This window comes from Molothrus ater, chromosome 6 (genome assembly GCF_012460135.2).
Source record: "Molothrus ater isolate BHLD 08-10-18 breed brown headed cowbird chromosome 6, BPBGC_Mater_1.1, whole genome shotgun sequence".
Lineage (NCBI taxonomy): Eukaryota > Metazoa > Chordata > Aves > Passeriformes > Icteridae > Molothrus > Molothrus ater.
Genome location: NC_050483.2, coordinates 39,020,993 through 39,307,983, shown reverse-complemented (window position 1 = coordinate 39,307,983; position 286,991 = coordinate 39,020,993). Strand labels below are relative to the sequence as shown.

At 39.8% G+C, this 286,991-nt stretch overlaps 12 protein-coding genes across 20 annotated transcripts; 6 read left to right on the top strand and 6 right to left on the bottom strand.

Annotated features, from left to right (window-relative positions):
- Positions 1–12,454: 12,454 nt before the first annotated feature.
- Positions 12,455–53,133, bottom strand: LIN52 (lin-52 DREAM MuvB core complex component). Its single transcript, XM_036385124.1, has 6 exons — positions 53,046–53,133; positions 52,889–52,963; positions 52,666–52,703; positions 52,135–52,201; positions 50,708–50,791; positions 12,455–15,419 (listed from the first exon to the last, which is right to left on the bottom strand). Exons 1-6 carry the CDS (start codon positions 53,062–53,064, stop codon positions 15,364–15,366), a joined length of 339 nt encoding a protein of 112 aa, XP_036241017.1. The 5' UTR covers positions 53,065–53,133; the 3' UTR covers positions 12,455–15,363.
- Positions 53,134–53,370: 237 nt separating this feature from the next.
- On the top strand, positions 53,371–63,812 carry ALDH6A1 (aldehyde dehydrogenase 6 family member A1). The gene is made up of 12 exons (XM_036385123.2): positions 53,371–53,446; positions 53,617–53,679; positions 55,743–55,817; positions 57,153–57,314; positions 57,895–57,973; positions 58,521–58,823; positions 59,530–59,651; positions 59,899–60,088; positions 60,764–60,945; positions 61,357–61,536; positions 61,727–61,825; positions 62,288–63,812. Exons 1-12 carry the CDS (start codon positions 53,387–53,389, stop codon positions 62,390–62,392), a joined length of 1,620 nt encoding a protein of 539 aa, XP_036241016.1. The 5' UTR covers positions 53,371–53,386; the 3' UTR covers positions 62,393–63,812.
- A 5,676-nt stretch (positions 63,813–69,488) lies between these two features.
- ENTPD5 (ectonucleoside triphosphate diphosphohydrolase 5 (inactive)) lies at positions 69,489–92,313 on the top strand. 4 transcript variants are annotated; one of them, XM_054515036.1, is made up of 14 exons: positions 69,489–69,538; positions 74,783–75,060; positions 76,249–76,328; positions 77,592–77,735; positions 78,089–78,164; positions 79,744–79,779; positions 80,624–80,712; positions 83,279–83,358; positions 84,563–84,624; positions 86,007–86,108; positions 86,954–87,094; positions 87,433–87,489; positions 88,962–89,077; positions 89,243–92,313. In XM_054515036.1, the coding sequence occupies exons 2-14, from the start codon at positions 74,844–74,846 to the stop codon at positions 89,327–89,329; spliced, it is 1,287 nt and encodes a 428-aa protein (XP_054371011.1). In that variant the 5' UTR covers positions 69,489–69,538; positions 74,783–74,843; the 3' UTR covers positions 89,330–92,313. The 4 variants fall into 4 exon arrangements, with proteins under 4 accessions (XP_054371011.1, XP_036239169.1, XP_036239170.1 ...); XM_036383276.2 differs by lacking the exon at positions 69,489–69,538 and adding an exon at positions 69,857–70,001; XM_036383277.2 differs by lacking the exon at positions 69,489–69,538 and adding an exon at positions 70,315–71,911.
- Positions 92,314–92,835: 522 nt separating this feature from the next.
- COQ6 (coenzyme Q6, monooxygenase) lies at positions 92,836–102,146 on the bottom strand. The gene is made up of 12 exons (XM_036383278.2): positions 101,987–102,146; positions 100,065–100,199; positions 99,306–99,364; positions 98,079–98,202; positions 97,516–97,646; positions 97,042–97,149; positions 96,890–96,952; positions 96,465–96,572; positions 95,866–96,068; positions 94,624–94,739; positions 94,094–94,260; positions 92,836–92,992 (listed from the first exon to the last, which is right to left on the bottom strand). The coding sequence occupies exons 1-12, from the start codon at positions 102,144–102,146 to the stop codon at positions 92,963–92,965; spliced, it is 1,404 nt and encodes a 467-aa protein (XP_036239171.1). The 3' UTR covers positions 92,836–92,962.
- Positions 102,147–102,312: 166 nt separating this feature from the next.
- Positions 102,313–111,756, top strand: FAM161B (FAM161 centrosomal protein B). Its single transcript, XM_036383481.2, has 8 exons — positions 102,313–102,639; positions 103,817–104,379; positions 106,084–106,421; positions 106,814–106,941; positions 107,227–107,394; positions 107,883–107,982; positions 109,382–109,512; positions 109,731–111,756. Exons 1-8 carry the CDS (start codon positions 102,491–102,493, stop codon positions 109,819–109,821), a joined length of 1,668 nt encoding a protein of 555 aa, XP_036239374.1. The 5' UTR covers positions 102,313–102,490; the 3' UTR covers positions 109,822–111,756.
- ZNF410 (zinc finger protein 410) lies at positions 111,753–130,022 on the bottom strand. 2 transcript variants are annotated; one of them, XM_036383482.2, is made up of 10 exons: positions 129,975–130,022; positions 128,588–128,797; positions 119,896–120,031; positions 119,372–119,605; positions 118,894–119,085; positions 117,891–118,050; positions 117,391–117,572; positions 114,639–114,728; positions 113,405–113,530; positions 111,753–112,854 (listed from the first exon to the last, which is right to left on the bottom strand). In XM_036383482.2, the coding sequence occupies exons 2-10, from the start codon at positions 128,618–128,620 to the stop codon at positions 112,670–112,672; spliced, it is 1,338 nt and encodes a 445-aa protein (XP_036239375.1). In that variant the 5' UTR covers positions 128,621–128,797; positions 129,975–130,022; the 3' UTR covers positions 111,753–112,669. The 2 variants fall into 2 exon arrangements, with proteins under 2 accessions (XP_036239375.1, XP_054371039.1); XM_054515064.1 differs by lacking the exon at positions 128,588–128,797 and having other exon boundaries at positions 129,975–129,995.
- Positions 130,023–133,819: 3,797 nt separating this feature from the next.
- Positions 133,820–153,018, top strand: FBXO33 (F-box protein 33). Its single transcript, XM_036384830.1, has 4 exons — positions 133,820–134,339; positions 140,722–140,832; positions 146,363–147,048; positions 151,032–153,018. Exons 1-4 carry the CDS (start codon positions 133,831–133,833, stop codon positions 151,301–151,303), a joined length of 1,578 nt encoding a protein of 525 aa, XP_036240723.1. The 5' UTR covers positions 133,820–133,830; the 3' UTR covers positions 151,304–153,018.
- A 3,822-nt stretch (positions 153,019–156,840) lies between these two features.
- On the bottom strand, positions 156,841–193,130 carry MIA2 (MIA SH3 domain ER export factor 2). Of its 4 annotated transcripts, XM_036384826.2 has the most exons (29): positions 193,016–193,130; positions 191,340–191,473; positions 189,984–190,070; positions 188,517–189,669; positions 185,196–185,399; positions 184,943–185,043; positions 181,623–181,754; positions 179,167–179,188; positions 178,961–179,049; positions 178,509–178,580; positions 177,715–177,825; positions 177,310–177,381; positions 176,797–176,901; positions 173,166–173,288; positions 172,512–172,635; positions 171,647–171,693; positions 171,373–171,463; positions 170,022–170,160; positions 168,285–168,386; positions 166,901–166,961; positions 166,545–166,580; positions 165,558–165,625; positions 164,839–164,921; positions 164,353–164,484; positions 162,671–162,823; positions 161,212–161,343; positions 158,614–158,690; positions 157,959–158,214; positions 156,841–157,162 (listed from the first exon to the last, which is right to left on the bottom strand). In XM_036384826.2, the coding sequence occupies exons 1-29, from the start codon at positions 193,128–193,130 to the stop codon at positions 157,014–157,016; spliced, it is 4,170 nt and encodes a 1,389-aa protein (XP_036240719.1). In that variant the 3' UTR covers positions 156,841–157,013. The 4 variants fall into 4 exon arrangements, with proteins under 4 accessions (XP_036240719.1, XP_036240721.1, XP_036240722.2 ...); XM_036384828.2 differs by lacking the exons at positions 184,943–185,043; positions 185,196–185,399; positions 188,517–189,669; ... (1 more) ...; positions 191,340–191,473; positions 193,016–193,130 and adding an exon at positions 183,146–183,229; XM_036384829.2 differs by lacking the exons at positions 184,943–185,043; positions 185,196–185,399; positions 188,517–189,669; ... (1 more) ...; positions 191,340–191,473; positions 193,016–193,130 and adding an exon at positions 182,741–182,857.
- A 6,907-nt stretch (positions 193,131–200,037) lies between these two features.
- On the bottom strand, positions 200,038–210,049 carry PNN (pinin, desmosome associated protein). Its single transcript, XM_036384162.2, has 9 exons — positions 209,905–210,049; positions 209,535–209,606; positions 208,804–208,872; positions 207,605–207,677; positions 207,428–207,522; positions 205,443–205,524; positions 203,681–203,836; positions 203,460–203,598; positions 200,038–202,434 (listed from the first exon to the last, which is right to left on the bottom strand). The coding sequence occupies exons 1-9, from the start codon at positions 210,015–210,017 to the stop codon at positions 201,149–201,151; spliced, it is 2,085 nt and encodes a 694-aa protein (XP_036240055.1). The 5' UTR covers positions 210,018–210,049; the 3' UTR covers positions 200,038–201,148.
- A 538-nt stretch (positions 210,050–210,587) lies between these two features.
- Positions 210,588–215,885, top strand: TRAPPC6B (trafficking protein particle complex subunit 6B). Its single transcript, XM_036384075.2, has 6 exons — positions 210,588–211,079; positions 211,160–211,227; positions 212,268–212,385; positions 213,822–213,905; positions 214,935–215,028; positions 215,708–215,885. Exons 1-6 carry the CDS (start codon positions 210,999–211,001, stop codon positions 215,737–215,739), a joined length of 477 nt encoding a protein of 158 aa, XP_036239968.1. The 5' UTR covers positions 210,588–210,998; the 3' UTR covers positions 215,740–215,885.
- Positions 215,886–216,747: 862 nt separating this feature from the next.
- On the bottom strand, positions 216,748–224,906 carry GEMIN2 (gem nuclear organelle associated protein 2). 2 transcript variants are annotated; one of them, XM_036384073.2, is made up of 10 exons: positions 224,751–224,906; positions 224,148–224,232; positions 222,873–222,962; positions 220,866–220,925; positions 220,597–220,707; positions 219,971–220,015; positions 219,214–219,282; positions 217,798–217,908; positions 217,532–217,590; positions 216,748–217,209 (listed from the first exon to the last, which is right to left on the bottom strand). In XM_036384073.2, the coding sequence occupies exons 1-10, from the start codon at positions 224,870–224,872 to the stop codon at positions 217,170–217,172; spliced, it is 792 nt and encodes a 263-aa protein (XP_036239966.1). In that variant the 5' UTR covers positions 224,873–224,906; the 3' UTR covers positions 216,748–217,169. The 2 variants fall into 2 exon arrangements, with proteins under 2 accessions (XP_036239966.1, XP_036239967.1); XM_036384074.2 differs by having other exon boundaries at positions 224,148–224,583; positions 224,751–224,784.
- A 2,964-nt stretch (positions 224,907–227,870) lies between these two features.
- SEC23A (SEC23 homolog A, COPII coat complex component) lies at positions 227,871–255,209 on the top strand. The gene is given in 21 exon segments (XM_036384429.2): positions 227,871–228,085; positions 231,546–231,785; positions 233,554–233,611; positions 233,869–233,955; positions 235,104–235,245; positions 235,248–235,339; positions 235,439–235,518; positions 236,419–236,563; positions 236,908–237,066; positions 237,878–237,993; positions 239,437–239,560; positions 240,641–240,721; positions 242,437–242,526; positions 243,785–243,891; positions 244,878–245,031; positions 245,819–245,896; positions 246,852–247,013; positions 248,451–248,537; positions 250,041–250,196; positions 250,789–250,854; positions 255,010–255,209. Coding segments are annotated over 20 exon segments (2,295 nt in total). The 5' UTR covers positions 227,871–228,085; positions 231,546–231,564; the 3' UTR covers positions 255,100–255,209.
- Positions 255,210–286,991: the final 31,782 nt, after the last annotated feature.

Below are 286,991 nucleotides of genomic sequence, written 5' to 3'. Positions count from 1 at the left end.
ATTTTCTTGACTACATCTGTTCTTCTCGGATCTGGCAGATACAAGCAGTTTCCAGCACTAACATCCCTGCAGCACATGTGCAGCCACAAAGGCATTCATAACTGCATGTGCAGCTGAAGCTGTTTCTGAACCTGTCCTCACCACCATCTGTAATCAGTGACTTCCAAAAGAGCGACCTGCTGATTCTCCAGTGTCCCCATTTAATTTGGGTACCTCTGCAGCAAGAGATAATAGAACAGGCTGAGAGAGCTGCTCTGAACCTGAGGAGTAGGAATGGCTGGAGGGAGAGCTTCTTAGCCCTGATTTTTCTGAAATATTTCCAGCTTTTTTTCATACCTAAGAACTTCTTCTGTAACATATGGAGGGCGTGGCCACCAAAATTAAGCTCTTTCTATTGAGTCTGGCTCCAGAAACATTTTTTTTCCTACATACACAGAGCCTTTGTGAAGTAGCTCAAAATTATGATACAAACAACAGAAGCTTGGTGAAATGTTGCTTTAAAATCCATGTCATAACTACTATGTATATACCCGTGTTTGTACATCTGTATATTGGCATCTTCTCTGCAAGGCTGGGTAACAACTCTCCCAAAGCAATTAGAAGGCTGAATTTTAGGTCAAGATCTTGCTAAACATCTTCAGAAACTAAGAAATATCCATAGCCCATGTTTACACCCAACAGGTCTACCTCCAGTTCTGAAGTTCAAAGAAAGTTATTTTTCTGGTGCTGCCTATGTAAGTGACATAGCTCTCAATCAGCAGGAAACCAGCTTGTATTTTAAGCTTAAATGAGACCTCAGGATCAAAGTTCTACAGTTCCTACCCAAATGCAGTACATGATGCACAAATTTCTGATCCACATACTTAACTTCATGTGCCTGAGAAGCCATTTAGCAGAAGAGTGTACACAGGTGCACAGACTTCTTATATAATTTCAAACATCTTTTACCTTAAAGAGCTGATAAGTAACTATTCTCTATCAGTATCTGGGTTTCAGAGGAGAAGATGCCTGATCGACTGCCTTGCTCAGGAGTAAGAGGATTACTGTAATGATCTTGTTTGCAAGAAAAATAAGAACATTTATTTCATTTTAGGTTAGCAGAAGGAATAGAAATTGTGAAAGTTATCACTAGCCCAAATGTATTTTTATTTCGCTGATGAATAAATGTTGAATGCCTGACCTTTGTGCTGGTGTTGTTCCCATTATTTCTGTAGGAATTTTATATTAAATTTTCCATTAAATGTTGGAGTTTTTGAAGATATTTGACCAAACCAAATAAAAACAGACCACCTTGCGTGTCCTCCATTTTAACATATTGAGGTGAGAGAACCAAAAGCCATCAGTTTCCATGCTGTAGAAAATAAAGAATATTTTTGAACATTTAGCTTACATGACACTATGTTCATGCACAGCAGTGCTGATCTCTTGCAAACTTGTTTGAATTAAACTGAAGAGACACAGGGGAGATCTTATATCTAATTGTTTGAAGATGCTGCAAGGCAGTGTGAACCACAAGGACGAAAGATAAGGAAACCTTTTTCTTTTTAGATCAGCAAGTCTCCAGGAGTATTAATCTCCTGGAGTGCTCCAGAGCTGTTGGTCACCTTGAAAGGAGACCAAGTGAGTTCCTCCTTTCTAGAATGCATCTCTCTGTACCTCCAAGTAAGGACCAAAAGTCCAGAGTGAAGAGGGCACTTTGGCAAACCTGGGACTGGCATGGGGGTGTCGGATGAGCTGCCCTCCAACAGCACAAGTCAGGCAACAAGCAGCAAAAGGTTTGCCCCTGACTTCTGACTAGGGCACTGACAGTACCTCCTGCAGATCTGGAGAAGTGACTCAGGAAAGAGCACAGGGACAGCTGATTCTGAGCATCTATCCATACCTTCTCCCAAAAAAGGTATTTTGAAGTTGTGTAAGTGCTAGACATGAAAAGACATCAGATACTCAGCCCTTGAAAGTACAGACTGTTTACTTGGTATAGCTCCAAGCTGGGATTTATGACCAGTGTGGTAGGACAGCTCCTCAGAATTTATAGGAGCTGACGATTTAGGCATTATTTTGATGACCAGTCTTCAATCCAGTGCTGAGACAAAATTCATTTACTGTTCTGATAATATGGTGTTCTTTTTGTTAGCTTCCCTCAATAATACTTATAGCTTACATATGTATACAAATATGGATGTAGCTTATTTGGATGCTATTTTTATTTCATCTTAGTTTAAGACTTTTATGAATATTATAATAAAATCATGTACAAATGCCCTCCTGATACTTCTTCAGTAGGCAATAACAATTGACCAGAATGGATATTATCAGGCAAAAAGCCTGACTGGATTCACTTAAGAAGTCAATGATTTCCACACATTTGTTTCACTGACAGCATATGTGGCTCATCAGCTATATAACACCCTGCCTGTACACTTAAGTGTTCAGGACAAAAGAGACATCTCTCCACTTGCTGCAAGGAAAATGACAAATGTTACTTTTTTGTCATGGACAATAATTTTGTTAAATTACAAAAACTAGGACGCTGCCTAGGGAAAAGGAATTGTGCTATTTATCATTAAAACAAAACAAAAAATAAGTAAATTTGGAGTTCCTAGGAATATCTATGGCTAGCAAAATAACAGAAATTTAAAAAGTGGTGAAAAAATTGCTAGCCACCCAGAGATAAGAAAACAAGCATTTCTACTAGGGATTTCTAAAGACTAAATTGTGCTGGAGAAACCTGATTGCTTTTTAAAATAGAATTACAAAATTAGTGGATGATGGGAACACAATGGATTTGATACATTTAGATTTTAGTAAAGATTTGATACATAAATCCTACTCAAAATTAATGCAAATGGGTTTGGCTACACCACTAGATGGAATGAAAAATTGGCTGGAGACCCACAAATAAAGGATAATGATGCATTAAAAGGTATTGTGCTAGAGGGAGAGATCTCCCTCCCAGAGATCAGCAGTCAGCTCTGTCCTATTTAACACCTCTTGACATGACACCTTCTGCCTGAAAATCAGGAAATTTTGTTAAAAAGACTGAAATATGGAAGGACATGAGGGATAGAGCAGCTGAAAATGCCAGTAAAAATACAAGTATTGTCCAAACCACAGTCACAGTCACAAGGAGGTCCCTAGAAAACACCAGATGAGAATAACTGCAGCAGGAACCTATGAGATAGGAATTAGCTGCGTGGCACAGCAGAAAAACAGCCAAAGTGTTTGAGTAATAGAGCTGCAATTCACCCCAGTATGGAAAGACCAGAAGGCTTTTGCAGTATCTTGTCCCACATATGCTGTCAGTGAGGTCCCAGGCAGGTTTTGATGGTGTAGCTGGTAGGGCAGCTCCTGGAACCTTTTGTCTGATGCTGGAGACAAAACTGCTGTATTTTTCTGAGATTTTTCTCCCCAGAAACAATCAGTATGGATACAGAGAAGTCAGCCTGATTTGGGAGGAGGGCTTTAAACAGATCCTTGTTCATTTTTTAGAAATTGTAAAACCAGGAAAGGAAATGGCAGTAAAGCAAATTAAATGCATTAACAGCAGACATAAATCCCCATTTTCCTAATGTTTTCCTGTTCTCTATCACTCACTCTGTCCATTTGCAATTTCAGCTATTAATCATCTAATCTTAGCATCCATCCACAGGTGTACATGGGTGTCCCAATGACTTTTGAACCTGTAAGCTAATTTCAGACAACTTTCCAGGTAGAGAATGCATTTCTGTACATTTCTGTACATTTTTTACATTAATTGGCTAAGAAAGAAATCCAGTGACTGCCTTTGCTGAAGTGGGAGCATACTTCCTGCAAGGCACCAGAGAATCCACACATGATGCAGTCTTGAGAGACACATCCACAAGGAAAACCACACTTCCTTGGCTGATGCAAATATTCATGAAACTTCTGCTTTTCTCTGACCTCCTTCTTGCTGAAAACAACCATCTCTTCCCATTTTCTTCCCATGTGTTTTGATTTTTTCACTATTCTTCTTCTTATACTGCATTTATAACATTCTGCCTCCTTCATTCCTTTGCGTTTGCTCCAACCTCCTCCCCATGCCTTGCTGTCTTTCAAAATGTACTTTTTTACCTGTCTTGGTCTCCTGTCCTCTAAGTTCCTATTTCTAAGTCCCTAATTCTTCTCACTTGCCTGTATTTTTCTTTCAGTCTTCCATATCACTTTATTTCCACAGTTCTCTCCCACCAAAAAAACTTGCTAATAAATATTTCGATACGTGCTAGTAAAATTCCTGTAAGCCTTACCCAGATGCATACACAAATGGGGTACACTAATATCTACTATAGCAAATTCCTCCCTCTCCAAATTATTGAAGTGAATGAGAAAAATTATCTCTCTTTTGTTAGAGAAAATAGTTTTATGCTCCCTAGAGAGCTGCAGTGATCATTTTAATAATGTTCTGTGTGAAGGCAGGATCAGATCCACAGATCATCAGAGCAATAGCAAGATTTTCAACATGGTAAAATTAGGAAAATTACATTTTTCCTGCCTTGGTTTGTCAGCAAACATTTGGACTAATCAAGTGTGGAATTACATGAAATCTGCAAAGTAGCACTTACACCCTCTGTGCCCGAGTGTAAAAGGCTCAGCAAAGTCAGAGTAAGTGTTCTACATCAGTGAAGATGTTATGATTATTTGTAGGGTCTCTATAATAATGCTCATAGCTTTCTCCTAAATATGTGTGTACAACATGCACACTGTGGCATTTAACAGTGCTGTGAGAAACCTTCATTTCTATTTTTAAATTCTCAAATCTTTAACACTGCACAAAGTCACTCAAAATTAAATTCATAGAATAGTTCTTACAGGTCTTGAAAAAAAAGATTAAAATGTCTGGTATTGCACTGTAATTTATTGTTATTTAAATTTCTTATTCCTGTTGGTTGCTTAGGCATTTGCATTTTTATTTATTTATTTACTTTAAAACCCACATCTATTATAATGAAACAACAAAGCAGATGGGAAGCAGTGGAAGGGCCACTCGACTGTGGCTAAGAAGTTACAGGGTTTGAACTGTGCTGGATAACTTCTAACAAGACTTTACATCCTGACATCTCCTTTTCTTCTCCCATCCTTTTACTGTTTCATCTTCTTATAACCTCTTGAGGACAGAAATATTTGCCTAATTATGTGTTTCCATGATGCACAGCACAATGGAGTTTTGATACTTGCTGAGGTCACCATGAATTGAAGGACTTTGGTGGTGCACTTGAGAACTCAAACTGCTGAAGAGATGTCCTCCAAGCACCACTCCAGCCCACGGGCCAGGCACCACCCAACCAGTGAGGGTTACATGAATGCCAGGAGGTCTCGGTGAAGGCCACAAGAAGCCATTGCATCCTTTCCCTCCATCTGCATATTTTCACCTCTCTTCACAATGTTCTTGAGTACTGCTAATCTGTATGATGGATGCTCTTTATCAGAATGCCATCCTCACAAGGACATAAAACCAACAACTTTTTTATGGTCAGTGGATTCTTATTTGCATTTGGAAGTCAGAAATTTGACATGATATTATCCATACAGCGAGATGGCAGGCCAGTCAGATAGAGATGTTACAAGCAGGAATACCAATACTTCCTAGGGCAAAGAAACAGTGATAAATTGGCAAAACCAGCAGTGTGTCTTTTCTCCTCTTGAGGAAGGCCTGGGAAGTGTCACAACCTTTACACAAGGAGGCCACTCAACTCCTGAGCTTCCAGAGCACAAAAATCAAGATGGGTATGATGGTCTTTAATTTTCTGCCAGTGACTTGTGACTCCCCCTTAGACCAAGACTGAAGTGGCCACATGGTGTAACTGGCAGCTGTTTTTCCTTTTCAGAAACTGTTCTGCTGAGGCACTGAAAAGCAGTGCAGACATGGGTTTCACTGAGCATCCAGGAGAGAGCCTCAGCTCAGGTAGAGTGCTTGTGCTCAGACCTTTGTCTCTTTCTATTATGAGGCAGCATAAAAGCTGCCAGCTCACTGGGGTAAGGCAGGAGCAATAAAGCTTTTCTCCTTTCCTCTCTGCATTTTAGTAAGAGGATTATACATCTCCTCCTTCTAGAATAAACCTCTTTGCAGAGAAGATACTTCTCAAGCCCTCTTTGGAGATCAGGCTTCTAAGATCAAGACTCCTAAGATTCAAGCCATCATAGCAGCCAGTAGGAAATGAACCCCAGTTAAAAGGGAAAGGCTTTTACAGCTCTGCAGGACTATGGGGCTTGCACATAGGGAACATGCTGCTATGGCAAAAGGGTCCTTGTTTGGTTCACAGCTATTGGAGACAGAATTAAAAAAAAATGAGGCACAAGCACAAGGCAGAGTTCAAACTCCATCCAAGATGACAGGAGACTGTTGCTGGAGGCTTGGAAGGACATAAACCCTCCTGCTGGAACAGCTTCACCACCAGGGAAAAATAAACTATGAAACTAAAGAGGGAACCTCTTGCAACTTTAACCCTTGACAAAGGCTGTCTGAAAACAGTACCCAAACATGCCTATGTGCATGCAATGAATACCTTGTTAAAAGAGAGAAAGCAAATCAAAACGTTTAAGACATGGTTGTATGTTTTACTACATTTAGCCCAAAGATACAAAGGACTTTAGAATGATCATAACATCCAAATCAGACTTAATCACCAATACATGCCCATAACTTTGGAACATCAACCAGCAATTAACTTGTGCAAGTTACTCTGTTTACAAAACACCTATGTATTAAAATGAAAGTCTGTGTGATGAGTTAATAAAACTACTTACTTCCGTTGAGCCTCCTCAGCACGCTCTCTTCTCCCCTTCCCTTCTGAGGCCACCTCAGCTGCTGTGACACTACAGACCTGCTGTGGCTCCTGCTTTGTCCTCTGTCTCTCTCTACTCCCTCTGTAGTAAGTCACTATCTGTGACTGCGGTCACAAGGGTTTTCAGATGAAGAAGAGATGAGAATGTTGACTCTATGATCAGAAGGCTTGATTTATTATTTTATGATATATGTTACATTAAGACTATACTAAAAGGCAATAGAAAGGAAAAGGTTTCTTCAGAAGCTAGCTAAGCGAAGAATAGAAAAGAATGAATAACAAAGATCTGTGTCTCAGACAGAGCAAGAGCCAGCTCTGCCATGAGTGGTCAAGAAATCGAAACACCCACAGGAGACCATCAAGGGTCTACCTGTTGCATTCCACAGCAGCAGATAACCATTGTTTACTTTGGTTGCTGAAACTGCAGCTTCTCACAAGGAAAAATCTTAATAAAAGGTTTTTCATGAAAGATGTCTGCGACAACTATCTGCTGTCACTCTCTTTACTCTCACTGTATTAGTTGCAGGCTAATGACACAAAAACACACATTTTGGTTTTAGCATTTTCTATGGCTCCTTTGGTCATCATCTTCACCTACATTAACTTTTGTGCATCATTTCACTGTTGCCTAAATGGCTTTTGGAGCAGAACAATCATCCTGATATGTATGTACATCTTGCTTTTCACCTCAGACCAGAAGCATCTCATCTTCAACACAGAGAGGGATCGTCTGATTCACCTCCATGTCACCTCTCATCTTTCCAACTTTCCCCTTCCTGGCCATATTGAGAGCTGTGATGATTGTAACAACTCTCAGATTTCTTTCTTGATGGCACCTGGAGGTCCTGGCAATTCCTCAGCTCTCTCCTTGCTACCCACTTTCCAGGGGCAGAAGCTGACACATTGTGCTCTATGTGAAGGGTAACTGGGGAGAGGGGACTGCTGGAGCTTGACCTGCTGCTACTGCAGCACTACGTCCTTCCCATCTCTCTGATGGCCATTTTACTGGTTCTGCACTTTTGGATGGCTGATGGACGCATCATACATAACCCCCTTTCCGCTCATACACACAAGTGTTTGCCTGGCTTGCCCAGTGAGATGGTTGGGTTTTGGAAGCACCAGGTGCAGCTGCTGGGACTGCTGGTTGGAGAAACATTTGCCTCCTGAGCCCGTTAATTAGCACAGTAACGGTAACTGTGCTCCATTAGCCAACCCATGTGGTCAAGTCCCCTCTCCGTCCACCAACCTTGCCCTTAATGAGAGCTGGAAGAGGGACACTCACAAAACACTGCCTCAGAATAATATTCGGCTTTGTGCACGCCGGTAACGAGAGCTGACAGGATCACTACGTCCATTTCTCTTCTAATTAGCACACTTCCAGCTCGGCCTGAGCCAGCAGCCAGAGAAAAGCGATCGGACAACCGTACCGAATCACAAACACAAAGAGGCCCATTCCCTGTAATTAGGTGAGACAATCCCTCAGTCTTTTCTCGGCTGGAGCTTGCCGGTAAGACTCTCGCTGTTTTGGTAAGTCCCAGCAACACAAGTTACACGTCTCCCCAGGACACTAATAAGCCCCTAATTGTCTTCCGCTTCACACGGCTCGTACCATAGGTCTGACTTGGGGGAATTCTTCTAACGAGCGGCAGCCAGTGCTCCCTGCGCCGCAGACGGACAGGGAGCCGCCTCCCGGGCACCGGCAGGAGAAGGGGGACGGCGAGAAGCAGCCAGAAAAGCGTCCAGGCGCTGGGGCCCAGCTACATGGCACGGGGCCAGCAGCTGGGCATCAGCCACGGTGCTGGGGACATAGGCCTTCTCCATCCTTTCTCCATCTCTGCCATCCACCTGCATGGTGGAAACCTGAATTCAGCTCCAGACTGTCTTATCCTCTGTCATCTCCAGGGGTACACAGGTACTTGCGCTTCCATGCAGAAATGCACCATCAAACCCAAACGTCTGACTGCAAAGATTTGCCTCAAGTCTCCACTGAGGCTTGCTGCGAGCTGCCCTCAGAGAAATGCTGCAGCTGGCATGGGCTCTTCTCCAGTGAGGGAGGCCTTGCCATGGGTCTGCCCCAGAGCTCAGGCTGGGAAGGAGCATGTGAGTAAATAAGATCCTCTCAGTTTTCATGTAAAGGAACACGTGCTGGGTCTCACAGGACAGGTTTCTAAAGATTCTCACAAAATTATTAAAAGCATGAGTTGGGAGGTGGGTAGGAGATCCCAGCTCAAACGCTCTTATTAAAACAAGGCAAAGAAAGACATATAGTCCCTCTAATTTTCAACCTGACACTTTCTTCAGAAACTGTTATCATCCAAATATTTTTCAGCAAAAACATTTTCCCTAATTTTTGATTACAAGCTCATATTGAGCAAAATATCACAGCTGATCCTGTAAGGATACTCACAGCCTGCAGATCCACTTGCCTCCTGTGCAGCTGATTACAAACTGATCCCTTCTGCAAATCAGGGCTCACCCTGATTCCTCCCACAACGAGCCTCAACAGAAGCAATTTGTCCTGTTTTCACAAGTGCTATTTGGCTTCAGTGTGCAAAGCAGGGGGAAAACCTAAGACAGGATGACAAGCTGATCCATGCAGAGAGTACAAGAGAAAGACAGGTGCCATTGCTTTCTCTGAAAGGTAATTTGGAATAATCAATATACATATATATATATATATATATAAATAAATTAACTACAACTAAAAAGTTACTGTACTAAAGAGAGAGGAAAACAAACTGAAGGCCACAAAACCAGGCAGCCTGAGCACCTGTGCCCATTTGAGTTGCTCTGCTGGTCTCATTCCTCATTCTCATGTAGCTGCTGAGCTCTCTTCCTGCCTTTCCATACATAGCCTCCTGCATTTTGGGCTATCGTGGTAAGTGGAAGATGGCAAATTTCTGCTGCCTCAAATTTAGCTTAAAATTCTGTGATTATGAAGAAAACAGAGCCTGTTATTTTTGAGAGGGAAATCCTCCCTCACATGTAAGTGTCTGCAAGTGCAAAATTTAATTACCCTATATTATTACGCCTACTCATCAGCTATGGGCCACAGAGCCAGCCTTTCAAGTGATACAGAACCAAGTCAAGTACTTTGTCCTCACAGAGATCTGGTCAATAAATAAGGTGCAAGGTCATTCTTATTACCCATTTTTTCTACTAGCAATTAAGTAAAGGCTTTCAAGCTCAGCCCTCTTCCTCTTTTCTCTTCCTTACTGAGGTGTCTATAACAGAGACAGGCAGGGAGCATTCTGGCTTCACTGGTCACTGATCTGTATTATAGGAATCAGCAGGCAGGGCAGAGGTCAACCACACAAACCCAACAAGAAAACGCCTATTCTGTACACTTATCAGCTGCCTGGAGTCAGTCATCCTCCTCAAAGAGACACATTGGAAAAGGTCAAGTCTAAAAACCAGCACTTTCAGTGGATGATGAAGTCAAGATGCAAAGGGATCCTGCCATGCTGAAAATCTAGCAAAATCTAAATAAAACTGGCATTGTTGCACATATTCTATGCAGAATGTGGATTACCTTCTATAACTGGGTCAGTCTAGATCTCTGGCCACTTAACCTTTTAACTATCTTTATGTGGACTTTATGATTGGCCACAATGATTTGAGTTCAGAATATTGCATTTCACATCCTCCTGAGAGAAACTCAAAGCACTGGTGTAAAGATTGGCTTGCAGAAATAACGTGTTTCTAGAATAGGTTTGATTCCAAGAAGCACAGCATTATGTAAAACCAAAAGGATCCAGTCCTTTTCATTTCCTTATCCTTGATTTTCTTTGTCTCTCTTTTTAGACTTTTTTTTTCTCTTTTCTTGCCTTCTAAAAATACCAAGGTGCATCTCTTATCAGGGCAATGTATATTTGGCATCATACATGCAGTACCTTTTGGATGTATCTGGCACCCTGGCTGATGTATGTGCTGTGATGTACATGTAGGAGTGGGTGTAGGTTTTGGTATTTCTGTAGTGGGAAGGTTTTGCTATAACAGAAATGTGTTTACAACATTTGCGTTTGTTCTTTGAATCATTTTTATCCAGCTCAGAGTTGTTGTTCCATGAGAAGTTTCTGTCCAACTATAATTTTCCTGGGCTGAAGATACTGAGACAACCTGCTAGAAAATTGTCTTTCAATGAATTATCACCTTCTACTAAAGATTATTTAATGACTTCTTCAAAAGTGTCAGTACAGACTGGTATATGAAGATGGGGATACAACACTAAGAAGTGAGGATTATTTTCATGCTCTGTGAAGTTTGTATGCCATGTTCAGATAGCTCACTCAAAGAAATGACTCATTTTCCCACTACAAGTACCCTTCTTGCCTGAGGCTCTTACTTAGGAGAAACTCAAACATGAAGATGCTTGAAGTGCTACACCAGAGATTGTATCTGCTGTTTTTGAATGATGCTGGTTCTAGGGGAGCGTATGCAGTGCTGTGGACTTCCTGCAACAGTAATGTGCAAGCTGTCTTTTTCTTTGGATTGTATATATCTAAACATTTATATTAGTTTAGAAGTACTATAAAAATGTTTATGAGAAGTTACTGAACTTTTGGGAGGGCATGATTTCAGACCACGTGACAAAGATGAAATGTACCTTTTTCTCATACTGCATAGGCTGATGATGGAATTGCCAGGTGTCAATTTATCAGCATGGAATGGTTGGCATCACTGTCACTGTGATTTGGAAAAATCATTGTTTGCTCAGCACTAGTTACTGCAGGTGACATGGACGAGATCAGCTGCAAATCTGGCTGATGATCCTGTTCTTAGAGATACTCAAGACAAGATTTAGGCCCAGATGCTGTGAAAGAAAACAGCAGAGTGACAAAGTATGAGCTGCAATTAGGCCTTACACACTTCACAGTATGCTTGCACTACGACTACTCTGCAATTTTGATTATGCCAGCTCAGGCTGTAGTAGAAGACAAACCATTGAACATTGTGAACACAAGGAAAGTGAACATAATCACAGAAAAAAAAACTATAGTAGAACCTGAAAAATCATGAGTAGTGCACAGACAGCGAGGAAGAAAAAATCCAAACAACTGTTGCCAACAATAAAATAAGTGAAAGTTTCAAAACAGAATTATCAGCAGATTTAAAACAACTTTCCCCCCCCAAACTTTTTTTGATTGGTTGGTTGTTTTTTTTTTTTTTTAATTTTTAACCTGTCTTTGTATAACTGAATTATGGAACTCACTATCCTGGGGCAATTTTTCAGGTCAGAAGTACAGAAAAATTAGGACTAAGACAAATTTATGGAGGGTAGGGTCTACTGTGGACCAGATTCAACTAAAACAGATTGCTGGATACTGTGTAAGTTACCCTAATACAAAATCACTGTGTAAGCCTTTTGTTTATATCCTTCCCTATCCTTCTACAACTGTTTATAAGCAAAGAGAAGATTACAGATAAGACTGGCTTGTGATTTGACTTGTAACAGCACCTTGCATTTTTACATAACATAAAAATCAGTAAAACCAGAATAAGATTCAAATGTTATCTCCAAGCAATTTTCACTAATCTGTCATTCCTAGGTATCTTTTTGAGGGAAATATTAATCAAAGTTGAGAACTGTGAGTTACGGGACTGTTACAAAATTGTTGATTTTGTAATGGCAAAACACAGAGTTAAATGGAATATCACGTTATTCAATTGCCAGTGCACACAGACTTTTATTTTCATAATGATTAACATAACAAACAAGAATTTCTTCTCAGCTGGATTAGATAGCAAAGCATTTGATAATCCAAGACCAAAGTGAACAGCCTTTATATCTGAATGTGTGTAACACTGGCATTTAAAAGGAACCAAATAAATATTGAGTTGCCTTCCAAGAAACTCAGAGTAACATCTAATATACCAATACATGAAAACACTTTATAAAACAATGCATCAGCTTGATTAATATTACCAAATCTTGATTTTCTTACACTCTTCACTCCCATCAGTAACAAAAAGTCACTCAGCTTTTCTTGTACAGATAGATAACTGCATGGATGTCAGGAAGGATAGCACTGAAGGAAAAAATTGGGTTCAAAAGGGTACAAAAACTCTTAGTAGCATTTGTATATTGACAAATATTTATTTACTGATGGGAATGGAACATCCACAGGCCAAACCCTGAGGTGGTGTCATGCAGATAAGAAGAGCCTGAAGAATAGTATTGCCTAAGTGGCCAAGGAAAAGCTTTTGCATCTCAGAGGGCAATTTTGGAAACCCAAACAAACCTCTGAGATTTGCATTTGCATATTATTAAACCAAAAAGCAATATCAGACAGAAAAAACTTCTCTGGCTAACACAAAAAATACATATCAATATTGTCAATAAAAAATAACATAATTGACTCACCTCTACAGATGATAAGTAGAAAATCAAAAAATATCACAATTCTAAAGCATATGTTAATGGCTGCCCTATAGAAGTTGATTACTGTGTATAACAAAAGGAGATTTTTCATCTTGTTGTTTAGTTTTTTTTTAAACATATGTATGTTACTAAAAACCACCGAGAGTTTGAAATTTCTTACTGCACATATCAGAAAATACACATATACTTCCAGGACAGGCTTTCATAAATTTTCCTTTATCCTCCTTTCAGATCTCAATTCCTTAATGTGTAGGAGTAAGAAACTTCTCTAAAATACTGGTGATACAGATGAAGTATCCCATTATGTCATATATGTGTACATATATTACATATATAGTATACAAACCTAAATTTGCATTCCAAATCATAATTCAATGCTTAAAGCTACATCAAGATCAGTTTGCACCATAGGGTTTTTTTCTGTTCCTGAACTACCACTTTCAGCTTCTCTTTTCATTCATCTGTCTTAATTCTCATGTTCTCAAGGGATGGAGTTCCTGTTAAGCTCAGCCCTGCATAAACTGTGAAGGACAGAAATAACTCTGTTAAGTCTTAAATCAGGCTCCTGATATTTCTAAATTTGTGCAGGGTCTTTCCAGGATGTAGAATTTAACTACTTAAACTTAGTTAACCAGAGCTGTTCAAAACAAGCCTAGTTCTGACTGACAATAACCAAAAACCACAGACTGGAAACCAAAGGGTCACCAGCAATTCAGTAAAACTCAGAAGTCTATTTTATCAAAAAAATCTCCCCCTCTTTATTGCACACCCAAAAAGAGTCTCCTCTCTCTGCAAAGCCAGAAAAATGCAGTGCTGTAAGGACAGCCTGTTACATGTAATATTTCCAAATAATTTCTCCTCTCATATGTGACTACAGCCTAAGAAATGACACGTTTTGAAAAGTCTGCATGGTAAAAATAACAGTATGTAATGTTATGTTTCAACATTATGTTTATCTTAAAAAAGAACATATTTACTAATGCTTAAAATGTTTTTTTCTAGGAAAAGGAAAGACGATAGAATGAAAAAAAATTTCTCTTAAATAAAACAAAAAGTCTGAACATGCTCTATACCTCTTCCAAGGGCTGAATATGTAGAAGTGCATGAACAGAAGAAAAAGGCATTAAACTGTAATCACAGTGTTCTGAAAGGGAGCAGCTCACAGAAGTTTCTATCTTAAAAATTCTGGGTTTGTAGGAGAAGAAAATTTTGAGTTGCTGGTTGTTAAGCAATTAAAAATACCACAAAACATTATTTTCAGAAACGTTGAGATCTTGTATAGACCGACCATCTTCACAATGTGGCTAACAGTCCTGATGCCACTTCTTGGAGTGATAACTTAAAACATTACCATCTTTCAACTTTGGAACTCTTTCAGGTTTCTAGCCCTGCAAGAAGCAGAGAATTGCAGAGCACTGACAAATCTGTCTCTTTGTGTACTGGCCAAAGCTTCAGTGAGGATACCTTCCTGGAGACACAGTAACACTTCTCACTCCCCGTGGTCTGTTAGTTTCAATTTCACTTAGAGAACCACTCAGAGGTGAAATGAAGCTCCAGGCACACCGAAGGTCTGGAGCTCTTCCTCGGGGTACCAGATGTGCTTCTCTGAAGGCAGTGGGCAACTGGAATCTAATGCAGAGACTGCACTTGGCTTCTACACTAAAAGCATGTGCTCCTGCTGAGCCAGTGCTCCTGGTCAATCCACACCCCAAACTATGCTCAAATCCTTCAGCACAGGCGTTGCACACAGGAAATCCACCTCAGACAAAAGACACACCAAAGGGTCAAGGCCTCATGGTGGACACTGGCCAGGATCAGATCTGCTGTGTACCTCAAACAGGCTGCCCCTGAGAGCAGCTGAGTAAGGACACTGGCTGTTCACTTTGAACTGCTGATTGAAACAGGTAACTGTGTCACAGCATGTCAGAGCCAAGTCCTTCTGCTGGACATCCTGTGGGCAGATGAAGTCTGAATTCCAATGCAACCAACTGCAGTCTTTGTGACCTGTGCATATTGTACATTTCCCCCATAAAGAGATGAGCTGTGGAAGCAAAAAGAGATGCTTGCTTCTGAAGGTGTAGAGCAAGAGCTTTGTTCTTCTTAGACTTTCTGGGCTTCATCTGGATCTGCAGTACATTAAATGGCTTAGCTGGGGTATTTTCATCCAAATGTTAGATGCAGCTACTTTTTGGGTTTCTCCAGGATGTTCAGGAATTTCCCTCGAGTCATTTCTCTGGCTGAAATCACAAGGGAGGAAAAAGAAATCAGTATTTTTTAAAAAGCCAAGAAACTCAAACAGTTGTATAATTGTATAACATAATCTAACCATAGGACAAGAAATTAATTTAGATTTGTGCTTGTACCAAAACTAAGAATTATTTCATTTATCTATTAAAGTGGGAAATAAATAAAACTGCATTTCAGCTTGAATTCCTGACATGCTACAAATGCAGGCAGGGTCTGGAATCTTCTATACTCAGCAATAATTCCCACAGGCTGTCTCATTACATACAATCTATGCTTTCTATTCCTACTGCATAATGCTCTTGCAGCACCTCCTTTTCCCTGTACTATCCATCTCTGAATGGTGAAATCCAAATCTCCATCACTCTATCTCAGCACAATTGTTCCTGTATGTTATAATCTGTCAGAGATTATGGAACTCTCTCTGTTTCAGGATTATTGGTCCCTGGATGATGTGATCTTCAACAGAAATTAGGCAGCATTTTCTCTCTCTCAGCAGTGTCAGTCCCTGGATGCTGTAATATAATGAGGTTTATATTCCTTCAATGTACTTCATCTATGGATAGGGTAATAAAGTAAAGTTTATAGAGCTTTGGTCTTCTCTTTCTCTCTGTGTTGTCAGTCCTTCGATGTTTAATACAGCAAGGCAAGGCTTATATGTCTCTCTCTCACTCTCAGTACCATCAATCTCTGGTAGCTGTATTACAGCAGGGTTTACACAGCCACTTTTCTGCATGAGACATTTCTGACTTGAGAACCCACAAGCTCAGAAGCTGGCAGAGCAGTCTCATACTGTTCTTGTCTTGCAATAACAATAGAATGCATCAAAGACAGCACCATTAGCAACTGAGGCCTGGAGAAAGACAATCTTCCCACTGGTGCCCCTCCATTTCTTTTCAATAGAGGTGTAAGATTTGTGCTGGACTGGCAGGCATCAAAACATGGAGGGTTTTATTCACAGGAATGCTGAAAGCATGCATGCTTCCCACACCTAGTCTCAAAGACAGTGTAGAAGGAGAAAGGAATTAATTTTCTGTTTTATCCATTCAACTCCTGATTTCTCTACTGAGACAAACACCAGAAATTAAGATTAGCATAAAAACTGGAAGTGGGTTTGTTGATGTTGGGTTTTCTTTTGACATTATTGATTGTCTGTCAGAACAGAACTAAAATGTAATTAAAATGTTCAGCTTACAATACTCAGTGTGCACTCGGATAAAGACATTTTGTTATTGTTTACATAAATGTTAGAATTTGTGTCTTAAGGCCTCTTCTTTAAATTACTACATTCTGACTTGTTTACACAAAATTTTATCACGAGGTCTTGTCATCAGCAAAATTCCTGTAAAACAATTAATTGTATTTAAGAGTATATAAGCTGTCTGTTACATACTGATACTTGCAGGCTGCAAAGTCCACTGTCCTGAGTGGAACATGCTTCAGACTGGCTGCAGGTTCAAGCAGATCATTGCACTGTTTTCTTGCCTCAGGCCTCCAGCTGTGAGTTACATCACCTGGGATCCTGCTTCCGATGCCAGCATGAGCTACCACAAAAGTACTCATTTGTACCTCTAGCTCCCCAACCCCAAGATAACCTGTATGTCTTAAGTGCTGCTGAAGTGACACAGGGGTAGAAAGTGTTGCAGAAGAACAGAGGATTGGTATTTTGTCAGGAACTTAGTTGTTATGCCCAAAGAACATGATTAAATAAAATGGAAAGATTTTTAAAATTTCAGTTTGGAATAGATTCTTAGTTCTTTGACACATCTCTGCCTTGCTCCAACAATAGTGCAGGGTTTTAAAACACTCTTAACGAGAAAAGTACGTAAGCTGAACTGCAGTTGATAAAGTGAAAAGTTTTCCAGAGTGCAAGTCCCATAGAGGAGATATACAAATGCATGACAATTCTGTTCCCCCAAAGAGGGCTGCACCCTATAAATCAGGCAGAGAGCACACACTCCTTCTGTGTGCTGAGTGAAATTACTGTGGGTTGGAGGTTGCTCCAGAGCACGTGCCTGCCTGCTCACTTGTCATCGGAGATGTTAACATTTCTGATTAATTCACAGACCTCTCATTTTATTCTTCATTCCTTTATCCTTGCTATCCTGTTCTACTGCAGCTTAAAGATTCTTACCGACCTGCTACGATAATCACCACCCGCTTCCCCCCCCAACCTGGTGAAATTGTTTAGTGATGCCAACCGCGCTTTTAATTTGCAAGACATCAGACACAGAGGTAATTTATACCAACATCTGTTCATTTCTGACTTCTGAAACAAACTCGCACATGCTGCTACAAAATCCCATTAGGAGCAGGAGACAGCCTTCTGCTATTCTGTATTCCTCGTCTCCTCACAGACTCAGGCTTGCAGCAGGGCTTTATTTTTAAAGATACGATGCCAAACTGAGAAAGAAAAAGGACCTTTTATCTTTGTATATGTATGAAAATGGCCAGGAAGTAACATCCTCATTTGACAGAAAAACCACAGCCAAACTAAGGGCAAGTTTCCACAAGCATCAACAATCTCATCTTCCCTGCTTCAGCTGCTTCTCTTATTTGCCCAAGAACCACAGTTCCATGTATTCCTGGTAAACACAGGCCAAATTTCTACTACATGGTATTGCCTTCAAACATCTTGGCTATTCCTTCACCTTTGTTTCTTTTTAATCTGCGCTGGAATATGATTTGATGGATTTTGCACAGTAAAAGGCTCTAATATTAAACTGACTTCTCTGCTCAATATTGCTTCTGAGAAATGAATTCTTAATAATAGGAATATCATTTCCATTGGGGTCTTATGGAGTTTTCTGGAGTGAGGGAAGAGCTTGTGAATGAAGAAACCATCACCCACATTCCAAATACGATTGCAGGCTAAGAGAGATGGTAAAACCAGCTTTAAGCAACTACCCAAGGGACCAGCAGAAGCCATTTGAATAGTAGATAGAGGTGGATTTTTTAATTAAAAGGTTGGACAAAACTATAGTGAAAACCTCGGGGACTTTTTTCTTTACAATGGTAGTTTAAATCATGGACTTCATTGGAAGAGAGGGTTTGAGCACAGGTTTCATTGTAGCAGCAGACACACTACAGAGGCTGCGCAGCACAAAACAGAAACATGAATCTGCATGACAAGTCACGATTTACAACCTTGCCTATGCTGTGCATCTACGACAATAGAAAAATCAACAATGGATACCATTGCAATAGCTTGGATACAAATTAACCCCACCTACTAGGGAGAAGGAAGACACTGAACTCCACAGAAAAAAAACCAGTTTAGGTTGATAACAGCACTGGTTGCTCTGGAAGTAGTGCTTGAATAAACTCCATCAGATAAATGTATTGAAAAATGTATCAGGCTATTATAATTAACAGAGAATGCTGTACTGTAGGAATTAAGTTTGTTGCCTGGCAAAGATCTGCCAAGCAGATCTCAAGAACAGGTACTGGATAGGAAAGGCTGGGGCTGAAAGGAGGAAGAGATATTTCCACTTGATAGGGGAGCAGAATAAGGTTTAATATAATCTCCTCTTTAGAACTTCAATCCCTCAATCCCACATTTAGCCTTGTTGCCTCAGGCTCCGTTTTTACTACAATTGTCCCCAAGCTCCCTCTCCGCAGTAAATTTTATAGTTGCTGGCTGAAAAGATTCAGTGGTACAGATTGATTTCCTACAAGTGAGGAGATGAGGGATTACCAAAAGCAGTCCTGGTTAACAAGATTGGGCGCAGAATCTCCTGCTAGAGCAGCCCACTCTGCCAGTGCTTTGCATCCTTTCACTATGACATATGGGTTTCATTACACAAAGATTTTCCTGATTTTAACTTGGAAGCGATTACATTGGAAACTCAGAGCTATCTTTACATCTGTAGCAATTTAAAGGTTAAGTAACTTTTAATCAAATGACAAAGACTCATAATGTTTTTTCCTCGATTGAAAATGAAAACTGCTGTTCCGGATATTCCTTCCACTGACAATTTAATTAGAAAAAAAAACACTGCACTGGAGATTGGGGTCCAGCCTGATTGCTCCCCATAAAAAGCCTTCTCACACATACAACAGTACAGGACATACTGTGTCATAAGGTCTGGATAGCCAGGAAATAATGGAAGGATTTACTGCTTTAAAATCAGCAAGGAAAACAGTGACTTATATAAGCAACTTTCACCCAGGAGAATCCTAAGTAACACACATACTTGCACACTTCTTAAACATAATATACTCTTAAATATATCCACAACATACTTGGGGATAAAGTCTATGTAAAAGATATATGTGACAAACTGTATTTATCACACATTCATCATGAACATCATACCTTCACTGCTTACCACTTCTGGGTTTATCTAAAAATCTCAAAACAAAGCCTGCGAGTACCTTCAAATTATAGATATTTTAATACAAAGTCACTTGCTGAAGAAGCACTTCTTAGCTTCTCTCCCAGATGTACAACTTATGGGACAAATTTGACTGTGATCCCCCTCTGAGCTGAAAATGTAGTCTTGCTGAAATCTAAAGGTATTGCTACTAATAAAACCCAGAAATACAATTAATGTTTTTAGCGCTGAAATGACCTGCAGTGCCACATTTTGAATGCTACATTCTTGCCTACAAAAAGGCTATTTTAGGCACTGTTATACTTTGTTAGCTTATCAGTTATTCCTCTCATGCAGTTGTACTTATGGTAGCTAAAGAACTTGTTTTTCAGCATGGAAGGATTCCTTTAAAGTACTAATCATGTACCCTCAAATACTGCTGTGTCCTTGGACTACACAGAAAACAAAACTAGAAAGGTTTATTTCTGAAGCACTGTCAATGCAAATTACCATTTTATGGCAAAGAATATGAATTGCAGAAAGACAGCAGAACAGTTCTCTGGTTTTTAACCTTCTATCACAAGAATCTGTTGCATCAGAAATGATTTCTTATGTGCTGAGATACAATGTGAGGATAAGAAGACACAATGATTCTTTTTCTTAGTTGGCAGGACATAAAAAATGCCTAGAGGAACCTGCCTGTGAACAACTGTTTTGCTTGACTGAACTTGTGAAAGCCAACTGCAAAGTCACACCTTGCAGTTGGGCTCAACTAATATTGCATGTGTAAGGAAAATTGAAAAGTAAGTCAGGGAATGAGGATTGAAGGCGAAAAGGTAATTTAAAATCAGCAAAAATATTTAAGATTGACATAATTACTGAACAGCCCTCAAAGAAAAAAGAGGCATATGACCAACAAAACCAAGGGAATATTTTTACCCAGACAACATAATCTGAACTTCTGTCAGAGAGATAGAAGCTGGTCCCTGCAGATCTATCTCAAACCAGACCCCCAAAATCCTATCACCACCTGGCACCAGCTCACACCTCTTTCTTCATGGAAAGAGCTTCAGTTACTCTGCTATCTGCTGTCTACTTCCTAATATAAGTGTCAAATGAGCTGCTAGTTGAAGACTGTTGGCCTTTGACAATACTTACCAGTGAATGCTACCCCAAGCCCAATTTCAGAGAGAGTTGAACTGCCATCTCAGGAGAGCAGTGGCTAGTGAAAACAAGGTCAGTCACCTTCACTGGAGGCACAACTGGCACAGGCAGACACTCTAAGCTGTGCTTCAGGAACTGTGACACTGAACTGAAGATGACTGCAATCACCTAACACTCCTGAAACACATTCCTCAGGTAAGACAACACAATCAGTGTAAACCTCCAGGTGGAATAAGTTTGCACTACCATGGCATCTCTCAGTAGTCAGTATCAAAGCACTTGCCAAGTTTATCAAGCCTCACAATATTCTTGAAACATACAGTGATTTAATACCCATCTTACAGATGGGATCACAGCCTCAGTACAGATTGCTGTGCTTTCACCTCAACAAGCAACCAAGCCCTATTCAGCCATTTACTCACTCCTCACCAGAATCAGGGAGAGGATCAGAAGGGTAAAAGCTGGGAAATTTGTGGGTCAGGATTAAGACAGTTTAACAGAGAAAGCAAAGCAAAACAAGGAATTGATTCACTGCTTCCCATGGCAGGCAGGTGTTCAGCATCTCCAGGAGAGCATGGCATCATCACACATAATGGTGACGTGGGAAGACAAACATCACCACTCTGAACATCCCTCCCCTCCCTCCTTCCCCCCCCCCCCCCCCCCCCCCCCACTTTATCCACTGATCACAATGTCATGTGGTCTAGAATATCCCTTTGGTCAGTTTGGATCACCCATCCCAGCTCTGTCTCCTCCCAGCCTTCCACGCACCTCTTTGCCAGCGTGGCAGTACAGGAAGCAGAAAAGGCCTTGGCTCTGCTCACCAATACCAAAACCATCTCTATTATCAACCTGTGTGCAGCACAAATCCAGAACACAGGCCCATACCAGCCACTGTGGAGAAAATTAACTCTACCCCAGCCAAAATATGTATGCAAAAGGATTCAGCAACTGTGCTAGAATTCAGGCTCTGAAAGATGAGCTGTCAAGTCTTGCTGCAGCATTTTTAAATAATAACACCCCCTTGGTACAAAACATCAGTGTCCTTCCCTTGGTGAATGAGCCAGCAAAATGTGCCCTTATGTCAGCTGTACTTCACAGTCTGGCATGGCTTGTTTTGAAATGCCAAAGAAGGTGAAAGCTTGCACAAAGCCAGGCTGTGAATCGGAGCAGGTGAGCACATGGACTGCTCCTCCCAGTATGCTATGAGAACAGTCCTCTCTGACAGAGAAGTGGTAAATAGCTGAGACTGATGAAAGTTTTAAACCATTGAAACAGTTTTGTGAATGTTAGCTAGAGCCTTAAGAATTGTAATCAAATACCTAATGCTTTCCTGAATTGTGAATCCTCATGTGACCTCTTTCCACCTTGTTTTTCTCCACATACAGTACTCATGTTTTATCTTATACCTGATAAGAGATCTTAGAGATCATTCAGGATTATCCAGTGACAACATATCTGCTGCAGATTAATAAATCCTCAAAAATGTTATTGTAGCTATCAATAAATACTAACATTATATCTGCTGTAAGAAAAATTAGATTCCTTCCCTCAGAATAATTTATCTGGTTCTCCTAACCAGATTTCCCTACCTTGCAAAGAGGTTACCATTCTGTTTGCATTCAGTTGCAAACTGTGATGTTCACCGAGCTTCGAATGCTGAAACTACAAACAATATTCACTCACATACAGATAGGCAAAGTCACTCAATGAAATGCAAGGGGCAACGACAACCCTGCCAATGACCAGGGAGCCACTAAACTTCTGTTCCAGGCCGCAGATACTAGGATGTGCAGGTATTTTGTCCTGAGTGATCCTGATATTACAGTTAACTCTTACAGTACCTCCCAGTTCTAGGAGTTGCTGCAGCCAATATTTTGTAGTGCCAAATATCTGATCCCTTTGACCCTCAAAGCAGGGAAAGAGTTACATCTTCTCTCTGCAAAGCCAATAAAAACCTCTTGATTATAATTTAGATAAGAGCCACTGGATTGAATAATAATGTCTGAAACTCCCCTGGCTGTTTCACCTTGAGACGTCCATCACTGGGTTAAACATGATGCTAATTGCATTTGGATTGATTAATTTCTCTCACTCCTGTCTATTCGAATAATGCTTAACAAAATAATCACAGCACCCAGAGCCAAATCTTCTCCGTCAAAGGAATGAAGCCATCAGAAGCAGCAGAGATGAAAGAAATGAAGATGACCCGTAATTACTGCTACGGTGATATCATTACCATATTACAGAAAATGAGTGCACGTGGGGGGAGCGGGGGCTGCCATTATTATTTATTTTTTAATGGAACTTCACATCCTAAGAATACAGATCCAACACAAGGAGTGGAGCATACACAAATACAGAACTAAAAAATTATTGTGCATTAAACTGCAAAATACAGTGAACACTAGGACTCCTGATACATCATGCATCCTTATACTGTGAGCTGCTGTTTATTCACTTCACTATTTTTTCATTGCAATAATATTTTGTGTATGAGTAGCATAGAGATTTAAGATGCCTCTCGTCCCAAAAAGATCCTCAAGGGCCTGCAGCAGAACTTACCCATAACCTTGATGCAAAAGCCATTCTTTTTTAATATTATTACAAGTCATCTTATTTTCAATGCTGGCATTCAGATTTTTAAACCGCAAGACCTAATCTGATGCTCAAAGAAAAGCTATTATGCAAGAAATTTTTATTCTTCAAAGCTGATTCCTCTCTGAAGGCAGTTATAAACTGCATCCCCAGCCATAGTAGATCACTTTCAACCATTCAATATGCCGGTTCTGTAAACATATCAAATGTATCAAGTCTGGAAGAATTTAAAGCAGGATTTGAAAAAAAAAAAAACAAAAAACCCCAAACAACCAAACTCACAACCCTAACATGCAAATTGAAGGCATTCTGCTCCCTTTATTCTCCAAAACACCCTCCCAAAGCCCCTATCATTTGAGAAACAAATAGCTTGGCAATTGTGTAAGATCTACAGACACCTGTGCACTGCAATTCTAATTGTGGTTTATACACTTCACTTCCCTCAGTGCTCCTTATGTCTGCCCACTAGACTCAGACCAAAGACAAGAAAAGAAAAAACTACACACAAATAGCAGCTTAAAATATTTATTCTGGAATAAAGCCAAGGTCAAATACACAAGAAAATTTTGCATGCCAAAAATGTCAAGACCTAAGACCAGGCACTGACTCATGAAGCTAATTAAACACAGAAAAATGATTTTCAATTATTTTGTAAGGCTGAAAAAAAAAAACCAACAAAAAACAAAACGAGTTACACTTCTAATATTAAAAGCAGTAAGAAAAGCAATTTTGCATCAAAGTTGAGGATATTTTCAAATATACCTGAAAGGTACTTTACTAGCATAAGTTATCATTGGAAGATCTACAACTTGGGAGAGCTGTGACCACCAAATCCCACAGATATCACAACTAAACAGCAGAATAGGGCCATGCTTTTACAAGAAGGACTCTAAAGGGCCTTCTATTTGCTTGTACCAAAAGGAAAATAACCTCTTCCTGGCTCCCAACACCTGCAGTGGATCAAGAGTTCTTGATAATTTAGATTGTCTCACCACAAGATCTCAAGGAAGAATATTTTCTCAAACAACATGCAGAAATGAGATCAAAACTGTTTGCACTAGAATTCTCAGGCATTCTCAGACACAAAGAAGAAGCTCAGCAAAGAGGTCTGTGCTGAACATACACAGAGAGCCAGGTACGAAAGGTTTCTGGAGGTGAATGGGCCTTTCTCAGAGGGAACAGAGGCAGAAGTGCTGAGCAGGCTCCCACAACACAGTGCCCCTGCCTGCACTGGGGAACACGTATTTGCTGCTGGGAGCAAAGCAGGTGAACCCTGAGAGTAACAATTTTTTCAAGTTTTATCAGTGGCCAGGGCATGGAGGCCACAGCCAAATCTGAGCTCAGGAGCCAATAGAAACAAGGGGATTAAGAGTTATTAGGAGCAGAGAGAATTACATATTTACAGTACAGTTACTGAAAAATAATCGTGTAATGATTATGTAAGTCCCTATATTCCTTTTGGCTAATAACGCTGGGATACAAGCTGTATGGTTATGCAAGCCAGGGCACACAAATCCAATCAGAAGACATCAAGGCTTGTTTACAGGGAGGCTTGCAGCACTGGATCAAGAACGGTACGGCTTCCTTGACCTCCTAAAGGTAGAAACTAGCCCTTGTCAATAGGTTAGCTAATGGTCTGAACTGTGAAGAAGAACTGAATTGTAAAATTTAACTTCCGTCAACAAACTTAATGGAAAGAGATATCTAGATCAAAGGAGCTCATAATATGGTCATCTGTATTTATTTGTCCAGAAGTATGTCTTTACTTTAAAGAGCAGACTAAATCTTTAAAATGTTTTATAATCCCAGGATTCCTTATTGAGACATTTTTCTGTTTAGATGACTGCAGCCCTTGACAGAACAATGCATTATCAGATTGAAGGTCTCTATGAAAAGATTTATGGGTTTTGACTGAAAAATACTATTTGATTTGCACATTAATTAAACTAAGATACCTTTTGCAATGAGTACGATACAACACATAACATTAAGACTTCCAAATATTTCCAAAAATCCAAGGAAGAAGTCTGTATAGCTAAATATATGCAAATGACTGAAATCTCAGTGTTCCAAGGTCAAAGCCTCAGGCTTTGTTAAGACAGAATTATGGAAGAACAGCAATATGCAGTTTGTGGGCTGCAGAAGAAAACCTTTACAACTGCCTCCATCATTTTATTCTTTCCTTTGTGTGAATCAAAGGTACTTCATGTAACTATTACCCTTACCCCTATCCTCATTCTTCCCAGTATATTCACTGCCTGCTTTAAGGTATAGTTGTATAATTTAAGTCATTTTAACTTGATAAGTTTCATGTGTTCTGCCCACTACAGTACTCTTCTGGCAGCAATACCCTGAACTGAGGAGAATTTGAGAGACCAGAAGAGGATTCAGGAAATTCAAAACCATCTTTACCAACTCCTGGCTGGTCACAAGACACCTGAGGAGATGCACTGATTTAGAAATATTACAGATTTTACAGCATCCAAATGCTAGGAGAGTCAAGCTTGAATGAATAGCAAAAATCTGTTATTACTCAGAGAATCTGTGACTAGTGCTAATCTGATCTACTTGATAACAAAACCATAGTAAGTTGTAATAAATAAGGCTATTTGGAATGGGTATTAAAATCTAAACAATGTAGGTTCTACTACAATTATTACAATTTAGCTGCTAACAAGCTTAAAGGCAACTAGGCAAGGCTTAACTGTAAAAGCAGATGTAAAAGATATACCCAAAAATACCCTCCCAGATCCAAAAGGAAATATGAGAAGAACATTTTTCATAAACATCCTCATGCTTTTAGTATCGATGGGTTTTGAAAAAAATATTAAGAATCCAAGAAATACAGAGGCCATTGGAGTCTGAAGATATCTCCTGAGAGTAGAGGCCAGAAGAAACTCCCATTTTTTGAAACCCAGAAATAAAGCCAAATAAAACATCCTTACAAAAGAAAAAATCATTCTTTTTTTCTCCGGAAGGTCTACTGAGAGTAGCCCAGTAAGCTTTGGTACTCATCTGCTTCCAAAAATCCCTTCATGTTTATTTACAGTCCATGCATACCATGGGTCAGGCCATGTCTACCATTAGGTACTTCTCCTATGAAAGCTGAATGCAGTGACATTGCTATCTTTTAATGAGCACAGAATTGGTTTTTATCCACTACCAGAGGAAAGAACAGAGGCACTGCAGCACAGCAGACAGCAAACCTTCTACAGGACAGCTCAGAAAGGAAAGCAGAAGGCACTGGCTGTGCTTTGCCATGAAGAGTCTCTGCAGATTTGGTGACTGGAAGCACTGCTCTGAGGGTTGAGGGGCACTGAAGAAACTCTGGAAGTCAGGACAACTCTGAAGACTCCATGATCCAGTGACATTGGAATTATCAGATGTATTTAGAGTTAGGAAGGTACAGCAGAGTAGAAGAGGTATAATAAAATGAGGATACAAGGAAAAAGTGCTTAGTGACAAAAATTTAATCTACCAGAAGACAACATATCAAACAAGGTATACAGTACAATATCATATGAGGAAAATTGTACAGAAAATTGTACAGATTTGATAGAACCTTGGCAGGTCTCCAGTTACTGTTCTGTCCAGAACAGACACACTGCTCAAGGCTTTATCCAGTCAAGCCATAAAAACATCCACAGATGGAGACTGCACAACCTCTCTTGACAATCCTTCCCATACTTGACTGTTCTATGCTGGAAAAGTTTTCTCTTGATTCCAGTCAGAAACATTCTTGCATCAATTTACAATTATTGTCTCGTCCTCCCACAGCCTGACTCTCTCTTCTCAAGTAACCTCCCTGCATGTTCTAGCAGGCAGCTATCAGGTCCCTGTGAGATCACTTCTCCTCCATGCTGAATGAGCCCCATTCCCCTGGCCTCTGCTCACAGGGCAGGTGCTCCAGCCCCTGATCATCCTGTTGGCCCTCCACTGAACTCACTCCAGATTACCAATGTCTTCCTCATGCTCAGGCACGGAGGACACCACTGGATGTGGCATTGCAGATGCAGATGAATCACTTCATGGATCTTCTGCCCATGTTTCAATCAACAGATGTATGTACAATCCCACATTCCTTTTCCATATACTACTTACTTGCTGTATTCATCTTCAACACTGTTTCCTTGCCTTTAACCTTCTACCTACCCACTGCTTTGCTTAATGTTCCAGGAAACCCAAGTACCATAGGTAAGAGTGAGGGCATTTTATGCCCTGAGACAGGGAAGGAGCACTTTGCTCCTTTCAGTTTTATATGCATACATTAATAAACAAAAATTTTAAGCTTTGTTGTTTTGGTTTTTTTAAATTAATGTGCTTTTTATTTTCAAGTAAGCCAGATACTAGACATGAAAATCTTGGGGCAACCCAGAGAACTGTCTGTTGAAAACCAAATGAGAGCTTGGCCTGCTACCCAGAAATATCCATCACCCAGCCCTTTTCTGCTGGGATTTGTGTTGAATGATGTCCTCTGCAGGTTAACAATTAGTTTTTAGCATAAGAGTCCTGTGTCATCGTCATCATCTCCCCAGGAGACCAAAACAGGCTGAGTGATTTTTAGATTATATGGTCTGATAAGACACAGGCTCCTGACTCTCTGTGTGCTTGTGCCATGCAGGCCACCTGCTCTATGGAGCTGCCACCAGGGACACCTTCAAAAAGGTTTAATAATAATGTTCTCTCTAGAGATGTAACTCAGAGCATGCTCAGAATTTGCATTCTATACCACTGACTAAAATCTTGTATACAAAATCCTATATATAAATAGGATCTATGACTAGTTGCTAAAAGAGATTGTAGAAATGTTATTTCCTATTAAACAAGAATCTGTGTTCTGCAGTCATAAAAACTGTAAATGAGCACAGGAACTGATAGAGCAAGGCAGATCAGTAATCTACCCAGTCAGATATCCTGTCTGACTGCAGCCAAGATCAGAAGCATCACAGGAAAAGATAAATTAGGGAGCCACATCATGAAGACATATGGAATAATTATTACTGAAAGATTCCTCCTCTTCTTAAGTGCTTGTTTTATATCCTGAAACAGCTGATATTTCCTACTTCATTTTAGATTTTTTCTGCTCTAACTAAAAATGTTCTCATTGTCTATTTAATTGCCTGATTCCTTTTCAATTGCTGCTAAGTACTTGGTCAAAAAAAAAAATCCCAGTGTGGCAGAAAGTCCCATATCAAATAATTCATCACATAAAAAGCATTTATTTTTGCTAATTTTAATCCGACTAGCTTCCATTACTTGTTTTCTGATTTTCTCCCCTCATTCTTTTCAGGGTTGGGAGTCAATAGGAGTTTTCAATCTATCTTCTCAATTGAAGAGATGTAAAATAACAACTGCACTACCTTTTAAAATCAAAGAAATCAAAGAAGTCCTCTTTCCCCCCGCCACATTCTCATGAAGAAAACATTTGATTTATAAGCAGCTCTCTAGAAGTGAACAGTGTATACCACACTATCTCAAAATTATTCCTACCAAAATACTGCCTGAAGTGACAGAGTATCCAAAGTTACAAAATAGAGAATGAGACTTACTTCCTTCCTAGGAAAAGATTATTAGACCTTATGCAGAAATATAGGGTGTAAAGTATAAACAATTATTAAATTCAAACAGAAGAGGTGGGAGATAGCATAATAATTTGCTGTGACTTGGAGATTCACTCAAGCCTGAAGACATACAGGATAAGAACAATTTGCTCAGCTTCACCATGCTGAGGACCTGCCTATTCTGGACCTGGCTGTTTTGGATGATCCCAGGAGCTCAGGAGGTTTAAGGGACACATGCAAAACATTATTAAATCCCGCCACATCCATCAACTGTGCACAAACCCAAACTCAATTACTTTGAGTAACTGAGTAAATTCTTAAGCAAGTTCAGACAGATTTGTCAAGACAATTCTGCCAGAGACCAAGTTTTTCATCCAAAAACACAAAAGTCATGTAAAAGCCCACAATATACAGAACATCAGCACAATAAAGAAAACAACATGACGAGAAAGAGAAATGGAGAAATGGTCTGATACAATAGTGAAGTATGTGTAGGAATGTATGGAGATCTTGATTACAGTCAAAATATGGAGCTCATCTTTGTGAGTGGAACAAGATTTGATAAGATCAGAGTAAAAGACTCTGAGAAAGGTATAATATTATAAAAACTTGGATAAGCACTGTGTGGATATATAGGAAAGGTTTTATTCCATAAGTGTTATATCAAAAAATGGAAGAAGATTTAGATTATGGGTTGGGTGCTTGGACTTATGGCACGAATCTCATCTCCCATTCTAGAAGAGCTAGTACTTCTTTCTGAGAAGAGCAATGAAAACATCAGAACACAAGAAGATTTTTTCCTCTTGCCTGAAGAGTATTTTTCCCATTGGAAAGACCAACAATGAAAAGCATTCACTCAGCAAAATGAGTAGAAGCAGACTTGTATTTCACAATAAAATGGAACAGCCAACTGCTCTAAAGAGACGGGTAAATTCTATTCCCAGCGTAGTCCAACACCAGATATCCTAGGATTTGGGAACAAGTATTTCGTTATTCAGAGTGAATAAAACAAGCATTTATTAATTCAGAGTAAATAAAATATTGGGTTGATCTTGAACAATTTTCTGGCTTTTGTGAATTATGACAGATTATGGTCAATCAAATTGCAAAGCTTCACTAAATGTGTCTCAAATGTTCACAGAAATCACTGACAATATGGATATCTGCAATTTCTCATAAAGGACATCTGAACACATTCCCCTTGTGATAGTGTAACCAAAGGACTTCTGAAGACTCTGGCAGAACGACCCTCTTGCTCTATTATGCCATTTAGACAGCCTACTGGATCACCTAAATTGAGTAAAAAAAGAGGGGTTGGCATGAAATAAGGTCTGGCATGAGGTTGATATAACTCATGTAAGAGATGCGAGAACAGATTGCACTCCTAGGTCCTCAAATACAAAAATCGTACTTGCTGACATGAAAAAACAACAATTGTTAATAAACAGATATTCTACTCTTCAACACTCCATATGGCAGTCTGATGGATTAAACACCAGCAGAGTGTTGATCACTCTAAAAGCTCATATTGAGATGATCTGGAAAATCTGTCTATCTACAATTTACGAATTCTGGTTAATTTAATTAAAATGTTGCATCACTAAGTGCCTTAATATGGAAAGCCATAAGCTTGTGAGGTTCCTGGCACATGCCTGCCTTCAGAAGAAGCTACAGAACAAATTAGCAAGAGACTCCTTTTAAATTTGGGATATATAAAGGAAGGAAGACTCCTGAGCTAAAAAATTAGTCTAAGTGTACAAGCAGGAAGAAGAGGGCAGAAAAATCTCCAAAACAGGCAGAGGCATAGGTGATACAATAAGGCTAAGGAATGCCCATAGCATAAGAAGAAAAAAGGGACATAGGCTGTCAAAGTACAGGTAACTTCTTTGAAAGGGGCCAGCTAAGGTTAAGGAAAGTAGATATATTATAAACAGCAGACTCAGAACTGGGGAGAGAGGGGTGGGGTTCAGGAAAGGAAGTGTCCCCTTGCAAGGAGAACAAAAGCCAGGAAGTCCCAAAAAAAAGAAGCCCATGGTTGACATGCTTGACCAAAGGTAAACCCAGCGGTGTAATCTCCCCTTACCAAGGGAGGCTTGAGATCTGGCTTCTTCAATTGAGACAGGCTCCAGCACATACACAATCAATTACTGCAATTTAGCTAAGGGGTGGTACCTGTTCATTTTCAATTTGGTCTCAACACTATGAAAGGGAATTTTTGAGGCTAAGCCAGCTTACAAAGTTTTTTTCTTCCTAGAAGCATGGCTGGATGAAAGAATACAGACATTCCCAATGCAAAACACCAACACAAGACAAGACAATGCACAAAAGTGTGTGACAGTGTCCCAGTGCAAGACACTGTCACAAAAAACAAGTGAGGAAACTGCTAGGATGTGGATGCAGATCATAGTTTGGAAAACAAATAGAAAACCATGTCTGAATGCAGCTCTAAGTTAATGGAAGACAAAGCATTCCCAATATGCTCACTACTGTCTCTGGAATGGCACATGCGTGTTAATACTTTTTTGGACTTAATAATATCTACTGTTCTTTTTAAACAAAAATGAACATGCTGAGTTCACTTAGCAGTTAAAGCTGAAGATGCAGCATCAAGGATTTTCTGGGCACAAGTGCTAATATTTGAGAGAAGTCTGAAAACAGGAAAGTGGTATTATCAGGGAGATGGTGTGCAAGAACAGATAGAAGTCCCCATGTTACTACTGTCTCAGACCACCGTAATTCAGTGTTTTGGGATTTCCTCCTAGCTTGTCTTAAACTGAGACAATCAGTAAAGCACAAAACCTTTTTTTTCTCTTTCCATTTTCCAAACTATCTAGACTAAAGAAAAAAAATTCTAGATGGAAGGAACCGCAGTTATCTCCAGGGAAACACTGGTTTAGGCTCATTTCTTATTCCAAATAATTAAACAGAAACAATTTTGGATTTTATTCTGTAGAATGATCATCTTACTTGGAAAAAGTAGGAGGAGTAGTCTCTTCAGTATAGCAATAGGTATTCTACTTGTACAAGCAGATGAGGTTCTGCCTGCAAAACCCAAGAAAATCTGTTGACTTTCTGCAACAGACAATAGGGTATGTGAGATTGTGAAGAAGGCCTGGTTGTGTTCTATGTCTAGCACAGTATTGAAAAGAAACACTGTCACCCTTTGAACACCACTTCAGCTGTGTTTCTACAATTCACTGTGTGACAAAAAAGAATATTGACCTTTTACAATGCACACCCCTATACTAATCTTTCCCATAAGAGTAGAATTCAGAAAAATTGATCTGGAGTAAATAAAAAACAAAGCCATGTGCTTAGAAAATAAAAACTATTTCTAAAAAGTATGATCACATTTACATCTCCACACTTCCCTTAGACTATTTCCAACTTCTTATCAGAACATGCGACTGAGTGTGTCAGAGCCAAAGTTAATTATTTTCGTATTCAAATAGAAGAGTACTGATCTTCTATATTATTATAAGCATAAGAGCCAATAAAAAGTGCCAAAGAAAGCAAGGTGGGAAAATAACCTTCCTTCCCCTAAGTCTTCTCTGCTTCAGAGAGACCAAGCAGGCTGGTTTCAAAACAAGAGCAAGTGATATAACCAAACAAAAGCAGATCTGAAAGGCGAGCAAACCCCACAAGCCACACTGTCATTATTACTGTGTCGACAGCACACTTGTTAAAAATGTATATTTTAATTTTCTGTATTGCTTAAAGGTCCCAATTTGCCCAGGGATCTAGCTAAGCTGCCATTTTCTACCACGACACAGTCTAATCTTTATTTAATGGATTTAGCATCTATCTTCACTAGAGTGGTCTCTAAGGGGAAGGGGAGGGGAGTATGAAGGGGCATGAAGAGATGATCAGGGCCCCCCTCTCCTTCATCCATCCGGCGCTCATGTTTGTGTTCAAAATTCAATTACCTCCTTATTGATACTTCACAGAGATATTTAAGCTGCAAACATGAAGCCCTGATTTCCCAGGGGGCCATGCCCCTCTCTATTTCACTGCTCTGCTTCCCCCAGGGTGAATTCCTGAGGCGTCCATATTAATAGGTAATCAGTCACAATTCATTTATTAAACAGCTAGCAAGGTTTATCAGCCTGCCCTGATTAGCCGGAAGAAGCCACTGAATTCCTAATTTATTTATGGAAATATAAGTGTCTTCTTGAATTCCATTCATGAAAGACAGGGGTGCCGTGGGTCTGGCACACTGAATTCTAACAGGGAAGCACCAGGCAACCTGGGCACTGAGGACTTTGCAACTTCAGCCTGGTAAATGCACTGTGGTGACCCCAGCACGACCAAGAGATTTAGACCAGAGCCTCAGACAAGGATTCACAAGCCAGCTCTTCAGAAAGCAGGCATTGCCACCCACTGCAACTAGGGAATTACCGTCCACTGATGGCTCAGTGTGTGGAATAGCTGCAGAAAGTTCACTAAACAGAGCCATCAGTGCAACAAAACTAGGGCAAAATAATAAAGAAAAAAAGATGCATTTTCAAAAGTTTGAATAAAACATTCAGACCAGAGCTGAAAACAACTGCCAGGTAACATCATCAATATATGCATTGACACAGAAAGTTCAGCTTTTTGAAAACTGCATGCTGTTACAACCTTTACATTATTTCTGCTATAATCATTTCAACTAAATTGAAATTTAGTTGAAATGATTAAAATGTTTAGATTTAGTAATGATAGTTTTTAAAATGGAACATCACCACTGTACACTCAAACTCAGCCACAAAAAGTCAGTGATGCTGCTGATTACCAAAAAGTGAAAATGGCTAAAAACAATTTAACAAATCATTTCTCTATTTTTTTTAAAAAGAGATATGGAGTAATCAGTAAAAAGCAGACCTTGAAGTGAAAATACTTGTACATGTACTAGATATACCTTAAGGCATTTAGAATACAGCTTCATGTAACACAAAGCTTAAATACATGGGCCTCTGAAGGTTAAAGCCTCCCACTGGTGAAAAACTTTTTTATCCCTGCCAGCTGTGTAGTGATCTCCAAAACTCACATGCACCTGAATTTTACCCACCATAGCTACTTAATCACAAAACAACTAGGAATGGAAGACTATAGAACATGTTTATTTCCTTTTCCTTCTCAATACAAATTTGTACTCAGTAAATTTCAATGTGTCCCCCTCTGCCTTTGGTCACTTTCCTGAATAGCTCTACAGGGAAGTAAACATAGGTAAACACAGTAAATACAGGGATTCTATTTTCAAATGCTCCAAATGTGGTGGATGTCCCTCACACAGATGCAGTAGCCAAAAGATATTTTTGACTTATTCTTTCCTAAAATATTTTGATCTCAAAACTGATAGGATTTAACAATAGACAGTGTTACATGAAACAGAGATGGAGGCATGTTTAAACATATTGAGAGCATTTCTGTTAACACTAATTCTGAGACACTGTTATGAGACATTTTGTCTAGCAACTCTAGTATTCTGATCACACTATTAACTGACTACAAAAGTACTCAAAACTAACAAGTCAATGCATAGAGAGGATGCAGATGCCACTGACAATACTGTATTTCACAAAAAAATTTCAGTTCAATCACAATTACTGGAAAATATATTCCAAAAAACATTGCAAAATCTTATGTAGTTTAAAACTGGCTATGCCTATATCTTCTAAATTTACAAGCAAAATCTCAATAGTTACACAAAAGGTTTTAATATAAGATTCCATTACACAAAAATTGCAGTAGTGCATTAAAATATATAAAATCCCCACTTCCACTGAAGTAGTACAACCCATAACCTTAAATAAAAAATTTATTATTACCTCTCAAATTACAGTGGTTAGACATGAAAAGATGAAGTACATGCAATAAATACATCCAAAATGCTAGGAGGACTGAGTGTTTGAATTCATCTACAACCAGAACTTGTAAGTTGCAGGTGTTTGAAGTCAAGGATAGCACGGGGAAATGAATCCTGGGAGAAGCATCTTTTTACTGCCTGAAAAAGTAATCAATAGCCTAATTGTTATTAGTTTGTGTTTTCCTCAAATAAGAGTGATTCCGTGTATTTTTCCTACTATGTAATGTACTTCCTAGAAGAAGGAAAAAGACACAGAATTTACAGGAAAGATTTCTCAACCCCTTTCCTCCACTGTATAAGGAGGATTTTCACCTGGCACAAGAGGCAGACACCACAGGATTTTACAACAGACCCAAACACCTAATCAAGTTGTGGCTCTCAAAAGCCAGTTTCTGCAGCCCGCATTGCTTGGGGAACTGCAAATGCTACCAGTGAAAATAAAACAACCTTCCTTTCCTGAGTCTACCTATACTTCACCTTTTCCCCCTTCAGCAGTAAATTCACAAGGGTGATTGCAAACGAGGGCTTTGCAGAATACCCAAGACAGAACTCACCACCGAGTAAAAATAGGACACTCTTGCATGTTTTCAACTGGGAAGCTCACTGAGCATCAAGCTCAATGTTATTTTCACTCCCTCAATATGTAAGCTCCTTATCATGCAGCACACTGCAGCACTGTCCATAACATCCAACCCATGATGCCCAAAGGTGTTGCAAAATGTAATCTGCAATCATGTTGCAGTTATTTCCAGTGTAGACAGACGTTATTTCTAGTCTTGTAGTTTTCACAGATGTTACTCCTAGTTATTTCTAGTTTTCATTGCTTTCAAAACACAACTGAGTGAAAGCAATGTAGCACTGGCACATATACAGAAAAAACCCTACAAAACCGTAAGAAAATAGAATTTACTATTACAACAGAGAAAACAACATTACAACCTTTAACTGCTTGACTGATTTTCCAACTAACCAGTTTGAAGTCCATTTCAATGCAACCAAGTCTGATGCAGATACCCAGTCAAACCCAGCCCACCAATGCCCACCCCCCAAGAATTCCAGAACTGGAATTCATGTCCCTGTATAACATCCAAAGGGTATTAAAATAAAAGCAGAAGTATTACCAGAAGGTAGTCCTCCCTTTCTAATGCCTTCATAGAACTTGAGGACAAGCAGCTATTACTCTGCTGAAAATTACTCCGTATATTTTCATCCTGTCCCATCTTGTCCTCCATCTTATACATTTATTTCCAATTCTCCTGAAACAATGCCTGTATACTTTTAAGGCTACTACAGTAACGAACTGCATGATTACAATAAAGCCTGGGATGATTATCTTCTCTCTTTCTTGCACAGTCAGTGCCACCAACATCATACTCTTACTGACTTAACAAGGAACGTCACAAACTGCACATACAAAAATTACTTCCTACACTATTTAAATGCTGTAACTTAAGTGACAGACATTTACAGGCAGAGTACAACACAGTTCAGAATAAAAATGAGACTCTTTAATTGACACTGGAGAAAATTAGATTCTAATTGCATATGCTATATTTTGCTGATGACAATGAGGGTAGCATTTGCAAAAAAAGTGTTATGAGTTCCTTAACGACCAACAGGTTATTAAGACCTTTGTCATAAAATCATTAGAAATGTGACATTTCCAACAGCAGAGAGCCCTCTAGAGCTACCACAGGATAACAGTTCAGCAACCCTCCAGGAGAAGGGCATCAATGCTGCTTAATGCAACACCTGGGCTCTTCATGGAATCCCCTCCAGCTACTGACCAAACCCGACTTTACCTGTTCAGTAGAACAGACATCAAACTCCAAAGTGAGAAAAGAGAAGTCACATTTTAGTTTGGAAAATATGGGAGCTAATATTTATTGCATTGCCAGTAAACTTGGAAAGCTTTAAAATGTAATAATAGGTTTGGGGGAAGTTGTGCAAGGACTTAGAGATACTTATTTATAATACATGTTTGTAAAAAATCATCAAATACCTGAAAAGCAAAATTTTACATGACCGTGCATAGTGATACCAAAATAATTGTCACTTTGTGAAGTTAAACAATATGTGGATATATTCCTCATAGCACAAAAAGCTGTCCATATGAAAGTGCCCTATCAATTTAAAATAATTTCTACGTGGGAAATATATTCTGCTGAACATATTATAATAAAGTTTACAAGCCTTCACTAAAACAGTGCTCAAAACAGCACATAAATGAAATCTACTTAATCAGTTATTAGATGTCTTTCAATTATCTCCACTCTTGTGCTTGTGCTATAGCAACCAATCAGTATAAATAAATTACAAACTGAAACTCTCTTCTTACACAGCATGGAGTTTCCTATTCCCACCTCCTCAATTACAGTGCAAGTTGTAAGATAAACTGCAAGAAAATAACTAAATTATATTCTTTAGCTTTACTGTCAAGACTTAAAACTGAAAAGCAGTAAGTGCAACTTTATTATCTCTTCATTGTGACCAAAAATAGCAAGAATAAATTCACCTATTTTCTCAGAACCAAAACCCATTGAAGCATACAATTTTGGGACTGACAACCAAATTACAGCACACCAACCACAGGTTTGGGTTCACATTTTAAGAGCCTAAGTTAAGCACTTAAAGTTATGAGCTTAACTTTCTGCGCATTAATTCATCAGACTTAATTATGATACAAGTTTGCAGTGTGCTCAGGGAACAACAATCTCTTGGACCCTTTAAAGAATCCACAAACAGCCTTCAAACATGCTTTCATGGGCAAGTATAAAGTAATGTTTTATTACCAAAATAAATTTCTAAGAGCCAACATTTCACTGGAGGGGGGAGGTGAAGAACAAACTTGCAATGAATATGATGAGAAGCGGTAGTATGTCTACCCTGCTGGCAACAGCATCAAGCTTCCTTTTTTGATCTCCAGCTAGAGCTCAAAAAGCCACAGTAAAACCTTCCTGTAGAGAGAGAGGCAAATCAATATATCTCAGCACCCTGACAAGTTCATGTTGGGATCCTGGAAGTCAGGAATACAGTACCCCATTGGGGATATTTTCATCTCAGGCCCACTGCTATATTCAACAATGCACTTCTAAATGATAACATTTTCAGAACAAAAAACACTCTATTTTACATAAATTGGTTACTCCTCTGCCCTGGACTTCCAAAATCTCATGGCCATAAACTCCAGTCATATTGGGACACATGGATATGCTATGCTTTTACAAGATTTATCTTACATTCAGTTTTCAATGCCTAAGAAAATGCAAATAGCTTTCATTGCTTCCATGCTATTAACAGCAGCAATCCTTTAATATTCTTAAATAAAGTTATTGTGTTCTTTAGGAATCAAGTACAATCTTTGTGCATCAAGAAGACAAGGCTTAGACACAAAAGGTACATTCAGGTGTAATCTGTTGTACATGCCTGTGCAGACACCAAGCAGGTCCACACAAGACTAAGGGGAGCAAGAACACTGCATTGGAAACACATCAGGACAGTAACTACCTGTGTACACCAAGAGCCATGGCAGAGCTCTTTTTCCTTATCCCCTTAAAATGTGTATTCCTGCAGGATATGTATGGGAACTAGTTATGAAAGTCAAGCAATTAAAAAGCATTTCTGCGGTATTCATGGGACTGTACCAGCCACAAGTGCCTGACAGCTCTGTGTGTGTGCAAGTCCCTGGAGAGCCATCACACTTCAATTACTATCACTAACATTAGTCATTATCAGGCTGGCTTCAGTCCCTGGGGAAGGCAGCTTGTGATGACAATATCCAGCCTCTCCTTGTAAAACAATTCATTAGGCAAAGCAGAACAGCTGGGGCAGCCACGTGGATGTCTGCAGAGTGGCCCTCCCATTGGGACCTCCAGCCCCCCTTTCCTTTTGGACAGAAGCAGCCACCACCCCCATGACAGCTGTAAAAGCCTCTGGGGACGCTTCAGGTTTAATCAGTGCTCCTTATTCTCAGGGGAAGCATTTGATTGCAAACTTAAACTAATGGCACTCAGAAGGTTACAACAATCATCAGATAAGAGGCTTTAGGGCATTTTTATCTTGTTCTAATACTCACAAGTTAATGAGGCAATAAGAGACAGATACTATCAGACTTGGTCCAGCAACATTGTACAGAGAAGATGCTCGAAGCTGCATTTACTGCAGATGCAAGAGGTAAGGTGGCAAGTTCACTATTGATCTTACAGAAGACTTCATGCTCTGAACGACTGAAACCACTCAATAAAGTGACAAAATGCTTGGCAAATTTTCACATAGCTTTGTATGCATTATCACTGGATCCAAAATGGAGGAAACTGAAGAGGAATATAGCAAACCAAACAGGTAAATAATCTTTGGCATTAGAACAGATACAGACTAATAATTTCTAACCTTTATACTGCTTGCAAATAGAAATCCTTTTATTTATAAAATGTCTACAAATGGCTGAGAATAGCCTTGCTTTTCTTAGCTACCCTGCTTGGGTCCCAGGCTGAAGAGCACTTGATATTGGGATCTGTTTTATTATCATATTCTCATTTTACTACTGATGACTGACACAATATTCTAATGATACCTTCCTGTGGCATATAATAGCAGCAAGCAGGGGGAAACAACAAACAGCAATACACAGCAAAGAATACTTCACAATAAATGCTTTATATGCTATTTTTAAAAAATTCATTATTTTTTCAATGCCTTGCAAAACCAAATTAACGTGAACTCCACCTTACAGCTGGGGAGATAGGAAGAGGTACAAAAGAAGGCAAATAAGTGAACCAAGTAGAAAAGGGTAGTAACAGAAACTCAGCCAAGTCTCCAAAGTCACACTCTAGTGAGATTTTTCACTAGGATCAGCTGCTGCTCTGCAAATAGGTCCAGCAACCCATACTGTGGAAGAAAATTCTCTCTTCATTCCTGCCAGAAGCCAAAATTTATAGGAAAACATTTCAGACAGAGATGGCATACAGATAATCTTTCCAATATCTGTACAGAGTAAATGTTCTAGTAACACAGAAGTGGAAAGTTTTAATTGAATAAAGGCATAGACAAAGCAAAAGATGTTTAAATAATAAATACAGACCAGTTGTAAAGATTTGAGAGTCCCTGCTAGAATGACTCCTGAGATTTGTTAGGCATTTTTGTGATTTTAAATGATAATAGAAAAATGCACATAACCTTATGCTTGATCAAACTTTTCCCCATCCTCAATTCCTCCACTGACAGTAGTCTACAAGTTATCCTGTCAGAATAAGAGTAGCAAAAAATAGGCTTCTGACAGTATAATGTAAGAACATTTTGTTTGTAGTCATGTTTCTTTCTGTGCCAAGCATGTGGCAGGTAGAAATGCTTTAATGTGACAGCCCATTCCTTTACTTTTGTGGCTAAAAGCTCTTCAGTCAAGCCCCATTGACCCTCTACTTGTCTAGACAGATGAGGGTGGTTTCACTGTTCTTTTCAGCCAAGACACAAGAACCTCTGTGTATGCTGAGGACCATTCTTCTACTCTGCTTAAAGAATTGTACTGAATGGACTATACCTATACCTCCCTGTGCACAAATAGGGGCTCTGCAGCCCACACTGCACAGACTTGTAATCAGCTCTTTGATGGAAGTATTTGAAAGTCCATTCACCATCCTCCCAAAGCCCAAAAGCCATCACTGTGACACAGGAATCCTTAGGTTTCCTGTTCCTAATCAGCTGCTCCCATAGAGGCAGATCAGAGAGCTGCACCTGCCTAAAGCTCATAAGCTGAACTGTTTGGTGCTGTGGGGAATGCAGGCTTCAAATGCACTTCTAGAAGGAGAACACAGATCAGAGAAACATGGAGCCACTGCATGATTGGGGTTACAAGGGCTCAGGAGGTCTCCTGCTCAAAGTGGGGTCGATTATGAGGGCAGATCATGCTGCTTAAAGCTTTGAGTCAGGTCTGGAAAACCTCCAAGAACAGAGAATGCAGAACTGGTGACTGCACAATGTGTTCCACTACTTGACTGACCAGTGCTAATATTCCAGATGTCTTTGCAAAGCACAAATTGGTGCTTTGAGTAGCATACCAAAAACCCTGCAGAAGTTAATAGTGATGAATCAGATGACTGATTCCACAGTCTTCAGAGCAGTTTGGTCAGTTTTCAGATTAATCAGATTTCTTTCTCTTCCCCACTAACACTTCCCTTTTCTTAACCACGGGAAGTATCTAGATCAACCTTCACTCTATCAACATAAACTCAAAAAATCTTTTCCAGAAACTATCAAACCATTGCAGAATTTCTTCCTTCTACTCAACAAACTATAGGAAACAACGGGGACTCTGAGAAGAGACATTCTTAGACACAAATACCAGGGTATAAGAAATGCTTTTATGGGGTTTTTTAATTGGTTTGGTGTTTTTACTTTGTAGTTCTTGTTTGTTGGTATTTGTTGTCCTGGCTTTCTTTTTGGTGGAGGCAAAGGTGTTTTGTCTTGTTTTAATAGAGCAAGTAATACATTCTGGCTGAAGTACTTTTCAGAGGTAGCCTTTCTTTTAACAAAATCAGATTCACAAACTAGGTATGGACACGTAGAAATGGTGAGGAGGACAAGAAAAGGAAGAAAAAAAACACATTTCAAAAAATATCAGGTAAAAAGTATCTCATCAACTCAGCTTTTATTTAGAATTTAGCTGTTGCATTGAGCATCACTCATTTCAACAGTAATTATCTGCCAGCTTTTGGGCCACTCAGCATGTAATCCTTATATATATAGCTTTGGAAACTCAGTTACCAGAGATGGGACTCTGCCCACCACTGGAAAAACTCCCCATTGTACTCCCAACTTCAGGTTCCAGAATTAACCATACAATGGCAGGTGTCATTTCAGCATTTCTTTTATACCTAACCACATTTTAAAGCTATCTACACAAACACAGAGTTTACATTGCTTATGATAATCTCCCTTTGGTAAGAGGTGTCCATCAGAATTAGAAAAATGAAATCAGCTGCATTTAGGAGTCTCAATGAATACCTGACAAAATGGAAATTTGGGGTTTTACGGTCACTTTGGATATTTTAAAATAATTCTGTGGTAAAATAATTACCATATTATGAAAAAAATTATTAAGGAAAAAAAAAAGCAACCTAAAATGTAGAATTTAACAAAGAAGATTCCACAGAGACGATTATCTACAACAGGCATCAAACAGAAAATAAAAGCACAGAGAAACTATAGAAGTTTGAACTTCTAACACATACAGGAGAGTTTTAGAGATTTTTTTTTTCCTTTTCTCAAACTTCACAAGTTTACACCTCCTTCTGCAGCAATCAGAATCATCAATGCCTGGAGACTATGATGATGCCTTAGTACTCACTGTCCATGTTCACCATAGCATCTTCCCTAAGGGTAAGGGAAGGGCAAGAAGGCAAAGATGCAGAAATTTCTTGAAACTTACCAAAATATTCATTCTACTTTACCAGCAGAGAACACCCTAAGGATCCATGCAGTATTTCTTTCCACATATGACAGTTACCTAGACACAGCATTTGTTTTATGGTAAGAATGCACTACCTATGCATATGGGTAGAATCACATCTGATAGCATCAGTATACTGCCTCTTCCTGATTTTATATTTAAGAATAACCTGAATCTGCCTTTTTTTTTTTTTTTTTTGCACACAGAGAGCAACTCAAATACACACCCACTTATTTAAAAAAATCCAAACAATAGCAGCCATGGTCCAAACTCAATTTCCATCCTCACCATTGCAACCTAATCTCCTGGCACGTTAATGCAAATCAAAGTGAACACTTCTCTGACACTGGTAGCAAAGTGTGTTCCTCTCCCAAGAGAGACCTGTAAAACAGGACAGTCACTGACAGCAGTACAATTACTGACACAGATACTGACTTTATGGACATGTTTATCTCTGCTGTAAATCCACACTCTCTCTCCACTCCGATTCATGAGTCATAAAGAAATTGCAGATAATGAAAAAGTTGGGAGAAATTTACAGCGTGTCGGAAACCTCAGACAGCCAGAAGAAATTAAAGAGCTGACTGAGGATAAATCACACAGGTACAATTAAAACTTCCTATGCCTCCTTCACTTCCAAACTGGGGCACAAGCCAATGGAGATGATGAAAAGTTGAGGTCATGACTCCTCTGACTGTAATCATTTCTTAACTACCTACATGTCAGAATTAGCCAATTCACAGATCATGTATGAATTGCAATTTCATGCTGGCATTCTGATGTCTCTCTCTTCCAACAGGAGATGCCCCCGAAAAATCCTGCCTGTAAATAAGCCACCCAGCAAACAGTATAAGGAAAGGTGATTTCCTTGTCCCTCTGCAGATGCAGAGTATCTCTTACCACAGCAATGTGCATTAAAATGAAGCAGTAGATCTACAGTGTGGGAGGAGAGTGTAAAAAGAATCAGGAGAAAGGCCAAGGTTTCTCATGGAAATCATAGCACCTTGGATATTGCGGTGACAAGCCATATAAACATCTTAACAGACAATTTAGGTGTTCTTTTCACCTCTCTGAAACAATCAAATAAGGCCCAAGAATTACTATGAATGTAAACTGAAAACAGCCTCTATATTTTTCCTACTGTGAAAAACTAAAGCAACCATTTCAGCTGATTGTCGCTCCTGAAATTCTCTGTCATCATCTCCTAACCCAAAAATGAACTACCCAAAATGTGACCCATTGCATGGGAGAAGTCTACTAACTCTAAGTAGCACCTCAAGCTAACTGTGTATTATAGAAATCCCGTGTCCAAAGAGCATAATTTTGTTGTGCAGATGTAAAACTCTGCCTTTGAGCTTTGAAGCACATGAAGTATACTATTTCACATAAAGTCCTTGTCAAACACAGTACTAAATAACAAAATAAGTAAGAAATATGCTTTCAAGCAAAAGTGAAACATGATGAAGATTCACTCAGCAAGGCAGGGAATGCAGAAAACTAACCAAGAAAAAAAACAGTTGCTGCAAAGAAAATTCTAAGCAGAGCAGAAATAACTGAAGCACACACACCTCAAACTGCTTCTTCTTACGCAGGACAGTTCACCTTGCATGTAAACAAAATTTTGTTTAAGAATATAACAAGCACTAGACTTGGCAGACATTATTCTTTTCCAAGCCCAACATATTTAGAACAATGTAGGCAATCCAAAACATATTTTCTTCTATGATGTTTCAGATTAATACAAGCACACAAATGCTAGAAAAGCACAGTAGTTCTGGAGATGCCAGTTTTTAAAAAAGAAAAAGTGAGCATCTTCCTCACTCTTTTGTCAGCAGTCAAGTTGATAATAACACTGCTATATCTTCATCATAACTGGCACTGAGACTGCTGTGGGATGTAGATCCAAATCACACGCTACTCTTTCACTTTCTTTCCTTCCTGCCTCTCCAAAAGGCAGTTCTCTTTCTCCAGCTCCACCACAACACTTTAGATAGTCTTATTTCCCAAGGAAATAGAGAAAGAGTTCATGTTATAGAAAGAGTCAGCTCTTCTAAACAGTTTCAAAACCTCATTTTGACTACTAAGAAACCACAAGAGTCCAATTCACTTTTCCATACAAGTCTCCAGACTAGAATGGACATACAGCTTTTACTAAAATGGACCAACAACAGATTTCAGAAGATGTCATAAGACATTTAAAGCAACCTTTACTTGCACATCTGTTCATATGTTGGTTTCCTACAAATGTAAGAACCTGAAACGTTTTGTTGCAAACAACTGTACATACACACCAGAAAGAGCACCAGGCAACTGTAATGCAGAAGTAAGGCCGTGTTCACAAATGTAAAGTAAGACTTCTGAGCTTAAAAAGCCTCTGTGTTGCCAGAACTAAAGAAAAAGTGGTTATGATCAGAAAATATTTTTATCTGATCAATTACATAATTGATAGAAACCTGTTGGGGTACAAAGGCCAGGTGTTTTGCATGGAGCCTAAAAATCATGTTCATGCTACATGGAGACACACCCAGGCAATCCATTACACAAAAGGAAAAAGATATTTCAGTAAAAGGGTACATTATCTTCCCTAATTTACTTATTTTGATTCTAATTCAGCAACTTTGTATATACAAAGTTCAAGTGTAGCAACTGTCATGCCCTATTTCCTAGTTTGGTAAGTTCCATCCCACCAAGATGGAGCCCAATTTAAACATATCCTACCTATGATCAGCATCAAAAAAAAGTAAAAAACATAAACAACATCCAAAACTCAATGACAGTAGCCTGCAAGGATCACTGACAGAACTAAGGGTGTATGCTCAAAAAATGCTGCAGTTAAATCCTGATTAACTGCTCTGCCCCTCCAAACCTACAAAAAAGCTGAACTTGCAGGCAAGAGATCACAACAGGCAGCATTTATCTGAAATGAAAAATGAAAAACTGAAGACTACCAATCTAAGGAAAAGTGGTGATCTGTACATAGCTTGGAATTCAGAAGGACTCCTTTATGATTTTCCAGAAATTTCAGAGGCTGCTGAGGTTGCAGAAGACTACAATTCAAACCCAATGACAGCCTAACTTGAGAGCAAGGTAGTTGTTCCTCATTCATGTGCCCATCCGTCTCTTGCTGTCTCTGGAAGAGTCCCTCCATTACAGGGAACCCTCAGAGATTTCTGCTAGTGGCTGCCTAACTACCAGGCAGTTTAGCCTATTACTAAAATAAATAAATGAAAATATCCATTGTCAAACAAAAGGTCCTTCCAACCCACCACCCTGACTGACATGCCAATGGCAAACATCTGTAGAAGAGTGCAAGTGCAGGGAGGCACCCAGCTGTACCTGCACAGTAATCTCTCTCTGCTTTCTGCATCTCCAAGATGTCCAAGGCACTGGGGACTCCTCAGCAGACATCGTGGAAGGATTTATCTTCCAATCATTTTTCTCATTACTGAGTGAGAAACTCCATGACCACAAGCTCCAGTGGTGATGTGTTCGATTTCAATGCACAACACAAGTACCTCCTCATGTCTGTCCCCACACACTCTTTCATTCTCTCTGGCTCCCATACTATGAGAAACCATGAAGAGTCATTCCCTAGTCACACTTGCTGTGCATTAATGTTTTACAGACCTTTTTCACATACTACATCAGCTGTTTCTCTCCAGGCCAAAAAACCCTAGCCATTTACTTATTCCTCATATTAAAGAAAATGATCACTGACTGACTAAGCTGGACTGGCTTTTCCTCTACAAGTCTGGTACTACAAGATGACCAACCTTTTGTTGTTCACCTGCAATCTCCCAGGTCATCCAGGTCTAATCTGTGGGCCCTTGGTTAAAGATCTCTTCAACTGCAACATTTTTTTTATTTGCTTGAACATATATGGAAAATAAATCAGCCTTACAAAGAACATAGGAGCAAAGGTGCTAGAACCTAGTGAAAGCCAGGGTGCACCAAACCATGGGAAACTATAAATAAAGAGACTTAGTTGAGCATATTTGGGAACTGTCCCATTCCTCTTGAAAGAGTATGAGGATTTGACATTGGATAACACAGTCATTCCTAATTTTACAGCACGAACATTACAAACTACCTTCAACTCCAAATAAAAATTTAACCTAACACAAGAGATTAGACTAGCAAAAATCACTGACAAGGAAATTATAAATGATATTCATATCTGTTTGGTCAGTTATCCCACATTTTCTAATATTTAAGGCACACACAGCACCCAGGCACCATTACCCTCACAAAGATATTGGGGCTTAAGAAGAACAGTTTTGCAGAAGTCTCACACTGACAGTACCACTGGAGCTGTACCATGATACCACAGTGGCTAAATAACTATTCTGGCAGCAGTGAGATTTTATAAACATGGCTGTGATACCAGCTATCTATATTTACATTTCAGGACTTCTGAACCAGTATAGCAGGTGTTATCTGAAAAATATCAGAGATTCACAGGGAAACAATAGCGGGGCCTTCAAAAGTCCCTGGACAACCACATATCTTCAGTGACACAGTGCCTTTCCCATGCTCCCATCCTACATATATTTTATACATAAGTTTTTTTCTGTTCAGAAAAAAACCACACTTTAAGTATTTTTTTTATAAAAAAAGCATTTTCCTCTGTGTTTGTAGTTCTCAGATATTTCTCTCTGTATACCTACATCCCAAAGGATGAGAGAACATATCTTTAAATGCATGGACTCTCAGAGTTGTCAGTTCATGAAACCAAGACTTCAAAATTCTAAAGTCAAAGTTGACTTTGCAAAGGTGCAATGGGTCATACAGTGGAAAAACAGAGCTTCCAACCTAAATTTGCAATTATTTACATTAAGTGTTTTGAAACTTGCTGCTTTGTGGGCCACAAACATTGAGTCAGGGCCTGTGACTGTGTTCTCAAAAAAGAACTATTTCCCTCTTGCTTGCCACATTAGCTGGGGTCTGCTCATTCTGCAGTGCTCACTACTCCACTCCAAGCAAAGCCTGCAAGTGGAAAAATGTTCGTAACAAGACTTTTATATCTTTTTCTTCCCCAAACTCAAAAATGAGACTCACTGAGTGGCTGCAGCCCACATTCAGAAGAGCTACTATGCCTCCCAAAGTCACCCTAACTGTATGAACAACTAAAAGTCAGTGTATTCATGGAGCCCAATTCCTCCTCCCTTAAAATACCCACATTAACAGGAACAGTAAAATTGACACAAAGCAGGACTTTAAATACTAAAAATTGTTTTGATTATTCTAACCAATAAAATAATTAATTAACCAAAGGAAAATAGAAGCTCTAATGTGAGAAGGTTGGACTTCATAATCTTGGAGGTCTTTTCCAGCCTAAATGTTTCTGTGATTCTTAGAACCAAAGCAAAAAGAGAAAAGCAGCTACAAGCAAAATGATGGGGTAAAATTTTACAGACCTTTAAAAGCTGACAAGGAAACACAAGCTGAAACCTCAGAAGTGCTGAAAAATAATTTATTTTTAAAATACTTTCTTGATACAAGGACCTGAGCCTGGAAGCTTTCAGAGAACTCCAGAATCATCTTTTAACAAAGAATAAATACACAAAAGAGACCCAAGCCTGTCCTTAAAGAGGAAAGTAAAAATTTTCTTTTAAATGGTTCATGCTACAAAAATTCTGCTTCATTCAAGGAAAGCTATTGACATGAATCCTGTGCTAAGGAAGGGAAGAATATTCTGTAAGGAATATTTTGTGCAAGAACCCAACTACTAGCATGACAGGAAGAAAGTGGTAGAACAAGCTGCGAAGAAAAGCCAAATTATATGTTGATAAATTAAATTGATTCACAGAACCCATGGGGTAGTCAACAAACTAGAGAGGGTTTCAGAAAGTAACGGGAATCCCCCATGGGAAAAAGAAGGGAGGAAGTTAGTTGTATAGAAAGGAAATCTGTGAAAAGCACAGAACCAAAGAGGAACTGAGAAAGCCATGGCCAAAAAGTTTGGACAGCTGGGATTGTAGATAATAAAATGTGGGATTCAGATAACAGCATTCAACTGTTCCTAGATGAAAGCCATCCAGATGTCTCATCAAAATGGACAAAACATTCAATACATCTGTTCCAAACTTGTCAAGACTGTCCTCTTATACAGACAAAACAGTAAGAGAGTTCATATGAATTCAAAAAATAAGACATGTAAGTCAGTAATTATTAATTTATCAAACTACATCATGCCAAATCAATTATTCAGATTTCAATGCTAATGTTGCAATAGTACCTCAATAAATAACCTTTTAAAAAGGTACCCTGTCCCAGAGCACTTTGCCTAATGAATTCTAATGCAAAATTGATGTAAAGTATGTTGTGAACTGGGTATAACAATAACAGATCTCACAACATGATTGTAATGTCACTCAATAGATACATTTTTCATGGAGTGCTGCAAGAATCACCCTGGTCCTGCACAGTACACAATTGATAACTTGGATGAAAATAAAAGTCTTTGAAAATACGAAGGATTTGAGGTGGGATCTAGAAGAGAAGAGTTGGAAGGAAAAGTAAGTTAATACAATGACGCAGAATTGTCTCTCAACCTCACTGCTGATTAAACACTTGAAAATACCATTAAAAAAGACAGTGCAGATTTTGAAAGGAAAATAAAAAAAAACAATCACAAAAAAACAATCTTGGGAAGAACAGCTTTAAACCATAACTGAAATGTCAGAGTTTTATAAAAAAGAAGCAAAACTTCCGCGGGAGGCCTCATGCTGCCATCTAGAGGAGACAGGTCAGCAGCAGGTTTGGTCCTGCTTTTGACAGCCAGTTTCAATGAACTAGCCAAGTCAAGAGGGAGTAAATTTGAGTAACGAGATATAAGCAACTCATATACGTCCAAGACCAAACCACAAGTCCCTTACCTTCAATGGACAGATATTTTGGATTTTTTTCTTGTTCTCTTACTCATCTAACTTCATAAGAGAAAATAACCTAAAGACAGTATTAGGAAAAACAGTCCTGAGCAGCTTCTGTTCAAATTCCACAACTAATTTTTGGTAAAAATTTTCCAAAGATAAATTTATATTACAACACACAAAGTATTCAATGGATTACAGTAAAGGAAAACTGCCTTCAGTGACAAGAAGTTACGAGCATGGAAACCTTTCATAAAGGTTGAAAACTCAAGATTTAAGTTATAACTGTTGAGCCTCGTATTTCAGTTTTCATTCACTTTGTCTTCTTTACTTATGCACTTGTTCTCACTAAAAATAAATGGAACCACATGCAACAAATATTGCACATGCAATAAGGAAACAAATACCTCCCTAACTTTACTGCAACTCAGGCTCTGCTAAAGTCCATCTAGCAGAATAACACTGTCTGACATCAGAGCCTGCAGCTTAACTGAGAAAGCCAACCATCAGCCAACCTTTGCATTTGACTCAGTTTTACACTGTTATACTTTAACTGCTACTCCACCAAATGCTTTACACAGTCTTAACAGATGTTAGCACTGAAAGTAAAATAAACTTGAAGTATGTTAAAACAAGCTTAATGATTTGTTATTAAAAATGCATTAGGCTATCCTATGTTTGCAATCAGAAAGACTCTAAAGGTTTATTACTAAGTTGTGTTACCCACTGAAAGGAAGGTGAAAGACTTGAAACTTTTGGTGCTTTGTGTAGCCCAAGAGTAATTACAACCATGGTCTATGTTAGAGCATAACTAAACAGAAAAAAAAATAAATGTGGCAGTATGTATGGGTAGCATTAAAAATGACACCACAATACTCTTGAAATCCTCAAAGCTGGATCAACCTGTTAACAAGAGCTCTAAAAACGAGACAATGGAAGAAACTCTTTCTTCAAAAAACCACAGTAAGAGCTGGCTGTTTGCAATTGGGATGAAAGTCATCTTTATTCCTCAATGACATCACTGCCTGCCACAACTGAGTGTAGAAAAAAGTAACAGCAACAGAAGCAGAAAACAGTATGAAAAGCAAAGTGACAGGAGAATCCTATACACAAGTGCAAGTTTCCCTGTGGAGGCAGTGCATGGAATTAGAGAGTAGTACTGCCACAAGGACTCTGAGAAATACCTTTACTATCTGAGTGGGAAATTAAGCAAAGTGACCTGATTTATGTAAGACAATGCTAACTCAGGAACAGAAGTCTCTGTGCCACTGGGTAACACCAGACTGACATACATGTTTTCCCCCATGCAGGCAGGCTCTAAGTTGGAGACGTAAGCTCATCTCTCATCCTGTTGCAGGAGGTCACTGTCAAACACTTGCCAAATCTGCCAACACACTTTTCCAGCTACCAATGTACAAGCACATGCTTTAGTGGAAAGATTTGGAATGCAGTCAGTCATATCTGTGTACAGCACTTACATTCATCCAGTCCCAGTTGATAAGCCAGGTTCTGCAGGCCACGAACCTTTTCCATCAGATTAGCTGTAGTAAGGCTTCCCAACTCTGAAGAAGAGAGAAGGTGAATTTTAACACTGTCTATAGTCCTCTAGGAGCAGCTCACCTGTTTAGTACTTCACAGAGCACTTTCAAGCCATACTTCTGTTAGAATCTGTTTCAGTGAACAGTGTATGTTCAAAATTCAAGCTGACTCCATTGCTAATTTTAACATAAGGAAAAAGACACCCATGACTCTAGTTCATGCTTTAATCTGCCACCATTGCAAAGAGTAATTTGATCCATACTTTGGAAGCTCCTGTAAGTCACATTGCAACATGAATAAACTATATAAAAGTATGTAAGGGAACGGACTTACTTTGCATTAATAACGTGAGTTCAAGCACATTTCTTGGAGCAAGTGAGAGTTAAATCATCTCACTTTCACTCTGCAGCTGTGACATGTCACTATGACACAATCACACATCACCATCCAGAATTCATGACAGGCAGAGCACACTGAAGGATGTTTACTGCAAACTAACAGCTGCAACATGCAGCAAGTGTACATGCTAGCTAGTCCTGCTGTAACTTGCCCTTGCAGCCTCACCATTGCATTGGAGCTCCTGGATCTGTGAGGGAACACACACACATGTAGAGCATCTCTGAACAAGTCAATTAACACGTCTAAGCTACTCACCACCTGATCAGCTGAGCCCCTCCAAAAAATCCATGCTACTTCTCAAAATGCAGGAGATGCTCATTATACTTATGCAGTGATAAAAAAGGCTCAAACATGTTACACTGCCTGTTTTGAAAAATCAGCCTGCCACTGACATCTGGATAGGCTCTTGGAAATAACTGGTTTAATGAAAATGGCTATCATTAGCAAGATGAAGAGACTTCTGAGTTGGAGATTCTGCAAACATGATGGCTAGAGATCTCAGGCCATAGGGCCACCACCAGAACATTTAAAGAACAAGTGCTTTAAGCCTCTTAAGCAAGTAGTGAATTCACATCTGCTTTGGCTGTGGAAGGGGCTAACAGCAGGCCTGTTAGCTAAAGGAGCGAGAAGAAGCTGAGAAGTCAGAAGAAACTGATAAAGAGTTCTCTCCAAGGCTGTAACCAAGGAGACCGAGAGAAGAAAGTTAGAAGAACTTTGCAGCTGGATGAAGCATTTTTAGAAAGTTAGTTAAGTCACTATAACTTCTCGCCAATAGTATTATGTTGATTTATTGTGGCCAATAGTAAAGATAAAAGAAGCATAAACAATTAGAAAGTGTATAAAAATCAGCCATGTTCAATAATAAAGTGTTGCCAACTGAGACTGCTTGTAGTCTCTGCTTTATGTCGTGACCGCCTCGACAGCGACATTTGGCAACCTCGATTCCTGCCCCAATATTCATACTCACCCTTCAGCATATCAATATCATCATTTTCTAATTCAGCCATCCACTTGGGAGGAGAACTTGTAATTGGCTGTTTTGAAAAAATAGAAGTTCATATTCAGAAAAGTCCATTTCTAGAATTATACAGTGAAGTATGATCTGTATTGAAAACTAGTTATGCCGACAGCAAAAATATGAACATGCGCTCCATAGAAATACTTTTATGTTTAATCTTCTTTCTTCCTGGACATTTTAGAGTTTAAAACGGCATACCACTATCCACAAGCCAAAAATCAGTATGAAAAATAAGATTTTCTGAAGTTTAAAACCCTTTATTACTTCCAAAGTATAATTCTCATACACAGTGAACTGCATAAAGTATAAAAAAGAAACACATATATAAAATATACATTAAAACCAAAAGGTATATTGTAGCATACACTGGAGTTATTACTGAGATACGGTCCATAGAAGATGTAAAGCCCGCAAGAGAACCTGCAGATCTACCATTACACGGAAGGAGGAAACGCGAAAGGCAAAGCAGCGCTCACTCACGCTTTTGAAGGAGGCGGCGAACTCGGCAACGCCGGGCACTGGGGAGAGAAAGCGGAGGTTGGCGGGGGGTGAGCGTCCCTGCGGGCAGTACCGCCACCGCGCCCCGCCCGGCCCGTACAGAGCGGCTCTCCCCACTCTGCCCCAGAACGGCCCGGCCCCGGTCGGGCTCTCCCCACCCCACCCGGAGCTGTCACCCTCGGGGTCGCGGGCCCGCCGGACTTACGCTGCTCGGGCCACAGGTCCGGGGAGGCGCGGTCCAGCTTCTCGAAGCTCAGCAGCGAGGCCTCCAGGTCGGCGCCTGTAACAGAGAGGGAGTGAGGGGAGGCCGGGCGGGGAGCGGCGCGGGGCAGCGGCGGTGCCGCCGAGTCCTCCCGCCTCACCGTCCGCCGGAGCCGCCATGGCGCGCGCCTCACGTGACCGCCCTCACGCCCGCGGCCGAGCGGGAGCGGAAAACAAACCCCGCCCCCGATCCCCACGTGCCGCTCTCGCGGCCGCCGCGGGGCGGCGCTGGGCCGGGCGGGGCCGGGCCTCGACGCTCGGAGGGCGGCTCGGCCCCCTCCGCCAATCGGCGGCCCGGCACGGGGGGCGGGGGCCGCGGGAGGCGGGGCCGGAGCGGCTGCTGGCGGCGATTGGCCGCGGTCCGCGCGGGGGCGGGGCCCGAGGCGGGGCGGGCGGGGCGGGGGGCGCAGCCGGGGGCTCGGAGCGGGGACCCTCGGCCGGGATGGCGGCGGCGGCGGCGGCGCGCGGAGTGTGGGGCGGGCGGCGCCGTGTGGCGCTCAGGGTGAGGCGGCCGGCCGGCCCCGGCCCGCTCGGGGGCGCAGGGGGGTCGTGGCTCACCTGGCCCCGGGACCCCGCGGGGGGGTCGGTCCCGGGCGGGGAGCAGCCGGAGGGGGGTCGGGGGGAGGCGCTGCCTGACCCGCCCTGAGGTGCTCTGTGCTTCCCTCCGTCCAGCTGCCGCGGAGAGCCGGTGCCCCCTGGATCGCCTCAGTCGCCGCGTCCTTCTCCTCCTCGGTGGTGAGTGCCCATCCCGCGGAGCGGAGCCGGTGGGCGGGGGAGGGAGGCGCGGGAGAGCCCCGGGCGCCGCCGCCCGCCGGACACTGCCCTCAGGGCGGCTCCGCTGAGGCCGCTCCCGCCCGCTCGGCTGGAACCCCAGTGGGTCCGGTGGAACAAACATCGGCACTGCCCCCGTGCTCCACGGGAGGGACGGAAAAAAATTCCATGTCCGATTTGTGAGAGTTGGGAGCTGAGCGGGAGCCGCCCGTCACATCGCGTTCCTGCCGGTGGCTCTGGACTGGCCTCATGCATCTGTTTGCGACAGAGAGAGGATCTGGTTTCCTTCGGACAGTATCAAACAGCTTTAGTTGTTTTACTGCCTTTTTTCCTCCGCTGTCCATGGCTGCTCTGTCTCCGAACTCCAAACCAGGATTCCATAAGTAGTCTGCTTTGCTACCGTCCATGTTTCCACAGCCGGTGCATTCCCTACATACAAAAAGGGTGGCGATCTTATGGAAAAAGTACAATCAATTTTAATTCACCATTTCCTGGCTTGCTTAAAGTATTTTTTGTTGCATGTGCAATGTTTGAGATATACTTTCTAAGCAATTTGAAAAAAAGAACATTAACTCCATTGCACTGGAGTCTGTGTGGGTCTTAAAGCCCTGGAGTTTGCAGCTCCATTGCATTAGCCTCAGTGAAGCTAATGGAGTGATTGACAGCCATAGGAGTTTGTCATTTTTTAGACCAGCACTAGACCAGCAGCTTTTCTGACAGTCAGGAAATTCGGTCAAGGGACTCAGATTTCCTGTGCTTCCTTCCAGGTTCTAGAGATTGTGTTTTCATAGGCACAGATTCCTGCCTCTCTTCCCCAAGTGTGATTCCAGCTACATAATCATCTGCAACTTTTTAATTTTAATTCTCTTCTAGTGTTGCTTTCCAGATCATTAAGTTTTGCTTGTCCATTAACAGACTTATTTTATACTTCTGATCCTAGCTTTCTCATCTCAAAGCTTTCTCAATTTGTTCCAACTAACACTGCTGCTTATTTTTTTTCATTTTCATCCACTTTTCACTGTCGTTACTTGTCCACCCAATACCATTTATGTTCCTGATTCTTCCTCTGTTCTCTTCTCTTCATTACACTTTGGATAGCATCCAAGTCCTCATCTCCCTTTCATAATTCCACATCATAATTTCTTCAGTTTTCTGATATATTTGGGCTTATATCCCAGCTCTGTTGACCTGTCCCATTTCTGTTGTTCATGCAGAAGATCCATTTCCCCTTTCTCTTACCTCTTCTCCCCAAGTCATGGATTTGTGTCATGATTAACTGGTTCTTGCTTTCTCTTAGTTCTCTCCTTACCTACCAATGTCAACTCATCTTTTCTAGTTCCTTAATTTATACAGTCACAATTTGTTTTCCTGCATGGTAGAGTTTTGTTGCCTATCTAATGCTAATCACAGCTTTTACCTCTGCTTTCTGTTCTGTTCAATGTTTGCCTGAACTTCTTATTCCAAACTTTCCTTGTCCCTTCTCTTCATCTGAATGGGAAGGTTCTGTTTTCTGTGCAGCCAGGACAGTCCACAGATACAGGTTTCTTGCTCTTAGTTGCAAGACCCAGTGGGGGGTGGGGAAAGTCCAATTTTCTGCTTGAAGCCATAAACTGCAAAGATGAACCTGCTTAGTGGCTTGATGGGAAGGAGGCACATGGGACAGTGGTACAGTCTGCACTGGGTTCATGGAATTCCCATGAAGTGAATTATTAACTGTTTCTTCTGAACATTTATGAGTTGCAGTTTTTCAGGTTTTGATTAAACAGATTGGAACAATTCTGAACATAAGCAGAGCAATGTATTTTTTTTCTATAACTGCTTTTAGAAAGAATTTTGGCCATTTTGGTGTAAAGTGAGAGCAAAATGGGGCAGAGAGCAGTTAGCTGGGTCTTGCTGTGAAGACTGGATCCAGACTGTAGTGGTTCACATAGCAGTAAATGATGAAGGCTTGCATGTAATATGGCACACAGGTCTTTAGGCACATTGAGACAAAAATAACTCACTGTCCAATATTTTGCCCTCCACAGCCAACAACCAAACTCTTCATTGATGGGAAGTTCATTGAGTCCAAAACTACTGAATGGATTGATATCCACAACCCAGTAAGTGAATGGTCTCATCTTATGTAAACACTGTGAAACAAAGGTCTGTGCCTCTCTTCAGGGATGTGGCAGAAGAAAAACATACACATATTTCTTAGGAAAGGTTTAGACTTGGAGCTTAAGTCAGACTACAGCTTCTCAGTTTCCTTCTCACATGAAATCTCAGTCTCAGAATAAGTTACTATCACCTTTACCTCTCTCACATAGTAAGCCTCTGATCTCCAGAAAGGAAGCTTAAATTTTGTTGGTTTTTTTTTTTCATAGAAAGCCTCTGTGATGATTATGTCAAATTTCTGAAGGGTGTCTTTCACCCTGTATATGAAATCAACTGGGTGTGATTTGATGCCAGCTGAAAGTGAAGTCATGATAGAGGCTGATATTACTCTCAGAGTAAAAAGGTGAAAAATCCTGACAGCTCCTCTCCTTTCAGAGAGCTTCTATCTCTGACCCACAATAGTCACAGAGCTGGATGCCATGCAGTGCAAAATAGATAAGTAGCACTTGTATTGTCTATGTATTCCACCAAAGACAAATGGAAATGAAGTTGCACTCAGAATTCTGATCCTCCTGGCCTCCCTAGTAAGCATTCAAACAGCCGTTTCTAAATCTTCTCTGTGAAGCTCTATTTTCATTTGCTTTGTGGAAATGATCAGAGCAGCAAGTCATGTTCAGGAAGCTCATTTGGTCACTACATAGCAAGCAGTGTTCTTGTTTAATTTTCTTCCTCTTGTTTTGAGTAGTTTCTCTCTTAGTAAGATATCTGAAATTTTTGTCATGTCAAAGCAGATTTAATTTTTAAGAGAACATTAGAAGGAGGTTAAAGTGACAAAAAGCTTGAAGTTAAAATACTGTAGAGTTAAGGTTGCATGTAAATATAGTACTTTGGCCTAGGGGTATGAGTAAGCTAACATCGATGGCAATTCCACAGTCATGTACTGATTTTCACTAAGGAATTTTACCTCATTTAGTGTGCAAGAGGGACAGCCAGATGAACCAAGACAATGGAGAGGGAAAAAGACCATAGCCCACAGAAACTTTTGCCTTATACTCTCTAGAAGTTTCAAGATAGACAAGTCACTTCAACTCCAGCTTGGAAATCAGCACCGCATTTGTAGTTTTCTGAGTGCCTAACTTGATATATTTGGAGTGCAGGTTTTCAGAACTACTCCAGTTGTAGCCCAGGCCTTTTGTGTGCAATCAGGGAAGACATTTCCTTTGTGCGCTGCCCTCAGAAGTATAACTCCTTGTAGAACAAGAATATTAGGTGTGTGCTGTGAAATGGTTGGTGGGAGCAGATGGGAAAAGCTGAGTTTTGATGCAATTTTTCTGTTTCAGGCCACAAATGAGGTGGTTGGCCGTGTACCGAAAGCCACAGCCAGTGAGATGGAGGCAGCTGTGGCTTCTTGCAAAAAGGCTTTTTGGAACTGGTCAGAAACATCTGTTTTGAGTCGCCAGCAAATCTTTCTGCGCTACCAACAACTCATCAAAGACAATCTGGTGAGACACCATGGCTGTGTGTGATGGCTACAGCTGAATGCGTTGCAGCTGATTTTAGGAACTAAATTGAGAGACTCAGGGTTTACAGAGTTCTTGATGAGGTGTTGCCATGATCAAGGAACCAACTGAGACACTGTTGAGAGCTGCAGCAAAACACCTCCCATCCAATGGTAACAGAGAGGCTGCACTTCTTAGGGAATATTATTCTGAATTTGTCCCTTTACCAAGAGACCATGGAAGGAACTTTGAGCCTTGATGGAACATGTGTCAGTTGATGAAGACAAGTATGTTACAATGTTTTTGGGTTTCCCTAATGGATTTTTTGGTGTGTATGTGGTGTCATACCTGAAAGCATTAGAATACAAGCCATCCTAGGATGATTTCTTCTAAAATGTCACCTATGTGGGTTATTGGCTTCTTGTTTATAAGGAGCAAATCAGTCAGCATAGGTTTTTCTGGATTCTGTTCAGTCTATTCATTGTGATGTTCAACTCTCTGTTAATTCTGTCTTATCCTTGCAATCTATTTCATGGGTGGGCACTTTTCTAACATTCATAAATATTGTGCTTTCCATTTTCAGAAAGAAATTTCCAAACTCATCACCTATGAGCAAGGGAAGACCCTGGCTGATGCTGAGGGAGATGTTTTCCGAGGCCTCCGTAAGCTGCTGGCTCCTCCTGTTAAAAAAGGGGGTTTGAGAACCCACAGGAAGGGATGAGGTCTCCTGAGCAACTGATTGTTCTGTATATGTTGATCCCTTTATAGCCCCCTAGTCAAAGAAAAGTGTCAATTGTAGCTCTAATCTGAAGAGTTTTCTTAGATAGAGTATCTTTAAATCACTTCCAAGTCATTAGAGCTTTTTCTAGGAGTGACTGCAAACTGCTAAAAAGGGATAAGAACTTCTCACCTGTTTTCAGATATCTAAGGTTGAGTCCCAGGTAGTACAATAGTGCTATACCTGTGCATTTTGTAGTGGGGCTGTTGTGTCTGTGCTTCTATCATAATGATGTGTAGTGTGGTCAAGAGAGAATCCATTCAAAATTTGTTCACAATGCTTGGCAGAGAGATTTTCTGGAGCACAGTGAGTTTTAAGTTGTGGGAGAAGAGGCTGGAAGAAAGAGGTGGGTCAAGGCAGTAGTGAAAAGGGAGTTTGGGGAGTAATTGTTAACAGATCATCCAGCAGCATATTTGCCCTTTCTGCTGCAGAGGTGGTTGAACACGCTTGCAGTGTGACATCCCTCATCCTTGGGGAGACCATGCCCTCCATCACTAAAGACATGGACACTTACACCTACCGCCTGCCTCTGGGCGTATGTGCTGGCATTGCACCATTCAACTTCCCAGCCATGATTCCTCTTTGGATGTTCCCCATGGCCATGGTTTGTGGAAACACCTTCTTGATGAAACCATCTGAGCGTGTACCAGGAGCACTAATGTTCCTTGCCAAGCTGTTTCAGGATGCTGGTGCCCCTGATGGGACCCTGAATATTATCCATGGACAACATGAAGGTAATAACAACCCTTCCTGGGAGATGACAAATGTATGTGTTGTGGTGTGTGCTCAGTGGGAGGTACCAGCTGGAGAGTCTGAGACTGCTGCTGTTAGATGGGTTTGGACAGATGCTTCAGCTCTATTGATGAAGCTGAAAGGTGAGTGGGAGATTTTCTGTCACCTTGCGCCAGATCCTTTAGGAGATACAGTGGACAAAATTTTGGGGATTGGGGTCAGAGTTCCCAAGGCATGTAAGTGCTCAAATTCTATTTAGCAACCTAAACTGCAACTAAAATAAGTAGATAAATCATCTTGGTTTCGCAAGGAAGCCTAAACAAGAATTAAGTGCCTCACTGACTATACAGTGGATGCCAGTATCCTGGCTCATAACATGCTATTTTTTACAGTATACAAGTAGCTTCAGGACATGATAATACCAATAGAGAACAGTAACTTCACTTTGACATTGCTCAGACAGCCTGGGAGATGCCCAAAGCATGAAGAGATATAAGAGAGCCAGGAGAATGAAGGCAGGGCAGAAGTATGTGTCCTAAGAAGTGAGTGAAAAGTTACACAGACAGGCTTTCAGGGAACTCAGATGTAGGAAACACAGAGGCAATAATTTCAATGAGAAGAAAGATACATAGATTTAGTGCTGTGGGGGTGGGAATGGAGGGAAGCATTTGTGCACCACAGTTACAATGTATTATTTCCTATTTGAAGCTGTGAATTTCATTTGTGACCATCCGGATATCAGAGCAATCAGCTTTGTGGGATCTAATCAGGCTGGCGAGTACATCTATGAGAGAGGATCCCGGAATGGCAAGAGAGTCCAGGCCAACATGGTAATGTCTCCGAACAGAGCACTCTTTGAGCACATACACCACCTCTGTCACCTGTGAATGTTAAGAGACACCACACCACTCAGCAGCAGAAGCTGACTTTGCTGCTGATAGCTAAGTGATAAGGCTGCTCTCTTGCCAGCCTGTTGGTAGCAGAATCATAGCCACTATAAGAAATCATTGCCAGAGGGCTGGAGAAGAACCAGTCTGGGGTGGTTTATAATGGGAGACTGTGTGTGTTGTTTTTCAGGGAGCCAAGAATCATGGTGTGGTGATGCCTGATGCCAATAAAGAGAACACATTGAACCAGCTGGTTGGAGCTGCTTTTGGAGCAGCTGGCCAACGCTGCATGGCCCTGTCTACAGCAATTCTAGTAGGAGAAGCTCAGAAATGGCTGCCAGAGCTTGTGGACAGAGCCAAAAATCTTCGAGTAAATGCAGGTACAGACTGAGATAATTTTTACAAGGTACTTCACTTCTGTACAACCATGGCTTTTTAGGTCAGCTTATCTGCCATACCATGTTGTGACCCTTGGAGCTATTGGCACCACCGGTTTGATGTGTAGGGGTAGGAGCTAGCAGATTGTCTGGATTGGGAAACCCAGCCCTAGACTTGGAGGTAGGGATATGTTTTCAGCTGCTGGTGGGACTGTGATGCAATGTTTACAGGATCAGTCTTGTTTTAACTGGAGATTTGAGGTTAAATTTTTCTATGTTTAACTCATATCTGCCATTTATATAGCAACCTCATTTGAAGATCCTTCCAATTTGTAGTAAGCATACAATAAAAAAAAATGGAAACAAGTACTTTGAAAAAGCTAGACTGTTATTAATTCATGGGGAATTATATTTCATTTATATTCAATAAAGTGCTGCAAAGGGGAAAAGTTTCCTTCCTGAGAAGAATCTATTGTTGAATTTTGGCTTTCTGGTGATTCTGTATTGATTATGAGAGCTGCAGGCTATTGTTCCTGTTCATCAATCTCTCAAATCTGTGTTCTGTGTCTCAGAAACATCAGGATTTTCAGATTTTTCCTGCCAGTGTAGTTATCCCCCAGATGCCTATGAAGAGGAAGTTGTCAGAGTTAAAAACTTGGTGCCTCTGCCTCTTCACAGGAGACCAGCCTGGAGCAGATCTTGGGCCTCTAATCAGCCCCCAGGCTAAGGAACGGGTTTGCAGTCTGATTGAGAAAGGAGTAAAAGAAGGTGCCAGCCTTCTCCTGGATGGACGTAATGTCAAAGTGAAGGGTTATGAAAAGGGCAATTTTGTTGGACCAACGATCCTTGCCAAAGTCAAGGTAAGATGACCAAAATCAGTGCTTGCAAGGGTGTATTGCAGGGTCAGCTGAAAAATGGGTTGGCCAAATCAGTCAGGAATCAATGATCACTAGGTAGAAAGGCCATAAATGGCTCAGCCTTCCCTTGCACAGTGTCAATGAAGTACTCCTTGTAATGCAGGCAATAAAAGCAGAAAGCACTCTGGAGATGAAAAGTGCTGCCTTCTTTAGTGTACTAGATAGAGGACAGGGCATGGGAAATGGTGAAGAGGTAAGGAGGACTGAAGGATGGCCTGTGGCAATGCAGTATGATCAGTAATCCTAGGAATATCATGAGTACCAACAGCACGTGTGTTTCTTATATGCTATTTACTATGATATTTTTATTATATCCTTTATACAAGCTGCTTTTTCTGCTGTTTGTATTGGCAGCCAAACATGACTTGCTATAAGGAGGAAATCTTTGGGCCTGTCCTAGTGGTGCTGGAAGCAGACACTTTGGATGAGGCCATTGAGATGGTGAACAATAACCCCTATGGGAATGGAACTGCAATCTTCACCACCAATGGAGCCACAGCTCGGAAGTATTCTCACTTAGTAGATGTGGGGCAGGTATGTTCCAGCTAGGATTGTTGCTTTTAGCCCTCACCATTTACAGTGGGTAACCATTCTGCTGTAATCACTGCCCGCTCAGCCAGCAGTACCAGCCTCAGACATAAGAAAACAAAATGCAGAAGCATTTGGAGAGTGCTCTGCAATCTGCTATTTCTTGTGACTAATATGGCAGCTTTCCTTTGTGTAGGTGGGTGTCAACGTTCCAATCCCAGTACCTCTGCCCATGTTCTCTTTCACTGGCTCTCGTGCTTCTTTCAGAGGGGACACCAATTTCTATGGCAAACAGGTAACTTTGATTCAGAGTACTCCATTGGGTTGAATTGTGATAAATCTGAATTGTGATAATCATTGATATAAGTGTTATAAAAGGCAATGGGCAGATGGTCATCAGACCTCATTAGTGAGGAGACTTTGAAGGTATTTCAACCAGGAGACTGAAAACCAGCCAGTGATCAGAGCACCATAATGCATGTCACAATCATAGATAGCCCATTCCTCTTTATTTTTCCTCTAAGTAAAAAAAATGCAAGTCTTTTTAGGATATTTGAGAAGGGAGCAATAACTAGCAAGCTTTCTCACAGAATCAGAATCTTTGTGAAACTGGTAAAAAGAACAGGCTGACAAGAATTGTTTCCACAGAAGAAAACTCACTCCTGTTTAGATAAAGAAAAAACTGTTTGATATACCACTAGTGTAGACCTGAGGAATTCATAAGGCCAAATATCTGATACGTGGATCTCTCCTCCAGGGAGTGCAGTTCTACACACAGCTGAAAACTATCATTTCTCAATGGAAAGAGGAAGATGCCACCATTGCCAAGCCTGCTGTGGTTATGCCAACTATGGGAAACTAAACCAGCCTTTGCAGATGCTGTTCCTGGTGCCCTTCTATGCTGCACTTTCCAGCTTTGTCCTGACTATCACCCTTTACTTGGGAATGAATAGAAAGCTCCTTTGTCTCAAGGATCTGTTACTGTGCGGGCTCATGTGACTCATGGTCTGGATTTTCTGTTGCTGTCAGTGGTTTTTTTTGGTTAGCTGAACTAATTTTTTCCATACAACCTATCAAAGACTAAATAACCTTATCTAACTGAAAGGGCAGCCACTGACATAGGTCTTAGTTTGTGTTTCTTTCCAGACCCCGTGAACTTGAACATAACTCTGGTTTTCACTTCAGTATCTTTAGCCTTAGTGACTCACTCCTGACTACATCCTGTAGCAGGATTATTTACCTCTTTATCTTGCATATTAAGATTCTGAGTTCACCTTACTCTAGAGTACTCATTTTGAGTGACATAACTGGGACATCTTGAGTGTCTCACAGAAGTGACTTTACATATGATGAAAACAGCAAGCTGTCAGTCTTTCACCTGTCAAGCAGTTTCCAAAGCACTGGGAAATAGCTTTGTATGGATTTTTCAGGAAAGCATATTTGATTGCTTGTCTGAGCATGAAAGAAATTTCTGTATGGTACAGTGACCTTCACTGTACCTTTGACAGCTTGTAAACTTCTGTTCCTGTTCTGTCTGGGGCTTCTATGCTCAAGCTTGCCAGCAATTCCATTATAGCTGAAAGTTGTTTGGTGCCTTTTCCCTGTGCTAAGGGATACAAGCCTACACGTCCTGTACCATAATGAAACTGTGGAAGCAGAAACATAACCATGTATGTGTATCTTTGTGTCACAGCATCATGTGCGTCCGAATAAAATGGAGCCCAAGTAGACAGGTCAGTAGGAAGAAAGAACACATTTTTTAATAACAAAGCAGCCAGGCCTTGTCTGTTGGTTTCCTGATCGCAGCTGTCCTGATTGTAGCTGTATTTGTTGTGTTGGTTGATTGACTCCTTGTCACATTTGCTCAAACACAGTCATGTACTCTTGGGACTGCAAGTTCCTATTCATAAAGAGGAGTAAGACTTGGTATATACAATGTGGTTTTAAGAATCTCTGCATTTGGAGCTGGAGAACCTATATTTTTATTTCTGGTTCCTGAAAGATGATGCAGCCATGAAGGATCTGCAGGGATCTCACTCAAACATCCATGGAAAATAATATTCTTCTAATGATTGTAACCATTAAGTGTTCTAATTAAACAATCTGAATATGAACACTTTTTATCCTGCCTTCTGGTAAAGATGCCTTTTAACTGACAGCTCTATATTAGTGCAATTGCTGTGCATTCACTAATGTTTGTATCTTGTTTTTTTCCTCTGCTATACACTAGAGGGAAATTCTCACCTTGACATTTGATTACAAATTAAAAACATGCTAATATATTTCTGCAGAGCATGACTGTTCTTTGGTAAGACCTTACATAGGTGTGATGTTGATTTTATTCCCCTCTTCACAGGAGATGGTCTACAACTCCTGTAAGCCATGTATACATTTTCCTTTTACCATATTTCAGGGGCCTCTGTACCAGTTTCCTTGCAAAGCATTTCAAGGAATGCCTTGTTTCTGTTTCCATGTACATCTAATTTGATCACAGACATCTCCACCAAGTTATACCAACACTTTATACAGAGCTTCTAACCACTAGTCCAAATGGTAGTGCTTTGTACAGGGTCTTGCAAGCTCCTGGTTTGGGAAAAAATTAGGTCTTTAAGAAGAAGAAAAAGAAGTATATTTCAGATGGATTTCAGACACAGAGTCAAAGCAGCAGTGCAGCAGACAGGGGATCTAGAATTCACAGCCTTACTCTGAAGCCAGCTTTCAAAATGAAAAGTGCAGATGAGTTGCTAATTGCTGACTGCTGTTCATGGAAAGTATATAGCTGCCTTACTTGGTCTGTGCTTTTAACATCTGAACATTTGGAAGGATCACTGGAGAAGAGGATGAATCTGATAATGTGGCTTGCTATGTAATAAATATTAGGTTGGGATAAGTATTTTCTGTGTTGCAAAGGTAAAATATTCTAGATAAGTCACTATTAAGACATTGGCATTCACTCAAGTACCTAGGAAACAAATACTAATTAACAGCCTCTAGTACTGTCTACAGTCGTTTACTTTCAAAATGCTTTCATTTTCTCCCTAATCAGCATTGCTATTCTGATTTTGCTGTTGTCCTTGTATCCTTGTCCATTGTAACCTTTTAGAAATTCTAAAATCCATATTCTCCTGTAACAAAAGCTGTCTATTATCAAGGTTACCTGCTCCCTGAGGTACTGCAGGACTGTTCCTGCACTTTCTCCAGATATCTTCTACACACCTGTATGATCTTTTCAGTTGTGTGCAAACATCTTTTCTAATTATCTACGTTTCCAACAGCATTTTTACACAGATAGTTTTAAATAATTGAACTAGAAATACAAATCTTGTGTGTTCCTTTTCTAGTAATGAACTGCCTTTTTTAGATCAAGATGCAGATGCTATTTGATTGTAATTTACCTGCCTCATCTCACTGCTGTTACTGCTTTCCACTCATCTGTTTATTCTCCTTTTTATTTAATATTTCACATAAAAATAAGCTAAACAATGTATCTTCTATGTTATACAAAAGTATAGTCTAAAGTATCTAATAATAAATTTCTTTAGACTATTAAAATACAGTTTCATAGTCAACTCTTTGAAGACTATTAAAAACAATTTTTGCTCAGAAAGCACTAAAATATAGATTCTGAAAGCTATCTAATATGCTCCAGTCCAAAAATTGTTTTAAAATCAAAAAATTGTTTTAAAATGGCTTAACCACTTCTGAGAATTGGGCCCTGTGACTTCCACTCCGAGGGGTTTTTTTCCTGTCTATGTCAAGAAAAAGGCTCCAATCCACTTCCATGTCCATTTTGGAAACTGGGAGCCTGCCTTTCCAAAGGAAGTGTCTCACATCTTTCTATATCTTTATGTATAAATGCCTCCAGGGCTCCTGCTGATGAACTTTATCTGGTAATTTGATGTCTGAGTTTTGCATTTTGGCTCGTGTGCTTGGCTGCCTCACATCTGACAAGCTGTGCATGCCAGAACCCCGCCCTACCTATTCCTCCAGGGTAAGCTGACACTGCTTGCCTTGGAGTGTTATAATTAGCAATAAAGTTGTATCTGAGTTGGTATCTGAAAATCAGGAACATGAATCTTCATCATGGTCTACCCTCTGTGATCCTATACTGAATGCAACATCAGCTGCAGAGATTTTGCCTTTTTAGTCAAAACTCACTGTCATAGCTGAAAATGCACCTCCTTGTATGATCATGGACTTTCACAAGAGCATCCTCTAGAAGACATAAACCTGCTTTTCAACAAGAGAGGGCTTTAGGAGGTAATGAGATTTTTGTCCATGTGAAAAACTGTGAGAGAACTGTGTCTAAATGCCTGCTGCTGAAAGATCAACACGAGAACAAATCTTAAAATTAATAAAATAATCCTCACTTTTGTCACACATTCATGTGCATATAGATACCTTACTATAATCTTATATCCCAATTCACAGCTTATAATATACTTAATGCTTCTTGGACTTGGAATTTTCATTGTAAGCCATATTTTAAGTATCTCTAAAGTCCTGCTCCCACACTTCTTATGCAGATAGCAATGAACCATAGAGTAAGTAAACTTTTCATAATCTGGCTGCAGATATTGGTACTTTTTAATACTGGGAAGTTTGCTTTACAATATAATAAAGTTTGCTTTACAATATATTTATAAGGAAATATACCTGGGGAGAGCTACTGTCATAATAGACATTATTTACTTTTTTGGTAAAGATGGATAGGGCTCCATTAATGACTGAACAAAATAAATCCCACTGCACTGAGCAAAGTTAATTCTGACTTCTATTCTTGACCTTAGCAGTATCAAAATTTATTTCCACTTGTTCTTCTTTTGATACAATACACAAAGATCTAACAGTATAGTCTAGTGAATGTACAAAATCAGTATATAGTGTACCAACTTTTTGAAAAAGTTAAAGTACCTCACACCAAGCCACACAGCTAGATTCTTATGTTAGATTTAGAATTTACCAGAATCCTGGGATCAGCTCAGTTCAGTATCCACCTACTGAAGAAACAAAATATTACCATGGATTTGTCTTATTCATTTGGACAAAAAGCAATCACAAAACATGGGGGTTTTTTTCTTATGTCAGCTTACTGATACCCAGTTTTTAAAAAAAAAATTCCCTTGAAAAACATGGAAAAGATCAATATATTAGGAGAAAACTTCAAAGGCATATCATTCATGGATTCTGTATGTGTAAAGCAGGTTTAAAATTCTAGCTCTGCATTGCTCTTATTCGGCTTTTCATAGCACATAATTTTTGTAAGCACAGTGTTGTGTTTTCAACATCTAAATCTAAGGCTCTCTAAAGTAAATAAAACAAACCAATGACTTCTCTTCTGTTAGTGGTTATAAATAGGGAGGAGGAGGCCTTGTACTAACAGTAACTAGTTTCAAATACATTGTCCTTTCCTTATCTCTCCTGTTAATACATAAAAGGATCAATACATAAAAGGGTCAATGCACAATTCTCTCAGTTCCAGTCTCTCCCTTCTTCTCCAGGGGACAAGACTCCTTGGACCTCAATTACAGATTTGACCCTGGTTTTTCAGGGAGTGTTTCTGCTCTACCACCTTTGAGATAACCTGAACAAAGCATTCCAACTGACTGTGTGTCACCAAGTTATTCAGTAGCCAATCCATCCTAAACAAACATTTTTCTGAGGTTTAGGATCATGTTAATCTCTCACCAAGGATGAATGAAAGCTTCTGCTATGGGGGACCTTAACTCTTTTGGCTTAAAATCCAAGTGCTCAGACACTGCTGCAGTTGGTAGGTACAGATGTCTAGCATGAGGCTGGAGACCTGCAATCCTGGCTACATCCTGCAGCATGTGTAGCTCTAATTTAATTTAAACTGCATCCTAACAGAAATTCTGAGATTCACTTGTAAATCTGAGATTTTGTTTTATTCACTATAAAATGTAATCCTGTCAATCAGTACTGCACTGCATGGGATCCTGTTTTCAATATGTCAGTGTCTGTTTCATGTAATTACTTAATTTTTAAATTATTAGAAAGCTTGAGGAAAACAGCCTTGAAAGCACAATGCAAAGCAGAGGCTTCTGAGATATGGAAAATTAGTGGAAAACAGACTGGATTTGTCATCTAATGTATGTTTATGTTAAAATGATCAGCAGTACAGTAAAGAGCTGTTAGCACCTTAATTGTAATTTTTTCAGGCTTCACTGTTAGCTCACTGGAGTGAGTAAAAAGCAAAAGAGCAATGCCAGAAAAAGAAATGCCTATAAAACAAAAAAGAAGCAATGATAATTATTAAAATGGAACTACAGAAGCCCATCTGTACTGGAAGTTCTCTATCAAATTCCACATGACATGGCAGAATATGCAAATAAGTCTTTTGAGTTTACCTTTAGTTTAATCCATAGAAATAAGGACCAAAAAGTGATAACCTAGTTGAAATTAGGTTCCCACAAAGTCATTGCTAATTTATAGGATACTGAAACTCATACATTTATTCTCACTACAGAAATTCCAAATACAAAAAATATTATCATGCAAAAGACTTTTTAGGCATCTGTCTAGGAAGATGGACACTAGTTTTCAACATTTGCATACAAGCAGCATTTATGTGCTTCCTCTAGGTCTCTGTGCATTTTATTTGTGCTATTTCTGTTACTTTTGATGTTTTGATTTGGGGAAATTGCTTCTTTGATGCACATGCCTCCATATTTTTTTTTGTTATAGGCAGTTTGGGCCTTTTTCTTCTAATGCTTTCCGCTGATTATGATCTCCTGATTCACATCACAGAGCATCTATGTAGAATCTTTCCACCTCAGTCCCCTCATTTAAGATATTCTGGGCTATGTTTTTCACTCTGTCCATCTCTCAATCCTTCATTTCTATTAGTTGCTGCAGTTTTTTGATTCCCACCATACTTGGTGGATGCTGAGTTTTATCAGTCTCTCTTCACAGATTTTCTGGTCATGTGCTGTAAGGCCATTTCCAGTGTTTCCACTTTATACTGCAGCTGTCTGGTCTGTGCTACAGATGGTGGTGCAGGGCTCAGGAAGTTTAGAAAAGGAGAAAAAATGACAGATACAGAAAGAAAGTTGGCCCTCTGGAGAAAGGTCCAAGTAAGATCTTTTATACTAGATAGGCTGAATGCAAGCACTGGCACACGAGCAAGAAAATAGTTTCCTACAAACTCACTTCATCAATGTCTGGGGATTAGACCTTTGCATCTTGTTATTCAATAAATTAGATGTTTAAATAACTGAACTTTCGTTTCCATTTTCATGGTTTTTTTCTAACTGTAAAAGGGATTTGCTTGGTACTTGGATTTAGAAAAGTAGGAATAAGGGTAAAATGAAAGAATCTATGATCGAGCAAATGGGAACCACAGCACAGGGCTTCTTTTTCATTGTGTTCTGAGCAGAGTTTGGCTCCGTTTTCTCTAAAGCCTCCTCCAAGGAGCCAAATCCAGCACGTTCCCTCTCAGCTTTCTCTTTTTCCGAGCTGAACGAACGCTCCAGCCTCTACTTGGCCATGGCGTGCTGAAGGCCCCGATCACCGTGCCGTGCCGTGCCGTGCCGTGCCGTGCCGTGCCGTGCCGTGCCGTGCCGTGCCGTGCCGTGCCGTGCCGTGCCGTGCCGCTGCCCGCTCCGCCGTTCAGCGCTTCCTCGCGAAGGAGCGGGGCGGGAGCGGGGGCGGCACGGGGCTCGCCCCGGCGGCCCGACCCGCCTGGCGCCTTCCCACCCGCGGGGGGCGCTGCCGCCCCACAGCACGGCCCCGGCGGGACGGGCGCTGCCCGCGGGGAGCTCGGGCCGTGCCGTGCCGTGCCGGGCCGTGCCGGCCGTCGGGAGCTGGCCGCCGGTGGCTGCGGGCCGGGAGCGGTGTCGGGGCCCGGCGGGAGGGACTGACTGCCGTTCCCGCGGAGCCCGGGCAGCGCGCGCCCGCCACGCGCAACTCCCGCGACGGGCGGCGCGTCACGTGGGCGGGCGGTGACGCGGCGCGCGGGGCCGGCGGGATGCGGCGGCGCGAGCGGCCGGTGAGCGCGCGCAGCCGGCGGGGGCGGGGGGAGGGGCGCGGCAGCGTCCGCGCGCTGCCATGGACACCGCGCGCCCGCCGTCCCGTTCCCTCCCCCCCATCCCCCCGGTGCCAACGGCGCCGGGATCGGGAGCGCCGCTCCCGGGCTGGGTGAACGTTCCCGAGCCGTGCTCGGTCCCGGCGTCCCGGGAGGGCGCTCCGCTGGGTGCGAGGCCGGGCAGGCAGCGGGAGACGCGAAAGCTGCGCCGGCGTCCCCGTTATCCCCAGGGGAGGGCGGGAGGACGCCCCGTCCCGGCCGAGTGATAGCGCTGGCCGCCGGTGAGGCGGGGACGGGCGGTCCTGCGGGTGTTCCTGCCCAGCGCCACCGCTGCCGGCTCCGGGAAGAGCTGCGCGTCCCGGGCCGCGCTCCCCGCCGGGGCACGGGGCGGGCCGCGGGGGCTTTTGCCAGGGCAGAGGGAAGGAAGGTAGGGAAGGGTTTCGGGCGTGCCCAGCGCGGGGGTTTGGGTGGCGGCTGAGGGAAATGGAGCGGAGGCAGGACGCGCTGGCGCCGGGGTGCGCGGCAGGGACGGAGCCCACAGCCCCGGGGCGGCGGGGTCCGGCGGGGCCTGAGGCGCCGTGTCCGGCGCATTCCCGGGCAGCGGCATTCCCGGGAGCCAGCGCTCCCAGCCCGGCACGCAGGCAGAGCCCTGGGCGCCCCGAGGCTGCCGGCAGCCAAGGTCTGTTTTCCAGGAATAGCGGCTCCGCCAGGGAAAGGACGGGGCGCCGTTAGAGCCCCGCAGGTGAGCGCGTTCGCCGCTCTGCGCGGGTGCCCGCACCGCCGGGTAGCGGTTCCCTGGAAATTAGCCTTGGGCTAATTAAAGAGGAAAATTGAAACCCCACTTGGCCAGAAATGTGAATAAATAAATAATGTGCATTTGGAGCCTCAGTATGGGGGAAGAAAGATTAAAACTTCTGATAACGCATGTTTGCGAGTTCGTTATACTTTTTTCCCCTGGAGTTTAACGCTCTAGAGCCAGCATTTTACTGAAAACATATGTGCACATGTGCCATTATTTTTATGGAAATACTGAGAAATTCTGCCTTTGAATTCAGTTATTCCTTCTATTGAGTCTTCTAAACAGTGTGCTTTTAAGAAGCTTAAGTTTTTCTCAAAACAATCTATAAAGCTATTTTTTTTTCAATAGATAAAAGTAACTCCAGAAAAAATGTAATAACCTTTTTTCTTGTGGCAAAAAAAGGTTAAAAAGTATTTATTTAGTCATGAGTGTTAAGTGTTAAAGCTCTCATCTGGGAAATAGATTTTGTGACCATAAGAGCTGCTCATCTGGAAAATAGATTTTGTTACTGTTTTAGCACAGAAGAGTTTCCATTCTGAATGATTTCTGGTGTGCTTCAGCATGGAAGAATATTAATTGAATTATGTAATTTTATTTGTTTCCTAAAATAGTTATTTTTGTAAAATATTTGCCTGTGTTTATATAATTAATATTTATAATTATTTTTGAATATTTTTGCATACCTCCAAATATTTCCCAATATTGTCTTAGGAAACAGAAGTGAAATTCTCGTGTATCTCTGGTACACTGCTTCTCCCTCTCTTCAGATCACATTTGTTTTTACAGGGAGATGCTTCTGTTGTGTGGTTTGTGTTTTGTGTGCTATTTTGTCAGAATAGTCAAGTACAGAATATTTCTTGTCTTGAAAATTACCAGTGTTTCTGTGTATGGTGGGCTCTAAGTAAGGTTGTGTTTTGCTGTCTTAAGGTTAGTTATTATTATGGTATAGTTTTTACTTTTGTTGTTTAGGGAGACTTTGGTTGTAGGGGTTTTTTTTCTTCTTTTTCATGCTTTCAGTCTTGGAAGTCTCTATGCAACATCCCAGTATTTCTGGATCATTCAGTTTGCATACCTCCCAAATTTTTTATATTGGATGTTTTTCGTTTGGTACCTAAAATCTGCTGTGTACAGATGACATTTACATGTGTTTCTTTGCACTGAGAAATGAGTGTTCTGTGCTGTTTTGCTGGCTCAGGCCTCAGTAGTGTTGAGGTCAACGGCAGCGTTTGTGTAAATGTTTTACTAACTCAATCTCAAGTTAACTTTCAACTTCTTGAAATTCATCCTGTGTAGTTATATAATCATGTTTCACTGCTCGCATTGAGTAATGATAAACTCAAATTTGAATAAAACAACTCCATTGGTATTTGATGTGCCTTCACGACCTTATAATTTGCCTGATACACAGTCCACTGCTGTTAGCTGGCAGCCGCAGTGACGGAGTGCAGGCAGGTGTCTCTTGCCATGGTGCTCTGGAGCTGGTTCTCATTCTGAGTCCCTGGAGTGGAATAGCTGTTGTTGCTTCCATCCTGCTTCAGGTGTGTGCCTAACGTGTTCATGGTCAGTGCTGATTATTGCTGCTCCTTCTGAAGGACAGTAACTGAGCCTATTGATAGGGAGCCGTAGGCTTTACCTCGCTGAACTGCTTGATTGCATTTATAAGCTTGTGCTCACACAACAATTACCCTGTTTTCTCCTTTCTGTTTATTCTTCATTTTCTCCACCCCCTTGAGTTCTGATACCAGCTAGGACTTTTAAGTTGTTTGAGAGGAACTGTTTTGAAAATATTTTTCCTTCTCAGTAACTTATGCCTTGTCTATTTCTACCCTGAATTTTTTCTTCCATACTTTTGATTATGTCTTTCCACATTTTTTCCATTTCCATTTTTGTTATGCTCTGCTGACTTCTCTCTCTTGCTCTGATTTCTTACTCTTATCTGTTGTCATTCTTCTTGTGGATATTGTTTTGCTGGTGTGCTTGAATAAATGGACTTCACCAGTCATTGAAGGGGCTCAGTGTGTGTTTTTCATTCTTAATGAGGGAGAGGAAAAATAAAATCCCATGGTGATTGGTTGTAAGTTTGTTGTTTAGTTGGGATTTTATTTGTCCTTAGAGGTATAAAAGGAGAAAGAAAAAAGTCAGGGGAAATGTAGAAAACAGAAAGTGGTGTATATCTGAGAAGGGATAGAGAAGAGAAACTTTGTGAGGGAATTTCATGTGAAATAAGGTTCTCGTAGGTCTGGTAAGGAAAGTATGAGTTAATGATGGCAGTTGCTCAGATATTTTCGGATCATCAGAGATTCTGAGGCCTCCATAACTGTCACATGAGCTGTTTGTAATAGGACTCTGGAGTTTGTTCTTAAGACAGGTGCTTGGGTTGCATTTGTGATAGTTCATTAAACAAAATCCTTGCATTGCATAGAATAACATCTCTTTGAACCTGCTGGAAGGTGGCTCTCACTAAGGCACCTTATGTTCTGTTAAAACAGCGCAGCTGCTTGGATTTTCAGTGGCCCTCCTTGCGGTGATGAAGCAAACCTGGGTGATGCCAGCTGCATCTTAGTACAAATCCATAGCCACAAAAGTGCCAAACTGCTTGGCACTTCTCATCAAGCCTCTCCAGGAGAGCACTTTGTTACAGAACTACCTATTTACTCCTTTCCACATAAAATGTGTATACTTTAGAAATTACTGCAGTTGGAGTTGATTTGTCACAGACACAGCAGGACTGTTGTCTGCTGGTGGAATTGTGGTCACTTCTTTTCAGAGTGTGCTTCTAAGGCAGAGAGGATCAGGAGTCTCTGCCTGCATTTCTGCATTTGTTTGAAACAGCAGGATAAAAATAAAGGTCACAGCAGACAGGTGAGGTTACCCATCTGCAGTGGGCTGTGCACTTTTTGACTCTAGACATGGCAGAATGCTGGAGTTAGAGAGGTGCCTGAGGAATGTGATGTTTTTTGCTGGGAATGGGTAAAAGTTAATCTCCCTTTGCTGTAACTGGGGACAAAGGTGAAGAATGGAAATCATAAAAGTCTTACAAGGGCTGAATCTGGGATAAAAGGAAGTGGAGTATAAGTGAGCTTTTTGGGTGTGGGAAAAAGGTGTGAGGAAATAGAGGCTATAGTAAACACACATAGAAAGGAAAGGAGAGGGTTTAGGAATGAATACGTGTAGGATAGAGACAGCAAGTGAAGATTTCAAGAGAATGAACATGGTGGGGCTGAGCAGATTGCTAAAAGACAGTCAAATGTAAGAGCAAGCAGTGGGCAGAGGTCTTGGGCACAGCTGATGAACAGCCATAAAAAGTAAAATCTGCAGTGCTGTGGGTGGATACATGTGTTACCAAGTGTCTGGGAAGTGATAAGGAGCTGTTTGCACCTTCTGTGTGCAGAGTGCTCAGTGTGTGGGTTGGTGCAGGCGATACTGCATATGGTGGGACATCTGGCCACATGCTCTTTTCTGCTCCTAAAGATGCCCAGATTTTGTCCATCTTTTTACCTGGGCACCCCATGATTTCTGGGCCCATGTCTTTTATTAGCATATCTTAGGAAAAATACATGCAATGGGATAGGTCTTAAGGGACGATGTAGTTGTATCTTGATATCCAATACTGTGTAACACAGCTTTGGGACACTGTTGTTAAAAGCTCTGTAAGCAACCTGAGTGTTTGGGGCAACTGCTTTAGGTTTGTGAGAGTGTGTGGGTTTTGCTATGATTGATTTTTGTTGTTGTTGTTTATAATTCTAAAAATAACAACCAAACCAAAAAGACAGAAAAGAAAAAGATGAAAAAATACGGCGAGACAGTGCTCAGGTGCACTTCAGTTCAGCCCCTCTGGTGCAGCTCAGGCATTTCTCGGAGATGGGGATGCTGCTGGAAGGATATGCCTTCATTCTCTCCGTGTGCTAATCTCTCCCAGCAGCTGTTCTTAGCCTGAGATGAAATTCTCTTTGTTTGTGACTCTGAATAATGCTTGTGTTCTGCCACAGCATCTCAAGTGTGCAAATGTTAAAGTGATTCTGCCCAGAGTTCCCCTCTGGCACTGCTGTTTTTCAGATAATATCTGGGCTTTTGGGAGGAGGTACTGGAGAGTCTGAATATTTAAAATCTGCAAGACAAATAAGAGAAAGAAACTGTCTAAAAGTGAAAACTAGAAAGCAAACTTGAAAGCAAACTACTCCTCTTCTGCGCTTGGGAAATGGAGAGACCTTTACCCTGAAAGAACAAATTAGTTAGATGTAATTGTAGCACTAAGTGCAATAAGCTCTTTTTGGATGAGGTGTTGGAAAGCACCTAAAGGGAGAATGTAAGTGTACAGAATGATTTATTTATTTTCTTCTTTAACAGAGCTTTAAAGGAGAGAGCTCTTGGTAATTTCCATTCCTTCTTTCTTTTCTTTTTTTCTTCAGGACCTTCTGCAGCTCTGTGATTGCTGATACGTGCTTGACAGCCTCAAGGCGTCCTGGCAAGATGGCATCTTCCAGACTTCCCATCCTTATAGCATTGGCATTTTCCTCTTTGCCCTTTGTTCTTTCACATTCAAACAGGGAAATGTGGTTTCAGGAGTTCTTTCCACCTAATGTGTGCCCTCTAAATGCCAAAGAAAACACTTTTTATGGCATCATGTTTGACGCAGGAAGCACTGGAACCCGTATTCATATTTACACCTTTGTGCAGAAGAGCCCAGGTAAGACCCCCATGTGTGTTGACTTAGGTTCCAACTTCTCAAAACAGTTTTGTTTTTTGCCAGCTCAGTATTTGGGAGCAGCTGAAGATTTCTACAGTTTGTCCTTCAAATGGTCCTCCTGCAGGTGTTTGTTGTCCATTTGTCATGGTGTTTTGCTGTGTAAATACCTTTTTTGTAGGTCTTTTGAGTCTCAGAGATACAATTCTGGGTATACTGGAGAATTCTAAATTTTCAAACATTTTCATCTACGCAGCTGCTTAAAAGGAATATCTCATTGAGATGTAAAGATACTTAGGTTGGTTTTGTCAGGTTGCATGTTACCTTAAATTTTATCACGAGATACTTGAATTCTGCATATGTTTATGTCACATTTTGTAGCAGATTAAAATCAGTAAATTAAAGAGCTATTAAGTACTGAAGGTCTGAGCCATTTCCAGGAGAAGTGTGTTGAGATGCACCACACTCCAGTGTATCTGGTGCTCACATGGTGCAGAGGTGCCCAATTTTGGCTGCACGTGTGACAGGATGGATTCAGGAGGATGAAGTAGCTTGGGTACAGTGAGCCAGCAGGTTTGCAAAGCTTGAGGGTTGCTTGCTGGGACATAGTGCTTATGTGTCTTTGCATGACTTCATCCATGGTTTGGAAGGACTGGTACAAGGTCCAGTTCTGTTGGACTCAGCCTGGATTGCAGTGTGCAATACTCAGGGACAGCTTCTACACCCAAACTGCTCTGGGAGCAGTGGTCTAACTTGTTTGGCTTTTCAGCCAAGTACTTGAGCGCAGTCAGCTCTGTTCTATCTCAGCTGGATGAATCACCTAAGGATAATTGGGAATTGATGGTGTGTGTCTTAATATGCACTAGTATTTCACAATTTGTGTAAGGACAGAAAGGGAAAGAAATTTATTAAGAATAGGTGACAGTTATGCTGCATAGTTGTAACTTACTGTAGTTCACAAATGCTAAATGAACATACTTTTAATTATAACAACATGTTATTAATAAATTGTTTGTGAACTTGGAGGGTACAAGGGCAAGCTTCTGCTAAATATATTCCTGAAGTGAAGGAACAAGGCTTGTTTCAGGAGAGGAATAATCTTGTTTGCAAGGAGAATCAAGGATAGTCACTTTCACTTTGGAAATAAGATTTGAGTTGTTGACTGTATCATGTAATGTTTTGTTTGTGCAGAAAACCTTCCAGAGGTGGAAGGGGAAGTCTTTGAGTCTGTGAAGCCAGGTCTGTCTGCATATGCTGATCAGCCTGAAAAGGTAGGACTGGCCTGCATTCCCTGGGAGTTGGTCGTGCTTCTGTTATAATCATTAGATTCTACCAAGTTCAAGTATTACTGATTGCAATTGCAAAAACTCAAGAAGAAATGTGAAAGTTCTGCTGCTGTCTCTCTAAACCTGTTCCTCTACTTTTGTAAGTTAAGTTCAACATGGTGAAATAGGAGCTGATGTTTTACATATTTCATCAGTGGAACAGTGGATTAATTAATTGCTTAAATGTTTATATAACTAGACTATATGCCTTTGAGAATTTCAAAGACAAAGTGATTTTTGTCTCTAGCAGCATCCAAATTCAGTGTTTATTTCCTCTACAGCTACCCCAAATATGAGTAAATGCATACTCTGTCTCATTTAGAAATAATTTTCTTAGCTCTGAAGTAAGCTGCCATTTTCCAGACCCCCTGTGCTGACAGGAGCTCTTTCACAAACTAAAGGAGGTGCCAGAGAAATTATTAGATACACTATTTTGTGTGCTTCAGCAGCCTTGAAGTTGGGGGCTAGCATTATGGGGATTTCAGGTTTCTCATTTTGCTCAGTTGGATTCCATGCTACAGGAATTTGAGTGTGACACTTCATGGAAGAGTGAATGGATTTGGGATTTTTTAAAAACTTTTATAAGATCACCTATGATTCCAGTAAAACTTGTTTTTTGGGTAGGAGAGGAGAACTCAGCCCAAAATAAATTTCTAGGCATTTCACAGGAGAATGTTTATTGCTAATGCTAAACTGTGATTGTTAGAGCAGTGGAAATAATTGAGAGCCAGCAGTGATGTCTGTACCTTGTGTGGTAACCATTGCACAGCTGGCATTTTAATTACAATATTTGCTATGGACACACTTGGAATTCTTATGTTGCATTTAGTGAAATCTACAGATGTTTCCCCTTGCTATGGTAGCCTCAGTCAGTAATTGCACCATTTAAGTTTCATCATACTGGAAGATGTTTAGATTTGTCAGGTAGTCAGTTCCCTCACCTCCCTCCATCCTTTCAAAAAAATACCTTCCACAAACAATGATATTTATCTTCCCTAAAATATATTTGTGAATACACCTTTCCTTCCAATGCAGACGTTCTGTTTAATGTTCTAATGAGATATCTGGCATGGTTTTTGTACTTGTCTTGGGTGTGGGTATCTTCTGCTATTGAACACTGTTCTCACAAGTTTTGAGGGGAAACTGAGAGGCCTATTCTCTGATGGCCTGTAGAAGGAAACCATATAAAAAGCATATTTTTCCTTTTAGGGTGCTGAAACTGTCAAAACATTGCTGGACATGGCTGTCGATGCTGTGCCACCTCATCTTTGGAAAAAGACCCCAGTGGTGTTAAAAGCCACGGCTGGACTTCGCTTGCTGTCAGAGGAGAAAGCTCAAGCTCTGCTTTCAGAGGTAGCACTGAGTAGCTTTGGATGCACTAGTATTGTTCTCCCTGTTTCATCTTCTTTTTTTTTAAATTCAGCTCTCTATTCTGTTTAGCATAAGAGAATTTAATCTCTGAAAAGAGACTGTAATCCCATGATAGCATAAAACTCACAGAGTATCTTGTCTGGTCCTGAAATCCTGTGTCTTGCTGTGGTGGAAGGCATGGAGAGAGACCTACAATAGTTCTTTTCTTTCTTTCCTAGCCCCTACTCCACACACTTGTCTTAGTTTCTGCTGCTGCATAAAACAAAACTTTGTCAACCTCAGAGCAGAGCATGTCTCTGAAGACCAAGAAATCTAATCACTATTTCTTTCCTCAGGTGAAAGAAGTCTTTGAGGAATCACCATTCCTGGTTCCAGAGGACAGTGTTGGCATCATGGATGGATCTCATGAAGGTATGTTTTAGGAGGGGTAAAAAGTAAAAGCAAAGAGAAATGGGAAAAAGAGGGATATCTTAGGAACATGAGAGGGAAAGAAAAATGGTCCCTAAACCAAGCAGAAAAAAATAAAATGTTTCTGGCCCTGTTTGAAACAATGCAATTCTGCCTTTCTGAGGTGGTGTTAATTGCTTGGTCACCTGTTAGGCTACAAATGCAGCTATACAAGGAGATTTCACAAGTTCTGAACAAAAACTGTCTCAACAATAAGCATTGCCTGATGCAGGCCTAGCAGCTGAAGCTTCCTCCTAGGAACTGGTGCAAAAGAGGTGGTGTCCACCTCTGAAAGGCTACATGACAATATATAGCAAGCTGGGAAGCTTATGGAAAATGCCTTGTAAATTCTGCAATATTAGCATTAAAAATAACCTATTATGAGCAGCTCATCAATTTCAATCTAAAATTGGGAGGATTGTGAATATTAAAGGAGAATGAAGGATAATTGACAAGTATTAAAAACAGATGACTAATAAAATAGAAAGTTTAAAAATATTCTGTTCGGAAAAATACTGTAGTAAAGTAGCAAGCAAGTACTTAAAATACAAGAAAAGATGAAATATGTTGTAGGTTTGGAGTGAGCAATGATTTTGCAGTGCAGAAAAAAACAGTGTAACATTCTGGCTACATATCCAGACATACTACCTTGGAGAATGGGCAAGTAATAATCACCTGTATGGATGCCTGATAAAAGAGCCATCCTATCATGTTATGTTCAGCTCAGAACTCTTCCTTATGGCAGATAAATTGCCACTTTGGAAGGTGTTGAAGGAAAGCAAGAATTATCACAGTGCTTACACAACTAATAAATGGAGGAAGACTAAAGAGCAAAATCTGTCCACATGAGCCGAGAGAAAAGGAGAAGTATCATAAAGTATTGAAGTATTTGATAAGTATGGTGTAGTGCATAGTTTGTCACTATGGATTAATGGGTGAATTGTACAGTAGGGAGAACTGTTGCATTGACAGGGGCAGGACCAATGAGGCATAATAGAGCACAGGGTAGCCTGCCAAGTTTATTTAAAATCCCTACCTCTTCTATTGTCACATGTTTGGGTGAGAATCATGTAAGTGTCAAGCAAGCCACTGGAATCAAAGGAGCTGTTTGTGTTTTACTGGTTGTGCTCTGTCTGTAGTGTAATTATAGAAACCTTAAGATTAAAACACAGTGGTGTGAATGCAGTTTTCAGATTGGGAATTGAAAAGCTGGACTGCAAAAAGAGGCCCAAGGATACTTGTGCAGTGTCAGCTCATTACTTCTTTGTATGTTGTTTGGATAATATATATGATTTATGTATGCTGCAGTTGCATGGATGTTACAAAGTCCTACCTATTTCAGCTCATGAGACTTGTATGAATCAATAATTTATCATATAATTTAATTATGAGTTTTAATTAATCCCTGAAGTCTGGGGTGGTTGGGTTAAGCTAGTAATGACTTCCAGGTAAATAAATAACCTGTGGAGGGCTGGTAACAGTGGGCAGGAGATTGTGGGAGTATTTAATGGTGATTGTTTTTTCTTTTTTTCACTCATTGCAGGAATTTTAGCCTGGATCACTGTAAACTTTTTGACAGGTAATTATTTCTGTATAACTACTCTAAGCTTGAACTTGAGTAACTTCTGTGGAGATGGTCACCCTAAGTTCCTCTGCCTTGGCCATGCTTTTCCTGCCTGTTCTCTCACCAGTGCTGAAGCAGTGGATTGCCTTGGGCAGACTGTGTTCCAGAGTCTGTAGTAAGAAGGAGACATCTTAACCCTGAAGGTGCCAGAATTTACTCAGATCTTGGAGGCACTGGCAGGCTGGTTTCCCTAACGTGCTTTGGGGAGTGGTACTGCTAATGTGTGGGAAACAAGGCCTTGCAGTGTTCTTCATCCCAGTGTGAGCTGTGCAGCTACAGTGGTGCTGCAGGGCATGGTGCCTTAGCACTACTGGCTCTGAGAGCTTCTGGGAGTGCAATCTAGTGAAAAGAAAATCAGTACTCTAGTAGATAGATGAGCAAGCAAAAAAGCTGCTCTGGGTGAAGAGAAATTACAATAGCTGGTTTGGCTCTTACTGCCCTTCTTTACCTACTACTGCTTTTGCCCAGCTATATGGTGGTTACAAAATTTGTGTACTCTCCCTGATGGTCTTCTGCGGGAGATACTTTGTCTCTTACTTTCAGCTTTTGCTTGATACCTGGAGATTTATCTGCTTTGGTCTCTTTGGAGGAGAGATTGGAATCAAGGAAGAAAGTCTGTGTCTCATTCTGTAATCCTTTCTGTTTGCTTGCCTGTTCTCTCTGAGGTTTTTTCTTTGAAGGGCAGCTCAGCCCTCCTTGTATTACTGTGATCACCTGGTGGCTGCCTGAGCATCCACACAGTATCTGCATTTCAGCATTTGTGCACTTGGGGCTGTTCTGAGCACGGTGTTGTTTGCAGGGCAGCTGTCTGGCCAGAACCAGGAAACTGTTGGGATTCTGGACTTGGGAGGAGCCTCAACCCAAATCACATTCCTGCCACGGTTTGAGGTGAGGAGTGGTTAAAAGTGTGTGGGCTGGGACTGCAAGGCTGGTGGAGAGACCTGAGCACTGCTGCACTCTCTGGTGCCACTTTGTCAGCAGTGGCACAAGCAGAACATCCCTGGTTTACAGAACATCTGTATTTCTGTTCCCTTTGAGATCAGCAGCTGGCTGATAGGCACTTGCAAACAAAGGAGCTGAATCATGAGGAAATAAAAAGAAAGCAAATGAGTAAAACCAAAAAGAAACAACTTTTTTTTTTTCTGGACTCAGGCTGGGAAAGCCTCATTAATGTTGATATTGCTGAGTATTCAACAAATATAGAACATTTCTTGGTAGTATTCTGGAATATTAGAAGAGATGTAGGGGCTGGTCTATCTTTTTTTTTTTCCCCATTTGAGTCTGATAACAGATCTTCACTAAGTTTTGGAGGGGAGGAGTGTTGTATAGGGTAAATTTCTTTAATAGCAGCACAGTCAGTTCTCTGTTTTCTTATCAGTTTCTTCTCATTCCTTTTAAACATTCTGCTCTCTGTCCCCCAGACACCTCTGCTGGAATTTTTAGTAGTTCCATAGCTGTTTAGAAACAGTTTGAACTGTGACCCAAGTCTGCAGTTTGCATGAGAAAATTACCTAGTCTGTACCTTCATATTGTGATGTGTTTATGTTGCTCTTTCTGAAGGAGTAACTTCTTTAACCTTTTTTATTTAATAGAACTTGAGATTATCAAAGGATGTTTGGTGGCTACAAAACACATGGCTTTCACATCAGGATATTCTAATTCTGCAACTGTGTGTTATGTTGAAACATGACATGCAACCTTATCCTGTTCAGCAAAGCCTCAAGTGTACAGTGGGCTTGTCCTCTGTTTTGTGTTGATAACACCTGCTAAAGTGGGCACTGGACCAACAGGAAAGGGTGTTGCATGTCAGGGTTTTGGAGAATAAATAGAACTGTGAAATAGGCTGAACTGCAGCTCAGGATTCAAATGTCCCCTTCCAGCCTTGCAGGAAAAGGCCTGGAGTGTTTGCTGCTGACTGGGACTAATGGTGTGAATTTGTAGAGCAGTGTGGAGTCAAGGTTCATGCTTGTACTCTATGTCTGCTTCTCACCTGTGCTGTCAAGTTCAAATAAATAAGCTCAGTATGTTTTTGGGAGTTTTTCCCATCTGACAGAATTAGTGGGGATACCTCCCTTTGATTTGCAGTGGAGATTTTTCCTTCCTGCAATCTGAGACAGTCACATGCTTGCTCTTGTATTAGTTTTGAACAAAATAGTGTAAGAGATTTTTTAAATTAAATATGAATTACAAGCAAGTAAAGAACATATAATGACAACTGCAGGGAACTGATTTTAATTTCATGGCATTATTGCCAAAGCTAAAAGCAACTGAAAACCAATCATAGTAATTATGAAATTGTCTGTCTGGTGTCTGCCTCATTTTTTGTGAAAGTAGGGCATAAAGAAGACAATTGTTTTTTCCAAACTAATTTTTTTTGAGGATCTCTCCTTTAAATAGTTTTTGTGATGTAACAGAACTCAAAATATGTCAGTCTGTGTGTATAAGGCCAAGGATGTGACTGCCATTTCAGTGATAATCAACTTGAGACCCAAAACAAATTTTGATTTGTATTTGCTCAGGAGACGCTCAAGCTGAATACTGTCAAATTCCTTTCAGCTTTGAGCAGGCTTCTGTCTAGGATTCTAGGAAAAATAACTCAGATCTGGATCTCCTTACTTGCATGGCAACTGCAGGACTGTGCAGCTTCAGTTCTCTCTGACTCTGCTGCTTGGCCCAGAATAACCACGGGTGATAAAAGTGCATGGAGCCAAGAAGGGGTGGGAGGATGGGGCCATGAGGAGAGGAGAGACAGGAACTGAGACTGAGAGCTTAGGGAGGGGACACAAAGAATCAGTAAATGATTGCTGAAGCAGTTCAGCCTTGCAAGAGTGTGAGTTAGTCTGTCAGGAAGCTAGGGCAGGGTACCAGGGGGATGGAGGTGTGCACAGAGAGAAGACTGAGAGGAAGAAACTGGAGGTGGTGAGACAAGAGGCTAATTTAGGTGAAGCAGCCCTAAGACTGGGAGTGAGCGGTCACAGTGTTTCCTTGAGTACCAGCAAGGCATTTGACATGGTGAAAATGGGGCCTATACCTTGTATTTTTAATTCTTCTGAGTACTTCAGTTTAGGTGCCTAGCGTGACTTGAAAAAGTTCATAGCACTTGTAGTGCAGCTGATTTCTGGTAATGGGGATGGGGACTCTCTACATGTAGAGTAACATGTAAGTACTCTGAAAAAATTCAGGTTACCTGAATTAGAAAGTGTTTTCATCCTGATCTGTTGTGCTTCCCTGTTATACGTTGAAGTAGCACAAAGATGCATATAAATAAAATTGGTGTTAAAAGCTGCAGATATTACAGCAGTGGCAGCATTGGAAAGCTGTACTTTGTTTTCAAAGCAGGTCAGATGAGTGTGCAGTAAACTTTATGGGTATATCTGTGATATTACATTAAACTTGGTTATTCTTTATTGCATAGTATAAACGAAAACATTTTTTTCTTTTACTTAACTTGTAGGAAACTCTGAAGGAAACCCCTGAGGATTTTCTTACCTCATTTGAAATGTTTAATAGCACGTACAAGCTCTATACCCACAGGTGAGGAGCAAAAGACTGCTATTTCCACTGGGGAAATCAGCCCCTGAGCTAATAGCCACATCATCCTGGTACCAGCAGCAGAGACCATGACTTTTTTACTACTTATCTACATGGAACAGTAGAAGTGGAACATGACATTAGCTGGCTGGAAGCGTTCCAGGATCATGGTTCGTGTCAGTGCAAGGGAGTATTAGGCAGTCTTTCAAATGAAGGGACAGCATTGTGAGCCCATATTTAAGGAAAAGAATTCTTAATACTGGATTCAAGCCAAATATTCTGAAACAAGCAGAAAGGTAGATATTGTGCCAGTAGTCAGAACTAAAAACGATCAGATTTGGAAAGAGGATTTCCTGAGACTTAGTGGAGTGAGCATTACCATCTCAGCCAGTTATAGAATCTGCTTACTTGTCAGCAGAGCTGGTCTAATAGTCATCCTCTCCTACTCCTTACATTTGCTGATGTAACTAATTGCTGTAGTCATTGATACAGTTCATTAGATCACCTAAAATAATTGGGATTGAGAAATCATCTCCTAAAAGTTGAGAGAGAGCTGGAGGTTAGTTTAACTCTGAATATTCTGGAAATGTTTAAAATGACATGACAAAAGTGGTAAGTGGCCAAACACAGAGATGGGAATGAAAGGGTCAACAGGATTTTAATCTAGCTGTGTTGCTGCAATGTGTGATGATGTTCTCATAAGCACTGTTCATATTCTAGCTTATAATGAATGTAGCAGTCACCAGTGAAGTCAAAACAGGTGAATTTCACACAAAGCCACGGTTCCTACTTTGTGGGAGGTTCTGCACTCTGCTCTAAGAGCACATAGTTTTGTGTGTGCTGCATAAGAGTGGCTGCCCTATTCCCCATGCACTCAGCACTTACCCTTCCTCCTCCCTCATTTTTAAGGTGGTGCTTTTTTGCTTTTCATGATCATCTTGTATAAATGCCACATCAGCTCTAACCACTTCCTGCAGTTTTAGATTCACCCATTTTACAACTCTTTATATTTCTTGGGTTTGTGTCACTCTTTTGGCCCTCAGGGTTGTTCTGGCAAAGGGAACTCTGTTTTAGAGAGGGAGCCTTTTGGGAATCAGAGGAAGGAAATTTGGTTTGGGTGTTCCAGGACTTAGGAAGAGGGCTATGGGTAAAGCATACCAGATGTGCAGGAATCAAGACTATAACATCTGTCTTTTGTTGTTCACAGCTATTTGGGGTTTGGACTAAAAGCTGCAAGACTAGCAACGCTTGGAGCTTTGAACATGGAAGGTATGTTCATATACTAAAACATTCAAGATTTATGAAGAGATGCTTAGACTTAGCCTTGTGTCAGCAGCCCATTTCCTGTGTGTCTTCACTTCTGTATCTTGTGCTTTTCTATGTTGCTGATGGTATATGTTTGTCTGAAAACAGCTACCACTTGTTAAGGGGTTGTCTTGTGGGACAGCTGCTTTTCCCTGTTTTTGAGATCAGCCAGCAGTGACATTCAAGTGCAAATTCCAGAAATGCACATGTGGGAGCTACAAACACCGTGGCCAGCCACAAACTCACAGCTTTACAAACATCCACAGAAGCATGAGCAGCACGAACAGATCCTTTTCCTTAGGGCTGCTGCTTAGGCCAAACCACTTTGAAGGATCTGCGTGGTCTGTGGTGCTCCCCAGACCTGTTGTGTGCACTGCCCTAGTCTAGATGGAAGCCCAGGAGCACATCATGTGCTCTCACTCAGTAACCTGAGTGCATACTCACATTCCTGAGTCAGTCCCTCACCCAGAGCTTGGGCCTTTTGTCTAGTCTCTGGCCAGGAACTGGGGTCTTTCCACCTTCTGGATTCTTACTTGACAGCTAGATGGACTTGTGATAATTACTGGAATGTACTCAAATCAGAAATAGTTGGGAGTAGGGATTGAGAAGAAGATAGGACAGACTACAATGATTGGTCACAAGGCTCAGACAGAAAAACACATGGACCTGCTTACTTGTGACTGTCTTGTTTTATAGTCTCCTCTGGTTTGCCATACTTGCACTTCCCTGATCCCTTAATTCCCCCTTTTCTCAGCCTTTGAGTCTTTCCCTAAGTATCTCATAGCAAACCAGAGTCTGCCTCAAGCATACTGTTAGAAGTTTGCTTTTTCTGTGAGACCTGTGTGTGCAGCAATAATCATGTTTTCTTCTTATCAGTTACAGTATTTCTGGTTGAACCCCTCAAAGGTTACATTCAGTGGATCCTTTAGTGGCCATTGATCTCTGTCCTAGGAGATCATTTGTCTTCATTGCTCAGTTGCTTTGTTTGTCTTGGTTATCTGCTGTCATTAGGGTTTGTGCATCTGTGTGTTTATCACCTCTCATTTCTTGTCTTTCGTGGTGAATAGCCATTATCCAGATACCTTTGTACCATTTATCTCATTAAAAAATGACAAGCGTGGCTGCTCTGCTGTTTGCAGGACAAAACAGACACAACTTTACAACTTTTCCAGACTTGAGACTGGTCCTTCATTTGTAATCAGTTAGTGCCACATCCATCAATTCAGATTTTTGTACTTTCACTTAAAGACTTTAATGAAGATCTTTCAGCCTTTTCTGGTTCTGCTATTGTTTATAGCTATGTAAAATTCTGTGCTTCCTGACTCTCCTCTCTGCTCTCTTACCAGTTGTGGATGGACAAATGTTCCGCAGTTCTTGTTTGCCTAAGCAGTTGGAGGCAGAGTGGCACTTCGGGGGAGTGAAATATCAGTATGGTGGCAACAAAGAAGGTAAATTAAGGAGACTTGTTTCTTTTACAATAAGTCTTATCTCCAGAAATCTGAGTTTTTCCTTGTCAAATATTTCCTCAGTTAACCGATGATGATTGGGATATGAAGGATATCTGTCCAGTTGCAAAGGCTGATTTCTGAGAAATCCAGATTAAAATCTGAAGCTGTAAGAGTAGCTGACCTGTACCCCTGTCCTCTGACTGTGATCTCTTGTTACAAATCATACCTTTATAGGAGATGTTTAGAATTACTTGTGCAAATAAGAGAGGTTTTTGTGAAGCTTTGAGCAAAGTGCAAAAATTCTGTTTGTGTTAGAGTACAAACATTTTGGCCTACCAGTTAATCTCACTCGTGGAACTGTTTCTTAAGTCTCTAATAACAATAAGTCTCTAATGCTGTGTAGAGAGGGTGAGTCTGCTGCCATCATAGACTTGAACAGACTGGAGACATGAGAGCTGAATTGCAGATTTCACGTGTGTGGAGTAGGTTGGTAAAATTACAGTGGGCTGGGGAGAGAAAGCAAGCTTTTATCTAACAAGTGGGAGCAAATGTAGACGATTCTGCTGGCCACAGAACGTGTCAATGGGAGTTTTGCCTGACATGGAAGTAGTTTGTGTGGCCCTTCTTTCAGACCCAGCAGTGATCTGCTCTAACCAGTTCTCCTTGATGAGGGGCTTTTAGTCCTTGCCTGTGTGTAGGTGCCATGTTGGATTGCAGAGGGGATATGTAAGCTCTTGTTCTGATGCTTTAACCGCTGCTTCTTTAACTTTTCATCCTGCTGCCACTATTTCTTCCATCTCTTGCATATGCTCTTTGGCTCACCCAGTCTGTGTTTTTCCTGACAGGAGAAACAGGATTCAAGCCTTGCTACTTGGAAGTACTCAAGGTTGTCAAAGGGAAACTTCACCAACCAGAGGAGATTCGTGGAAGTTCCTTCTATGCTTTCTCCTATTACTATGATCGAGCAGCTGACACCAACCTAATCGGTAAATTTGGGATAATCTCCTACATGTGAGCATGTCTTCCAGAAGGTAGACAGAGGAACCCTGGTGGCTGGAGCCATGGGGAGCAGAAGAAAGCAATGTTATTGAGAAAGAGGAGATACACAAAATGCCTCGAGGGAATGACTTTTATCTGTCACTGCAGTTTGGTGTTCAGCACATGAAATAAGCTCTGGGCTCCAGTCACATCTGCAGCTCTGTCTTCTGTTCCAAGCAGGTCTCACTCCTAGTGCAGCATCCCTGAGTTGCACTCTAGGGTCAACTTGGATAAAGAATTCAAATGCTGTCAGGTCTATGATGACGTTTTCTCACATCTTTTTCAGATTATGAACGCGGAGGTGTTTTGGAAGTGAGAGATTTTGAAAGAAAAGCCAAAGAAGGTAATTGTCATGAGCTGGGAAACTGGTTTGGGCAAGAAATAACAAAAATATCAATGTGTAGGCAGCACATAATGTGACTTGGAAGAAAAGCAAATTTATTTAACCTTTATTGCACTTACACCTGTCATGTTACTTTTATTAGTCAAAGACTCTAACTAATGCAGAAGACAATACTGATAGAGCAGTGAGGGGTTGGTGGATTTACAGCTCTGTTCGGGAGAAGGAGGTAGTTCATAGAGTCACTACGAAAGAAAATGAATTTGCTGCATCAAGGGCTCCTGTCCAACTGCAACTCTCTGAGTTTAAGAGAGCACTGAATTCTGTAAGTCTGTCACATTAAATCCTATTTAATCTCTATCAAAATGGAGGGAGAGGGTTTTTAAGATTGGCAACCTCTTCCACATTCCTTTACCTCCCCCTGTCTTTTTTCCTGAATGCTTGTTCTAGTTTTGTACCTCCTGTGGATAAAGAGCTCCCACCTTGCCTGGCTGCTGATAGCTAAAAGCAAATTACCTCTGTACTGTGATCATTCTCAAGACAATGAGAAGACCATATTTTTCAGCAGAAGATGCCCAATCACGTAGTTCAGGACAGACTTTTTTCCTAAAATAAGGCCTAAATTTTAATGATTTTTCAGTTAAACTTAATCTCCCTGGAAACTCGGATGACTTTGAATAGGGGGATTAGGCTCTAAAGTTTGAGTGTGGGTTGGTTGTTATTTTTTTCCCTGGATAGTGAGAGAGCTTATTTCCAAAGACGTAGCTAAGATGTTACCTAACATTATCAAACCACTTACTTAGCTTTAGACCATCAGGAGATCAATTCTGTGAGCCTGAACTAATTCTTCTCTATCTCATTTCAATAGTAGAAGGATGCTGCTTATCTTTTCTTATGAGGAAGTGAACTCTGCTCTTGCTGCTGGTAGAACAGGGCAGCGACAGAAGGTCTAGAAAATGATGCTTAGTGTAAATACATTTCCCAGTCACTGTCACCCTGACTATGGAATCTTGACTTAGCTGCAGCAAGGGAGTGGGTGGTTGGGCAATAGCCTCTTCCATTTCCTTAGACAAGTGCGGTTGGAAAACATAAACTGCCATCCTAGAAAGCGGAATCCATTACTGGATCCATCCATGGAGGAGAGATGATGAAAACAAGTGATGCTGTGTTCCTGAAAAAATAAGTAATCCAACACCCTGCTAGTTATCAGTTGAGCAGAGGTTCTTCAAAAGAGCTGTGTGGATTATGTTGCTGTAATAAAAGATGTAGTTTTGATGTAGTTAAGAGAAACTGGATGTACTCCCAACATTGTAGAACAGCTTTATAGTGTGTACCATGTGTCATGCATAACCAGTAATAGAAGAGGGTGGATTGTTTTAGTAAACTTTGGCTTGAGTTCAGTTCAAATGTACAATGTGCATAAAAGTTCTTATTTTGCTGAGATCCCTTTTGGTTTTTTTTTTTTCCTTCTCTAGTCTGTGATAACATGGAGAGGTACAACTCAGCCAGCCCTTTCCTCTGCATGGATCTCACTTACATTGCTGCTTTATTAAAGGAAGGGTTTGGATTTAGGGACAACACAGTCTTAAAGGTGAGAAAAAACAGTTAAATCCCTATTGACTAACGTGCATTACTTCATCTTTCTGACTAATTATCTACTGAATCTTTCCAGATTTGTAACATGTAGTTGCTGTCATTTGTGTAACTTATGAATCTAGAGAACTGTCAGGAATAACTTGTTTTTCTTCCTTTATAGTTGACAAAGAAAGTAAACAACATAGAGACAAGCTGGACTTTGGGTGCTACCTTTTACCTGCTGCAGTCTCTGGGGATGACTTATTGACTTGTGATACTGCTGTGGACTTCAGCATTTCTGAAAATGCTGAGAAAGTGAATTGCAATCTCGAGGTATGGTGTTCAGCTGGACTGGTCACAGAGCAGAACATGGACCAAAAATATATGACAGCTCTTTACCCTGGATTGGCATTGTGCCTAATGAGAGTATGATTTATAACTGTGATTGCCATAAATTATTCAGAATCTGCCTTAAGAAAGTCAAAAGGTCTAAACTCCAGCAGAGAATAAGCAAGGGGCTCAAAACCAGCTTTCACCAGCAAGTTTGTTAGAAGCACAGAGTTCCTGGATGTGGTGGCAGACTACAGACACATGACTTCCCCTACCCCCTTCTATTTTAACCATAAATAACTTAAATTTGCTTGTGAGATGTTAAATACAGAAATTAGGAATAGCATCAACGGTGATGCAGAGAAAAGTGAACAACTGGATGCTGCCAACCTCAGTGTTCCAAAAATCCAGCTGCTAGCTTAGCAAATACATGGCAAGAATATTCCAGTCTTTCAAGGGCCTGCTGTAAGTACACTTTGGGCATGGTTTTGGGAAAGGTGCTGGCTAAAACAGTCATTTACCAAGCAATTTTTTTAGGCAGTAGGCATTTCCTAAGCAGAATGTGTGCCTGTGTTTCAGTTTTGCTGCCCTTTCCAAGTCTGTGCAGCTCCACCGTACATCTGACTACCAGACTTGATAAATTTATTCATTTAGCATGTAGTCATAACACATAGTTGTGCTGGCACAACGAGGCAGCAGTGCCAGCTATTGAAACTGCCAGAAGATGAGCTTGTCATATGCCACCCACAAGGAGATTGCAGTCAGATGAAATGGCTGATCTGACAGCTCACTTTGCTGTGTGAGAGCCAGCTCTGTTTCTCTGCTCTCAGCAAGGCACATTCACAGCCTTCTTCCCTCTGCTGCTGGTGCTCCTCAGGTTCTGGATGAATCAGGACACCTGACCTGAGGTGGTGCTCACCCAAGAGTCAAGTCTGGTGCTATCCCAAGGACAGCAGGCAGGGCACAGCCCAGCAAGGCCTGCTGGGCCAGCAAGAGGTCTGAGCACCACAGTCCCTTTTGCTGGAGTGAGCTCTAAGGTGTGGTCTCCCATTTAAAACCCATCCATTGCCCTAAGTAAAAACAGTTGTAGAGATGTCTTCCCCCCCCCACTATGAAATAATTGACAGCTTGCTACTGTCTTCACCTCTTCAAGGAATGTGTAAGGTACAGGTGAACTTACCCCATCACAACAAAGAGGTATTGCTCATGTGACTAAGGGAAACTTCTAGCCACTGATGTCTTGTGATGAACATTTCCCTAGTGGGCAGTTGCAGTTACCCAAGTGTCCCAGTTGCTCTAAAACACCTTTCTGTCAAACCAAAGACTGCCCTCACGCCGCCTTCTCTGCAAACTGGATTTGAAAATAATTGGTAATTCCCAGCAAGGGGAGGAAATCGTGCACTCATGTCTTCAATGGTCTTGCCAAACAGTTTGGAGACTTAGAAATTTGCCTTACTGTGAACATTAATTCTTTTCCTCTAGTTAGCAGTGCAAGTTTGCCTGTGGCTGATTAAGCTACCGCTTCTCATATCTCAGGTTTTACAGCACGAGGGTGCAAGGCATGCTTTTGATTGAACAAGTTCAGTCAGCAACAAGAAGCCAAGGGTTGCAGATGGAGCCGTCCATACTTATCTCATCACTGACACTTTGCCATAAATTCAGGCTGCTTTTTTGAAACAGGACATGCTCATCCTGCATGTGTGGGTCCTTACCAGAATCTTTTTGAGATCCACATTGAGAAATTCCTGTGTCACACCAAAGTTCTGTTCCTTCCTCTCTAGAAGTTTCTGTTTGAACATGAAGGAAGTAACTGCAGCCTCTTCTCAACCATAAACATTTCTTATTCCTCTTCCTACCGTTGTCAAAACTTGGTATATGGTCTGGTCTGCAGAACAAGGTGACTGCAAATGCATTCATTATGTCTTCAGTGAACATTTCTGTATTCTCAGAATATACAAAGTAGGGTGCAGTGGTTACTGGCCAGGCTGTGTTACCTGAGAACAAGCTAATTTAATAATCCAGAAATCATCTTTCAGTCTGAGCCAGTGCTATGACAAACTCTTACTGGATCTTGGGGCTAAGAGCTGGCAGCAGTGAGGCTGTGTTTTGAAGGTGGGATGCTCTACCTAAGGGAAAAGCAGCAGCATTATCTGCCCCCTGAAAACACACCAGCCCTGAGGAGGGCTTGAGGGCTGGGTTTTGTCTAAAGCAAGGAGGGGCTAGAAGAAGGGTACCATGCAGAGGAAGTTGTTTTTTCTGCATTCTTTTCCTCAGACTCTGGTACTACAAATGCTAGGGGATAGCATCTGCTTCCCAGTACCAAAGTTGCATTTAATCTGAATGCTCAGGGCCTTCATTTGTCAGTGGCACAATTCATTAACTGAAGCAGAACTTCTGCTCTCTGTTACTGGCATGATCCTTCAGTTATGGGAGAAACAAAAACTCTGTTAAAAGGTTTATTTTTGCAAGAATTTGCAGAATTGAGCCCCTGCTGTTTACATCTGAACCCAAGTGGGTGGGGGATCTGGACAACCCAGTCAAGTCCTCACACTTACCCTAGTGCAATGAGATTATTTATTACCTAAACTAAAGAGTAAGCAGCCTTTTAAGAGAAGAGCTCTACTTGCAGCCCTGATTTTTATCTCCTCCTTCGTAATGTCTTTGAGCCAGGCACTAACAAGGACTGCCTAATATGAGTGACTGCAGAAGCACAAGTAATAGCTTTCACTTCAAAACTTAGGTTTCATTCTTTCTGATGTTCATTTCTGATACTGGTCACCCATATGTGTAAATCTTGCCCATGGGCAGTGCTTAGTTTAATTCTGTGAATGGCAAATGTCTAATGCAAGAGGCTGGTGTTTGGAACCGAAGACAGAATATCTTGAATTGTCTATTTTAGTAATTAAAGCATTTTTAACAATATTGAAGGTGTTGTGGTATAGTTTTCTTTGCTGGATATTATTGTTGCCTTGTATCTTTTCCATGGAGCCCTTAGCCAGTTCCACAAGAAACACCGTTATTAAATAAAGCACCAAGAGAAAGGCAGGGAAAAGGGTGAAAGAACAACAGAGAGAGTTTTAAAATATATCTGCCACCATGTGTTGTTTCTCTCTGCTGCAAACTACCCCTTCTGTCTGAGCTGAGGTGCCAAGAAGCCAGGAGTGATGTTACAGCTCTAGCAATCATATCAGAAGAAACTGAAAGTAATTAAGCAGCAAAATCTGTTAAAAATTAGCCAGCAGTTTGCAAAATTCAGCACTGTGTTTGCCAAAAGACAGACAGCTGTTTGCACCTCAATCTTGAATTCAGGAGGCCCAGATTAATAGCACATTCTATACGTAGTTCTGTGGCTGAAGACGTCATGGTACTAAGGGAAGAAACCCTAAATCCTCTTGAGGAGGGCAAATGTGACAGCTTTTGCATAAACCAGTGGATGGTGTAATACACAGCTCAATCCCTCAGTTTTATTGTAAATTAAAATAAAAGTTCAAAGATTCAAGTAAGTCACAGTCCTTTTAAGGGCAAGGCATTCATAGGCAAGCTGCTGACTGACAGGCAGACTGACAACAGATCACTTGCTGGCAAAAGCCATGATTTGCTCCTAAAAGAAAAAGAGAAGTAATTCATAAGCATGTGTTTTAGAAAGAACCTTTAGGCACGTTCCCATTCATATAAATGAACAACAGTTCTTGGCCAGTCTTTCTAGCCACACACAGAGAACCTATCCCTGTCCTAGAAAATGAACAAAATTGTAGCATTCCTGTCCTTCCCAAGTAGTACAAAACTGGGTTCTGTGCTCAGAAAAAGACATCTTCAATTGTTTTTTTCTTTTAAACAGAGAAAGAGAAAAGAAACTTGTGAGCACTGAAGCAGCAGCATAGTCTTCCTTAATGAAGACAGTGGACCTGTGGCAGCTGCTCTGCCTTAGGAATGTACTGATTCTTAGTTGAGGAAGTGTCTCAGCTGTGACCATGACACAAAGGAAACAGGGCACCTGTGTTTAATATAAAGATGGAGAATAAATGAAGTAAAAATTGAAATCCAAAGATGAGAACCTAATTTGCTGGTGCTTAGGGAGCTTTGAGAGCAGAGGGCTTAAGGAACCTCACAAAAATCCAGCAACTAGGTCAAGAGGGTGAGAAGTTCAGGCAGATGGGCTGCAAACAGAGGGTCTAAGACAGAAACTCCTCGCCACAGCCTTCCTCAGGTAATTTCCATTTTAGAAACTTGAACTTCTGCCATGAGGGAACAATTCACAAGGCAAAACAGCACAGAAACAGTTAAGTGTAGGCTGCACACTGCATCTGGGAAGTCACCCAATCTCTTAGTGAAGATGTGTCTTCACAGGCCTGTTTTCTCTGTGCATTGCTAGAATACAATTCAAGGTTTGACACTAATTCCATAGCAAAATAAAGCCAAAGATTTCTGATGACCTCTAACTCCTAATTACTGATACAGAATATAAGACACTTAGATCTTTTATATCCCTTGTGCTGGAGGGGGGAAAAAAAAAAGTCTCTACTGAGTCATCAGTTGTTTAGGAACTCCTCAGGCCCATTCAGGACACAAACCCCCCAGTTTAAAATAATATTTTCCAACAAAAATGTTTCATTTTAAACAAACAAAGATCTTTACATCTTGTGCATATTTCATGAATAGTTTTGGACAACTCCTAGAGCCCTCACTGAAGTGAGATCCTTACTTTGACAGGAGGCAGGGCATTTGTTGCTTGCAATCCCCATGTCCTCAGCAACACCAGAGGAGCCAGTGTGGTAGAGTACAGCCTTTTTAGCACATCAGTAGCAGCTAACAAGGAGACATTATGCCTCTGACGTTCTGTTTCAAACTTGAGGAGGTGTTTTAAGGAGCCTGGAAGAGATAATTGAATGTTTCTATTACCCTTGATGTGCCACAAACAATTGTGCATCTTATCTATAGAGCAGTTTCCTCTGGGAACTGAAAGAGAACAGAAATGGTTCATCTCAATAAAGACCTCTTTCCACCAGCTAGTGCTCTTCATCTCACCACATCTCTAACTGCCATCCTGCAGAGCTTTTTTTTTTTTAAAGCAGCTTTAAGATTCATGGGATGGAAACTGCATCCAAGAATCATGAACTGCTTCACTTCAACAAAGCTTTCAAACACAGGACAGCAGAATGCTAACCAGAGGTACTGCAGCAAAGACCTGGGAGACTAATCCTTTACTGCCCCAATGCTGGCTTGGAGCCTTACCCAGATCGCTCCCGTTGAAGGCTGCTGCACTGAGGTGATGAGCTAAACATGCAATATCACCAAAGCCCAGGTTCACTCCTTGTCCTGCAAGTGGGTGTACTCTGTGTGCTGCATCCCTGGAGCAAGAGAAGACAGAAATTTATTTCCCTTCTTGAAGAAAGCCACAGTGGCTGACAAACCCCAGAAGGGATCAGTGTAGCACTCCTCACCTCTTTGCAATGAACCACCTTAGAGCAGCATATGTGCTTTATCCAGTACCTCCTTGCATGCTATGCTGAACTACCTGACTGCCTCTCCAGTTGTAAGAAGCAAGACATAGGGGAGGTAACAAAAAGCACGTCTGAAAGGAAAAATTATAAAGAGGTGACTAGCCAAAGTCCTCTCAGTTACATGTGGAACAGGCCTTTATGTTTTTGTAAGTGACCTCAGCACAACAGGAGCTCTGTCAATGGCACATTGCACAAACACAAAGTGGACAGATAAAGTGAGTATAAAGGAGTGGTGGGATTATCATTGAATAGAAACAAAATCAGGCTCTTCTATGAACAGACTTATCTGTAAAGCTCAAAGACAAACATTGCTGTGGGAGTCACAAAGTAAAAGAAATTAGATTAAGTTTTGATATGAAATGCAAGATCATGTGCTTTACCAAGCTATAGAGCACAGCGTGCTCCCAAGCATAGAGTGGTTCATAGGTTGGTAAGATGAAAAGTGCACTACACAAAAGTTTTGCACAGCATCCAAGAATTACTGAAAGTTACCACCATACTGCAGCTGGGGCAGAGAAGAAAGTATACAAGTGACCTTAGAATATAAGAAATGAGGTATTTTCCTGTTTGAATAGGCCACCATATAAAAGTCTCTGACATCCCACATGGAGTAATTTTTGTCATTTGTGTTCAAAAAAGGTGAGTTAAAAACTCAAAGTGGTGCTCAGAATGGCTGGTATAATGTAAGGAGAAGTACAGATCCAGCATGAGATACTGGATTGTTTCACTAGACTGTACAAACCAGGAAAGGGAAATAATTATCTTTCAATTTACACAGACAGCAGAGATAATGGACAGAAAGCTACTCATACAAAAGGACAGGAGGGCACACAGAACAAACCGGATCTGGGTAAAGTCGGACTGGAACAATGTATCATTTCTAACATCTATTTGTTGGCGGGAGCCTGCTGTCCTCAGGTCATTTCTAACCACGTGCCACCCGCCCACCCAAGGGCGGCACTGAGCACCTTACCCGATGAGAGCCACGCGGGGCCGGACGTACTCTGTGGCATGGCCCAGTCCCAGGGGGAACATGGCTCTGCTCTCTGCATCCACCTCAGCAACACTTGGGGGCAGCTGACGGACTGCAGTCCCTGAGGGCTTCAGCAGCGAAATGGCAGAACGAAACATGGCCCCAGCAGTGTCAATGAAGTCAGAGTGGTTTATGTTGCTCCACTGAAACAGACAAACAAATCTTTGGAAGCTGACCCAAACTAGACCCATAAAAGAACACAGCTGAAAAAAAAATCTGAGTTCCAATACTAAATTTTAACCACTTGGACAAAACTATACAGTAGAAAAAACTAACTTCACCATTTTAGGACATACAAATTTCCAACTAGGATGAGCCTACTCTTCCTACCTTTTGGAAATTTAAGTTAACTTCTGTGACTTTCAAAACTAACCTAATTCAGTCCCAAGGGGTCATCTTTTCTTTGCTAAGTGCCTCTTTAATATCATTCTTGCCAGAGGAAGGAACTTCAGAATGCACCTCTCCCATTACTGTTGTTTAGCTACAGAATTCTGTTCTATTTCTTAAAGCCTCTTCCCTGCCATGAGGCTGATACTCACAAAGGCAGAGTTGATGCTATCCACAAAGCTTTCCTCATCCATGGCAAGAAGTTCCGATGCATGGTCATGAGATGTAGACCAGACCAGAGAGCTGGCAGTGTCAGACAGCTAGTTTAAGAGAATGTAAAGGGTAAATATTAAGAGAAAAAGAAACAAAAATAAACATTCAGTGCAAAGACTTCTCCACTGCCCTGCCTCACACTGTCAGTCCCTCTGAAAATTACAGTTCCTGCCCAACTTGTTACAAGTGGGAAACGCCAAGGATAGAATAAAACGGCAGGAGGGGAAAACGCAATAAATGAAAAGTGAAGGGCAGATGTGCAAATTCTTAAGAGACAGAACCAACACAGAAAGGCATAGACACAAATAAAGTTACTAGACTACAAAAATTTTTAAAAACATTTAAAAAAATACTAACGCCTTACCGGAAGAAGCGCAATTGGCCCTGTGGGAAGGAACCGCTGCCATGCTACATTGTTGTCTGTGGCCTATAGTGGAAAGAAGCAAGTGGGCAGCAAGCCAGATCACCCTCTTAGGTTCTACTGCTTATGGAAGAGTTAGTTTAGCAGAATTTTACCTCAGATAAATGGAGAGTTGCCACCACAGCTGACTGGTCATACTGATGTTCAATGTTCTTAATTTCAGCTTCCTTCCGGACCATAGAATTATGACCATCTGCACCAATCTGTAAAACAAAGAGATGCACAGCAACTTCTTCAGCAGCTCCTAGAAACATTAGGAGCTAGTATTTCACTCTAAAAACCTCAGACTGCATCTGTTTATTGTCTGCTTATTCAGAAAAAAAAAAAATCCCCCCAAAACCAGAAGAGGTGGCCCCTTCTGCTCTTCTCAAATTCAGCAGCATCTCCTTGCAGCAGGCGGAAAGAAGGCCATGCCCAGTGTCCCACACCCTCATAGACAGGGCTAGCCACTCATGTCACTCTAGCACTCCACATGGGTGGAGTGGCACACATGGAATTGGAACCAAACCAGTGGAAAGGACTTGGGTTAGAGATGATGCCTTATCAACAGAAATAAAGAGCTTAGTTACCAGCAGCTTGGTCTGAAGTCTGCGTCCATCAGCTAACTCAACTTGGACCCAAGGGCTTGTGTCACAGCCATGGGAAGGAAGGGGCCAGGTGTACCCAACTGCTTTGCTCCTGTAGAAGACCTCCACCCGGTCTGATGGGAACACAGAGTACCATGGTCACAGCACAACATGGACAAGGAAAAGGAAACATCGCTACAACAGCCATGGCCATGCAGGTGTCTTAACAGCACCCTAGGAGTTCACTCTACAATTCTCAAGGCACCCCAAAAAACCAGATATGGACAATCCCTTGTCACTGTAAGGCCTGCTCTGGACAAGGAGGTACAGATTTTTTAATTAAGTCCAATTTTGAAGTATTCTGGAGAACTACATATCCAAGTGCTTTCCTGTTCTGTAGCCTTTGGAAGTCAAATTTCTCCCTCCTTCCCAATTCCAGAAGGTGCCCATTTCTCAAGAATGACTTGTTAGACAAATTTCTCCCTCTCAATACTTAGCACACAATAGAAGGCAAGTAACTGAAAGCTATCTGCAGGAAATAAAACATTTGAGAAGTTGTTCTCTACCTGCTACTGCATCTAACTGTTTTGTGAGAGCAGACATAATGACATCATTCTCCACTATGTAACCCATGTCATCTAAGTCATCTTTCTCAAAAACGATCATGGCTTCTGAACAAGCATCCCACACCTATGAAGAAAAAATACATTACATGAAGCTATGTGATAAAGAAGTCCATTTCAGGGACTTAACAGCAAAAAGACATGGTAATCTAGAAATATAGAACTAGACAAAACATCCTGGATTACTGTTGATTCCCAGCTACTAAAGTGCACCACATAACTAATTTCATTAAATGATTTAGCTTAAGCTCAAAAAGTAATTCCAAGTCAAGTTTTTCATCCCTACTTTTCTGTTACATAATTGACATAGGAAGCTATGCTACAGCCTTGCTGTAGGTTAACCCCAGCAGGCAGCTCAGCCCCACACAGCTGCTTCCTTTCTCCCCTGCACTGAGATGGGGAAGAAAACTGAAAGGATGAAAGTACAAAACTCATAGCTTGAGGTAAATGCAGTTTAATAGAAAAAACAAAAGCCACATGTTCAAGCAAAGCAATCCAAGGAATTAATTCACTGCTTCCCAAGGACAAGCAGGTGTTTAGCCATCTCCAGGAGAGCAGGGACCCATCAAGCATAATAGTTACTTGGGAAGACAAACACCATCCCTCCAAACTTCCTATCTTTCTTTCTTCTTTTCCTCTGCTTTTATTGCTGAGCATGACACCATATGGTATGTATGGATTATCAGCCAGGGTCATATGTCCAGCCTGTGTACCCTCCCAGCTTCTTGTGCACTCCCAGCCTGCTCACTGGCAAGACAGTGTGAGAAAGCCTTGGCACTGTGTAAGTGCTGCTCAGCAACAGCTAAAACATCCCTAACTGTTTATCAACAGTTTTCAACACAAATCTGAAACACCGTCCCATACAAGCCACCATTAAGAGAAGAAACTCTATCCCAGCCAAACCAATACACCCTTTACCTTTATTTCCTGGCTAATACCCAAGCCTCACTATCTACAGCTGCCACTAGGAATCCACTTTTCAGCCTGTAACATCAAGGCCCTGAGGACAGGTATTTCTGAGCAGACTGCTACCCACAGAAAAGAGACAGAAATGAACATAAGTATGACCTGCCCTTTACCATAGAAATAAAAACCTTTGTGTCATTGATGCAAGTACTTTTGAGAATTCAGAGTAGACAGACACAAGGTGTATCTGCAGCCCTAAGGCACCTGCATTCGCCGGAAGGGCTTGAGTCTCAGGCTGCAGACATGATCCCAGGCACCACAACCTGAAACAGAAAAAGGACAGAAATACACAGAGATACAGGTTCACATGGGACACTGAAACCAAAACTAAACTGAAGCTCACTCCACAGTCTCCTCCACTCTTCCCTGACTATGCTCAGGCTTGGCTAGACAGTGCCAGGTCTGCCTCGGTGCTATCACAGCTCCAGAATCACATTGTTTTACTGTTAAGACAAGCCAGCAGGAAAGAAACAAGAGCTCACCATGAGCCTCTGACCTAACAGACAGCTCTCACTGTTCCATCACTAGGTAATAAAACAGATGTAGAAATGCACAGCCATTATTGTAAAGAACATTTCTTTCTCCAAAAGGAATCAAGGCTCAAATATCTCTTTGAAATGACAATTAATCCTCATTAATTGAGGACTGAGTTACCAGACTACAAAGCATTAAGCTTCTTATGTGAACAGAACATTCCAGGTGCTGTAGAGAGCACCTTACAACCTTTCACTGCCTAAAGTCACAAATATTTATATGATAACAAATCAGACCAAGATACCAGAACACAGATCCTTGTTATCAAGAGAATTTGGATTTAAAAACCACAACTCAGCATGTAGAGACAAAGGCAAATAAAGCTAATGATGTTAGGTTGAAGGCAACACATAGTCAAAAGGGTTTTTGTTTCAACAAAACCAGCTCAAATATAAATGTTAAAAATGCAAACAACAAAATCATACTTACTGCTTAGGAGGGTTGCTGATCCTGGGGAGATGGAACTGACCCTGTTGCTGTAACTGTCTGGCATGTGATCATATTCTTTCCTAGGACCAGCCTCCAGCAAAGCAATCTTTTTATCATGGAAGTGGATGTCATGCCCTAAAATAAGCAAATACATGTTTTGTTACAATGCTCCTGCCAAAAATCTCAAAAACAAAACACCTGAGTTTTTGTAATAAGACACAGTAGATGCAACACTTAATAAAGAACTACGTAGACAGTACAGATTTTGACCAGGCAGGTAAACTTTTGTATGTTAAAGCTTTATGACTACAGTCCTGTTACTGAGATGGACAACTCTTTTGCAGCTAAAGCAAGGATTAGATATTTCCCTTCTACATAAAGCTTACATTTTTGTACAAATTTGTGTCATTTTTAAATGAAAATTTATTACTGGAGTATTATCAAGTGAAATCTGCAATATTTACTCCATGTTTACTCCAGAACACGTTTTCCAGAGCTTAAACATAAATTCTCCTTATAGAAGAAGAGATCAAAATAAAACTTCTGTGATATGTAGCAATTACATTAATATTTTCCCTGTCCTCTCATTATGACAATGGAATAGCACAGGCAGTTTAGACTTTAAACTTCCACATAAAGAGAACTGAAAAGAAAAAGAAGACTCAAGTAAAGTGGAAAAAACCCTGCAGCTGAGCTGGCCACACCTGCAGCATCCCAACCACGACAGATGCAGAAGGCACGGAGGACAGAAGTGGTGTCCTTCATCATCTAGAGTTTACTACTACAGCAGCCCTAGAGACAGCAGTGTCCTAGGCATAATCTCTAGATTATGCACAGTAATAACCTCATCTCCTGAGAGGTCCCAAACCTGCTTGTCAGCCTTAGGTACCACCCCTGGAGGAGATCCTTATGCCATCTCAAATCCACTGGGCCCTTGTTTAACAATACAAGCAGAACTTAAGCTTGCAAGGTAAGCCCTTACACTTGCAAAGCACTTATTATTGCTCAGCATCTTTGATCTTCTGGGCACTATTTTTTTCAGGTTTCTGTCACTACTGCACCCTTCTGAATCCATGTTGTAAATAAAGGAGCACCCACTACTCTCAGGATCTCTAATGACACAAAGCAAGCAGAAATCCATTTTAACTTGGTATTCCAGTGTTTAAAATACTGGGTTAGAGAATGAAACTTGGGATCAGATAATAATGATTAGAGCAATGGAGCACCTCTCCTACAAGGAAAGACTGGGCGAATTGGGTTTATTCAGCCTGGAAAAGAGATGGCTATGGGGTGACTGAATTGTGGCCTTACAGTACCTGAAGGGAGCCCACAAGAAAGACAAAAAGGGACTTTTACAAGATCATGTAGTGACAGAACAAGGGGAAATGGATTCAAAGTGAAAGAGAGTAGACTTAGATTAGATATTAGGAGAAGTTCTTTGCTGTGAGGATGGCGAGACACAGGAACAGGTTGCTCAGAGAAGCTGTAAATGTCAGAGAAGCTGTAAATGTCCCAACCCTGGAGGTGTTTGAGGCCAGGCTGGATGTGGCTCGGAGTAACCTGATCTATGGAAGGTGTCCCTGCACACAGCAGGGAGTTGGAACTAGGTGATATTTAAGGTCCCTTCCAACCCATTCTGTGATTCTATAATCAGAAAAGCATTTTAGCTAAGGGTGACATTATCCATCAGCTATTTAAGGATGAGCATATTTGACAGAAACACTACAGTCTATAAAACTCCTGTTAACGGCCCCATTAACACTGTGCACACACAGAGATATGGCTTGGCTCATCACTGACCGGCTCACCAAACAGCCTCAGGTGAACTTTAGAGCAGGATCAAGGATCCCTCAGCAGGCCCCGGACACTGAGATCCTATACACGGTTACCTCACCCTGCGGGAGAGTGGGTCACAGCCTTACCCAGCACGGCGGCCATGGCGCTCCCGACCATGCCCCCGCCCGACACCACCACATCGTAGAGCGGCGGGTTGGAGGCGGCAGAGCGGAGCGGAGCGCGGGGCCCGGCGCTGAGCCGCGCTCCGAGCGGGGCCAGCAGCGCCCGCCCGCGCAGCGCCGCCATCGCCGCGGAACTGACGGCGGCGGAAGTGGCGAGCGGAGCCATGACAACGGCTGTGCGCGCCGCCGGTCTCGCGTCTGATTGGCTGCCTGCGGCAGAGTGGGCGGGCCCGAGCGCCGCTGGCCGCGCTGATTGGTGCGGGCCGGGGCGGGCTGAGGCGGCGGCCCGCGGACGAGAGGGGGCTCAGCCGCGGCGCTCCCGGGCGGGGAGGCGGGGTCGCAGCCCCGGATCCCGCACTTCCCAATTCCTTTCGTTTTTTCCAGGTTACGCGACGTCCCCTCAGGCTGTAACGCGCCGACTCCTGCGTTTCCCGCCGCCAGGCAAGGAGCTGGGAGCATCCTATCGGGATGGGGGGCCGGCGGTCTCCGTTAGAACCGGGCGTACCGTGCCAGGCAGAGTTATGGGGTGACCTCGGCGTGTTCGAAGAAGATGAGGAGCTGGAGGGTTTCAGGAGGGAGGCGGAAGTTCTGCGTGAGAAGCTGAGGGAGGCTCTCAGGTAGGACGATACCTGGTACGGATGGCAGGATGGGGTGCAGGATTCCCTCTCCCTCTGGCCAGGGAGGAGGCGGAGCATGATGTCCCAAAATGCGGGTGTATAGTGCCAGAACACTGGCCACAGGTGTAGTCACAGCAGGGAGGATGGGTCAGTAGGTGCCCACGTAAGCAGCTTTCACCTAAAACACGAACAGCACAAATCCCCGCCTCACTCATCAGCTAATCATGCTTACAATGTGCCAGCAGATGACACACATTCTTATCCAGTATCCAGTCTTCAGAGCTGTGGGCTTTCCAAGGTCGAGCTCTCAGATGACTTTCCTTGTGGTTAATCTAGCTTTGCATTCACTAGCAGGTCACACGTGCACTCTTACAAAGGAAATAGTTTATGAAGAAGAAGAGACTGCAGCAATTACCAGCAAGTGTATTGACCATGAGTCTGTTCACACATGATCTGCACCTTCTGTCTCCCTCCACTTTTTTCCCCTTTGCTGTTCTTGGTCCATTCTGACTTACCTTGATCCTTCCTTTTGCCTGCATTTATTCCTTCCCTAAAACCTAAGTTTCACTCACTTTCACAATCACCCTCAGACATCCTATGAGAAGTTTGCCATTTTAATGAGACCCAGGATAGTCTCAGATGGGTTTTCTTATTACCAATAATATGGTCATCTTCTCAGGTACAAAGTTTCTAGCTGAACCTCTCAAACATCACACTAAAGCAGTTTCTTGTAATGACATTCCCATCAGCATCCCAGGAATGCTAGTGTTTGGTACTGTTTGTTGGGATTTGTGCATCTGTGTGCCTGATTGCCTCTCCTGCATTTGTCTGTTGAGTAGCTATTGGCTACTCAATTTAGATAACCCTAAAGCTGGAGCTTTATGGTTTGCTTGTGGCCTTTCTAGCAATAGAGTGCTCTCAGCATAATAAATTGCATGATAAAGCTAAGTGGGCCTAACTTCCATTTTATACATGGAAAACAAAACAAGCAAAGCTCTGCTCACAAACTTCGGTAGCAAAGCAAAATATAGAGCCTGAGAATGACAAACCCTAGGCCTGTCTTTCAACAACCAGCTCAGCCTGCGGTGTCTTTCTCTTAATCAGTAGTGTCTCCCTTCTTTTAACTCTGTTTTTTAATAATGTCACTAATTTCCCCTTCATAATGTGTTTGTCTTAGTCACACATCTGGTAACATAAGGCAGTCCAGTTCTTTGACCGACCTCACCTCAGACAGTACCTGGGATCAGCAAAAGCCTCACTTGTTTCCTAAGTCCCGCTTGAGGCTAAAAAGTGCTTCATCTCCCTGGATTCCTTCCATCACCATCCCTCAGCCTTTCAAAATGACCCTGCGGGAAGCTCGCAAAAAGTCCGAGTTGATGAAGTCATACATGTTCCTTGAACTAGACACACACAGAGACAAAAGGCAAAGCCAGGATGAAGCTGAATGTCAGAAACAATTCCGGGCACAGCCTGTACCTGCCCATGTGTTTCTGCCCCTTTATCAGGAAATAATGGAGCAGAATGAGATTCGCAGGCAAGCAGCAACACAGAAAAGAAAGGAGCTGCTACTTTCAACACAGCGGCCCTTCAGTTTTCTGGAGAAGGAAGAGAAAAAGAAAGAAGCTATCAGACAAAAATTCCTGGCAGCAGCAACCCCAAATGAGAGCTCCAAACAGAAGCAAGCCAGTAAAAAAGTTCCTAAATCTACTTATGACTCACTTCTTGGAGATAAACTGAAAGGTAACATGCCAGGGCTCTTTCTGTAAAAGCACCTCCCTGCCTGTCCCTTGCTGTCTCCATGCTGGGAGGTAAGATCATGGCTCGTAGGGAACCACTTGAGCCTAAGGCCAGTCCCCTGGTGTTGTTGAGTCTCCTGTGTGTCACCGGTCATTGCATTTTGTTTAGATACCCTTGCAGTAGAGTGCCCTAAGTTCAGTAGTCCTATATGAGTGTCAGCAACAGCAGTTCTGTTCCACTCCCCAGAAAACATGGGCACATTGAGCTCTACAGACAGATTTCCATATCCACTTTGCTGCCGATCGTCACAGTCTGGGAATCTTTCCCTGCACTGGATTCCATACCTTTGGTTACACTGAAGGGACTGAGATGATTTGTGGCACAAACATGAAGACAGATGTAGTGCCATAGGTCTCCAAGGTCCATGCAGTATCTTAGATCTGACAATTTTACTCCTACCCAAGTGATCCATTCTGCACAGAACCCCTAGGAGAGGAGACAAGTATTTCCTGAGCCCAAATCAGGCAATTAGTTTGGTTCTAAGTGATGGTGTAGTAGTCCATTCTCTCCTGCCATTTTATGATGTTTCCAGTGGCCTTCCCACTTGCACTCAGTTGACTCAGTTGCTAAAACAGGGAAAGTAGATGCCAGGACCATTCTAGTCAGGGTAGCCAAGGAAATGTTACTGATGCTTGCCTGTTTTCAGAGGGCTTAAGCCACCGCAGTTGAAAGTTTGAAGTAAGCAATTCAGACTTCATGCTTGAATGTGGGAACTAAGCCAGTCCTTAATAATTCTCATGGCTTTTCTCATTCTTTTCTCCTTTTTTATTGTTTCTGTGATTTCTTCTTGAGGATACACCAGTTCAGTTTTCATCAGAAAATGTTCTGTTTTAACCTAAATAGATTAGAAAGGTAAAAAGCAGCAAAGGACAAACCATTGTTCTATTTCTATCTGGCATATGAGAAGGGAGGACAAATTAACATTTCATACTTCAGGCAATGAATAACTATAAATTAACTCAAAACCATCTTATTTTGCAAACAGCAGTATTGATTTTTTTTTCCCTAAAAGCAAAAAACTAACCCTCAGCCTACTGTCTGCATTTTTATAAATATTTAGTGCTGCACAGGGAAGGACTTCAGTTTGATGCTATAATCTAAAGCATATTCTATGAAAGTTTGTCACAAAAGTCACAAAACGTGATCTATCCATCAAATATTCCTTACTTAAAAACTTTTCCAATATAGATTACATAGAAAAGCCATCATCTGTTACAAGTATACTTGAATGACACATTTGTATCACACAGTCAATATGGCTGAAAGTCCCATATAAAAAGTATGGGACTAGTATGGAAGATTAACATTTCTGCAAGACAAAGGAGACAAAGGACACAAGTTACCAGGTACCTTTAAGAATAGGAGAAGTCCTGCTCAGTTATTGCTCCAATAAGTAAAAGAGATATATAGAAATGAATGCCTAAGAAAGACACCCTACCATGGTTTTACTGGCATCTTTGAATTATTTTTCCCTGGGAGGCAGAGAAGAGAGGGGCTGAAAAAGTGGGGAAGGAGAGCACAGGATGTTTGGTCTCTCCTATATCTGTAGCTGCCATAATAATGGAAAGTTTAGACTTGGGCAGTGGCAATTTCACAGCCTTTTATGTCACTCACACTGTTCTCATTGCTTTCCTTTTGATCCTTTAGAAGCTGAACTCTACAGGGAAATCCGCATTCAAATGAGAGCAAAGGATTTGCTGGAGAGCTCTGTAGCTCCTATAGACACCAGCAACTGTCGGAGGGAGCCTCAGTCCCGAACTGCCACCAGAACTAAGCAGGAAAAACTTGGCTTCTTACAGGACACAAGTTTCAGCTTCAAACCACAGATTAATCCAGCAATACCAGATTTTGAAGAACTTTACTGGGCGTTTCAGAGGAAAACAGTAAGGAGACAAGAAATCAAAGAGCCAACTCGTAATAAGCCATTCAAGCTGAGAACCTCCAATCTCCATGCCAGGCAGAGGCAGGCTAATGAAAAGATAAAGGTGAGATAGCTGGATATTTCTGTGGTACTGCTTTCTCCTATCAAGATACCAACTTCTCAAGTTTATAGCATTTAATTATTAATGGTTAACATCCTGTGACATCTGCCTCTGTATTGAAAGTACTGCAGAATTCTAGGCCAAACAAGAGAACAAAATTCTACACAAAATGAGCTATGACAGCTAAGGCTCAGTCACCCTTTCATAGCTCTAATCATGTCTCCTTCCCCTTGTCCCTTAGCCCATCCACATGTAAATCTCTGCTGATGGAAGAGAGAAGAGTGAGTGCATTCTCATAGCCCAGTTGTTCTCTTTGGTAGGCAAATAACAGAGGAGATTCTGTACTAGCAACTGTCTGTGAACAAATACACTCAATAAAGTTTCATTTCTTTCAGGATTCTCAGAAGCTTTCCAAGGTTTCAGTGCAAAAAAGTCACTCTCTGCCTGGACTTTCCTCTCTCTCTTCCAACACCCTTCCTGTGCATATTACAGATGCAACTAGAAAGAGGGAATCAGCTATTAGGTAGGTAGAAAGTTGGTCTACAAGACTGTACAACTACTGACCAATATGGAGGAAAAAAACCCAGTGTTTTCCCTCATCACATCAGCTACATCAACAATACATTTCCGAAATGTTTCTCTGTCTTCTTTCTTTGTTAAGTGTTGCTCTGTCTCCCAGTTGCTTTGGAAAATGCACACTTGTACAGCTGAAATTTTACTTTTTCTCCTTGGAGGACTACAAAACTGAAATTCCCACCTAGCATCGGGCAGTCCACATGGGCTCATCAGTAACTTTTTTTCCATACAGATATGCCCAAGATAACAAAAAGGAAGGGGACAAAGAAGGAATTTATTGGCTGGAGAAACAGAAAATGAAATGTCAAGCTATGCAAAAGTCTGTGAACAGCCGAGCAAAAGCACTGGATCCTCATAAAAGTCTGGAGGAAACACAAAAGGAGAAGTTAAAACAGAACAGGTCAGTATCCTACTCTGCACAAAAATAACCTTTTGCTCTACTAACTGAAGATGATCAGATAATTCTTTAGGACAGATTGGGTATAAAAACATTCCTAGCCTAACCTTTTTTGGTTATTGTATCCATTCCACATTCATTTGGATATCTTGACAATTCCACACTTCTCCTTCCATAAAGAACAGTTTCCTTTAGATTAATGTTTGTAGAAACTAATTTGTACAAGCCAGTAAACTGTAATGTGTAGCTTGGTAAAGAACACATGAGACAAGTTTTTTTAAAAATGTGAACACTGTTTCTTGCTTGCAGTTTAGAAGAGCTTTGCTAATAGGTCCATAACTTGTCAGCAATAGGGTTTTTTTTCCCAGCATTCAGAATCAAGAGAATTACCAAAGTGATTTAAAGAATGGAATACTCACTGAGAATTCATCATTCCTGATCAGCTACAGTCAGAGGTAACCTATAGTAGACAGGCAATTTTTCCATTTCAGGCAAAATATGCAAGACAGAACAAAAGAATACAGAAAGGAGCTGGAAGAAATGAAGCTGCGAGTCAAGAACAGACCATTCCTTTTTGAACAGGTCACCAAGGTAAGTGGTCAAAGTCCCAGAACATTTCTGGGCAATAGGATAAATTGTCTTTCATTTAAGACAGGCGTTAAGAAATCTAGTCTCAAATTAATTCATGGATGAGAAGGTACAAACGGTCTCATAGTCTCTGGGGTGCACTCAAAATAATACATGGAAAACCCACCGAAGTGTACTTTAAATTCCTTCCTATTTTTTCCTTGAAAAAAACATTCAGGCTTATTTCTAGGAGCTTGCCAGTTCTTAGTATATATTGCAATCACAATATATGGTCTGATGAAAATCAAGGCCTTATCACACCAGAAATTAAATAAATACCTATTCTGCACCTGAATACCACAGAGTACATTTAGGAGATGCAAAATTTTTTCTTACAACCCTCTCCAGTTAAGCACTTTTTCTTTGTACATCCACTGCTGCAGAAGAACATTAATGATGGTTATGTCGCTTTTATCACCTGTAGGCTTTGCAATCTGGGGCTGCATTCAGCACATCTCAACCATCACACAGTACCAGCTGCAAATCTCTATTGCACCTGAGGTGTAGATAAAATCTGTACTGTATCTTTTTCCCTGGGTTTTCTCTTTCACTTTTATTTCCTTGCAGGAACTGCAGCTGGTTAGAGACAGTGACAATACATTGACAATATGCTGATTTAAAATTTCTCAACAGAAAGTACCCTCCTGCATCAGGCTTTCTGTTCTGATAATGGAAGCAGAGAACACACATGTGTGATAAATACTGGTAATATTTCCATGTACCAGATTGGTAAGAATTCACCATTATCAATAGTGTTCACTGATGTCCATACTAGGTTTCTATCCTTCCATATAGAACACCTTAATCTTTAGGGACTGGCCAGTCCCTCTGGAAAACCCTAATCTCAAGACTACATTGATTTGCAAGGTTCACTTGGAAACAGTGAGGATATAGGACTCAAGATGCTTGTTTTTCAATTGAGCTGATACGAAGCTATTTCACAGGCAGTCTCTATTTATTAACTTCGCTGTTGTTAGTTCTTACCACTTACAAGCAAATGTGCTTACAGAGTTTCACATAACTTGGGTTTTGCACAGGTTTTTGATATGAGTGTCAGAGTTAGGACTCAGACACAAGTATACCAGTCTGGTAAGACTGGAATGTGGTAGAAGGAGGAGAACAGAAGAAGAAGAAAAAAAAGAACTGAAGCAGGAAAACGTGAGCTCTGGCTTTGGGAGATGTAAGATACTGTCCTAGTGTTCAGTTTTGGTACTGTACTGTATGGATTACAAAAATTTTGGACAGGAGGTTGTGTTGTCCTCTTGTCCCCATCAGGAGCATCAAATGTACACTTCAAAACCAGTTGACTGTTATGGGGAATCCCCAGTTCTCTGCATTTACTGTTTAAGTTTCGATTTCACAGCATGATGCTCGTCAAGGAGCAGAGCGTCGCTACAGACACACCCTCCAGCAGGTTGGCCTAAGCGAAGAATTTGTAAGGAAAAAAGGAAAAGATGCCACTGACTTGCTGGAAGAAGACTCTGATGTTCACAGGTATTAAATGCAGTACAGCTCTTTTGTCTGTGACTAAAAATATTTTCCTTGTTCATGAATGCATTCCAATTTCTATAATCTAGTGTAGGAAAAACTAAATTAACTTCACTGCTCTTATTAAGCATTGTGGCTTCTCTCTCTGAATTCGTATGACTGCACCCAATTTCATATGCACAGGGCAAACCATTTCTGCCATTAGCCCATCACTATTTTTGCAGGCTGCCCGAGCCTCGAGGTGAAAAGGATGACTGTACTGAACAGGAAGGAGTACCTCAGGAGGAACTGAGCACAAAGGGAGTGGCAACATAAAAGCTTGCAGAAGAATCCATCAATCAGTTCTTGACTTCTTTGGTTCAAGATTCTCCAGGTTCATCCTCAGGAACTTAATAGTTTAAGCTGACACCTAAGAATTGCTGTGGGGTGAGATGGGAGAATTTCGTAAAGGGAAAAAAACTACTGCTGTTTAGAGCATGTCTTGTTCAGCCCAGCAAGCCCTGCAGCCTCCCATAGTCTTCAAAAGTGTCCCTTGTGTGAGCTCTTTCCCTTTAATGGGCAACAAAACAAGTTAGAGAGGTTGAAGCACTCCCTTTGGATAAAAGTAGATATGAAGGATTGAAGAGGTGCATCCTCTACTGTCAGCTCCTTGCATTCATGCCACAGAAGCACACAGGAAAGAGAGAATGCCTTCTACTGTGCTAAAGCTTTTTTTAGACACGTGTGGTAGAATGCTTTCAAACAACGTACTTCTACAAAAACAAGTATCAGGATTTGAGTTATCTTGGGAGAAGACTCAAAAGGTAGTCTTTCTCTGGTGTTAATTCTTCATTCACCCACTACAGCTCGGCTTCTTCCCCCCATTAGTAAGAAGCAATAATCTTCCTATATTAAAAAATCTCCCATGTTTCATGATTTGAAAATGTTTCAACATCTTACCAATTCAGGTCATTAATTTGGTGCAAAAAACAACCAAAGTTATGAAGAAGGTTGTAATTAAACACTTTGAATGCATCACTCTGAATTATTGTTGTCCTAATTGTATGATTACTGTGATATCAAAGATATATTTGGGAAGAAAAAAGATTAGGTGTTGCCTGCCAGGACGTTGCACTCAAATGCCTAGTGCACCTTGAAAGGGGTATTTCACACTTTAGTGATCCTCCTTTGCTTGACACTAATAACCATTTCAAAAATAAAAATCCGTGCCACCTGGAATGTTTTCTGAGAATTTTGCACTTTGACATTAAAATATTTTCAAACAGATAAAATGTTTCCATATTGCTCAATTTTCCTCATCAGTTATCTTTTCCTCAATTACTTAAATACAAGATGTGTCTCTTTTTATCACCTTAATCCTTTTTTCCTTACACTGTAACAACACAGCCTTATCATCAAGTCAGAAGTACAGTACCTGTCAGAGCTACCACATTAGACAAAGATATAAAACTGAAATAATGACATTTTTAATCATAACAAAGTACTAAATCCAAGGATTTGTGGCCCAGGGGTTTCACACTGCTACGTTACAGACTGAATGCACCAAACTGCAACATCCTCATTAGTGACTCAGTCTCCACACTGAGAACAGGCTTCAGCTCCTTGGAGGGTTCCAGAAAGGCTGTTACCAGTGTACCAGTTCCTACACAGGTGTAATTGTGTAGGACATCCAGAAGCTGTTCTTTCTCTGGGTACCCCCTGGAAAGGAGCAGTGATGTAACCATATTGTCACTGTGCCTCGCCACATTGAAGGAGGAAGGAAAGAAGATTACTTCCATACTCTAAGTCTGTGATTTAAAGCCTCTTTGTATGGATATATTTGGAGCAGTGGGACTGAAATTTTAATACATACATTTTAAAGGGTATTTACTAAAATTGGTTGCTGATTTCCATAATAATAGTTAATGGTGCTGAAAAAAGAAATTTCCAAGTATGTGATGTGAAAAGGGAAACCCTAAGAAAGGAGGAACAAAAGTTTAAATTATTATGCCATATCCTTTTAAAAAATACTAAGGTGACATGCATGAATATAATAACAAATAAATTAAAGCCTTCATATTGGTCCCTAAACTGAAATTGCAGAAATGTGATAAAAGTAAAAGCATCAAACTAAGTAACTGAAACTCACATCTCTCTTGCTAAACAAAGTTTTGTTCTGAAAGGAGGATTACGTTTCTGTAATCCTAAAAGAGAGCTGTAGTCTCTTAATATGTCTCAAAAATGGTATGGAAATAAAGAGTTTCAACTATGGTTCTGGACTTTTGCATTTTATGAAAGTATTTGGTTATATTCAGTTACAAGATTTACAGCCTGTTCAGCTAACCTACAAAAATACTGTAGAAAAGAAGACATCTCACTGGAGTATCTCCCACCAATTGCTGAGATGGCAGCCAAACTGCATCACTTTGATTCCCAGGTACCTGGTGGAGCTTCTGCAGGAACCTCCAGGTTACAATACCTGTACCAGCAGCAGCACTACCTTTCCATTCAGCTAGGGAGCAATATAAACTCTAGGCATTCCCTTTGCATAGAAGCTATTACAGATACACAGTACCTAAGCAAAACTCTGCATTCTCAGTAACACCAGTTATGAAGGCTCTTTAAGTTAACAAAATATTCAGAACACCATGTGGAAGACTCATTTAAAGAGCTTGATATACCAAAAATATTTTGGAGAAAAATTACTGGGAAAAGCAGGAACAGAACACATGAAATGTAACCAAATGATATCAAGTAGTACATTTATTTCATATAGTAAGTCAGCTTCTGACAGTGAGATGTATTAGAATATAGTCTCTGAAGGTAAAGGGTGGAAGGAAGGCCTGTTGCTCAAGATACTGAATATTTGAACAGTGCCTAGCACAATGAGGTCCTGGTCCTTAGCTGGGGCTCCTAGGTGCTCCAGCAAAACAAACACTTTAGGCTTTGGGGGATGGACTGCATAAGCAGTTTTGAAATGGCGTTCCACAACATGGGCTAAGTGACACCTAAGCAGACTTCACCTTTCAAACCTTGCAAGAGAGAAACTTGGTCCAGCAGATCTTCTCCAACTCCAGTTTTAGGATTCATCCACTATCTACCCACCCCTCTGTGCACAGTTAAAGCAATGTTCATTCATCCCGCTGCAATATGGTGAGCCTCAAGAGGAATGATGGATCCCATCTCAGTCACCACATATAAGAGGGCGGAAAAAAGAGCAGCTGGTCTCACCCTCTTCTACTCCAATAATTGACTCAGTGTCTGGCAGGTGCAGAGACTCAACGCCAAGGCTGGGCTGAGAGTTCATGGAGATGAGATTCTTACTATGCACTGTTGATTCTTCCAGCAAACTGCTGCCCATCAGTGACTCTATTGTGAAAAAAAAAAAGGGCAAAAGAGAATTCCCATGATGCAATTACACTGCAATATAAGCTACAATCCCTGCCCCATTTCAAGTTGTACTGAATTCTTCCCTAGACACCTACTTTATCCATTCCTACTCTTTGGGCAGCCAGTGCTCCAATGGATGGAAGATACTATATTTATTGTTTTGAACCTTACTATGGTGGGATCTTATGCAGGATTGTCTTTATCTTTAAATAATTCACATTGTGTAAAAACCCAGGCTGCTTGCAACAAGAAAACATAACCAAGGGAAGAAATCCACATAAAAAACCCCAACTAGATTCCCATTGATTTTGAAAACAATAAACATATCTGCCCCTTGACCGCCATACAAAAATACACCTTTGTCTTCTGTCCTAGAAAAGGGAAAGGTAAACAGTCCTTATCTCCAAGAGGACTTTTGTTTCTTACTGGCTTGTGGTCTCATATTATGAGGACAAACATCTCTTCTTCAACTATCCACTAATTTTTTTCCTGCACTTTTCCCCCAGAGTGAGTGTGCTCCCTTCTTTACCTGGCTGTTCTCGCTCCCTGCTGCCAGCTGTTCCAATTCGGGAGTGGTGTTTCCTCATATGCACATTTCTGCTACCACTCTGGGAAAATGTCTTCCCACAAATTTGGCACTGATGGGGCTTCACTCCTTGGAGTCAAAGGGGGAAGAAATATCCCAAGAATTACCAAACTGGGAGAAGAGACCTCATCAACTAGGAAACTAATAACAGTTTTGAAATGGCTGTTAATACCACTGGTGGTAATTTATCAGTAAAAACCAAATGAGACGTATTCCCATCTCCTGGAGGGCCATAAGCTTCTAGAATAGAAGAGGTTTAGATATCAGTAATGGCAGTTGTTGGATAACTCAAGTCTGAAGAGTAACAAAGTCTTCAAGTCAGACTGATGAGAAGCAACAAGTTATTTCAAATCATTTACTCATTGATATGGAAATACTTGATGTCCCACATATAGAATAAAATGACCAGAGTCAAGGAAGCTGTCTCCTGCCATCACACAATGAATTGCAGCATCTGCTTTACATTACTGAGCAGAGACTTGATGATGACTTGTCACTATGAAAGGATTTTCATTTTACAGAGCAGTTCATCATTTTCACAATACAAGCATGCTCTCCATACTTCTTGACTCAATGGCATGGAAGCCAAGGAGACAGGACAGAAAGAGCATGGAGAACTCAATCCCAAATGTTATTACCTCAATAAAATCTCCCATTCCCCAAACATACCATTTTCATTGTGTGCTGATGATATTTATGACAGATCAATCAAAACAGAAGGCAGAAGCTTTGAAACACTTGTGAAATACATTTCCACCTAAATCTTTGTCCAATTACAAGCATGTAGTAGGAAAAAAAAATTGAAAACTCTACCCATTTAGAAAACTCTACCTAGGAAAACCTACCCAATTTAAAGAGATTTCAGATTCAAATGGCTGTGGTTAATATACAGAGATGCTAGAGTCTCTCTTTTAAGTAACCAAATGGCAGCTATGAAAAAGATATTCAACTTAACGACATTTTAGAAAAAATTTTTAGAATGTAATTTCAGTTTAAAAATAGATACAACCTAAAAAATTAAAATGTACAGGCTACAGGCACCACAAAAGGGAAGTCAAAAAACACTATGACCAAAAGTTCTGTAGAAACCAGGATTTTTCTAAGGAAATCTAATCAAAGTCCTACAATAAAGGTCTTTTTTCAGACAAATCACAGAATATCAGATGAAGACTCTTACCTGAGTGGACAACCAAATGTTTCCGAAGACTGGAGTATTCAGCAAAGGAGCGACCACATCCCTGTGCCTGACACAGAAAGGGTTTTTCCCCTACAAGGGAAAAGTAAGTTCTTAGATTTTGGGATCACAACTTAATCTGATTGCCCAAGTCCCTGAGAACAGCCTGGACATCTCTACTCCATTCTCCCATTTGGCCTTATGTATATCAGAGTTCCATGGAAATTGCACATCCTTCCTAAGTTTCCTAAGGCTTTTACAGCATTCACTTCACCAGAGGAAACAGAGGCATTATTTTAAAATATTCTTAGACCATCATTCATCGAAACTGAAGCACTGTTTCTAGATAATCTTCCAAGTATATAAATAATAATAGAGTAATATAAAACTACTTGATCTATGATGTATCTTCTATTTGCAGTTCTCAACAACCAGCTCTCTGTTCCACACACTCACAGGGTCCTACTCCCTTTCTGCCTCTCAGTGCCAAAAACCCCATTAACTGTATTTCCCTTCATATCAGATTCTATACTTTGTTTCAGATCAGGCTGAACTTGCCAAAATCCTGTGAGAGATGTGTCAGTCATTTATATCTATGTGAGGAGGAACTGTAATTCAAGGCACGAATTGTTCTCATGGGCTGAAGTTTATATCCCAGCTATTTTGGATTTATTTAAGTTATGATCAACTGGGAGGTTACTACATTAATGCAGTGCAATAAAATTAATCTGTTTTGAACACTCTCTTAATAAAGCTAGACATAACGTTTGCCTGCAACATCCCACTAAAGAACTCAATATACCATGTTTAACACTATGATTTCAAGTCTTTAACTGGACCCCTGTACAAGAGTAATAGCAAGACCACAGGAGATTAAGCAAGCTATTTTAATAATTTATTGTAGAACATATATGTAGTTCTTTCAGAGTAAACTTGTTTTTAAAGATATTTCTGCTGTGACTTTGCCTTTAGAACTGTTCTCCCAACACCTCATTTATTAGCCTCTTATCTACAATAGTATTTGACAGCTTTAAGCAAAAAGGATCAACACAGCATGTTCCAATTGGTGTTACAAAGCTGAAATATGTAGCAGAGTCTCAAACACTGATTGTACTTTCAGGCTTGCTAAAAATCTTTAAAAATTTGGAAAAACTACCATTGACCTAAACAACAGCACACAGTTCCATCTATAAGACACCCTGGAGCTACTTACACCTGCAATTTGATAACACCTTTGGTCTGATCAAACTCTTGATTCCACTTTATCCGTTTGCAGTTTAGAAAGCTACTATTTACTCCTCCAGAAGCTATTACTCTGCTGGTTGCAGAATGCTCTCTTATCAGGGAGGATTGTGCATGTATCAGCTGGGCCTATTAACTTAATCTGGGAGCTTGGCTGGGAGCTGTAAATGCAAAAGAAAACTGCAAAAACTATGGCTGCTGTTACTACACATTCAAAATTTTATTATTGGGATACACAATTTTTAACTACATCCCAACATCTGCCCCCAGACCATGTGTTCCAGCTAGACTGCACATACTTTAAAATAGCAGCTTTTTCCTATGTGCATCGACACACCACATACCATACAGTCGTGTTTAAGGCAGGCAGAAGGCACAAACAGCTGCTGGCGACCCACATAATCTGTAATTTCATTTTACCAGGGAGGCCTTGTTCTCTCACACTTGTCAAGGTTATTTTGAAATGTTAACCAACTGTAATACAATGCTTGCAAGGCCATCAGGGAATCTCTAACAATATTCCAAGAAGCCTGAACAGGGCCATTTGTTTGAGTGTTGCGATAACCCTGAGGCTTAAAAAACTAAACAAACAAAATCACCAGATTATTCACTATGAACTTTGCAGGTCATTAATTAAATTGCTGGTCATTATTATATTGCTGGTCATTTCAACAGTAACTTTTGTGCCTCTCTCAAACAACTTTCTAGTACAAAAATACCTAAAGCACTTTGGCTGCTATACCAACTTCTAAAAATACTGACAGGCAGGATCATATTCTCCAGAGGAGCCATCATAAACAAACCATGTATAAAATACAGCACTACGAAATAAAGTTCTTATTTTATTTACTATAAAAAGCTGAGCATGAATTGAGAGTGTACAGGCTCCAGTATACAGTAACATCCCAAAATAGCATTGGCACAAACAGCAGTCTGCACACCTTCTAATTAATGCTTTTTTCTACTTTTCTTTGCTCCTATATTTTTGCTACTCATTCCACTGCATTCCTCATTTCCCCATATGTCCCAAGTGTAGTCATTCTAGAAGCAGCATAGGTAACACAAGCTAGTCAGTCAGGCAGATGTCAGCACAGCCCCTACTATCTAAGCTATTGAACCTTTCAGGAATTTTAAATAACCTCTTTACAAAACACAATTTCAGAAGTCATGTTCACTAACTATTCCCTTGGTAACAGTCTAGTTTCACACACCCATCCCTCCATCACACTACTGGAAGGGAATCTTCAGAGTACGTTCTGAGCAGAATACAGCATCACCACACACCATTTGAAAGGTAAAGCCTGTGTGAAACTGTACAGGATAGTAAAAGAGATTAGCACTTGATTTGGCCGACCTACAGATCAAGGTGAATTGACAGAAAAGGGACATTAATGAAGGGCAGAGGTAAACAACATAATACTTTCAATAGTTTGAGGACAGAGGAGGAAGTGGTTTATTCCTCAGGAAAGACCCCACCTCAGCAGACCACAAATAGGTGAGGTCTAAAACACACCAGTGTGAATTCGTAGGTGGTTCTTCAGATTTCCAGCTGTTGTGAACTGTTTACCACAGCCCAGTTCTGTGCACACAAAGGGTTTTTCACCATTGTGAGTTCTCATGTGCACCTTCAGCCTCTGCAAGACGTAGAAACTTTTCCCACAACCCTCTGCTGGGCAGGTGAAGGAGCGGTCGTTACTGCAAAGCAACAAAAAGCTGTTTCATTACCAGCTACTGCAACGCATTTTTTCATGAACACTTGACTTCTTTCTTTTATTAAATATGAGTACCTGTTAAAATACAAAAATTCTAAACCAAACATAACAAGGACCTGCAAAATTATCTAAATCTAATCCAAGTTTTTCAGCATAATTGACTTAAAGCACTCAACAGACCTAATATTTCTATGAATAATGCCAGGCTTTCACAGCTTCTTAATGTCAAAACCTAACATTATCTCAAATACAGAGTGCATTTTTTCAAGGCCATAACAACAAATAGCTTCATTCTGCTCACCGGTGTGTTTTCAGATGATACTTGAAGTGAGCTGGCCATACAAATGTCCGATCACAGCCCTCAACTGTGCACTTCAGCTTTCTTTCCACACGAGATAAATGAGGAATGGGGCTTGAATCTTTTGGTGGCCCATCTCCTGTGCAAAGATGAACATTTTCCCCTGGAAAAAAAAAGCCCACCAAAAAAAAAAAAAAGATCACTATAATGGGTCAAGTTTAATAGAAAAAACAGCATCATATACGATACAGGATTGTAAATCACGTGTGTGTCTGGCTACTAACTGTTTAGGATGTCCTACATGCTGCTGCCTAGCCTATAGCAGGGATCAGACACAGATTTGCAAACCCTACCAGGCCCATAAACTATTCCCAACAAGCCATCTGGATCAGATCAGCTGCTACCAGATAAGGCTTATCACAAAAAGAATAGAAAGCCAATGCACCAGAAATGGTAAAAATGGTCTCTATATCAATATCAAACAACCAATTTTAACTAGCAGCCAATTTCACCTATTAGCTAAACTGCTTTTAAAAACACCTCAGCTAAAATAAGAGGTATTGCATTTGCGTGCAATTATTTATTAAAATAATTAATTCTGAAGCCTGCGACTAAATCCAATTATGAATTCTCCAGAAAACTGATCTCCAAGCTCAGTGGAGCTAAAAAGAAAGTATTATTCACAGTATGTATTAAAAATAGGCTCTTAAAAATGAAAATGAAAGTTGGAAATCAAGCAGATACAGTCAGCAAGATATTCTTTACATGTACTGGAGAACTAGTAGGCTACAATGAACAGATGGTTCCGCTAGAGTTCATTCCCCAAGAAAAAATGAGAAGCCTATTTATAATGAAGAAAAAAGCATAATTGTTCTGTATAATTCTGTCACTGATGAAGATGTCATAAGCGATTCAAAGCAAGAGAGAAATAGAGAAAGAGACAATGTGAAACTAGGAGTCTTGTACGGAACATTCAACTTTGAGCCACAATCTGTGGATCTCCTACCATTATTGCTTGCTTTGGCATTCTTTGCGAGCTGTGCCCGAGTGGCAGCAATTAAACTGTCATGGGCCAATTCCTGCACTCGTAGGAACCATGGGGTACTGCTGTCTGTGCTATCATGGGAGAGAAAGTCATTGCCAGAATCTTCTGCTTCATCTTGAACAAACACCAAGTGCTCTGCGGGAGACCCCAGCCCTAGAAAAGACAAATTTGTGAAACAATAATGCAGCAGAGGGAAATTTCTTTTGTTTCTCAGAGATCAGTGCTCATAGCATGGATGAAATAGCTGCCCTGAAAAAGTCTCCACTGACCTCTACATTGTAGAAAGATGCTGATGACTAAGTGCCCCTAAAATGTCCAATAATGCCCAGCAAATTTCATGATCTTTCCTCTTCATAAGCAGCAGGGACAGATTTGTACTTGTATCTCCTGCATTCTGCTGAGACATATCCAGCCAGATGACAAACAGAAGGACAATTACCTGCTCTTGTTAGGTTGAGAAGAATGAATGAAGTGCTGTCGCTGGGCTGGAAGTCTTGCAATAAACTAGAAGTTTCTGGAGTTGACAGAAGTTCAGATGGTTTCTGTACATTCTGTGCCCTTGTTTCCTCTCCATCAGGGCCTACATTTACCTGGAGACTTCTCAAGACAGCAGATGAAGAAACATCTTTGGAAGAATTAGTGTGACTTGGAGAAGTGAGATCTCTTTCATCATCTAATGAGGAAAGTGAAACCAGAGTAAATAAAAGTAAAAATACACCGTGACTAAAGGACACCTATGAAATTATTTTTCTAAGAAAAAAAACCCAGAACTTGAGAGAGAAGGGAGGAGGAAGTTTCTAACTAGTCAGACTTCACTATTAAATGAGAAAGTTCAGTCACTCTGCTGGACTTGCTCCTCCATCCCTGGAATGTCGTATCAGCAAGAGACAGTGGGCCCAAGTGGTGAAGTAAAGACAGTTGTATGAAGGGCAGGGTCACAAAGATCTGCCACATAGATCTTACCTGGCAACATGAGTCTGTTGCATTCTGAGGTCTCAGTAACAGGAAGCAAAGAGAGACAGGTGATGTCTTTTGGTTCTGACTCCACCAGTCCTTGTCCCAGTGGAATAGAAGTATTTTGAACAAACTGAACCAGCAGCTGAAAAAACATACTGAAGATTAGGTCAAGAGCAGCACAAATCATTTAAAAAGGTACTAAATCCAGTCAATCCAGTAGTCCCTACTGTCTTGTAGGAGACATTGAATATAATACCATGAATACACACAGATATAAATGTAAACTTCTCAATTTACATTAATACAAGGAAAGAATTGTTTGTCATCTCTGAAATACCTACAAACTTCTCATTCAACATATAATAAAACAGCTCTGGATCATTGCAAAGTAAGTCTAGGTAGGCTATATTTCTTTTTAATTTTTTACCACTTGATACTTTATTATGGTCTAACATTTCAAGGTAATGTTTTCCACATTCAGCCTTTGGTACAGGTATTTTTTTACATCATTATCTTTAAATACTTAACTGAAAGCTGGCCTTTTCTAAACTAAAAAAAAGCAATCAGAAAAAGATGTCTATCATATGGCTATTCAAAAGCAGATAACAGTCAGAGAAACACGGTTGGGATGACAAAGGGAAGAACACAGACAGCCTTACCCATCCAAATCAACTACTCCTAAAACCATGAAAGATGGACAACCAACCCACCCACTAAGGGGATTAACAGAAGAAACCCTCTCCAAAATACTACACAAAACAAGGGGGACTATTGCATAAAGAGGTACAGGACTTAAACTGAGATGCATTCCCTGGGGAGGAATTTGGGACTGGTCAAAAGATTTGGGGGGATTTGTACAGGACTTATAGGGCATTGTTTAAGGGAAAGGCCAAAGGCAGGAAAAGGAAAAGATCAAGATGGATCAGGGCAGAACAAACATAAGAAAATGGAGAGGGAAGGATAAAAGGGGCCCATTGCACATAAGCAGGAAGTTGGTCAATTCAGTTGTCTGGCACAGCCTAACTCTTACACTCCATCCTGTCTTCTTATTAAACTCCATTCTTACCTGCTTCCTGTGTGGTCCTGCTCTCTCCAGTGGGTCTCCAGTGGCAAACACTAATTTCTAGTGTGTGTCATATTCTAATGAACCCCAAGCCAGCCTAGTTAGCAAGTGAAACTAGAAGTGTGGGGATACATCCCAAAGAAATCCATGAAGGTTTTCCTTAGGCAGCAACCCTTGAACACAACCAGGTACTTTGTGTCGCCCATGTTTCTGAGGATAAAGCTACAAGCACTCGCCTGTATTCATTTTGATTTAACAAAGGAAGTGCTGCTGGGAGTTAGGAGATAACACAGTCTAACTTTTGCAATAAACTGAACAAATTCTGTGAACTGCATGAGCTTTTTTAAACACTGTCTCAAATCCCTCCCCTGTAGGGATTTACACTTTAGAAGCACAGAAGGGGGCCAGTTGTAACACACCCAGTCACATACTCCACATTTCAGAGAAAATACTGCTCAAACCCCACACGTAGGACCTATTTGTTTGTCTTTAATTTCTGTCAAACAAATTAACTCATATACTGACATTCTCAGGGTTTTTTTAAAACACTGAATGAAGAAATATGGACAGTAACAATACACTAAAAAGTTTAACCTCGAGTTCCTTATCTCTACAAAATTCCTTAACAAAAATCCTGCATTCTGCGGATTCTGCTGCTGTCTGGCAAACAACTGTATGTAGCAAATTTTTACCTTTGGCATTTAGATGGAAATTGTACAAGATAGTTATTCAAAAGCTACTACCCTCATTGTGACACATTTTAACATGCAGTCACAGAGAGCCCAGATAGAGTTGTCCATGCAGGGAGATAGTTCATCAATGTCAAAAGAAAAAGACTAAAAAATCCTGATGTTCCTAATGTATATTTGTGATTAAAACCCAACAGTCACAGATAATTTGATTCTTATTCTGTATGTTGTGATTGTCTTAGTACTTCCTTTTCAGAACTATTGGCATCTAATTCCAAATTATTCCTGTGGCAGACAGCAGCCTTTTGAGTCTCTCTTACATCAAGAAAAAGTCTGTTAAATCAAAGAAACTGTAAAGAAAACAAACAAAATTGTATTTTGTGCTCTGATTTCTCTGTGTTCATTTCCTCTCACAAAAACACTAGAAATACTGATGCTTTCTCAAACACTTTTAATCAAAGAGTTGCTGCTGCTGTAGGAACCCTGAAGCTTTAACAGCCCTGATTGGTCTCCCTGGGACCTGCACCCACACTGTCTCCCTAGGGGCTCTTTCTAAGCTCAGCCTGGGCCAGTCATTCCCTTCCTGAGTTGATCTGTAGGTTTACCTGTCTCAAGCCCTGTCTGCTCAGATGCTGCAGTATTGTGCCCTGGTCTGTGAGGGCACTGCCTGGGCTGGGATCACCCTTGACTCCCTGCTCACCCCTCCCTTAGGAGCAGGCTGTCATCACTGACAATTATGAAGCTACAAATTAAGTCCTGCAGTCATTCAGATGGCAATGTGCCATTTGAACTAGGCCACAAGCCAGATGGCAGTTTGAAAGGTTAGAATTGTTTCATCTTAGATATTAGAGTATCCAGAGGACCTAGCAAGAAGATGAATCTATTTTTATGTTGTCAAAAAAACATGTAGGCAATAAGAGACAGGCTCCCCCCCCCCCATACCCAGGGCCATGCATTCTAATTAAGGATTAAAAAATAGGAGAAAGAGAAGTAAAAAGAAGTTAGGAATAATGTGCAAGGCAAGTAGAAAAAAGAAGTAGAGACTAAAAACTGTGAGCACTAAGATTTAAATTACTGGATTGTCTTTTATGCTGATGAGCCCTACTGCTTCTCACACCACCATGAAACACCCACTTTATGGACTTGCCTATTTTTATACAAAAACTCCTAAATGAAACTTGCCTCCTACAAGAACAAAGCTTTGCTTCAAACCCTCCACTTCAACATAGCAATATTAAGCCACTAGAGAAAAGCAAAATGTAGCAATCACAAACAGATGGTCAAAAGAAAGAAATTCCTTTTAATTTGCTTTGTAAAGTAATGACAAACTAGTACAGAGAATTATGAGAGGGGAAAAAAAAAGCAGAAGGAAACAAACCAACATGAATCATGCCCATTATTAAAATGTGGAATAAAAAAACCTCAACCCTGCATATAAACTAAAGCAAACCAATCATCAACTCAAATAATTTGGACAAAATAAAAAGTTTTCATGTTAGTTTTATCTTGACAGATTTTTTCCTAAACCTTCCTATTCAAAGTCATTGAATACCTTTGTGAACAACCACAGCAACTGGAATACAGGAAAGAACTCATTACAAACATTGTGTCATGCTGTCTTAAGCTTCTTGCAATATGGTTTTGTAGCTGCAAGTAAATAGGAAATTATAAGGGTATCTGGTAATTGGCTATTCAGCATAGAAATCTAGGAACAGGACAGGTGATAAATTAAATGCACAGATACACAAACACTAACAAACTCCAGCAAACTGCAGATAAGAGAGAGTGAAAATACCCAGAACTCCTGGGACACTGATGGATGGGCCAGTACAGGAATAACTTGAGTGTGACCTTGAAAAAATTCAACCAGAAACTTTGTAAGGAAGAGGAACAATGCTATCTTGGGTTACCAGAACCCATATCTCATTGGCAAGAGCAAACTTCCTATGGGATATGGGGGAAATTCTGGGACTGGGTAAAACATATCAAGGTATCTTGAGTGGAGACTGTGGGATTGTGAAAAACTTATGGATGTTTAGGGGAAGGACCAAAGGCAAAGAAATGGAGGGATCATAGGTGAGAAACAACTATTGGGAACAGAAAGGGGATTGGGGACAATACTGATTGACCACATTAGCAGGCTGCAGGTTGCTGCTCTGCATCACCACTGGGGTCTATCTCATCCTCTCTAATGCTTTCTGCTCCTAAATGGTTACTGAGTACATTCATTTGATTAAATTCACTTTGGCATAGCCTGTGAAATAGAGAAAAACACCATCTGGAAACCCAAGAACCTGGCCAGAGGTTGAATTAAAAAGCCCAAGGCCTGGAGATGGATACTGGAAGAACTCAAGGTTTGGCAAAGAGTGGACAGATGCATGACCACAAGTATGCATGTCAGCCAAGGGAGGGCACGTGTGATATGCTAGCAAATGTCAAGCCTTTTTACCTGATAAGAAGGGACAGGATTAGGCCATTTGTGGCCTTTCTTTTCCATGGGAATGCCATTTGTGTTTGAGTGTGCTGGTAAAAGCCCTATCCTGCCACACAGCCATAATGTCTGTACTGTCTGTGTGTGCACAGGCACATTTTTGCAGTCCAGGCCCAGGTGCACTTCTGTGTGCACCTGGGAACACTCTGGTGGTCTCATGTCTGAAAGACCAGGAAGGCAGGAGCCTCCTAGATGATACAGTTTGACAGATCCCATAACCAAATAACATCTGGCGTCACAAACAGGCCCCAAATGGGCTGTAAATATTCCTGAGATGGTCACTGTAGAATCCCTCCATAGGGAGGAGACTGATCCACTATGACCAAAGTGCTAGAATTAGTAAACAAAGCAGATAGGTCATCTTGGGACACCAGAATAGGCATAGTTAGGGAAACTGAATGTACAGAATATTGACAGATTACCAAAGGAACAATAAGAGGTGTGAGGTGGCTTTACTCTATAGCTAAGACATCCCTTGGAATTTGAAATAAATTTTAATATTGCAAAAGGACATCCTTAAGAGACTGAAACTTTATGGGACAGTTGTGAATCATACAGAGAGAATCTATAATCCTTGGAGGGCAAAGTTCATATGATGATAGAATGATATAATGAATGATATTGATATAATGAACTTTATTTTTGCTCTGCCATATCACCTTCTTGAATATACTCTCCTTTAACTACTTCAGCTGAAATGCCACATAACTGAAAATTCTGTAAATAATACAGTGAACCTATTAAAAAATGTAAAATATTTCTTGGCTCTGGTCACTAAGCAAATACTTGTTATCCCTGCTGGTCAATACGAAATGGTTGGACAGGATTATGCCAGGGTCTATCACTACAAGCAATGTAGAATGCTTGTGTTACCAAGAGACTTAAATAATGTCCCTGACCTGAGAGGGGAAAAAAAAAAACACAACAAACAACAACCAAAAAACTGTTCAAATAATTGAGAACCTCTACTAGAAATCCTTAACAACAACAAAAAACACAACAAAATAAAATCCAAAATACCCCAAATCAAACCAGATAAACAAAACAAAAAACAACAACAACAAAAACCCAAACAAAAAAAAAACCACCAAAAACAAACAAAAAAACCAAAAACCGAAAACAAAACCAAACCAAAACCACAACCAATCAACCCAACAAAACCAGAAACAAATGATGACATGGCCACCTGGGATGGGTCATAAGTTTGTCCCATAACAGATGATTCAAAAGACAAGAAGTGTCAGGCAGCTGCTTTGGCTGAAGTGGGGATTGCTGGGAGGGACAGAGTAAGAAGGTTCTCCAGAACCTCAGATCTATCCTCCCACTAGACAGCTGGAGAGCTAGACTAGATTGCCAGAGCAGCAGGGACCATGTCTTTAATCAAAGCCATTCCTGTTCTAAATTTAACCAGTGAACCACAACAAAATAGAGAGGTCAAAAGAAAATTTAGTGGAGAGGGAGGAGAAAGGAGGGGCTGGAGCTGAAGGGTGTGCAGGGCAGAAGGCTTGTTACCTAGAAACCGGGATGTCCTCCTCCCATACAGCCTCTGGGGAACTAATTAAATCACAAGTGTCTCTCCTTGTGCAGTGCTGAGGAGGAGAGAAAGGAGAGGCTAAAATACCTCTCTTCGTCCCCTTTTCAATAACTAATTCAATTCACAGAACAGAGTTGTAATTCATTTGATTATGCTAGGAGTTACCCCAAGAGCAGAAAGCACCCTGTACTGGACCAGTATGGTGGAGGTGACTGGAAATACGAGTAAATGTGATAAATCACCTCGAAGGCTTAAAGCATGCAAAATGCAAATCTTAGCAGTTCCCTGAGGGATGATAGTTACATAGCTTTGGGGGCAGGGAGTCCAGAGGAAAAAGCAGATCCATCTGTTCATACAATTGTCTCCAAGCAACTTTGTAACTTCTTATGAAAGGAGGATTCACCTCTACTCAAGCATTAAATATTTAATGGTATGTTGGTGGCTTCTTTAGGGATAAAACCAGTAGCAAAGAAGTCTATGCAATAGAGACATAGTGCTTTGATTCGTATCATCTAAATGTCACAGAAATACAGCTAGCTCTTAATTAATATACTTCTCACATGGTAGGGTATATGAAAAAACATCTGTGGCTATAAGAATTGTGGTGCCATGGCTCACTAGAGGATATAAAATCATTATTTACTTTCAGAGACATTTGAACTGCTATTTGGGAAAAGTGTAAAAAGGATATTTACCAGTCTCACATCAAAGCAATAGAAAATAGTACTAACTTAACACCCAAGTTTCATAATCAGGACTAAAAAAAAAGGGTATATATACATGGACATAAATCAAAATTTTTAGTATAAAATAGCTTCAATCAAGATTGAGGAATATGGTTTAGAAGACAGCATCTACAGAAAGGATACCCTCTGCAACAACCACTGTAACTTTTTTTATTTACCAGGCCTGTTTCTTCTGGAGAATAAACAGCTAACTCTTATTATGGGCTTGCTGGGAAGGAAATGCAACTCTGCCATGAGGAAATAGGACTATTATGTAAACAGGCCTAATTAACTAAGACCTTACTCAAGTTGAGAAAAGACAAGGCCCAGTTACAGCTCCTATTTGAGGAATGAGCAATGAGCATTCCAACTGTCCTGGTCCTTGACTGTCGGAAATAACCTAAGGGAAAGCACCCATTCACAGACAAAAGTAACAAAGTCCTCCCACCTTAAGGTTCAGAACTCAGAAGGAAATTGAAAGAATGTATGAGATATATCAGTGACAAGGCAAGAGAGAGGAACTCTGCAGATCGTGCTGAGACTACTCAGAGCTGCTAGGAATTTGCAGCTACTTTTCCTGAGCTGTGTGATTGGAAGGGCTTTGGCTGCTCTGTTAGAAACAAATGCCTTAACATATCACATGAGCTGTAATGAATTACCAGCATGTAATCATCATTCTTTTTAGAGTACCAGTTTAAGATACATGCTGCATAGTTCATAGGGATAGAAACTCAAGACTTTCGTTCAGAAGACTCAACAAAAACCATTCAATTATGTCTTGCAAACTTCCCCAAAAAGTATTTCATAGCTGTACCATATCCTCTGCTCTAGGACTTCAGCCATCTGCAGAGGTAAAGCTGAGAACCAGGAAAAGCAAGAACACCAAGTGATAAAACCCCTGCATCTTTAAGTGGGGATCTCTAGCACAGCGAGCCAGCTAATGGCCGTTCAACCTGAAAAAAGGGGCAAGAAATAGGAGAGGCAGGAGGTGGTGGTGGTGGTGTTGAATGTAACAAATTGCAAACACTTGTATCTAGCACATTAAAGGTAAGAGTAACAAAACCCAGAACTCCTCAGCAACTGATTAGTGAGTCACTGCCAGAGAGACATCTTGTAAAGGTTCAACCAGAAATTTTAACTGGTAAGAAGAAAAGCTATCGTGGCTTATCAGAATGGGTCTCATATGAGAGACCAAACTTACTATCCAATACCACAAAGACATCAGGATGTATTAAGCTTATTATGCTATGTTTAGGGGGAAGATCAAAGGAGGAATCAAGGTAGATAAATTAAGAACCAGGGGTAGGGGGGAGAGAAGAGACTCCAAACATATGTTTGCTGTGCCTGATCACTGCAGTCCCTCCTATGTAATTACCAAAGATATTCCTAAATATTCTACCCACAAGTGAGTCCACTGCTAGTGAGCTTCTAGTTGACTAATGCAAGTAGGAGGCTTCCACAGTCTGGAAAAAAAAACCAAATACTATTCCAGCCAGAAACTGGCTTAAAAGCCCTGGCTCTGGGCAGAAGGACTATAGGCCTGGCAGAGATGTGAATGTGAGTATGCACAAGAGTCGAGTGATGAGGGTGCAGCTATAACCCACCAGCAAACCGTGGCTGTTCATGCTTTCCCTGCACATGTGATAATCTGTATGTTCATGCTTTACCTGATTGTGGCCAGCTGTTTATGCACAAATGTCCCTGCAATTCATGCCCAGCTGAACCTGGAACAGTCCAGCAGCCTCACACCGAGCAGCCAGGATCCCCCGTGTGCTGCTGCCTACCACTTCTGCCAACTGCTGAATGGCAACAGGAGTACTCTGAAGAACAGGACTGGCTGATGCTGATAGAATAATTCAGATTGTCCAAAACCAAGTAGAGCCAATTTGGTTTGAAGGAAAGAAATAGTCAATTCGTTAATTTATTTTATTCTCATAACAAAAGAATGCTGTAATAGTAGAAAAAAATGTAACCTGAGAACAGGCAAGAATATTGGCTGATACTTGAAAGGAGGTGAAAAAAACTTGCAATATTTTCTAATTTTTTACCATTTAAATCAAAGCATGGAAGCATTAGAAGATGTCACTGAAAACACTTGGAAAATTAGTATGTAAGCAGCAATCTGAGTAAACTCATTGACTCTAAGTGTTGCCCACAAACATTCCTGGGAACCAAACTCAGTTCATAATTGCTCACCTCAGGTTTGGATTCTAACTCATCCGATAACATTGATTCAAGTGTCCAACTCCTGCAGCTGTTCTCAGCAAGGCACAGATTTTTTTTTTAATTTTTTTTTTTTAGTTCAGAGAGAACAACACTCCCTGCTTATTTTCATATTTTCCTAAGTGCAAACCAGTGTGGTGGTCCTTCTGCAAGAAGCTCTGCTGCGGAAATAATTAATTTAACCTAAAACAACAAAAAAGGAAACATAAAGAAAGAGGAACTGAAAAACAAGAGCAAAGCAAAAAGAAGTGAACATGTGTTGATGCAACTGTAAAATATACTTTGAGGTATTGGTAAAACTCATTAACTGAGGTTCCTGGATTTCTATTTTCACTGAATCAAGAAAATAGCCTTTAAAAATTAATTTCACGGTGTTAAGATGTTATTTACCACATTTTCTTTGCAATCACTAATTTTTAATGGATAATTGCCTTGTTTGTTCTGGAAACTTATGGGATCAACTGCAAATCACATAAAGTATGCAAGATATGAGGAAGCTGAATTCCCAGTCCACAACACAATGGAATTACCCAAATTATTGATAAAAGGGAGCCATATACAAACAACCTGTCAGCAGGAAACATCAGTTCTTCCTGTCAGTCGAGATATTTCACGGAATCAGAAATTTAATTTCTTGGTGAGCCCAGATAAATAGAACTTATTTCACAAATACACATATGATGCTTGTGCTAAAAGGGGAACATGAGAACAAGCTTTTCTTGCCTGCCAGGAAAACACTCACACACTGCTGATGGGAGAAAAATGTGAACTACATACAGTTTTTTCCCCTTTCCAACACAACTACCGGTCTATCGACTATGTTAAAAAGTAACGAGAATACTGGATCAGCTAAAAAGAGAACCTAAAAGCCTCCCTCTCACACTCCTGACAGCAGCACTGCAGCACGGAGCTTCACTTGCCGTGGAGGGGCAAGACACCGCACACAGCGAGCGAGCGCAGAGTAAGTCAGCCCTACGCTCGCAGCGGGCCCGGCGCTACCCCCGCGGCCGCCCGCTGCCCCTGCCAGCCCGTGCCCGGCAGGGCGGGCCCCGAGCGACCCACGGGCACCAGAGCCAGCGCTGCCTGGCCCGGCTGCCCACGCCCCGGCCGGGAGGAGCCCTGCGGAGGCCCGGGGAGGAACGGGGGCAGGGCGGAGCGCCGAGGCCCGGCGGGGCAGGTGCCACCCGCCCCAGGGCGGGGGTCCGGCCGCAGCCGTGAGGGGCGGCCCCGGCAGCGGGGACAGGAAGAACAGGAGGGCCGGGGCGTCCCCCCGCGCCCCGCGGCTCGCTGGGCTCCCGCACCCCTCGGGGGTCGGCAAGTCCCGCAGGAGCGGCCGGACCACCCCCAGCACCCGCCTTACCGGCATCTCCGCCGCCCGGACGTGACGAGCCCCGGCCGGAAACACCGCGCGGGCTCGGGGCGAGCGCGGGGCGGGGCGACGCTGCCGCCGGCTGCTCCCCCATCGCCCCGAAAAGAGACAAGAACAGCTCGGTGCCTGGGATCCTCCCGTTCCCTTGGGATCGTTACCAGGACTGCAGTCTTCAGCTGCAGCCTGGTTTCTCTTCGAGTAAACCTTTTTTATATGGATTGCTACCGTACCGGTGAACATTATGCCGGAACCTTATGGAAACCTTCAATCTGCTGAGCTCCTTTTTTCCACATAAATCAATACGGAAGATATTATTCCAGGTTGTTACAGCACACGTGGAAACACCGGTTTCCTACTAATACTTTGTTTCTGTTTAGGCTTTGCTCTGACTTGCTGCTCTGTCTCTTCTTGCTAATGATGGAAAACTCCTGGAGTTCACTGTAGCTCACCAAAAAAAATGTACCAAGTTACTAATTCCAGAAACATACATGTCTTTGCAATGTACTTAAAAAAACAATAAAGGACTGAGTAATTTTAAAAAAACTTGCACTTTGGTTTTAGCTTGTTATCTGTACATGACCAGGACAGGGCACCTGAAGAAGCTGGCAGCCTCTGGTCCTGACCTTAGCAGCTGAATCAGTGACCTTCAGGCCCTGTAAACTTTAACTTGGTTATGGCTAACCCATAGCTTTGGAGCCATGTGTGATTCCTGACTCCCGTGCCAGCACAGCTGCTCGTGGCACACTCCTGGTGCTGATAGGCAGTGAAAACCCTCATGCTATGGAAGTAACCCAACAGCAGCTGTCAAGGCTAGCAAAATCAGGTTTCCTGAGGCTCCCTCAGAACACTGCCTCTTCTGATCCACAATGGACTGTGAAAAAAAATCTGTGGTCACTTCTTGGTAAATGTCTGTTATCTCTTGCCTTGAACTACTTTGGAATGATTTCTTTTTTCCAGTTCCTCCAAGATGTGCAATATGGCTTCACGGCCTTTCAGAACATTTGAAAATTTGATTTGCAGCATAAAGATTCACAGTTATCTCCCTCAGCTTTAAATGTGCAGTGAGTGGCTTAATGGAGGAGTAATACTGACAGCCTAGTGCTTCAGCAAAAAGACTATTGACCAGCTACCTGCTGGAACCACCTGGTCACTCTATAAAGTCTGCAAGCAAATTAGATGCATGTCTTTTTCTGAGGTAATTATCCCATCAGCTTGCAGGCATTGCATTAATATTAACAAAAGCCTGCACTGTGAAATCAATTTTCAGTCAAGCTGAAGCACATTTCTGTTGTACAAGGCAGGGAAAAGTGATTCAACACCCAGAATCAACAGCCTCAGAGACTGGGCTGCCTCCGTGCCATACTGGCCCTGCAGATGGATTCTATCAGGGAATCTATAAAGTCTGGCATTTATCATATTGGACCACTCAGCCACAGTTGTGGTGGCCTGAAGCTTTAGACAGATTCATTTATTTAAGCTAACCAAAATGAAAGTAATAGCTTCTGAGACTGAATTTTTTAACACAATCCCCAAAAGCTGGAGCTCATTAAATGGCTACGCAGCAGTAACAGTAAAAGACCATTTCACTGTACTGTGGAAATATATTGAGGAATATATTCAGTGCAGGTAGCTTGGTTTGCACTGCAGTATAAGCTGCAGATTGAGTTCTCTGGATGTCTGGAGTTGGAGGTAAGAAGCTGTGAACTGCCAACCATTTGACAAGCTCAGGGACCTGTGGCCCAACCAGGTGACCAGACACTCAGAGACATGGCAGGAGCCAAGGGCCCCCAAATGTTCCCTGCTTAGACTGTGAGGGTAAAAAACCTAGGGTTTCCTTTGTTCAGGATCCCAGCTCAAGCTGTTTAGTTATTTAATCATGATTGAATTATTTTAAGGATTGGGACCAGTGAGACTGCTGTGGGAAATCTGGCTTTGAGATGGTAAGGAAACCTTGTCTGACTGTGTGAGTATGGGGGTGTGTGGGGAGTCAGGCTCACTGGGGCTGCCCACTGGGAAGGGATTTCAGTCCCAGCTTAGGTGGGTGAGAGTGTGACTGCCAGAGTAGGTCCTGGATGGTCAGACAGGAAAGTTTCCCTAACTCAGCATGCCATTTTATTACAGATTCAATACAATCCAACAAAGTTAACAACAAATGCAGAACTACTAACTTCATAAACCAACTTTTCTTGATGCTACTTTGGTAATCCAAAGGAACTGAGTCATAAAGCTTGATGCTGTTTTACATTAAGATGCTCAGTAATCTTGGAAGTCCTTTGAATCATCACCAGCTCAACAATGGGGAGTCGTTGAGTAGATATTAAAATATGGAGACATGTAGGCGCATAAGTTCCTTTCATTTGCATCCTTCTAGGCCAGATGAATTTGGCTGCTGCAGAACTTGCACCTTGACTGCCTGGGGAATTTTAGTGGAATCCACAGTGGGAGTAGAACAGCAATTACCCGAGTTGTTTATGCTGGTTCAAGTCACTTGTGCAGGTGAGTGAAGCAGCACTGGTCCCTGATGAGAGAACTGGCCCTGGGAATTTTCTGTAGTTTTACTTTCATAGCAACATCTGCCTCTACAGGCTCCTTCTCTCCAATCAGGGGGAAATGGAAGACACATTTCCCCCAGGACCAGATTCAAGAAAAGAGAACTGATGCTGTTTTTTCACCCCTGTTGTGAGACAGCAGAAACGGGTAGTCATGGAGTAAAGGGAGAGAGCTGGTTTAGATTTGGTTGTTAATGAATCTGGTTATAATGCCTGCCTACTCCGTATAGAGGGGAGTCTAGACTTCATTTCTATTAGCACATCTTTTATTATTTTGTGCGTACATTTCTGAAAACTCAGATATAAAGTTGTTAAATAAACTGTGTCCATTATTCCAAGATACTGGCAGTACTCAATTTTATTTCGATAAGTTGTTTTTCAATTATAAAAATGTATGCAATTATCAGCACTTGTTGTTCAGCCTTTACAGCATCAGCACGTAACAGACCTAAATTCTTTCAAAACTCTGTATGCACAGAAGTCACCCTTACACACCTACAGCGGATGTTGGCACGGGTTTTATAAAAGCGTGTGAGATTTAAGAAACTGAAGAGTGATAAGATTTGGAGCATTTTCTCCTGCATCGCCCCAGGCTCGCACCCGGTTCTGTCACATGTCGGACTCTGCCGTGCTCCACCTTTCCTGCGTAGTCAGCGCGTTTCCCGCGGCAGCAGCAGGAACGCTGCTGAGGTAATTTTGATGGCTCAGAGGCGTACGTGCGGTCCCGTACGGGCCTCGGCGCCGCCGCCACCAGACATCACCAGACACCCTTCCCAAGTTTTCCTAAACACCGGGGGCCGTCCTGCGTCTGCCCCCCGGCAGCGGCGGCCGCTCCCCCTGTGGAGCCCGCAGGGAATGTGGTCCCGGGCCGCGCCCCGGGCAGAGCCTCCGCCGCACTGCGTTGGGAGCCGCCGGAGGGGCGGGGAGCGGGGGGGCCGCGCCGCCGGCACGGGGTGGGGGGGGGCGGGGGGCACGGCCAACGTCCCCCGCGGGGCGGGCGCGCCGGCTCCGCCTCCCAGCCCACCGCCGGCACGTTCCATTTTCCCCGCGGGGGAACCCTCCTCTCTCCGCTGCGGCGGCCTCCGGCCGCCCCGCAGAAACAGAGCGCGGCGCCGGCGGTGTCTTCCTTCACACGCCGCCCTCAGGTCTGAGTGGTCCGGCCCACCTCTCCCTGCCGTGCCGGCCAGTGGTAGCGGCCGCTCCGCCCCTTCGCCTCCCCCGCCGGCGGCGGCGCGGGTGGTGCGTCCCAGCAGCAGGCGCGTCCCGGCCGGCGCCCGCCCCCCTGCGCCGTGTCATTGATGTTGTTGTTTGTGTCGCAGGAGCCGCAGGCCAGGCCGGGGCCGCCGCCCGGGGCCGCCGCCGCGGGGCTGGGGCCGGCGCCAGGGATGTCGGTGTGCAGGGAGGCGGTGGGCGCCGGCTCCCTGCCCAGCGAGCTGGTGGTCCACATTTTCTCCTTCCTGGCGGCCCCCGACCGGCTGCGGGCCTCGGCCGCCTGCTCGCACTGGCGGGAGTGCCTCTTCTACCCGGCGCTCTGGCCGCGCCTCCGCCTCAGCCTCCGCGTCTCGCCCGCCGAGCGCCCGCGCCTCGAGTTCCTCATGCGCAAGTGCGGCTGGTTCGTCCGTGAGCTCCGCGTACAGTTCGCCGCCGACAACTACCCCACCGGCGGCGGCGGGGCGGCGGCGGGCGAGGGCGCCGCGGTGGCGGGGGACGGGGAGGCGCCGCCGCCGCTGAGCCCGCGCTGGCTCGACCTGCTGAGGACTTACCTGGAGCTGGTGCTGTGCGTCCTGAGCAGCGTCCGCAACAACAGGTACGGCCGGGGGAGCGGCGTGCCGGGCGGGGGGCCAGACGGAGCCCCCGAGCCGCGCGGGGCCCGGTCCGGCCGTCCCGCCGGTTTCTGCGGGCGGAAACAACGCCCGAGCCGGCGGCGGCCGGTTCGTGCTGGGGCTGCGCTTGGAGCTGCTCTGTGTGTGTGTGAGAGAGGCTCTGAGTTGGGCAGGAACGGGGACGCGCCGCTTCAAGCTGCCTAATTTTTATCATATAATATGGCTTGAGGAGGAATATAGACGCTCAGACGTCCAGTCGGCGAGCGGGCTGATCGATTCGCAAAACAAATACAGCTGCAGTAATAAAAAGTTCTTCGTCTTTTGGATGGAAGCGGGGAATGCAGCTCTAACGGAGCAAGTGGAGAGCCAGGAGTCTGAATTTGCTGCATAACAAGACAGGTTTCTCACTTAAAATAAGCCTTACTACGGACAGAGCTTAGACCTTGTGTATGCTTGCAAAAAAGTATGAGAAACTAGTAAGGGGGAGTTAAAATTACAGCTCTGGCACGCTGAATTACTGCCCCAATAACATACCTTTGCCTTTCCAACTATGAGGTCTTTTGCTGTAGAAAAGCTGAGCTTTCATGCCACCTCTCGTTTTAACTGGCTGTCTGAGGTTTGAGGAGGTTTTATGTTCTTTTGTTTATTGAAAAATATGTTCACGTGTAGGACTTTCTTGGCCCAATTGAATTTAAATGGTAGAAATATTTTCGTGTGGTTTGTAGTTAAGATGTGTTTTTCACACACTTACTTTGGCAGGTTAGCTAATTTCCTCAGCTTTGAGGTCCTTAAGACAAAAATACTTGCATTCTCTTCACTGTGTGGGGGTGTGATAGAGATAATAAGATGATAATCAGATATCCTAATGTATGGCCTCTAGTCAGCATGTAAGGAAAGCAAGGGTATTACAGTTAGGTTATGATGAGTTTGGAAAGCCATGTAGGTTTTAGGATAGGAAATAGTTAATATTATTTCCCCTCTGTGTGCCTGTAGCTTCACTTATCAAGGGAAGAAAAAAAGCTGCAAGTGTTTTAGGGCATCTTTAGGATGAATTAAACCTTGTAGATGGCCTTTAGAAAACTAACTGCAACTGAGTCATGATCTTGTTACCGCCTCCTTTGATTCCAGAGGTATGAGAGAGTAGCTTGAGGCCTTCCTTGTCTTTATTTTGAATTGAAGCAAGAGAACTTTAAATGCAGTTCCTCGTTGGTTTGAGATGAATGCAAATGTGGTGTGTGAAGTCTCGCTTTCAGTTCCTCTGCTCTGTTGCCCCCAGCAGGTACTTCCTGTGGTGCAGCTGCGATGGCTGAGAGTTACAGACCTCACTTCAGAAAACAGCTCGTTAGTCCAGCTCACCTTTATCTTAATTTACTTCTTGCCCTGTGAATCCTTGGTGTGTGAATCGTGATCGTCTGTCTTGATTGGTCTCCTCTTGCATTTCAGGAGCTTTCACTTAACTGTTGACTCTGCGGGAAATCCAGTTAGTATTATAAGAGGAAAAAATGTTGAGGTGATTGTGGTGGTTGTCTGATCTGAGGCAGATATGACATGGGCTTGGAATTTTAAAATAAGTAGTATCTATAGGAGCTGTTGCACGGGGATGTTGTTAGAAAACGAAATTGTTTCTTTTTTTCCTCACTGAAGTTCGAGACTGTCAAAATTAACTGCGATGTGAGAAGGTTTTTGATACACTTTTTCTTTTGAAAAATTCTCCATAGCCTTATCTGAAATCTGTACAAGGATACTTCCTTTCTGAAGCTCATTTTACAGATTCTGTATGCACAGTGGGACTCAGGACTGCAGTAAAACACTGTGCAGAAGTAGTTGTTTCTCCAGTACCTGTTCTCTGGTAGATTAGTATCATTTTGGTGGTAAAACAGGGAAGAAAAGTTACCGACTTTGATAGGATTTTGCATTGCCATACTCTCTTGCTGTCTCTAAATCGTTTATATGCTGCTCTTTTGGCTTGAAATGAATGATGCATGACTGGGTAACACAGGGTACCTGATTATTACAGCAGGCTTTTTTTAATGAGCATTTAAAAAACTGGGGGAAGAGTGTCATAATTTACATTAAGTACTTGACCTTTTTTGAGTTTTACTTTCAGAATAGATTCTTTTTTTTCCTTGAACAGACTAGGTTTTTAGTTTATTGTGATGTTTAAGGGTTTTTTTTCCTTGCAAAGTAACTACCTATAAATTATTAGTTCTTAGGTAGAACACTGTGTTTTAGTTCTTTAAGTAGACTTTTGAGGTTGAAAAGAGGTGAGGAGGAGTATTACCATGTGCCAAATTGCTGCTTAGTTCTTACTGTGACCACCTAATGTCTAAACCAGAGACCTTGTCACCTGCTTGATGCTTAGTTTTGTCTATGGAGGGACTGCAGTCCATAATTAATTTCTCTGCTTCTCTTTATTTATCTGTAACTCAAGGGCTGTTAATAATTCCTTCTTGTTTTCACTGTATTTCACTGTATGCAAGATAGCAATTGTAATTTCCAAAATAATGTAAATGGAAATTTTTAACTTCTTCAGTGGCTGAATCACTGTAAATGCATTCCTTTTGGAATTAAGTTTAGAACAGGACAGTCTTTCAAAACTCCTGTCAGCCCTTGTGATAGCTTTTTGGCAGATAAGTTCAAAAAATGTTCCGTTTTACACTTCAGAGCTGAAAAGGAAGAAATCTGCCTTTGTGATGCTGTTTCTTAACTGTGTAGAGTTGTTTTGGAGTTTTAAATTTATTATTAAGCAATGCAGTAGCAACCTTCCTCCTTGCAAGAAAAATCATGTATTTTAAATGGCTACAGATTTCCTTGAGGATTTACAATACTGCAGGACCTAAGAAAAGTAATTACTAAAAGTAATGAAATTTCTAAATGCTCTCTTGGCTAGAGGAGAATGATGTATGGTTTTGCTACTAAGAGCATTTTCTGTACAACATGAAATTGCTAGTTTCTAAGCAAATCTGTATGTTAAGTATCTAGAAAAATATTTTGGAGTGACCTTTGCTAGTTCTGATGGAATTAAGGAAATAACAACTTGTCTACAACTTGTTTTAAAAACAACTGAAAATTTTTTGACAAATATTCCTGCTGCCAGCCAGTTACCATCCAAAAAGGTATGTTCAACGTCTGTCTTATATTTGAAGCAGAGCTCAAGTTGTTTTGTGGGTGGCAGCATATGAAGCAATAGGATTGGGACCTTGATGAGCTCTAAGAATCTATCATTTATTTAATGAAAAGGTACTAAAATAGTGCTTATAGTGATCTGTAACTTTTCCATAAGCCTTTATGTTTATGATAGCAAATGTAGCAAAATAACAAAGCTTATAACTGTTTAAAAGCTGATGTTCTACTTACTACTGAGAAAAAGGGTGTGGGGTGGGCATGATGTTTCTTAAGTCCTCATGATCTGCTCCTTCTTGATCTGATCTTTCAAAACAGAGTTCTAGAAGGCAGGGTGGGAGTGTGACAAACTTTGTTTGCACTTATGTGCATACAACAGCTAATAAGCACTTTGTGATCATTCAGTAGGAAAATCCTGTTCTTTTATGTAACTCTAAGATACCAAAGTATTGTCTCCTCTACTCCTCCTTCCTTGCTTACAAAGGAAGATAGGAAGGTAGTGACACACACACACACACCCCTCTTTTCCTCTGCAGCATGTTAAATTGTGTGACTTGTTTGATCTTTGCTGTGGAAACAAAAATGCAGATTGCTATAAAGCTCTGGTGTCTTGCTGAAGTATGGTATCTCTTGGAGTTACCAAAAATTGGTGAATTGCTCAAAGCAGTAGGCTGCATCTGGTTTTGATGTTTTCTAATGACTGTTTTCTATTGGTCTAAACAGGCAGCTGAAACTGGCAGAAACTAGTGCAGTAATACAATATGTGCCTTACCACTTTGTTCGCCTTGAATGTAAGCAAGGACATTTTGTGCTTTTTTTAAATTGGGTATTAAAAAAGACCGACCAAAACTGAAGATGGAGCCTAGTAAGGAGTTTTTTATTTCTAGTATGCTATTTGAGCTAGCGGAAAATAAATGTTTTAGAAATCCTTCCAAAACACAAGTTTTACCCCCAGCTGTATGTATGGATACTACACAGGATTAAGATGCCATTATGACTTTTAGCCAAAGATAAATAACTTTAAAATAATTTTCTTTAAATAGCAATCACTTTATGAACTCTCTGACATGAAGATGAGCAGTGAGCTGAATGTCATGGAGTTGTATAAAAGTGCAAATAGTAGCAAAAATCTAACATTGTGTTGAACTGTGATCAGATTTGTAGATGATAATAACTGTGCTGTGAATGGAAAAATAATTGGATATTGTCATTGGTTAAGTTTTCAGGCAGAGAACTTTTCCATTTGTCTCTGTACTGCATGAAATGGCAGTCAAAAAGATGAAGTAAAAATATGTGGGGTGCTAGCAATTAGTGTTCCATGTGTGCTATGCTTTGGTGGTCCTCCTAATGCCTGCCTACATCTACTATAGCATTGGCTGGTGGTATGAGTGGCACAAACTGAGACCTGTGTTTGATGTGAATATGGAGGTGATTCAGAACTGTTCTTGAGACTGCATTTTGGCTCTTGACTCTCATAAATAAGTCACCAAGATCAAAAGATAAAGGTTACTTACAGCATTGTCTGTGAACACTACTTTTCAAACCTGGTGGAGGTTTCTGCTACTTCCCTATCATACCAGATTATCTCTTACAGCTTTTGAGGAAAAAAGAGCTCAAAATACTCTCAAGTTGGGTGTGCCAGTGTTTTAGGTTTCTCTGCCAAACTTATTCTTTAGTATGGTCAGGCAATGTCTTAGTGAGATATGTAGAATATTGATCATATTTTAAGGCTTAGTTTATTTTAGTGTATCATCAGTACAATAGGCCTGTATTTAAAATACAAAATATTAAATATTTGGAATTTCAGTTGTAAATTCTAGGTATTTGACTCCAGTATTTGTCAGACTTTATATGGAGCTCATGGATCTCGCTATTAAGTTGTTGTTCTCATATAGAAAAAAAGTAGCAGGTGCAACAGTGGATAGATTTGAGGCTATCAGGGTGCTGTTTTTGAATACAGGAACTTCTCAACAGGTAAATTTTGATTTATGGTAGATAACAATTACAGACTGCAACTCATACCTACTAAAAATGTAAAACTTGGCTACTTAATCCTTTTTTGCCCCGGTCTTCTCTTGGTAGAATATCAGGTTGTACTGTGGAGGTAGTGAACTGTACCAGAGCTTCCCTATGCTTTGAGCATGGTAATCATATTGCATTTTCCTCAAGGCTGATTTGAAATACTAGTATATGCTTTGTGAGCCAGAAGAAATAAGGATTTATGGTAACCCATGTAATTGTGAGCTACAGGTTAATTGGCATCTACTGTTTAGGATTAATTTAATTTATGTGTCCATTTGTGGTGAAACTGGAGTTTCTGCCTTGTTAATTATCAATTGCAGACTAGTCCTTGTGTGTTAGGAGTAAATCTAATTTATAGGCTATATAAATAAAAGAAATGTTGACCCAAAACTAGTAGCTACAAAAATAATAATAGTAAATGCTACACAGCTACTTTAAAACTGCAGTCATTTGCATACCTCTTTCTTGATCTGTTTTAGGAATAGAAAAGATGCAAGTCAGAAAACTGAAGTAGGGAAAGGAAAAGTGACTGTCTAGTGCACTGTGTCATGTTCAGCATCAACTCAGAGGTTCTTCTTTCACTTCTTTTTAGGTATCCCTTCTAAAGGTTAAAATCATATGTCATGGTGGAGCACTATTCCTTACTGATGGGGAATATTAGAAAAGCTTCCCCTACTTTGATACAACAGAAATTAGACATTTGATTAGGGTGTGGGGAGCTTTTCCTTTTCCTGTCTGAGGTTTATGATGCCTTGATGGAGTCAAGTTTGGGCTCCCATTTGTAACCCAACTGACGTAAGTTCTCAGGCAGGGTTGTTTGTGGTTGTATTCTACTTGGGCATTAAATGCAGTGTTAAATGTTGAAAGGAGTAACTATTTGATGTTTTCATTGTGACACTTAACACACATTTTACAAGGATTAAAAATTGTGTGAAACCACTCCTGAGTTTTCTTTGTGGTGCCACAGGCTTGCTGAAAATACTCCAGTGCTGACTGAAAAGCAGTATTTGATTTTACAGCTGGTTTCAGCAGTTGGTGTAGTCCTCTTCCCCTTTAGTCTCATTTGCTGTAGTTCTCTATGTGCCTGCATAAGTTTCCCAACACAGGCTATGTGTTCCATGTAGTACTGGGGTTTATTGCCTGCGTTTGTCTTATCCAGAATGATTTCCCACACCATTTTAGTTTTGTGTACAGATTCCTTTTTATTTTGTTGTTTCCTAGGAACCTCCAGAAGTTAAGTCTCTTTGGGGATATAAGCATTCTGCAGCAACATGGAACCATATCAAATACCTACCTTGGAAAGGTTGATCCTGATGGCAAGAAGATTAAGCAGTAAGTTATATTTGTAAATTATCAAATACAGGATAATAATAATAATGAAAATAAAAAAAATAGATGACAGGACTTTCAGAAGTTCCTGAAATACGTGACTGAGAAGCTTTAAGTTTTTTACCAGGGTGAAAATCTAAGTTCTTGTTCCTGATATTTACATGAAGTAGTCTGGTTTTTTGGCTGTTGTATTTTTTGGGTTTTTTTCCCTCCATTCTCAGTAGGATGAGAATCCTTTCTTTTCTCTTTTCATTGTGTTCTAGAAACAATATTATATTAATGCCACAGAAGGGGAGGAGGGGTGAGGAGCTGTTACCAGCACCTCTTACTATTGCTGTACATGAAAAAAATTAGAAAAGGAAGTAATCTGTTGTATTTCACAAGAGTTAAAAACATATTTGTGTTATGTTCTCTTTCAAGTTTGCTCAAAACTTGAGAGAGAAACAGAGAAACTGTTGAACTGCTACAACTTATTTCAAGCTGCATCTGAAAACTAGGTTATGTATTTTCAGAATATTAGTGTGCTTGTATAGTTCAGAGGTGTATTTTAGCTTGCCATTATTACATTACAGGACAGTCCTTGAATGCTTATAATCCAAATAGTTATTTGTTCTTCTTTGGAAAAGGTTAAATACACTATAAACAGCTACTGACTTCTGGAGTAAATTACCACAGAGGGAGTGATGCTGACTTAACTATTTTAGCAGTACTGCTAAAACTTCTGATACAATAAAACCTGAATACCATAATTTTAATTTGTGTCAGTTTAAGCATCTTTCACCCAGTAGCTTGGGAGTAGAGTAAGTACAGCCACTCTAGGTCTTTACTATTTTTTGTTTTGAGTGATTTTTAGAACCAATGTAGGTATATTATCAGGTTAATGTATGTATGTGAATACAGTCATCAAACTGAATGTTTGGTCCTGACCTAAATTTGCAAACCAGTGCAAATAGAGCTGTGAGTCACATACTGTGTCTTTTTCATCTGTTATGTTTCCAGTGCAGAACTTGGGGCAATTTGTGATTCTGTCTAACATATGTACTGTAGTGCTGTGTGCAGGTAAAAGGCTCATTTGGTAAAAGCTCCTTTATTTGATACCCTTTGTGAAAATATAAATATATTATCAAATCTTTGCAAAGGGACTTGAAGAGAGCCATCTAAGCAGATGTTTGCTCAGCTGAGTGCATGGTCAAACATTTCTTCAAACCAGTATTCACATTTTGGAGCCATAAACCATTCAAAACTGATTATCTAACTTGTTTGTCTTTTAGATTAATACTAACCTTTGCACATTTTGGAATGAGCAAATAAATAACAAATGCTACTTCTTTTTAGTTTAGTTAATTTTGGTGTTGGGTTTTTGTGTTTGTTTGTTTCTTGTTGTGAGTTTTTGGTTGGTTGGTTTTTGGTTTTTTTTTTTTTTTTTGGTGGGGGTGGTGTTTTCTTTTGTTGTTTCTTTTTTGGTGGGGGGGTTATTGTTAGTAGGTTGGTTTTTTTTCTAGACTAGAACAGTGTATTTGGACCTGCCATACTTGTATAAATTAAAGGAAAGCTGACAGTGTTTTATTCAGTTGTCTGAAGTCTGAGAGCTAGTAGCAGACTTAGTTCAGAAAGTAAATCTTTATGGCTTCTTAGCCTTGTTTTGTGCATGTGGGGTTTGCATCAGTAAGCTGCAAAATGTGAATGCTGATAACTAACAGTGAAAGGTGTAAGCAACCTTTGGAGACAGTGTTACTGGTAGTTAAGGATTTTTGGAACCTGTATGGTGATGAACCTTATTAGCTGTTTCAGAAACTTCCTGCAGTCAGGGAAAAAAAAGTTGATTCCCGAAATCTGACTTTGAGCTGGGTGTAACAGACTGTAGGTGCAATCTCAGCTATTACAGAGCCATTAGGATGCTTCCTCAGGTTTTAGGTTAAGGATTTTCCTGAGGCAGAGGAAGCTTTGGAGCATATTTTCAAAAACACACGTTTGCATAAGTTTGTGATGCTTATTCCTTTTCTATACACCATATGTGTCCCTGGTTACTTTCTAAAATTCTCTTTACAACTCTGTTTCTTAGTGTTGGGATGCTCGGTGTAAACAGTTCATTTGTCTTGAGTTTAATAAAGGGTAGTTGTCTGAAATTTTGGCTTTCTGAAATCTGCTTCTCGTGATTGATCCATGTGGTTCAGATAGTTTGGTTTCCAAAAGAACCAGTTTAGCCTCTGTTATTAAACAAAATATTTTGATTGATAGTATTTAATTAAACAAATGGCCTCCATATGGACCTTGGTAATCTGTCTGCTTCCTGTCCAGGACCATGGATGTGCTTCAGTCCTGGTTAGGACTGGTTTGGGAGCTTAAACACTAACTGTGCCTGTTTAGTCAGGCTTTGGTCTGTCCTCTGGATGAAAGCATCATTTGGGACATTAATTGTGAAAGTATATTTTAAAAAAAAATTATTTTTAAGTTGTTTGTTTCAGTATAATAATTTGTAGGTTACAGGTCAATGGTGACCATCCCATAATTGCTGCCTGCAGGGAGCAAAGGGGGCTGATGGCACTTGTTGAGACATAAGTAGGCTGCATTGCTTTTTGACATGTGCTGAGTGAGTTCTGCTTGGATTTTCTGTTATATGCTGAAATTTCGGTTTTATAAGTGAGCTCTGAAATAATTGTGTTAAGTTAGCATGAGTGTTGTAGTACGTGCTGGGCAGTTGGGGTAAAATTAACGTGGTAATAGAGTGGGTGTTAATTTCCAAGAATTCATGTGTCTATTTTTCAGAATGCAGTTCAGGCTCTTTTTGCAAACTCCAGTTAGATGCAGTCTGTTTATGAAAAATAGAATGTGCATAAGAATTTGCAGGGGAGAAAAAAACCAAATCTGCTAGGCTGTTAAAAAAATTATTTGAAATATGTTAAAATTAATTACTTCTATCTTATATAGTGCTTTCTGTCTGGCCTTTTTAAAAAGTAGGTATTAAAAACAATTCAGAAATTATTGCTGTTAAATGTTCTCTATTGACATGTTTGATCTCTGTCTGGCTAAAAACTGGAGAAAGTTTTCTTAGGACCTACAGGTCATTAGAGTAGCAGCACAAATCTGCATACTTGTGTAAATACTGTGATGCTTGCAATAAAAAGTTGATTGCATTAAATCATTTTCTCTCTTTTAAAAAGTTTTTTACTGCAGTTCCCACTGGGGAAAAAAGCTACCTTAGAGTTGCAGAGTTCTGTGTCATATTTCTCTTTATTAAATTTTGCTGGCACTAAAACAATATTTTTCTAAACTCAGATGTTTAAGGTGTATGAGAACCCCAATTTAAACAGATTTTTAGTGCGGTGAGGCATATAGGTGGTAGCATTCTACTGAACACCTCAAAATTAACTTGTCATCGACAGTTCTGTAAAATATTGAAAGCACTACTAAGATTGATTACCTGGGCTATTACAAAATAAATCCTACCATTGCTGCAACCATTACAGCACCTTTTGTAGATGTGTATGGGGGGAGGGAAGAGTCTTTGGAAGAAATTTGGGATTGCTGTGGTAGAATCTTTTTCTTTGGGGGATTGTCAGATAATCTGCCTTCAATTGAACATTGGCAAGAATAATGATGAAACAAACATTGCCAGGATCAAATAAGTTTCTTCTTAATTCAAAATAAATCTAGGAATAAAATGGAAAAACTGCACTGTTGTATGGGTCTTACCTGTTGTTTAAAACAGTTTCATTTGTGTCACAGTTGTGAGTCCTCAATTTTAAATAAAATATTTGGAGAAATCTGGAAATATAGAAGTCTCTTTACCTGATGACTATCCTAGGTAAAACCTTGGGAACTGAGGTGTAGAATAAATACAGTAACCACACCAGCTTTTCCATTTGGGTGAAGCCAGGCCTTGCAAACCCAGTAACTTCATAGGAGAAGGAAGAAAGAACATGTAGGCAAGGGAGGGGATGAATAAAGATTTGCCAAGAGAGAGGATGAGTGAGCACTGATCTTTCAACTTTATTACAACAGAAGGGTTATGGGGCATCAAAGGTAGTAGGTGACAGGTTCAGAGCAAGCAAGAAGAGGAGATAATCACACTGCAAAGTTCTTTATTGTGGTTGCTAAACTCTTTTTTCCCTAAGGGGGGAACCTGGATGAATTTGTAGAAGTGAAGTCTCTGAGAGTTGCAAAATACATAAAGCCACTTCTTCTCAGAACTGAGTTACAAAGTTTTGGAAACTAGAGAGGTATTTGATAAGTTGCCCCATGTGCTTTCCTTGTTCTGTCACCTTAAGGTGCTAAGGTGCTAAGAACTATTCTCTGCTGTCAGTCAGGATACTGGCCTAAACCTTTAATTTTGCCTGGATATTATCTCTATTAAAGTTATGTGGATGAGAATAATTTTTTTAATTTTTTTGCTTAGATGTATAAACTATACAGATCCTCATAGCAGTAAAAGAAGTGTTCTGTGCAAAACCATTACCTGATTTGGGGAACAAAAATTTCTGCTGTTTTTATACTGGATCTTATTTCTTGATATTTTATGGCTTTATGGCATCTTATTTCTTGATGTCATAGCCTGGCTCAGCTGCTTCTCTGTAATGCTGACCAGGGCTTGAGATCAAATACTTTCCTACAGATGTGTCTAATATGCTAAAAGAACACTTGTCATTTGAGCAGGAGGACTCTTTTGGACCTTTACAGCTTTGGAATGGAGACTGGAAAAATACTTACATGGAGAAAGTTTTTAGAGTGTGACTGTACTATTAGAATTTAATATTGAAAAATTAAAATACTTCTGTTGCATTCTCGAACAAAAGATCTTAACATAAAGAACATCTATTCACTTATAAAAAGGGGTAGGAGAGGTGAGTGCATCAGAATAAGTTCATAGTAATCTGGCACTGATAATTTGAGATTGAAATGTTACTAGGTCCAAGTTGTTTTGGTAAAACATGAACCTGTTGGCTCTTGAAAATCCAGTTAGTTGGTCCGTTTGGAATTATTTAAAGTATCTTCTTGTATGTTTGTTCCTTACCCTTTGATGAGCAAATCAAGCGGGTAATTTCACATCATTCTAACTTACTCTCAAAACCAAGTTTGTCACCTTTCATTGAAAATTACTTTTTTTCCATACTAAATTTGCAGTTTTGGAGAAGTTAGGAAATACAAAAAGCTGTTTTTAAAAACAAGAGCTGCATTTGAAAAGCATTACAGGTTTTCTTATTTGCATAACTTTAAAATGTATGTGGGAGGGTGTTAAATACATGCGGGAAAATACATGAAGTGAAGGCTCATAGTGTGTCACCATTTTTGAAAGACAAAGTACCTATTTCTTTTAGTTTACAATTTTAACCTTTTTAGTGCAGTGGATGTTGAAATGCTCTGGGAGGTCTGCAATCTGGTTGCAGTTTATAAGAACTATAATAATAGCATCTTCCTGCAGAATAAGGCTATAAATGAGGGAAGAGTAATTCTTGAATGAAACAATTGAATGGTATGCAGTTGGTAAGACTAAACCATGTTTAATAGGATCATTGTCTGTTTTGTTTACTTACAGAATCCAACAGCTGTTTGAAGAGATATTAGGCAATAGCAGGCAATTGAAATGGCTGTCTTGTGGGTTAATGCTGCAAATAGTAACTCCCACATCATTGTCCTCCTTATCAAACCCCATAGCCAACACCATGGAACATCTGAGCTTATTGGACAACCACATCCCTGGTAATACCACTCTTATCACTGCGGTCGAATTGGAGCGTTTTGTGAATCTGCGTTCGCTCGCTTTGGATTTCTGTGATTTTACAGCTGAAATGGCAAGAGTCCTGGCTGACAGCAACCATGTGCCTTTGCATCGACTGTCTCTCCTGGTCCACAGTGTTTCCATAATGCACAAGTCATTGGACAATATGCCAAAAGATGAGAATTGGCAGGCGCTGACTCGCAACAGCACTAATCTTCGGGTCTATATAATGGCTTTTGATGTCAAGAGTGATGATATGTTAAGGATTCTTAAGCCCAGTATCCCCCTAGAGAGGATTCACTTTGACAGCTATGTCACTTGTGTTTCAGGAGCTGTTGTTGATCTCATATCCAGGCAGTATGACAAGTTCCTCACTCATTTTATACTAATGAATGATGTGATAGATATGTCTGCCTTCCCAGATCTCAGTGACAACCGGAATGAAGATCCACTTGTCTTATTAGCCTGGAGGTGCACAAGACTGTCTCTCCTAGCTGTTCATGGTAGGTAACACATTGCATGGGCATAGTATGTGGCTTTTAAATGCTTACAAGCCTTCTGCCTTTCTAATCATAGTGTGTTTTAGTGGCATGTTATACAAGACGCTGCTGCACTGTTGCTATACATGCTGTTGTTGAAGGTGTTTAATATATATGAGTTTTAAACCTGCTTGTGTCTTACTAACTTCTGTTGAGAAGTCACATAGGATTTTATTAAACTCCTCACAGAAATGAGGATAACTTAAGAAGTGAGCATTCCAGGAGGCTTATCCTGCAAGTGGTCTGCACTGTGCAAGTTCCATTAAGTGACTGGTTACGTGTACGTGAACTGAAAACATTTGCTGTTTTTCTGTGAGCTCATATGCTGGCAAGATTAGATGATTTTGCTTCCTGTTTGCAAATAACACTGGTTAAGTGCCCCAAAGCTGAGAAGAAGAAATGTGTTACCAATTTGGTAAGACTACCAGCAGATGAAGGCTGAAAAATATGTAGAGGCGGTTGCCTCACTGAGTGTGTTGGTTTCACCAGTAATACCAGAGCTAAGTTTATCCCACTTAATTTGCCATATAGTAGCAAATAACTTTTAGAATTTATTCAGCTCTGTCATCAATAGAGAACTTGGTGGTAGAAGTTACAGCAGTCTGGCAAATTTTAAGGCACCCAAAACTGAAATAATGCAGAATAATGTTTTTTTATTTGTGCTGGAATCAGCTTACCAAGACCAAGTTTGCTGATGCATGAAGGAGTTAAAGCAATGGCTATTGTGTTGCATAAGAATAAATGTGTTTCATCAGACTGCTTGGGGGAGTAAATCTCCAGTTGTTCAGTGCAAACAGGAAACCTTCACCAGGAGGTGGACATTCAGATTTCCATCAGTTGAAGTCAGAAGGTCCTGCTGAATTTGCTCTATTTGCTCTTTTTTTTTTTTTTTTTTCCTGTGGTCTTTTACTGAAAAATCATTGCTGGGGGCAGGGAAGGTATGATCAATTGGGCTGTCTCTCCTTAATAGTTTCCTGGAGAGACAGATTTTGGGTGCTGGTACATGATTGTGCCAATCTAGGTGTGGCTTTTAGCAGTTTGTTCTAGAATTTGGATACATGTTTGAGGACCTTTAAAAAAAATTAAAACTGTGTTACCTTAAATTATCCTCCTGCTACAGAAAAGCCCTCTAATATATTATCTAACTTTAAAGGCTAGTGTAAGTATCATATCAGCATATGTCTCTATTCAGTAGAAATTATTAGTCTGTGCAGAGTATTGGGAAAGCAAACATCCCTTATGCTTCTGTCTAGCAAATGGTTGTTGCTACATCACCTTTCTTTGGAGAGATGCTGTGTCTGCCTGTGTGAGAAAATGGCCAAATATCACCTTGCTGTTACATTGGGATTTGCATTCTTTACCCTTCTTTTCCCCCTCCTTGCAGCAGAAGCTGGCTAAGCTGCTTTTAAATGCCTCCTGATCTTTTCTAAGTTGTGGACATAACTTTTCTAGTACTGTACTGCAAGCATCGTTCTTGGAGAGTAGTAGCTGTAGATGGAACACTATTAGGAAGAAATATCCAGTACAGCATCTTAGCCTCATGCTTGGATTCCCTGAGATTTACCATATAATGTTTTCTGGCTCCACTTGTCATATTATATTGTGAAGTTTCCTTCAGGAAAAGGTGGTTTTGTTCAAGGTGCCATAATTTGCTTGAAGCGCTCAGGTTTCTTCTTCTGTCTCCTGAAGTGGTTATTCTTCAGCTTCCAGTGCTTCTCAGGGTTTTTTGTGTGTGTGTGTATGTTTCTTCTTCTGGTATAAGTTTACTTCTGAAAAAGCTTTTATTTCCATCTACTTGTGGCTGCCACTTGTCATTGATTGAAAGGGGAAAACATATGCTAAGGACACTTCTATGGGCTGCCTCAAGATTGTCTTTTGGGGGAAGTCATTGTCTTGCCACTGGCAAATGGTGGAAATGTCCAGGAGCCAGAGGAAGGCAGATGTTAAATACATTCTTGCAGAATGAAGAAAGGGTTGTAAAGAGTGTGTGACCATTTGGGATGGGATGGAGACAGTAGGATATCATAGTGGTATGATCTGGCACTGTGAATAAAAAGCATGGTCCATCTGTGAGAACAAAGGCCTTTTTTATTTTTTCTTCCTCCTTAAGGGAAGGATACTTCCACATGGATTTTTATGACTCTGTGTTATAAACGTCATGGTGAAGTTTTATTCTGTCCATGAGCAAAACTAAAGTTGAAATTTTTACTAGCAAGGAAGAATAAATTACAGTGTGCTCATAGTAAATTTGTTGTTCAGTGATACCAGTAGTGAAGTGATCATTTCCTCTTACCTCTGAATACTTAGCTGGACAGAGAGTTTTTGGCAGCTGGGAGGTCACAAAGAAGTTTCAGGCAGAGCTTTTGAAAGGAGAGTTCATTTAAAATGAGATTAAGTTGGGAATAAGATGGTTGTTCTGGTGCATAGAGGACCTCACCATAAAAAGTTACAGCAAAAGCCATATACCTGCCCAAATGATGGTAAAGAGTTTTGTGTACTGGGCTTTTTTTTCTTTTTTTTTTCCCTTTATTCTTGCACTTGCTTTCAAAGATTTCTTTGGTAAGTTCCTTTACAGTCGAGATAACTGGAAGGTGGTGTGAGCTCCATGTCCTGACAGGAGTGTGTCATCATACAGGGAGGAATTTTCCATTGAGTTCAATGTCCCTATTAAGGAAGGGACACTGAATTAAGCTGCCTGAATTAAAACAGGTTCATCTTCTGTGGACGGTTGTGTTGGAGGTGAAGTATCCAGCAGATGAAGATTGTGGGAATTCATGCATTTGTAATGGTTAATGTACCAGAAATGAGCCTTACAGATATGTGCAGGCTTCTTTGTTGAACACCTACCCTAACCAACATACTTCCAGAGACACAATAGAAAAAAGTAAAAGAAAACAGAACATAAATTTCTTTTATTTATTACTTTGACATCTTTTCTTCACTGTCTGACAATCTATTTTGATATGTTATGATGTAGAGCATGTTAACTGCATTGTTGGAGGACCAAACCACAGTTAGTTTTACTGCTCAGCACTTCATCTTTCCCAGTTCAAATATTGTGCAGACTGCAGCTTTACTTGGAATCTACTTGGGCATCTCACCAAGAAGTTTAGCACCTGCAAGAATGATGATCATGGCAAAAATGAGCCTTGCATTTTGCAGTGGAAGGGCTGATTTGGCAGAGCTCCCCAAAAGGGACGTTCCCATCTGTGGTTTGCATCTGAATAGGGAGGAACTTTGCATTTCTCTTAGCCAGGGCGCAGAAAGCTTACAGGTAACTGGGGGGAGTAGGAGTTTTTAAAGAGAAATGCTAATATACAGGGTCAAGAGAGGGAAGCTTTGTAATTATATTTTATCTCAGACAGAATAACAAGATACATGTAGTTTATCTTACATATATATATATATATATAATATGTACATAAACACACACACTGGGGTGACACGAAGATGCTGCAGAGGCTTTCGGTTTGTGTGCGTGCTGACTTTGTTTGTTTGGTGGTGGCTTGGTTTTTTTTAATAAGTCTACTTTCTAAAGCAATGAAAGCAAATATTTTTCTAGCATAAGCAGAGTTTTAAAGCATTCCTTTTATGCATTCAGTTAATTAATAATTCGCTTTTTTCATTCTAATTTTACTACACAGTAAATCACAGGAGGTTTGAAGTTTTATATAAACTTACAGTAGTCCACTGCTCTGCAAGTAGGAGAAAAAGATCTAGAAAAGGTTGATTAAATTGTCTGAAATATTTTTATATTTACTTATTCAGAGTGTAAAATGGGGGCTTCCCCACTTGAAACCAGAAAGCCCCCGCCATGCCCTAGGGGAATTCTGCCAGATGGAACATGATGGAATAGGTTCAGAGAGATACTGGTCTGGTATTAAGTACTAGAGTAAGAAAATACCTTGTAGGAAAATGACAGAACAACTTTGTTTTCTTTCCCATAGGTTACACAGTCTGGGCTCATAATCTTATAGCAATTGCTCGTCTTCGTGGCTCTGACCTGAAAGTACTGGAAGTCACAGAAGAAAGCATTGAATTCGACCAAGGAGAACTGGCTGATCAGGATGTGGATCCAGTACACAATTTCATTGAGCAAGTATCTCTTGGATTGGGTCGCCCTTGGCACGCCGTCATGGACATAGAGCTGCTCAGTGTCTTCACTGAGCCAACCCGTCACTTTTACAGAGAGATGCAAAGCTTCAGTGAAGGCATTTAGCTCCTTATTTACAATTCCTGTGGTTACATATGCAAGTAGGGTCCTATTATGTTTTTTCGGTAGTGTGAATTAACCCCTTTTGTGCTGTGTTTAATCAGTATTAGCTATATAGAATTATATATGTGTATTCTACTTCTTGATCAAAGAACGTAGTCGGGTATTGGTTTAGAAGCTGAAAGTGGCAGTGTTTAGGGTTTTCACGGTTAATGGACTTGTCTACCAAACCTTGCAAAGATACAGCCAAAGGCTGTCAGAGGTTGCCGGCTAACTTTACTTTAATTGAGTAACTGCATTTTGAATTCTTTTGCTATTCTATTGGAGTCCTGTGCTTGGGAGCCAACTGTTTTTAATACCCATATCCATAGCCCAGTGGATCTCTATGCTGTCATTGTGTGCTTAATCCAGTAGCATGCTACTTAATAGGCTTAAGGGACGAGAAGTCTGTCCAAGGCTGTTCACTGTAAGACTCTTACCTTGCTTGATTTCACGTGCGGATTCTGCAGCATGGCTTAACTCCATTCTCGGCTTTCCTTAGCTGCTAAGCGGCGGTGTGAAACACTAGCGGTTCAGGTTCCTGCACTTACACATCCACTCCATAAAGCTGTAGTCTTTTGGATTCTTTGCAAGCTCCTCCTTGTTTGTTCTCACGTTCTGTCATCTTCCTTAAAAGTTAGCTTTGGGCCAAAGTTTAAAAGGAGAAAGCAAGAAATGTGCGCTCCGGTGAGGTAAACGCATAACAGTGAAGATTTCAATACAAAGGTCTACACCTGCAAACAAACATTAGTCGTGAAATCCCTAACAACCAAGTCACTGGATTTTCTCTGTCAGCGCCTGTGTCAGCTGCCAAAGAATAGATTAAAAACGAAGAAGTGCCCACATGCTGGCAGGGGCAGGCCAACTTTTGGCCAGCCAGATACTGCTAGATTGTAATATATAAGGTCGAATTTCGACCTGTGGTACACAGCTGTGCTGTGGCTCAGTCAGCAACCTCAGAACTCTTAACAAACATGCACCTGTTTCACTGTGAATAGTGAATGTAAAGGAAGGAAAGGAAACAAATACAAAGCTTGTTCTATCACAGGTATGAGCTGCTATGATGCATGAAGAACATTCCATGAAGTATGTTTTAAAATCTTGTTATATCTGAGAGGCTTTAGAAGCCGATGTAACTGTTTCAGGGCAACCGCGGTACAGACGTGGTCTCTGTGAGACTTCCACCTGACCCCAGTTTTAAGTGGTACGAATGTTGTGCATTTAATGTTTAAAGGACAGTCTGCAATAATAAAGTAAGTGGCCAACGTGGGTGCCCAGCAGTGCTGAGACCTGGCTGCTATATTGTAAGCTTTGGAAAACACAATTTATGCAACAGATGTCCAGATATGATTCTATTTATGGAAAAAGTTTATATGTGTTTTACAAATGGTTTTACCATCTTATATTAAAATGACCTTTTGACAGGTGTGCGCTGTTTTGTCTCCAGTGAGCACATACCATGCGGATTTTATATGTACATCAGTAGAGTGAATCCACTGGCACAGTGTGTGTATATGCCAGATGTGGTGAGATTTTATCTTATAAATGTGATCAGATTAAAAAAAAACTCCTGACAGAAAATGTAAGGAAACCAGCTGAATGTTTGAATTGATGACTGATGTTGTATGGTTTATGTTAAATGTTATATTCTTTTAATCAATGAATAAAGCATTAAAAATTGATTGCTGTATAAAATACTTTATTGTTATCAGCATGAAGATTTCTAGAATTAAAATGCAACATCGTTCATAAGATGTGTATAACTAGTAGCTCCCATTGTGTTTAGGACAGCAGAAAAATCTAAAATAAGTCACACAATTTTTTAAAATTTGGCTGAATTTTGTCAACACTTTTTGGGGTGGTGGAGGAATGGGAAGGATGCTTTGCTAAAGATCAGACCAGTTAGCACAAACAGGATATCGTTATATGACCTATTAGACTGATACAGTAAACTGTGGACTGTAGAATATAGAAGACTATTTTTGAGAAATTACTTCATCAATTGCAATTGCTTAAATCAAAATCTAATGTGCTCAAGAAAAATGTGTAGTACTTCTTTGGTGTCCCACTATTAAATAGATTATGAATACCTGCAACGCTTCAGTTTGACGTTTTATCCGTACTCAGAGTACACAGCTGTGCCTTCTGAATGAAAGCTGCAATGTCTGCTCAGCTGTTGGAGAGCTGCTGTGCCCTGCAGTGGCTGACTGTGCTGTGAGGCTTGTCGGAGTGGCTGGTCAGTGTGTGCGTGCCAAGCACGGACTTGATTTGAGCTTCTGAACTTCATGTTACCATAGCCCAAACTGCTGCCAAGTGTGAAAAGTGCACTGCTTGTTCAAGCAGTTTCCTGGATCATCCAGATTTGGTAAGCAGGATCGTTTGCCAATATACTGAAGAGACGCTGTGGGGGATTAAGATAAGGTAAATACAGTTACAGCTTTTCATGTTCCAGGAAAGTGAAATATTGGGACTTGTTTTGGTGCCTCTCAGGGCTTGGCCTGAGAAGGGACGTTTATGTAGCAGATAAATCTCATGGTGATTGCTCAGCAGCATCTGAACGTGAAGTTTGGTTTTGAAGGTTTCAAGATTTCAGGAAGTCACACAGAAACAAAAGCAAATTCAGTGTCCTCTGCTTTAAACAGTTGCAGAATGGTAATTTCATCTCTGCAAGCTATGGCATTTTATGGGCAACTGCCCTACTAAATAGAGTTGGGAAGTAACCTGTTTGCCTTTCTGTTATATAAATGTGTTTTTAATCTGTTTGGTCTAACCTATTTTCTGCTTTAATTAATTTAATCTTGAAAGATATGATGAGGAGCAGGGGAAGCAGCTCACTTGACTACAGCAGGGGGGTGTGCAGCCCTTTCACTCACTGCAGCTGCAGCCAGAGCTGGCTCTTAGCAATGGCTGTGCATTGTTAGAATGCTCCAGGTCTGATTTGTTTCATACAGCCTGGACTCTGCTCACTGGGTGTGGCTTGTGTTCAGGGATGAAATCACTGTACCTAAAACAGATTCCTGGCTGGAATCTATCTTGGAAATTTCAGGGACTCCATTAAAGCAGGAGGGTGTGGTGAAAGCCATACCTTGAGCAGTGGTGGAGAAATGCACCCCTGATTTTTCTCCTCTCTTAGGAATAGATAGAAGTGAGGTTTGTTGTCTGCCTGTATTTTCAGCAGTAATCTTTATTAGTGATACCAGGATGAAGGGATTCAAGCTGAAGTGGTCTGTAATTGTTAGGAAATTAAGATAATCTTAATATTCTCTTGCGTTTGGAGTGGGACCTTACAAAATATTGCAAAATTGCTTTGAATTTGCACGATCCCAAAAGGAATTTTATTTTTGTTGTTTCTTTGTATTTGCTGAAGAGATGGCAATGTCAGTCTTTTGCATTCTAGGTTCAGCTGTTGGAACACAAGGTTCAGCTAGGTTCAGGCCTTCACCTGTCAAAACTTATTCTTTTGCTTATTCTTTTGGGGGTGGGCAGAACAGGGACTTCCCCACATACACTTTTGTGTGGCCTTTCTGCATTTGACAGGTTACCATCTACCTGCTTCCTATTACATAAACCTGACCTTGCTTCCAAATTTGCAAATAAAATTGTGGACTGCTACTAGGGAGGGGAAAAAATGTCTCAAATTATGCCATTTTCTCTGCAGGATGATTCAATCCATGCTTTTCCTGCATTTTCTTAGTTCAGCTAGCTTTCCTTTTGCCTGCAGCTTTGGGTACCATTGTGGGCATAGACTGTTTTGGTGGAGGAAGAAATTTTTAGAGTTAACTTAGAACAAATATTTAACCCATGTGGAGAAAATACTGTGTTTGCTCAGAAAACTGAGATACATTCATAAACAGTTTTTGCACCTCCCAGGTGAGTTGGACAAGGAATGAAAAAGGTTTATGGCAGTGTTATCAGCCCAGGATTTCTGTGCTATACCCTGGTTCTCTGTGCAGGGGCAAGGCTGTATTTGGCAGTTCTGGTTGCTCCTAGGGCTGATGACAAGGACAAGGGTAAAACTCAGTAATTCCTTCGAGAATCCTTGTGAAGTCTCTCAGGCAAACTCATAGCCATCAAATAATTGGCTAAAGCTGATGCAACAGCCACGTTAAACTACATGGTTAATTTAACATGGATGATGCTTTAAAATGTCTGTTGTCAGAATCTGTCATTGAATCACTGGAGTACAAATACTTAACCTAAATGCTTTGAGTGCTAGAAGCAGAAGGGATAAAGAAAGGAGTGAGCCATGGAAGAGTTCTACAGCTGAAACAAGCCAACGTGGAAACAATGGTAGGAGCAGGAAGACTGAGCTACAAGAGAAAATGCTCTTCTGGCAGACTCTACCTAAGCAATTACAAAAAAAGTGGGCTGGAGGTTTTTTTGGTAACTTCTAATTATGGGGTGTGGTGGCTGCATTTACATTAAAGCCTGAACTGTGTGTAATGTGTGTGTGCATGCAGAGAATGGAGGCTGGTGGTTGAACTGCTGCTGAGTTGGGGCTTGCTAAAACCAGTTTGCTTCTTTGTCTTAGAGGAGTCCCTTACCAAATGACTGAACTGAGTCCTTACATTATTTTCAAGTTGAAGCCAAACTGTCAGAACAGCCACCAGCTCCTAGCAGAAATCTTTAGATTGTACAGCCACCAGTGAAAGCTGAGCTTGACTCTGCACGGGGCAGCCCCGCCCTGCACTGTGCCTGCTGGGACAGCCACTCCTGCCAGGGAAGCACCACACAGGAACCTGAGGAGGTGAACCAGGTACCACGCCAACTCCTTTCAAAGACAAAGACTTATTAATGCTGCAGTTTGCCACTTCCTTCTTGTACTTTTTAATTCTGCTTTTGCCCTGCCCAGCATTTTCCTAATACTGGTGCTAAAATCTGAAGCTTAAAACCAACCTCATGGTGAGACAGTAAAAACACACCCCTCCTACTGGTTTGCTGCAGACATATGTCTTCAAAAGCAAGGGCTGGGCTGTGCTGGAGCACATCCTAGCTCTGACTCCTTGCTCCGAGGTCATAAAAACCCCCTGTACACATCTTCAATAAACACTACTCCACTCCAGCTTTTGAAGAGTAATGGGAGAGTTGCTCAGCTTTTCTGCTGCCTCTTCCCCCTCAGTGTCATGGCAGGAGAACTGCCACAGTGTAGAGCTTGAGAGCTGAAAGATCACCCAGGAGGCCACTAACAGAGGGGACTCGAGTGGAGAATCATGGTTATTCATCTTTACCTATCTATTATACCATGTTACCAGTGACATTGCTTTCATGTTCTGTAGATTTTTATTAACTGTTTCCATTTGTTTTCACATCCTATTCATAAAGCAGCAAGCATCACTTTTGGCATGCAGAGAGACTCCCTGTACAGCTCAACCAGCACAAAGCAGCTGGCCTTTTACAATAAGGTTCACATGATTTAATTTTATACACCTCTGAAGAGACTACTCAAGTTAGAAATGTGTAATTTTAAATGACTATTGTACAGTGGAAATCACTTATTCACAATATTCATAGGTATTTAATTCTTTATTTACAAAATACTATCCTGAGAATTTTTCCTATTAAGCTTCAATTTGAGCGAAGTAGTTTGTATAGACCTAAGTAACAATGGTTACTTAACATAAGGAAAAATGCCAGTAGGAGAGCACAAAACTGGTTCAGGACATTCCCCAAATGACTGTCAAGTCTCCTGCTGTGGTTCTGGTTCTACAGCTGATGGATTTGACTGAGATGGTTCAACTCTATTTTCAGGAGGAGGTGGTGGAGGCAAAAATCCAGGTCGTTGAGGTGGATAGTGAGGATAAGGTCTCATTGGAAATGGATTTCTTACTGTGAGAGAATCAGAGTAATGCAGTTAATATCAATCATGACAGTAAACATGTACACCTGCTCCTCTTGCTAGCTTATTGTTCAGCTAGGCACATCTAACTAGAAGTCACAGTCAAAGAGACAGAGATGCCAGGCAGGAGGAGGGCAAAACCATCACTTTTCTCAGTAGTTACCCACAACAGTCTCAAAGCAGCAGCTAGCCACTGCCAGCTCCTGGGCTGCTGCTGCCCCTTCAGTCTGCCACAGCAACCCTTACATGCCATACCTTACAGATATTTTCACAGATAAATTGCTTAGTTCTTCACATGTACTCAGAGAACAGCAAGAGTCTGAAAGAAGTCCTGCAGTCTGATACTTACACCTTGCTCCAGTCATGCAAACTCCAAGGGAAAACAGTTGTTTTGGGACTGTCCCTTTGCAGGGCACCAGCACACTTCAGAGCCAGAGGATGAAACTTTTTAAGATTTATGGAAGATGCAATTTCATAGGAAGAAAATGATTAAGGTAACCTACCAACTTGCCTTCCTACCCCCCAAAAAGAATCCTTTAGATGCTGAACAGTACGTGTTCCATATTTTCCAGCCAAAGTTAGTATTTGTTACAAGATCAAGATGAGCTGTTGTGAAAAAGGAAGTGTACAACACAACGAACCTTAATCAGAAAAGGTGCTCCCTGTTAGCTGAACTGAGAAGCAGTTGTGCAAATATGAACACATCTACCCCCTATGGTACCTCACTACCTGCACAAAGCACACATGCTCATCAGCTTGAAGCAAAGGCTGGCTAAAGGCACGTACTTGGCAGCGGGGGGCGTGGAGGCCCGAAGTCTCGTGCTGGAAAGCATTCCCGTGGCCCTGGAAAGCATTCCCGTGGCCCGTAGATGCCAGCAGGAGGAGGGGGAGGAAAAGGAGGGCCTCGTCTCATGAAAGGTACTGGTGGTGCTCTGGGATCCACAGGCATCAGTGGGGGTCTGACTGGAGGGAAAGGTGGGGGTGCAAACCCTGAACCCACAGCTTCACTTTCAGGTGCCAGCGACTGATCAGGGAGCGAGTTCTGCAACACAAGGAAACCAGAGAAGTTAGGGGAGGGAAAAGGGAACATCTCCAGTGCCATCAGGCCCACTTTCATGTGGCTGTGACACTAGCTAAGAGCTAGTTCCAACTCTGCCTTAGCTGCAGCAAGATCCTGAGCAAGGCTATCTACATGTACTGACCATCTGCTTGAGCATAGTTTCGTCTTTTGGGATAGAATTACTTTTCAACAGGGATTATATTAGTAATACATCAAAGTAATTCACAAGACAATAATTGTTGTGGTAAAGTATACATATAATTTTATAATTTGCACGGAAGAGTGCAATATAATGTGACCAATGGACTACAGACAAATGTTTCTATGTTTTTTGCAGAAAATTAAAGCTTCTTTAAATCAAGCCTCTCTATAGCTACTTACACTAAGGTTAGAATGATCCTTCATCCCCTCTCCACTTGGTTCTGTTCGTGGACTATGTTCTGAAGATGTCTGTCCATCTGTATGCAAAAGTTTAAAGTTATTCAGTGCTGATCTCTTTCTCTCCACTGATTTCAGTATTTTTTTCTGAAATCAGGATAGACTGGCAACAAAACCAACAGCAAGCAGCAGTTCCATTTTCCCCCTCCCTCCCATTAATAGTTTATTTCTTCAGTAAGCCCCATGCTGGGAATGGCTGGGCTATGGTATGCTTTTGGCACACAGCTTCACACCAATCCTATTCAAGTATGACTAAAAACAATTTCCTCCTTGGCTCACAAATATCAAGGAAACTTCCAGAACTACATCAGTTTTGGATGAGTAGTCAGAAGAAATTATAATAATAACCATCATCATGATCATCCTCCTCCTCCTCTCATTAGCCTTATTTACTTTATAAGTAAAGAGATAAATAGAAACTTCAGTCTTTTTACTTTTAAACTTTGCTAGGAACAACTATTTTCAATAACAACTAGAGAAAACTATTAAAGGGAATTGTCAGAGAGCAGAATCTGACTGGATAGAAATACACTAAATATATACACTAAATACACTTTCTTTAAACAAACAAACAACCCCCCAAATCTGGGATTTGAAAAATATTGCTTTCTTATGCTTCAGCTTGAATAGAGATGATTATACTGAAAAAGAACAAACCAAAACAAGCCTTTTAACTAGTGACAGAGTTTTTATGTCCATGTTGTATTTCTACTCCTTGAAAGGAAACAAAGCTTTTTTTCTCAATGGACAGACAGGTCTTTTCAAAAACTCTAAATTACTTGTCATTTCAAGCAGGCCCAGCCTTGTTGATGATATTGTTGCTTAATCTAAAACACTTCAACTCCTATGTCACACAGACAAAGAGAATACTCATGCCTTGATATTTATGTTGCATAACACTTTACATTTTAGATCCTTAGAAGTTCCTCACAAACTCTGTCAGCCTTTAACTCTTCTTTCTGACAAGAAGTTTCCTGCTCCAGGTACCTCCTCAAGTGAAAAGTTTTCATAGTTTACCACACCATCTTAGGAAAATCCATATTCTTTTTTTCACTTTAAATAACATTTTGATTATCTTCTTAAGAAATGTAACCTGTTAACTCTAATGAGTAGGAGCCTTGATTTCAGTACTGTGAGACACTCTGCTGTTCTGAAGTCAGATATGCTGGATGGGCTATTTTTTGGTGGTTGGTTTTTTAATTGAAGGGCTTTTTTGGGGTTTTGGGGTTTTTTACAAATACTCAGCCAACTCTAGTGAAATTATGTGTCTCTAAAAAGCAACATTCACACATTCGTAATAACCTGTTAAATGCTTGCAACAAAGTTATCCAAAACCCTGTTTCCATTCAAGAAGCTCTGAATTGCCCAGGAACTGACTACGACGTTTAAAAAAAATTAATTGTTGCTTGGCAGTGACTGAAGAAAGGGGTAAAAAAAGGATGCATTAATAAGTACAAAGACAGTGCACCTCTGCTGTCCTTCAGTCAGCAGCCAGGTGCTAGAAGAACGAGCTCAGTGGAACACGAAGTATCAGAAGGCAGAAGTGAGAAAGCAGAAGTGCAACTGCCAGAAGGTTGGGAAAGGGGGAAGGTCAGTAGCTGCACAGGAACAGAACTGTCTTCCAGTAAAGAAAACTCACTTTGAAACCTTGAACCTTCAACTTGAAACTACATTCAGCATTCCAGTTCTCACATACTGTGACACCGAGTAGCAAAGGTTCTCTCTCCTCTGGCCAGAAATGGTGCAAGGGAGATAGAAACTTCCTACTGGATCCTGTCAGGAACTGAGTCCTGAGTGGTGAAGTTTCTGCTGGGAATTTAATGGCTTCACTTCACTGATGAATCAGACAACTGTGACTTACTAGGGCATTACATAAAGAAGAAAAATGCTTAGTAAGTATGAAGCTCTGTGACCAAACTTTACCTATGAGCTTCTGGCAGCTGCCAAGCGTCACAAACTAAAATGTACATAATTGGCAAATTCAAAACTAGTGGGCCAGTGAAAGGTGTGATTAAACTGGGGGCAATTCACTGTGACCTACAAGAAGCTGCCACTATGGTGAACACTTTGAAGGAAGAGGCCTCAGACCTTCTGCCTCTGTGCACCAAGCCAGTGGACACCTGAACATTTGGCTGTTTCTGTTTCACTCTCTGTGAGTCTAAGCCTTTCTAACTTTACCAGATGTGGTACAGAAATGCAAGTATGGGTTTGTGATGTTTTAATGCTGTGATGAGCCTCATGGGAGGGACCAAAACAGACTCTCAACCAATTATGAGTGGTTAACACACAGAACAGTGAGGGTAGACCACAAAAATACCTGATGAGTGCCATTGACAGAATCCTGCCCACCTGACAGCAGGGAGGGCTATTGCTCCAAAAGGGAATGGCTGCATCAAGGCCAGCAGGTGTTCAAATGTTTCTTACACAATGGAACTTCACGTCTGTGGTAGCTAAAAACCTGACTTCTTGCCACAGCTTAGCATGCACAGTCAGCTTACACTGGGATTTTCCATTCTAGAGTGTCATGGAAGCAACTCCCACCTGTTTTATCAAAAGACTGAACATTGTAAGCTCGTAGTTCTGCTGGTCCAGAAAGTCTTCCAGTATTTGGAGGATTAGGGAAAAATCTTTCTTGTCTTCGAGCAGGAAGAGCTGGATCAGTGTAAGGGTCACCTAACATTGAAGAAATCACAAAAACCAGGTCTGTGAAGATTTATTCCTTCCATTCCACACAATTTTAGACCAGAAAGGTTCTCTGGGTATCTTAAGCTCTTGTAAATATACAAAGTGTCTATTAATCAGGGTGAGCAAACAAATCTTAAATAATACAGAGGAATCCCACTAAGTATATCCAATTGCTTATGTTTCTAAAGAGCTGCAAAAGAAAAAGTTCATTGATTTTTGGTTTAACTTGGGCAATCATAACTTTCAAAATTCTGCTGTAAGTTATAAACCATGGGGCCTTGAAACAAAGGTTCAACCTAGCAAAGATGGAAGACAAAATAAGTAACTGTATGTTTTAAGCCATTCTTAGGTAAGAATACTGTTTTCCATTATGTTTCATAGTGCTGTAATATGTTTCCACCAGCTTGCCAGCATCAGATCTAGCAATCTGTCATGCAGCTACAAGACAAACTGCATCAGTGAGATCCAGGGGCAAAGGTGGGCTGAGAACAAGAAGGAAAGGCCAAGGAAACCAAACTACCTCTCTACAGGATCCTGTCAACAGACCACACCTGCCAGATGAGAAACTGCAGCCTGAGAGGACCCTGAGTTCTACCAGGCTTTCACACAGATGTGTATTGCTTGCTGCAGTAATAACTGAGGTTACCTAAATTTTTTTTTCTAAACTTGTAACATTTTTTCTTCTTTATTACAGGTATCCAGGAAGGTTGTCCATACCCCCAAGTTTTTCCTTGAGAAATATCAGCAGAATTAACCCATCTCTGCTTTCCCTGAGTGGTTAAGTGCAATACAGATATTTATCTGAAGAAGTGAGAGTGAAGACTGATTTTGCTGCTGTTAATCATTGAAGAGACAATATCAACAGGAAAACACATGCCAGACAGGATGAATGTACCATGGTACTCCTGTACTATTAATATAAATGGGTTTTTTAAAAAAAAATTTTTTTTTTACATTGTCTATTTTTTATTTAAATAAATTAGACTTAAATAAATTTTACTTCTTAAATCTCTTAGTAATTATCCAGCCCAGACAGGTCTTTTAATGCACTGAACAAACTCCCAGTAAAATGATGAAACCAAACAGTTGATTGGCCCTTGATAATACCAATATGTATTTAAAACATAGCAGAGAAGTGCAAGTGAATCACACTGTTCAAGAAGAGGAAAAAACTACTATTAAAAAAAGCCAGTTCAGTTGCACGTGCAGGTCCAAGAAAACACTTAATATTTTTAAACCCAAATAGTTAAATATATAGACTGCAAGTCAGTAAATGCTCTGCTCCATGGATACAGTAGCTAAGCAGAGTTTTTACCTGGTGGAGGCAGAATTATCCTGCGTTCTCTTTCCCAAGGCGGAGAGAGGGATCCAGTATCTGATGGTGGTCTGTGGGGATCAGTTAATCTATCAGAATTCAGCTCTCCTCTTTCACTTCCAGCTTCGTACATGGCAGTTGGTCCTCTGGATCCTAATTGAAGAAATGGAGTAGTTATTCACCCTTGTGTTTTAAATCCCCTGCCATGGCTTTCCTCATTCAGTCTGGAAACAGTGGAACAGATCATGGAATGCCAGCACTGCCAGGACACAGGAGGTGCTGGCTCCACGGGACACTCCGGCTGTTTGCTACCGACCACGAGAAGGGTTCAAAGGTGTGCAGTGAAAAGTCTTAGCTCAGTAACAGCACAGCACAGAGGACCTGCAATGCTTTTAAAAAACTAATCATTGTACAAGTTCCAGTTAATGTGAACCAGACACCAGCACCCTCATGATAAATAATCTTCTCAGTGATAAAAACCTGCTGCTAATCAAACTAGCAATTAGCAGGCTGAGAGTTAATACGGTATCATAAAACACCCATCTGCATTCAACACTCTTCTGGGTCTAATTCTTTATTCAAGAAGAAGGAAAAAAAACAAACCAAAAAAATCCGAACCAAATAATAAAAAAAAAATCCTCTAAGGCCAGGTCAACACATAATCAAGTGCACACTAAGAACCGTAAAAATGAGTGATTTTAAATGGCAAGCTTTCTCTAAAACAGACTGGGTCTGAAAAATTACAAAAATACTGAATTCTGCTATCATTCCCTAGTTCTCCATGCTATAATTCAACCTAAAACTTGAAGCCATTGTGTGTCTTGTTCACTCTGAGATAAGTACTATAATGGCACGTACTGAAATCCTTATGGAATAGAAATTTAGACATATTTCCCACTAATTAAGTAGAGGCTTCACTGGGTGCAATGGTAAAAATAAATTAAACAGTAGCTTCTTTATTACCTGCAACAGATGCTGAACTTCACTCTAGCATTTACCTACACTGCTTCCATCAGCATAAGAAATATGAACGGAGGGTAATTTTCTTCCCTTACAACCTATGCTACCCCAGCTTACTTTCACCTATTCTGGAATTTCTGAATTGTACTCCTGACACACAAACTTCCTGGTCCCTTCTATCAGTAGGGAAGAAACACTCTCTATGTATGATGGCTACTTCATATTTAGAACAAAGGGAAGGGAAACAAATTACTGAACCAGTAACTTTCTAATACCACAACCGCCAATAAAAGTGCCTCATGTTTTGACAACATTCTCTCACAGACTGCAGACCAATGAGATGGAAGGGGTGGTATTCTTTCTTCAGAAAAATAATTTACTCCCTTTTACTTTACAATCACATTTATTTCAGCAGAACCCCATCTGTCCAAGAAAGAAAAGACAAGGGATAAGTCTGGCTTTTTACTTTTCTTAATTTATGCTTCTAAAATGAATCCACTGACCAACCTACCAATAAAAACTAAATTTCCAATTGCATTGTTACACATTAAAAAGCTTTAGAAGCAAGCTGTAAAGCAGGAAGAGTTTGTTCAATTAACTGTTGATGTTGAATTGGATGCTTTAATACTTTTTGTCACTAACAAGAGGAAAAGGTGTAACAGGTTTATAGGAGAGGAGAGAGAAATCCAGAATAGATACATTTTCAAGTTTAAGAATTGTACCTCTTCCTCCTCCTCCACCTGGAAGCATAGGTGAAAGCCTTAAAGGACCCTCCAATAAAGTTGGAGGGGAAAGAAAAGCTCTTGTTTCAGATGAAGGCCGGCCCATTGGTGAGGGTCCATATGGGGAATGCTCTGGAACAGTTAAAACAAAATACTCAAGTTCACAATACTTAGTTTAACAGCTGTATAAATAACTTCTCATGTGAAGTTAAAAACTAAACTGTGTAACTAAAATGAAAACTGTGCTCTCATTACCATGTGTAACATATTCCCAGTCTACTCTCATCAATACTATAAATGCTCTTAGTTTCAACAAAATACTTGATGTGACCTAGAGTCACTTATGACCCAATTATTTTTTTAAATGACTGGTATTGTACATACACATGGCTAAGATAGTTTTCAAACAATTAAATATGTGTGGTCTTGGGAAACAAAACCATAAACCAAAAGAATTAGGCTCTATTTTACAATTCAATACTGTACCTCTGCCAAATGGTCTCATTGGAATATCAAGAGCATAAGGGTCTTTTTCTAAAAGTTCAAGTTTAAATTCTGCTTCAGTTAATCTGCAAAGAGACAACAAATAAGTAGTAAGTAACTAATAAACACAAAAGCTTTACCAGACTACACTGTTTACTGCCAGGCTTTCTACCTAACTGGTTAATGAAGCAAGGTATTTTATTTCCTAAATAAATATGACAAAGGTTGTCACAGTATTCTGAACTTATGCCTGAAGTATTTCTCTATGCTGCTGAGTTTAAACTGTAATTCAGAAGTTGAAGTTGCATTTTAGATGTCACATTCCTAGTATGACATCACTCTAATTGCCCTCCAAGTATTAGTTAACCTCACACCTGAAAGTTCCTCTCAATTACCACCAACTGTTAGTTCAGCATTAACTTCTAAGATAAGCTGTGAAATCATTTTACTCACTTAAAACAAACAAACAAACAAACAAACAAACAATCCCCCCCCCCCTCCAAGATTTGTGTTCTAGTACTACATTCTGCTCTTTCCTCAGGTATTTCAGTACTTCACATAGTTCCTCAGTTCTTACTTTCTTGCATGTCATAATTACAGGAAAACTCAAGAGACTCCCCTTCTTTCAGAACTCAAACACTATTAACAGAAAACATCAATCTGCCTAAATCCAACACATGCCAAACTGCATTTGTTTAGGAGTAGAGAAGAGCTGCACTTACTTTTGTCTGTTATGTGCATTTTCTTTTTTTATATCATTGAGGTGTCTTTCAGCTGCTCGGGCTGTCAGCTTTGGGAAAGGACAAAAACCAGGCTTAGATACTGCTATTTTTTAATTAAATGCTTCACAAATATGACAAGTCCTAGGTCCAAGACATTCTATGCGAAGTGTATATATTTTCACAAGATATGACTCATGTACAGAGCCTCACATATGTCAGCAAATTATATTAGCAGCTCTAAAACTCAAATTTTGGAGGAATGATAAGGCTTTCCTGCAGGTTCTTAAAACTTCAGAAATTAAATTCTTTGGTTATACCTGCTTTGAAGCATCTACAGATCTGAAGTCTCAAATTCTATGTAAGAATGTTGTATTTTAAAATCAGATAGATAAAATCTCTGGAATTATGACCACAAAGCACCATAGCTTTTAGCAGGATTTTATTTCAGACATTCTGTGAAAGTGAAGAATGCATTAGTCAGGAGATATTTTAAATTTTCCTGTTTGGAAAAAAAAAGGCAAAAACAAATTTTGTAGAAACATTGTTAGGAAGCTGTCAATGGAACATACTGTTCTCACAGGACATAATGTGTTCTACTTGTTGATAAAAGAAGTGAAGTATACCCAAAGAAAATATCCAAATGGCATTGAAACAAGGCCAAAAGCTTTCATTATTAGCAAAATGTCACACATTTGTTATATGGTGTCATGTTCTTCCAGCAGATTTATTGCTATAGCAAATGATATAAGATTATCATTCTACTGTGTTCATAAGTATCCAGTTTAATTTTTCCAACTATTTTATATAATAGAAGTGTTTTCAACATGCTTTTGTGTATTTATGCAAGAAATATGTTTCAAAGTGAAAGGTTGGAGATAATTTTGATGATCTGTTTTTAGTCTGAACCAAAAGGTGATAAAGCAAACTTTACAAATAATGAAAAATGAAGATGCAGAAAACACAGAAAATTCAGTATTTGGAACTTACCCAATTATCATGAGCTTTTTTCTCATGTGAAGTAATCTGTGAAAGAGACATTCATCATTCTCCTAAACCCCAAAACTTATGATTATATACTCTTTTTTATAAATTTAATGTGTGTAGGTAATTTTTAATGAGGTGCCTAAACTGAAAATTCAACTTTTCAATAAAGTTATCCAGTGATCTCTGCTATGAAATCGTGTCAGTCAAAACCAGATGACATTAAGAAGAGGGAGGGGGAGGCAAAATTAGACACCCAACAAAGCCAAGCCAAATGCAGCTCACAAGCTAACAGCAAGTGGTATTCCAGTTGCAGTAAATCCCTCCTACTGGCATAGATGTTGTCACACAGCACAAAATACCTGATTCTCATAAGAACGAATGGTTCTCTCCAGCTCTTCTTCCAGGTCCTTTGCTCGCTCTCTGTAACAAAATGAGAATTTATGATATTGCAATGAAGGGGCCAGGGAAAGTTTTGAACACAATAAACTCAACAATAGCCACAAGGTGTAATTTTTTTTTTTTTTTAAATCCAAAAGACAGTATTGTCACTTAGGCCCATGGGATACAAAAAGTTATACTAACAGTGGACATTCTAGACCTTACATTCTAGGCAAACAGGGATGCAAACAAGAGAACAGAACCCAAACCCCAGCACACCCCCAAGTTTTCAGTGGTTTGTGATGTTTCCAGCATAAAGGCTGCCCTTCCTCACATGCCCTATCAGCCAGCCTCACCCAGCTCAGCACAGGAACTGATGGGGCTGGAGCACCACACTGTCACAGTCAGTCTGAGGGACAGGCCCCTGCAGCACCTGCACTGAAGTTACTTCAAGACCTCATGTCTGATGCCACCTTTGCTGCCAGCTGCCTGTGCACAGCCTCTCTAGGTTCTACACTTTCTCAGCAGGTGGGCCAAAGACACAGACAATGCTTGGTTATACTCAATTTGCAATATTAATATTATAGTTAAAATTAGGATGCCTACAAAATCCATGTTCTGGATAAATCAGGAAGAGTGAATTCTGTCTTCCTGTATGGATAGTGAAGAATGTCCACAAAGAAGTAGTATTGATCACTACTGTTCAGTTAGGCCTAACTAACTGAACCCTACCCCCATAAAAAATGACGTAAAATGGCAAATACACATTACATATTGAAAAATTATGCACAGTTAGAGGAAATCAGAAAAAACCCAGAGGTACACATCTAGTGTAACAAAAACCAGAGCAAAGCAGCTAGCAAACAGCTACAGCAAATATTCACCCATGACAATATTTTTGTTAATAATTTCTAAGCAACAGGACTATCTGAAAAGCTTTGAGAAATAGAAATAGAATACTATAACTATAAAGCATAAATGTTAGCTCAGTAGGAAAACTGAACATACCATTTATTTCACATTCTCTTAACTTTTTATTTTTAGCTTTGTTCAGTAAAAGGAACTAGATTAGAGACCCACTTCTACCACACCATTAAAGCTACTGTATCAGTACAATTAGGATTCTAATGGAAGAGCAGATGCCATAATCTTCAACACCCAAATGTTTTAACATTTTAACTTTTTTTAAAAGTAAAACCACCCTGTATTAGTCTGTATTATTACACACAAACCAGTGTCTAACACACATATACCACAAAGAAACTGGAAGAAAATACATTTGCATATACTGTGGTTTTTTAAAATTCTCTATTTGCACTTTCTTCACTTTGGAACAAGTGATTAACAACTAAAATCTGCAATTACCTGTAGCTGTTAAGTTCTTCAGCAGCATGAATAATTTTTTCATCTACTTTAGAAAGCTTTTCTTCCTTCTGTAGACGCTCCCTCTCTTCTACTGTCAACTTCCTTTAAACAAAATTCAAAAACGATGGTTAATTTTGTTTCAAGTCAACAATCTTGAAAGCAGCCACAAATCATATCAAACAAACTAAAACCCAAACTACACGAACAGTCAGAGATTTGTTCTGGTATTTTCTAAAAATAATTTTCTAGAGGGAAAAAAAGATTGTTACTAGCTATTTAAAGAAAAAGAAGTCTTTCCAGGTCCTCCTTTTTTGTCCTAATGCCTTATTGGTCATTACAGAAGAAAAAAACTCATGCATAAGATTCTGCAGAACACACATGGATACACTGCTGAGTACAGCCCTGAATGGATAAACTAGTCATTTTCCTGTGAACAGCAGCTCTTATCAAGCTGTCTAAATTGTGGATCTTATGAACATGATTTAAATTTATTTTCTACTCAATCTTCATTACCTACTTTTTCATTTTCCCTGTTTGAACGGACCAAGTTTTTAAATGTTGCCTTAATTAATTCCAAGGGGTTTTTGTGCTGCTACATCACCCCACCTGCTTCTCCCCACTCCTTTTTGGCTTTTCTAAAATTCTTTGATAAGCACTGTACATTTGCTGAGTTTTAGCAAGGGTATTTTTAAATATCATCCACACAGTCTGCTTTCTGCCTGCTTATTGTATCTTTTTTTTTAACAGGTTTCTTCCCACTCCCTCCCTGCTCTTTTTTGTAAAATCAAAATACTAATGCAGTGATTTCTAGGATTTATTGCATCTACAAAGATGCTAAACATCTACACAAATATACATGCTACAGAGCAGATTACTGAAGGTAATACTTCAAAAAGGTCCCGCACACTGCTCAGTACAGGATCTAGTGTTGTGCTGATTCTCTTGCTGCCTTCAAGATTATGCCCACCCTTTGAAGAAATAATCTCTGATTAGCAAAACTGTAATTTTATGCATGCCCTGAAGTGATGTGCCCTGCTGCCCCACACACACACTCCTGAAGATTACCATATGCCCTGGACCAAATTTAATTTCTAGTCCTAAACACATTTCTGATTTCAATCACTAGGTCATAATCCCTACTAACATTCTGACTGTGAGGCAGATAGTACACCCTTCAGCTTCTGGTTTTCTTGGTGAAGAAAGCCTGATTCACAAGGGCTCTATATTGCTTACCACCAAGAGCTTGCCTATGCTTTTAGTTTTATATAAGTCTTGTCATTCCTCTGACATTCCTTGCTCTATTATATAAAATATATCTCTATATTATATAAAAATATATCTCTATTATATAAAATATATCTCTAATATATCTAGTTAAAGCACCTACTTATTTTCTTTTAGCAACTTTGATACATGTATTACATCATATAATAATTCAATTAAAGAAAAAATAATCAAGCTGTCCTACTTTAATTGCCTTATTTCATAGATTAAAAATCTGTTACTTCTTTGTTTCTGTACTTGCTTGTGGTACAGTCCTAAAATGAATTGTTTCATGCCAACAGCTTCTATAAACTACTGTAAACACAAATGTACATGAAAGCATAATAAATTGTCTTCACAATGCAGAAAATTCTGGAAAGCAGTATTGAAACTTTCAATAATTTTCATTCTTCCAAATCAGAGTTACATTCAAATCCAACAGCAAGCATTGAAGATAAGAAGAGGAACCAGCACCTGTGTAGTTTAATTTCATTTTCTTGATAAAGCTCAGTCATTACTTTAAGTTTCTGCTGAAGCTTTTGAACTTCGCTTTCAAAAGATTCATTTTCAGACTGCAAGGAAGCTTGCTGGCTTTGGAGGGTTTCTATGCGTTCTGTCAAAATTAGAAATAATTATACTGGGATAACACATTGGCAATATTTCAGTATACAAAAGTCTGTAAAAACCTTTGATCCTATGTTGATTTAGTAACATAAGATACAAAGTTAACATATTTCAATATATGACACAAACTGAGAAACCAGCAATTATACTCTCTACCTGCCATGAAGTGCAGCCCTGTGTATCAGGCCTTTGCTCCAAACCACCTAACTTCTTTGAAAACAACTCAGTTTTGTAATTCAGAATCTAAATTTTCATTAGAGCTCTTACTATTGTAATTATTTCACTAAAGGAGTACAACTAGCACCACCATACACTCTTGCAGATTTACCTATACAAGGTCCTCCTCAACAGCCTGAATGGATAACTCAGATTTGTCAAACTACCTTTATCTTTCCAAATTGAATTCAAATTCATGTTTCTTTTCCTATTTACTATTCCTGTGTCTCTTCTCAAGAAATATAACAAGGCTTCAAGTAAGTTTGAACATCTCCATGGGACAGAGCTACAGTCAATTTGGAGAACTCACCAGCGCAAGGAACATGTTTAAAGGACTGTAAAGAAACTGAAAAATACAGTCTGACAGAGTATTTCACCACCCAAATAACAAAGCCATACATTCACAAGTGCTGGCTACCCTGCCAGCTATGATTATGAAAGCAATAGCTAATTACAGGTTTTAATTTGAACTTGAGTTGTTTTCATTTCCTAAGGTTTAATTCACTATGTCCTACACAACAGAGGAAAAGAAACAGAGCAGGATGTTTTTTAGCTCAATTCTCTAAATGCAGTACTTTATATTTTAAGGATTGAGCTTGCACCCATTACAAACTAACTATAATTAAGCCACCCTTTTAATAGATGGTTTTAAAATTTAGAATAAAACTTCACTGTTTCATGTCCAGAAATTATGTAAAGAGGGTACTATGTATTTATTAACACTACTTTGCTCTTGTATTTTAAGATTCTACAGCTAACTTTATAGTTACAGAATATTTCAACAGAGTACAATCAAATTACAACTTTGATTGCTCCACATCTAAAATCATGTATTTAAAATAGCCAAGCAACTTAAAAACTAATTTTAAAAATCAAGTAGTTATTACTGTAAACTTAATTCAGTTTTTACTGGAATTAATACTTGCAGCCTGTAATACCAATTTTACCAAAGCAGCATCTTAAAGCCAAAAAAGAATTTAATTACCCATAAGTTCCTCTTTAGCTTTATTTTCATCAGACAGTTTTGAATACATTTGGTCTCTTTCTGCTTCCATGGTCTTTAAACAAGCATTTAACTACAATCAAAATTGAAAAAAAAAGGAGAACATTGTAAGATTACAAGATTAAGAAAGTGCTTGCATGCAAAAATATCTAATTAAACTTTAAAATATGCTAAACTCTGATACTGGTATTACCAGAATAACTACATATTAGTTAGTTTCCCCTCTTCTACCCACAAGCTACTTAAAATCACATACCTTTGCAGCATAGATCAATTTCTTTACAGTCCGTTTTTGCTCATCATCTGCTTGAAGGAATAGAACAACAAATCACATAAAAAGCATGAAAGGGTTTGTGACAGAGCTTACTGCTATTATTTGGTTTTTATACAAGAGCAATGCCAACATACAACATAGGTATGCTAACAACAGGCACAGCATACTTGGAGGATAAAGGAGCAAAACCAAAGCAGGGGTGTGAGTAGAAGATATGCCATTGTAGTGCTTTGTTTGCCAGTCACAACTCAGACTGGTCATGCTAACAGCGAGATGCTGAATACACGCTCCGAGACTGATGGGCTTGTGCCCTGTGGTACCATAAGTACCAGCACAAAAAGAAGCTGCAGCAAGAAAGAGGAGGAAGAAGAGCTTTTCTGTGTTGCTGTTTAAGGGCACTCACATCTACACCCTTAGATGACACTGCTACCACACTGCCTGCAACAAGCAACACCTCTGTAAGGATAAGGAAGAAAAAATTAGGCTCTAAGGACCCTCAGTACTACTGCTGGGAGGAACTTGAAGAATAAATAAAAGCAGGATTTCCACCTAGAAATGCCACAAAGTCACTGCTTAATATACAGACATGTATTGCAGAATTCTGCAAGAGACTGGCCACTGAGTCTTTACATTGCTCTATGACAGTCTGTATGCCACACAGTGCTGAACAGGAAAATAGGTTGCTATTCCAGAGATGTCCAAGCATCAGTTAACTGTCCAACATGAATGACCTTGGGTGAGATTTAAAAATCTGACTTCTATAAAGCTAATCTTGCAACTTTTCTGGCAGTTAGTCAGTTCTGTATTTCTAAAACATCTGTTAAATATTTAAATAGGGAAACCATACCTAAGTGCTCTCCATTCTCTGTTTCCCCCTTTATATCTGTGTCCCAGTGGTTGTCTTCAGTGTCACCATCTTCTTGTATTGCTGAACTCCAGTCTTTCATGTTCAGTATATATTGTGTCAGTGACTAAAAAAAGCACACAAGAACCTCACAAACAAATAAAAGCAATGAAAATGTAGCTAACATTACAATTTCTTTATTTACGTCCCTTAGTAGATTAAGTCAGGCCCACATACAAGATTCTAGATGTCTGATAATACTTTTTCTATCAAAGCATGTATTTGCAGGTCAACAGGCACATCCTTGTGAAGAATTTTCAGACAGCTCTAAGCATGGATGATTTTAGTGTGGCTTGTATATGTAAGGTACACAACTAGAGGAATATACACCCAAGTTCCACACTACAAACTGGGGACAGGGGGGAAAGCCAATACTCTATCAGAACTAAAAGAGTTTTTCCAGACAGCTCCATTGTGGTGCTAAGCAACCTTTTTTTGCTTAGCCAGAAACATTACATTAGAGAATAGAGACAGCAAACAAAAGCCCCAAACAGTGTAAGGCATATTGAGACAAAGAGAGGTTGTCAGGCTTTCTTGGAACTCTATGATTAGCATCAGTCTGAATAATTTGATTAAATCCTAAATGTCCTAATTTACCTTAATTTGGCTCTCTTTATTTTTCAAAACTTCTTCTACATCTGTTTTAGAAGACTCAAACATCTTTGTTTGTTCATTTAGTTCACTAAGTCGTTCACCCCATCCTTCAGCTTCTTGTAAAAGCTAAAAAGGGAAATACCAGATTAGTGTGACTGTCTACAAAACCAAGAATTGAGGATGAATAGTACTGAGTTACAGGTATTGGCTATACATAAGTGGGATTTAAACCTCTCACCCACCAGTAAGAATTAACAGAGATAAGAGTACAAGAAAGTTATAGCCATAGAGTTGAAAATTAAGACTTCTATGTTTAGTTCAGCTGCTTTAGCTGCTATAGCTGTCCATTGTAAATAGTTGTTAGGATATTTTAAGCATTTATAGCATGTGTTTAGTTTATTCCACTGAAGTTTAAAAACCTTGATGTGACAATAGCAATGAATATAAAATAGTGACAATTTATTTAACAATGGCATACACTGGAGAATGGATGGAAAACACACCCCAACAGGAATACACACTTCTGAAATGGTGCCTGTGTCTTTTCAACTTAGAAACAGTCAGAAAAGTAAGGGAAAACAGGAAGCTTTTAGGCAGTTATTTATAGTCATGTGACTTGCAATACTGTACTATTTCTCTTCCTCCATACCTCCTGAAATAGTTTTAAAATATTATTTTAAGAAAGCTTCCCCATTAATGAAAGTCACAGCTGTGTGTAATCAACACCTACTAGTATGTATCTCTGCAATTGACTCTGCTTAACTAAAATGATAGGAAGGTTCCAAGGTTACATTTTACAGATATTCCCTAGTAAAATCTCACTTCACAAAAATATTTAACTGAGTAAAGGGATTAGAATACCTTATCACCAGCTATTAAAAATAACGACTGCAACATATTAACTCATGACATTGTGGGAACAAAATTGAGCAGATGCAAATTTCTGTTAAGACAAAACACGTGCTACCACAACATGGGGTAAAGTACAACCAAACTGTCTTAAGAGTCTGTCAAAAAATACTGCTCTAAGTTGCAGAACAGGCTATCAATTTAAGAGTAGTAAAAGTACAGAAAAGAATAACTAAGTTGAGCAAGAAGAACATAACAGGCAGTTATACTAAAAATACAACCAGAAAATGGTATAAACAGGGGAACTGCCATGCAAATAGACAAGCAAGCTTGAACACTTATCAAAGAGAAACCAGACAGCACAGAACAAAAGGTATGTGACTAGAATTGAATTAACACACATTGCCCCTTGGCACACAATTGCACTTTCCGAGCCATAAAAGCCACGTATGAATTTGCAGCATCATGCAAACAACATAATAGGGATTAGAAGACATACACAGACAACTATTTTTATCATTTCCATCATCAAAAGATGACTTTTAAGAGATTTCTTCTTCATGAAGCCAATGAGAAAATAAATTTACATGACTTTATAGACCTGTAAGAATTACAATAAAGAGAAACAGCAAGGATTTGCAATGAGCTAAAGCAATATGTATTTCTAATGATCCTGAAGAAGAAAAACAAACCAGCAAAGCACAGAAGTTCATTAACACTTTCCTTGTTCAACCTAAAAGGCCCAATCCTCTGACACATAACAAACCTGAAACAGCACATCTCCTGTAAAGTTTAAGCTATGATGTGCCAGAAGATTATGACCCATTTATGCAAATGAACAGAGGAAGAAAGGACTCTAGTTTCTGTGAACAAATAACACCTTTGTTACCTTTTGAGCATATGTGAAATTCCATCTTTGAAAAAAAAAAAGTAAGAAACAAAAACAAAGTAGGATATGTATATTCTGATACAGTAAACTAACACTCAGTTAGAAAGCACCTCAGAAATGAGAACACAAATAAATAAAGCAGACACTTTCTATTTTTTCCTTATCAGGCTCCAGCAACAAATAACATTAGGTTATTTATCTGCTAAAAAGCACAACAAACTACAATATGCACAAATATTCCCAAACTACTAAAAACTGCAACAAACCTCAGTTAACAACAAAGTGTAGCAATTAATCCTAAATAATGTGGTTAAGGAAATACTTATATTTTGTTTTGTCTGGAAGGAATACAAAACAACTTTTTTTCATCTAGGAACATGGCAATTAAACACTGAAAATTGTTTTTACTGATTTTTCCCCCCCCCGGTTTTCCTTGATGTAAAATGATTCCCTAAGAAATATAGGCAATTGCCAGCACTTTGTATTATCTTTCTCTAAGTACTATTTTTTTTACTTTATTAAAAAGGAAGGAAAGTGAAGATTTTTGTCACACAAAAATAATTAGATCATTTCTATTTGAACCCAAGAAATGACCATAGGGGGGAAAAAAGAAAACTCCTCTCTATTAAAAATTTATGTATTGCTTCTCAAAATTTATTACATAAGAATACTGTCACATTTGAAACATAGCACTGAGACCAGATCCTTCCTCCTCACAAAAACAAAGAGGATGTAGAGATTAGAAAAAAAAAAAAACTCTTGAAAGAATATAATTCTCAAGTAACTTAATCTCACAATTGTAACAGTCAAATCCACTTCTACTCCACCCACAGCTCTTAATAAAACTGTCTTCCTTTTTTGCCAATCACAAACATAGACTGCTTCTAGAATTAGGGAAAAAGACCAAGTTTTACTAACAGAGTTGTGCAGAACTGAAAAAAAAATTATTTCATGTATCTCTTTCTTTTCTCCTGAACCACTAAGTTTGACATACACCATGTTTTGACAGAGAGGACTAAAGCACTCCCCAGCTTTTTATAAGACTAAATATGCTAAAAAGCAACAGGCCTGTACTTCCACTCCCATCACTACTCTTTCCCCCATGCAAATATCTTATCAGATTATTCCTCAGACAATAGGGTGATAATATCTCTCAGATCACCAATCAGTCAGGAAAATAAGCACATATCCATTAAAACCACAACAAATCATCTCAAACCAACATTACACAGAACATTAAATGTTCATAGAAAATATCTATTTATTAGGAAAAAAGAAATAGCTACACTGTAAAGCAACCTATTGCAAAGGACAACTATTGCATATACTAAATATTTTAAAATATTCAGTGTTCTTTGTGATCTGGCTACAGCACTGAGGAAAATAGACAATTAAATTTGGGAAGTAACAATCTTTTCTGTTCCTCTCTATTACGTACCTGACTTTCAATTAATACAGTGGTACAGTGGTACCAAAGTATGTTTTTTACCTGCCTTCTGAATACTCTGAAATGCCTCAATTTCTTTGGTTTTCTAGACCAAGTAAAAGAATTTTCTCTCTGCCTCTGTAGAAAATCTTAGCAGTGGACTTGTTCAGGTATTTCTGCTTTCCAACAGGTCTCAGCAAAGTTCTTACCAAACTTACATTACCACATGCTCACCTTCCACTGAGCTCCATGCATGATTCCCCACAGACTGTAACTACTGCATTTCCTTTAAAACAGAATTATTTTAGACAAACATAAAATTGTTTTAAAAACCATGTCCTCTTCCTCATTCCATTTACTAAAACACACAAGAGGTTAGTACACTTGTTGAAGATGAGCTCTTTGGAGAAATCATATTTATCAGTATCACAGGAAAACAGTATTTCTAAGGATGACTAGGAAGAACCTACCTGTTTCTCACTTTCCTGGAGATGGCTGTTTTCATCTACCGCATCTTGAACAGATGTCTTGAGTCTCTCAGTATTAATCTGATACACTTTTAGGGTGGACTTGGCCTAAGTGAAATTAAAAAGTCTGTTGCTTAAATGGTATTGGTGAAGATATAGGCAGGGTCATGATGGTATTACCGGACTTGTCTTAGGTTTTCTGGCTGTGCTACATATGTATTCTCACATTTTCTCTACAATTTCAACAGTTTTTGCTGATTGTAGTTTTACAATACTATGTATCATTGAGGAGTAAGAAAATTAAGAAAAGACAAGGTAACTACTTCTCAATAAATGCCAATCACTATATGAAGTTAAAAGTTGCCCACACCAAAGTACTAAGTTTACAAACTCTTTTGGTTTACACAGCATATGATCTCTGCACCCCTAATAGAAAAAAAAATTAAAGCAGTAACTACATGGCGAATATAGAAATTGCAAAGATTTGAAAACAGAAACTACAAAGGTTAGACATACCTCATCAATTTGTGACTGGATAGATTTTTCTTCATTCTCTAAAGACTCCACTTTCTCCTGAATTTCAGCCACCTGAAAATTATTAGTTGTCATACACCTTCTTTCACATATTTGACTGACAATGTCTAGGCAATTGATAAAATTATTTTTATTTTTAAACTGAGAAAGTTCTACTGCTGAGTCAGTAAAAATGTGTGTAAAAACATGTTGCAACAAAACCGCTTTTCTTCTTTTGAGTATTTTCTTTATCATTTTTCTAATGTTACAGGGAAGACAAAATGGAAAATGTAGTTTTTATTTCAGAACACACAAAGAAAATAGTGTGTCTTATCTGCAGAGATTTTTTTCTGTGAGATTTTTTTCTTAAATGAATAGAAAGAAAGACAGGATTCTAATTATTCCTACCAAGGTATCATTTTCCGACTGCTTCGATTTTTCTTCTTCCAGCTCTTTTTCTAGATTTTCTACTTCCTCGTTGAGTTTCAAGTTTGACTTGTTCAGCTTTTCATGCAGTTCCTAAATTCAAGTTGGTTTGTGAGTTAATAAAACAGTTGATATTAATTACATACGAAGACAACAAATATATTTTAAATATGACAGCAAAGTATGTTTCACTCAAATACTCTAGAGACTCCTGCATGAACAAAAGCCCTAAGAATTAGCTCTGCAGGATCTGAGGTGCAAAATGAAATAAACCTACTTGCCTTTTTTTTAACATGAAGTTTACAGAGTCTATTAGGTATTTGATTCGCTTATCCAGAACTCTTTTACAAATATATTCTCAGTTTGGGGGATATAAACAATGTAGTGGGAATTTTTCTTTAAAACTGTGCACCTGTAGACTGTGGACATTATTTGAATTAGATAAGATGTGAGAAAAGAAATAATTCATGCACTACCCTCTCTCCTAGAAATGCGAACAATTTACTTCTTAAATATTGTCCAATATGTCATTTGTTCTAGTATTACTCATCCTCAAAGCAATTGTTAAAAAAAGGCTTTTCTTAATTTAAATGCTTTGATTTTAAGTCATTTTCAGTAACCCAATTAAAACTATTGCGTTGGAGTTCTTGGGTTTGTCTTACTTTTTTTGCTACTGTTTTTACTCTGTTTGTTTGGGTGTTTTTTAATATGGGCCACATTTTTCCTAAAATACTGCCTTATACTGTAGAAGTAACAATTTCCATTCATCTGTTTACCTCAAAAAAAGATGTGTCTGTTGATTCTTTCGTTGTGTTACCATCCTTCAGAGACAATTGTAAATCTTCAAACTGAAAAGGAATTACTTTATGTCAGAATATGGGTAAATACCAGCATTAATTTGCAATGCTCTAGTCTGAAACACATACATCACCTAAATATTCAAAATGCACTTTGCTGGAAATCAGGAAAGCCTTAACCCTACTACACTATCCCAGTTATATAAACAAAAAAAAGACATTTTGAAATTGCTTCCAGTGAAATATTGTACTGAGAGTTTGAAGTCAAAACTTGCCAACACCTTAATTGCTCTTAAAGACATTGACAGAAAAAAACATTTGAGGAATCCCTTTGAAAGCTTTAAAACATCTTACTTTTAGAAAAGTTAATACTTTACTTGATAGAATCCATTTCTACAACACATCTGAAAGCAATAAATGAGGACTTTTACCTCTTTTTTGCAGAGGCTGAGTTTTTCAAGAATTTTGCATTTTTCTTCAACTAGTTCAGCAACTTTATTGGCAAGCTGTTTTTCCCTTCCTAAAAAGTGAAAGAGAAGCAAATGTTGCATCATCCAAATAATCAAAGGTGAAAAAAGAAATAATAAAGTCATATTCCAGTGAAATATAAAGAATTAAGTATCAAAAATAAGCTTACCTACATAAAGTCGACTTCTAACCTGGAAAAAAAGAGAATAAATATTGAAAATGTCTGATCAATTACTCTCACAGAATATCTGAAAACTAATCTTTTAAGCTGTGATTCCATGCCAAGTTTAACCATGGAACTTAAAAAAGGAATATAAATATGGCTCCTACTAAAAACAGGCAATCATATCCGCTGCTCTCACCCCTCTCCGTGTCTGTGTGTTTGCCCTGTCCTTCTCCCACTCTTATCAGACAAAAGAGGGGAAAGGAGATTAGTTTTCACCTGGATCACTTTAACAACACACCTCTGTATATTCACCACATAACACACAGTCAGAAGAGTAGGAAAGGGAAGGGAGGGGGAAGCTCCACACGTGAGCTCAGATTTCCTATTGGGAAAGATCTCCCACACATTACAACATAAAACAGCAAAAGCTGCAGTAAGGTACAACCTGATAGGCATCCTTCAAGTGCCAAGTGAGCAGCTGCCATGTAGGGTCTAGTGCACTAGAATCAAAATCTAACAAACTGCAGGGCAAAATCTGTCACAAATGGCCTCTACAAGGATGCAGAACTTGGCTGAACCCACAGAACTGCTACAACACAGCATTTCTCTCAGGCTGGGCCTGGGTCATGTGCCTAATGTAACAATGGGGCCCTCAGATCTTCCCTGTTTCCTCCTAATTTAAAGCCAAGGAATCCAAATAACGAAAAAAGGATAAGAAAGTTGTAAGTATGCTTTTATCCTATCATCCCCAATGGATGGTTAATTACTCCATTACTTTTCAGTAACCATCAATTCTTCAAGGAGCAGCCGGTGCAGTTCTAAGTATGGATGACTGAAAAAGCTATCAATAACTTCTGTAATATCTCCTGCCTTAAGTGGCATGTGCAGGAGGAAAACAATAACCAGGTTAGCTTGTTTGCATGATTTCAGCTCAAATGCCTTATGTATCACCCAGAGGGATGCCTCTAGAGAACAAAAGGTGTGACCAAATTATAGTTACTTAACTTACATTAACACTGATCCCCTTACAGAGAAGGTCAGTTCATGTTAAAACCCTAAAAATGCAGCTGCTCATAACTGAAAAACTAACCAGCTATGAAACCACTCTTAAAACATGAGTGTCATTACACCTACTACCCAAATCACAATGCCTGTATCAGAGTATGTGAAAAATGGGAAGAAGTTTAGAATACTGAATTACTGATACTGACCCCATTTCCGTAGCAGGGAAAGTACGGTAGGCAACTCTTATTACTCAGATCTTTACTTACTCTCAAGAGAAGATAGGCATTACCTCAAAAATATAATCTGATTTGTGCATTGAAAGGTTTCAGTACTGCAACTCTCAAAGTCATCAGATTAGTGCTCACAAAGAGCATGCAGTTAAATTGGTTCAGTGTTCCAGTGTTGCAATAAACAGAATCCACACATCACTGTTCAAAGAGTTGTAAAATGCCTCCCTTGACAGGAAACCACATGGATTGCTTTTGCTTGAAAGACCTGAGCTGCTCTGGCTATGGTCAAGCTAGTCACAGAGATATCAATACATACACCCTAGGGAAGACATCTGTATCCTGTGAAAATAATTTAAGGGCTGACTTTGAAAGTCCAGTGTAGAAATTAAAAAGAAAAGAGGAAGCCTTACTGCAGCGAGTTTCATTGCATTTCCTCTTACAACAGTCACTCACTACGTATTCAAACACTTATTATCTTGACAAAACAGACTTTTCAACTTCTGTTTTAGTGAAATTCTAAATTCAATCACAATAGATTTAAAACCTGAAGCATTATCTATCTTGAACAGGAAGGATAACAACTTCAATGCAAACTATTAATGCACTCTATGTATCTGCAAGTAACTTGAACACTTTCCATGCTGGTTTTGTCTGGAATAGAGTTAATTTTCTTCACAGTAGCTGGCATGGGACTGTATTTTGGACTTGTGCTGAAAAGCACTGAAAACACATGGATGTTTTAGATATTGCTGAGCAGTGTTCACACAGAGTCAAGACCTCTTCTGCTTCTCACCCACAAGGAGGCTGCAAGTTCACAAGAAGCTAGGAGGGGACACAGGGCAGCTGATCTCAGCTATCCAGAGGGATAACCCACACCATGCTGACATCATGCTCAGCATAAAAAGCTAAGGGGAGGAGGAGGAAGGGGGAGTATGTGGAGTGATGGAGTTTGTCTTCTAGAGTAACTGCTACATGTGATGGAGCCCTGCTTTCTTGGAGACAACTGAACACCTGCCTGCCCTTGGGAAGCAGTGAATCAATTCTCTGTTTTGCTTTGTAGCATGCACTGCTTTTGCTTTTCCTATCAAACTGTCTTCATCTCAACCCACAAGTTTTCTAACTTTTAGTCCTCTGATTCTCTCCCTCTTTCCAACCTGACAGAGGGAGCAAGAGAGTGGCTGTGTGGTGCTTAGTTGCTCTCTGGTGTTAGACCACAACACTTACTGATTGATAACTTCTGTACAGGAACAGCAGAATTGTCAAGGCTCCAACAATGCCAGCACAAATCACTATTTCCCACGGGAAACCATACAGATCAGGCCCAGGTCTCATATCTTCAGGCAGTGAAGCCACAGCCTGAAAAGTAAAGTAAAAAGCTTCAGCTAAAGGAAAAGAGGCTAATATTATCCACAGAAACAGACATTACATGTTGACATTGTTTACTTCCAAGGCTTGTATATCTATTTTTTTCCAAAACTCTGAGAAAATGGTTAACAGAAGCATTTGATTTTTAAATGACAGATTTACCAGGTGAAGGAAGAAAGTTCCCACAAGACATGAAAACCAGCAGATAAAGCTCTGAAACCTTTTCTTTCTGTGACTATCAATTATCACAGAATTATTTGGGTTGAAAGGGATCTAAAAGATCATCTAGTTTCAATCCCTCTGCCAGTGGCAAGAGCACTTCCCACTGGACCTACTTCCTCAAAACCCATCCAGCCTGCTCATGAACACTTCCTAGAGATGGGGCATCCACAGCTTCTCTGGACACCTTGCTCCAGTGCCTCATCACCCCCACAGCAAAGAATTTCCTTCTCTTATCTAACCTAAAGTCATCTTCTCCAGTTTAAAGCCATCCCCCCTTATCCTATCACTACGTGCCCCTTGTAAAAAGTGCCTCTCCAGCCTTTTTGTTAGCCTCTTCAGGTACTGAGAATTTACTATGGAAAATTCTCCTTTGAGCTGTCTTACACATTTCACTGCTGTTAGAATCAACAATAGCAAGTACTTCTTAACTCTCTCCTAGAAAACTTGCTTGGTAGAAAAACCTGTTCAACCAACCTCATGCTAAAATAACATACTCAACACAACGGTGATTTAACACATTTTAAACACTTCGATACACTCGCGTTTCATTTGTAAACGGATCTATTTGCTCAAAGATACGACGTACTCCATGTGGCTCCAATTTACTACACGTGACCCGTGCCTAAGGACACGGTACTGTGCACTTAAGCCTTAATTTCGGTCTCTCCCCTGCCCGAGCCCCTCGGCAGCAGCGCTGCACAAGACCTGGGCCCTCGCGGGGGCTGCGCCGAGCCCCGCGTCACTCGGTCACTCACCCAGCGCAGCCCTTCCCAGGCCAGCCCGCAGTAGCGGCGGGCGCTGTCCCGCAGCCCCGGCCACAGCCCGGCCGTGCCGCTGCCGGCCCCGGGCCCCCCGCGCCCGCCCGCCGCCATCTTCCCGCGGGCGGCGCGCGCCCCTTCCGGCCCGCCGCCTGACAACCGGCCCGTACCACTGCCCGCCGGGGGGGCGGGGAGGAACCACTGCTACCGGGGGGCGCACGGCACAGGTGGCAGCCGCGGGGCCCGGCTCTCGCTCCCGACCTCCGCCGGCAGACCCTCCCCGGGCGCGGGGGCCGCCGGCCGGAGGCACCGGCAGCTCCACTCGGCGTGCGCCCACCACCACGGACGGCCCCGCGGAACCTGCTCCTGTTCCTCCCTGAAGTTGCGCTCAGAGAAGCTCACCTCCCGTGCGGCGCTGGCCGCCTCCATGCCCGCCTGGGCGGCAGCCGTGGCACGGCAATAAAGCTCCCTGGGCAGGCCCGGCTCCCGGCGGGCCGCCCGCCGCGCGTGTCCCGGCCCGGGCGGCGGGGCCGGCCCTGCCCTCCCCTCCCCGCCCCGCCGGCACTGCCAGCCCGGCCCGGCCCTGCCCTGCCCTGCCCTCCCCGCCCCGCCGGCACTGCCAGCCCGGCCCTACCTTGCCCTCCCCGCCCCGCCGGCACTGCCAGCCCCGCCCGGCCCTGCCCGACACTGCCGGCCCCGCCGCAGGTGGGTCCCGGGTGCGCAGGGCTGGGCGGGCCCGAGCTCTGCCGAGTGCCTGTGCTAAAAATGACCCTGGCGGGCTGCTGGTAGCAGGTGTATGGGGAGATGCAATGCCACATAACGAAGGATTCTTCTTCGTCTCATTCACTAACATTAACGCTAATGTGATTTGGGTTTTGTTTTTTAACTACTTAAAACCAAACAAACAAAAAACACAAAACAAAAAACCACCACCATCACCAAACAAAAAAAAAAACCCAAAAACCAAACAAACAAAAAAAACCCACAAAAAAAAACCCCAACAGCAACAACATACAAAAAAAACCCAAAACCAAAAACCCCACAAAAACCCCCAAACACAAACAAAAAAACCCCCCGTGTGCTAGCGACTTTTACAATGTAAGGTGAGTGACTGGACTGCAAAGAACCTAAGGGACCAGGATAGGTGGAAGGTGGAAGTGCCTTTTCTAGCTTTTTATCTGTATCAAATAGTACAAGAACGAGTTTGGCCATAGCAGTGACCTGTCAGTGAGTTGCAGTCAGTCACGAGGGACAAAGCCCCTCCGTTTTCCTCATCCTAAACTACAAATTAACTGTATTCTATATACATACACTGGAAATCAGAAATAAATTTATGTGGTTCTTAAACTTCAATTACCCCATCTAAACGAAGTTCAACCAAAGCACCACAGTGAAGTTTACCAAATGGCACTTCACTGGCAACCACTCTCTTATTTAGAGCAGACAGTGCAGGAACAGCTGCCTTTTCCTCACGGTGCTCTGGCAGCGTTGTTTCTTGTGCAGCTGTGCCCCTTAAGGTTCACCTTCACTCTGCACTACATTTCGATGTTTAAGACACCTCCATAGCAATAATAACCCCATTTCTATTTTATATATATGTTTTGCATAGAAACGTATCTTTAATGCAATTACGAATGAGGGGAGGATTTGTGAATCAAGGTTTTGAAAATACGCTTTAAAAAGGGAACTTGTCTGGTTATTTTATTCATCATAAGCCCAGTTTTTTAAGTCTAAGCAAATTTAATGAGTACTGTTCTGAGAATTTTAAATGAAACTAATATATTAGTTTTATGAAACTATATATTAGTTTTATGAAACATATGTTAATGAAACTATTAGAGGGAGCTATTAGTTTCATTAAAAAAAAAACCAAAAAAAGAAACAAAACCTAAACAAAAAATTAAAAACACCACTCAGGTGTTTCCTGCCTGTTAAAAAAGCCCACAAAACAAAACCCCAAATCCTCATACCCTAAGTTAATCAGATTCTGCCCTGCAAAAGGGCAGATGATGAGCAGCTGACCTAACATTGCGCTCTGTCTCATTTGGCATCAGATAACCCTGGAAGCAGGGAACTGTGGAGGGTTTATTTAAAAGGATTTTTAAAAAAAAATTTTTAGGAGTTTCACTGCAGAACATAACTAGTAGCTGGCTTAAATTTGCACTAATGTTGATGTTATAACCTTGAAAGAATTCTTACCGTTTGGATGATAATCACCACTGCCGACGATACAGATTTTATTGTTTCTCTGAACTCCAGAACATTCAAGCACAGAAGTATCTGTTGTATCCAGCCTCCTTCTGGTTAGATCATGAGGAATAAAACAAGAGGTATTACATTCCTATTGTCAATTTCATGTAATTCCAACTGGATTAATTTATTTTTGTTTTGCTTTTTTTTTTTTTAAGATTGCAAATTTATTTTCCTCAAAATTATGGAACGTAGCACTTACCATTACTTGGAACATAGTTCTGGATGGCATCAGAGAAAGACATTTTGACATCAGCCTCAGAGTCAAATGCTGAACTGTCCATTTTTGTTTCAGAATTTACTGAAGCAATGGCTGTTGCTTTTGAATCTTGATCACTGTCTTCAGCTACATACATTTCATGCTCCTTCTCTGGTGTTTCTTCTAGTAGCTTTCTTCTGCCTACTCCTGCACATAATTGTGAAGGGAAATCATGGTTACTTTTAGAGGATTCAACTTACTCCTATAAGATATTAACTTTTACAGAGATTTTTGTTTTGTTTTCTTTTTATTTTCCTCAAAGCCCAACACTAGAGTAAATGGGCTACAGATGTATGACTTAAGAAACTATACAAATAATGATCTCAGAATTTGAAGGACAGAGCTTTAAGCAAAATTTACATTGTAGTAAAGTAAGTAAAAAATAAGTGTTCAGGAAAAAATATGTTTGGTTTTGATAGTCTGTAGATTCCCTGGTCAGGATTAATAGGTCTCTTTTTTTATATCCAAATACAAGTGGGGTGGTAAGCTTTAGAGTGAGAACAGTTGAAAATACCATGGCGGATTAAAAATTAACAAATTCCAAGATACCAAGCTTCCCTGCAAAATACAAGAAACCACAGGCATGTTCATGTAGAAGTATGACTGAAGGCACCTGGCTGCCTCAGTTTTAGTAACTTGGAGTAAATGCCTGAGCCAATTAAATACTGCTTGCAAAAAAAAACCCACACCGTGCTTACCCACAAAGAAAAAAAGTTCCAGATTGTTAAATTTAGTCATATGCTTCAAGACAGTACTGGCCAAAGATACACATCAGAAGTAGTCCAGTAGTTCAAGAGGAGTAATTTGCTCTGAAACTGTTACCATTATATTAACTCAACTTGTGTTATCAGTTCCTCGAAATATCATAGATCAGTCCATAACTGTTATGAGTTAGGCTCACTACCTCTTCATTTTAAATCACCAGAGGAGACAATGTTCCATCTGTTGTGGTTTTATTTTTGCCAACAAAGGATATTTTGTTCTTGCTAAATCACTGTTAGTGAAATATTACTCTAGTAACTTGAGCTGCAGTTTGGGCAGCACACTTAATTGTTATGGCAGACAAAAGCTCTGGCAGCTCTAGAAGAACATTCCTTTTTTCTGTATAATTTTCCTGCTCAGTGTCCAAATTGTGCCCCTTTTGTGCAGGCACAATGACATGTTCCCTCCACACAGCATTATCTTTAGGTGAGTAAGCTGTGATTTCACTGTGAATCTTTTCAAATTGCTGGTGTTGCTGCAGCAGTTTGCTTCCATCACAGAGATACTCTAAGGGTTGCTTAACATCTTGTTTTAATTTAAATAAAATTGTTGAAATGTAATTAATGGGGTTGGTAAATCTGTTTATCATACAATATTTGCCTGATTTTGGTTTTTTCTGCATCTTATCTATATTTAGTAATAGTATCTTACATTGATCAGATTCCTTTCAACCTCCTCTCATTCTTCTGTGTAGTATTCAAGTGTACTGGTCCTAATGTCACTTCTATTTTCATTTGGGTCTTTTGACCAAACATAAATGCTTAGACTTTTTTTGACAGGGTTAATTGTTAGTTTTACTAAATGTATTTTCAAAGAACCCTGATTGTCTAGTAAAAATACTACTGAAATCCTTTTTGTTAGAATATAATTGCTATTATTTGTATTTCTGGATTTTGACTCTTATTTTCAGAATCTTTCTTTTTTTCTTCTCCTAACTAGTTTTAGTAGCAGCAATTTTTTGTTCAGCATTACTCATCCTTCAGTTACACCATCATCTTCTTTTTCAATGTCTACTCTATCAGCCAGGTTTACGAGCAATTCCAGGTTGCCAGGATTTAATTAATCCAGTTTTTTAATAGCAGTCTGACTTTCTAGTTAAATGGCTTTAGAAGACACTAGCTATCTATTTTTTTTCTTTAAAAATGTCTTGTATTTTAGAGAGCTCCAAGGGTAAAAGTTTACACTTGGTCAGACTTATATCACATGGCTGTTGCTTTTATTCTCAGTAAGTTTTCTTTAGAAATACTTTTTTGGACATGAATTCAGCTGAAGACTAGTATTACTTTGTCTTTTGAAGTAGTATGCCTTTCAAAACTCAGATTAATTTTCTATGCTTTTATATCTTGCACTGTCATGGTGATTTGAATTGACTGGCCTAAATCTGAGGATGTAGAGTAATATTTTGTTTTACTATGTCACAGGTAATTTTTATATTTCTTCCTGAGATCTAGATTAAGACTGTCCATTCTCTGTTACCAGAAACTGATGAAGGGAACATGAATCTTCCTCTTTTAGTTCTCCTCCACCTTCCTGGTGGTGTTGCACATTTATAGGAATTTGTTCAGTTTATTGTTTCTCTCTGACAAGCTATTAGCAAGATCATCAAAAGTTGTCCAATCTTCTACTCATTTGGTAGATTTTGTTGAAGTTTTTTCTCCACTGCCCTGTTCATTACTTCACACTGCCAGCTGACCAGGAAAGATCATTCTCTGTGGAGGTATTTGTGTTACTGTAACCTGATGTGCTATGTTTAACCTTCTGATTTGAAGTGCCTTCAGTTTCTTTGCCCTGTGGTATTTTACCAAGGCTTACCAAACTCTGTCCTTATTATGGAAACTTAATTCTTCTCAGCTATCAGTTTTTACCTTCCATTCTGAAACTCCATATTTTTCCAAATGGCCAGTTTCTTTGGAAATTTTGTTACCTTTTAAACTGAGGCCATTCAATGAGAGGTGAGGAGAGAGAGGGTGGTCTGGAGTCAGTTCTTGGGACTCCCCAGATTTCTGATGATGTTCATCATTAAAAATGTCCTGACTGAAAAATTTGATGTTTTCATAAAAACTCTGTGAGACACTTTTATTCTCTGATTTGTGAATTTCATCTTTTACAGCACTATCCATTTTGAAATGGCTTTTGGATGCTGAATTTTTTGTACACCATAACCTTTGACTAGTTTGGATGTTTTCAGACTAAGACTCGGTTCACTGTCACATGAGGTCTTTTTGATGCCCAGATGATTATTTGTAGTTCTTGGTAGTTCCCCATAATGCTGTACTTGCCCTTCTTTGGTTGTTGAACTCAGAAACTTCAGTATGTCCTCAAAATGACTAAAAGAGAAGCAATGGCTTTGTTCTTCAGATATTTCAGGCTTTTCTCCTCTATTTTTTATGTCTGAGGGATCACAATTTGGAGGGGCTCATGCAATTGATTCATGTTCCTGTTGATTATCATGTTTGCCCATATTATAATTAATAAAAGTATCATAGATATTTGTATACCAACCTGATTTGCCATGTCTGCTTTCTGACTCCTGATTTTTCTTTTCAGCTTCAGTATTTCTCAGCAGTTGGCTTTCTGATACCAAGTCTTCTTCTGAACTGTTAAGTTCATTTGGCTTCTCTTTGTCACGTGTTAGTGTATCAAAAGATGATTCTTTGCTATTTGAGGTGTTTTTGGTGTCATTAAGAGTATGTGCACATGCTGGTACCTCCCCAGGATATGGCCTGTTACTGTTTGAATCTTTTATTTCTTGTGCAATATTCTCATCTCCTTCATCTGTCACCGCACTAACTATTTCCTTTGATTCTGTGCATATATGTAATTCTTTCTGGTCTAAACTCTGCTCTTCCTCATTCTTATTTGCTTGATCTGTTGTTTCTCTGCTTCTCTGGTCCTCTGTAGCAATTGTAGCTTCCTCAGTATGGCCAAAATTAAGAACATTACTTAAACCCAAATTAAACCAATTTGATTTGGATTCTTGGCTTCCACTCTTTTCTTCTTCTGGCAGTACCTCAGTGACTGTTGTTTCCTGTTCAGTACTAGACTGCTCAGGCACACCAGAGACATCATGGTTTTGTGGATCATTTTTTTCTGATGCCAAATCATCATCTTCATTCTTTTCACCAAAATACAGAAAGCTTGTCAGTCCACCTTCAAACCAACCAGATGCAGGGGGTTCTTGTTCCTCCTTATCACTTGACTCATGTAAATCTGTGAAACTGTCATTTTCAGCTGCTGCCTCTGTTTTTCTCCCTTGATAATTATTTGCTTCTGAAGATTCAGTAGCAGGTTTTAAGGGCTCTTCATCATTTTCACTTTCTGTGATGAACCATCCTGAAATCCAACTAGATTGAGTTTGAACAGGTTCTACTGGGAGACTGTTTTGCGTTTGTGGCTCTTCAGTATCATCTTTTCTAACCAACCTTTTGTTTACAGACTCCTGAATGTGATAATCCTCTGAGTCATTTTCAGAAACTGATTCAGTTCTTTCTTCATTTTGTATGGGATCTCTTGTATATTTTAAGAGTTTGTTTTCATGAAGTTTTGATTCTGCATCAGACAATGAATATTCACTTTCTTTTTTGTGATCATGTAATATGTTATCTTCATTTTCAAAATTGTATTTATCTTCATGAAGACAAAGGAAATCAGTTTCCTAAAAGAATAATATTAACTTTTAGAATGTTCTAATGTGCAATTCTACAGCAAAATAGATCATTGTTCTTTCTGTTATAACTTTACACAAAGAACTGTAATTAATGGTATTATTCCTAAAGGTTATATATCTAGATCTAGATATATTTATATCTATAGAAATTATTTTAGAGAACAATAAAGATGCAACTGGAACAATTATAAATACACATTTTGAATAATCTGAAATAATCCATCAACAGTTGAATTTCTAACTGGATATTAGATTTTCAATTGTTGTAAACTACATTGGAAAATCTAGTGATGTTGATTTACCTTAGTGAGCACTTCAACTTCTTCTCCAATTAAAACTTCTTCAACCTTCACAGCATCTCTTGGGAAATATCCAAAATCCTTTCCTTTCTGTAAAAAATATAAAACTAATAAGAGCATTTAAACTTCAGTGATATATATATGTTAGGGATTTGCACCTATGCTGGAAAAGTATGGACGAACAATAAGCTTATAGAACAGCCCCCTATCTCCTTAATTCTGTTTTGTCAAATAATTGGTTTATTTTTCCTTCATGGAAGTGTTCCCCTTGCCATTCAGAAAGCAAAAGGAAGGATATTACTCCAAGCTATTATATTCTGTATTATTTTTATGAACATGTGTTTGTGCAGTACCAAAGCAGTAGCCTTAAAGCACACAGCTGAAGACAGTGCTGTGTGCACCAAGGGTCACAGCCAGCTCCTACTAAAATTGGCTGCAAATTTCCCATTGTCTCAAGTGGGAAAAATGTCATGCCTTAATAACTCATGACCCATATTGAGTTACAAGAAAAATAGGATATGAAATTCAGATATGAGACTAGCTGCAGCTCAAGAGAAAATTACAAAGAAGATGGCAACACTACAGAAAATAAGTTAATGATAGAGGCCAGAAGAATCAAGTCCCTCTGGCCAAAAAAACACTGCTGTCTTTACATCAAACCATTGCATGTAGCCTTTAATGGAGGGATATATCTTGGCAAGCAAGGAATAGTGAGGTACCTGCAAAGATACACTAGGATGAAAAAGAAAGGAAGACAGAATTTCGTTGTTATACAATAGATGTGACAGATTATTTACAGAAAAAAAACCTGCCCAAAAAATGTACTAATGTCTGGTAGTTTTGAAGCACTTAGGCAGTTTTACTAGCAATAAAACTTGATTTGGATCAATGCATCCATTCCTTCTTAAATGACTGTTCTAATTTCATTGACACTTGTTCCAAGTCATTAAATATGCATGATAACTTCTCTGGGAGCTTTCCTTAACCACTGAACTGTGAAGTCAGGTCCCAATACTGGATGTCTTACCCACAGACCTATAGGTAGGAACCTGACCTGATAGATCTGAGTGTTTTCAAGGGAACCAGATTAAATAATTACAGCCAAATGATAAGATGAAGGATGCAGAAAACTTGTATTTGGATCTTGACTTTGTTTCTCTATGAGTGATCTTTGCCAGGATTTGGATTTTCTCTTTCTGTATAAAGATGGTAACAATGACCCAAATACTATATTCATCCATGGCTGGTTAATATTCCAAAAGAGATAGAAGATCCTTAGAAGCAAGCAGACTGTGGTTGTTATGCTATTACTATATCTAAAATATTTATGGGGAAAATCTTTCAGATTGAATTACTTACACTTCCTGTCCACAAGTTTTCATTTTCCCTTGAAAGTTTGGAGTATACAATGATCTCCTCCCCTGTTTTGAAGTTAAGATACCGGCAGTCAGGCCCTAAGTAGTCGGTAGTGGCTTGAACTCGGCTCATTGCCTCTGGAATAATGGAAAGAAACAAACAACTACAGCATCCATTTTATCTGAAGTCACTTTACTGAAGAAATCTGATATATATCAAATACTGATGAATTGCAGTAGCAAACATTTTTATGTATGTGCTTTGTTATAATATTAATCCATTTATATCATCACGTGGAAATCAACTAACGCAAAAAGCAGCCCTGTCTTGTTTTCTTTCCCATGTACTGCAGACATCAAGGGGAAAAGCTTTTGTCCTATATGGACATTTTTAGGTGCTTGTTTAGCCAAGGTTTCAATGCTTAAATAGAAAGAATGTATGCAGGATTAGCAATTACCTAATCTACTAAAGTAATTAAATTAACATTAACATTTATTTAGGCTAAACAGCTAAAAAGTATTTCCCAGGGATATTTATAATTTTATATTTCAGAAATTCTAAGTTAGATCTGGTAATTATTTTAGGGATTTTGTCCTCTTTTTTGAATACATTTATTTTATTATGAAAATACTTAAATTTTAGGAATATAAACCTTACACATGTTGTTAAAATTGAAGTTTCCAGTTCAGTTTGAATTATTTTAAGTTTTCTTTGTCTCCACCCCAGTCTCCCCACAGAAACCACTCAGTAGTAATGTGCTCTGGTCAGTTTGGAGCCCCTTTCACATGCTCTTTCACAAAGATTGAGGAACATCCTTCTGAACATCCAAAACCTACTGGAGTTGGTACTGAAGTTGGCTCCCACAAGAAAATAGAAATCCATTATCAGAGGAAATTTAAGGTCTCTCCCACTTCAGGGGAAATGGAAGATTGAAAAGACATTGAAAATACAACACCTAAGTCTGCTAAACAAATGGAAACAGGTTAGAAACAGCTTCAACTATGATTATGACAGGTTTCACAATGGTAATCAGTGGTTAGTAAACAGGACATTTGTCCACTTGTGACTCAGTGGCTCTGCCTCCTGCAGAGTTATTTACTCTTTGAGAACCACAATTAATAGTTACAGCACTTACTTCATGTAAAAGAATAAAAAATAAGTAAAGAGTAAATATTAACAGTGTTTTGTAAAGGGTGTTTCGTAAGAAGGATTACAAAAGAAATCCCAAACCAGTTGGCCGGTAGAAAAAAAACCTCAAGAGTTCTGCAGATGGGCTATGAATGTACTATAAACACATGATAAAGGGTCTTCTTTCTCAGTTTATAACCTACCATTTTATTTATATTTTGTTTATTTTATTTTGTACCTGTAAAGAATTAGTTAAAAATACTTTAAAGCTGTTTTATACTGCCCGTTTTGGGGACACCTGAGGAAAACGAGCTATTCAAAAATATTTTTACTGAACTTTGATCTGTATAACCTTACACAACAATCCAGCAAGTCTTTTTTTCCCCTCTTTTTCTTTTAAAATTTTAAGCCTATTTCTCTTAAACTTAACCACAAACATTTACTATGGCTACTCATTTTCAGTCTGTTTCATTGCTAATTTCGACATTATGATTCCCAATAGCTACATATACACCACAGACTCCCTTTGAAAAAAACAAATTTTTACTTACTCTCACATTCCGGATCACCACACTTCTTCCATTTTGAAAGTATCTTTGTACTCTGCACACTTGCTGCAAATGAAATTACTAAAACCAGAATTCTCTGATCCAAGATCCTTGACATTTTAGATTAAATCCAGAATGCACTGAAACTGTGGAAACTGCATGGATGTGCAGTTAGCAAGAATATTCTACATTTTCCTTAGCCTAACAAAGCATTGCAAGTAAACTTTCAATCCTGTTTTCCTTCTCTGATCTGCTTAAACAGAAGTACACTGTGCTAACCTACTAACAATCTGCAGAGTCAGGTGTCCTGATTATACACATGCATTAATAATTAACTATGTTCTGATAGCTAGGCTAATGTTTTGAATACAAAGAAAGTAGTTCTGGTCAAATAAAAATTTAGCCTCTCTCAGATAGATTCTCCTGTACTGAGTTTGTACAAGATTGTGGTGGGGGAAATTCAACAGCAATTGTATTAGGATTATTTCTGGATTATGAATGCATTTTTAATGTACCTCTTTCATGTGATTTTAGGATGCTGTAGTGTGATGACCAAGAAACCTGGCAAGGTCTAAGACAGCCTACTATCTACAGCCTACACCACATTCCTTCTGCTTTATCTCTGCAGATGTGTTTCTGCATAGCTGACGTCAAGAAAGGATGAGTGGGCTGGAGGAGGCCCGGTGGAGATAGGATGGTCCTGTTTTGGCCCTGAAGAGCTGAACAGAAAATAACAAAATCATATTACGGGAACTTTGAAGGACACCATGGCCAAAAAAGTAACTTCTGCCTCAGTAAGGGTTTAAATATTTAAATATTAAAGCACAACCCTAAGTATGCTAATAAGATTATTGAAGTACATGCTACCACATACATGACTATACTACTCAATCCTCTGTCTAGATTATGCTACATGTAAAGAAGGAGGAGGAGAATAAGATGGGGCTGTATGTAAGCTGGATAGAATTTTCATGTAGTTAGTGAAAGACTCAAAAAGATCTTGGAGTCAGTTACTCTTGCTAACTTGGTTAGATCTTGGTGCGTTACTCTCCTCTCTTCACAAGCAGAGATGCTTGCTTGGTAAGATTCTGCATAGGATTATTGTCATTAGCCAGGCTAACACAATATTATTGTTATTGTTAGAGCTCTGTCACATCTAGTGCTGTTTATCAACAGCAATTCCAAGTCTGTGTTTTTGTTGTTTCAGTAAACCAAACTCTGTGTGCTACGTGCGTCTGGGACAGTGAAGGTTCTTACTGAGCACAGCTTGACCTGCAGTTTTGGATTGGTAAATGGTAAATTTGTGAATCTGGGCTTGTGAAAGTTCTTATTCAATACAACCAGACCTATAATGCCAAACTGATTATAATTATAAATCAAGCCCAGCCACATTCAGACCCTCTGATCTCTAAGGTCCAGCTAGAATGCAGAGGTTGTGATTTTCTGTCAATCTCTATATCCTTAGCATGATAGATGAACTATCAATTTTATGCTTATATTGATTTGCATTAATACTAACCTAGCTACTGACAGTCTTTTAGCTTTTTTGTTTGTTTGTTTGTTTCTAGAATAAACTAATTTTTTTTCTGTTTACTGATATGTTTTAGATAATTTATAGTTGGTCATTGGGAACTTGGAACAGCAATGTTTTACACATATTCTTTTGGAGCTTCCTCATGCACTACATCTAAGTACAGTCCATCCTTTAGAATGGGGAATTATGAACTTACTTGGCTCCAAAGTCTTAAAGGTGCCTGGCAGTTTTCAGGCTTGTAAGACAAGTAGAAAATCCATATGCTATCTCTGCATCATATATCACAGAGCAATACAGCAAAGCTAAGCAAACGACAAGCCCTGCTTTTTAAAGAATAGCCTGTTTCTTAGCAACCTATTATCCAAAATGTAGTTATAAATATTTTTTCTCAAATTTGTTATACTTTAAAGTAGTAATTATGCAGGGAGATGTACAATAGTTATAAAGGCATGAAGTTTTGCTATAAATTAAAACCTGCAGAGAATCAGAATACCAGGTTGGGAGGGGGCCTAAGGTTTATCTGGTCCAACTTTTCTTGATAAAAACATGGTCTAAACAAGATAGTCTACGTGAATCTTAGAAGTGTCAAAACATAGGGTATCCACCACTTTATGGGGAGATTGTTCCCATGGCCAATTGCTCTCACTGTGAAATATTTTCCTCTTCTGTCTAATCAGAATCTCCCCTGAATTTTCTTCTCATTATCTTTTACATGTGACTACTTGTAAAAAGAAAAAGTCTCCACCTTCTTTGTTTGTATCAGAAGCAGGTTTTGCTTCAGAGGTTTCATATAATTGTCCCAGACTTCTTTGGTGAGCTAAACACAGTATCTTATTAACCTATAAAAAAACTTCACATTTCCTTTCCCACTGTCCTGCATGAGGGAGCCTCTTCTCCCTGCCTTATAGATAGCACCCCAAGAATCTGCATTACTTCCCAACCTGATCTTTGCAGTCATTATGGCTCCTAGTAAGCCTGCCCCTCCTTCAGTCCTGAGTATGACTCATGCAGAGGTCACTGTATTCTCTTTCTACAAACCTAAGCGGTATCCTACTTGCAGCATAGTTTGCTTCTGCTCCACAGCTCAAACCTGCCAGACACTGGTGCTTAGCCTGATCTACAGAGCCAGCAAAAAAGGGCACAAAGTGAGCCAGGGTCACCTTAACCAGCAGTGGCCTGCAAACAGAACTTCACAGAAACGACATGTCCCCCACTTGCAATCTAACACTTTGGCCCTTCCTTTGCCACATGAGCTGATAGTCAGGCAGCCTATCCTATGACCTGTCACACCAGCTGTCCCTGCTGTTAGGTAATCCACTGCAGAGCACCAAGGAATACAGTGCAGATCAGCACCCCTGTCACTCCTGACTAACCTTAATGCTGCCCCTTTTTTTTTCATTCCCAAGTTTCTACAAAAAAGATTGGTGTGAAATATACAAGTAATTTATATTGAAAGGACTTTCTATGTGCTTAGTGTTGTACAAATTAAATAAAGAATAAAAAAAGGAAAAAAAGGACATTTTTATCAAACTGGTCAGAAGTCTTTCATTGTGTTGCACACCAACCATAGAACATGGAACAAAACACAACAATGGGCCTAGAAGGGTTAACAGTCCCTTTTCAAGCCTGGCAACATGGAGCCCATTCACCCAAAAATAGAAAAGTGAGGTATTCTGACATCTAAATTTACGTACTTAAGTAGGTTTGTGGGGGAGAACAATCAGACCCACACCTTGAGGTCTGCACAATATTACTGTATTTGTGAAAATACCTCTGAAAATGGCACTGACTTCAGTTTCATATAGATGCCAAACTTAGTCCAAAAGTTTACGTGGAGGTAAAAATCTCAGCTACTCAGTTAAAACTGCATTTGAAATTTTCAAGTGATTCTGGGCACTGCTTATTGTGTTGCTTACTGTCTATAAGCATTCTTCAAGGCTTAAGCGCTGACAAACCCTGCTCTGATCTCTGTTCTATGTTATTTGTTCCTCTAGCAACTTTACTTGTAAATCTTTTGGGTGCAAATCCTATACATAGCATAGGCTATCAAGCATGACTTCTAATCACCTTTGAACTGAAGTCAAAGATTCATGGAGTTTATTGTAGCTAGATTCCAAAGGACAAAGTTGAAAGCTTTATAGCAGATTGAGTGAGACTTCAGTTAATTTCTGTTCTGGAGAACTGAAGCAATGAATGTGAGTACTATTGCACATGCAAAAACAAACAACAATAATGAAAAAGATCTATTTCCAATATCTTTCATTAGAACTGAACTATTTTTATTTGCAATGACACCTTAGTAACTGTAACTACTGAAGTAGAAAGGCAGACATCTCTTAAAGCATAGTAGAATTCAAAGAAGGATCAGAATTAATGGAGTAATTGAAATAATCTGAGGAATATAGCACACTGGATGGCTCTTTTAAGACATGGCTTTGTAGAAGTGAAGATATTACATTTCCTAGACTATTCAGTATCTGCATTGATAATAAAGACCAAAGCATATCAGAAGTTGGTAGAAGTTATCCTAATATCTATTTCATACTAAGAACAGAATATACATCTGTGGCTATACTGTTTTGGTAGCACCAAAGGGCTCCACACAGAATGCAGTTTCACAGTGTAGAATATTGCATAATATGTGGAAGATTATAGTACATGGGTAAAACACGTTTAACAATATAGTTCTCTTGACTTTGGATATTTGAATTAAAACACAAATTGACTTTTACATTTAAAATGTCATGTCAAAAAAATTTGTTTCTTTAAACAAGTATCTTTTAAGAAATAAGCAAGAGGAAGTAATACTAATTCACTCTTCCAGTTAGACAAATCTAAGCAGGTAACAGTCATTCGTCACCCAGACCCAAACCAACTTTTTCAATCAGAACAACAAGTTGCAAGAAAAAGCCACTGTTACTTCTCTATTACAAAGACAGTTACAAACATGACAACTGACAGTGCATTTCAAAAATGTCATGGAAGTTGTGACTTTTATTACTTTGAATCTTGAGAACACATTTCCAAGCTTTGAACGCCTCACATTTTGCCATATAATAGAATACTGTCATGTAATAAAAACTGCCTGAACCAGGAGAAAAAAACCCCAAAACTGAACATCCTCCATAACACAGATCTCTATACATTACTAATGCAGCACTGCTGCTGCATTTCATCCCATCATAAATACACATATTCTCAGAGAAATTCTTCTTTGACCAGGCAAATAATTTTGAATATCTCTGACATACATTAAATGAGTATGTTTACCCTGTTGTACCACAGCAATTGCTATAAAATCAGCAGCTGAACCTGAATCTTATATCTGGGGCCTAATCACAAGACCATTACTTTCCCGAGAATCAAAGATGTTCCAGAAATCGATTTGTAAATTTACTGGTTTTGAAATTAATTTTGTTGGAGGGGGGTTGTTCAGTTCTCTAATACCTACTGTCTGCAGAAAAATTATGTTCAGGTTTCCTTTGAATAAAATATAAAGAAGCTGTTCCAAGCACAAAGACATCACTCTGAGGAACAGGAATTTGAAGAAGTATGCCTTTTACTCAAAGTCATGTTTCAGCTTATATTCAATGAACAATCTGTGTAACATCTACTCTGACAAGCACTCCAACTGGAGCACTGTGGAAAAATATATTCTTGGAGAATTCCAGCTTATCTGTGCATCAGGACTGAAGAAAAACCCAGTAACTTATAGTACAGTCAGTGCATAGTGCAGAGGTTCTAAAACAACCAAACCACCAACTGCCTTCTTAAACTATACTGAAAGCTACAAGGGAGCACATGATGGAAACACTTCAAAAGACAGGCACAGAGCATCTACGGTATATTCCCTGCTCACATAAAGCATCTCTTCCTCATTCTTAGAAAAGGGAAAAACTATTGTTGCTTTGTCCACTTTACTTGAGTGAAAAGTGAACAAGGCATTTTTCCTTTGATCTTCACTCACCATTGTGGGGAAGGGATAAGAAAATGTTTCAATCATTTCCTACCTCTATGCTATCTGCACTAAACACATAGAAAATACAAACTGTTCCATCAAATTACGTCTTAAAGTTGTCAGCTATTTTCATGGTCTCATTCCTATCCACAGCTCTGATTTTGTTTCAGGATAAGAGGAGGGAACCTTGAAGGAAAATGTAACAATTACTATACACTCTACTGCTTTATGGTGCTAATAGTACATTACCATCTTGCACTATTTCTATAGTGGAATATTCATTGGAATATTTAGCTTTTAGAAAACTTCAAAGTTATCACACACTGATGTTCACATTACACTGAGCTGCCTAGATCTAGGAATGCTAACAATTAATGGCACTGCTTGCCAATGGTAGTTAGTAAGTTTCTTCTAACAAACATTAAATTAACAATAACATCAGCTTCCTATGCAGCAACAAAGCTCCTGCATTTTCACAGTCAAAAATACATTGCAGCTGGGAATATAACCTAAAACAATGCGATCAATCCAGTCCTTAGTTCAGCAACCAGACCCACCATCCTATTGTTTTCATAAACCCTGGTAATGTGTTGCTCTGAAACAAGAGGTCAGAAGATTTGCACACTGACTCCAGTACCAGCCATTTAAACCTGTAAATGCACTACAGCAGTGAATCACACAAATTCAAAATAAGAAACATTAGAATTATTCAATGTTACCAAAAAAGTGTAATTAACTGAAAAAACTACAATGGCTTCCAAAGGCAATCTGAAACCTGAAATTAGTCAAAACATGTAGACCAGTAACATTTTGCTCAGTTACTCAGTATTAAGGTTTTTTTTGGTAGAACATTGTTTAACATCTTCAATAAGGCATTTGAACTTACAAACTTTTGTTTGTCCTTCAGAAAAGACACCACATTAAACCACAAGATTCCCTGAAGAAACATTGGAAAATAGTGACAAGAATAAAAATTACTCTGTTGTAGAGAGACAGAGGCAGATAAGATATTGAAGTAGCAAATGGACCGAAGAATCTGAACTCCTTGAGAAAGGGGAAGCCTCTGTTTTCCCCCTGCCTATTTGTGCTGCACTCCATTCCTTACTAGACACATTTCTTGAAGTCATGACATTGAGCATTTCAGAACACATAAATCTGTCACTAGTGTTGAGTTCAGATGAAAACTGACACACTCCAAGCTAGAACCTGGCAACTACCTTCCAGAAAAACAGGGTGTACATGGCACTTCGTACACTAAATCCAGCTTATGTCTCCTTCCATACTGAAATCTTTCTAAGACTTCCTGGTTTGTGATTTGGTGGATCAGATAACACAATTCTCTTCCTGTCAAGACAACATAGGTTAGAGCACTACAGTTTCAAAGTCAGTTAACAGACAATTAAAAGCTTTAAGAATAACTCTGGATACAGAGCTTGTAAGGTACAGCCACCTGCAATTACAATTCATACTTTAAATGCAGAAAGCCTAAGGTAATACACCTGTTAATAGAAAAGATGATAGGCAACAAGAGAGTTAAGTAGTCTACAAAGCCACATTTATTTGCACATGTACAGAACAAAGCAACAGATGTTATTGTTTTCCATACAAAATTATATAAAAACAGTATTCACCTTCATAGATAACACTGTACCACCTTAGGTTTATTAAATACATTCAGAAAGCATTCTTGCACGCACACAACATTAGTATTGGGTAGTCCCATGTAACTCCAACACTGCAATGTAATTATTCCTAGTGGTATGAAGGGATCAAAGATTAGTCTGCAACTAAAACCAAAGGAATCCTGGTTGAGAAGCAAGCTGAAGTCTTTCTTCCACTGGCCACCAAAACAAGGATCATCATTGAAGAGATTATCTATATATAGAACATAGATGTAAATACTACCAAAGCACCTGCAGAAAGCAGGCAAGAGTGATTTTCCAGACTGACTTGAGCTACCTTGGCCAGTGTTAACATTCCCATTTAATTACTGCTTGCCTATGGATAAGAAATTTTTATAAAACTGGAAGATAGACAGAATTGACTAAGAGCCTGCAGTTACAGAAGAAAACAAAAACTATAGATTCAAATCGATTACTTTGCCTTCCTACCCAGCACTGGAGAGATTATTTGCTTTACTAGGTCTTAAAGTTCTCATTCTTGCAAGGAATAGAGGGGAAAGACAAAATTTTGTATTTCCTGCAATGCTGCCTTCCTACATATAATCTAAAAAGGGGAATTTAATTGTCAACAGGACATCTCAAACAATTTATTTAAAATGCACATTTATTTCTACAAAAAAAAGTATATGATACAGAAGAAATGATCACATCTACTTTAAAGGTATACCTATTAAAATATACAGAGAATCTTAATGAGTACAGGATATTTAAAAAAAAGATGCAAAGGAGTGTTAATCTTTTATTTTTACATTTTCAGGAACTTCACATAATTTTGGTAAGTAACCTTTTACAAAATTATGTAAAAAGTACAAGAATGCCTGGTAAACAGTCTGCATTTTTCCAAAAGATTTTTTACAGCATGCAATTCTTAAGGCAGCCTTCTCTTCCTCCTTACAAGGAATCCTTTCACTCAAATAATCTTCTGCTGCAAAGATTAGGCTAGGGAAGCTTGGTCTCTTCTGTTAACGCCTTTTGTCTTTCCTGTCTGATTTACGGTCTCTTTCACTCCGTGAAGTTCTCTTGCCTGACCGACTACTTTCTGATATAGATCTCTTTCTGTCAGACCTTGAACTTTTATCCTTTGAGCTTTTAGTATCTCTACTACCACCTTTTGAGGACTTGTGACTTCTATCTACTCCTGAAGCATCCCTTCGCTTCCTGTCTGTGCTCCTTCTGCGTTTTCTATCTCTGTTATGGCCCCTGCCTCGGCTCCGACTCCTGCTCTCACTACTGCTCGAGCTGCTGCTGCTACTGTCCCTGCTCGTACTCCCACTTGTAGTGCTGCTGCTGGTGGAACTGCTCCGACTGGAACTGCTGCCAGTGCTGGAACTACTTGCACTGGTAGTACTGCTGGAAGTGCTACTGCTACTGCTGCTGCTGCTACGGGTATGACCAGTTTTGTTCCCTGCCCTACCCCTGCTTCCACTCCTAGTCTTACTCTTACTTTCTGCACTCGGTGTCTGATTCTGCTCTGCCTGGGCTTCAGCCACCTTTACAGACACCACAGCATTTTCATCCTTGTCTGTCTGGGGCTCTGTATCCTGAGTGGACTGAGACAACTGAGGTGATTGTGCTAGTGGCACAGACTGTGGCTGAGATAGAGCCTCAGCCACAGATTCTGTCTGAGCTTCAGGTGTTTTCTCTTGTGTTTCTTCCAGTTCAGCATTATTTTCTGTTTTGATACCTTTCTCCTTCTTGGGAGAAGGAACATTACACACTTTTTCTGGCTGAGCATCACACTCTGTTTCTGGTTCTATTTCTCTGCCATTTTCATTTTCTACAGGTTCTACACTATCTGCCTCATTCATTTCAGCCACATCCTGATCATTATCCACAGGCTGAATGTTTTCACTTTCGTCTTTTACAACTGTGACCTCCTCATGCTGACCATCCTGTTGTTTGTCATTCTCCCTCACCTCAGTAGGCTCTTCTACTTTCATCTCTACGTCATGTTTCTGCTCATCCTCTTCCTGTTCTTTTTCTGCATCGCTATGCCCTGAACCTGAACCTATTTTTCCCTTTTCCTCCCCTACCTCCTCCATTTCTACATCATTGTGCTGATTACCTGTCTCCATCTCTTCCACCTGCTGAGCCACCTTACCCTCTTCCTGCTCCTTGTTCTGTTCTTCCTTCTTTTCTTCATTCTGCACCTCCTGATGTTCTTTTTCCTTCACAGATTGTCTTCTGGGTCTGGCCTCCATTTTGTTAATCTGCTCTGCAAATTCATTTCTCCTGCTTTCAAAGAGCGCTAGGGAATAAATGCATACATAATAGTTAAGATAATCTACAGACACTGAGGTCTACTTACCCTTTAACTAAGAGCTAGTAAGTTATCAAATTGTTCAACTCATAAATATTGCAACCTTGTCCTTTCTGAAGTAGCAAGCCATTAATGCATAATGAAAGAGACTGCTAGTTACCTTAAGAAAACAAAGCAAAGGGAAGAGTAAGCTCAGCTGAGAATTTGAAAAGTAAAGCCCTAAATCTAAGCTAACAAAAACTTTTTGACTTCATTAGAATCAAACCAACCAATAGTATATCAAAAGAATACCTTAATTTCTCAGTATTTACCTATTAAGGTTATACTTCCTAAGGCAAACAAAAGACAAAAAAAAAGCAAAAAGCTAGCTGGGTATTAAGAAAGCTTAATTACTGTAGGCGATCCAGACAGGTGAGCTATCTTCTCTTGCCTCCCAACCCCACAAGATAAAGAAAAGCGCCTAATAAAAAAAACCAAACCAACCCAGTACATTCTTAGTTTAATAAAAAAAGAACAGTAAGACTACCATCAATCGGAGCATTTTAAATTGTTCTCCAAAAGAAAAATATAGTCATCCTGTGAAACAGAAATGAACACACATTGAGGTAAAAAAAATTATCAGAAATTTCGAATGGTATGCTTAAGAAAGTACTTCTCAAATGCTTTGTAAACACCTGCAATTCCTTGTGTCTTCACAAAATCTGCCTTTTCAAAAATGAAGTTGCTGCACTTGGAAATATCTGGATACAAAAGCCAATATAAAGGACTGTTTAAAACACATACCTCTGAAATTCTGCATACGCATCTTTTGACTTCTTGAAAGAGAATCAAATCCCATTCAATATAAAAATAAGTCACTGAAAGAGTAATTTCCACTTATGATGAACACCCATGTAAGAATATAGTTTGTCCTAAGCATGAAATTCATGTATTTAAGCATAGACTTAAAATAAATTTGTATGGCAAACAAAGGGAGGCAAGAACAAGGACCTTTGTATCACAAAGAGCCTTACCATTCATCTTTTTCTGTGACTCGTCCATCAGCTTCTGCGTAGCAGGACACATTCTGCCAGGTATGTAGAATAAATGAGGTTTTGTCTTTGTTCTTATGTATTTGATTATTTTAGCATTATGTTCATTCCATTCTTCTTGCTGAGAAACGAAAGAAAATAATGCTGAGATACACAAGAATAGTTTAAACAAGAGAAAGATCAGGAACAAAACAAAAACTCACCAACTGAGCAAGCTCAACCTTTTGCTCCAATAACCGCAGCTCTGTCTGTTTAGCACGTCTTTCTTCAAACAGTTCTCGCCTCTCATTTTCAACTTGCTTTCTCTCTTCCTCTGCCTGCACTTCAAGTTTCTGCTCAATTTCTTGTCGTCTCTTTTGCTAAAATAAATGAAATAAAATATTTTTTTCTATATCAAGAGAAAGTGTTCTAGTTTGATCCACTTAAAAATCCTCAATTATTTACACCATTAAAGGCATTCCTAAAAACACATTAGGAAATACCTCCTAAACTGCAGCTAATGAAAGAAAGGAGTGTCACTGCTTGCTGGCACCTAATTTTTTGTTGGTTTAACTATTTAGTTATGGGGCCCTGTGAATTTCTGTGTGCTTTACTATCTTTCAGTTTCGACTTAAATTTTCAATATAAGCTTAAATAAGTTGGGTTTTTTCCCCCAATGGCAGAAAAATAAAAGGAATGTATTTGAGCTATCAGGGAAATCAGGTAAGTTTCCCACTTGGGAGAGAAAGAACTAAATTCCTCCAGAAACAAATGAAGGACTGCAGACTGGTGTTTGTGACCAACAAAAATTAGATTGTGAACACTTCCAGTATATTAACTGCTAATTATATATATTACTACTATCCAGGAATGCTGTTTGTATACCCTAGACTGCCATGTGCTCAGATCGTACAATAACTGTTCATTAAAAAATAGAATTTACTGCCTGGACAACAAAATAGCTGTGTTGTAAAACTCCTCAGGCCTTGACCTGGATTTATAGCAAGTGTATATGTATGAACAAAAAAGATCTCCATAGGTACTCTCAGAAAAATTTTGTAAGGAGCAGTAATTCTTCCAAGTCTCTTTGTGCAAACACATACTATTATAAATTAGACAGGGACTCCATGTTTCTAGACCATCCTGAAAAACAGCTTTTTGTTCTAATGCAAGCAGGCAAAAGTGAACTTTGGTCTTATGTGCCACATGACAAGGTAGGTAAGCCACCCAAATACTGCATCTGAAAGTAATCAATACCAGCACTGTGAGTCAGCTCTGCTGTCATTATACAGAAAACGTTTAAAGTTTAAATCTTTCTGCTTCAACTGGACTGCTGAAATGCGAACTTTAAAACATTGTTTTTAATTTAAAGGTTATTAGTGTTAACTAAATAACTCATTTAGTGCAACAGTAAACAAATACCATAGCCTTCACAAATTAAAAGGGAATAAAGTTACCACCATCCCATATACAATTTTTTTGAAGTAATCCCTAAGCTATGCAAAGGCTTTGCTTCAGTACAAACATACGTTAATTTATTACATCAAAAATTCTGGTTATTTGTACTGGAACAGAAAAGAGATTTCTAGACAGATAGCATAATAAAGCATAGATTTCTGTATACTTGGTTATAATTTAAACATCTGGAACACACAAGGGTAGGCACTGCTTCATCAATACTGCATCACTTTTATTTCCAGAAATAGCCTATGATTTCTTAAATAGTTACCTGATTAAATTCCATTTAACATTGCCTTTTTGCTTCCATGAAGGTCAGAAACAGGGTTACAAAGTCATGGTAAAAATGCCTTTCCTGCCTCCCTCCCTCATTCCCCTGAATTGAGACCAAAAAAAACCTACACACAATCTCACCAATTTGCTGCACCTGCAACCTACACTGTAGGGAACTTTCATTCTTACTTGAAATAACTTAACCAAACAATTTTGCTTTATTATTTACAATCTGATAGAATTTAAAGTAAGTACCCTCTCAGTAGCAATAGCAACTGTGGACTCCTGTTTAAATTTTTGAAGAGTGCCCATCAGCAAGCCAAATATACGTCGATTCCTGAAAAAAAACAAACCCACAACAAAAAGAAATTTGAGATTCAGTTCAACTACTAAGATTTTTATTTATATAAATAATCAGAGAAACTTTCCACCTCAAGGATACTTATTTTTAAAGGCCCAATAGTACCCAAGGCCATTAGCAACAGAAGACATACTGACTGTGCCAACAGTCCAGGATATAATTTACAGTGACAGATCATTTTGCTTATGAGTAAGACACAGCTCATATGTGCAACACAGAACAGCTAGCACTGGCAAAACTGGAAGCCTGCACATTTTTCATCTAGAAATAATAATATAAGATTAAAAAAAAAAAAATCTTAAAGCAGAAAGTACTGAAGAAAAAAAGTCAAGTAAACACAGTGTGAGCTATCAATAAGGGAGCAAACTGGGTTTTCTAAAAAGCATACACTCCCCCTCTCCACAATCTGCTTAGACTAAGGAGAAATGGAGCCATAGGGGAGTGAAAACTTATCTATCAGGGCTGCCCAACAATGAGACACTGCACTGTGGGATGAAAACAGAACTGCTCTCATCTGATTAGGTGTTGTTTTGAGAAAAATAAGTAAAATTCTTCAACAAATTCCCTTCTTCTGAGCAAGAACTAGTTTCTTGACTTCCACCTTCAATTTATTTTTATTCAATCCCAAATTAAGTCTTTACAACCTGACGGAGACCTTCTTATTTGCCTTGAACCTGATAAAGTGAGAAAGGAAATGCTACTGTCTTCCCTAATTACCACTCTATTACAGTGGCACAAACCTCACATGGAAAGGTAAAAGTATATTAAGTAATAGAAACGGGAACAGATAAAAATTGAAAGCCAGAGATCACTGAAAGTGCATTTGTATATGAATGACATCCCAGAAGACACTGAGCAAAATCAGGAGCTCAGGGGATGTTGTCCTCTTAAAGAACCTCCCTCCACCACAATTCATAGGGACTAATACTGGTTTTCTCATCTCCCTAGAGACTACTGAACTGAAAAGAAGTAAAACTACAATTCTGAGGAAACAAGCTTATAGTGCCTGAAGCTCTAGGAAGTTCACTAAGAATTTTGAAGTCTCCCTGTATGGGAAACAATTAGAACCTAGTAAAGGAAGACTCTAAGTGAGGTCATAATTAAAAGAAATAAGCAAAATGCCAGTTGATCTGTGGGGACTTATCAGAGAAGATTTCTATAGTTCCTTATTCTGGTTCTAATTCTTCTGTTTATTTGGTGTATAATTACTACTGCACCAGGTGACTTGCAATCTGAAATGGACGGAGTCCAGGAGGTCAAACATGGCTGCAAATTTGATTTTCCAATACCTCTTACCAATAGAGTTGCATTTCAGTTAGGATTTTAATAGCCCTGAGAAAATAAAATATAGGAAAAAGGAGATATACATAGGAGGAATCTAAAAAGCAGTAGGTGAAATGAAGGCAAGACTGCACACACAACAAGAAATCAAAGTAGTATGAGAAAAGAAACATGATGGACCCATTTCATTTAAAAAGAGAGGCAGAGGGAGTGAGGAACCATACCCAAAACCCTACTTCAAAATAAATGATGAGCCAAGATAGCTGTAATAATCCAAGACATGACGCAACCAATGAAACTACAGATATTTCTGTCTTACTCAAATGATGTTAAAACACTAGCACTAGCAAACCTGCTCCTGTAGGTAGCCTGAAAAGTAGAATCCATGTCAGTTATGTGAACAATGCACAGGTTGCTGCTTGTGAAGTATTTTCAGAGAATACTTTTTAAATTAAATTTTATACCATAATGGTAACTCTTCAACATAATCTTTGATACACAACAGCTTGTGTGCAATATCTTTAAAATCTAAAGCTACTTTCTATGACTTTCTGGAACTCAAACGTACCACGTTAGTGTAAAAGAGATTTCTGCATACCTTTGTTTTCCTTTCTCATCCATATTTTGATCTTGTATAAGGTCTCGACGTGTTCGCTCTTTGGAGGTAGCAACAACAGAAGATGGTAAGGCTGGCTACAAGACAGAAAACAAACTACTTTGTTCATCGTGCTGCAGGTAGGTTTCCTCTTGCACAGCTCCATTTACTATACATTACCTTTTTAATATCATCATCCTCTGCGTCGCTTTCTTGGCGTGATTCTCTTCTTGTCCGACGTTCTCCACCCAGCCTGAGGAAGAAAGCCAGTGGCCATTAGAGAATGTTTATTTAGGAGGGAATCTCTTCCAGCATGAGAAAAACACAAGTGTGTCTAGTCATAAGAACCAATACTTGGGTGAAAATCTCCCCACTGTTCCAACAACCAGTAAGTAACATTTTACAGAAAGAATCTATTGTTGATGAAAATCAGTGAGACAGAACAGTTTAAATTTTAATACAACTTGCAGAGTAATAAAAACAGAAGAATCCACAAATACCATATTTGACTTTAAAAAATACATTTGGAATTTATTCTTTTAAATGTTTGTGCATTTCCAGAAATCTCTAAAATGTCTACTGGTATAAAGGGCTCACTAGACAGATTTAAATGCATTGACATGGAAAGGTTGGTATAATTTCTTAAACAAGAAATGCTGTTCAAGTTACCTACCAAATACCTATGGGAGAGAGGCAGGCAGATTACCACTTGAGACATGTATGAACTAAGTCTTTAACAAAGAACAACTTAAAATAAATAATTTAAATCAAATAAATCCCAAAATAAATAATTAAAGTTGAAGTAATTTTCAGCCTTCCTTTTCAGATTTGTGGCACAGCACTTTCCTGTTTCCCAGCTTCGTTTTCTGCTAACTCAAAAATTCCAAAGCAAGCTTTGCTTTGGTTGAGAACTACCACTGCACATTAAGTGTGCACAGCACTTAAACTCACAATTATCACTCACATCTGATGGATTTGCAACCAAATGTGAAAGCTCAAAACCTGAGTCCATTGTCACATTGCCTGTATTCAATTTATTGAACAGGTCTCAGTCATAACGAAATTTGTGTTCACTGCAAACAAATGTCACAACTAAGAAGAATGTAATATAGCAGACTGTACGCCAAATAAAACCAAAAAATTACAAATACCTTTGTATTGCTATATCTTTATATTATTGCTACCAACTTTACGTTGCTCTAAGGTATGAAAAAGATTTCATGGAGTGATTTGCTGTCACCCAAATTATTCCCAACAAGTCTTCAGTAAGTAATCTCCAAAGAAGACTGTGAAAGTTCCCAGTTATTACCAGTTTTTTGTTTACTCTTACAAATTCTCATTCAGAAAAGCAAGTTGGCTGCACTAGTTTTTGCACTCACCTACTGGATGCACCTTCAAGATCCCTCTGTTTGGCTGGGGGTCCTCCTCCACTATCCGAGAATCCACGCCTAGAAAGAAAACACTTGTGGTCTTAGAACAAGCTAAGTTAATCCCTAGACCACTTCAAGTCTGCACAACTGAACTATAATTTTGCTTTATAGTCACAATGAAACATAAATTTTACTCAGCTCTATCACCATTTACTGTTAGCACTGCAATGAAATGTTCAAACATGTTGCATCTAATTTCACCTTGAATTTCTGCACTTGTTGAACTGAGTAGCTACAATGAAACAAGCATCCCATTGTGTTCAAATAATCTTATCTGCAGTAATTTTCAGGATGTGCTTTTATCTACATGTGTTTTAAAATCCCTCCTAAAACACCTACCAGTTTTTAAATCAGCAAGAGACTGATTTTGAACGATTTCAAAGACAAGGTCGCAGCCACCACACAATATCACCCTTCATTTTGACGTTTCCTCTTTATTTTTCAGCCTAACAGCTGAGAAGGTCGGGGAAAGCCCCATTTAGACATGCTGCAACTCAAAATGAAGAGCTGTTTTAAACTTAACCCCCAAGGCCTGGTAGGGTAGTTCTGGCGCTCATTCGAACAGTACCGCAGCGAGCAGCGGATGTAAACGAGGAACGCACGACACTCAGCGCGATGGCACGAACCACTGTCAGGGAAAGGATGGATGAAACTCCGCTGGCCGTTCTGCGCCTCCTTACCTTAGCAATAAGCTCCCACGCCCTCTACCTCCACCGGGGCCTGCGAGGGCTAGCAGCCTGTTTTGAGGGGGCCTGCAAGAGACAGTGAGCGCTGTTAGTGCTGCCTGCCCAACCCCGGGGCGCTGCTGCCCGCCCGGCCCAACGGGCCTGCGGCCGTTCCGTCCTGCGCTCCGCGGCCGCGGCCCACCCCCGCGGGGCAGAGCTGTCCCATCGCCGCACGAACGGGGCGGGCACGGCCCGCACAGAGACCCGGGGACCCGCGGCCATCTCCGCGCCGCCCGCCCTGCAGGCCCAACGAGCGCCCCCCCTCCGCCGCCCGGCCCTTCCTTGGCGGGACAGCGGCGTGCCGGGCGCTCCCCGCCTCGCTCACCTCACATCATTGGGGTCCCGGCCCGTGAGCTTGCGGATATTCTCGTCCACGTGCTTGAGGCTTTCCTTAGCCTTCTCCAGCTGCTCCTGCAGCGCACGCACCGCCACCGCCATCCCGCCTGCCGCGCGGCCTGGCCGGGCCCCGCGCGAGGCAGCGCTGGGAAACAGGGGGGACAGGCCCCGCCCACTCCGGCGGCCGCGGGCCCGGACGGCACAGCCAATCGCACCTCGGTGGCCCCCTCTGACCGCCAATCACCGGGCACGAGAGGAAGGGGCACGCCCACCAGGGTGGCTCGCCAAAAGCGACCACCAATCACAGAGCCTGGGGGCAGACTGGCATCCCGGCCGCCCAACTAGTGGAAGGCTCTGCCTGCTAGCTCGACGAATCAATGAAGGGGGCCGCCGGAGTGACACGACACAGAGCTAATAAGAACTCAAGCGTCATTTCTTTGTAGCCCAATCAGAAAACCACTTCGAGGCCGCTTGTTCCCACCCGCCCAGGACACATCCTGCTTTCCTCAATGGGGCCGAGGAGCCGGCAGGCTTGGGACTCGGGCGAGAGCCAATCAGCGCTGAGCTACCAGAGGCGCTTGTGCCCGGCGAGCCAATAGACGGGGCCGTTACTTGGCGCTGGCTGCGGTGGCGGCCTGACGGGGCCGCTGCTGCCCTCACATCCCGCCCGGAGCGGCGTGGCAGGGCAGCTCTGCGCTGCGCGTCAGGCGTGGCGCCGGGGGCGGCGGCGAGGCGTTAAACCACGCTCTTCCCCGGCTGCAGCCGACGTCGCTCTGCGGCTCCCCGCGGCGGGCAGGGGATGGCACGGGCGCTCTCTCGGAGGCAGTGACACACGCGCGCTCCGCCTGGCTCCAGCAGTTTGGTGGGCGGGGCAGCTCCGCCGGAGGGGCGCGTTTGATCCCCGGCTCCGGCCCTCGCTCAGGACCCTGCGCTGCCGGCGGCGCCCGAGTCTGCGCACTCTACATAGCCTTAACCTGACAGCCCCTTTCCCAGAGCTTCCCCGGCCCGGCCGGTACTGCTGGGCTTCGGCCGGGATCTCCCGCGGGTGTCCGGGCCCGCCCGGAAGGGGCGGCGGCCCCGGCGATGGCGGACGAGGCACTGTTCCTGCTGCTGCACAGCGAGATGGTGGCGGGGCTGTACCGCGCCGCCGAGCAGGGCGAAGGGGTGAGTGGGGCCGGGACCGCCCCGGGGCCGGCCGTCAGCGGCCGGGGCTGACGCTGTGGCCGGGCCCTTGTGTCTTGCAGGAGAACGGGCGCTGCACCACCAAGCTGGAGAGCATGGGCTTCCGCGTCGGGCAGGGGCTCATAGAGAGGTGAGTCCCCGCCGGGCCCTGGCAGCCGCTGCTCGTTCTCGGGGCTTTCACCTCGCCGGTAAAGCACACCTGCCCGGGCAAGGTGCGGTGGTTTGGCTGGACGGAGAGTGCGTTCCTCTTACCAGCAGTCGTTCTGGCATCTCCTCTTTTCGTATCTCATTCTTGTGAGGACCTGTGTTTGTGTATCGCGGGACAGTTTTGAAGTGTGTTGTTTTCCTAGTGCTTCCCGTCATGAAAACCGAGTCAGGGTACATGGTTACTTTTAATACTTGCAATTATCTTTAATTCTACTTTGTGTAGACTTTTGCATGTTTCCTGCTTCTGGTATGTTTTGTGACTTCATTCTTTTTCTGATTTACTTCTTGAGCATAATTTTATGATTGGTCCTGAGTCTATTTCATTTTTGTAAAGTGCCCTCAGCCCTTGTGACTCCACGACTGAGCAGCTCGGGCCCTTTGGGGACCGGCCGGTGCAACTCCAGCGCCCTCGTTCCGAGGTCTTGTGCAGACTCCTGGGTTTCTGAATCATGCTTTTGTTGAATAAAGTGGTCCTTTGGTGTCAGATAAAGACCCTCAGTGAGGATCCGAAATAAGCAAGAGAAAGAAGTCCCTTCTGAGAAACGGGAACAAGTTTTATATACTTGGTCCTATGTTAGAGCTCTTTTGCCTAATTGAAGGACACCTTTCAAGAAGTAGTATAGGTGTGAGCATTTTATTTGTCTTCTATTTAGATACTTTTTTGAAGATAAAACTAATGGAGCACTTTCCACCTTTCTGTATGTCAACTATGTTTGATAATCATGGAATTAAAACAATTTATTGTGCTAGCATATTGCAGATACTAAGATAACACTGTGTTGCTCTTAAAATACTTGATGAATGGACAGTGAGGCTACAATGATACTGTGCAATGGTTGGAAAACTAATTTCTATAATAACCTCAAAAATGATGTTGTATAGTACCATTAAAAATATTTCTATGTTTAATTGGTCAGGTTATGTGTACCATCATTATTGATATATTTCTCACTTTTCTCTTAGGTTTACAAAAGACACTGCCAGATTCAAGGATGAATTAGATATTATGAAGTTCATTTGCAAAGACTTTTGGACAACAGTATTCAAAAAACAAATAGATAACCTAAGGACTAATCACCAGGTACTAATGCTGTAGATTAAGATTTAACTTAGAAAGGTGGTGAGAGTTTTGAGTTGCTAGTGCATTTTTTGTTTTTCTTGGTCTAAAATTAATCACCAGATAAGAAACCCAAAATGTTCCATATTTCTTTTGTTTAAAAAGCTTGTTTTTCAAAATTTATATTATCATGTAGCTTTAGAGTACAATTTAATAATTGCCTATGATGTTTTTATTGCCACCCTCTTTGAAAAGACTAAATGGTTTGAATTTCATGAGCACTGTTGCAGTGTGACAGAAAGGACAGTAATGATTACAGTTGATTAACATTTAAACAAGAACTTTTTAATCTGTCTCTTAATAAATGTTAGTAAAAATAGTGAAAAAGTGATGTTATTCTCTAAACATCTATTTAAATAAAATAGCTGCAGTGAAGTGATTTTTTTTAGTTTGAAGAATGTTAAGAGTTTTCAGCAGTTGAGACAGTTGTAATCTTTTGAAAATACTTGTATAAGAAACAGTGGAGAAACTTCTCAGATTTGCATGGTGGTGACATTGTGCTGTATCCATGTGCTTTCCTGTATCAACAGCCACAGTTCTTAAAGCCAGATCAAAATAACTTAAGGAGCCATTTTACTAGAGTAAAAAATCTTTTTCCTAATTGAATCACTTGGTTTCCTTATGGCCATTTCCCTGTTGTGTCAAATTAGGAAGAAGAGAATTTGTACTAGGATTGTGCCAAGTAAAATATTTTTCAGTGACTCATCAAGTAATAAGAGATAATAATTACTTTAGAAATCTGGGGTTTAAATTCAAAAAAGCGGCAGTATTGAGCTTAAGGGTCTTAATTGTATATGCAGCCTTAATTTAAGTTCAAGTCTTATGAAATTCTGAAGTAGCACAGTCAGTAGCAAGGAAATTAACATGGCAGGTGTAGCTAAAGCCATACTGTGTTTATACTTAATTTATTAGGATGCATATTGTTGCACTAAATTGTATTGTAGAAAACACCAGACTTTTACTTTGACTGTCTGCTGGGTGTAGTTGCCTGTACTGCTATTAAGAAAATAATTCCCACTGAATTTAAGAATAGCGATGTGCAAAACCCAGTGAAGATGGATATTTGAATGTAAAAATTAATATGCATTTGATATGTTACCAAAGACTTTCTAGAAGAAGTGTACATAAACATTTTTTAGGGGTAACTGATCATATTATTATCTAGAGGTTTTTTTTGGTATACTCACAATTAAGAAAATTTTCTTTTGATATTCCTTAAGTAAAGTAAGTAAGTAAATAATACAATCTAAACTTAAATCACATATGTCTTAATCTACAATTTTATTTTTCAGCCTGAGATCATATATATTTTATCTACAAATCAAATCCATTCACAGAAAATATGGGTTTTATATTACTGCGCATTTAACTAAACCCCTCAATTTTTTCTTTTTAAACAGGGTATTTACGTCCTTCAAGACAATAAATTCCGTCTCTTGACACAAATGTCTGCAGGAAAGCAGTATTTAGAACATGCACCAAAGGTACCCTTTGATTCTATGTGGGGGAGGGTCTACCAATTTCATTTTAATTACCTTCATCTGTTAATAACTTTACATTTTGTAATTAAATAGATACAAACTCTTCTGAAGGGCACCTAAAGATATGCGTTCAGAACCTGTGTGCTTCTTAGAAAGGCATCCTGTTTTAGAACAGTGGATTTGATTTATGGTTCAGAAAATGGTCTCGGTTATTGTGAAACTTGCTGCTGTTACATTTGAGTTACTTCATGGTGCAAGTGCTTGTCTGCCACTACCTGCCACTGTCACACAGATTCTTTCTCTTCAGGAAGTATGTGTTTTCAGAAACTTTCTTTAAAATTCCCAAAACACACTTGGAAGATGCTATTTGTTACATAAAACAAGGTTCTGAGATGATGTGAATGTTCAGAAAGATCTTCTACCAATTAAAAATAGTTTAGAATGCAGATGCTGAGTTATGGTAATAGTTCAGGTAAAGTCAGTCCCTCTGCAAAACCTATCATAGAGCACTTTGGCTCAGTTGGATTAAAAAATGGGGCATTCAGATCTGTTTTATGGTTTCTTAATTCTTGATCTTAGTCCTCCCAGCTGGCTGTGTCCTTGGGATTTTTTTTTTGTGTTTGGTGAAATGTTTCTTTTATTTTGCAACACATATTTTAAATATCTGCAGGTGTTTGTATTCTAAGGTATGGCCTGCACAAGAATGCTGTCTTGGACTGTTTCTCCTTTGTTGACTTCAATACCAGTTGCTAATTTCAGCCAAGTCTTGGGAATAATTGTTTTAAGGATATTAAGTTCCTATAGGTTGAATGGAAAGAGAAGGTGACTCAAAATAAAAAATAATGAGAACAATCTGCGTAGTGAGCTCCACTCTGCCAAATATTGGAGCTTTCATCTATTAGAGACCTGACAGTCTCTCAAAACCTCCATGGTTTTCTGTTGTCCAAGTATTGTGTTCTTGAGTACTTGTTTTCAATCTTTATCAACAAGCTTCACTGTTGACACTCACTTGAAGTGCAACTTTTTATTCAGTATTTAGCATTCACCTGTGGACTAATCAGAGGAGGCCTATCAAATCTGGGAATAAAGAGTATTGTAACAGCTGAAGTTTCATCAATGCCTGCATGTAAGTAGTACTTGGAGTATTCAATTATTAGCTCACTTGGTAACTTTCCTGATTCTGTGTTGCTGTTATAAGCATTTTTCAAGGTGGGATTTGTTTGAAGCTGCTGGGCCATAGGAGTCCATGTGAACTTCAGGATATGGCTTGCTACTATATCCCTTAGTATTTAGAAAATACTGGTAGAGGATAAGCCTCCATGATGTTGAGTGAAAAGTAAAACTAAAAAGTTGTATTTACATTTAGAAGCATCAAATGTCTAAGGATGTGTGTCCAGAGGGTTATTTGCACAAGCTCTTTCTCTGTAGGACTCATTAAGGATGTTAGGATGTTAATAAGTAAAGACCATTGTAACTATATAAGCTGCTCAATTAAAAGTTTCCACAGATTTAGCACATATTTTAGGTTTAGCTGACAAAACTTCTTTGGTGTGGGACATGGTCAACTTACAAACAAAAAGAAAAGAGAGAAGCTGTTCAGCATGGAATTAAAATTTAAATGCTAAATTTAAATAATGGCTCAATTAGTTAATGCTAAATTTAAATAATGGCTCAACTGCTTACAATTAAACTGTAATTTAAGACTGAAATGTTCCTATTTCTTTGAAAAAAATTTACAAGAAAATAATTACTTGGAGAAATAATTCTAATGGTAATCACATGATCTGACTCTGCTTTTCCTGCAGGTAAATTTCAGGTGATGATACAGAAGATGTAGAGCACATTCAAATCTGGGTATCTACTTTAAAAAGCCTTTGTATGTGGATTCAATATCTTGGCTTAGTCTTGTATATAACATGTAAATTATAGCAGTGTGCAGCACAATTCCAAAATATATAATAAATGCTCATAGAAATAACACTATGCTTGTGTCTTGGTATGAAATTTATTCTATACTAAAGTAATAATTTATACATGGTAAAAACCATGTACTCTACATATTCAGCGAAACCTTTCAATTACCAAAAGAGCCTGGAAGACCAGAGACAGAGTTTGAGAATAGAGAAAAATCCTGACCAAGACTAAATTTGAGTAAGAAATGAATGTGTGTGGTGTTGCCTGACTTGAATGCCCAAGTGCTACCTTTCCCCATTCACTCTGGGAGGCAGCCCTGGAAGGAGGGCTGTAAAATGGGTGACACAAACCTCTCACTGTGGGGTTTGGACTTGTGCCACTGTGGCTCAAAAACTTGGCTAGTCACGAGACATGGGCATCCCTGCTTTGTTTTTAAGACAGCTTTTGTATTTCTTTGATGGAGCCTGCTAACATGTGAGCCAACAGCTCACACATCATTAAAGATACTAGGTGGAGACCTTTGTAGGGTTGTAGTTTGGGGCAGTAGAAGAAAACTTGTTTTTGCATAGTTCAGGAGTTTCTCCTGTCCCTTAAATTAGCAACTGTTCCTTGTGTCAGAATGTTTTATACCTAAGGTTGTCTATACTGGCTAAAGAAGGAAATGTATTCTGTCTTCTTGTGTATAAATTCAATATTAATGTAATTGTTTTTAATTGCTAGCTACGGTTTACTTCTGTAATGTACTACTCAAAAAATAGTAATGTTTATGTTTTACTGAAACAATTGTTTCAGTAACATGCTGGCTATTGTTCAACTGCTACACAGTGCTAGAGCTCAGGCACCAAAACTTGAAAAAACACATTCAGCCCTAACTCTAGATTTCTACAGTAAGGCTGCTGTTAAATAATATGGAGTAAGAAAACCCACAATGTTTAAGAACAGTCTTTAAAATCCTTTCGTTTTATTAAAAAAGTCCTCAATAAGTCTGTTAGAAAAAGAATAATAATTTGTAATGTAACCTCAGACTTCACCTAATAGCAGTGTCCATAGATTACTCAGATTGTAGAAATTTCTAACCAAGAATGTAGTTTACAAAAACAGGAGCTTGAGAGATGATGCTGGACACTTCAGTTACCACTTTACAATGATGGTGATGATGGTATTGGAGACACTGACAATCTCAGCTAAAACTCAGCTGAAGTTATTCACAGCTGTCCCAAATGCATTAGTGTGAGGGTGTCCTGAAGGGATTGTGTAATACTCGAGGTCTGAACAGTGCAGTGTCTTGCTGTTAACTCTGATAATGCTCTCTGTACTGTGGCAATGCAAAATACTGGATGTTCTCAAAACAGCCTAGGAAGGCTCGTCAGCCAGGTCACGTTGATCAAAGTACCTAGGAATGAAGTGGAATATGGTAAGAAACCTCCAATGCAACACAGACCTTACTTCAAGTTGTCCGACCCATTGCTTTCTAGCTCTTCTTTTAGTGTTTCTATCATAATTATGACTTCATGGTTCAGGGGGCTCATCTGAAGACAGGAATAAGCTTACTTTGTTCTTAGGTGTATCTTAAATCCTTTCAGCTAAGTATATTTGCTGCTTTGGCCCAGGGTACTTTTATTTACTTTCACTTTTAAATGGGTTTAGGTTAGTACAAATAATCATGCATTTATGCTGGACATAGATTACTGGTTGAGGTGTATAAGTTGCATTACCTACTAACTAAGCAGATTATCAAGTTCAGAGCTGATATTTGTTCTTCATTCTTGCTTTCCTGGAAAAGAGAAATATTACAGCAATTCTTTTGTTAGCTGTGTCAAATAGAGAAGCTGTTACAAGCCATGCTATGTGTATTTGTAGTCTTCCCTACATTCTCAAGCAAACTTTAGACATGAAAAATTAATTATTAAGACTTCTGAAAAGTGATCCTCCTTACCTGCTAAATTCACCAAGTCCTCTGTGCAGTTATATTAAATCTTACCTCCAGTGCCCTGACTTCTGAACATCGTCTCGCCAGCTGTCGAATAAGGGAGTGAGCTTCAGGTAGCAAAGGTTTTTCAAGGCATGCCAACAGTGCATAAAGCCATCTACCCTGTGAGGATTCAAATAACAGAGTTTGAATTCTAAGCGTTTCCTTGAAGATTCAAGCAATTCATGTTATATAGAGCAGGACTGAAGTGTATGTCTCAAAACTGCATTGAAGTGCTATATGCAATAATTAAATTTTCAAAACCACATTAGACACTACATGGTAGAGAGTTCCGTCTCTAGATAAGATTCTTGTGAGCCCTACTCCTGGGTTTCCTAGCATTTTTTCTAATGCTGGCTAAGATATAAATTATTACAGCTGATGCTATTATAGTCTGAAAGAAGGATTATTTTAATAATATCTTAACTATTACTTGGCTATTAATGTTTAACTTCACAATCTGTGAAAAAAACATTCCTGAAGACAGAATGCATGAACTCAGATCTTTATGGAATTAGTGGTTAGATCTGCTTTAAGATTTGCACCACTGTGAAAAGATGTCCTTTGAGTTTTACATCTCTGAATTCTACTGCATTCTTACAAACCTAATTTCTGGTACCAGTCTAACTTCATAATTTAATCACAGTGTTTAGTGGCCTTCATTCTGGGACCTAACCTAAAAGTCATTGTGCACATTCTCTGCCACGTACATACTGGTTAAAAAGAAAACAGTCTTCTACAGGAAAGAACAGAACATGAAAGGTCTTTAGTTGACTGAAAAAAACCAGTGAAATTACGCTAAGCATCATGTAATTTTTCATTACTCTTTGTGGTACTGAAGGAATGAGAAGCATCCACCAAGGTCTTCTGTAGATATGGTGCCCTTACACTGCTGGTCAATCTAGTTGTGGCCAAATGTAGCCTGTCAATCAGGAGTTCTTAGGTTTGATTTGTCACCACATGAATGCAGCTCAGCCTTCTGGTCTGTGCTTAATGTGGAAAAATTAAATGTGTCTTTGTCAGCACACTGTAATGTGCCTCCAAACTAAACTGGAGGTATTGGTAAATAATGTGCAGCACCCTGACAGAACCAAAGCAGCTGGGATCTCTCTCCTCTCCTAAAGCTTGATGTTCACTGAGCCTCGTGGCTGAAGTTACGGGGTGAGTGATACAAAGGGAGGGATACAGAGGGAGCTTGGGTAGTACTTTTTATGTCTGTATCTGTTAAGTTTTGTAATTTTAGCCTTCCTAGAACAAATGTGAATACTCATTTTAGTATCTAATCAAGAAAGTTTTGAAAGTAACAATATGATACAACCATCTAGAGAACTCTTTAGAAAATTAAAATAATTTAATAGAAAACTGCAAACAATTTATTCTTTGTTTAATGCATTCATGTGCAAGTAGTTAGAATAAATTAAAAATTACCAGTTCTGGAGTAAATTTTTTCTCTCCAAACCAGCTTATCAGGTATTCTAAGACACTGGTTACTGTTGCCTTCAAAAGAGGAACAGAAAGAGACAATATAGTATCTGCAATGTTTTGTTTTGCTGCTCTTCTACCTGAAGGATTTATTATATAAAAAGTATTTCTACTCCACAGTATTTATTCCAGTTTGAAGTTATGTGTAAGGGTAAAGTAAGTGTTAAAGTACCACATTTGGAAAGAACTTTGTATGAAATGAATTAATTGTGTTAATGAAAAGTTATGGGTAAGTAGCTACAGATTAGGAAAGAAGCATCACACTGACCAGTTGGTTGGTTGCGTATAATGGTGGCAAGTGGGAAATGTAGTAAAGGAAAGATAAGTGTGATTCTTCTAGCCTTGCAATGTACATAAAAGTTCACAATCAAATGGAAGAACTGCACTTAAAACACTGAGAAATTTAAAAACATTGTAAAGCAACTATTGGGGTATTCAGCAAAAATTCAAACATTAAATGTGCTATAGAGAAACTACACAACAAAATACTTTCAGAACTAGTCATGAAAAATCTTTGCTTGTAAAGTTATTTGTAACTGATTGTGAGATAACAAATACATTCCTTCTGAGTGTACAGTTAATAGAATTTGTAACAAACAAATGCCTACTTTAGGCAAAGAAAAATAGGTAAGCCTTCTGCTACAGAACATGAGACATAATGATTTAGGCAATGTCACTATATGATTCTAAGAGGTAGGCTTACCTGATTCATCCTGCTTACAATACTTAGCAAAGGGGGAAAGCCCACCTGAAAAAAAAGCAAGTTGGAAAATGCAAACATTATCACAAACATCTTTGTTCTAATTTAGAACATACTAAGATTTTAATTTGATGTTCAGACAATGGTAGTGATTTGAAAGTCTGTTCTGAGCTTTGAAATTTATTAAAAAAGTATCTTCAAGAAAGTTGAAGGTCCAGTGAAGTATCAGAGCACCTTGCGTCTACTGTTACTTGTTAAAGTTTTGGTTTGACAAAATGACATAGTAAAGAACATATTTGTAGGATATCACATATGAGGAGGGTAACTGCATATCACTATGCAACAAAACACTAAAGCAGACTATGAAGAAAGCTTCCATTCTGTTCAGTGAGAACAAAGTAATGACTTTAGCTGATAAGAGATGAAGGAAGTTTCAAATTTTGACTGAAAACATCGACTCAATTCCTGCTTCACTTGGTTTCTGCATAAGAAGAATGTACACTGGCACTTTATGGGCTCACCAGAGCTTACTTTCTACTTGGCACAAAGTGGTAATAAACAGTAGGATTGTTTCTGGCAGTTAGTCTAGAAAATAGCTGCTGAAAACTAACTAGAAGTCCTATACTTACCTTCAAGTAATCAATTCCTAAATTTTCATTATCAGATAGTGCATCTATTTCTGAGTATACTCTTTCCCCGAGGCAGAACTTCTTCCAGCCTTCCTCATCCTCTGATTTTGGCTGAAGTAAATAAAAATAAATGAAAACTTTGTAATACTGTGTCTTGAAGACACTGGAGAAAATACTTAAATTGTTGCATGCAACTATAAAGCAAGATTAATTGTGGATTCAATAACCGGGAAAACAAACCACAGAGCAGTGTTATGAATTCTACTCACCATAGTAACATTGCTGTCCAAATGTTGTGACCGCCAGTGATTCCTGTGCTTGTTCAGGCTCTGAGTAATTAAAACAAAGTCAAATCCCAGTTTAACTCTGCAGATATTTTATCCTAGCCACAAATGTATGAAAAGTATATTTTATGACTTTCTATAAATCAGTAGAATATGTATATGTAGCCAGCACAACTGGCTAAATAATTCCCACGCCTCTTAGCAGAAATGTAATTAAGAATCTCATGCTGGGATTTTGGAAGTAACGTTAAAGCTGAAGGCATTTTGAAGTCTATTACAGAAGGTTAAGCTGACATAGTAAGCTTAAACAGTCTTGTAGACTTTTCTTGTTAGAACAATCTTAAGAAAAAACCCACTTTGATTTAATCCAAAAGCACACATAAAGCCAATATCCTGTTTCCTAACAGTGGTCTGTATCTGTATCAGAGGTCTACAGAATTGTATGAAAGAAGGCAAGTGTGCTTTCTTAGCACATTTCTTCTACCTGGCTAGACAAACTGGCCTGCTTAACAGTTACTTGTAGAGAGCTGTAAATGTTCTGTAGCAGAAGGAATTTGTCTCCCACTCTGGTTGTTCCTGTAGCTGTACAAAAGACCACTAAAAATGCTCAAAGTAACAGCAGCTGATGCAGTGGTTGAACAAGTGAATTCTGATGCTCTTTTTAAAATACTTTTTAGGGTAGTCTCATATTTTACAGTGTTAATTCTGGCACAGATAAGACAATTGATTTGAGCATAAAAGAAATACCTATTCAGTGAATAAGCCTTTAGATGTCAGTCTCCTTAGTTCTGTTAAAACCTTAGACTAAGCCTAATATACAGAATGCAGTGTGATCCCTTACAGAAAGAGGGGTAGCTCAGTTACTGTTTACAATGTAGATGCAGTAGTACAGATCTCCTCCTTCACTAAATTTTCCTTCCTGCAAAAGACATGGTACATGAGCTCCTGCAGAGTTCAGTGCTAGTGATGAGCTCATGGCTGGTCACACCTCAGTACCTGAGGTACTCCTACAATGCAGCATCAATGCACTGTAAACATGCTGTCTGCAGCACTGGAGTCACAAATGACCTCTACCTACATTTTATTATATTTTCCATTTCACTCTGTTTGAACTGTGCATAGAGAATAGAAGAATCATAGATTTGGGTTGGAAGGGACCTTCACAGGCCATCTAGTCCAACCCCTCTTCCATTGGCAGGGACATCTTAACTAGATCAGGCTCAGAACCCCATCCAATCTGACCTTTAGTGTTTTGAGAGATGGGGCATCCATCCCTATCTGTGGGATGGATGAAACCTGTGCCAGTGTTTCACCACCCTCATTGTAAAAAAATTCTTCCTTATATCTAATCCAAATCAACCCTCCTTCAGTTTAAAACTTTAGTAAAGCTTAGCTGAACTTAGAACCTTTACCCTTTGAGACTGCTTAATTTTCTATTCTTCTTCTGTTACTTCGAGCAGGGTGCAAATGTATCAGGAAAGATTAAAGTCTGTGCTAACTCTACAACCTTACAAATACGTTTTACCAAATCAGTATGTCTCCTCATAATGGGTTGCCACGTCCGTCAACAGGTCCCTAAATTGACTGTATGAAGGGACTTTATGAATCTCCTGATGGGTTAGAATCCACTTGGTTCTTAGTTCATGTTGAGTTCTGCAGAACATTTCCTGCTAGTACTGTGTTTTAATATAACTGCATAACATTATAGGGGTTTTTGTCCTTCCTCAACTACACCATAGCATTTAACCTAAATACAGACATATTTTTGTTGAAGGAGGATTTCTTAAATGTGACTCTCAAGAGTTTTATCAGAGGTTTAAAAGCCACACAGTATATGCTCAATTAGCTTTCAAGAACTTAAAACTCTTGCCTATAAACATCTATCCTGCTACAAAATCACAACACTTCTATACTAGATATAAAGTTATCCCCTGTAAAGCACAGAAATGTTCTATCCAGACAGTGCAAGACTCCTCACAGACTATCTTGTACCTGACGAACAGCTGAGAAATTGGCCACTTGCTGCTGCTGCCACTTGAGCGTTGGAGAGTATCCTTCAGGAGCAGGCTGACATCCAGAAATCTGAGAAAACACTGGCAATAATTATAATGTAAAGAGAGCTTTATAAGAAGAATCCTTAAGAACAAGAGAATCAGTAAATGTTTACTGTCAGGTAAATAATATCCTTGAAATCTTCATCTAAGAAAGGTAATTTCATAACCATATCCAAGGCCGAGTTAAGATTTTGGTTCAGAGAAATTTTTTTTGTTTGACTCTTCTTGTATGTACATGAGGAAAACTAAGTGTTCAAAATACATTGTCAAAGAATTACTTAATGTCTTCCTTTCAGCAATTGTTCTGCTTTAATCTCCCTGCTCATAAAAAACATGACACTGTTTCCTTATCTGCGACAGATAGTATCAATCTTAGGCATTCTGCCTGTCAAGATAGTAAGTTGAGGAAGACAGAAGATCATAAAACCATCTAGAAAATTGTTTGATAGTTAGGTAGATATAACCTCTTTAAAGATTATCATGAAAGGGTTATTAAACAAAATCTTTCTACAAGTGTTTAAGAATGTCACTACACACAGATGAGACAGATGAAGAGAATGGCTACAAAAGTTACAAGGTCAGATCAGTATTAGAAACTTTCTCTGAGAAATCTAATAGTGAAATTTCAGATTACATCATTGTCATTGGAGAAAGGCAAACTATTTGAAAATAGATTAAAACCCAAGCTGGCAGGCAATGCAACAACGGAAAAATCTGCTTCAACAGATTTGTTGGAAAAGTAAGGAGAAGTTCCAATAAAATATTCTTCCCAAAAGGAAAGAAGTGGTGCTAGAATTTCATCTAACTTAGTAAAGCTTAGCTGTACTTACTACGGTTATGCTAGATATAGACTTAAACCCAAAGACAGGTATGGATATATTTTTCTTCTAAAATGTATGCAGGTTTTATGATTAAATAATTGTAAAATTTAATGCAACATTTGACTTCCTCAGACAGTAAAATAGTCTGTTGCATATTGACTAGTATGGGGATTATCAATTTAATCCGTTAGTAAGACTGCTGTTACCCAGCAGTTGAGCAGGGGTTTCTTCAAACACAGACATTTAATTCTGAAGATGCTTTTAGAATCTAGCAGTGCTATTTAGTTATGCCAATGACCCCCTCCCCCCCCCCAAATTAATACAACATCATTATAGTAGCATCTTCCCCCTTTTTTTTTCCTCTCAAAACACGTAAAAGCTCTCAAGCTTACTGAAATGTTCACGGTCGGCTTCTTTTTCAATTTTCTGGGATCTATTTGCGCCACGACCACGTCAGGACATCGAGCTGCTTCAATCCTACAAAACAGTAGGCTGCATTTTTTCTTTCCTGTAACAGGTTTATACATACCGGATGTCTTTGAAATACTCATAAAAGCATGGAAGGACCAATCAAGATCATTGAGTCGAACTCCAGGACAGCCCAGAAATCACAGCCTGTGCTCCAGGGCGCTGTCCAAATGTTTCTCGAACTCTGTCACGCCTGGTTCTGTGATTACTGCGCTGGGGAGCCTGTTCCAATGCTCAACCACCTCTGGGTGAAGAACCTTTTCCTCATATGCAGCCCAAACCTCCCCTGACACGGCTCCATGTCGTTTCCTCGATTCGTGTCGCCGGTCATGAGAGGGAAGAGATCGGTACCCGCCCCTCCTGCAGGTGTGTAAAACACCGATTATGCCGGCGAAGGGCAGCTCCCCACGGCCGCCCTGGCGCGCCCGGACACGGAGCCCGGCCCGGGCAGCACCGGCTGCCGCGCCGCTCCTGCGGAGAGGTGACGGGCCCGGCCCCGACCCCGGCCCGTCCGCGCCACCACTCACTGGACACGCTTCAGATACTCCTGGGGCGTCCTGGGAGGCACGGTGGGGTCGAAGTCCTCGGCCAGGTCACAGTCGCCCACGGGCAGCAGCCGCGGCATCAGCTCCTCCATGCCCGGCTCCATGGCCGCGCCGCCCCGGCGGCAGAGCCCGCCCGGTGCCGCTGCTCTCGCGAGAGCGGCGGGGCGGGCCCGGCCGGGGCGGCGGTGCTGCCGCGGGGCCTTCGGGGCGGGACGGCCCCGCTCGGGAGCCTCGGCCGTGCGCGCTGATGGGTCACGGTCTGCTCCGGGCGTCTTGGGCGCCCTGGAAACCACCGGAGGGGAATAAAGGAAATACAGCCAAAGAGCAGTGGGAGAAAGGGGTTTGCCAATTCACTGCCCACCAAACTAGGCCTATTTTTGTGGTGAATAGGTGTAAACCTTTAATAACGTCCTTCATTAGGCTCTGTGCCATTATTCTAATACACTGTAGTTTTTGCCAAAGGTTCTTTAAAGCTCACCCATTAGTACGCTCTTATTTTACCTGTGAACATCCAGTATTCATAATTGTCCCTTCCTTGAAATGCTTTGAGATCTGTGGTTAAAGTCAGTTACATAGAAGTTAACGATTATAAATTTACACAGAGTTCCCTTTCTGGAAGGGTCAATGCCTGAGTTGCTGCTGTGTGAGTTTTTCTGAAGATTATAATGCGGGAGCATCCTCATGTCAGAAAGCAAGGTAGCATTTGCAGAAAGGGGCATTGTTTCCCGGGTAAAATAAAAAGCAGAAGGATGATGCTGTAATTGTTTACATTGTGTATTATGAAATTCCTGTTACACAAAATGTCCATCAGTATATTACCTCTCCAATTAGTTCTGCATGCAAAGTCTATTTAGATCTAATATTTCAGAGTAGTTTTAGATACTTCTGACATAAGTTTAAAAAAAAATCAAATTTTTTTTAAAATCCCCTGCAAGTCTGTATTTCAGTAGTTCTAAATAAACATCTACCTTAACTCCTCCTCTCCAATGGCTTTTGTTTGTTTTAAGGTGTTTCCAAAAGCACCTACGTGTACCAGGGAGTTTTTTTTCTCAAACCCGGATCTAACATCCTAGTTGAGTATGCAGCAATTGCAGTCACCACTAAAATAAAACTTCCTACTTAAGCCCACAGTGCTAACTCTGGGAAGGCTGATGATCAAGACAAAAACTTTGGTGAGTCCAGCTATATAAAGTTCTTTTCTAATACTTTAGTAATATTCAGAACTTATTTTTCCTATGTGTTGTAAAGTCCAGAACTATGAACTAAAAGAGAATCCACAGATATAAATCCACTTTAAATATACTTTCTATCTTTAGATTACTTTTTCTGGAACTTCCAATTGATACTTGTTAAGCAAAGCAACATATTTTTAATTATTGCAGATAGTCTTCCACAGGTAATAAAATTGTTCCTAACACGTCTTACCAACAATGCTGATGCAATGGCTAGCAAATATGACTCAGTGGAGAAAGAGGAAAGTGAAACTGGAAATCCATATATTTTTCCTCAACTGCTTAGGCATAAAGGAAGAGTACTTTTCCAAAAAAAGAGTGACCTGCATCAATGGATATGCCCCATTGGCTAAAAAACCAAAACAAAACAAAGTAACATATAAATTCTGCATTATGAAAAATTAAAATGCTTTCAAGTCTACATTCTAGATATGAATATGGGGAGCTACCAAAATGTTTTCTTATAATGAGTAAATGAGTTTACATCTATTTTCTACTTCTTTTCTTTCTCCTTGATTTTCTCTGTCATTCACACTATCATAACAGCTGCATGACTTTTCTTCAAGTTTAGAGCATTGAATTATTATGTAATGAAATTTGTGCTGATGATTAATTAAAAATAATGAATATATTTTATTTGTAGTAAACTTTCAGAGTAGTATACTTTGCTGTTTTCCCTTCTTGCCCTTTGAGTGTCTTTAAATGTCAGCTGCCTCTTTTTCCCTTATTTATAGAGTTCATCCTGCAGTTTAGACTTCATGTCTTGCCTATTTTGTAGGTAATTTTCTGAAAATGTTTCACAAGGTACTTGAATGCTTTTGAAATTACAACACTGAACCACTTTCTGTGCATCTGTTTGAAGTTTGAAGTGTTGTGGTGTTTGGGGGTTGGTCTATTTTTTTCTTCTTTTCTTTTGAGTTCAGAGTGAGGATGGTACATGTCATTGGCAAGCTCTTGCTTAATTCTCCCACAAATGGCAGTGAGATTTGTGGATGAGAAAATTTAAAATCCCTCCGGTAAATTCTGCTGTTGCTTAACTGTTCATGTTTTTAATCTGAAGAGGACTGGTAAACCAGACTGGAGATGGTAATGGCAAAGAAATTCTATCATAATCACATTTGATGTAGAAGAAAAGAGGATAAGGTTGTTTTAGTAATTTGTATTTGCTTGGAGGTCACAGAATGTTTTCCGAATTGCAATGAGGGAGGGAGGATATGATAGTCAGTCAGCAGTCCTTCCCCATGTCTGGATTAATTGCACTAAGACATCTCAGGAAAGACGGAGGTTACTGTTCTGGCCTTTCATGACAAGCTTGTTAAAAACAACTCCTGAAACTGACGAGTCCCTATAACTTGAATTTGGGGATAAAAAATTGACCACACTAACAAGATAAAGGATTGTTTCTGGCTAAAACCCTCAGGAATATAATTTCAATGTATTTTTTTTCCCCAGGCACTCAGAAGAAACATGTAAACAATATTCCAGATTAAAAAGTTGCCATAAGTACACATGGTGGAAGATGGGAACAGGCAGGGTGAGCTCAAGGACTGCCGGAAGCCCGGCTCTTTCGATCCCGAGGAATTCCGTGCCGGACAGAGCAGCAGCGGCCAGAGCAGCGCAGCCACCGGCGGGGCCGCAGGCAGCCCCGGTACCGCGGGCACAGGCGCAGCACCGGGGAGCCGAGCGCTGCCGGCGGGGAGAGACGGCGAAACTGCCCCCGGTGGTCGGGGTGCCTTTTTTCCTGAATGGATTTGGGATCGAGGTGCAGACGACCGACCTTCAGAAGAAAGACGAACAGAGTAGCGAACACACACACGCGATCAGGAGCTGGCAAGGCGGCGAAGCGACCGTCAGAGCTGCGGGACGGCTGACGCCGGCCCCGCTGCGGTGGCCGGGGAGGCCGGCGGGCTGGCCCGGGGGCGGGGGAGCGGCGGAGCTCAGCCCGCCCCCGCTCTCTGCCCCTTGACGTGGCGCGGACTCTCCCATCAGCCATGTTGATGCGTCGGCAGCGCCGGGGCGGCTGCGAGCGGGCGGGCGGGGAGAGCGAGCACAGCGGGAGCGGCGGCGGCGGCGGCCGGGACGCGGGTGAGCGGGCAGGGCAGCGCTGAGGGGGCAGCGGAGGGCGCGGGGAGCCCGAGGCGGCGGAGCTGCGGTGCCGCGGGGAGGAGAGGCGGCAGCCCCTCTCCCCGCGCTGGAAGGCACGGGGGGCACCGCGGGCCGCGGGGCCCCGCACGGCTGCCGGACCTGGAGCGAGCGTGGTGGGAGCTCCCCGCGTCCCCTCCGTGGCAGCGGGGGATCTCCGGGTGCCCGAAACTGCTCTGGGGCCCCCGGCGGCTGGAGGGTCCGGGGCTACCGCCGGCCACTGATCAGCCCTGCCCGCGGCCTCCGGTGCGGCGGAGAGCGCCTGTCGGGCCGGGGCTCGGCGAGCGGCCCCCAGCAGCCCCCAGCTTGGCCGGGGTGCCGGCGCTCGGGTAGGGCCGGCGGGGCACGGCCTTTCCATGGCCGGGGGTAAAGGGCGGCACTCTCCGGCAGCGCCTGTGGTGCCCCTGTCCCGGAGCTCCGCTGTACGAACGCCGCTGTGCCGCTGATGGGAACGCCTTCCAGTGTAGGTAAAACTACAAGAAATGCAGGCCCTGCTGCGTTTTATGTGTTGATTTTTTAATTTAGGTGGGTTATCACATACTGTGGTTGTTTAAAAAAAAAGTTTTCAGTGAGAGGTCTGGGAGAGCAGATTTGGAAGATGACTGTGTTTGAGTGGTGAAAATGTCAGCAATTTGTTTTAGACAACTATTTAAACCATTTTGCTCGTGTATTTAAGTTCCTTCTTGGAACTGAAATAGATTTGTATTTGGTATGTAATTTGGGCATAAAAAATTAATTAAGGGTTTATTATTAATCTCTTTTACCAGGTTGTTAGTGCCTAATAAACTGAGAGAATAGGCGTGTTGTAAGACAAGTGTGCAGTGAGCTGTACTCACTTAGTGGTCGTTAAATACATGGTATTATGAGGGATTTCTATCTATCTATGCAGCACTTCCCTTTGCTTTATGTATTTCTGTCTATGCTGGACCTCTTACAGTGCTGTAGAGAAAAATGTTTTGATTTTGTATATGTATGCAGGGATTAGGGGGTATTATTTTGGGGTTATTCTGCATTGGGACATATTTATCTTTGCTGTGTAAACATTTAAAGATGCTGATGTTCAACCAGTGACTCTCAATGCAATTCAAGTGTGGCTTCTTTTGCGACAGACAGTTGAGATTCTCATGCTGTGGGGTTGTGAGGTACATTCAGCCATAGCAGTGGGAGGAAGGAAACAAACCAGAAAGGGCTTCTGTTTCTTTTGGATATCCTAATCTGCAGTGACATCCCAAAGTGGGAACTGTTGCTGTTCACCTGTTCTGAAAATCCCTTCTCTGAGGTTTTCTGAGGTGAGCAGTGTGTATTTTGTGGCATTTAGGTATCCAAAATTTGTGTGTAGGCTGTAGGCCAGGAGGGTTTGTTGTTCTTGTATAATGCAATACATCTCCACACCTATCTCAGAAAATGTGTCTGCATAGTTGTAACAATGCTACTGAATGTAACTTGTCAGACCAAGAGTTCCATATTTGATGAGTGGGGAAATAGGTAAGCATTATTGGCTCTTGAAAAGGAAGAAAAGGATAGAAGAAAAGGTGGAGGAGAACTTGATTATTGGCCACTTTTGCCTTCTGAATAGGAAATCCATATTTAATAGGAAATAATAGTATTTAACACAGTAAATCCAACAAGTCGTTTATGTATCTATGTGCATGTGATTAGTCATTGCACAGTGGTGTTTGTACATTGCCCTTCAAGGAGCAATAACTGGGTGGTAAAAGTAATATCCACGTACAGCCATTTCAAACACAGCTAGAGCGAAATGTGGAGAAAATGCTTTGAAGTCCAGGGCAGAAAGTGTGACATGTTGCAGTGTTTGGAGCTGGATTTTGTGAGTCTATAGTTGCTGGCAGTGAATGGCTGAAATAGCCTTAAGTTGCAATTTTCTCTGTCTTCTCAGGAAATAATTTTTAAATTGAGAGATTATTTAATTTGTGGTTAGAGTGGAGATAGTTGTATTGTGCAGATTCTTGCATTAATATCCCATTTTTCAATTTTTTTTACAAAACATGGATGGATTTTGATTTATTAGGAGAGACATTTCTTAAAATCTATATCCTCTTCAAATGCCAGGCTGTTCTTTCCTCTCTTAGCTGAGTTTATTTCTGTCTCTGATTTCTCTGTAGTAATTACAACTTCCAGATGTTCTCTCTTTTGCTCAGTTTTGTCCCCCTGCTTTGCAGAAATTTGAGTAAAAGCAATGGTGGAAATGCTTTTATGCACAAAGTCCCTCATGCTCCCTGTGTTGTAATTGCCATTAGGAGCAGATTTGCTCCTAATATCAAAACGTGCCCATTAAAATATTGGCAGTTGATTATTTCTTAAGGATATTAACTGTGAAATGCAGCACTTCCCTTTGCTTTATGTATTTTGTAATTCTGTTTTCTTAAAAGTTACAATTAGAATAAAAGTGTTAAGTTAGGCTATTATTTTAAATAACTTGAAAAGTTTTTAGCTGTTATAGAAACTAAAGGTGCAATGCCATTATAATTTTGATAGATAGAAATAGGTTTTGATAAATTGAGAGTTTCTGTGAGTCTCCTTACTGTATGTAAGGTCAGAACTAAGAATGTCAGTGTGCTTGGGAGAATTCCTGATTTAAATTCCAATTCAGGAGGGTTTCAGCATTTATAATAGCTCTTCATTAACTTGTTACAGTATAAATTGAGACCTAGGAGTATTTCTACTTCCTTTTATGTGGTTCATGTAGGCTTTTACTGTAAATCCTTAATTATTAAGGAGTGTGAGTTTAGATATCCTAGTTCCTGGAAAAGCCTGTGCTATGTGTTTTATAAAAGGTACTGTGTAGCATGCAGCAGATATTCTGGAACAGTGTGTATATAGCTGAGGAGTTTGGGATTGGAGGGAGGAAGTGCTCCTTGCTGACTTTACCAGATGTTCAGAGGTACCTGTTGAGCTTTTCAGATGTGTCTGTGCTCCCCAGTTCTCCAGCTTCTGAGTAATCATAGCAGAACATTTTGAAAGCCTGAAGTCAATGGCCAAAATGGTAATTTTGAATTCAAAGAATTGTTGAAAAGTGCTTCTTGGTACATAATATATTGGAGTAAGGCACTTGTATTTCTTACAAAGTTACTTCCTAGCATTGCTGTAGGAATGTACTCTTGTGGAATGTCATGTTGTCATCCCTTTATGTGTGCATGTAGGCTGCATCGTGAGATACCAAAAATATGGTTAGAAACTCTTAAAAAATTTTATACAGAAGTATTTTCTTTCCCCTTAGAATTCTGCACATTGCTTTTAGGATTTAAGAAGCTCTACTTTGTATTATTGACTGTAACTCAGTTACAGTATTTGAATGTGTGACTGTTACTACCTGCATTCAGCATTTAGTAGTTAAAAGTCTTTGCATCTCAATGTTCTGCTGACAGTTATCTTTTTCTTTTAGTGTTAGAGAGAAGTTGACCATGACAACCTTCCTGGAATTTATCCAGCAGAATGAGGACAGAGATGGAGTTAGATTCAGCTGGAATGTTTGGCCTTCAAGTCGCCTGGAAGCTACAAGAATGGTAGTCCCTGTGGCTGCCCTCTTCACACCCCTGAAAGAGCGGCCAGACTTGCCTCCTATTCAGTATGAGCCAGTGCTGTGCAGTAGGACCACGTGCCGAGCTGTTCTGAATCCCTTATGGTAAACTTAAAGCATATTATTGTTCCAGTTCTTTGCTTTAGAATCTTGGGAGCAGCTGAACTGTGTGCAAGATCTGGTGCATGGAAGTTCAAGTACTCCTCACATCATTGTACAGTGCAGACTTGCAGGCCTCAGAAGGTTCTGCACATAGATTTGCATATGTAGCATATTTACTGATAACGTAGCTTTCATTTCATGAGTTGTTTCAATGTACTTAGTATTGATTAGGTATGTTATTTTGCTGCAACTATACATTTTGGGATTTAGTATACTCTTGCATTTTGCCTCTGGAAAATGACTTGGGTAAAACGTTACAATACTGTATCTTTTGAACTGTTGGACCCTGGTATAGTTTAATTTCCAAGTGAAATAAAGTACGTTTCTTACTGACATTAGTTCATCTGTGGACCAAAGCAGGTTATCTGTTTTAGTTAACATCAGAAGTAGGCATGAAAGAGGGTAGAAAGCTGTTTAAGCTTTAGGATGATGTTGGCATAAGCTCAAATGATTGTGGACTAGTCATGGGTAAGGTTGGGTTGCAAGCAGAGGAGATATTTCATATGTCATTCCTGTCACAGAAGTATGGAAGAGAAGCAGAATGATTTCTAGGTTGGAGTTTGCTAGGCAAGGGCCCTGATTGATAGAGATTAGACATGATGCCAGAGAACCTGTAGAATAAATTTAATGTTATGAATGACTTGTCCCTGCTTGGGAGAAAAGACAGCTTCAAAGCAGATGCAAAATTGTGTTTCAGTATTAAACAGCCTCAGTGTAGCTGGTTATGCTGGCAGTCAGACTTAGTTGAAGTTAACTTTTTCAGAAGCATTATCTTTTATTGAGGGCTGGAAGAAAAGCAATGAAAAGACAAAGTTATAGAGTCAGATGCCAACATTACAGTGAACTGTGTACATTTTTCCTGTGTTGTATGTGCTAGTAATGACTGGGTTTTTTTTCCCCTGAAAGGGTGGTTAGAGGCTCAATCTGAGGAGACTTTAGAAGCCTGTGTGGCACTTTAGGCTAGGTAATTTGCAGCCTCTATAACTGGTAAAGACAATTAGATAGCAATAGATCTATGTTTTGTTTAGAGCATGCTGGAACTTACCTGAAGATTCAATATTTTAAAAATGTTTTTGCTCTTGTAGGCGGGAGAAGATGTAATAGCAAAAAGTGTACATTGAGAACTATTAAGGTGACTTTCCCTTAAGATGTGATTAGGACTTTAAAACATCTCTGTAGTGTGAAGATAGAATTCACATTTTTTTTTAACTTTCTGAATACTAATAAAAATGTAGACAAAAGGAGTAGACTCATAATTTGAAAGTAATCTTGTCTTTGTTACAGAGATAGCTGTCATGTTGGAACCTGTTTTTTTTAGGGCAAAATGTATATTCAGGCTAGTCCCACACTCTGGCAGCTAATATATAGAGGCAGAAAAAGATGAAAAATTCAAAGGTAGGGAGAGTTCAAAAGATATGCGAAAACCATGGACAAAGGCTCTAATATAGGTGCTGAGTCTGTATTTTTAAATTTCTTATTTGCATTTTTTCCTGAAGACCATTCTTTCTCCCTAAACACAATACTTTACCTGATACATCTGTGTAAGGCTCCATTTTCTGTTTGTAATGTGGGTATTTAGGACAAAGTATATTTGAAAGAACCTTTTTAAAAGTCAATGTGTTTTTCAAGTTTTAAAGACATGTATTCTAGGGACAGTGGAGGCAAATGAATTGTTCATGCTATATAAACTTTACCTGTTGTATTTTTATAGCCAAGTGGATTATCGAGCGAAACTCTGGGCCTGCAACTTTTGTTACCAGAGAAACCAGGTAAGAAAAATAAAAAATGCAATATATAGAAAATATTTTTTATGAGGTGAAATGAAAACCTTGATTTTTCAAATTACAGTTGCAAACTGAAATTGACAGCAAGAGCATGAGTGTGCAATTTTATCTTCAGGCATTGCATTGAGATTTTTTCCATAATAGCAATAGTGAATATCTGTTGAAAGATGTCTGTTTTTTTTTTTCCTTTGTAGAAATTACAATCTTTTATTTACATTTAATTTCTGTGTTTTTATTTGCAGTTTCCTCCTACTTATGCTGGCATATCTGAAATGAATCAGCCAGCTGAACTTTTGCCTCAATTCTCCAGCATTGAATATGTAGTACAGGTAAAATCATTAAATAGAATATTGAACATCCAGCACCTTGCAATATACAAAAAGAATAAATTTCCATTTTGCTTCTTTACTCTATTTTAGTGACTGTGAGTATTTATGTGCTTATTGAACATTGATGCCATCAATTGGAAAATATTTTATAAGAGCATTAGGATGGCTTATAAGATTGGTTTCAAAAGAAAAAGAGAGTTCTTCTCTAAAGTTGATACTTCTGTTAGGTCTGTTTCTTTACAATGAATTTAATTTGTGTTTGTGTCAGGAGGCTGCTTACCTCTGTTGCTTGCTGAAGTAATTTCAATTCAGATGTTACTGTTCATTTATCTCTCATTAACCATTTGAATTTAAGTTTGTATTTGAATGATGAGTGCTGTCTGGTTTAGAGACAACAGCTAATACATGTTCAATTTGGGTGTTTGAATTTTAATATTCATCCTTTTTCAGGACAGAGGTTACTTGAATAGAAATAAAAAATGGGCCTAAACTCTAAATTGCAAACATTTGCAATTTCAAATTTTCAACCTCTAAATTAATTTTTGAGGATTAAAATTTGTAAGACCTCAGTGAGGCAAATCGTAATCTGAATCCTCACTGAAGTGTGACAAATTTTAATGAAAGGAAGGGTGAATACTGAACATAATCTGTACTTTTTGCTGACTGCTGTAATGCAAAGTAAATTGAATGTTTGCTCATACTACAGCAAAATTAGTTTAGATAGAATAAAAAGTACTGACAATCTCTAGAGTAAAATCAGGAGGTGAAATGCCATGGACTGTCATCAGGCTAGAATCTTTTATAATTGTGAATAGTTTTATGACTGTTATGTTTACTTGGAGCAGTAAGAGGTCATTGTATTTTAAAAGATGTATATAATTGGCTCATGCTTCAAAATTACTTGATATCCTGAAATGATTTTTTCTTTTCTTCTGTTGTAAGCATTTCCTTTTTGTACAGAATTCACTTTGGTGGGGGTTTTGTTCTGGGTCCTGATTACCAATTGAGAGTTAAGTTAGATGAAGCTTTGACATTACTGGTATGACTAAAATTGCAACATTTATAAGATTTGCCTTACTTGTTCATTTTTGATCCTTTGAATATTGCAAGACTTGTTTTTCATTTGATTCTAATTTTGTTTCTCAAAGCGTGGTCCTCAGATGCCATTGATATTTCTTTATGTTGTGGATACATGCATGGAAGATGAAGACTTGCAAGCTCTGAAGGAATCCATGCAAATGTCCCTCAGTCTCCTGCCACCAACAGCATTAGTAGGTCTCATCACCTTTGGCCGATGGTGCAAGTTCATGAGCTTGGCTGTGAAGGAATTTCCAAAAGTTATGTCTTCAGAGGAACAAAGGACCTTTCTGCAAAACAGCTTCAGGTAATGAACAGAAGCAAACAAAAAGAAATCATTAAGGTGCTAATGGTGAAATAGTCCGCAAACAAATTTTGTAATAAAATCTTATTTATTTGGTGACAGGAAATGCTGGGGCTTACAAAAGTAGCTGTTGCACAAGTCGGTCGGGGTCCTCAGGTGCAGCAGCCACCACCTTCTAACAGGTAATCTACTTTAAATATCTTAAAACACATACCTTGACCCCACTAAGGTACTGGAAAACCTAGGTTTTATGAACAATAAAACAATAAACTGACAGCCAAACTTCTTGGTCAGGCACAAACTTACTAGTAGACAGTTCTTTCCTACAGTTTGTACTGGGAAGAATTGACTCAATGGGTAATAGTAATATTATCTGGATGATTTTTGGAAGTGCTCTGAGAGGCATGTTATAGATACATAAATAATAATAATGATTATTCTGTTGACTGGTGTGCTGGAAAGTGTTAATAGATGCTTTAGTGCCCCTTTAGTGCCAGTTGTGCCTTCCTTTTTTCTCCCTCTTCTATTCCTCTTCCCTCCCCTTTGGTCTCTCATTTGGAAATTGCAGGCTGGTGTTTGATTTTCCTGTGTATTTCACTGTGGCAGAAGAAATTTATGAAATTATTGAAAGACAGTTTTGCTGTCTCTGCCCTCTAAAAATTAGCTGCATATTTAAACTACTTGCAGCAGCATGAAAGAGATCTTACTGTGTTAATTTTTCTCCTGATCTTTGATTGTCGCTGAAGCAGGGAAACATGTTTCTTTTTGGAATTCATAGGTTTTCATCTGCTCGTTCTTTTGACTAGTTAAGGTTCTTTCTGGATAATGGTGGTATCTGTAAGTCTGCAAGTTTCAGTTTTGCAAGCTCTTTGCTCAGCTTCTTAAACTGAGTGTGTATGTAGTAATTCCAAACTGCTTTATTTTGATGAAGCAGAGACACTGGTCTGAATTCAGACCAGAATCTAGAATTAGATACCTCAAAAGATACCTCAAATAGATGTCTAATATATTGCTAGTGAGTAATTGATAAAATTTTTATTTAATAACTTAAATCTAAACAACTTCCATGTATTTGTTTCCAGATTTTTGCAACCAGTGCAGAAGATTGATATGAATCTTACTGATCTTTTGGGTGAGCTGCAGCGTGATCCTTGGCCTGTTCCACAAGGAAAACGGCCCTTACGTTCCTCTGGAGTGGCCCTGTCTATAGCTGTTGGGCTCCTTGAGGTAAAAGCTTTAGCTGCAGCTAGGCTAAGCTACAGCTAGATAATTTTCTTGCAGAAAAGCTTCCACAATCAATATGTAAAAACATTTCTAATTGATGTGTATGAATTTTGTAGGATGATTCTGGTGAATCTCATCCTTTACATGCTTATAATTTCATAGACATTTACATATTTTTAATAAGGGAAAAATGAGACTTAGAATTACTGGCAGATTTAACTTCTGGGAGTGAAAAAATGCTGTTATTGTTACAATCCTATCAGTGTGATAAATGTCCACATATCTAATTCTTTTGTTCAGTTTGTAGCAAAACCCAAAGGTTTTCTTTTGTCTTTTATTTCCTGCAGTGCACTTTCCCTAATACTGGTGCACGCATAATGATGTTCATTGGAGGACCAGCGACGCAGGGACCTGGCATGGTTGTAGGGGATGAGTTGAAGTTACCTATAAGATCATGGCATGACATCGAAAAAGACAATGCAAAATATGTTAAAAAGGGTACTAAGGTAAGAGATGGTCATGGGATCTCATACATATTCCTATAAAGTAAACATTTAAATTGGTGGGCACTGCAAAATGCTGTTAGTAATAGGAAATGTATAAAGAGGTGGGAATTGTATGGTTTTGTTCACTGGGCTCTGAATAGTGGTATGTCTCAAGAATTTCTTCAGAAATGTCAGAATATTGAGTTAGGACTTGTTTAGATCACATTAAAGTTCTTTGGAGTGTTTCTCTGGTTTAATTCAGAAATTTATGTGACCAAATGGTGTATCTAGTGTTGTAAGGCTGGTGCTTCTAAGACTGGTGCTCAAAACTGTCTCTTGAAGTTACCTATAAGAGTTGGGGAAGGATTAGGCTGTAGAGTTTAGTCATATCTAATTTAATTTAAAATGTACATTTGGGTTGGTGAACTGCATCCAAAACTTGTTCAAGTCATCTTGACTGATTATAATGGGAGCTTAAACAATTAGCTCAGTTGCAGGCATCTCTCATTGTAGACACTTGAGATTAGAATAGTAAATTCAGTTCTGTGCTGGACCTAGCACTAAACACAATGTTTAAAAGGAAGATGATCAAATTTTCTAGTTTAAATAGCAACCATTGTTCTCTTTAGTGGCAGTCAAGCTCTCAGCTGATCAGGAAAAAACCCTCAAGTGTTGAAAATTCCAGTCTTATTAACTTTAGGAAAAATATACTTTTATGTGAATAGAATCTGATAATGTTTTAGAAAAAATTTGTGGCTTTAGGATTTAATGTGAAGATGAGGAGAGTTCACATTGTAAATTGCTATGAACTGTATTTTCATCTTGTATTTAGCATTTTGAAGCCCTGGCTAATCGAGCTGCAACAAATGGTCATGTTATTGACATCTATGCGTGTGCATTGGATCAGACTGGTCTACTGGAGATGAAGTGTTGTCCCAACTACACTGGGTATGTGTCTGTTTGTTTTTTTTTGTAGTATATAAAGATGCAGTTTAAAATTGTTAAACATGAAGCACTTGCAAACAATTCTGCTATTTAAAAGAGAAAAGTGTAAACAGACAAACTCTGTTGGTACTTTTGTACTGGAATTTTAGAATATCTCGGCCTCTGGCAGATTTGTCACCACAATTTTTGGTTTAATCAGAAGCGGGTTTGCTGTTTTCTTTTAATGTGATATTTTTGAGGCTTGAATAACATGGATGTCTTTTAAACAAACAATTTATCAGATACACGTGTTTAAAACATATCTGTGTTTCTGTTTTTCTGTGTGTATCTGTGTAAGTGGAAGGTTTCAGTAAAGATAAGGACCTGTCCTTATTTTTCGTGTTCTTTGGAGTGGTATAAAACCCTCTGTTATTCTTTCTGTCTCACTTATGCCATTCTTTTATATATTGTAAATATATAAAATCTATATATGTATTATATATATAGGTTCAGCTAGTGGTTTAGATGACTGTCAGGTACAGTTCCTGAGTTTCAGGCCAGCTTGGCCATGCTAATCACTGCTTCTCTTCAGAGCTGTGTGTATAGCCTTAGCTTTGGAGCTTTCACTGTTCAGGATATTTATGTTTAAATTTGATTTTACCTGCATATTTGACTCCTGTTCCTTTTCTGCATCAAACAAACTTGAGTTGTGTTTTTGTTTATACTGTTTTGCTCTTTCTGTCTGCTCTTCTGACTCACCCTATTTCTGTAGCCTTAATGTATAGTTTGTTTGTTCCTCTTACAGATCTTCTATTTTGGTTTTGGCTACATCCCTCATACAGAGAGGAATTTTTGATTCTATCTGTGTCTGTTTTCTTCTATTTTTTAGTATCCATGTGGAAACTTATTTGGAGTGTAATGTTTGACCTATTGACATATTTTACTAAAATGTTTTAATTAACATTTTTTGATGACTGAAAATGTCTCCCATTTATATTTTCTAATGGCAGGGTATATTTCATGACAAGTGGTAACTGTTGCAGTTACATCCCCAGAATGTGGCTAAGCATAAAAATAAATCCTGCTTCTTGAGCATAGTTTTAACCCTGAAGTAATGAATGAACTACACAAAATACATGGAACAAAATGTATGGAATAATAACTATCAGAAGTAAGACTTTGTATGTCAGGATCTTGAGACATCCTTAGTTTTGAAAGTCCACCACAGTATTTTTCCAGTGAAAGATTTTGTTACATACTATAATGACCTTAAGATGCATAGGGCAAGGAGCTCACTTCAAACTTTCATCCTTAACATTGTAGCAAAATACTAATTTAACATTAGTCTATTTTAAGAAGGTAAAAATATGTCTTACAGTGAATTGTCTTTAGTTTCTTTAATAAAAATGAAGTATATAAATAATCTAATTTAACTCATGGGTTTTGTTTGTTTGTTTTGTTGTCTAGAGGCTACATGGTAATGGGAGACTCGTTCAATACATCATTATTCAAACAAACTTTTCAGAGAGTATTCACTAAAGACATGCAAGGACAATTTAAGATGGGATTTGGTGGCACATTAGAAATAAAGGTAAGCATACAAAAATGCAGTCTGTTAGTGAAAAAATAGGATGGCTACAAACTGGAATCTGCCTTTTTAAGGAATTTTTGGGAACATGCTAAACAGATCTATTAAGTTTGGGCTGTACATAGCTGTACATAGTCCTAGCTATATTTCTGTACTTCTGGGATTCTGTAAATGTGAGTTAGGTATAATGGTAGTTCTTCTCACCTTGCATTCAATGTGAATGTATAGATTTTGATATCAGAGGTTTCTTGGTTTTAGGTAAGTCAGTTTCTCTGTGTACTCCAGGACAAATTTTCTTTCACTTTCCATCCTTACCAGAATCCATTCTGGCATTTTAACAACATTATTTTTTGCCTCCACCATTGTGATAAGCTTAGAGCTGAATATCCTGTAGGTTCAAGCACTGCCTTCCTTGATGTTTCTTGAAAAATATTCTAATCTCATATTGTAGAAGAACATGAGACTATTTTCATTTTTGGTAAAATTCTGTTTAAATTTTTAGTAATAGGACAAATGGTTGAACCCTCTTTTTTTTTGTATACATATTGATGTGAATTTTGTTGAAAGATCCTAGAAAATGTACAAATGGAGCCCCAGTTCTAGAGGGATACACAGATCACTTCAAAGAGGAAAGTGACATTGGAAGAACATAAATAACTAATTTAGCTAAATATGTTTAGGACATAGAGTAGAAATTCTTTATCAGGTGTGTGTAGGCTTATCTTACAGTACAAAGTATTCAGTCTTAATCTTACCTTTGGAAATTTTAATCCTTTCATTAGGAAGGAAGCATTACCCTGTATACTTTCTAGGCTCCTATGTTTATAAATCAAGCAGCTTTTCTCCATGTTTTAATTTATCTTCATGCTGTTAAGATATACTAATTAGTATAGCAAATAAACATAATTAAGTGTAGAAACTGAGCACATGAAAAGTGTCTCCAGATGTATCAAGCATTATTATAACCTTTCCCAAAGGTATCAGTAATGCAGTATGCCTTGAGATTTTAATTATCTAACAATAAAATGAGACTGAATTCTTTAGCATGGCATGTTAATGTATATTTTTATTTGAAATATGAAGACTTCAAGAGAAGTAAAGATTTCTGGAGCGATTGGACCCTGTGTCTCTCTCAACTCTAAGGGACCTTGTGTCTCAGAAAATGTAAGTAAACTTTGCTGAAAACAAAGGTCATGTCCTTCTATGGAAAAACAGGATTTAAGATTTCTGGATTTGAAGAGAGGCTGAAACTTCCATAAATGAAACAAAATGGTCACTTTTGACCAATTTTAAATTAAATACGTGCAAGCTTACATTCATTAGTAGGTCAGATTCGATTGTACTAGACCTTGCAGATCCCTTGTTACTTGTTTAGATATGTCCACTTGTTTAGATTGTTTAGATTTAGTTGCTTTAAAATTATCATACAAAAGTTATATAATGATGTAGCAGAAACCAAGTAGAAAATGAGTTAGCATGCTTTATTGTTAATATCAGAGCTGTGTCCTTTTATCCAAAGTGAACCATAAAAATACGTTTTTTAGAAGGAATTGACAGAGCAAGAGGACACAAGACTGGAAACATCCCTTTTATCTGAACTCTCTCTTCCCATTTCTGTAGCTGTTTCACCAAATGCACATTTAATTAAATAATTGAAAGATCCAGCTATTGTAGGCTCCTGAAGTAATACTTTTAAATTATATTAGAATTAAATGTTAATATATTTTCTTATAATTTAATATTACTAACTTTTGATTACCAATAAAAAAAACCAATTTCTGCAAGTGACCAAAATGTCTTATATTTAAGAAGCTTCACTTTTGTTCCTAAGAATTTGCATAGTAGAGCACTTCCCAGTATGAAAATGCTCACAAATGGCCTTTAATCAAGCACTTTTATTCGTTAAATTTTCCTTGTATTTATGACTGCATCTTTGTGAATATAAAAAATTCAGTATATCCAACAGTTTTTTTCTTGGTGATCTGGTACAGATTTTTTTAATTCATTGAATATATTGCAATAAAATGAAAAACCCCAAAAATAAATTAAAGGTACATATCCTTATTTAAGCTACATATCTATTTCATAGGAGGTAGTAGAGATTCACTTGTGAGATTGTCTGTTGGCTTTGCAGTTATATCATGATTAATTTTTATTCCAAACCCCTTTTTGTTGAAATTATCTGAATTCAAATTTGAATATGAATAAAATGAGAGTACCTGCAGCTCATTTCAGTGGTAACTGGACAAGTCCTCTAGCCAAAATGCTTTCAAGTGAGTACAGGCACAGTGACAATATTGCCAGCATAGTTTTCCTTAGAAGTTTTATTTGGTTCCCTGTGTCCATTATGGATGATGGGTTACTTTAATTGGTTTGCTGGATATTTATGTTGCTTTGATGGCAAAAAGGAATTGTCAGTTGAAATACATTGCTATCTGTGTACAGTTACCTTGTTAGTTACTAGAGACTGTGTAACTAACTAAAATACAGTGTGTAAGCTATTGCTCAAAGTTTTACTGCTGCACCTTAGAACAGTCATTCCACTTGCATGTGCTTTTTGCCTCTGCTTAAGTGAAATCTGGTATTTTCCTGTTTCTGACTTGCTTTTTCAGTATTCTTCTAATGCCAGCTTCTGATCTTTCTAATGTATTAATTATTTAAAACAACAATCTCTTTTTTTAAATTTTTTTTCTATTATTCCTACATCCAGCTCTGCAGTTGCTTTGCAGGAGCGTTTGTCTGAGAAGGTGACAGAGTGAGCAGGGAGAAAGCTTGTGAGAGTAGTTGCAAACAGTTACCTATAATGGCTGTTGCAGGCTGTATTTCATAAACAAGGAAATACTTCTGGTTTATAAAAGTATTACAAAATCTTTCTGCAGGAGATTGGAACAGGAGGCACTTGTCAGTGGAAGATTTGTGGTCTTAATCCTACTACAACACTTGCACTGTACTTTGAGGTGGTAAACCAGGTAATAAATATTTGTCTACTTGTGTACTAAACAGAGTAATCTTACTTTATGAGACTGTCGAAGCTTGTATTTTTATGTGATTCCCCCAAGCACAGTAGCAGGGACAAAAATGATGTTGCCATTTTGTGTTGTCAAAGTTTAGAGGTGGACAGTAACTGCTTAATGATGGGCTAATCTTCTTGTTTGTGACAATGAGCACTAAAAAACTCTACAAATTTTGATTTGAGTTCATAATCTCTTAACTCAAATTTTTTCTTTCAGTGTGTTACTTAATGAATATATTTTAATTGCATTATGTGGAAATGCTGTAATCTGTGTATTTAAAAGTGCTTTACAGTATTTCTCTGATGTTTTAGTTACAAGGTAATTACTACATCCTGTTACATTTTAATTTATTGCTCAGTATTTGCAAGCAAAGATTGGTTTCATTGAAATGCATGAAGGATAAATAGTCTGATTTCCTGTTTCCCTGAGGGAAAAGAGGATGAAAATAGGAGGAGCAAGTGTGGTACTCATTCTCACACCATTTCTTATTTCAAGAAGCAGCTTAGGAACTGAGCCGACCGTAGTTTCTATATATTTAGTGTGCTGTATTTCATAGTTTGTTATTCATGCAAAGGTTTGAAAACTTGAACTTATATTAGCCAGGTTTTGATTTTACTTCTTGTATATTTATGTTGGGCCCATTTTATTGGTAGCTCTAAAACCACCCTAATTATTTAGTGTAATAGTTGTTTTCAACTCTCCTTCTCTTTTGAATTGTTTATATAGCATGTTAGCCTGTATTTTCACTGAGCAGAGTTTCAAAATTTCAGTTTCAAAATTTTACAATCAGTCACCTGGATTCCAATCTTTGTTTTGACAGTGCTGTTGGAGATCCACTGATCAACATTTTAGATTAGTGTCACTTTTCTTATCCTGTAATTCCAGTGAGTCATATGGTGTTAGAATGTGGTGAAACCAGGAATTGTATGGCCCCTTGGAAAACATTGTCTCTGTAAGGGCATATGTAAGGAGAGAGCATTGGTTGCTTTAAGGATATCTGGTGAAGCCAGCAGCTGCTTCTAACATCCCTGAACAACCTCCAAGTTGATTATCTGTGTAGTAAAGGTACTCAATGTAACAAAACCACCAGATGATGCATTAATATAACTCGGGCCATCTATTGGAAAGAATTTCTAGTAATTAGTTATACATTTTCAAATCATACTGTAAAATCTTGAGATTCTCTTTAATTTTCTTTTCCTTTTGTACTTAGCACAATGCTCCCATTCCTCAAGGAGGACGTGGTGCAATCCAGTTTGTGACTCAGTACCAGCATTCCAGTGGACAGAGACGTATCAGAGTGACCACAGTTGCCAGAAAGTATGTTTTACTTGTGGTGAATAATTTTTGAAAAGTCAGGGTGTATATCTATGTATATGCCTTTTACTTTGTAGATTTTGTAAGCAGTCTTTTGTTTGAGACAGTTTCCTCTCTTGTCCTGTGGACTGTTTTTTCTCTGAGAGGTTACAGTGGCTGTATAATGTTATTGAAGGAGTGCTCTGAGGAAAGCCAAGTGATTTTAGACAAAGGGGAAGATGTGAATGAAATTCTGTGGCCTAAACTGAGGATATGTTTGGAGTTAGGGAATGGCAAAAATCACTTCAAAACTGAGCTGGAGAATGCTAACTGCAGTTCAGAGGGATGTAAATACTTGGTATTCCATGTATAACCTTTACCTGCAGTTTCCTTGATTCAATATACTTCACAATTTTAGGACATGATGTTTAATCCTTTGAATACATTTTTCAATGTCCAGTGACATTTATTTACTCTAAGCAGAAGGAGATCATTGCTTGGTTAATTAGATGGAAAATTCAGTTTGTTGAAAAAAGCATTGCCCTAATTGTTGAAAACACTATGTTGTTAACTTAATTAGTTGTATTTGTAGAATTCTGGTGACTGATGAAAGGTCTAATTAGTAGTTTACTCTATAAATTAAAAAGAACTTGCAAAATGCACAAGAAAATTGCTAATGTGGGAGTGTGTGATTAGATTAGTGGATGGTGATTTCTGTAACAACCTTTCATCATTATTTAAAAAAAAAAATGGCACCTGTTCTATTAGTGCCATTATATTTTATTTCACTGGTTGCATGGCATCTGTACAAATAAGGAACATTTCTAATTAAGGAATGGTTAACTGGGAGGCTGCTTATTTAATCTGCCTAGTAGATTTTTTGAAGCTTCAGCATGAGTGTGTTAAACTGCTAACTGTTAATGTTTCTTTGCCTTAATTTTGAAGGGATATTTTCAGGTTGAAGTTTTTCCTTTCATTGTGATGCAAATCTTTGTATTTTTATTTTGCAGCTGGGCAGATGCACAGACCCAGATTCAAAATATTGCTGCATCTTTTGACCAGGAAGCTGCTGCAATTCTCATGGCTAGATTGGCAGTGTACAGGGCAGAGACAGAGGAGGGCCCTGACGTGCTGAGGTGGCTGGACAGACAGCTTATACGACTGGTAAAACAAGCTGTACTGAATGACTCAGATGGGTTTCTTGCAGACACATACTGTTCAGTGATAGTTTACTTTAAAATAAAAGTAAAAAATAATTTCCACATGAGGTTATACAGAATTAACAAAGATTTTCTATTTTAAATTTAAAAAAGAGCAGGTGTGTATTTTCAGTTTATTTTTCATGTATTTTCATTTATTTGTTTCTTCAGCATATTGTAATTGCCAGGAATTAGGAGAAATTTTAGCATGTGATTAACAGAAATTATAGTTTTCTCTGCTTTCTGTTGTCTGTAATGATATTGTAGAGTAAATATTTTTAACAAAAAAAAAGTAGGCCAAGTATCTAGAAAACCATATGGATTCTTTTTTTATTTTAGAAAGTTCAATATCCTGTCTGGTGTTTTTAATGTATTTTAATTTTTATTTGCAATAATAATAATAATAATAATAATAATAATAATAATAATAATAATAATAATAATAATAATAATAATAATAATAATAATAATTTAATTTTAAACAATTTCTTCTGGGCTGTTTAATCATCTAAGTCTGCTTAGTGATTTTAGAGGGAAACACAACTAGCACACAAAGTTCTTAAAGCTTCATATGCAAGAAAATCACTGCTTGTTAAAAAGAGAACTTGTGTCAGTGTTTTTGCTAGGTTTCTGTCTGTTCTCAAAGTTGCAAGCAGCACAAGTCATGTGCCTGTTAAAACCAAACTTAGAGTAATGGCATGACCATGCAAGTATATTTCTTAATATAGATTTTTTTTTCTTGTTTACTCCAGTGTCAGAAATTTGGAGAATATCACAAGGATGATCCAAGCTCTTTCAGATTTTCAGAAACATTTTCACTTTATCCACAGGTGAGTTTGTCTGTAGGGATAGAAGAGAATGCTCAGTGAAGAAAGAGTCCTTGTAATAAGACATATCAGGATGAACAGACCCCCTGCCCCCTTACTACTGTCTGGCATGTGGCATTAGGAAAATCATTTCTATTGTCTGTGCTGCTGTGTCCTTTTTTGTCCTCTGCCCTTACAGTTAAATGTCTAACTATGTATATTTTTTGTTTCTCCTACAATAAAATCCTTATCTCACCTGAATTTGTAATTCATATGACAACACTTTTAAAAGGGCTGCTCTAATGAAGAAATTCAGAAAACATAAGGAAAATAAATGGATTTGCTTTATTGTTTCTCTCCCATATGATTTATGGTACTGACCAGAAAACAGACACTTCTCAGTGAAGTGAACTTGACCTTGACTGTATTAAACTTCAAATAGTTTCTTTGCTCATAATCTGTTCTGATAAATTTCTCCCTTCTGATAGCTCCAGATACTTCACTTTTAGACTTTTCACGCACTTCCATGGAATTTCTGTTTCAGTTATGTATTAATCTGTCTGTAGGTGTTAAGTGTTGTGTAGAGATTGAATCAGCAGGTGGAGAATTTGTTTCAGCAATGAAAGCATATGCTTTTACTAGCAAGGTTTGACTTTGCTGTGGCTAATGTTCCTTTTTCTGTTCATGTGCTGTAACTTAGTTGTAGAACAGCAACCTCCCTCATAGGAATGGTAGAACTTACAGTAAAGGAAGCATTTCAAAGCTGCTTTGTAGGTTTACCCATTCTGATACCTCTCTTACTGTCATGGGAGTCTGTAAAAACTAGCAAAGGTGCCTGTAGAGATTCAAAATGTTAAAGGAGCTGGGATTCAGTTTTGTTGTGGCATTGGTCTCATCCAGTTTGTGGAAAATATTTCTCTCCTTGTACAACTATCCTTTTGATCTGTCAAAGTTCAAAACAGTGGTTCTTGCTTTGCAGTTCATGTTTCACTTGAGAAGATCTCCTTTCTTACAAGTTTTTAACAACAGTCCGGACGAGAGCTCCTACTATCGTCATCATTTTATGCGTCAAGATCTAACCCAGTCGCTTATCATGGTTCAGCCAATTCTTTATGCCTACTCTTTCAATGGACCTCCAGAGGTATCAGTAAAATAACTCCATAGTGGGTTAAAAGATGCTTTGTTGAGAAAGAGCTGATTGCTGGCTTCACTGTTACGTGTTATAAAATGTATTGGTTTAAAATTTATTGTATGAGAAATAACATTCATTTGATTTAAAGCAGCTATGAACAAGGCATATCTCAGAATTGTGATGTAGCAGTCTTGAGAATAAAAGTCACTTTGTGAAGAGATTATTTTTTAAACTTAAGGATGGTACTTTTTTGTTAGTTTTTGAGAGCTTTGTTTGGCTTTGTGGAGCCAGAATGTAAATATAAACAAATTGATTTTATTTAAAAATGTAGTTTCACTGTTACCTGAAAGAAAAGTTGAGGTTTTCTTAAATGTAAAAAGTTTCCTCAATTTTATTGCCTTAATCCAAAGCTTCTAATTTTAACATGGTTCCCATTATGTGTAGATTTAGTACAGAACCTTCCAGCTGACCTTGTCATGGCACATTCTGTATAAATCTAAAATAAAAAGCTAGTATTCCAAGAAGCTTCTGAAAGAAGTGTCAGGCACTTCTTTGTGTCAGCTGATAACAAAAGTAGTCTGTTACATAAAAGAGAGCAAGGCAGTGAAAACAAACACAGTAGTTGAGGATCTTGGCAGGTTGTATTTCTAACTTTTTTCAGGATTTTTTCTTTTAGATTATTCATGAGGATATAAAAAAAAGTCTTTTAGAAGTGGAATTCAAATAAAGTAATAAGGTGGTTTGTGAAGAGCAGCTTGCAAGTCTCCCATGTATGAAAAACAAGTAGTTCCATTGGTGATTGAAGGATAAATATGGTTAAACAGGAGCTAATGTCTCAGTGCAGAATGAATAACATTTTTTTCTCGATTCTTGGAATAGTTACCATTTCTGTTATCTCTAGTAATTGTGATTCAGTTAAATCATATAGCACTGATAACAGTGTCACTACCCTTAAAAAGGTGGCTGAAAACCTTAAATATTATATTAGATTTCATAAACCATGAGTATTTACTATATACAGTAATGGGGGATATATATGCATAGTACTAATATGCTGTGAAAACAAGACTTAAAAAAAACCCAAACAAAAATCTTACACTTGAACTGCTGAATCTTTATGCATTGAAATACAATTCAAATTAATGGCATTGTATGGCTAAATACAGAGGTACATGAAGGACTAGTAAAGTGCATAATAATGAAAGGGGTTTCAGCTCTTGAATACATTTTTTTATTACTTTCATGAAGTATCAGACATAGAATCAGGCAGGATAACTTCAGAATGAAACTGTATGGGTTGCAGATGTGTAACATGGAAAGGAGCAAATATGGAGCTTTAGTAAGTGATTGAAAAAGTTCCTAAGTTACTGATTAAAAAATCTGGCAATGCCACATGATTGGTCAATTCTGCCTCAGTTGATAATTTTAATTTATTTTAAATCTTAGCCTGTTCTTCTGGATAGCAGCAGCATTTTACCAGATCGCATTCTCCTTATGGACACCTTTTTCCAAATCCTTATTTATCATGGAGAGGTAAGAGTTGTCATTTCTTACATAAATACTTTTTTTCTGTAGGAGTGATATATTATGGCAATCACTGGAAGTCAGGCTCCATTCTCATGCACCTCCAGTGCTTGACCCTCTCATCTGCATGGCTGACAGCAGAGTCCTAGTTTGTGTTTGTAGTTTAGTAGTTTAACATGTCTATATGCAGATACCTGACATGACTTGACATCTTGGTCCTGTTTCTTATGATGAGTTTGAGATGAATTAGCTTTAATATGCAGAGTATTTTTTTAGATCAATATTTTTCCTACTTTAGAGAGTAAAGTAGGAAATATACCCTTCCTCCCCCTCCTCCCCACTTTTCACTCATTTATTTTAGACCTTTAAATTGGTTCTTCACGGATGGGTAGTCAGAACACCAAGTTTATAGTTACCCTTTGTCTGTACTGTCCTGGATGAATGGAACTGCTCCTGGCAGTTTGGTAGATAGACATTCCTTAGTAATAAAGTGCTGGTGACTTGTTACTGCTCTGCCTCCCTGGAGGAATTGAGCTGCTGCTTTTTACTGCTTTGCAAGTGTAAATGGTTCATAGCTGAGAATTTGAAAAATACTATTCTGGATCCTGTCCTTGTAGCTGCACTGATAAAAATATTTACTAAACTTCAACACTTCTTAAGTAGCAGAATATTACCTCATTTTTGTAAGGTGCTATCAGCAAGCAACAGTGGTGGGCTGCTCCCTGAGGGAAGGGGGGCAGGGGCTGAGCATCTCTGCAAGGCAGGCAGGGTCTTGTCACTGAGGTCCTGTCCCCAGTGTACCTGAGCAAGGCAAGCAGAGCAGCTGTGGGCTGTAGCCAGACTCAGCCTTCAGTGCAGATCACCAGACAAGTTGATGGGGATGAGGCAGCTCCAAGTTCTGGCCATGAAGTCCAGTCCCTGAGTGGGGGTCCGGATCAGTAGGTACATGGCCTGGTCCAGGCCTGTAGCTCAGGCAGGAGCCAGGAATGAGACCTTCAGTTTAAAAGCAGCTGCCAAGCAGAGGAGGGAGGAGCCCCTGCTGAGGGTCCCTCCAGGGCTTTCCTAGCAGCCCCTAGCAGGGTTTTCCTAGCAGCTGCCTGTATCAGTGAGCTGACCTGGAGCAGCCAGCTTCTCTGCTAGAGGGGTGGGGAGGTTGTGCTACAGACTCTGAAAGGTATCAGTATAAATACTTATTTCTTATGTGTCATAGACATGCATATTAGAGAAGTGTAAATAATATCTTTGACCTCCTTCAAACAAAATACTTGGCATGTAAAAGATGACAAAAAAAGAGGAAATACAGATGGACCACAAATTGTTAAGAAAAAAAATCTAGTAGCATGTTACCTGCACATCTTGGCTTTTAAAAATTAACTTCCATACTATAGGGCAGAAAGGGATGAGTGATAGAAAAGAGGCCAGCAATGGCACATTCTCCTCTGAAAAGACCTGTATATCCTCTAAGAAAGTTTGGTAAATCAGTTCTAAACTTCTCTCTTTCCCTGTCCCCAGACCATAGCACAGTGGCGTAAGTCGGGGTACCAAGATATGCCAGAATATGAAAATTTCCACCACTTGCTACAAGCTCCAGTAGACGATGCCCAAGAAATTCTCCATTCCAGATTTCCAATGCCCAGATACATTGATACAGAGCATGGAGGAAGCCAGGTATGGTGAAGTGTATGTTATATAATCTTGGAAATGATATGTTAGTAATTTTGTGAGATATCTTTGGTAGTAAAAATCAATTTCTCTGCTAAAATATACATAAATTGCAAATCAATGTTCTGACTCTTAAAGCTTTTACAGAACAAGATATTTAGGAGTAGCTTTCTCCCTAATTTGTGAATCCTGCTATGTATTATTGTTTTAATCATTCTGACTTGGAGTCTCAGATTCTTTGTGTAAGCTTTGTAGGGCAGAAAAGACAGTACTTGCCTGGGTCTCTGAACCAATACCAGTATTACTATTGGTGTCATTTTTTAAAAACTTATTATTAATGTCTTGTTGATATTCACATTTGCTTTGCTAGTGCATGAAAAATACAAAAGCTTACTTTCAGCTGCATCAGAAAGTTGTTGGCAGTTCTTCATTAGAGCTGTGGAATCAGTGACTGGCTTTATTTACAGTGGTGCTGTTTGCAGTGTCTGTATCTCTGGATAATAGAAATGACATTTCATACATACGCAATTTTTTTCTGAGTGCAGGAAAATTCTGTTTGAGAAGATCAATTTCTTGTCTTTGTTTTATTTTCTTAAAGGCTCGATTCCTGCTTTCAAAAGTAAATCCCTCTCAGACTCATAACAACATGTATGCATGGGGACAGGTGAGTATGAATCTGCTGACAAAGCTTGTATACTTGATTTTTTTCCCCTTATTTCAGAAGGCAAGTGAAATGGCACATTAGGTATGTATAAGTAATAATGTGAAGTTTTTGAAACTGAAAAAGAAATGCAGTTTTGGTCTGATGTGACCAAAATTACTAAAGTTAAGAAAAATGGGCTCTATTTCTTCAGACAGAAATGATCTGGTTTACTATTTTAAGCTTCTGTTAGGCTGCTTTCATGTCTAGCCTACTTTCTTAGACGGTGTTGTCGGTGTTGTCTTAAGACTATGGGTTTGATGTTTGCCTGACAGAGCCTCTCAAAGGACTTTGACTGCAATAGTTTTGCAAAGTTAAAAGCAGATATTTTGTTGAGGCAACAGACAAAAAGATTTGGAATAGTCACTGATAAGAGCATTTACTGCCTTAGTACTAAATATTCTGAGGCTAGACAATGATTGATTAAGCTAAGTATATAATTTACAATTCATTAAGCTTAACTTTACCAGTAATTAAGTTTAGTTTCATTCTGCTTAGTAGCAGAGATGCAGATCTTACCAAACAGTGTTTTTGCTTTTGAGGGAGAGAGGAGCAAGCCCATCAGCCTGAAAGGTAGAATCATATTCCTGTCTACACCATGGTGGAATTAGAATAATTTATACCTGCTGTAGTCAAATAGGATGTTCCCTGTTGCTGCTGTGAAAGATGTAAGCAGGGCAGCCACTTTATAATTTTCATACTGGTGGGTGTGTTTTTTCATATGTAAATGAGTGACAATGAGGGTTTAGGCAGCTTTGGTCAGGCTGAGCTGTCTTGTGGATGAAAATTGCACAAGGGCAGAACAGAACAGTAACACTTCAGTATTGCTTGTATTGTTATCTTCCTGTCCACCTGTATCACAGAGCTTTAGATCTCATTGCTATCAATACCTTAAAATACTGGAAATGAGGGTGCTTTCCACACATGAAGTCGAAGGGACTGTTTTGCAGTAGGGGAGATAAGAGTTGAAGGTAGTTATAAGAACTGGCAAATATATCGGTGCCAGTGTACTGATGTTTTCCAGAATTTCTGTGGCCAGAAATCAGTTTTCAAATCTTGTCTTTAAGCAGAAAGTTTTATTCAGAAGTTAAACCCTCTATAGCAGCTTGTATCCTTGAATGGTGCATCTCTGTTCTATGATCTCCTTCCACATTTATCTTCTGTAGTGAGTAAGTGCTAGTGCAGTGTCATCTTCTCATGCAAATCTAATGGCATCAGACATTTGAAGCTACATATTAACTGTGCTCTTAGAGTATTTTGCTAATTGGTGTACACTATGGAAGTCATGAGTGAGAAAGCTCTATAGCAATTTTATGGCAGTTACTTTGTCAAATAAGTTTTATCAGGCTACATTTTCATAGGGATGAATTGTATCTAATGAAGCTTCTGGCAATGAACATCAGTGAGGTCCAGAGTGAAAAAACTTGAAATTTTGTACTGAGTCAGGTCCAGGACAATTTGAACACAAATCCCAAATTCTTTTGTTTCCAAACTTGGTAATCTAACCAGCAGTTCATTAGTGCTTCCCTTCATCTTGTTTCCCCTCAACAAACACACAAATGCTGTAATTTAGAAGGTCTTATTTTTAATTTAAACATTACCTGGAATTTTTTGAAGTTTCTACATTTCCAGCAGTACAGGACAACTGTTTTCTGTTTGTTTAATTAATAAGCAAATGAAACAGTATTCCAAATGTAAATACAAAAAAAGAAATCTTCAACTGATCTGTAAGATAATGTTTCATGCTGGACAGGTGAGACTGATACATCTTGCAAAAGATAGCTGTCCATTTTAATGCTGAAAAGAATTCAGTTCTAGGGTAACATAAGAAATGATGTATTAACCTCCCCAGGGGCACTGCACTATGTGTGCTCAAGGTAATATACTAGTACTTGTATGGTAGCATTTGCAGGTTTTTTTTTGTGAAAAAAGTTGAATCAAGTACTAATTATGAAATGAGAAGTGTTATATCTGGGAGAAATTTAAAACTGATTGGCATCTTGCTCTTTTTTTCTCATGACATTCCTGGATTGTTTCATATTTTATTTTGCGCACAACTAAAAGTCCACACTGACCTGAAGAGGGCACCCACACACCACTGAAAACATGTTTCAGGAGGTGATGAATTGCCTGGTTGGTTTTTAATATTCTAAGTAAAGATTTTCTTTAACCTTTAGGAGGCATGTGCCTTAATAGTATAGAAAGCATTTTCAGAAATTAATGAAAACCTTTTTGTGCGTCTTTATTATGTGGTTGGTGTCTGAAGATGCAGTTGAAATTTTCAGAAAGGACCTGTGAGTGCTGATTGACAGCTGCTGAACATGAGCCCGTATGTGCCCAGGTGACGGAGAATGTCAATGGCACTGTGGCTTGGATCAAGAATATTGTGTCCAGCAGGACCCAGGGAAGGGATTGTCCTCCTGTGCTCAGCACTGGTGAGGCCACACATTGAGTCCTGTGTACAGTTTAGGGCCCCTCACTGCAAGGAGGACACTGAGGTGCTGGAGTATGTCCAGGAAAGGGAAATGGAGCTGGTGAGGGCTCTGGAGGGAGCTGGAGGTGCTTAGTCTGGAAAAGAGGAGGTTCAGGGGAGACTGTATCACTCTGCACAGCTACCTGAAAGGAGCCAGTTAGGAGTTGGTCTCTTCTCACAGGTGGCAAGCAATACGAAAAGAAAAAATTGCCTCAATATGCCAGAGGACATTTAGTGTGGATATTAGGAAACATTTCTTCATAGGAAGGGTTGTCAAGCATTGGAATGAGAGGCCCAGGGAAGTGGTAGAGTAACTGTCCCTGGGGGTATTTAGGAGTTGTGTAGATGTGGCACTTAGGGACATGGTTTAGCGGTGGGTTTGTCAGTGCTGGGTTAATGGTTGGACTCACTGACCTTAGAGGTCTTTTCTACCTAAATGATTCTATGATTCTTATATAAGAGAGCTCAGACTTAGCATTTGACAGGCTTGGAAGTAGAGCATCCTTTAATCTCATCTTGCTGCCATCAGATGATAGCTAATTTCGTGTGCCTTCCCTGAGAGTGGCTGTGTATCGTAGTGATCCAAGAAATCTTGCTGCACTTGGATTTGTCTCTTGGTTGTTCACTGACAACTGTTTCTGGTCAGGTCTCAGAAAACAACATCTCATTAGGACTTTAGAATTCTGAGCATCCTCATTAGGACTTTTGTGTCTGTGTTTTGGAAGACTTTACAAGAGTTCCGACAGCTCTGGTTTTATTTGGAAATATGGATGCTTTGTACCTTTGAAAAGGTTGAATTGTTGAGCTCAACAGGAATTCTTCTTGTATCTGTAAATGGAAATAGTGGTAGACTGGTCTCAAAAGACTTAAGGGAGTTACTGTGTAATATTTGCAGAGTTACCAACTGCTTGTTTATTTTGACTTTGTTAAATTTGGTAAATTTGTTTAGAAATAGTAATTAAAACATGACAGTTTTGAACTTCTTGGATTTGTGGAATTGCAAGAATCCACCCAAAAGGTTTTTTTAGTTGTTTTGTGATTTGATTGCTCGTGAGTTTCAGCTGCTTTTGGTCTTTCTCTGAGGTGGTAGAGAGCCACAGGAGAGAACAGGCCCACCTCTCTTTGGGAAAGCCAGATGACCTTTACTTGGTGTCAAATCAGACCCTTAGGGGATTTGTTTCCTTCTTTCACCATTTTGATATGTCTTAGCTTCACTGACAGATACTGATTTGTTGGTTGTGTCATTTGCATATTACTCTTTCTCTCCTTTTTGCTCTACTGAGGCAGGAATGATGCAGGAACTGTGCTGTGGAAATTTTATTTACATGTAGAAGTTTGTAAATTAATATTTGGCAGTTCTCGAGTTTTGTATGGCTGGTGTAAAGATCTTGCTATACAGCAAGTCATTGCTCTGTGTGTTAATGGAAGAGAATGTAGTTGTGGTCTATGCTTGAATTCATGTAAATGTATGAAAATTTATGTAAATGTACAGTCTGCTGGGTTTTTTGTCAGAATTTCAGCAATGATACGCTTCTAAGATCTTGCTAAATTTATAAAATGTTTATTCAATGGACCATATTGTGTCTTAAAATGCTTTTTCTTCGCAATGTGTATAATCAGTTCTCTTTTTTTCCCTTATTTCATAGGAGTCTGGAGCACCCATTCTTACTGATGATGTCAGCTTACAAGTATTTATGGATCATCTGAAGAAACTCGCTGTCTCAAGTGCTGCCTGAAATTCTGCAGTGCATTAGAGGCACAGATAAACTGCAGCCATATTTCAGCTTTTTTCTCCTTTACCCTTTTCCATGTCTCTCTTGACAGTGCTCTGATATGCACAAGCTGCCTGACTAGATGTAAAGCAGTGTTGTTTTCAAAGAAAAGCTTTGTTATCAGCAAATGTTTTAATGTGAACTGCAGTTTGTAAAAATTACAGGTAGTAGATTAAGTTATAAGCAGAGGAAAAAGAACAGTCATTTTGATTACTGTGATACTATAATTACTTTGGGATTATTTGCAAGAACTTTGAGATGTGATTTCAGTTTCTTGTTTGAAATGGTTGGGGTTGATGATGCTCTGCAGTACAAAGGCCCATTGAACAATAAAGGAAATCTTTGGTGATGTCTGGCTTTCCAGACTGCCATGTGTTTACTTTTGTTCACTCAATCTGAGCCTGAAGTGAACAAAACAACAACAAAAGCCTATAAGAATAGTATTAACTCAGTCTTTTGATTTAGGCTGATGAACTTCTATTTCCTGCAGAGATATTGCTGTTCATGAGTTGTTTAGTTTAGGTGTATTTAATTTCAAGTATTTCTTCCCATTTACCCAATTTGATTCTTTGGGAACAGAGTTTTTCTTTATTTCACCATAAAAATTTGAACTAAAAACATATAAACTCCACTGTTGTGCAAAATTTAAATCTACATGTATTTTGACCAAAGTATCTTATTATCAAAAACAGTAACAGGTGAATATGCTAAAAGTTAACAGTTTCAGCTTGAGCAAAGAAGAAAGCCTACACTACCAAAATGAACTAAGAGAACAGGCTTGATTTTTGTCTTGGTGAGTATAGTTAAAAATAAAACTTACCTTTTTTATTATTGCCTTAAAATGTTATTACACTAATGCATGACACTGCACATCTGCTTTTTGTTTCTGCATCCTTTTTGTTATGAATTCAACAGGCTTTAGTTCTTGTTGAAACAGTATTACATAGAATATGATGTAATTAATTTGATATTTAGTTAATACTTGATTTTTTTGGGGGTGGATAAATTAGTAGGCTTTCCCATTTACTGGTTGAAGTTTACAAGTAAAACAGATGTTTACATAGGTAATATAACATTTTGACAAACAAAGATGTGAAGTGTGGTAGTGGGCAGTAAAAAATGTGCCAAGTCTAAAGGATTAGAGAGTTCATAGGAAATTCAGTTGTTTATTGGTGTGATAAACATGAAGATGGTTTTTCTGTTTTCTGTAAATTCTTAAAAACTTGATTCAATCATTTGCTCTCCATTTCTTTGATCTAAATGAGACGAGCTTCTTTTGCCTCAAAACAAATAAAATACATGTTTTTCTCTCACTTTTTGTATTTGTTGTGCTGGTTTCTGTCAGTTCTTGAAATGAACTGTGGAAATAAAGGTGGTAGTGATAAAATTTAGAATAACTTCACTTTTTTGTTCTTGTACTAATTGCAATCAAACTAATTTAACTTCCAGTAGTTAAATTAGTTAACTAATTTAATTAGTTAACTAATTTTAACTACATAACTAATTTAAACTAATTAAAATTAGTTAACTACTTTAACTACTTTTTTGTAACACTAAATATGTCCAGTTTATTTGATAGTTAGATAGTTTGCCTTATAAATAAATTCATCACCGAGTCATGATAATGAATGGGTTTTTTGTGGTTTCCTTCCTACCCTTTTGTGGAGGGATAGAATGTAAGAAAATTGTGCACAAGGTTGTCTCACACCTGAGGAGTTGCAGCTGCACTAATCACCAAAGGTTAGGAACAGGCCTGCCCTTAACAGGCCCCAGCTGTGTCCAATAAGACAAGTGCTACAAAAGAGTGGGTTAGCTGCGTGAGGAGAGAGGTGGACTTTGTTGGCTGTGCTGTGAAGAAGGAGTAAGTGCTATGAGGAGCAGCACATGAGAAATCACTGAGGAGGTATGGAACTTTTGAAATAAGGTTGACAACACTCTTTAATCAGCTTTCACCTTTTAATAGTTCTTTTTAATCCAATTTCTTAGCAATGTTAGCTTATCAAGTGTTCAACGTTGGCAAATACTTTTTTGAAATCCAGGTATGTCTGGTGGTATCACCTTTTTCCTTCTGCTTATTCACCTCTTCCAGAGTCTCTGTGGTTAGTAAGACAGGATTTTCCTTCTGAAGAAGCATGTAAATTCTTTCCAAAATGTCCATATCTATCCATAGGCTCATAACTCTTATTACAGGCTCTACAACTTTACCAGGGATTGAGATCAGGCTCATTGATCTGTAAGTTGTAGGATTCCCTCAACAGCCCTTTTTGTGGATGGGCAGTAGTGGTGTGCCAGTCATCTGGCACAGGGCCTGTCTGTAATGGTAGCTAAAAGTGTTGACTGACCATCTGGTCCTGGTGATTTGTAACATCTCCTTCATCTCCTTGATCCAATACCTCTTGCACATTGGCATAGGTCAGGTGAGCTACAGTAGGGGAAGGAAGCCATTTGTTCACTGAAAATTCATAAACATTTTAAATTAATATGTTTTTAGGGTTGTGCTATGGGAGAAAGTGATTTTAAAAAGATAAATTGCTACAATCTGAAGTCCTTGCTAGTGTCTGTATTACTGGGTTTCTTGGTGAAGAGTTTCTACCAATCTGCAATATTCATGACACTCAAAGTTGATCTATTTATGACTACTTTGAACATTTGATTTTGGCTGGAAACAGATGGGAAATCAGATGAAGAGTTGGTCAAATGTTTTTGAAAAAAAGACTTGGAGGAGCTAACCTTCTGCAGAACAAGGGATAAAACAGTTCTGACTGTTCTGCTAAGTACTGGCAAGTTAAAGACTGAAAATTATCCATGGCAAATCAGAGGTAGGGGAACAAGCAGCCAGGTGCTGCTTTCTTCATGTTGTTAGGCAGGCTGTGGGTTTGAGAACAGTGCAAGATCTGTTCTTGGTCTGAAGCTCCTCACTTGACAGTGTAAAACTGAAGCATTGCCATCTGGGAAATACATTTGTCTCAGAGAGCAACATGGGAGATTAAGTTAAAATTTTGCCAGGATCATAAAATCAGATGGAGCTCACAGCAGTATAGCAGCTGTCCCTGTTCTTTGATGTTCTTGTGTCTGGTGTTAGGACATATAGAAAAGCACATTGTGATTGACAGTGCTTACATAGTGCCTGGTCTATAAGGTGCTTAGTTCCAGCTGGGTGTTTCTCTGCACACCTTTACAGGCTGTACATGCTACAAAACCATCTAAATTTTTCTTCTCTTTCTGTTACCTTAAGTCCTGTACTTGAGTCCATTTATTATGGACTCTGGTATATATATATAAAAATTAAAAAAATAATATGTGTGTGTATATATATATGTATATGCCATTAGTGTGTTTAGATCAGCCCACAACACAAAGCTGCTCCTATTGTCAGTGTCTTAAAGATTAGGTAAAAGTTTTCTAGACCTTGTAAGTGTGAGAGCTACCCTTTTTTCAGGAAGAGAAATGGTGGTTAATTATTTTGAAACAAGCCATTTAGAGCAATAGAAGCCATAATCTAAAATGTGGATGATAATTTCATATGTATAAAAACCTTTAAACTCTGGAGTATTTCTGACTGGACCTCAAAACTAGAATTGTTGCCATCCACATAGATATTTCAGTATGCTGGAAAGAATCTTTGACAGTGCTCTGTTCCTTCACTAGCAAGACATCAAGTCTCAGCTGTTTGGTTTCTCGCTGACTCTGAGCTGTTGTGATAAATGCCCTGGCTTGGCCTCTTGGCTGCTCCTGCTTCACAGGACTGGGTGGGGCTGGTGCAGTCAGTGTGTTAAGAACCTTTGGAAATACTTGATAGTAACTTAATCTGTTGCCATACAGCTTCGGGATCTCTCTTTTTTCTGGAGAGTCTGGGATTGTTTTTTTTTTTTTTTTTTGTTTTTTTTTTTTGCTACTCTGTTTTGTATTTTTTTTTTAATATCAACTGTTACTAATTTGGTTTCCTCTTCCTGAGGAAAAAGTACTGGATTGTTAAGTGTAGACTGCCTTCTCTTGCTTGGATGGGATAACTCCCAGGTTTAGACACAGATTTAACAAGGTCAGCCAAAAGTTGAAGTTAAGTTGCTTAAAGGCATGTGGATTTGCCTAGAAATACAAATACTGTTAAATTCCTAGAACTTCACATCTTGGTGTGTGGAACTGTGATGTCAATGCGAGGTCCTATGGCAGCCATCAATGTTAGGCAAATTGCATTTCTCAGTGTTCCCTCTTTTCCTTGGTTAAATAGAATAGTTGGTGAACAGTGATGAGAAGCCTATCCTATTCAACCCAAATCTGAGGCAAATTATTAGATTACCTTCTGTCAGATTGTGAAGCACAATAGAATTGAGCTCAGTTTAGCTTTTGGCATTTTGTGTTCATACAAAAGTTAAATGTTACATGAAAGCCAACAAGCCTGAACAGAACGGATGGAAAAATTAATGAAGCTGTTGCTCTGCTCTGAATTTAATCTAAAATCTTGTTTAAAATAGCAGATTGTTCCTAATAGTGTAAGCATTTGTCTGAAGGAAGAACTGTGATGCTAAAAGATAAACAATTTAATCAACGCCCATAAATTGATTTTAGAAAAAATTAAGCAAAGTAATCCCTACATACTTTAATAAGGGAGGCTGTCCCCAGTTCCTACAGATTGTCCATTTTGTGTGTCCTTCCATCCTTTTCTATGACTGCCTGGAGGTATCCAGCTGTGTGGTACACTTGCCATGAAGCAGGGTAAGACTTTGCTTGCTGGCTAATGTGTGTGGAACGAGCAGTAGGCTGTTCTTTGGCTTTCTTGGGGAGAAATATGTACGTTATGTTATGATCTGCAGTCAGCTAAATGCATTGGAACTGTTCACATTTAGGGAATGTTTCTTTGGCTAGAGAATGGCCAAAGACCAATATACCTTACTAGAAGAAGAACCTGTGTCTTACCAAGTCCAGGCATGGCAGCCCTGTCATAGTCTCACTTCCTGAGTACTGGGAGCAGACAACAGCTCAAGAGACTTACCTCTTTCAAAGCATGTGTATAAATTATGTGATCAGGATAACTTGGAACCATAATGGTTGTTGAAGTGGGGTCAAAATAAAATTGGGCCAGCCTCTGAACTCCCTGAACATGCACTTCCTTCTGGGTTAGAACTCACCTCTTTGTGGTTACCAACCTTTCAACCTCAGGAGACATGCCAGTGACTCATGTACTAGAGTTCGCAGTCTACGGATAGCTGATAGAACTGCATTGCTTTTGTAGGGTTATTAGTAAAAACTTAGCAAGGGATCATGGCCATGCGTGAAAAACTGAAGTGAGGCAGAGACCCAGAAAAGCTTAGGTGGCACTAGATTGGTATGAAGTAGCCCTTGTATTTAATAAGTATCAAAGAAGAGGATTTAATGTTTTTAGCATTCAAGTGTGAGCTCCTTTTCAGCTGCATACCATGAGCTGCTGTGGATTTTGCTGTTTTCTGTAGCAGCGCAGATATGTTTGAGTCTTGGCTCTGAATTGTTGTGAACATTTTCAGGCCTTATCCTCTGTTACCTGAAGCAAGTGCTTCCATGGGAGAGAGATTGTCTTTTCCTTTTTTATTGTGCTTCTTCCTGCTAGATATGTCAGCATAACAGGGTAGCTTGCATCACTAGTTGAAACATGAACAGTTTAAACTGAGCTATCCTAATCTGCAAACAAATCACACCTGGCTAATGAAGTATTTTTATAAGGAGTTTATGGCACTGCTGGTCTTTATTCATCCTTGGGTGTACTTTTGTTAGCTCTGTTTTTTAAAAGACCTGAACTTTCTAGAAAACTCACAGGAAGTTTATATGTGGGCAGAACACTACTTGCTGTGTTTTTCTGGCGTGCTGTGAAATGGCCAAAACAGCAGTGAACGACCCTCAGATCTCTTCTTGCTATCACAGTTGCTGTCAGTATGGAAGGCAGCTGCTTCCATACACTCATTTGTCCAAGAGCAGATGTGAGAGACAAACTGCAAGGAGATGTACTAACAGCTGGCCAAGCTGGCTCTCAAGGGCCAGGCTGGGGCTATTGTTGCTCATGGTTTCAGGCAATGCTGCCAGTCTACTTAGGACTGAAATGTGACCCTCCCATACAAGCTGCTGTGATGTTTCCTTCTTCCACTCTAGGTTGACACACTGCACTGAGGGGGAAAATAGCCCAGATGTGGTGTGAGCAGTGCTTGAGCATGAGGGGATATAACTTCTCATTTCAGACTTGCTCCCACTCATCTGCTAGGGGAGGAGGTAAATAGAGATGGCACCCTTTAAATGATGGCATTGAAACAGACAATGTTCTCTGGTTTTGGCCCTGTGAAAGCAGAAATGAGAAAGCTAAGTTCCTGCAGAACTCTGAAGAATGTATATTTTGTTATTTAGAAACTGAGGGTTTTATCACAGTTCCCTTGGAGTTAAAACCATTTGCAAAGCATCCAGCATTTTCTCACTGGAGTGCAGATGGGGCTGGAAAGAGAGATTGCCATCAGCTTAGTCCCCACAGCTGTACTTGCCTAACAGAGACTTTGCTCAGGTGGGTCAATGTTTTGCTGTTTCTTCTCTGAATGAGATGTCAGCCACAAAAGATATTTTACCATCTATTGAAAACCTAACTTCTCTCACAAAAATGTAAGATAAAATTTGCTCTGTGATATGGCAGAAAAAGCAGCTGAGATTGAAAGCATGTGACAGTGTCTGGGATTCTCTGCAATAGCAAAGAATTTTAAGTGAAATGCCCAGGTGATGGAACAAGTTAGCCATGTGAAATGAAGTACCTTGGAGGTCCCTGCCAATCTAACCAGAGCAGAAAAATCCTTGCTATGTTCCAATCAGGAAGCTAGTTTAATGTGAAATTCTAGCAAGACACCCTGGAGTTTTCATTTGATTATGAGCAGCAGTTTGGCACCCTAGAGCAAGCAGTTGTTAGTGGCTGTTTCCAAGGAAGGCAAAAGGGCCCCAGAAGCACAGCTGTGCTGTGAATGGGTGGTGGAGCAGACTACTGCAGCCCTTGCAGAATAGGTTATACAGTATGCTCATGGCAAAAAATTTGTTAATTCTGTTTTCTGATTTTTGGCCGTCAAAAGCAAATTGAGCCAAGTACACTGTGATTGCTATTTTTATAATTTGGCTGACTACAATAAACTAGATGGTTATGCTGAAATTTTAGTGCATAATGTTCTGCTGTTGCTTCCTTTCCTTTGTGAATACCTGAAATTGATTTACTTTGTACTTATGAGATGTGTTAGTCATATGTTGACAGGATATTTTCGATCACAAAGTGATGCCTGCAGCCCCCAAATCGAAGTGATTAAATGACTTACTAACCTCATATTCTCTTTCTGGCTAAGGGATATGAAAGAATTTTCCTTGGGAAAGGGAGAATACAACCCTGATAGGTAACTCTAGAAAATGGATGGACTTGGTAATTAAATGTGAACTGCTGCAGGGTAGAGTATCCTTTTACTGTATGTGCTACTTCTCACAGAATCAGAAGAAGGTGAAGATTGGAAAGGACCTCTGGAAAGAACCTTCTTGTCCAGCCTGTTCAAGCAGGCCCACCTGCAGCTGGGCCAGGATCTTGTGTAGAGGGCTCTTTTTGACTTGAAAAGGAGTTGAAAATGTACAAACTTAAAGACAAGTCCTGGCACAGGCACCTGTTATCCAGCATAATTGTAACTGAAATGGAAATAGTCCCATAAACCGCAGGAGGTGGACAAAAATCTCTCTGCTTCCTGTGCTCTTTTTGGCATGGTGCAAAGCTACGTGTATAAACACACAGGGAGTATTTTTTGAGAGAGGATTTTAACTGAAAAGAAAACACATGTGCAGGATGCTTTTAAAGATTTAATCCATCTTAATAAGTAGACTCAAAGCAGATTAAACAAAAAATTAAATTGTTCCCTATGTGTATCTTAAATACATGAAGTGACAGGTCTGCAGAGTAGACCAATTGCAACAGTATGAAAAATTATACTTTGTCCTAGTTAAGTAATGTATATAAATAAGTCTGGATTTATTTTTTGAGTTGCTATATTTGGTAACGTATGATATAATGCCATTCAAAGCAGAGCTTGAAATAACTTGGAATTAAGTTGGACAGAACAAATAGGACATCTGTTTTAGTCAGGTTTCTGCAACTTCTTAATCTTAGATGCAACCATTTCATTTGCTGATAGAACTATATTTTAGAAAGATGTCATACTTGAAATACTGTTGCCCATTGCAATTGACAGTTCCCATGTCCCTGCAAGAAGCGGAGAATACTTTTACAGTTTCTGCCTCCACTTTCACAAAGGAATGGAATAATTTGATTTTGCAGCTTTGATCCTAATGGAATAAGTGGTTGCTTTGCTCTGTGTGCAGATCAAATGTGTGTGCTAATCTCCTGCAGGATCAGAGCTGTGGTTAAAAGAAGATTGTTCTCTTCTGAGATGAGCGTCAGTACTTAATGCTAACAGCTAAGCCTTTGCACCGCACTCTGGCTGCTATTCCATGCTTTTGTAGGATTGCAGTAGCAGACCAACTGCAGAGGAAAATAGTAATATGGATTTGCAGCTTCCCAGTGAGTGGGAATATTTCCATCACTGCATTACCTTGAGCAAACCTCCAGACAGCAGTAGATACATGAAGCTTCTGGTCTGATTCTTGTTCCAGTTACTTACTGGTGTAATCGAATGTTTTAGATTGTTCCTCTTTTACATCCTGCTGTGGTTTAACTCCAGTCAGCAACTGAGTACCACTCAGCAGCTTGCTCACTGCCCACCCTGCCTCTGGCATGATAGGAGGGAGAATTGGAACAAGGTAAAACCCATGGTTTGAGCTAAGAACAGTTTAACAATTGAAAAGAAATGAAATGAAAGTTGCCCTGCTCCTGCAGTCCTGCAAAAACACAGAATGCAAATTGGAGGGCTTATCTTTCTTTATTTAGCATTAAGTGCTGGTACTTGCCCACAGTGCAACATCTTCCTTTAACCACTAACAACAATAATAATAGTCATGAAGAGGAGAAAGGAGAGAAAGGCATAAAACCCAAGAACAACAAGTGATGCACAATGCAGTTGCTCACCTCCTGCTGACTGATGTCCAGTCCATCCCAGAGCACCAATTGGCAGCTCCCGGCCAGTTTCCCCCAGTTTATATACTGGGGGCATGACATTCTATGGTATGGAATATCACTTTGGCCAGTTCAGTCAGCTGTCTGGCTGGGCTCCCTCCCGGCTTCTTGTGCACTAGGAAATGTCCATGACTTTGGCTAAGCACTACTTAGCAGCATCTAAAACATCAGTGTGCTATCAAACATTCTTCTCATACTAAATGCAAAACACAACATTGTACCAGCTACTAAGAAGAAATCTAACTTTATCCCAGCTGAAACCAGGACACATCCATAAAAGAGTGGACCCAATCAGTGTAGAATTTCACTTGAATTCACATTCACTTAGAAAAACACAGGAATATTTTCTTTCTTTATTTCTTTCTTTTTTAAGTTTGAACTTTTATGATAAAAATGACAACACTTTAAAGGGAACAGCCTGTCATAAAGATTTTTGACATTATATTAAGAAATAACATAAAAAGAGTTACAAAAAACTGATCTAAAACTGAAATTCCCCTAGGTATAACATAGCATATTCTTTTAAAAAGGTGAATTTTTGAGATGTGCACAAATAAACACAAGAGAAGAAATTCAGCACAATGATCCTGTTTTTTCATCCTCATCTAACACATATACAAAATGAGAAGAAACTGAATACACAGACACTGATTTGTGTGCATATTTTTGTTTTTTGTACCTGTGAAAAGAGAAAAATAGGCTCTGATTGGCTAAAGGAAATGAGATGTGTTGTGTCTAGGGGCTGGTCACAGTCTTGCCCAAAATGCTTACTCAACTGGAATGAATATAAGAAGACAATTACAAGGTGTAAAATGACCTGAAGAAAACTTCTTAAGTTAGGATTTTTAGGATTGATTGAATGCTTCTGATAACTCCAGGTTCATTTTTGGGAACAAAACCCCATGGAATACATAAAGAATTATTAGTTCATAGAACAAGAGGACCATCACACCTAATCAGTTAAGCATCTCTACAGAATACTCATCTGGGGGCTGTCCTATGGCATGAAACAGGCAAAATTAGAGTCTAGTTGGAGACCTGTCACTAGCCTTGGCATCCCAAAAGGTTCAACAGTGGGCCCTGTACTGTTTAACTTTGATGCCTTCTCAGCAGGATCACTAAGGACACAAGGTTGGGAGCAGCCAATATCCCTGGGAGGGTGTCAAGAGGTTGGGTTTGGGCTCTTTGTGGTGCTGAGCAGTAGGACAGGAGGCAATGGGCAGAATGTGATACACAAGCAGTTCCACTTGAACATAAGGAAGAACCTCTTTACTGTGTGGGTGAGTGAGCACTGTAACAGGTTGCCCAGAGAGGATGTGGAGCCCCCCCTCACTGGAGATATTCAAGAACCCTGTGGACACAAATCCTGTGCCATGTGCTCTAGTATAACCCTGCTTGAGCAGGGAGATGGGACCGGATGACCCACTGTGTTCCCTTCCAATCTTATCCATTTTATCATTCTGTGAAAACAGGCAAACCTGAAGCAGGTGGTTCAATGCGTCAGGAAAGAGAAGCAAATGATTGTGGAGGGCTGGAGCAGCCACAGGTGTTTTTGCAGCTGAGGCATGGTACTTGTGACTTGTAGACATTATGGGAGAAGTTCTTACAATGATAAAGCTGGTGGCTTTGATGCATGGAGTCACTGTGGTGTGCATGTCCTATTCACTGCTGCCTCCTTGTCCGCATAGGAAGTAATTTAATTAGAGAAAGCAGATTATCAACTCTGATCTGCCCTTTGTAAATCCACGTTTTTCTCACTGCCTACTTGTTCTTCAGTTGTTTGGAAATGGATCCTCAAGAGTTGTGCTGCATGGTCTTTCTAGAGACTGAGTTGAAGCTGGCCAGCATTTAGTTCCTCAGATCCTCTACAGCTTTCTTGAAGATGACTGCACTATTTAGCCCCTTTCCATGGACTTCCCTGGATCACCACATGTGCATATAATGATGTGCTTCACAATCATATCCCCCAGGTTTTAATCATCCTTCCATGTGTCCCATCCATCTCTGTAGCCATGAATATACCCAATGTCTCCAAACAGTCCTTAACACTTGTGTGTTTCCTCATTCCTCAAACTGCAGGTGGGTATGGAGGTCTGGAAATGTTTTGAAGACTGAGGCAAAAAAACCTTTCCTTATTTCCCCGTCAATCAACAGTTTCATATTTCCTTTGAACCTCAGTTTGCTACTACGCTGCTTACAGGATTCTTTTCCTTTTACATTTTATGCCCCTGGGCAGCTTGAGCTTCAACTGGGCTCTGTCTTTACTGACACCATCCCTGACTGCCAAAGCAATACTTTACTGCCTGTCCTTGTTTCTGCATTTTGGATTTTTAAAAAAATTTAATTCATTAGCTGCTCCTTGCTTTGTCAGTTGGGCCTTTTGCCAAAGTTTTTGGTAGTACACAAAATTAGCCTTTAATTAGAATTCAAGGGTATTTTATTTTTGGTACATTTATCCATTTATTATTTTTAGACTAAATTCTGCCATTGGCCAACTCACAGATCTTGTGACCCAGTTTTTATGACAATCCTGCCCTGCAGGAGCCACTTTAAATCTGAATGATTCCCTTCTGTTTCTTCGTTCAGTAATTGGGAGTTTTTACTTTAATGTAATGCAGATGTAGTTAAGGTGACATTCACTTGTAACCTTTGCAAGATGCAGATGTAGCTCAGATCCAGCTGACCTATCTTACTCAGATTGCTAATGCATACTTCAATATTTCCAAGTCTTTAATGTCATACACCACGGAATGTGTTTATTGTACATGCATATTGCATAAGGCCATGGCTTTTGGTGGACTTAGCTTTTGATAAAACAATGCTTTTATCTTTTAACACAACACTCAAGGTACACAAATTGGGAAAAGAAAATCTTTGTTCCACAAATGTCAGAGTCTCTATTGTTGGCTTGGAAGGCTTAGGTCACAAGAACTCAATTTTGATAGAAGGTTTTTATGTATGTGAGGACTATTGAGACCTTATTAAGTTCTTCCCATGTCAAACAGAATTGAAGATTTTTCTGTGGGGAAAAAGAGGTGTTGAAAGTCAGCATATCCAGTAGTGTGAAGTCAAGGCTTGTTCCATACCATGAGTAATAGGGAGAGTGGGCTCAGCAATGAAAAAAAGGTGATTTTGACTGTAGAAGAAGAAGAAAAACCCATAGGAACAACGTGATAGTGGTAACTTGTGATCATGGAATGAATTTTCAGATTCATTACTAGTAGTAAGAATATATTGACCCTGTGTTTTGGGAAATAGCTTGAATATATAGCTTTAAAAAATTATTATTTTCATTCAGAGAAAATGATATAATAAATATAATTTATTATATTTATATAATACATATAATATATAATATATATAAGATATATATAAATATTATATAATATATGTAATATATTTTATTATACATATTTTTATATATAATAAAATATATATATATATAGTATATAGTATATAATATTATATATATAATATGTATTATTATACATAATATATAATATATATTATATATAATATATTATATATAATAATATATATTATTATATATAATATAATATTATATTATATATAATATAATACAGAGAAAATGATATAATAAAAAAACTACTCAGAACCAGGCAATGTAAAATTATCTTCTACTAAAGGATAATCCAGTGATGACTTTGGTAAGGGCAGGATTTGATTTCACTTGCCAAGCAGCTGTTGCATGCAAAGGTTAAGCTGCAGACAGGAGCTGCTGCACCATGAGGCAGCAGTTCTCAGTGTGTGATTGAATTAGCTGATTTCCTGAACAGTGGCTGCAGATGTAAAGGCTCAGGCTTGACTTACAGCATGAAATATCTGTTGGAGGGAGTGACCTGCGAACCCACAGAGCTCTGGGAACAGGCACTACGGCATTTGATTTGTGTAACATCTCATTTTGCTTACTGTGTTGGATCAGGCACCTGCCCTGCTCCTGGCCTGGCTGTGTCCTTGCCACCCACCCTCCTCTCCTCCCTCCTGTGAGGGCAGCACAGCCTGGCTGCTCTACCTTCAGTTTCCTGCTCTAGCTTCGGTTTCAGGTGGAAGGAACATTTGTCAGGTCATCCTGTCAGAAACAGGTATTTGGTTTCTTCAGTCTCCAAAGAAGTGCAGGAACTCCCATTTCTGCAGCACACCCAGCGGTGGGGTCACTCCTGCTGTGAGGTGAGTCCTGGCCTCCTGTCGCTGTGGACACCTCAAGCACACAAACAAGCTCCCTGCTGGAAAGCTGCTGGGGTGCCATGACAAGGGCCAAACGTGTTCCCCTGTGCACTCTGGGAGCACATCTCCAGGCACAGGCTTCCATGCTGGGAAGGGGCTGGCACAGCTGTTTTCTCCCTGTAGTGCAGTCACCAGGCAGTCTGACCAAGCCTCAGGTGCCACATGCTGGTGACATGGTGAATGTCAGCTGTGTGAGCAAATGCTGGTGGCTGTACAGTCCTGGTGACTCCCTTCAATGTGGCAGCAGGACCTGAGAGAAGGATTTATTTAAAGCTGCCCCATGACTTTATAGTGAGGGGTAGCTTAGAGAGCACATCTGCAAGGCCTGCATATGGTGCCACTCTTATATTGGTGCCATCGTTATTCACCTGAGCACCAGAGAGAACCCAAGTCTACCCTTTACAGTGATTTTTTCCTTACAGAAAAGAATGCTCATTTTGCTATTTGCTGGAAATAAGGGCAGTTTTTAACATCGTGCAACCCAAGAGGAAGAAAGGAAATCATTTGGAGAGAATTTCTTCCTTTCTAAAGTACGAGTGGCTTAACTTCTTTGTAGTTTTTGTACTGCTGTGAAATACCTCACAACTGTGGCCTGATCTGTACAGCAGACTTTTGTGCAGCACTGTTCTTCCTTCAGTGCAGCTCCCTTATTCAGTGTGACTGCATCCTCAAACGGAATTAGATGAGAGCCTGCTTGAAGTGCAGCGCTGATTAAAATCAAACCCATCTTCTTCCTTGTGTATTGAGTACATGGCTTTTGGAATACAGCATGACCTAGAAATTTTCCCCCTAAATCTGTGCTACTACTTTCTCCTGGGTTCCATAGGAGACTAATAAAGTTCTTGCAGAATTAAAGAATGCAACAATGAACACAGTTGCATGTGAACACAATTCACCCAGCCCTGTAAGATCTGCCACTCTTGATGCTGATGAGTATTAAGAATGTCTCAGAATGAGTTTCAGCTCTGAGACTGATGTGGCAAAGTCCTGGTTGCTCTAACGGTGCATGCATCTCTGGTTGAAGACTATGTATACTTCAAAGTGGAAAAGGATTGCTTTTCTACTTCAGACTGTCAGGACACACACATAGCTGAAGACACAGGTATGCCTGAGTTTTGAGTGGCAAGTCACATCCTGGGTGTTCCTCCTATGTAGGTCATAACAGTTGGAATTGCCTTTGTCCTCTATGTAGTAACCTGTTTTCATAATGCTTTTCACAGCAGATGTAGTGACGGGAGTCCTAACCTTTTGATAACCCTTTTAACCAATGCTAACTTTTACTATCAATGTTGGAAAACAAATCTGTTTTCTCATTATTTAGTTTAATGCTACCTGAATGTAACAGAAATCCTGTGACTATTAGTCTAATATATATTATAGACATGGAGGGAAGTGAAAAAAAAATCACAAGGCTCTGCAGAATTTGAATACAATGGATTTTTTCCCCTCTACCATCAAAGAGTAAAACAAAAGCTTCAGGTTCACAGCTGAAATACTTCAAGAGCAAGAAATGAGACTGAGGGAGCTAGAGAACAAAATGTCTATGGACCTAGAGAAATATGCATGAACATATGGGAAATATGTATCAAATAATTTCATCTACCCAGGGAAGCTGGGAGAATTGTCAGTTTAAACAGCCTCAGTGTTTAGAATCAGGAAACTCTTTATTTTAACATTAGCAACTAATTGTCTCAGATGCCTTTCTGTTTAATAACTTAATGTTTGCAGAATGGAAGATGGATGATGCTCTATTAGCAACGGAGTTTGAAAATGGAGTAAGAGAACAGAGGCCGGCTTAAAATTTCTTGAATGTCAGAAATTTTCTGACTTTTTGAAACATCTGAGCTTTTGCTGCTCTCTGAAGTCTAGGGTTCCTTACTGGCAAAAAAGGCCATTGTTTAAATGTGTTTTGTGTACCCTGAGTTACAGTTGCTCTTCTGTTGTTGAGTTTGCTGATATGCACATGAGTCCAGAAAATAGTCCAAATTCAACTCACCGTGTGGGGTGAATGAAATAATTGTCCCCACTCTGACACTGAATGAGGCACAGAAGATCCTGTGAACATGAAAGTCTTCAGACATTTTCTTTTCTCATATCAGCATACAGCCTGCAGTTAGCAGTGCTGCATGTTTTCAGCCTTGTTGTACTTAGAGGAAGCCTCCAAGAGAACAGACTGAAATGTCATGATAAGCCTCTGGTGGTCCAGCTGCAAATCTGAATTTTGGTGGTTAGGGAAATTCTTGCCATCCTGCACAATTCCCATTCCTATTTGTTCTTTGCCCCAGCCCTTCTCTGTTTCAAAGTTTCTGGGGATTTTTATCCTAGTTGAAATCCTCTTCAAGCAAGATTTAAACAAGATTTAAACAGCCCTTACCTATCTTGAAAAGTCTTCAAGTAAAAAAAAATGATATGGTGTGGAAGGGAACCAATATTACATATCAGCTAAAGAAGTGGAATGACAAGTGATAGATGCTGCTGATGACAGTAGAAACAGAAATAGCCTAATGAAATACAGTGTAACTTTTTTCATTAAGGAAATGTACCACCACCATATGATAATATTTCATATAAAATTTAGAGTCCACTCTCTCAGCTGTGGTTAGAAATCCACCACGTGTTTTGTACAAGTTGCCTCCAGCTTGGTTGTGCAGACCAGTTGTGTGGGTATGGTATATGATGTGGTGGGCTGCAGGGAGAGTTTTGTCTGTGCCACTGTAGATATTTCCTGACTCAACGGAAGGATGGTGTGTGGATACAGGCCAGGAAAAAAAATTGGAGCAGCTGCCACTTAATGCTGGCAAATAATTTTCCTTGAGGCTTTTCTGGCATGACTGCATGGTCTTTATGCTTGACTTGACAAGAGGAATGAAATCTTTATCAGTCTTTGGGTATCTTAATGGGGTATCATGTAGAAGGAAAACCAAACTGAACTGGTAAACTGCATTTTCCAAAACACTAAAGTTTTAATGTCAAGAGGAAGGTAATCTTATACCAAGAGAACACTCCCCAACTTCTTAAGGGGAAAGTGTGATACCTCAGTATTCTGGCCTGAAACATATGTCAATGTAGCAATGATCTTCAAATGCACAAAACCAAAACTGATTGTCATTCCCTGTAGAGCTTCCTGTCTAAATTCAGTGCTATCATAGGATTATTACACAACTCCCCTCAGACCCACAGTAACTAAGATTGCCTTCTGATGCTTTTTTGGACGGTGGACTAAATTCTATTTCTTCTTGAAGTGGTAGTCTGGAGTATGTCCATTACATTTAGGGATCTACATCAGATCATGTTACTGTACTGATTAAAAACTGAGTAAAGGTTTAAGGAGTTAACTTGTCTGTTCCCAAAATGGGTCTGTAGCTTTTGCTTAGGCCATAAATAGTGTTGTGCTAATAGTTTTTGTGATAATAATTTAGTCAAATCAGGCCTTAATATTTAAATTTATTTTTGGCTCCTTTTTTACTTTTCTAATTTTCAATTGTATTGCTAAAATTGTTTTGAGGAAATTTTGATTTGCTTTTGTTTATGATGAGGTGACCACTGCCTCAACTTCAGTAGCAAAATCTCAGAGTGTGCGTGTTGCTTACCCAGTGTTTTCTGGCTTGTTTCAGTGAACTGGTTCACAAGTTTAGTTATGAAATGATTGTTCAGATTTAATGGTTCTTATCCATGTGTAAACTGAAATAGCACTGGATATGTGCTATATATAGCACTGGTCATGAGCTTGAAAATATTGTGTCATACCTGTATAGGCATTCCTGTTACAGGAAAAAAAAAAGTTCTCAACAGCTCAGTCATTATGGTGGGATTTTTTGTATGCTTGGAGAAGCATAAGACCTTGAACAGAAAACTGATAAAATAGAAAAAGTTGGCTTTCAAAACACACCAACAAAATAGTTTCTTTAAAACTATTCATTACAAATACAGCTGTACAACAGCAGATATTAAATGGTCTTTCAAATATATAGGAATTTAAGTTACCTCTTACCTCTAAGAGTAACAGATTTTCTATCCAAGTATCTTTCAATCTTCAGCACATGAATTTCAGCTTTCCAGATGACCTTTGCTGAGTGAGGGTGGGAGTTCATGTGTGTTACTGTACAGTGTGGGCAAGGCTCCTGACTTGGAATGCCATCTACAGGTGCTAGCTCCAATAATGCTGAGATTTAATTGTGCAGGGATTCCTTGAGTAGGGAGGCTGGACCAGGTGACCCCCTCTGGTCCATACCAGCCTGACTGATTCTGTGATTCAGCCTGAGCTTTCCCTTTTACTGGCTCTCAAAGATAGGATAAAGTGAGCTGTGTTATCATTCATACCAACACTTCCTCCAGGACCATTCTCCTGCTGCCATGTTCCCAAAGTCTTATTCTTGGTGTAGTATGCAAGATTTTCACTAATGCTGATAAAATGAAGAGCTGTAATTGGGTTCTAATGTAGCCCACTTTTCTAAAACTCACTAGACTCAATTATTTTCCTACCCAGGCTTATCCAATTTGCTATTTAACATTTTTATTACTGTTCAATATCCACAAAGGGTTTTCAGTGAAGGAGATATGGATAGATATCTGTGCATGACTACCAAATCTTACACCAAATTTTTGGCTACGACTTAAAACATTCAAGTAAGTTCTGAAACTGCTTATAATACAACAGCAACTGTTTCATGACCTCATCTCTGCTATAAAAGCTGTTCTGTGGAATTTTCAGTCTAAAGCTTTAGTGGGTGAAGCAGACCTTTTTATTAGCTAATCCTATGAAAAACTGACCAAGATAAGAAATATTCATGACCACGTAAAATTGTCATGTAAATGCAGTATTATGCAGCTTCCATTATAAAAATGCATCTACACCTAGGATTATCTTTCTACAATAAAAAAAGTAAGTTATTTTTTCTGCCCTTGTAACTCTTACATTTTTCAGCCAAGTCCCTGAAGAAGTTACTGTTTGTTTTTTACTTTTCAGATGCCTTACACAGGACAGATTTCTGACCATCTTGGTAGCTTGAACTGATTCTCTCACATGGGATATATGGGAAAAATCTCATTTCTTAGATGTTGTCATCATTACCAGAAAAGACCTACAAGATACCTCTTATATAGCAGTTGCCCATGTACAAGTTTCCACAGGAAAAAAGGACAGCAATCTTCAATGTGTGCTGATCAGACTGAGATTGAATAGGTTAGGTTTTAAGTTTACTATATTGACTGACCTGCTTTGATAATGTTCGTTTCACTCTTTTTCCTCTTTCTATCAGCCCTTCTTTGTGTCCTTAGAAGTGGGAACATGCTTTCAGTCACAAAGTAAACAGTCAGACATTTCCAAATTTGCTGTTGAATGGAAGCCAGTACATTTGACTGGGAGCTAATTGCAGTGGTTGGGAGATGGCTCAGTCACAGGCCCAGAACTACAGTCATTTTGTCAAGTAGATTGGTGTTGTAAGTGATGGCTTATCCATGCTGATTAATTTACAAATGATGTATATTAGAATGAATTCTATTCCAGCAACAGGAAGGATTAATTCTCCAATTAGTTTCATATTGGCTAGCACAATGGTATGTTTTGTCTGGCGCTAGTTAAGGACATCGACAAGGAATGAAATAGAAACACTTTTTATTCTTATAAATATTCCATTGAATTCTATTTTAATAAATTAGGTTCAGATATAACGGAGTGCAGCGTTAAGTTAAATAATCAAAAAGGCACATTGTTTTCCCATTGGTTTTCAATGTATACACACACAGAGTATTACATGCCTTTCTAAGGAACCAGCCTTGCAGCCATGGTATTCATGATAAAGCTGCTATCTGTGTGTTCTGATGGTTGAATGCTCTTTAGGAGGGTTCTGAACAGGCCCCCATGGACTGATTCAGAAGTTGGAAGACTTCCAGATGGTGAGGTCACACTTGGCACCTCCAGCATCTTGAACTTATTTGTAGATGTTTTGTCATTCACCTTGGGTTTTTAAATTAGTACTTCCTCACCCACCTCATCAAAGGAAGCCTGTTGGCCCTGCTTATCTGCATGACTGGTTTCTCCCTGCTTGTCCCCCTAACTGCTGCCCCCAGTTCCAGTACTTCCTCTTAAGAAGAAAAATGACCTTTTAATTCTTACCTTTCCTTCTTCTATTAGAATTAGCCCTCTCAGTAACTTTCACATGTAGTTACAGTAAATATATCTGCACAGATAAAATAATATATCTGCACACCAGTTTTCATGGTGACTTGGGGTAAGTCACTTGAAACACATCTCTACCCCCAATGTTTACCACTGTGCAGACTCATTTAAGGGCAATAAAAACCAGGTAGCCCTAATTCTGTAGGTGTCTGTTTTGCCATTTTGAGATGGAAAATGGAATGCTATGTTTATTACATTCACATAACCATACAAAGTGTCAATGTCTTATTTTTAGCTTATTAACCTTCAGGACAGTTACAGATTCTGTTTCCTGCCATAGGTGTTTGCATTTATCTATACAAAGTTTTATTAATATTTTTGGGAGCCAAAATACCAAGGGGGAAGTGGAAAGAGAGTGGAAATAATCTCTGTGTGCAAATAAAACTTCAAAGTAATGCAACTGGCACAAGAAGAGAAAAATCTCTTGAACTGAAGGAAAATAAATGGAAGTTTTAATTTTTCTGTCTATTCATATAAAAATGTTGAAATGACATTCCTTATATTTTAATTAATTTTAATTTACTTTTTAGCATAGCCTCTCTCTAAAGATTATTTTCCAAGATAGCTGCGAAGTATTTATGCAATATAGCCATATTTTATTGTGTTTTTTGGTGGAAGAGAAGTACCAATATGGGACTTGATAACAGAAGAATTTCCACAAGTGAGAGATTTCCTCTAATAGACTGGTGACACCAGGGAAAAAATTGCAAGCAGAAGGACAGTAGGGGGATGCTTAAACTGAGAGCCACAGGAGGAAAGTTTAATACGAAAAACTAAGAGAACTGATGAAGAAATGTGGGCTGGAATATGTTTAAAAAACTACTAATCCCATCTCAATACAGATGGTGTTGGGAAGAAACAGGAACATATTTTTAGGGCTTACTAGTAGGTTTTTCATCACATCAACATGCGCACGCTCTTATTGCTGAGTTAGTACAGCCCTTGGGAGCCGAAAAGATCATCTGATAAAACTGTTTAAGAAAACTATTAAGGAATGTGGTGAGGTTCTTGACTTCATAGTGGCAGAGTTTTTGCTCACATGCTGTACTCATTATTATATGTTCTAATTTTTATCTGCATATGTCATCGCCAGGATTCATGACTTGTGGTCTAAATATTATAGACATTATTAAATGTTAGATTTGAGGCTTCAGCATAGATTACTAAGGAAGCTAGTGCTGAAAGCTACAGCTTCCTGGATAAACATATCCAATTTATCCTCCCTGACCTCCACTAGCTAGCAAGGAATTTCTAAAATTAGTACAGGGATGATCTGTAAAGGAATTTTACATCATTGGCACTTACACTGAAATATTTAGGTTTCTCTCTGGAATACCTGAAATTATATATTTAATTGAACTTTGGATGGATGTAATGCAGGTGGTTAACAACACAAAATCCCAAAGTATTTCTATGGAGTGGTAACATATGTCCCCTATGCTCTTTATTAATCTGTGTTCTCCCTAGGAGTGACGAGCCTTGAGCTCTGTCACCTCTGCAGTGCCTCGTGCTCCAGTGCATTGTGGTGCATTAGGGGAGACTGCACCTGCTTGAAAGGTTTGACCCATACAAGTAAGTGACGGAGGGTACAAAGTACCTGGAAGAGAAGCATTATGAGGTGTTGTGAGCAATACACAAGAGACAGACCTGTTGAGCAGTCTGCCATTCCCGGTCTGGATTGGGCACTCTTACCCCTAAGTCCTTGAGACTTTCTGAACGGGAATCTGACACCTGATCAATGCAAGACAATTGATGAATTGATGAATCCAAGCCTCTGCAGCAATTGTAGCAAAACTCTTCATGGAAAGGGAAGAAGCAGATCACCTAAAAGTTAATTCCTCAGGGATGCCCAGGCCAATGGAAAACATTAGCATCAAGTTATAAGAAAAAAAACCCCACCCAAACTCCCTTCTGCATCACCAGCAGAAAAGCAATTTCATTTTATTTGGAGAATTTTGCTGTGTGGGGTGTCAATAGATAGGAAAGCCAGGGACTAATGTTCTAGATCGTGTCAGATTGGATTGCAATTTAACATTTAAATGGGTTAGTCTCCTATAAGTCTATTTGTGGCTGTTTTTGATCTTCCCCTGAGAAAAGCAAGGAAAAGTGATCAATAAATCATGTTGTTACAAATGTCTTCTATTTTCCTGGTTTCATGAAGAGAAAAGGTGTATTTGTTTCATCTTCCCCCTTCACTTATGCTTAAAAGACAGCTTTGGTTTTATCTTTGTTAAACAGAAACGACCTTTCTGTTCATAACTAGGCTGATAATGTTGTGTAAGCATTTGGCAGTGGTTGTGTGCTCTGCAGTTCGTGTCAGACGAGGGTAGTTCTCCTGTCAAAGCACCAGTAGAAAGGTAACTGCACACTCATTTGCACCATGTAAGAACAAGCATGTAGGCTTATCTGCTCTGCCTGCTCAGCAGTGATGTGTCTGTGCTGCTGCTGGAGAGCTCTGCAATTCAAGTTTCTGGGGTATTATATATGGTTGCCATTTGTGTCCTTTAGCACCTGCCCTCTGACCTGCCAGTAAAATGGACTGGTTTTGGTTTTCTGGCCATCCCTAATCCTCTTCTGGCATTTAGTTGCACCTTAGCGACAAGAGGAGAGGACTCAGCCTCAGGCTGTTCCAGGGGAGGTACAGAACACAACACTGAAGCTGGAACACCCCAGCTTCAGTTTGCAATCAGGAGAAATTCTGTCATGGAAGAATTGTTAAGTATTGGAATGGACTGGCCAGGTGGTGGAATCACCATCCCCAGAGGTGCTCAAGAAATGACTGCATGTGGTAGCACTTAGTGCCACCAAGTCGGTTGGACTCAATTATCTGAGACATCTTTTCCGATTGTTATAAATGCTCAAATCAGGAGCCAAAATTATCAAAAATTTAGCAAAGATTTATTAATTTGTCTGCGAGACTGAAGTTTGGTCTTCGAAACCACCACAGCCAAAGAGCCAGTGTCGAGCCCAAGATCGGTGCCGGGTCAACCTGGATCTGACCTCCCAAGTGTCAGAGTCTCTCCTGTTCACGCTCGTGGCTTTGCGCAGTGAGGTTTTATACAGTTTATTCTGCCCGAGGCAAAGATCGAATTTTCTTTGTGTCTCTTCACATGCATCGCTGTTGCTTTCCATGGGCAGAGGTGGACAGAAGCCTCCTCCAGGTGTGCCACTGGTGTCAGTCGGCTCTGTAGAAGCCATGTATTCAGATGTATCAGGGTGGTGCCCTGCTGACTATCATGAGAAGCACAATCGGCAAGGCGATAATTGCTTTTGGGTGGCTCTTGACTACTCGGGAAACCAACGATCATCTCCTGGAAGCTTCTATTCTTACGTTAAGGCATCGATGGTTATCTTAACGTGTGACCGGAATGAGTTGAATTGAATAAGACAGCTGCTCCCAGCCAGGGTAGTCAGGATTTGGATTTTACAATATTTTATACCATACATTAATAGCATGAATTATCCCTACCATATATTACACAATCTAAATGATTCTGTGATTATTCCTTCTGCCTTTTACAGGGACCAGTGTTAAGAACCTGTATTATATGGGATAGTGTTATAAAACTGATTAATTTAGAAAGCAGAGCTGTGTATTTGCAGAACCTAGGGAAACAAGACCTTGAGTGGAGCTGTGAAAAATGGAATAAAATCAATATTAATTTGTTTCAATTAGTCAGTGCCCCAGTAATGCTGCTGTGCCAGGTTCAGTCAGCTGTGCTGGAAGTGGTGGAGTGAGTACATCTTCCCCACTTCCCCTGTGACCAATCAGAGATATCTGTTTGGAGTCCAGGAAATCTTACATTTTTAGCTGGTGCTGGGTGGAGGAGACCTTCTCAGACTTCTATTCTAGGCTGACACTGAAGAGGTTTTCATCTAAATACATGTTGCCCAAGCATTTTTTTTCTCTAAATTGCAAGCTTTATTTTATTATTATTTTTTTAAAGATGGATGGCATGTTTTGTTTTCCATGAGTGTTTGGGTTTTATCCCCTTTGTTTTGGGATATCAGATACTGGTGGAAGGAAAACGACAAGATTTCTCTTAGAACCTCATAGCAAAAGGAGTACTCTAACATTTTATGCACTTTTCATGATGGCATTTTAAATATTGGTTTGCCAGTGGCTGTACTTAATCTCAGTAGAAGGATGTAACTGGAGTTTTCTACATTTTTTTCTTTGGTACAACAGATCCTTTTTTTTGTTGTTGTTGCTTGTTTTGCAGGTGGTGAATCTGTTTTCTTATGGGCAGGTTTCTTTTGTATGCTGAGGTCGTGCCTTAAGGGCTTTGGTGAATTAATTCAGTTTGTTACATGTGGCTTTAGGAGTGCTTCAACAGCTAAAAACCCAATCAATAGAGAAAAGGACAAAAAAAGAGTATATCTTTGTTCCTTTATGGAATGAATAGCTGAGCTGATGACTGCAGTAAAGGCAATTGCACTGGTCAGTGCAAAACCACAACAGTTCACCTGAGAGCTGACAAGTTCACAACACAGATGAAGAAGGAGGGAATACGAGGGACAGCAAAACATAGAGTCTGTTGTCCTTCATGAATGTTGAGGGTGTAGGTGAAAGTTGGTGTGGGGAATGAGGGGAGCATGTCTGAAAGAGAAGGACATATTGTTGATTTTCTTACCGTTTTGTTACAAGGCTGAAGAAATCTGAGCCTCTGTCTGTTCCAGGTGAAATGGAGCCAGGAAGTCTGTTAGGCAACTGAGGCCAAGTACCACAGCATACTTGTAGTAGTTGCCATAAATCTCTTGCAAGCCCCATGCAGAGCCTCAGTCCCACTCAACCATAATCCAGGGTAGAAGTGATGAATTTAGAACCTGTGAAATGACATGTCTTTGTAGCATGAAAACCTGGAACTTGGCACAAGAACATGCAAGTAAGCTTTAGGGTGTGAAGCTGTCTGGGACAGTCTTAGAGGATGGGAGGAAGCCAAACCTAGTGCAACCTGTCCACACTGCTAGCTAGGAATGGATCTTGGCATTGATGTGTCAGCTCTGAGATGTGTTTGTGCATTTTGCTGGAATACACTGGCTTCAATATGCCAGAATAGTTCCAGGCTGACAGCAAGCTGCAGTCCTGTAGAAGAGCTTGTCCTATTCACTTCTTCAGGACTCCATAACTCTGCTTCTGAAACAGACTTGAGAATGTCTCTGCAAGGACATCAGTCCTTTGGAAAGGGTCCACAGATCCGGAGGCATTTATCTCAGCTGGGATGTATCAAGCAGCTGTGTAACAGTGCAGAAGTTCTCAGTGGCTGTTGGAAAAATGAAGCCTGTGTTGAGAAATACAAGCTTTGATCAGTTTTTGGGAGTGCTGCTTGTATGTATTTCTTTATAGAAACAAACATTTACCATGCCTTAAAGGGTTCTGTTAAAATATCAGTAGATATCAACTGGCTGAGAAAGGGAAAATTGGAGGGTCATCTTGTCACAGGTATGACAAGATGTTTTTGGTCTGTAGAAATTCAGTCACATAAGTTTTTGGTCCATAGAAATTCAGTCACAAATACTACAAAATATATATATCGTGCTCCATAGCAGAAATGTCTTACTTTGCATCATGTTGTTCATCTTTTCTAGGGCATCTATGAAATTGCAGTGTTTTTCTTCTAAATCATTACCCCATGAAATCTGGTAGCTTTTTAAAAAAAAAAGCAAAAAAGGGAAAAAAAATAAAAATCAATGTTCTATATTGCTAGGTTTACTTTTAGTTTGTGTGGAGTTTCTAGACACAGCTGCAACTTGAAAACATAGCCTAATATTATAAACAAAAGTGCAGTGAAGCAGAAGCTCAATGAGGCACCATGAGGGTTTCAGCTTACAACAATGTTAAGTGAATTTATTGCTACAGGAATGTTTCATAAGCAGGTAGCTAGCTTTCTTATGACCTTCCTGGGATCAAGAGAGTTCTGAATTCACTGCCAATGTTTCCTAGGTAGAAATCCAAATAGGTAGTGAACATAATGCATTTGCTATCTGAGGTAAAGTATTCTAAAAACATGGTGGGAAGGTGTCAATTCTCTAACCAAAGTTTCCAAACATTATTTATGTCCACTTACAACTGATCTCTATCCTGCCTGGCTGTCCTATCTTTTTTCTTTTGGTTAGTGCTTGTAGCTGTGGTTGGGTTTTTGTGTGTGTGACCAGACTAATTTCTCTAATATGATGACTAAGAGAGTAAGTAGTCTGTAAGATCCTGCCTCAAATTCATAACATAAGCTTCCATTGCCCAGGGATCTGTGAGAAGCTTGAAAATCCTGCTGAATAAGTTAGAAACTATGAAACTAGGAAATCATTATTTCTCTAGTCTAGATTCCTTACAACACCTTTTTTTCTTAAGTGTCTGTGCCTTAAACCAATTTTCTTTCACTTGGGGAAGATATAATTTTTTTAAATAAAACTAAGCTTGTATAGATATTGAAGGGGGAACAAAACTTGATGATTTCTAACTATGAGATTGCATATTTCCAAAGTTTACAATGATACCCATGGTGAAAATCATGTTCTAAGCCAAAGAGCTAGAAAACCCCCCTGAAATTGCCCAAAATTGTAATCGTAACTGAAAGCAACAGAACTTCTGAAATTGCATCATATCTGTGATAGTATTTGGTATTAGGGAACAAATATTCTAGAAGAGTTTTGATTTATTAATTTACCTTTAGTTTTTTATTTCATACTCTTGTTGCTTCTTTAATTCTAGAAAGATTAGTAAATGCATGACTTGAATTTCTTCATTCTTATGACATGGTGACTCATCTGTCAAAGAGTTTAGCTGTGTTATGGCAAGTTGTGTCATTCTGACTTCTTCTCAGAGAACTAGTTTACAAGGTTGAACATCTACAGGATATAATAATATGTACTTAATTAAATTAATAATAATTAAAAACAATTATCTTTTTATATCTCCCTGAAATTGACTTTTTCTTCTTAAAGATTGATAACTGTAGGTCTGGGAGGAGAAATGAATGGAACATTTTGCCATTGACACAGGATGTTTTGGCTTGATATTGGTTTGAACTGATAACTTCAGAACCTGCTCAGACTGCATGTGTACCATTTTTTCTTAAATAGAATGCTGCTTTAAAAACTAATTATATCTGCCCATTTTGTGGCGGAAAGAGTGCTTGCCAGTGATCTCAACTGAGAAAGCTTAAGGGTTAGACTGCCTTCCCTATATCCAAGATCATACACTGAAAAAACTTAAGTGTTCCTAGAACCTAAGAGTTGGTAGAAGAAGACTAGAGAGTTCTGGATGACCCTGCAAATGTCAAGGATCTGTAGCTTAACAATTGACAAATATTTGACTTGCAGTTTAATGACTAAAACAGCCACTATTGCTGTAGAGCTGATAAGCGGGGATTTGTATCTGTTTTACTAATGGTTGCAATAATTATCAGAAACCACAAGCATTTTTCAAGTGACTTCAATGTATTTTGCTAAAAAGAAGCTTTTACACAAATTTTTAATAGCTTACAACTGCAGGAAACTTTGCTGTACCAAACATGGAATACACATTTTTCAGAAGAGCTGGGTTGTGTCTCTAGGCTAACCTGTACTTCTAAATATCAATCTTGTCATCCTTGAATCAGAACATACAGTGCAACAGTGATGTTCCCATTACTTCATAGTGGCAACAGGAAGTCCATGCTCCTACTGCAATGCAAGCAGTAAGACTTATGGTTAGCTGTCCCATGCTGAGGTAATAATAATAGCTAAGTCATGAATTTGTTACTGGAGTAAATGGTAGAGGAGGCAGCTGAACTTTTTATCTCCCCTACTTGCACTGTTTCATACTAAGTCTAAAAAGCTTTGTTGTCCTTACTTGTAAATCTAACACAGAAATTCCAAGTAGTTATTGGAGATTTTTTGTTTTGGGCAAGAGATGTAAAAGTCAGCATGTGCAAATGCTATCTTCTGCTAGTTATGATGGGAAAAATCCATTTTTCCTTAAATAGAAGCAAGTTCTGTCTTAGATTGCATGTGTCACTGCTTAGGTGTGGTATGGTCAGACCCCTCAGAAAGTAGGACTATATAGGTAGAGGAATCTTGCTGTATAGATATAAAAATTGGGGAATGACAAAGAAAGTAGAAAATTTAAAAATTTTTACAGAATTGTACAGAACACAGAATCTCTGAGAGAAATGTTGGATTTCAGTGTTGAGGTTTAGGTACTGACCAATGGAAAAAAACCTGAAGATTTCAGAAAAGGCTTTTTGTTTCCTTTTGAGTTCTCTTGCACTCTGAAGAAATAGGATTTTGTATGTTCCCTCTAAACAAAGATACCAGATTTCATTATGTCTTATCTTCAATAAAATCAACTCATATATCTTTGTTACTTTGGTCTGTTTGGATCAGGTAAATTACAGTAATTGTAGATACTTCCTCAGAAAAGATCTTTGCTTGCATTTGTCCTGCTATTTCGTGTCCCCTTGTTGTCCGGCAAGACATTGAAAGAAACCATTTTGACTTCCAGTAGTCACTTCCATCTCTGAAAATATTATGAGCAGTGGAATCTACTGTGACTAACCTAAACAAAGAATCCCCAAAATTCAAGTCAACTATATAATGAAATATTGATGTGAATGTATTATCTCAGGGGAAAATATGAATATAGGGCCCAATTTTCAGCTCTATTAAAAGAAAAGATGGATTAGAATAAAGGAGAATCTGCTTTGTTTTTCAGCAGAAAATGTAATCAGGAATCTGTTTTGTGGACAGTTGCTCATATAAAATAGAAATATGCAGTTACTAGCTGAAAAGAATTAAAATCAATGAATCACAGGAAAAAGTGGTTTAACGGCATAGTGAAAGAGGTAGCCATGTGAAGGAGGCCTTAGGAAGAATATATAAAGGAAGGGAAAAGCAAATGTCACAGAGAAAAAGAAAGTCAACAGATAAAAATTACACTGCAACAGCAGATTGAATGTTTAAGAGTATTGACTGTATCGAAAGCTGAAGGCCATAGAAAGGGTTGGAAGTCTGACTCACAATGCAGGTGCCAGGCTGAACGGTTCGGTCCTCAGGTATCCATGGGCTTGTGCAGATACAGTGTTATATCTCTGTTAAAAGAATAATTTTTGGAATTCTGTGGCCATTTTACAAGGGTTGTCAAAAGATTTTCTTTGTGTTCAGACCTTTCAGCAGTCTTTGAAAGAATGTGATGATCGTTGGTTACTACTTTTACACTGAAGAATAACTTTACTTTTACATCTCCTAAACAATCTATTCTTCATACTGGTGCTAGTTTATAAATAATATACTCTGTAGGATGTTTTTAAAAGAAATTGTTAATAAATCCAGAGGTGAGAACTCAGTTTAAAAAAGTGATGTATTTTTTCCTATGTCTGCACATCATCAGATAGTCAAAATATCAGCCCAGTGCTTCTTTAAGTTTGTTTTTAATATGTTTAGGTTTTTTACAACTTTGTAAATCTACCATTACCAGCTGTGTCACATTACCATTCTCCCTTCAATATCTGAACCAAGGGAAGTTTAGGCTGGATATTAGGAAAAATTTCTTCATTAAAAGATTTTTCAACCTTTGGAAGAAGGTTGTCCAGGTAAGTGGTGGAGCCACCATCTCCTGTAGTTGTGGCACTTAGGGACATGGTTCAGTGGTGGACTTGGCAGTGCCAGGTAAACGCTTGGATTTGATGATCTTAAAGGTCTTTGCCAACCTAATTGATTCCATGATTCTGTGAAAATACTTGGTTGAGACAGGAAGTGGTGTTTGGTAACACTGCAAATGTTCAAAATTCTTCTTGAGTCAGGCAGTGCTTATGATTGGAACTCTTCCTGTTCCTAGGAACAGGAACCCATCTAGGAATACACTGTTCTTGGAGGGCAAGCTCAGGGCTGAGGGTGAGAAGAGCTGGTTTGTGTTTTAAACTTCTCAAATAGCAGTGGTCCCAGGACTGTAACTCTGAGCTTCCTGCAACCTGGAGCACACAACTGTAATATGAAACTGGGATTCTGTCAAACTTTGGGATTTGTGCTTGGGGAATCACAGTCCTAACTGCAACTTATATACTTTGGTTTTTAAATATGTGAGGCAAGCAATCATTTTAGGGTGAAGAAGAAAGAAGCTTAAATTGTTTATTGTACACTTCCCACACTATTCCCTTCCTAGGCCGGTACAGTGACAGTGCTTTGGTACTGCAGTTGTTTTTTCTGTTTTTCTGTGTTTTGCTTCTGAAAGATGAGTGAAATTCTAAGAAATTTTTTTTCAGTGACATAAAATATGGGCCAAAGTTGTTTGTGATGAGTGCAAGTAATTGAATTTTCTGAGATTGAACACATGACTGTAGAAGTAATCTCTTGAATGCAATTATTTCAAGATGGAACATGCTGATTGGGAATGAGCGGTGCAATTAGCAAGCAGGAAAAGATGATGATATGAACTTTCTCAGGGTCAGTAATTCTGATCCAGAATGGTTTTGCAGACATGTGAAAACTCCTTTTCTTGGCCCCCAGGCAGTAAGACGGTTTGGGATTTGTCCAGTAAGTGTTTAGTCCTGCTGAACATATGAATGGTTATGTAATCTCTGTGGTGGAATCTTAGTGCAAGGGAGAAAATGGAAATGAAAGCAATAAAATAAGCAGCAATACACTAAGGAAGCTGAAATTTGTTTTGGAAAGAAGAAAAATGTCAGATGATAAAAGCTGTGAGGTATTAAAAAAAGCAGAATTGTATAAACTACTGGGCTGTGAATCTTGGAAATAGATTTTTGTCCCTGATCTACTAATACACTGAAATATTTCACACCACTGATGTTTGATAGAAACTCCTTCATTGTTATATTGGTCAACTAAGAGAAGGCACTGACAGATGTATGAAGATGTTTCTCCCTGTATGCTCCTTCTCCCTCTCTGTGGTTTCGGCCTGTACATTTTGCCTATGTGGATATGAGTATAGTGAAAGGTATGCCTTGTGAAAGCAGCCAATTCAAAAGTTATTGGGAATGGAGAAAGTAAGAGGCAATACAGAAACTTGTTTTTTTTCTGATTTCCTCTTGAAGAGGACATGGTGACCATCACTTTATTTGCTCTCTTTGGGCGTGGATACTTTCTCCTCATTCATGCTCTGCTCCCCAGGGTACTCTGCTGAAGGGGTAGGGTACATTTTGATGATGTACTTCTGGGAGAGGCCATGGGAAAGGAAATAGAGTGCATTGTGGGCAGGTTACAGAAAACATTCCCTGTCTAGGTGAACTGAGAGGCACTGAGGATTAATACAAAGAAACGATTCTCTTCTTGCCAAATGAGTCACTAGAAGCAGCCTCTGACACAATCCTGAACTCTTCATTTTCCCCCAGCACCCCATGTCATGTTGTTCCCTGGTTGGTAGTTCTGGTCTGAGACTTTCGTTAACTGCTTTCTGCAGTCTCAATCTCTGCAGAGTTCAAAACCATCTATGTGCTTTTTAATCACTCAATACTACTTAATTTTTTAATTCTGTGGACTGAACGGTACAATTTTCTTAAAAAAATACGTTGGTGAAAATGAATTATGTTGTTTATCTGTTCATTCAGTGTGTAAAATGGACTGGAGATGCAGGTATATTTTTAGATCAGTCATCCAATAAAATTGAACTTATGAGTGATGCTTTCATATAACATTAGAAAAGAAGTAATTAGACTGAATAAGTCAATCTGCAGTGAATAGCTGAACCAAGCTGTCATTTATAGATATTTAAAAGCTAATAAAAGCAAAAAAGAAGTTAATCTATGTTAAAAAGGCAAAATAACACCTTCATTAATCCCATCAAAAGACCATACCTTGCAATCTTCAGACATAGCAAGCTTTCTTAGCATTCCTGATGTGTTGCCATGTGTGAAGTATTGTTTCCAGGATGTCTGTTTAGACAACATGTCTAAAGGCAGAATTTAACATGTACTAGGATTTCATTTTCATATAAGTAACTCCAGCTTAACTGCAATTTTGGATTGAACAGTGACTAGTGATTATCTGAGTCATATTTTAATACCATAGTAGCTATGAACTTAGATAATACTTTTAAAATAATAAGCAAATGCTATTTTAAATGCTGTTTCATGCCTTGGCTGTCACAGATGCAGAAGCTGGAGCAGACTACTGTCAAATATACAGCATTAGCATATTGTCACCAAAGCTGTGTGGGAGGAAATACCATTCTGTATCAACATTTCCAAGATGCAGTTTCCTGCCATTTTTCTTCTACATGAGCATAAATGCATTTTTAGTATAGTCTTTTGCATATTCCTTCAGCGCACTTTCCATTTTGCTTACAGCCTTTCTCCTAATTGGAAGCAGGGACAGACTTGATCTTCCTGTGCTGAATTTCTCTGT

Coding starts and splice junctions, on each gene's coding strand:
- LIN52 (XM_036385124.1), bottom strand. Junction 52,704..52,888: donor GGACCTGTGGCCCGAGCAGC/GTAAGTCCGGCG, acceptor TTCTCTCCCCAG/TGCCCGGCGTTGCCGAGTTC. Junction 15,420..50,707: donor TCAACTGGGACTGGATGAAT/GTAAGTGCTGTA, acceptor TTGTGATTTCAG/CCAGAGAAATGACTCGAGGG.
- ALDH6A1 (XM_036385123.2), top strand. CDS start 53,387: ATGGCGGCGGCGGCGGCGGCGCGCGGAGTGTGGGGCGGGCGGCGCCGT. Junction 58,824..59,529: donor TATCCATGGACAACATGAAG/GTAATAACAACC, acceptor TCCTATTTGAAG/CTGTGAATTTCATTTGTGAC. Junction 61,826..62,287: donor CCAATTTCTATGGCAAACAG/GTAACTTTGATT, acceptor TCTCTCCTCCAG/GGAGTGCAGTTCTACACACA.
- ENTPD5 (XM_036383275.2), top strand. CDS start 74,648: ATGAGGTGTTGGAAAGCACCTAAAGGGAGAAT. Junction 77,736..78,088: donor CTCAAGCTCTGCTTTCAGAG/GTAGCACTGAGT, acceptor TTCTTTCCTCAG/GTGAAAGAAGTCTTTGAGGA. Junction 89,078..89,242: donor GGGACAACACAGTCTTAAAG/GTGAGAAAAAAC, acceptor CTTCCTTTATAG/TTGACAAAGAAAGTAAACAA.
- COQ6 (XM_036383278.2), bottom strand. CDS start 102,146: ATGGCGGCGCTGCGCGGGCGGGCGCTGCTGGCCCCGCTCGGAGCGCGG. Junction 97,150..97,515: donor GACTTCAGACCAAGCTGCTG/GTAACTAAGCTC, acceptor TTTGTTTTACAG/ATTGGTGCAGATGGTCATAA. Junction 94,261..94,623: donor CTTCAACGGGAGCGATCTGG/GTAAGGCTCCAA, acceptor TATCTCTTCCAG/GCTCCTTAAAACACCTCCTC.
- FAM161B (XM_036383481.2), top strand. CDS start 102,491: ATGGGGGGCCGGCGGTCTCCGTTAGAACCGGGCGTACCGTGCCAGGCA. Junction 107,395..107,882: donor GAGAAGTTAAAACAGAACAG/GTCAGTATCCTA, acceptor TTTCCATTTCAG/GCAAAATATGCAAGACAGAA. Junction 107,983..109,381: donor TTTTTGAACAGGTCACCAAG/GTAAGTGGTCAA, acceptor TCGATTTCACAG/CATGATGCTCGTCAAGGAGC.
- ZNF410 (XM_036383482.2), bottom strand. CDS start 128,620: ATGTTATCGGATGAGTTAGAATCCAAACCTGAG. Junction 119,086..119,371: donor TCTCAACCTAACAAGAGCAG/GTAATTGTCCTT, acceptor TGTCTTTTCTAG/GGCTGGGGTCTCCCGCAGAG. Junction 117,573..117,890: donor TATCATCTGAAAACACACCG/GTGAGCAGAATG, acceptor GTTGCTTTGCAG/TAACGACCGCTCCTTCACCT.
- FBXO33 (XM_036384830.1), top strand. CDS start 133,831: ATGTTGTTGTTTGTGTCGCAGGAGCCGCAGGCCAGGCCGGGGCCGCCG. Junction 134,340..140,721: donor AGCAGCGTCCGCAACAACAG/GTACGGCCGGGG, acceptor GTTGTTTCCTAG/GAACCTCCAGAAGTTAAGTC. Junction 140,833..146,362: donor GATGGCAAGAAGATTAAGCA/GTAAGTTATATT, acceptor GTTTACTTACAG/AATCCAACAGCTGTTTGAAG.
- MIA2 (XM_036384826.2), bottom strand. CDS start 193,130: ATGTCAAGGATCTTGGATCAGAGAATTCTGGTTTTAGTAATTTCATTT. Junction 179,050..179,166: donor TAGAAGTCGACTTTATGTAG/GTAAGCTTATTT, acceptor TTCACTTTTTAG/GAAGGGAAAAACAGCTTGCC. Junction 164,485..164,838: donor AATGAGACCATTTGGCAGAG/GTACAGTATTGA, acceptor TAACTGTTCCAG/AGCATTCCCCATATGGACCC.
- PNN (XM_036384162.2), bottom strand. CDS start 210,017: ATGGCGGTGGCGGTGCGTGCGCTGCAGGAGCAGCTGGAGAAGGCTAAG. Junction 209,607..209,904: donor CGGGACCCCAATGATGTGAG/GTGAGCGAGGCG, acceptor TGTCTCTTGCAG/GCCCCCTCAAAACAGGCTGC. Junction 203,837..205,442: donor TTGCTATTGCTACTGAGAGG/GTACTTACTTTA, acceptor CATTTATTTTAG/CAAAAGAGACGACAAGAAAT.
- TRAPPC6B (XM_036384075.2), top strand. CDS start 210,999: ATGGCGGACGAGGCACTGTTCCTGCTGCTGCACAGCGAGATGGTGGCG. Junction 212,386..213,821: donor ACCTAAGGACTAATCACCAG/GTACTAATGCTG, acceptor CTTTTTAAACAG/GGTATTTACGTCCTTCAAGA. Junction 213,906..214,934: donor ATTTAGAACATGCACCAAAG/GTACCCTTTGAT, acceptor CTTTTTATTCAG/TATTTAGCATTCACCTGTGG.
- GEMIN2 (XM_036384073.2), bottom strand. CDS start 224,872: ATGGAGCCGGGCATGGAGGAGCTGATGCCGCGGCTGCTGCCCGTGGGC. Junction 224,233..224,750: donor GAGTATCTGAAGCGTGTCCA/GTGAGTGGTGGC, acceptor ACTGTTTTGTAG/GATTGAAGCAGCTCGATGTC. Junction 220,016..220,596: donor TAGGAATTGATTACTTGAAG/GTAAGTATAGGA, acceptor CTTTTTTTTCAG/GTGGGCTTTCCCCCTTTGCT.